General features: G+C 39.3%; 2 protein-coding genes and 1 non-coding gene across 8 annotated transcripts; 2 read left to right on the forward strand and 1 right to left on the reverse strand.

Moving 5' to 3' along the window:
* Positions 1-838: 838 nt before the first annotated feature.
* TBC1D19 (TBC1 domain family member 19) lies at positions 839-163,464 on the reverse strand. 6 transcript variants are annotated; one of them, XM_057547469.1, is made up of 21 exons: positions 163,263-163,393; positions 128,540-128,585; positions 112,878-112,953; positions 103,454-103,578; positions 95,395-95,469; positions 94,165-94,228; positions 92,949-93,001; positions 88,933-89,043; positions 74,532-74,604; positions 71,128-71,166; positions 68,820-68,932; positions 59,952-60,026; positions 56,589-56,651; positions 39,647-39,731; positions 36,462-36,506; positions 21,048-21,080; positions 17,457-17,566; positions 15,288-15,379; positions 8,118-8,233; positions 2,964-3,034; positions 839-1,950 (listed from the first exon to the last, which is right to left on the reverse strand). In XM_057547469.1, exons 4-21 carry the CDS (start codon positions 103,484-103,486, stop codon positions 1,876-1,878), a joined length of 1,326 nt encoding a protein of 441 aa, XP_057403452.1. In that variant the 5' UTR covers positions 103,487-103,578; positions 112,878-112,953; positions 128,540-128,585; positions 163,263-163,393; the 3' UTR covers positions 839-1,875. The 6 variants fall into 6 exon arrangements, with proteins under 6 accessions (XP_057403452.1, XP_057403453.1, XP_057403454.1 ...); XM_057547466.1 differs by lacking the exon at positions 103,454-103,578 and adding an exon at positions 129,985-130,057 and having other exon boundaries at positions 843-1,950; positions 163,263-163,464; XM_007168459.2 differs by lacking the exon at positions 103,454-103,578 and adding an exon at positions 129,985-130,057 and having other exon boundaries at positions 846-1,950; positions 92,949-92,995; positions 163,263-163,464.
* On the forward strand, positions 93,673-93,788 carry LOC114236135 (U5 spliceosomal RNA). The gene has a single exon (XR_003622152.1). It is a non-coding gene; the product is annotated as a U5 spliceosomal RNA (small nuclear RNA).
* Positions 163,465-234,853: 71,389 nt separating the features above from the next.
* Positions 234,854-245,678, forward strand: CCKAR (cholecystokinin A receptor). Its single transcript, XM_007168458.3, has 5 exons — positions 234,854-235,134; positions 235,815-236,066; positions 239,204-239,465; positions 241,266-241,393; positions 242,330-245,678. Exons 1-5 carry the CDS (start codon positions 235,026-235,028, stop codon positions 242,860-242,862), a joined length of 1,284 nt encoding a protein of 427 aa, XP_007168520.1. The 5' UTR covers positions 234,854-235,025; the 3' UTR covers positions 242,863-245,678.
* Positions 245,679-284,798: the final 39,120 nt, after the last annotated feature.

A 284,798-nucleotide genomic window follows, 5' to 3' on the forward strand; every position in this document is an offset into this window, starting at 1 on the left:
CAACTAGAGAAAGCCCACGCTCAGCCACGAAGAACCAATGCAGCCAAAAAATAAATAAATAAAACAAAATAAAATTAATTACTGACAACCTCTTATATTTGCTTGGTGCTTTGTAGTTAAAAAAAAAATCACTTTCAAATGTATTTTCTCATTTGGTCGTACTCAACCCTGTAAGGTAAACAGAGCAAATACAAAACTTTCCTGCTGCCTGTCCTCTCCCCCGCATACCCCGCCCAAATTACAGATAAGAGAGATTAGATTATCTGGGGACTTCAAGCTAGGACAAGAACTCCTCCAGTTTAATGTTTCTCCTACTAGATTACTACATTGCTACTTTTTAAAAAGCTTGTGAATATTCTCCTAAAGAAAAAAGCCAAAGGTGGGTATATCTGAACACATTTGACCTTAATCATTTAAAACTCTCTCTCTTCCTAACAATCATGCTATGGGTATATGCTTATCCCTGTGATGAATGTGCATTTGTATACACAGAATGGCAAAGCATATGATTATAATTGTATCGCCTTCAAAAGCAATAACATGGAGTTTATTAAGAATCAATCACTGAATAAATGATTATTTAGTCCTCAATAAGTCAACAAGTACCTGATGAATAAAAGCATTTATATAGATTTTCAAATAATAACTAGTAGTTATATAAAATTCTACCACACTTGCAGTCTTGTGCTAAACCTCATACATTTCCTAAAAATATACTCTCTAAATAAAAGACTCGGGAAATAGATTTTGATAAAACTTAATACAATTCTAAGCATTCAATAAGACTATCAATCTATTGATTCAGAATTTTATTGAAGTGATCAGCATCTTGAATTTGAGTATAAAATTGAAAGACAATGAGTTTTGGACTTTTTTTTCACATTCTATCATTCTGCATTATAGAAATGCTAGGTCTCTAAGAAGTAATATAAAATAAGACCCTCCACTTACAATAAGGACCAAAATAAGATTGATGCCTTGCATAATGTCTTCAGTTCTAGAATGAATGTATAATACCTACTTCTGGTCTCGATAAGCTGCTCTGCCCTAGAAGTAAATCTCATTAAACCAAGCTTCAGTAAAAGTGCATATGGTTTTGATTTTTCATTCCCTTCATTGAGTCCTTGGGTGTCCTCTTTGTATACTTCCAAAGTAATGGAATCTGGCAACAGATCTCAGCAGTGTCAAGTCTTCTAACTAAGAGATGGAAGGTTGAGAAATTTAAAGGGATCATTCTATTGTTTTCTTTTTTCAGAAAGTGATGAATAAAACACTGTCAGGTGGAGACAACTGTATTTGACCTTCCCCAATAGAGGGAGAGAGAAAATGCAGAGGGATCTAGAAGATCTCTGATGAGAGAAAAGTTGTTAAAAACACCAAAGTACATTTGAATTCCTACTTAAAAGCATTATCTTTTTCAAGTCTTCCCACATCCTACCCCACCCCTGGCTTTGAGTGAAAAGCAATTTATAAGACAAAATGATTCATTATCTAGAGATAAATTTACAAACTGACATAGGAGAACTGTCCCAGAGGCTACATTACCTATTCAAGTTTATTACAGTATCTTTAGTTCTTATTGCGTATATTGTTACATGGCTTTTACAAGCCAGGGTTATCTATGCTATGTATGCTCAATTTAGCAGAAGTTATATCTATTGCTTCTCTCTTGAAAATCAGCAGCATGCAATGCAATATGTGGTGTGCAGAGTTATTGTTTCAAAAAGTGAAAAACTACTTAGGTTTAAGTGAGGAGGAACATGATCTTTATTGGCTTATATGCAAAGTTTAATTTTGGTTTTATGCAGAGTTTGCATAGTTCATGATTACTTTCTAATGAAAAACTAGATGTGTTGTCAGTGACCTTGAAGAAGATCAAGTGACAGTAGCAAACAGAAAAATTTGAAGAAGAGGCATAACTTTTAAAGTAGAAAGGTCAGCAAGAACTGCCTGAAACAAAAAACAAAAGGAATGATTAATATCGGCATTCTGATCAGCAAAGTGAAGCCTATGAAATAAACACAGAAACACCTTTACAATGTAATTCTGATATCAACACACTCTAAATTCTTCAGATTGGTCCCAAATCTCTGTACTGAAGCTACAACCTTCTTTCTCTTTTCTGAACATCTTAATGTTAGAACATGTGCAAAATACTCAAATGTGCAGTAGAAAATAATCTGGACTTTAGCCTTGAGCCTTCTTCAAATATACAAGGTAGCATGAGTTTATAAGAGGTCTAACATTTCAACTTGCTTCTATAAATAAACGTACATTATGAATCCTAGTCCCGTTATACTAAGGAGTAACTGACTTTAGGAAATCACTTTAAGATGGAACTAATGTTTACTCAGTTGCAAGATGCATAAACATCCTCTTCCCTTTAAACAAAGAATGTAGGCAGCTATTTTAAGGATAAAATTCACATTTCTATGAGAGATAACAAATAGAGTAATATTGTAAGCCACTATTTAATTGAACCATGCTTCAGGTGTAAGATATACTACTGAAAAGAAACAAGCTTTAAAAAATTAACTCACAACTAAAAATAACTAAAAAGCCCACGTATCTTTACTATATCATCCAAACACATGCTCTTTAATTCTTTCAACTAGTTTGCCTTTGTTCTAGGAGCATAACACATGGATGTGAACAATTATAAGAAAATGCAACATAAGCCCCAATAGTTTCTATTAAAATTACCAGCTATCTTGTTTCCTGTAACGGTTATAGTGGTTTCCCATAATAATCTTGTTTATGACTCCTTCACAAGAACATTGTTTTCAAGTAATTAAGGAATTCTGAATACTTAATATTACTTAGCTCAAAACTTATGGGTTTTACCCAAGTTAAAAAATTAGGCTACGAGTAATGTGTGTCCTATGCATCTGACACTAAAGTGGCCGAGCCTGGCAATCTCTCAGGAACTATTTCCATCCCATCTGAGTGAAACTTATCCTTACTTCAGCTGCAGCCAGTGATGTCACCTCCATCAGGTTCACTGCTCGGAAAGCAAACACAGCAGCTGCCAGGACTGGAAAAGAATGCACACTATTTCAACTACTGGTCTACTCATCAGCCAGACAATTTTACTGCTATGCCCATGACCCACTATGAGGGCTCAGAATTAGTGCTTCACAACTGTATCCTGCATTCTGAGTTAAGGCCTTGTGATGAATGGAAATTGTCTCCTCTGGAGAACAGTGGCTTGACGGCACAGTTTTGGGAAAAAGGGAAATTTTAGTGGTTTTAAAAAAGCCATTTTATAAATTGTTTCATACCTATAACTTCAATTGTAACAATTTTTAAATGGCATGAAGAACTAATGACTATCTTATAAATAAAGATTTATTTTGATGCAGGTGTTTCTTAGTGATGCAATGGAGAGGCTTCTGAAAAGTTATATGCAGACTGAATTTTTAAATATATCAGATGATGTTTCATATGTATCAAGGAGGTATCCTGATAAAAATGTGGCAATAAAGTCTTTCCTTAAAAATATTTTTATACTATTTTGTTATATTTATATTTTTATACTCAGCATTGACTTTCTTAGAGTGTCATAAATGGATAAAGTCTGTGGGGCGGGCTACTGTGGGATTGATCCTGACATTTACATTCATGTTGGCCACAGAAAAAGAAGTTGAAACTTTGAAAAGAAAATAAACCAAACCATTATAGAACATCTTGAAGGTCAATAATATATACTGAGTAGAAAACATTTGGATTTTTGTTCCCATTAATCATCTGCATATGAAAAGAGAGTAATGCTGACATGCATTATGTCTTATTATATAATCTACCATAAAACTTTGTGAAAGTGAATGAGTCATCATGAACAATGGAAGGACCATGTAATAGGTTCAGGAAACTCTGATAAGGAAACGGGACTGCCTAGAGGTGACTCTTGACTTTTCCCCATTTTTTTTCATCACCAGTAGTGGTAGTACATTCCCTACCCAACAAGTCCTTAAAGTTTAGGAAATGAATGGTAAGGAATCTTTAAAATTATTTGGAAGACTGGTTCCTAAGTATATTGCATAGATAATGCAAATGCTTTTTTAATACACATTTTTACTATGGAAGTAATAATAATGATAATAGCAGTTAATTCTCATACCAAAAATGAATTAAGTACTATTGTTAGCCCCATTTTACTAATGTAGACACTGAGGCACTGTGAGTTTGGATGACATATTCAGAGTCACACAGGTAGAAAATAGCAGAGTGACTACTCAACTCTGGCCCTAGAGCTCAAGCATTTAACCACTATGTGATGACATTTTTGAGATTGAAGGTAAGCATTAATGACTCATCCCTGATATAGAAATCTGTGTGCTTTCCTAAGAATCGCCTTCTCTTCTGTCCCTCAGAATGGTTTTCCCCTGGGATAAACCATAATGGAAAAGAATATAAAAAAGACTGTATATACACGTATAACTGAGTCACTTTGCTGTACAGCAGAAATTAACCCAACATTGTAAATCAACTATACTTCAATTAAAAAAAAAAAAAGAATGGTTTTCCAGAGATGGCCTGAAGGATGATGCATGGTGGTCCTGGGCTCTGGACCACCTGATAGGGGTCATGCCTATAGGAGTAGAAGTCAGGAGCCAGGTCTCTTAATTTCCCCAGATAGAGGCAGAGTGACTGGGAAGCACAGGCATGTTTCGAGGGGACAACAGATTTTGGACAGTTTGTCAAAAAAAGCATTAGAACTAGTTAGGAAAATTCTGGGAGAAAAAAAGATGGTAGTGGTAAAACAAAATTTAAAAAGTCATCAGCTGGGATTATTTAATATGTAACAAGGGATATAAGAGACCTAGGGCAAAGAATTTACCCTTTAATTGAAATGGAGAAAACTTAAGTACCTAAAGTCCCCCCGCTTCCATTTTTACAATATCAAAGAAAACCATTTCTGTGGACCAACAACTTCTTTATAGTTTTCTAATATCTGGAATCATATTTGAAAATGGAGGCATTTTAGGAAATGTCTCCATTAAGGGTTGTGGTCACTATTTCCTTTTTTGAGTATAATTTAATGGAGTTGGCGAAAGCTTGACAGGATGGTCAAATTTTCCGCTGTAGCAGGAAAGAGTTTTACATGGTGGGAAATATATAGTTTTTCCAAAGGTAGATAAGAGGGGGAATAAAAGAGTAGTTACTAATTGACTTCAGCATCCAAAATGCTTATGTGCTCACAACCTTTATTTATCTTGGTGTCACATCACAGAAGTTCCTTTCCGTCTGCTTCATGATTGCTTTGCCCAGTCCTTCCTCAGAGCAGGTTTATTTGCCAAGGAGAAAAGGTCTATACTTTGGGATATTTTCTTTTTTTTTTAATTAAAAATTTTTTTTTTAATTTTTGGCTGTGTTGGGTCTTCATTGCTGAGCGTGGGCTTTCTCTAGTTGCGGCGAGCTGGGGCTACTCTTTGTTGCAGTGCGCAGGCTTCTCATTGTGTTGGCTTCTCTTGTTGCGGAGCATGGGCTCTAGGCACGCGGGCTTCAGTAGTTGTGGCTCGCGGGCTCTAGAATGCAGACTCAGTAGTTGTGGCCCACGGGCTTAGTTGCTCCGCGGCATGTGGGATCTTCCCGGACCAGGGCTTGAACCCGTGTCCACCGCATTGGCAGGTGGATTCTTAACCACTGCGCCACCAGGGAAGTCCTGGGATATTTTCAACTGAAGTCATGCTTCATATGAAATACAGAAACTCAAATATTTACTTTTGGTCTTTTAAACTGTTTTCATTAATTTTAAGCAACTCTATCATGAACATTAAGACACCTATGCTTTAAACTGTTCTTCAAAAGGCCCTAATTAGTTCACAATTGAAACCAGTAATATTTACTAAAATATTTCTAAAGACTATATAAGCTCACTTGAGCAAAAAAGGTGATCGCAAAATATTCAGACCAAAAAATGTATAAAATAATCAAAACTAACTTATATACCCATCTACATGCAATTACCTACCTATGGCTCTTTATCTGAATTCCATGGTAGGAATTCCCATTAGTCCATTTCTAGATGTTCTACACTTCTTCTCTGTTGATTTTTTAAAAACACTCAGAGAAAGTGAATGGATGCAATAGTGTGAACTGCATTTCTACCTATACATCAATAGCTTTTTAATTAATGTATTAAGCTTACAGCAGAGTACGTGGCTTAGAGCAAATGCAGCATTCAGCATTCATTTCTCTTTCACTTCAGTTTGCTGAGGGGTGATAAGTCACAGAATGGGAGACTTTAAATTGGAAGATGCTTTGAAGGTCTTCCAATTCAACATTTCTTTCATGATAGAAAACCTCTTAACCCTTTAGGTGACAGTTGAAAAGCCCATTCTACTTTTGGAAAGTCCTAATTATTAGAAAGTACTTTCTAATACTGAGCCCATTTCTTTAACATGCTCTAATGTTTTTTGAAATGATACAAAAAGCTACATACAATACTCTTCAAAATTTATGCCCTACCCAGAAGAGTTATTTGGTAGAAAATCTAAAATCCTGGTACCTGAGAAATGGTAGCAAAAAACAAGACTACTTAGCCTGGAAAATAGAATACTTTGAGGAAAGGAGGGGGTGAGAGAGTAGAAAAAACATGATGATGATCCTGGTTTAACAGTAGTACATTTTAACAAGTTATATTATCCAGGGACTTCCCTGGCGGTCTAGTGGTTAAGACTCCGCGCTTCCACTGCAGGGGGTGCAGGTTTGATCCGTGGTGGGGGAACTAAGATCACACACGCCATGCAACGTGGCAAAAAAAGGAAAAAAGTTATATTATCCAGAAATGAAATGGGCTATTTGGTAAGACAGGGATTATCCAACACTGAATGTTCAAACACAGGATAAGGACTGCCTGTCAGAAATATTTAAAAGAAGTTGTACCTGATGACCTCTAGGATTCCCGTCTGTCTCTAGATTGTATGTATCACTGCCATTCAGCCAAAAGAGGTGATGGCAGACCATTTTTTCCTAACTCATATTTGTATGGGCTTTAAAAACAACTGAGATAGAAGGATACTGGGAGTTGTTAAAAACCCAGTAAATGATATCTCTCATTATACCAGGGGCAACATTTATCTTCACGGCACTTTATTATTACCTCAATTTTCCTTTTCAAAATTCCACCTAATTACTCGAACTCTCAGCATTCAAAAATATGTTAATATGGTACCTAGAGAATCTTCTGCAAGAAAAGGGTCATCAGTTAAGCATTATTTCCAAATGGCCCAGAGAGGTGTCTTTACAATGCTACCACTGGGTAAAGATTAAATAATTTGTTCAATATCACAGAACTGGAGAAGGTTGGAACCAGCACTCTGCCAACTTCTCTGCTCTCCATCCATGTGAAAACCCTGTAATACTTATTTGAATTCCCTGATAATTTCAATGATAAAAATAATTGAGTCTATTTTACACACAGAGAAGCAAAATAATATAATAAGAAATCTGTGCCCTATGTGTTATCACACAGTTGCCCTCTGTGTATATCTGTTGTAAGAACTTAATTATTAAATAAGAGATGGATTTGTGGCTTTCTGAAAAAAAGATGAATTTCCTTTTGGCTTAAGAGAATATGTAAAAGGGGAAACTCAGTTACCAGGGCAGGAGTCAGAGACTGTTAGCAACAAGGAAAAGGTTTTGAGTTCAGTATAAACTGAAGTCCAGAAGAGCTGAGATTTCAACTATGCAGGGAGGCTCAGTCTCAGTTTGGATTTTAGGTAGTAGTTGAGAAAGGGCACAGAATAGAACACTAAGGTAGTCAGAGGAGTCAGGAAAAGAACAGAAGTATACCTACACTCTGCTGTGCAAACCTCACAGGTGCTGAGACCGTAAGCCCTGGCTGGACTAAAAGCCGGGGAGGGGAGCTGGACATTCCTAGAAGCGACGAAAAAAGACTAGGAATAGACGTGATGGGCAGTTATGCAGACGTATTTAGATTGCAGAATCTCAGTGCTTGTCTTCTAAGGCAGATAAATCTACTAAATGTTCATGAATTAGAAATAACAGACAACTGTAGACTCAAATTCCAATTACAGATGGTGAATGTTAGAAAGGAAAGGGGCTTTACTATAGAAAGAGCATGCGTTTTACAAACAAGCACTTACTCTTACCAGCAAGAATTTCCAGAGAGTTGTACCCTAGGATTCTATCCCACAAAAGTAAGAGTTGATCTGTAGCTAAGTATCCAGAGAAAGCTCGAACCATCCACTTAAATGATATGCGAAGTCTGTAAGCAAAGAAAAAAAAAAATTTACCAGTGGAATTTTTTCTCATCCAAAAGCAATATCAGAAGAACTCAAACAGTTCCATTATTAGGTAACTCCTTTGTGGGTCTGAAAAATCACATGGGCATTTAAAACTCAAGCACTCTACATATATACAATGGAATACTACTCAGCCATAAAAAAGAATGAAATAATGCCATTTGCAGCAACATGGATGGACCTAGAGATTATCATACTAAGTGAAGGAAGTCAGAAAGAGAAAGACAAATACCACATGAAATCACTTATATGTGGACTCTAAAATATGACACAAATGAACTTATCTATGAAACAGAAACAGGCTCACAGACATAGAAAACAGACTTGTGGTTGCCAAGGGGGAGGGGGGAGGGATAGATGGGGAGTTTGGGATTAGCAGATGCAAACTATTATGGTATTGAATGGATAAACAACAAGGTCCTACTGTTGTAGGTCCTACTGTTCCTACAGGGAACTATATTCAATATCCTGTGATAAACCATAATGGAAAGAATATGAAAAAGAATGTATATATATGTATAACTGAAACACTGCTGTGATTAACACAACATTGTAAATCAACTATACTTCAATAAAATAAATTAAGAAAAACCTCAAGTACTCTATTAAAAGCTGTAAAAAGTGCAATGGTGAGAAACCATGAGTCCTCAAATTAGTGGTCTCAACAGCATTAAGAGAAAGAATTATATTCCTGGGTCCTACTTTATGTTATAGTTCATTCTTTAGAAAACTCACTTCTACATTCTGTTTTTCAGGGTGTGTACTAATTAGCTATCAATGAGGTGATCTCATATTGGATCTTAACAGTTCCAGGCAAGCCAAGAACATTTGAATTTTTATTCAAGATACTTGAAAGAGCTTGATAGCTGCATATTTTTCCAATTCAATAAATTATATTCCTACATTTCACTCAAATGGCTACAAAGGATGAAAAAAGACAAAGAAAACTAGTTTTTAAGCTATAGGGGGACTTCCATGGTGGCACAGTGGGTAAGAATCTGCCTGCCAATGCAGGGGACACAGGTTCGATCCCTGGTCTGGGAAGATCCCACATGCCATGGAGCAGCTAAGCCCATGCGTCAAACCACTGAGCCTGCGCTTTAGAGCCCGCGAGCCACAACTATTGAGCCCATGCACCTAGAGCCCGTGCTCTGCAACAAGAGAAGCCACCACAAGGAGAAGCCCACGCACCACAACGAAGAGTAGCTCCTGCTCGCCACAACTAGAGAAAGCCCGTGCACAGCAACAAAGACCCAACACAGCTAAAAATTAAAACATTAAATTAAATCTTAAAAAAAAAGAGCTATAAGGGACCTTAGAAATAGATCTCTGATTTGAAACCCTTAGTTTTATAGAGGAGGTCATCAGAACTCTGAAAAATCAACCAGAAAATTCAATTAAATTCCATTTTGCAAAAAAAAAAAAAAAAAAAAGTCCTAAGAAGTATGAGATCCTACTGTTTCATAAATAGGTTATGTTACAATAACAATTTATCTCTAGAATCAGGAAACAAACTCTTTGGCTTTGGTGCCTGAAGAGATAAAATAGTCTCTCAATTTCTGTACTATCTATTGGCAATTAAACATCACTTGACTGCCCCTGAGAGGTTCTAGCCAAATTCTTTGTTAAAATTGTTATATAGATAAATACCTGTACTTTTTCTTAAAAGAGAAAATGGGATTGAGAGATTGCCTTTGTTGGTGTCATATTAATTTTCTTAAGATTGAAAAAGGACCCCCAAGTTTCAGAAATTCCTCAATACTAGATAACTATTGTTCTAATATAACAAAGTACATGTAGGCAGTACTATTGATAAATCAAGATTTTTGGTTGGTTTTAGAATATCTGTTTATAGATGCCAAAGAAACTTTTAGCCACCGATTATTATTATTATTATTATTATTTTTAACAAACTGAAGAGCTTTTTTTTTTTTTTTTAAATTATTTAATTATTTATTTTATTTATGGCTGTGTTGGGTCTTCGTTTCTGTGCGAGGGCTTTCTCTAGTTGTGGCAAGCGGGGGCCACTCTTCATCGCGGTGCGCGGGCCTCTCACTATCGCGGCCTCTCTTGTTGTGGAGTGCAGGCTCCAGACGCGCAGGCTCAGTAATTGTGGCTCACGGGCCTAATTGCTCCGCGGCATGTGGGATCCTCCCAGACCAGGGCTCGAACCCGCGTCCCCTGCATTGGCAGGCAGACTCTCAACCACTGCGCCACCAGGGAAGCCCCGATTATTTTAAATTTAAATAATTCACTAACTTTTAAGTCTAAATTATTAACTTCAACTAGTTTCATTTTACTGGATCTCTCAGTGTCTTATTAGAAGAACAGCACCACACAACATGCCTCCTGCTCCCTAGTATACAGATTCAATTTCTTAGAAATAAAGTTTATTGAGGTATAATTTATGTATAGTAGAATTTGCCCTTATTAATGCACAATTCTGAGTTTTGTTAAGAACCAAATGGAAATTTTAGAACTGATAAATACAAAAACAACAAAAACAATAACAACAACAACAACAAAACAACCCTCACTGGATGGATTCAATAGCAAAACGGAAATAACCATTGAGAGAGCCAGTGAATTTAAATATAAATCAATAGAAAGTGTCCAATCTGAACTACAGAGTAAAAAGGATTGAAAACAAAATGAACAGAGCTTCAGGAAGCTGTGAGATAAGACTAAAAGTTTTAATATTTGTGTCCCAGAAGAAAAGGATAATGAGTGTGGTGCAGAAAAAAATATTTGAAGAAATAATGGTTGAAAACTTCCTAAATTTGGCAAAAGAAATAAGCCTCAAATTCAAGATGTTAAGCAAACCCTAAACAGGATAAACCCAAGAAATCCATGTCCAGATACATCATAATCAAACTGCTAAGATCTAAAGACAAAGATCTTGACAGCAGCCACAGAAAACAATAATTGATATTATTTCTTCCTGACATGTTTTGTAGAATTTGCCCATGAAACCCTCCAGGCCTGGAGTTTATTTGAAAGTAGAAGGTGATAAATTAAAGATGTATATTGTAAATCCTAGGGCACTGTTATAGACTGAATGCTTGTGTCCCCACTCCCACCCCAAAATCATATATTGAAATTACCTGCAATGTGATGGTATTAGGAAAGAGGTGTGTGGCCTTTGGAAGTTAATTAGGATTAGATAAAGTTATGAAGGTAGGTCCTCATGTTTGGGATTAGTGCCTTCATAAGAGTCATGTGAGAGCTTCTTCTTCCTCTCTGCCCTCCATCATGTGAGGATACAATGAGAAGCAGTCTGCAACTTAGAAGAAGGTCCTCTCTGGAACTCAACCATTCTAGCAACCTGATCTTAGACTTCCAGTTTCCAAAACTGTGAGAAATGAATTTCTGTTCTTTAAAAGCCGTACAGTTTATGGTAATTTGTTATAGCAGACTGAACTAAGACAGACACTTATCAAAAAATATTTTTAGAAAGGTAAAAATAATAATCCAATACTGGAGATAAAATGGAGTAAAAAATTATTCAATTCAAAAGTAGGCAGGAGGGGAACTTCCCTGGTGGTCCAGTGGTAAAGAATCCACCTTACAATGCAGGGGACACAGGTTTGATCCCTGGTCAAGGAACTAAGATCCCGCATGCTGTGGGGCAACTAAGTCCACGTGCTACAACTACTGAGCTCATGCGCCTCAACTAGAGCCCGCGTGCCACAAACTACAGGGCCCACATGCTCTGGAACCTGCGTGCCACAACTACAGAGCCCACCTGCCCTGGAGCCTGCATGCCACAACTAGAGAAGAGAAAATCCGCATGCCACGACTAGAGAGAAGCCCGCATCCTGCAACAAAAGATCCTGTATGCCTTGACGAATATCCCGTGTGCCGCAACTAAGACCCAATGCAGCCAAAAATAAAGATAATAAATAAATAAATAATAAATTAAAAACAAACAAATAAAAGTAGGCAGGAGGGACTTCCTTGGTGGTCTAGTAGTTGAGAATCCACCTTTCAACACAGGGGACGTGGATTTGATCCCTGGTCAGGGAACTAAGATCTCACATGCCACGGGGCAACTAAATCCCTGCGCCACAACTAGAGAGAAGCCTGCATGCTGCAATGAAAGATCCCATGCGCCACAACTAAGACCCAATGCCGCCAAAAATAAATAAATAAATATTAAAAAAAAAAGTAGGCAGGAAAAGAGGAAAAAAAGAATAAAGAGCACATGGGACAAACAAAAAATGTCTATCAAGATAGTAAATAATATCAATTGATATTATTTTAATCCAATAATATCAATTACATTAAAGGTAAATGGAATAAACACACCAATTAAAAGACAAACTGCCACACTGAAAGAACCAAATATACTTTTGACAAGAAAGCCACCTGAAAAGTAAAGACATTGATAATCAATACATTAAAAGTAAAAAGACAGAAAAGAATACACTATACAAATTGTAATAAAAAGAAAGCTGGAATGGCTATATCAGACATAGTAGATTTATTGCTAGGAAAAGACATTAAATAATGATAAAAAGATCAATTCTCCTAAAAACAGAGTCAAATACATGAAGTAAAAATATATATAGCAATGCAGAAATAAAAAGACAAATTCACAATTATAATTGGAGACTCTAACACTTCTTTCTCAATAATCAATAGAAAAAGTAGACAGAAAATTAACAAGTGTATAGAAGTCTTGAACATTATCAACAAACTTGACTTGATTACCACTTACAGAACATTCTGTTCAACACTAGCAGCATACGAATTCTTTTCAAGTGACATGGAAGATTCATAAAGATAGATCATATTCTGGGTCATAAAACAAACTGCAACACATTTAAAAGAACTAAAATCTTATGAAGCACATTGTCTAACTGTAACAGAATTAGAATAGAAATCAATAACAGAAAGATATCTTTCCAAATATTTAGAAATTAAACAATGCAGTTTTATATAAACTATGGTCAAAGAGGAAGTCACAAGAGAAATTAAGAAACATTTTGAATTGAATGAAAGTGAAAACATAACACATCAAAATTTGGTGAGTGGAGGTAAAGCAGTGCTTTGAGGGCAATTTATAACATTATTGCTTATATTAGAAAAGAACAAATGTCTCAAGTTAATTATCTAAATTTCACCTTAAACAAGTAGAAAGACAAGACCAAAACAAAACTAAAGCAAGCATACAGAAGGAAATAACAAATAAAAGAGCATAACTCAGTGAAACTGAAAATAGAAAAACAAAATCAATGAAACCAAAAACTGATTCTTTCAAAGAAGAATAAAGTTAATAAACCTCTGGCCAGAATAATCAAGAAAGAGAAACAAGGTACAAATATTAATCTCAGGAATGAGAGAGGTAATGTCACTCTGAGTCTATAGATATTCAAAGGCTAATTAAGAATTATTACAGAATATTATGAATAATTTATGTCCATAAATCTGATAACTTAGATAAAATGCACTAAGTACTCAAGAAGAAGGAGATATCCTGAGGAGTCCTATATCTAGTAAAAAAATTAAATTCTAAATTAAAAACCTTCCAATAGCATTAGTTTTAATTCATGAAAGCCTTTTAATAATTGATTTCTAGCCCGATAATTAAATTTTTATATTTTCTCTTGCATCAGAATTTTAATGTTTATCATAATTCACTGAAATAAATTTGTTCCTTTTAATGATTAAAGTGTATAAATAGACTAGAAAAAAATCAGGATTTTAGTTTCTAGCAATAAACTAAATGTCTTCACTCTAGTAAGGAAAAGCACAGTTATATTCAAATATTCATTTCACAGTAGTAAAATAAAGGTCAGTTTACCACAAGAAAAAATGACTTGTATGTAATATAAAATATTTCTGCCATATTCTTGTTTTATAATATTAATTATTAATGAAATCCTGTTTTTTAATGTCTACAAAAGAAAGAGTGTCACCTAGGTGTTATCAACAGATGATATGAGGTGTTGTTTTATAAATGGCATTTCTAAGATCTAAAATGTCTGAAATTCGATGGTGATTTTAGAATGGAGATATATATGTATATATATATACATATATATATCAATATATACACATATACATATTCAATCTTTAAACAACTCCATAGGTAGGAATGAGGTAGGAATTCTCTTGATTTTAAAGATGAATAAATTAAATTATCTTGATTTAATGAAAGAAATTGAGGCTTAGGTAAATTAGATAACTTTATCAGGATTATATAGTTTAGTAGAGATAGAATTTGAATCTGGGTCTGTCTCTTAAACCCACCCAACACACTCATCCATCCATCCATCCATCCATCGGCTATGGATTCTATTTCCCATTAACTACTTTTGTGGTCTCAGAGAGCTGTGCTCCTTTCAAATATGCCCTTATATAGGAGAAAATGGTTACACAGAAAGGAAGACAGTAACAAAACACTGATAAATTATTTGGAAATTTCTGTTGCCTTAAGACACTGTTAATTAAAAAAGAGAAAAGAGAACCAATAATAATGAGGTCCACAGGTACCCTATATATTCACTGATAACTCATACTGATATAAATGAACAAAATTTCAAGCTTTTAGAAGAAAAAAATCACAGTGTACAACCATTGGTAAATAATCGATCTAGATTCCTTTAATGAAAGCCAGCAAACTTTAACCTTTCTGTCTTTCATAAGTTGTTTTCTGATAAGTTTGGCCTAAACTGACTTAATTTTAGTATTATCACATTTCTCAGGTAGTATTTGTTTCCACAAATTTTTGCCTCAGTTTGGCCAACACCTTTCATTATGAATAGAAATTAGATCTTTTGGTGATTCTTGTACCAAGCACAAAAATCCAAGCAAATAAGAATTTATTAGGATTTTGGTAAGTCTCCCAAGAATTTCTGGCACAATGTTGAGTTATAATTTACTACTTGATAATTGTTGTTTTATTGGGGAAACTGTTAGTTTAATGTCTCTGAAAAATTACTGTATCTTTGATGATGAAAGAGAGCCTTCTGATATCAATTTATTCTTCAATTAGGAGAGAAAAATACTCACGGTTGAGCCCCAATTTCTCGTAGATGATAAAAGAGTTGGGGGAGATAAGTTTGAAGAAGAGTTTCAAACAGCAGACAGAGTGACACAATACCCTGGATACAATAATAAATCACAAGAGAAATGCATAATTTAGTATTTAAAAATGAACGCTGCCATTAAATTATTCAAATGGAAATGAGAAAAAGATTATCAATATAAATATTTTTTCCTTTTTAACAACGATAGGCTCCCCACGTAACCTGGCATGTAGTAATGTTAGGAATTCAAGGAAAACGTCATTTTATAGAAAAACCTGCTACTCTGTAAGTCATATAGTATCACGTAGGCCCAGCAAAATTAGTTTTTTCTGGATGCATTCCAGTTTCCAGGTATTTCTCTGGTGCTATAGCCACACCCTTCACTTTCTCCTCCATATGTCCCTTCCCTTCCAGCTGTCTCATCCATCAGGGAAAATATTTCCTGCTTTTTTAACTCTTTCATTGAAATCCATCCCCAGGGAAAGACTAACTGTTTGAAATTTGCACCAGGAAGTTATCAAACAAGAATGTTTGATTACTTAGTATAAGGATAACTTTTTTAAAAACTGAAATCCACTTTTTTAAAAGGGCATTATCTGTAGAGTACAAAGTAGATGGTTTTTCAAGTGCATTTATTACTTGACAGCTCTGAATAAAGTCTTTCTTGCAGCTCAGCATTCCTCAGGGTTGATCTTTCTAAGGAAGTTCTAATCCTCTTTTTGAATTTCTAAAGAAATAAGGCTGTCATGGTTCCAAATAGTTAAGTCTGGCTGCAAGCCAGAAAAGATGACTGCCTGTAAGTCTTTATTTCACTGAATAAAGAACGGGCAGAGGAAGGGCTGTCCCAATCAATCAGCTGAAAAAGGACACCTTAGGGTCAGCGCGGATATAGAGAAGGCATATCCAGAGTTGCTCAGTGGCAAGCTTCAGTGGTCTGCACAGGGAAAACATCATGGGTATCTACTGGGCAGCCAGTTAAAAACATTTTTTTGAAACTCTGAAGCATAAAATGGTACAGAATATGCGAGTAAGAAATCTGATGCTAAGGATGAGTTCTAAGAAAAAAGAATTATTAATATATTCTTGGTTATTCTAGATTAAATATGCATGCAATATAGGCATTAAATCAAGTTGTCTTAGAGAGAAGAAACCCAGGATAATTGGTGGTACTTCATTTGCTCATCCGTGACATCCTGGATTTCTGTTATTTGCCCGCTCTCACTAGCAATGTATGAGAGCAGCACTGGAGACAGGAAGGCGGAATAGGGATACACAGGAATGGCGCGGGGAGGATAATGAGCTGCAGTTTAGTTGGGTGGCAGTGACAGTTTCCTCTTTTGGGAAACTTGGTAGCCCTGACACATTCCAATTTTTAATGTTTTTTCTGGAGAGTCAGTCAAGTTACCCACAAGCAGACCAAAGCAGGCTCAAAGACAGAAAAAGTATAACTGAAATAAAATAAACACTGCTTTTACTCAGGCTAAGGAGGGTCGGGGTGGGGGAAGGAAGATATGATAAAGGACTGGACAAAATAAAACAGATACAAATACTCAACTCCCAGTATGCTTCTCTTTGAATTTCATGTTAAGGCCAGGGAGCCATCTATTGAATAAACACAAAGTAGATATCTAGTTTGATAACTGATAATTAGCCAAATTGAAAAATAAGGGACAAATAGATGTTTATTTTTCATTAACAAAGAAAAGAGGATGATGATGACGATAATCATAACGACAACAATAAAAACAGCAGCCATCTATTTACTGAACATCTGCCACGAGCCAAGTGCTACCCAGGTGCTTTGTACACTGCTCTACAGCACCACAGAAACTCATTATTAACTCTGAAATGAGTTTCAGAGATGAGGAAGCCAGCATTCAAAGAAGTTAGCCACCTTTGTCAAAGAAAACAATACAGACATTGCTATGTTTTTTCTTTCAACATATAAAAGATAATTTAAATGCAATTGATAAAAGGCTTTTTCCTCTCCAATTATTTACTAAAACTATTTAAATATCAATTTCTTCTTCTCTTTCATTTATTCTATACAAAAGTGTTGCTTGACTTCACAAATTAACATTTGTTTTTCTTAAGGAAAGAAAAAACAGATTAGAGTCTGGTTTGATCCATTTTTTTTTTTTTATGAACTTACAGAAGGATGAGAAGAGATGGAATGAAGTCTGAAGAAAAAACGCACATACATCTCACGGAATATCTGATACAATTTGGAAGGTTCATGGTACAGAAAACAAAGTGGTGCAACTGAAAGAACAAAAAAATTAATTAATAATATTGCAGAACTACTAAAATTAAAAAAATAAGTTCACAAAACATGAAAGAATATTTTCTAGTAATAATATTCATTCATAGACAAGTTTAGAATCATATATATATTTTTTTTCATGTTGAAAAGGGAATATATGCACACGTAAAAAACTGAGTCATTAAAAATTAAAAAGAAGGGAGTAAATTATAAAATATTATAATCTCAACAGTAGAATAAGAATGACACAATGGAACTATATAGGGATATTGAAAATTCAAAGTAACTTTTAAAAAATACATGAAGTCAAGTCTCTCTTTTTTTCAATTGCAATAATAAGAAAGTGACAATCAGGTAATTCATTTTTACTTTGTCCCACAAAGGATCTTTTGAAATTTTTAATTTTTGAAGTCAGGTAAGTAAAATATAAGATGATGTACGACTAGCTTTTAGAATGATGGTCTTCAACTAACTGAATTTGAAAATTAAAATTTTGATTAACAGTTTAGGCTATTGGTCTATATTGGCATATCTCAATATGTATCTAGACAGTTTTCATAGGCTTAAAATAAAACAACTCTAAGAATTTATTTCTCTAATGAATTTGAATTAAGTTTTCTTTTGTACCCAGTTCATGGCAATTAAGCACAGGTGGGTCAACTCAACCAGACAGCCCATAGCTGACTGTCAGAAAGTCAGATTTTAAAATCAGATGCTGACCTGACAGTCTGATTATTCTGTACTTGCAAACGTGGTCATGCTTTTCATCTTTTCAAGACTCAAGAATTTTAGGCAGCATAAATACACTTATAATGCAGATATATAAAACTGCATTACCTAAATATTAATTTTAATAAAAGTGACTTACTTACTGGGTAATTTCATCTATGATATAGATCAGACAGGTAAGAAGGTCTTGGGCTCTATAATGTCAGTGATGCCCTGAGGGCAGTAGGCATTAAGTAAGCAGGGAAACCAATGAGCCAACTCAGCTCACTTCCTTCTGACAATGTGAAAGGAAAAAATGATAAAAAATTTTAAATTCTGACAAAACAAAAATTCGATTATCTGGGATAAATGGCGGTGCACAGTATTACTGATGAATAAATTATCAAAAACTAGCATTGCAACTGAGAAATTTCACTTTTTGAAGGGCAAAAGAGAGACAAATCAATTTTAGGGTGGTAAATATCTAAATACATCCAAAAAAAAATTCCTTTTATATATATGTATAGGAAAAGACTTTTATGTTATATATATATATGTTTAAAAACTAACAGCCATGTCCTTTCACTTCAAAACTAATTTTAAAAAATTATTTTACTATCAAAATAAATTACTACTTATTTAAATAGCCCCAACTGAGGTATTCTATATATTTAAAAAGAATAACTCACATTCTAATTGCAACAACCTAAGAAAAAGCAATGTGGCACAAATACATGGTATTATTACAAATTCAAAATGAAGGTTTGGAATTCATTTACTTTTTGTGATGATGCATATTCTCCCCTCCAACTTCTTAAGTTATTGATATTTAAAAACTTGTAATTTGAATCTAAAGATTTTAAAGATTCAGTAATCATTAATGATCATTTCCAGTGAAGGAATGAAAGAGAATTTTAAAATCAGCACTTCTCTATAAACATATATAATATAGAAAACGTTATAATCAGTTATTATTCAAGATGCCACAATTGTTGATGTTGAATTCCCTTATACAGCTATGAAATGGAAAAGTTTTAGTCCATTACATTTAATATGTAAAAAATCTTCTACATGACTTTATTTTCCATTTTAAGCATCTTTCCCTATTTGGTTCTTCCATAAAAATGAATTAGCTCATCATCTTTTTAACCAATTAAATACTGCACTATAGGAATTTATTTATGAAATCATAATATACTACACCTACAATAAAAAACTTCATTAATCTACATATGCGGAAAAGGAGAACGCCAGTTTAAATTAGAGAAAAGTTTTGAATAAATTTTTAAAAGAGGTAAGTATTATAATTTTAAAGAAATACAGTAACTAAAACTAAAATGGCCTAGTACTATGTAGAGTTCCTGGGGATAAGTTGCGATTATGCTAGTATACTGGTTCTAAATAAGTGGTCGCTGCTCTAAACTATTTGTGGATGCTTAACATATTTTTCTAAGATAGTATAAACTGTATATCAAACATTTTGCATCACCTATTTCCTTAGCGAACGTTTCCCGCTTGGGTGTATAAACTTTAACCTATTAAAACGACCAGAAATGTGAATAGGCAGGAGTCAAAGATGTATTTTGTACCCTGAGAGTTGTTAGAAGATTTAAACTTTCCTGACATTATTAACTGTTCTCCAAATCGCTCAAGTACACTTTTTAAAAACTAATTACTTGAAAAATGCTTGCAGTTGGAATTATTAAAATAAAAGAATAAAAGGGCTAATAACATTTTTTATTATTAAAGGTAAAAATTTATATTCTTAACCTTTTTAGGTTTTCTATTTTAAATTCCTCACATATTTATAAAAGAGAAAAGTGCTGGAACCTCACTATAACATTATGTGTTACATTACGAAATTTTGGTTGCTCAAGAGAATAAAGCCAAGGGCAGCATAATGCAAAATTCCTAGGCACTTTGAATCCTTTTCATTGTATGCTGGTTTTAAAAGTTTTATATTATGTCATTCATGATGACTGTCTGATGCTGAACACTTGAGGGGTTTTCTTACAAAGAAAAGTGTTAATTTATTGCTGATTCTTTTTACAAAAGTAAACATTAATGTATATTTCTGTTTAGTCTAAAGGTTGGGAAGTAGGAATAGTTGGGACAACAATCTTCAACAAGCTCATATGTAATGCATGAAAATTTAAAAATTAAGTGGCACTTAAGGCATAGAACATTCTTCCTCTTGCTAATCTTTGTTATGCTTCCTGCATTCCTCATTCAATGATACGTGAGGCCACAAAGGTGCTCAGGGCTCTCAAACCTGCACGTGCGTTTGTCACGTGTGCCTCAGGATGACTGGATGCTTCAGTGTCACTGTTGCTGTGCATACCAGCCAGTCTGGAGAAATCATGGACTCACACTCAGTGTCGTCCCTCCCTTTGCATTCTTTCTGACCTATTATTTTTTTTAAAGACTTATGAAAATTAGTTTAGGAATTTAAGCCATCTCATTTTACATCTATTAGAACTAAACATCAATGTGTAGCTCTAATTTCCATTGAATTAGAAAATGGTAAACCACAGAACCATTTTCCTGGTATGTCCAATTCTAATTTGACAAGCAATCACCATCTGAGCAATTATGATGCCCTTTTTTTGAAAAAATTTTTAATTGGACATATAAACAGATATCAAATCCAATGTTTAAAAATGTTCACAATAACATTGTTAAGTGTGTGGGTGATGTAATATAAAGTGTGATTTTCATGTTTAATTTTCTAAAGTGTAATAAAAACAGTGAATATTTTAAAGCCCAACTTACCATACATTGAAAATCCATGAAAAGGGATTACACCTAAAAAAATAAAAAAGTATTTATTTTCAATTAGTATACCCACTGAATTATTAGGTAAACTTTAGAGGATTAAATCCAAAAATAGTGAGGTTTCCTATTTTTGCTTCAACTTTGTTCATGCATGTCAGAAAGACTTAGTGATGGGTCACCAACAAAACGATAGGCTTTTTAATTCCTTTAGAAAAGCAATCTAGAGGTTTTCAATATATATCCAGTTAACTTTCTATTGATAAAGTTGAAAATTAAGACTGTGAATATGTGTTACAAAAAACAGAACAAGGCAGATCACAGAACTAAGTTTAAGAACTAACTACAATGGTCTCAGAAAGTCAATAGATAAGTCCTTCTTGAAGCAACTTCATCCTGTATATTGGAGTCCCATCTGTTAAAAAATAAGTGAGCATTTCAAGGCACCTCTTGTATAGATGCATTCCCTTATAAACTTACCACAAATTACATCACAGGATGTGGTTTAGAAAAAATATTGGCAGGAATATGGTACAAATTCAGTGTAATCTTTGGCAAGAATTATACACAAGTAAAGTGCACATCCATTTAAAAGAAAACACTCGAAGCCTAACTTGGTATGCTAAACATCTTGTCACACTCTAAGTGAAAAATTAGAACTTGTACAGCTTAGGTTCAAAATGGAAGTTCTGTAATATATACACCACCATATATCTAACACAGTACTAAATCAGGCTGCAAACACAAAAGAAAGATGAGAAGTTTACTTTTTGAAAAATAGCGCAGAAATGCTTCATTCATCAGACATGTTCAGAGGCAAAAACTTAGTGTTGGCAGAGCCTTCAGAGGTCACCTAGGGTAAGTTCTAACAAATGATAGTTCAGTCTCAGTCTAAAACATCCAGCAATAGGGGGCACATTCATTCGCAATACAACCAATTACAATTTTGAACAGGTTTAATTTGGGGGGGAGTTATTTCTCATACGGAGTGAGACTCTGGTTCCTTGTAATCCCCACTTATGTTTCCTAGTTCTGACCACAAGGGTCACATGGAACACACCTAACTTATCTTCTACGAAAACTTTCAGAAATACTGGAGGACATTGTTCTCTCCCCCACCCCTATCACCATCACCACCAGGTTGGGTTTTTTGTTTTGTTTTGTTTTGTTTTTTTGGCTCTGAGACTTTATTAGTTTCTTTAACAGTTCCTCAGATGAAGTGGTCCTGAATACCTTCTCTATTCTATTCTCCTCTGGACAAGCTGTAGTTTACCACAGTCCTTAAAGTGAGGTGATGAAAGCCTCTAAGCCTTTTTCCTCCCTACACACCCCACAGCTAAAGCACAGCACACTTGTGCAGCTGTTTCTGACCTAAGTAAAGGACTGTATTCTTATCTCTATTATATTTCCTCTTTGGTGAACCGTTCCAATATGAGATAATCCTGGATTCTCATCCTGTTATCTAATGTACTCCCTCTTCTTCCTGGGTCCACATTACTGGAAAGTTTGATAAATGCACTATCTATGTCCTCATCTAGAGCATTATAAAAATGTTGAACAAGACAGAGTGAGGACAGGACTTGTCACTAGAGACCTCCTTCCATACTGATAGTAATTCATTGATCAGCACCCTATTGTGGTAAGTTAAGAACACAGACCAGATGTCAGACAGACTTGGTTGGGTTCATCTAGCTCTGTTGTTTAAGAACTTTGTGTGCCCTTTAGGTAAGTTCCTTAATTCCCCTAACCTTCAGTTTCCTCATCTCGTAAATCAGAGACAATGCTAGAACTACATAAATGATTAAATGAGATAATGACTGTAGCTCTGCCATTAATAAATAAATAATTTAGACTCAATAAAAGTTAATTATTGATATTATTATTCACAAATTAGCTCATATTTCTTTGATGATCCTAGAAGTAATTTTATCAAAAAAAGTACAAGGAAAATCCAATATTATTCTGAACTAGTATGCCAGGTCAACCACCTTTAGAATTTTGTGCTGCATCACTCTTAAACTTCACAAGCTGTAATTCTCAGGATCTACCTTTTCCCATTTTTCCCTAGTCTTCTAGAACACACCACAGATGATTCATGTTGTCCAACTGTGTCTGAATTCTGTGTTGTTTATCATTTCCCGTTTATCTCTGTTTGATTAGCTACCCTGTTCTTTCAGAACCTTCCTGCTCTTCAAATGCTTCACACTCAATTGCAGAACTTACTTCCCCCCTCTCTAGAAGGCTGATGCCACTGACACAAATTCTCACTTGTCTGTTCTTTACCTCAAATGTTCTTCACACATTTCATCTGTTTTCTCACTTCCCTTTAGGGAGGTCTTCGGAGGAAGATGTTTCTTCCTTTCTCTTTTTCAGAGCTACCATCTTCAGCTGTGTTCTTAATCCTGTTTCCTTCACTTTCTCTCATAGAAGCTATGGTCAGATCTGTGGCTTGTCTATGTTTGGCCTGTGAGCTAAGAATGGATTTTACATTTTTGAAAGATTATTTTAAAAAACAACAAAGAGGAATATGTGGCAGAGACTGTTTGCGGCCAGCAAAATTTAAAATATTTACTATCTGGCCTTTTACAGAAAAGTTTGCCAACCTCTGCTTTGGAATCTTGCCCCATCAATTTTCCTCCTCACCCTTTTGTGTGTATCATTCAACAAATAGGAATTGAGCCTCTACTATGTGCCAGACACTGTTCTGAGGTCTGGAGCCTACTTTTTATTAGGGACAGGAAAGTCATGATAAAATAAGTGAATATATGTCAGACAGTGATAAGTGCCACAAAGAGAAATAATGGAGGGAAGGGGGAGAGAGAGGAAAAGGCTGGGGGAGGGAGGAGGTCTTACTGATAAAAGAGCCATTGAAGCTAAGTAGACGAGAGTCACCTGGTAAGAGGTGACCGGAGGCCCTGGGCTTCGCGTGGTGATTGCTGTGAACCGGGATAAGCTTCCTGAGGTCGATGGCCTGAAGGCGGAGAGTGGTGACATCAGCTCTCACCCCTACTAGTGGAGGAGCAGAGGCAAGGCGTGGGTAGGTCCTATCAAAGTACTCCTCTCTCCAGTCTCTCCTGTTTCACTGCAACCTTTCAGCCAAAGATATTACAAATACCCTTGCTAATAATAATGACACCAAAGAAGAGGAGGAGGGGGACTTTTCCATTTTCTTCCCTGGACCTTACTTTCCCATCAAACAAATCTCTAATCTCTTTCCTTGAAGCCAAGCTTAACTTTTAAAAAACTGTTCAAAGTAACTTCCTTCATTTCCACATTATATATATCCCCAGTTCCTTAAACTGGTTCCCACCCCCTCACCCCAACTCCTGATGGCTGAATCCAGGCATCTCCCCTCTGTGTGTGTCCTGGCCCCCTAGCAACCGAACGTTCCTTCTCAACCTTGAGTCCACCAGGCACTGACGACGCTGTGCAGATCAGGCTCCCTGCCTCAGAAACTTCTGCTGCTCAGTTGCTGTTTTTGTTTTGTCGTCTTTTGGACTAGCTCTCTCTTCTGCACACTCCTTAAATATAGCTACTTTCCAAGACTCTGTCATACTTGTTTTCCCTCTCCTTCCACCAGTATTCTCATTGTTAACCTGTAATTCAAACAGTAAAAACCCAGTTTCCTGCGCCTCCTTCTGGACTACCTAGTTCTGTAAACAACTCCTTAACTCCCTAGGCTTCAAGGAAGAAAGCTTTGAGTCATCTTTGCTTTCTAGTCCTCCCTCAGCCCTTATACCTAAATGTGATTGTGTTTCTTTCCTGTCCCTTTAAGATAAAGAATGCTTAACTCTTCAGGATTCAGCCACAGTCTAACATCAGCAGCTTCGTTTTTCTTCCCTACCCCGCAAGCACAACTCTAACCCTGCCAAACTGACTGCCAACCCTTCAGCCTCTGGGGCTTAAGGACAAGGGCTGTAGGCCATGCTCTCCTACACCTCTAGCTGTGCCCCAGCCCCACCCCTTCGAGATTTTATTTTATTTATTTATTTAAAAATAAATTTATTTATTTAATTTATTTATTTTTGGCTGCTTTGGTTCTTCGTTGCTGTGCGTGGCTTTCTCTAGTTGTGGCGATCGGGGCTACCCTTCAGTGCGGTGTGCAGGCTTCTCATTGCAGTGGCTTCTCTTGTTGCAGAGCACGGGCTCTAGGCATGTGGGCTTCAGTAGTTGTGGCACGTGGGCTCAGTAGTTGTGGTGCATGGGCTTAGTTGCTCCACAGCATGTGGGATCTTCCCGGGCCAGGGCTCGAACCCGTGTCCCCTGCATTGGCAGGCGGATTCTTAACCACTGCGCCACCAGGGAAGCCCCCTTCGAGATTTTAAACAATACTCCTCCTAGAAAGATCTCCCTGACAGCCCCTGACTCTCCACCCCCCAATCATTCATTAATCAGTACTCTTGTATCAGCTGATTTGCCCTGACTGGTTGAGGTACCCTTTCTCCTCTGTGAGCCTAGACAGCCCTGAGCAATTCTGGTTCCACTTTCCATCTGTGTACACTTAGGTCGCTTACTTAACCTGTTTCCTCATCCAGTACTGCTCTTAGACCAAGGCAGGAGGGCTTGGAGTAAGGGCCCTGCTCTGGCCCTCCTCTGACTATACCCCTCACCCAGAGTTCATGTCCCTCCTTTCAGACCACAACCCAGACACCCAAGACTGAAATTCCCAGCCCAAAGGCTCCTAGCCGGCTTCCAGGGTCTGCACAGCCTCTTAGGTGGAGCTACCTTCTTGATGGGTGCTCTCCTCAGGATGGAGAGGTGGGCAAAGGATGGTTATTTGAGGAAGATGTGAACAGAGCTTGGACCTGCAGGCTAGTGGGTCCACATGCATGAAGTCTGTCCAGGTGTGGGGTAGAGTCATAGATAAGAAGCGGGTGAGGGATACCACAAGCTAGGGACTTCTGAGGAGTCTAAGAATTCTGAATCTGAAACTGGCCTTCCAGACTGTTACAAAGGTATATTTTTCAAGACAAGAAAACAAAGTAGACTTTACTTATCAGTTTATTAGTCTGATTTATAACTTCTAAAAATCTAGACTTATAGTAGGTGGGCTTCCAATTGTACTCCTGCCCTGGACCCTGCAAAAATTAGGAACAGACTTTCCTTCAGCTGCAAAATGAGGACAATACCAATGAAGTTGTGAAAATTAAATAAGATGATGTATGTTACATGCCTAGCACAACACTTGATGCAAAGTCAGTACTTAACAAATGATGTTTTCATTCTCTTATCATACAATCATTTTAGTTTTTCTCTCTTCCAATGAAATAAATTACCTGAGTATAAAAACTATTCCTTATTTATCTCTATCCCCAGAGGCAAGCTTATTGCCCCGAATATAAAAGGTACTCATTAAATGTTTGTGGAATGAATATATGCAGTCCTAGAGAATCTACCTCTACCATTTTTCAACTGCTCACTTCCTTCCTACTGCCAGGGCTGAGTTCAGGCTCTGACGAACTCTTACCTATGGTCCTGCAAGAGCCTTCTAATTGGTATCCCTTTACCAAAACTCTCTGCCCTCCAACAAACTTTTGTAATGGTTCAGGTTATCTTCTAAAAAGGTTGATGAGACCATGAAAAAGACCTCTACATCTATCGAGGATTTTCCTCTGACCATTCATCCATCCACCAAGTATTTGCTGAGTTCCTACTCACACAATTAATCAATGTTTTAAAACCTACTCTGTAGCCTCTGGAGAGATTAAAATGAATATAACATTTTCTCTATATTTATGGAATTCACATTCTAGCCTTATAATATAGGCTAAGTGTCTACAGAGTGAAATTCAAAACCTTGACCTGATCTTAACCATTCATGATGGCAACCTGAGATCTATCTACCTCCCCTTTGTCATCCTGACTCTATACCGACTGTGGTACAGCACACTAGATTATTCATCATCACCAGAACTCATCATGCACTTTCATACTTTGGTAGCTTTGAACTTGGTAATTCTGTACCATGAATTGCTTTAATGTCTATCAAAACCTTGCTAAGGACAAGTAACACCTCAGAGAAACATACCAAATCTCTTAATCATAATTAAATGCTCATTCTTCTGCATTCTCATGGCACTTTGTTCACATTTCCATCACTATAATTTCACTGTATTTTGCGTTATCATTAGCTGTTTAACAGATTGCTCTAGAGGACGGGAAATATGTTTTATTCATTTTTGTATGCATTTTATGATGCCACATAGTTGATAATGAATATAGTTTTGCTGAATGAATGAATGGGTAGATGGGTAAGTTAATGATGAATAGAGAAGGAGCAAGAAATTTGTTGGTCTCTAGGCGGGAGATCAGGATTCCACTGTGGGCTTATCAGAAACCAGCTGGGTAACCGTAGGAAAGTCATCAAACCTCCTGAGCTTCAGTAATTGGTTGTCTTTAAAAGGGACTAAGATTGTCTCTGAAATATCATCTAACTCTAGAGTTCTATGTTCAACAGTTATGTCTAGGGCAAATACAGAAAAATTTGTGAGACTTGAAGAAAACTGGACATATGAGAATCTTCCAATGGTTAAGATTCTTTATCAACTTAAAAGTTTTTTGCTTTCTAAAAACAAAAAGTTCAAAACCAGATTAGATACACACACTGAAAGTCAATATTCCTAATGACACTATAGCCACCAGCTCTAGTTCAATGGAATACTTAGGAGGGCCCAAAGACCATCTTTCTTCTTTAATTTCTCTCTTTGTTTATATCTTTGGTTAAGTCTCTTTTTCTTCTTGTGAACACCCATCTTTTTCTATCTTCCCTAATTTCAGCTTCATTTTATTTCCATTATTGATTATAAACTTTTAACAAATAATTTTAAAATTCATCTTCGCCTAATCATGTTGACATGTGAAAGAAAAACTAAGAGAGAAAAATAAGTTCATAAATAGAAGGCATATTTTGATATCTTACAAAAATATAAGTATACATTATATCTTTCTAAATACTAAATATCAAAGCAGGTTGCTATTATACAAAACCCCTATATTCTTACTGCAAAAACACTTTTTCCTTCCTCTATTAAGTACTGCAGAAACCTTTAAACAAGCATGTTAAAGTAGTCAGAAATGAAGACCTTACTCTTATTACTTTCATCTTCTACAAATATTAATGAAAGATGTCCTAAGTATAGGAATACCTTAATCAGGACAGAGCGCTTTTCGTTAGGAAGGTTAGAGTGAATGAATTAGTGAACTGCCAAGAAGCAAAAGGGATGCATGTATTAAGATGACCCATGGTTAATCACACTTTTACCATATTTCCCCCAAGTCCTGAAATCTATAGCTGCTCTAAAAGCAGCTAGGTTATAAGCTATTTGAGGCAAGGGCCACAATTCATACTGTGTATCGTCTTCAGCACCCAGCATAGTATTTTCTACAAGTGAGATGTTCAATATATGTTGTTAATGATGGAAATTCAAGCATTTATAAGTATAATCACAGCTTATAAATAAGATACTAAAGTATTAGATTCATTTATGAATAAGCAATTAACATATAGGACAGGAGGCTCTCAATAACTCAGTGTTGAAATTATAAATGGCCCACAAAGTCATACAGACATGCATTCGAGTCTTGTGTGTCTCCAGGAAAGTTACCAACACTCTCTGAGTCTCTATTTTCATTTTTGAAAATGGAGATAAATAATACTAACTTCACTGGGTTGTACTAAAGCACCAACGAGTTAATGTATTTAAAGCATACCAGTATAGTATTTAGTACACAGCAGATGCTCACTAACTATAGCTATTTTATGCTCTCAGAAGGGAGAGTACCACATTTAAGTATCAGCTTAAACCTAAGGAAAAAAAAATTTTGTCAGTATTAAATAAAGGTTCACTTCTGCTTAATCAAGATTAACCAGGGCTTAAGATTCCAGAAGAGGGTACATAGTTTGCTCTGTTGAAGAAGGACAAAGTCAGATTCTGGCAAACAAAAGTAGGAGGCATAAGAAGCAGTGAACTCATTAACACTCTAGGGCACATACCACCTAAAACATTTCTTTGATCTCAGAGGCTGTCATGTTCTTGACCAGTTTTTCAAAATCCTTTCCTTTCCCTCTCACCACTTCAGTCTTTCAAGGGTCAAGTTTCATCCCTGGCCTTCATCCAAGAGTGTACTTTTAACAGGCATTGGGATGCTTGGGACACCATCGCTAATCTGGCCTCAGAGTTCTACAAGTCTGCTATGAGTAATTATTTTAAGATCTTAGTCTACCTCTATCTAACTGAAGAAAGTCTAAAATATTAACTGCCTACTCCATTCAATAGAAATAACTTTATAAAGTAATGATTTAATGGGCCTTTGACATAGTCCAGAATGGTAAACATCATCAACAAAAATAAATCTTGAACTAGATGAGATATAAATAGTAAATATGACTCAGAAAACACCTCAAATATTAACAAGCTTTGCACTTACTAAATATTTTCCCTTCATTTCCTCACTGTCTCTATTAATACTTAGCATTTATAGTTGTACCATAACTCTCATATGATTCACTTTAACATCATTCCAGTTGAAAGCAAATTTTTACACTCTTTCATTTGGGATTACTTAGTACAGTTTATTTAATTCAATGTTGAAATAATCATTTCCTCTGTTTATTCTCATTTCACATGTAGCCTACAGGTCAGTAAACATAGGGATTAGGACAATGGTCAAATTGTTTTCTAGCTATTTCTGCTATCTTTCTGAATTGGAACTGCAGAATATGACTTTGTTACTTTATTTTAGTAGTTAAAAGTTCCCAAAACATCAGAATATAACCATGTTTAAATATCAATCTAGAAATGATACTTTAAATAATTAGTTTTTCAATTTATGTCCAAAGTTACACATGAAATGAATTTTGGATTATGAGATGTTTTAAATTTATTTAATTAATTTAGATAACAAAGTACACTGCTATTTATCAACCTGACACTTGCAGGCAGATTTAAAATGATATATTTTTGTTATTTCTTCCAAGAGCCTTTCCTAATCTTTGTTGTGAGGCGTTGTCCTGCACACTGTAGGATGTTTAGCAGCAACCCTGGCCTTTAACCAGGAGATACTGGTAGTATATCCCTCCCCTCTGACAACCAGAAGTGTCTTCAGACATTGCCAAATGTCCCTGGAGGGTAAGGGGGTGGAATTGCCCTTACTGGAGAACCACTGCTCTGGAGTCCTAACACTCCTCTCCCTAATGTTCACTAGCAATTACTTATTTTGTCTTGCAGGAAACAAATGGTATTAGCAAATTATGATGTTTGTTTATTTTAAGTCTCAGTCAGATCTATGTATATTTTTCCTATAAGTCTCACCTCCTTGCTTCTATTCTTGTTCCTCTATATTCTTCTACATTCATTCCCTCATTCCTTAGCTCACTCATTCAATAATGTTTCCTGAGCAGTGACTTTATGCCATGCATGATTCTAGATGCTAGATAATGTTGGTCATCAAAACTATTAAGGTCCTTATTCTCTTGGAGCTTATGCTTTTATTCTACATAGCAGTCAGGATGATCTTTTAAAAATATTCATCAGGAACTGGAGGAGAGGTGTCACTGAGAAGAGTGAAGTAGAAAACTCTAAAACTCCATCCCTCCGCTATAGCAATGGTTAAACTGGCTAGAACTGTTAGAATCAACTTTTTTGAATTCTGGAATGTAATAAAAAACTTCCAACAACCAAGGAAATACTTAATAAAGAAAGATGCTACTGAATTTTGGAAAGAGAAGATTGTGATATTTTAATTTACCCACCTACTACCCCCCACTCTCTAGTTTGGTGGCTATAAAGACAACTGTCCACATTCCTGGTGCAGCTTTCTCATGCCAGAGGGGGAAGTATAGATTTTGAATCAAAAAATTGTGGTTGTGTGTTTTGACCTGTCTAGTAGCTACCTGAGGGATTGGGCTGAAGTGGCCAGCCAGGTGATATTTATCAGATTTATTTATTTTTTTTAAATAAAAGCAAATGTATTAGCCTTAGCCACCTGGGGTAGCAAGGGATAACAGATGGGGCAAGGACTAGGCAGACTGAAAAGCCTCGGAAGGAAGAGACTAGAGAAGCATAAATATGGAGGGATAAAGGCTTTGAAAATCTCCTCTGTAATGAGCGGAATCTAGAAAAGACCTGAGAAGAACTTCAGCCTTCATTTCTGCCTGATTTCTGGGCTGTGTGCAAGCAGGAAGTGAAAGCTAAGGCAGAGCCGTGAATGGCCTGGCTAAGCCTTGAAGGAGTACTCCCTACATAGGGTATATCAGTAAAGACTGATTTTGGCTTCAGACATTTAAGGAAATCTCTGTCAAATCACTAATTGATCACTAAGCTAATGGAACAGAGACTCCAGGGGGCACTCAATACAAAAAAAGATAATTTTTACAAAAACAGTTTAGAAAAGTCACTAAAAAACTACAACCCACAACAAGCAACAGCAAGTTCTGGGGAGGGGAGAAAATCTGATTTTTCAGAGTTACCACAATGTAATACTCAAGATATCCAGTTATCAACAACAAAAAAATTACTATGCATGAAAAGAAATAAGTATGGTCTATTCACAGCAAAACAAGAAATTAATAGAAACTGCCCCTAAGGGAGCCTAGACATTGGACTTACTAGACAAAACTGTAGATCAACTGTCCCCCTAACTGGTCTGGCCCCTGTCTACCTCTCTTACCTCACTTTGTACCAGTTTATGCTTTGCTCACTCTCATGAGTCACACTGGCCATCCTGTTGTTCTTTAGTTCATCAGGCATGTTCCTTTTAGGACTTTAAACATGCTGTGCATTCCCTCTGGAGTGCTCTTCTCCTCCTCCTTTGCACAGCTCACTCCGCACATTCTGGGCTCTGTTCACATTCTACCTCCTCAGAGGCATCTTTTCTGACTTCCTTCTCTACAACAGCTGTGCCCTTCCCCCACCTCCCCACCTACTATCAATTTCTGTTCCCTTTAATTGTTCACATCATCACTCTCTGAAATTATTTTCGGAGTTATTTATTTATGGTAGCTACTTATGTACTTGTTTATTGTATGTCTCCCTCACTAGAATGTAAGCTCCTTGGCAGCAGGTACTTCATCTGTGTCCTTTAATAAGTATTTATTAAATGAATAAATAAAGTTATACATGTTGAACAAAGAATAAAAACAAGAAAAGCTTAAAAATTTCCTGTGAGGAGTCTCCTTCAGCTCAGAAATTTTTGCTCACCAGTTGTTTAATAAATCTACCAGAGAAAGTCTTTCCACTGACAAGGCTTCAAATAAGGTGACAGGGTAATGTCCGATGCCACGATGGCCTGTTATTTCCATCCTAGGAAAGGAGATCACAGGTGGGGAAGTGAGTGAGCAAACCTCTGTCCCTGCTTAAGCAGCTGCTGGGTCAGGGGTGGACAGTGTGTCAGTGAGCTGCAGGCAAAGCTCTCTGGGTGAGCCCCTGTGACCACGAAAGCCAGGCCACTTTTGGTGGCAGTGGGAGAGGTGTCCTTGAGATTTCAAAGTAATCCCATCTTTGGCGGAGGTTGAAAAACAGGGCGGGTAATATAAAAATGTTGCGTGGTATTGCCTTGAGTAAAGAGCAAAGCGACAGTGGACTGACTGCTCTTTGTCTCTTCTTGTTCTGCAGTTTCAGACTCAATCCCCAGAGAGGAATCTCCTCTGATTCTGGTAAGGTTCGAAAACTACCTGAGACAAGAAATGATACTTAAGTATTAAGATTATGAACAGCTTATGAACAGCTTTTAATTTACCCACCTACTACCCCCCACTCTCTAGTTTGGTGCCTATAAAGACAACTGCCCACATTCCTGGTGCAGCTTTCTCATGCCAGAGGGGAAAGTATAGATTGTGAATCAAAAAAGGTGGGTAAATTAAAATACCACAATCTTCTCTTTCCAAAATTCAGTAGCATTTTTCTTTCATAAGTTTATAATAAATGGGTTTATCCCATTAAACATTAAACTATTTTTTTTTCTGGATGAAATTGTTTCTAGAACCTGTTATATACATCAACTTTTTCAATATATTAACCACTTAATTTTCTTCTAAAAGATACTACAATGAACTCAGTGACATTTTTCTGAGGTAGTAGGGCATGATGATTAAGCATAGTGCTTCTTGGGACTTCCCTGGTGGTCCAGTGGTAAAGAATCTGCCTTACAATGCAGGGGACTCAGGTCCGATCCCTGGTCGGGAACTAAGATCCCACATGCCTCGGGGCAACTAAGCCTGCATGCCACAACTACTGAGCTCGTGCGCCTCAACTAGAGCCTTCGGGCCGCAAACTACACAGCCCACGTGCTCTGGAGCCTGCGTGCCACAACTAGAGAGGAGAAAAACCCGCACGCCACGACTAGAGAGAAGCCTGAGCACTGCAACAAAGAGCCTGTGTGCCGCAATGAAAGATCCTGCATGCCTTAACGAAGATCCCGCGTGCTGCAGCTAAGACCCGACGCAGCCTTAAATAAATGCTAAACACATTTTTTTTTTTAAAAAGAAAGTTTAAAAAAAAAAATGTCTGACTTCTTTTCTGAAGTCAAAGAACTTGGGTTCAAAGCCTGGCTTTGACACTCACCAGCTGAGCAAGTTAACACTGTGTGCCTCAGCTTCTTTATCTATAAATAGGGATAATACTAGTAGCTGCCTCAGAAGGTTCTTGTAAGGATTAAATGAATTAATACATGGGATGTACTTAGCACACTGCTTAGTATATAGTTCTGCATGGAAAAATGTTAGCTGCTACTGCTATGACTACTATTACTATTATTGTTATAGCAATATTTTTTTTCTTGGTGCCTTAGCTCATTATAAAAGTCTTAAATTACTATAATATGTTACAACCCAATGATACTTATTTAAAGGGTGGAGGGTTATTGGCTTTTACATAAAATGGTCCCAGACTGATTTGCAGGAGTGCTTTTATATGCTGTTTTATAGCTTTTCTATTTTCCTTTGTGAGGTCTCTGATTTTCACTTCTACTGTTGTTAATCATTTTTCCTATGTATATCAGTTTCTTTCCACACTTCTTTTGTTACAGGGGTCATAAAAACCAGCAAACCAAGTTTGTTAGGCATGTGTGTTAAGTAAAAGCGAATATATTCTAAACTAAGTTGGAAAAGCTCTCCTATATATGAATAGAGAAAAGAAACTTGACTCCACAGACATCTCATTTGGCCTTTCAGAGGTATTTATTTTTCCTTATTTTCCGATTCTTATATAAATATAAAAAGTTATATGAAAATTAAGTTTCTGGGGAGACAGATGTAACAAAGTTTACACATAAATGTTAAGATTAAAAAGCCTCTAATTTAGTTCAAATAAATACTCATTAAGGTCCTACTATAGCTAGTTACTGGAGGAGCAAAAATGAATGATATGCTCCTAAACCTCAAGAGGTTTGCAATCTAGAGGGGGAGATAAAGCATAAACAATTAATGCCAAGATAATATAGTAAGAGATACCAAAGATATTCACACTGGGTACTATGGGAGCCTAGAGGAAGGGCCCTTAACCTCACCTGGGGTTCCAAGGAAAGTTTCCTGAAGAGGGTCACACCTGAGCTGAACCAGAGGGCAGCCAGGTGAAGAAATGTTGACTGCGCTATTACAAGCATAGGAACAGAAGTCATGAGGTAGGAAAGCAGCATAGTGCTTTTTTGAGAGTATGTAGCTGTGTTTGTGTAAAGAATTAATAATTTGATATTGTTGCAATTTAAAAAAAAAGTGAAATGTGAAATGGTGAGAAATGAAGCTAGGAGTTAGACTGAATAGGGGCCAGAGTCAAGAGAGGTTCTCTTATGCCATGCTGAGAGGCTTGGACATTGCTTATAAAGAAATGGGGAGCCATTAATAAAACTTTAAGGAGAAAAATGGCAATTTTCAGATTTTCCTTTTAGATGTATAACTGAGACAGCATTGTAAAAGACAGAGGAAAGCTAGAAAAGACTGGAGGAAGGGAGACAAGTTAGGTGTCAGTTGCAATTAATAAACTAGAGATAGTAAAGCCTGAATGAGGGCAAGGTAGTAGTTATGGTGAGGTAGAGAGGGTTCCAGATGTAGTTTGAAGATAAAATTGGATGATCCTGGTGATTTATTAGATGAAGGGGGTCCAAGATTGAAAGGAATCAAGGATGACTACCAGATTTTAGGCCTTGAATTACTGGTTAAATGAGAGTACAATTAATAGGAGAGAGAAAGAGGACAGTGTTTGGTTTTTCTTGTTGTTGTCGTTTTGTTTTTTAAATTTAAGTTTGCTTTTTTTTCTTTTTTAAATAGTGGGCATATGAAGATTAATTAGTTCAGGTTAAATTTGAGTTAAATAATGTAGAAGTCAGAATTGAAGATATCAGTTTTAGAGTAATTAACAAATAGAAGCAAGAGAGCAGATAAGAAGTCCTAGGAAAATGTGTGAAAAGAAGAGCAGCAGAAAAAAAAAAAAAAAAGAGCAGCAGAACAAGAGTGGGGTGGGACATTGGCATGCCAGTGCTTAAAGAGGATAGAGGAGGCTAGCCTGTGAGGGAACCTGGGACAGCACACTGAGAGGTGCAAGGAGAGGACAGTGCCATGAAAGCCAAGGATGAGTTTCAGATGGGCTGGTCAGTAAAGAAGATAAACACAACTTGTATCAGCTGCATTTTGTGAGCACTCACTACATATCCGGTGCTGCTTCATACAGTGTTATCTCCTTCAATCTGTTACCCATGTGCTACAGATGACAAATCTGAAGTTCAGCGAAGATGTATAACTTACCCAAGGTCATAGGGTGAGCTGGCAGAACTGGGATCTGAACCCAGGTCTGCAGGATTACAAAGCCCATGTTCTTAACTCTGCTGGAGTAAAAGAACTTCTTCAGGATGCAACTTTATAGTATCATAATAAGGACTGCTATATATTGCTTTTCCAAGAGGCATATCTTAGAACTATCTGATAATCTCAAAGAAATAATAGTCAAGGAGGTCACTATACATTTGATCACTTTAATCAAAACATCCTTTTTTCAGTGATGTATTTCTTGAAATATTTTTATTTCATAAATATTACACTTGTCAAATCATGAAAACAATAAAGTACAACACAAGGCAATCCACTCATTAGGGCACTGCTCCAATAAAGCCAAAAGGAAGGTCCTAGATGGACGAGCTAATGTCCTTCAGAGGAAAGCTAAGCACCCTGGACTTAGACACCTGAGTCTTCTTAGCTTTCTCACAAATGCTACTACTGGTCTCAAGGAAAATCAGAAAGGATATGCACAGTTCAGCAAAAACCTACCACAAACATGAAATTAATTAGAATAGTTATTCTATAGAAGGTTTATTTTAGATGATAAACTATTATCCATTTAAAGATAGAGAATAAGAAAGTCACAGTGCTATTATAAAAGTTGTAATTTTCCTATTTCCCACTAGAGGAAGCAATAGCATTGCTCTTACCATTTGGTGGATAAAAGACGGCATATTCTTCTAGTCCTAGTTTCCCTGTAAGAGAAAACCAGACAGAGTTCCAATATGATTAGATAAAATAGAAAAAACTTTAAAAATTAATTATGTGAATATACTAAAAATTAATGGAATTTTAAAAACTACTATAGTACAATCTCCTTTCATTTCATTTTATGATATGGAATTAATTTGAAAATATGCCAGCCAATCTTTTGGTATTAGCAAATCCTTTCATCAATTAAAGTCAATAATATAAACTTAAGCACTACAAGGTAAGTGATACAAAATAATTAAAAGAACAAACGTTTTCAAGCTCCTTAAGCACTTAAGAAGAGCAGCATCTATTTGTAAGCCTAGAATTGTTGTGTTAATTGTAAGTAATTCTAGTCTAGTCATTAAAGTAAGTCCTAAGCTTTGCAACACCTCATTAGTTTACATTTTTATGGAATGAGCTAAAAAGTTAAAATTAAATGTCTTTCACTGTATGGTGGTAATATTTTCTGAATTCCTAAACAATTGATATGGTCTGAGAATGAGGCTAAATATTTGAAATCAGGATTATCTCAGAAAATTAAAGTATATTCACCATAATTAAATGTTTAAGTGAGTTTTAAAAAGTTTTTCCTCAAAACTTTTAAAGGTCTGAGTTTTTTCCCACCTTCTACTGAGGTGGGAAAAAGTAGGTAGCTCTTATCTGGACAGTTTTTCTAACACTGTTGAGTCTACTGAAAAGTCACATGCGATTTTGCACTTGACTCTAAGGTAAGATTTTTAATTAAAAAATTTTTTTTGGTTGGGAATGGTGGGAGAGAGGAAATGAAGAACTGCATGAGCAGTTTAGGTTAGGGTGGACACAACAAGGATTGATCTTGTGAGTAAGAAGAGAATGAAATGATAGATGGGTAGGTAGGTAGACGGATGGATGATAGAGAATACCTGCTGGGTACTCAATACTGGGCTAGGTGCTGAGAGGCGAACAGAGCAGATATAAGATATGGTGTCTGAACCATGTGGCTTATAATCCAGACTACAACAGGAAACATTAAGATATGTTTGCTAAATTTTCTGGCACAGGCTTTAAGTGCTTTAGAGGTTTAGAGGAGAGGGAAACTGATGATGGGTTGGTGGACTTGGTGAGTGTGAGACAATGGAAAATGTGTATTGGTCTCTGCCCCTGGTTGCTGGCACAGAGCCCCTGAAACCCTTGTAATTTCCTAACTGATAAGAGCATTAGGAGCATCTCTCATTCTAATATTTGTCTTTGATGCTGTCCCTGACACAAGGCTTCTGAAACCCGTGCAAATTCCTAACTGATAAGAGCATTAGGAGCATCTTTTATTCTATTGGGGTGACTCTGAGTGGGCTTCTGAATGGGCGCTGGTCACCAGAAAGACCAAGCCTTGATTAGAAGCCCCACCCCCTCATACTCCAGAGGGACTGGAAATGGAGTTTAATAATTGATCATGCCTCTGTGAGGAAGACTCCATAAAACCCCAAAAGTAGGGGGTTTGAAGAGCTTCTAGGTGGGCAAACACATCAACACTGGGAAGAAGACGCACTCCAACTCCATGGGGACAGAAGCTTCTATGCTTGTGACCCTCCCAGACGTAGCCCTATGTATCTCTTCATCTGGTTGTTCATCTGTATTCTTTATCATATCCTTTAACAAACTGGTAAATGTAAGTACGTGTTTCCCTGAGTTCTGTGGGCCTCTCTAGTAAATCAGTCAAACCCAAGGAGAGGGTTGTTGGAACTTCCAATCTAAAGCCAGTTGGTCAGAACAGGTGATAACCTAAACTTGTGACTGGTGTCTGAAGTGTGTGTGTGTGTGTGTGTGTGTGTGTGTGTGTGTGTATGCATGTGAGAACTGAGTCCTTAACCTGTGGGATCTGACAGCATCTCTAGGTAGACAGTGTTAGAATTGAGTTAAACTGTAGCATACCCAGGTGGTGTCAAGACTAGCGTGTTATTGTGGTTATTGGTCCCCACATATGTGCGACCAAAAGTGTCAGAAGTGAAGTGCTTTGTGTGAGTAGTCAATTAAAAACACAGGAGCAAAACACAGTAGGAAAGAATTGGGTTTTTCCCTACATAGAAGGAAATAATCTGAGTTTTTCTGATACTGTGAGATATAGGCTAGTTCTTCAAGAACCTATGATTTTGGAGGTGAAGGAGTGGGAATCCTTCCATGTTTAGGGAATATATAGAGGCTTAGAATGAAAATGGGGTAATGTGGAATAAACAGAGAATCAAAGTTAGCTAGGTTAAGACAGGATCAACTGATGGAGGGCTGAATTAAAATTTGGCTGAATTTAGAGGTAAGTCCATTAGATAAGTTCTATAATCAGTTTTTCAGCAGATGATGTGAAAGAAACAAACAAGTAAACCAAATGTCTCTATCAATTCAGTATAGAAGCAATGTAACCAAGAGAGTCCCCAAGTGGGGGGAGCCTGATCCCAGCACTGGGAATGTGGGCCTGTCTTAGGGCAGGGGTTGTAGTAATCAGGCAGACAGTTGGACTTAGGAGATACAGGACAAACAGCATCTTTCTTTATGGGAACAGCAGAATGACCATACACAATAGGCTTATAAGCTTTCAGTGCTGGGTGTTCACTACTTAATAAAAAGGAGAAATCGGGGAAAGGCTTCCAGCTGAAATTAGTTCAATTGCCAGGTGATAGCAGGATACTGAAATAGCATTATCTTGTAGGCAGCTAGTGATAAAGAGAAGAAAGCACTAAAATAGAATTAAGAAAGCTAATAGCATATAAATTATATCAAACTTTAAGTGTGGTGTAACATTTTGAGAGAAGTAATAAAGAAAGCAAAAAAAAAAAAGAAAAGAAAAAGCAAATTCAACTGATAAACTCATAGTTAGAAGGGTAAATAAAAGTCAACAGATATGGCAAAAACAGCAACAGAGGAGAGAGCAAACAGGAAAAATAAAGAAGTAATTTTAAATGCTGTTTTTGGGAACCACTTTCCTGTGATCTGCGATAAGTGGCTTGAGCACTGATTTAAGTGGGAGTGAAAGATGGTTAAAATAACCTGAGAGACATCTTATTAAATAATTCACAACAAAAATTTTGACAACTAATATATGCTATAAAATAAGCAGTCTTGGCATGATTATGTAAGTGTTAAAGAATACCTCCTTTATATACTAAAATTTTACCTCTTATGTATGATTTCGGTGGTGAAGCACTGCTGTATGCAAAGTGACCCAACACAGATGTATCTCGGGAGAAACAAAGTAATACCTGGGTACAACATTGAAGAAAACAATTAAGCACTGGTTTTTTTCCTTTAATTTATTTTTTATTGAAATATGGTTGAATTACAATGTTGTGTTAACTTGTGTAGTTTATATTTTATTTTTTTTAAACATCTTTATTGAAGTATAACTGCTTTACAATGTTGTGTTAGTTTCTGCTGTATAACAAAGTGAATCAGCTATACATATACATATATCCCCATATCCCTTCCCTCTTGCATCTCCCTCCCACCCTCCCTATCCCACCCCTCCCTGTCCCACCCCTCTGGATGGTTACAAAGCACAGAGCTGATCTCCCAGTGCTATGCAGTTGCTTCCCACTAGCTATCTGTTTTACATTTGGTAGTGTATATATGTCCATGCCACTCTCTCACTTCGTTCCAGCTTACCCTTCCCCCTCCCCGTGTCCTCAAGTCCATTCTCTACATCTGTGTCTTTATTCCTGTCCTGCCCCTAGGTTCTTCAGAACCATTTTTTTTTTTGATTCCATATATATGTAAGCACTGTTTTATAACAGGTAATTCATTGCTACTTCTGCTTAAGAGGCACTGAGGTAGAATCTTTCAAGTTCAGTACTGTGCCTCTCAATGGGAAGAGTGCCCTCTATTGGTACACCTATGGTAAGTGTTACAGTAGATACCAAGTGCGATGGGCAAAGTTCATCCAAAGATTTCTCACTGTTAGTCACCTAAACCTTAAACAACAGCAGAAAATGCAAGTTACTGACGACCAGTTGATTCTTTTTTTTTTTTAACATCTTTATTGGAGTATAATTGCTTTACAATGGTGTGTTAATTTCTGCTTTATAACAAAGTGAATCAGTTATACATATACATATGTTCCCATATCTCTTCCCTCTTGCGTCTCCCTCCCTATCCCACCCCTCTAGGTGGTCACAAAGCACTGAGCTGATCTCCCTGTGCTATGCAGCTGCTTCCCACTAGCTATCTATTTTACATTTGGTAGTATATGTTAAGTCCATGCCACTCTCTCACTTCGTCCCAGTTTCCCCTTCCCCCTCCCCGTGTCCTCAAGTCCATTCTCTATGTCTGTGTCTTTATTCCTGTCCTGCCCCTAGGCTCTTCATTACCATTTTTTTTTTTTTTTTAGATTCCATATGTATGTGTTAGCATACTGTATTTGTTTTTCTCTTTCTGACTTACTTCACTCTGTATGACAGACTCTAGGTCCATCCACCTCACTACAAATAACTCAATTTCGTTTCTTTTTATGGTTGAGTAATATTCCATTGTATATATGTGCCACATCTTCTTTATCCATTCATCTGTCAATGGACACTTAGGTGGCTTCCATGTCCTGGCTATTGTAAATAGAGCTGCAATGAACATTGTGGTACATGACTCTTTTTGAATTATGGTTTTCTCAGGGTATATGTCCAGTAGTGGGATTGCTGGGTCATATGGTAGTTCTATTTTTAGTTTTTTAAGGAACCTGCCTACTGTTCTCCATAGTGGCTGTATCAATTTACATCCCATCAACAGTGCAAGAGGTTTCCCTTTTCTCCACACCCTCTCCAGCATTTATTGTTTGTAGATTTTTTGATGATGGCCATTCTGACTGGTGTGAGGTGATACCTCACTGTAGTTTTGATCTGCATTTCTCTAATGATTAGTGATGTTGACCAGTTGATTCTTTTAGTGTATTTTTAATCTGGAAAAAAGAACCAACTTGAAGAAATTTAATAAGATAAGAAATGTAGAGGGGGGAACCTAGGTAACTACGATGGCACAGGGCAGTTTGAAAAGTGCAGGAAACTGGAACCAGCCTCATTGCTGGGATGCAGCAGCTGGCAGTGGGCATGTCAGGGTGGGAGGGAAGGCAACTCATGGTATCTAGAAGGGATTAGCAGCAGTAGAACAAGTGGCAGCCCAACACAGGTTAGAAGCTGGTTGTCCTGACCAGCAGGTAGATATGGCAACTCTACCTGGAGAGGAAAATAGGTAGGGCAGAAAGTCAAAATCAAAGATGTCCAGTAGGAGGAACTGGATTGTTGATACCAGCCTGGAGGCAGGGAACCAATCCCCAGGAAGGTGATTAGTGACAGGAAATCTAGGTCCTGGTATTAGAAGTCCTGGGATTCAAAAGATGTTACTGAGAAAAGAATTCAGAAATAACAGGAAAAGGCAGAAGGCCAGTTAACAGAACTGGGGAACAAAATCAGGGCTGGACTAGCAGCAGGAGTGAATGGAGAGGGGAACCATGAGTTCAAGACACAAGAAAGGGGTCCAGCTTTAGAAACAGGATAGATATGGAGACTGGGCATCAGTCAGGCGCAGTGGTGAGATGCGTACCAACCATTGCTCTGATTTATTTTTATATTTTAAAAGACTATGCAAGCGATACATGTTTATGATAAAAATTAGAAAAAAAATTAGAAATAGAGATAATTAAAAAATGGAGAAAGAACACCCACAATCCCACCAGTGTTAATATTTTGATGTATATCCTTCCGGGCTGTTCTTATACATACATACATAAATTTTTCCAACAAAATAGCATTATGCATACTGTTCTTTACTCTACTTTCTCTCAGTATTATAAAATAAGGGATTTCCCTGGTGGCACAGTGGTTAAGAATCCACCTGCCAATGCAGGGGACACAGGTTCGATCCCTGGTCCGGGAAGATCCCACATGCTGTGGAGCAACTAACCCCATGTGCCACAACTACTGAGCCTGTGCTCTAGAGCCTATGAGCCACAACTACTGAGCCCACGTGACACAACTACTGAAGACCGCATGCCTTGTGCTCCACAACAAGAGAAGCCACTGCAATGAGAAGCCCGCACACCGCAACGAAGTGTAGCCCCCGCTCGCCACAACTAGAGAAAGCCCATGAGTAGCAACAAAGACCCAACACAGCCAAAATTTTAAAAATAAATAAAGTAAATAAATCTGTAAAAAAAAATTATAAAATAAGTATTTTATACCCACATTTTTTAATGCTGCAGAATAATCCACTATACAGATGAACAATAGTTTATTTAACCTGTCTTTTATTGTTGAACATTTAATTATTTCCACTTTTCCCCAGCTATAAACAATGTTGCAGTGAACTTCCTTACAGCTAAATATTTATGTATACCTTTATTTAAATTCTTAAAACTGGACTAGCTGTCTGGTCAAAGTGATGGGTATTTTAAGTGTAAAACTTTTGATACATGTTGCCAATTTGATACATGATCCAATTTTGTATCTGTAATGAAGTGATAGTTCAACCTCCAGAAAGGTTTTGTTTTAGTTTTTAACATAGACAGCAGTAGGATAGTGCACATTTTCTCTTATTCTCATCAAAGTGGTTTATTATCATCTTATAGGTAAAAAATGGCATAGTGCTTTAATTACTAATGAGACTGAACACCTTTCCATTTGCATTTCTTTTGTTATTTTCCAGTTTATCATCTTAGTACATTTTAAAATTAATATTTTTTAAATTATTGATTTGTTTAAATTTTTATATATTAAGGATGCTAAACTTTGGTCTAATTATATATTATACATGGCTTTGCTCAATAATTTGTTAATTATTTTTGACACAGAGATATTTTACATTTTTATATGCTCAAATCTACCAATACTTTCATGCTTAGAAAGTCCCTTCCCACATTTATAATGTTCTCTATATATTCACCTAAATTATGAAAGCCATTGTTGTTTTTCATCAAATATTTCTGGTTCTTCCCCTTTGGGAACATATGTCAGCTTATCTTTTCTGGCCACTTTGGTGTTAGGTATGGCCACGTGATTTGCTCTTTACTCAATGAAAGAGATACATGTCACTTGAAAGTTTCCGAACAGAAGCTTCAAGAACCAGAGTAGTTAACCAGGTTCCCTCTTTCCCCCTGCATGGAAACCACCGGTGTTCCAGATAGTGGGTATGACATCAGCCTGGGTCCTGGAGTGAGGATGACACAGAGCTACATCCCCATCCTATCTGGGACGGACATAACCATGAGCAGGAGATAAACCTTTGCTGTTTTAAGCCACTGAGATTTTGGATTTACAGGTTGCCACAGTATAATCTAGTGCATCCTGACTAAAACAGGAAATTTTGTCTAGCATTTTTGATAGATTCATTTTGTGGTAAAATCATTAACCCATCTGGAATTTATTTTGAAACTAGACTGCTGGAATTCAAATTCTAGCCCTACCATGTACTAGTTGTGTGACACTGGGAAAGTTCCTGGACTTCTTGGTGTCTCAGTTTCCTCTCTGCACACAATAATAATACCTACATCAAAGTCTATTGTGGGGATTAATTAATATACATAAAGTGCGTAAAGCAGTGCCTAGCACATGGTATTACTACAATGTTAGCTGCAATTACTACTACCACTACTACTATTAAATTTTATCCTATATTCTGTAGTTCCTCACCCCCACCAGTATATTTAATTTTGGGATTGTTTTTATTTCTATGGTTTAAGATTATCATGTTTCTTCACCTTGAAATTTTGTTTATCCTCATTTCTGGAAAATTCTCAGACACTATCTTTTTGAATGATGCCTCTCTCACATTCTCTCTTCACTTCTACCTGATTCCTGTAGATGTAAGATTGGCCGACACTTATTCAACCTGCTATATCTCTTAATTACTTTCATCCCTCTATGCTCCATTCTGGATAACTTCCTCAGACTTTTATTTTAATCAGTATACTAATTCTTTCTTTTTGTTTCTACTATGTACCAGGTACTGTTACAGCTGCTTGCTGCTTGGGATACAACAAAGGAAACAGACAAACAAATAAATAAAAAACCTCTCTTGTGGAGCTTAATTATGGTGGGGGGTAATAAATAGCAAACATTATAAATACTTACATCATATAATGTATTAGGTGGGAAGTGCTATTGGGAAAAAAGCAAAGGCGAAGTGGGGAAGGGTGATTGCCATTTTAAAGAGGATGGTCAGGGTGGGCTTCATTGAGAAGGTAACATCTGATCAAAGACTTGAAAGAACTTGAGGAAGTTAACATAGATATCTGGAGGAAGGGCACACCAGGCAGAAGAACCAATAACTGCAAAGGTGCTAAGGCAGGAGTATGCCTGATGTACTGGAGTAACAGCATGGATACAAGTGTGGCGGGAGCAGATAAGTAGAAAGAGATATATGAGAGAGGTAAAAAGAGGCCAAATTATGCAAGGCGTTGCGGGCCATTGTCAGGTTATTGGCTTTTATTGGAAGTGAAATGGAGATCCACTGCGGGGTTTTCAGCAGAGGCGTGAAATGACCTAATTTATTTGACAAGGATCACTCTAGCCACTGTGGAGAGAACTGGCCATGGGGGACAAGGGCAGAAGCAGGGAGGCCCTATAGGAGACCACTGACAGCGGCTGGGACTAAGATGGTAGCAGTATGTAGCGGTCACTGGGAAGCGCCACCCAGGTCCCTCTTCAGGAATAAAGGACTTATGTTGCCTGGCTCTTAATCTTCCCTTATATATTCCAAATGATTACTTCTCATATTGAAAGGAGTAAATGATTTCAATATTTTATTTCATAAACAGGCATTTAATTGAATTATAGTTCTAATGGTTTTCAGTTAATTCCTTTGAATTTCTACATTTGATAATAATTTTGTATCCTTTCTGGTATCTATCACTTTATTTTTCTTATCTTCTTCATTGGCTAGAAATTCCAGAATGACTCATGTTCTTTCCTTGCTTTAGTGGGAACATCTCTAATACTTCAACATTAAATAACATTAACTTACATTAAGATGGCAAATGTTGGTTTCACAAAAATATTATTCATAAGTCAAGAAAATACACTTCCATTCTAGTGTATAAAGAGTTAGTACAAAAAAAGGATGTTAGGTTTCATAAAAATGTGAATATACTTAACACTGCTGAATTGTACACTTAGAAATGGTTAAAATAGTAAATTTTATAAAGCGGTTTTTTTACCACAATTTTAAAAAATAAATGTTATTCAATATGTTTGGGGCATCTACTGACATAATCATATAGTTTTTTTATTGAGATGTAATTGACATATTAGTTTCGGGTATATAAAATAATGATTCAATATTTGTATATATTGTGAAATTATCATAATCATTTTTATTTTTAGACCTATATATATGATAAATATTTGCCAATAATTTAGTAAATCATTAGGTTCTAAAAAATTCTAAATCCATGAAATGTTATCAAACCAGTAAATAATATTAGTCTCTTCTCTTGTCAAACCTTCCGGTACCACTGTGGCCTCCAAGAATACCTACACCTTAATCCCTGCAACCTGTGGACATGCTAACTTACATGACAAAAGGAATTTTGCAGATGTGATTAAACTGAAGGTCTTTAGATAATCAGATTGTTTTAGATTATCTCATTAGGCCCAATGTAATCACAAGAATCCTCATAAATGAAAAAGAGAGGCAGCATAGTCAGAAAAAGAGAGGTTTGAAGATGCTGTCTGCTGGCTTTGAAGATGGAGAAAGGGATCATGAGCCAAGGAATGCAGATGTACCCAACAAGATGGAAAAGGCAAGGGAATGTACTCTTCTCCAGAGCCTCCAGAAGGAACGCAGACAGCCCTGACAAGAGCTTGATTTTAGCCCACTAATGCCCATTTCAAAAGACTTCCCGATCTTCAGACAGAACTGTAGGAGAATACACTTGTTTCGTTTTAAGCCACTAAATTTATGTTAATTTGTTATAGCAGCAATAATAAGCTAATATAATTAATATAACTAAAAAAGTTATACAATTAATATAATAATAACAAACTAATACAGCTACTAATAAGCTAATACAATTAAAGTAAAATAATGCAAAAGAAAAGTATACTTACAAATATCCTTCTACCATTGCCTAGAGGGAAAACAATTCCTAAAAAAATGTTTGTATCAACTTTCCCTTAGAAACTGGTGGGAACATAGTAATGTTAGGAGAAGCTCTGTGCTTAAATATATACCTCTCAAGTCCTTATTGCCTTAGAGCAGACAAGATATCTGAGACTGTTCTTGAGAGAACCTTGGTGACTATAGTGTGATAAGCCAGAGGTGGGATGTTAAACATTATGTACTGATGTGCAACCCTAGCATGCAAGCAACGAGCTACCAACTCCTGTTCTAACCTGAGTTGTTGTTTTAACTTCTGAGATTCCAATTTTGTATCTGTAATGAAGTGATAGTTCAACTGTAAATTTGCTAGAAATGTGACTATATGAAGATGACAGTCTCAATCAAATTAACTAGAAAATTTAACTTTGATTACTCACTGATTAAGTAAAAATTGAACTTTATGAGGATGAGGGTATATATAGTAATGATTTATTTTATTTTGAAAAGCTGTAAGTGGAAGCACAAGTTGGATGTGTAAGTCTGAACTACAGTTTATATAGCAGAATTACACCTAACGTTTCTACGTACAGCTGTAAAAGATTTACATGGGCCTATAGCTTTCTTTAGTCTTTTGAAAATATGTTTATAATGAATGTTTTTGAGAAATAAGTTATTTATGTAATAAAAAGCAATTAAGAAACAATGTGTATCAATTGGGCAATCACTTTAACTTACAACTATTACACAATTTTTAAATTTGTGGTGCTCTTGCATTTCTATCCAAACTAATCTGGAGAATTTTTGAACGATAAAATTTCAAGAATCACTTTTTGAAGCACTCTGCCCTGACTTAAATTTTCATAAATCAAAGAGCAATGTGGCTTACAGGGCTTTGAAACTGAATGGACCTAGCCTGGGTCCTGGTAGCTGTATGAGTTTGGGCTCTGAGCCTCTGCTTCTTCATCTGTAAAATAGAAATAAAGCTACCTTACAGGGTGTTGTAAGAATTAGCTGTAAAGTACGTAAAGTGTCTAGAGCAGACCTTGGCACCTAATAAGCACTCCGTAAATAAATGACACAGATAGTGCTGATAATCTCACTTACAATCATTAGAGAATACAGGGAGAAAAATAAAAAACAAAGACTTTTTCTGGTCTAGCTTCTTGCTTGGGCATGGGCTCTCATCTTCTTGTTACCTTCTTATGGAGAAAAATATACTTTAAAAATCTTTCTCTGCTCCATCCCCCTGACTTCCAACCTTACACATCCTTCCTGTTTTTCTAATCTTAACTCTTGTTATCACCATGCTTATAACTATCCAAAGCCTGAAAACTCAAGTCATTCTTGATTCTTCCTTCTCTCAACCTGCATATTTAGCCAATTACCAAAATCCTCCTGATTCTACCTCCGATAGTTTCTTCCTTCTTCCTCTTTCTCTCCCTCCCTCCCTCCTCCCCTCGCTCCCTCCCTCCCTTCTCCTTTCTCCTTCCTCCTCCCTCCCTCCCTCCCTCCTTGCTTCCCTCCCTCCCTCTCTTCCTTCCTTCCTACCTAGTTACCTACCTACAAGTATTTACTCCTACTATGTGGCAGGCACTGTTCTAAAGACTGAGAATACAGCCATGAATGAAACAACAACAACAACAACAAATCCCTGTCCTCATAGTGTTTATGTTTTTGTGAAGGAAGACAGAGGGAAAGAAGCAAAATATATTGTATGTTATATGGTGGTAAGTGCTACAGAGAAAAATAATGCAGACAAGAGGGATAACGCATACTCACATGTATATATATATTGGGAGAAGTTTGATGTGTATTTTAATTAGGAACCTAAAAGTGGTCAGGAAATAAGCCTGGGATAATAAGATTTTGGAACAGGTCAATGGGACCAGATAAATAAGCCTAAGGTTGAAGGGAGAGGTCCAGAAAGCCCAAAAAGACAAATATAAATTAAAGATAAATATAAATTTGGAAGTTGTCAGTGTACAGATGGTACTTAAACTTAGGAGAATATATGAGATCACCAATGGCAAAGATGGGGGGAAAAAAGAGGTCCAAGGACTTATCCTTGGCGTACTCCAGGGTATGACAGGGAGATGAAGAGAAATCAGCTAACGTGAATGAGAATGCCAGACAGTAAGATAGAAGGGAACCAGAAAGCATGATATCCTAGAAGCCAACTGAAGAAACAGAATCAAAGAGAAGGCATGATTGAGTGACCAAACAGATAAAGTAAGGTGAAAACTGACCATTGGATTCAGCAATATGAAATCACTCGTGATCTTCAGTAGGACAGCTGGGCAAAAAAAGACTGATTAAGGAAGGTTCAAGAGAGAATAGCAGGATAGGACTTAAAAACAATACCTGCAGATTTTTTTAAAAGAAGTTTTGCCAAATAAGGGAACAGGGGAATGGGGCAGTAGCTGGAAGGGATAAGGAAGATTTTTGTTTCACTTTATTTTGCTTTGTTTTTCAGATTGAGAGAAATAACCACGCATCTGTATACTAAGAGGAGTGATCCAATAGAAATGGTAAAATTGACAATGGAAAAACTAACAATTGCACTGCCTTTGAGTACCGAGGGAAGATGAGTTTCAGTGTCCAAATACAGGGATTGGTTTTGTTATAAATAAAAGCCCGGGCAGTTTATCCATAATGAGAGGAAGGGAAAGCTGAATATATGGGTGCAGAAGCAGGTAGGTGGAATACGTGTGGTGGAGGGCGGTTCTCAGAACTTCTATTTTTTTCAGAAACAGGACTCAAAGTCATTACCTGAGAGAGAAGAAGTGGAGATCTGAAGAGAGAGGAGGTATGAGAAGTCCTCTAGGAGAATGGATGAATGACTGGAGTAGGGAAATGAAGTAGAAATGCCGAGCAGAAGTAAGGACTCTCTTGAGGTTAAAGGTCATGAATTTAAATCAAACCAGTTATCATGGTTGCATGATTTTCTCCAGCCACTTTCAAATGCACACTGCAGCCACAGAATTGGTGGAGAGTTGTACTTAACCAGGATTAAGGTTTTGTCAGGTAATTACTACTAGAAATTGGGAGAAGGGTGAGGGAGTTGAACATGTATTCAGGAGGAAGTGACTATAATGATAGGTCATGGTATTGACATGTCTTTCACATTTGTTCTCTCTCTCTGTTCACACAGACCTTGCTCTATATCAAGTGCTCATTAAGGTTAGCCTGAACCGCCAGAGTTGTTCACTGCCATGAAAAGCTAATCTCTCCTCACTAATCACCATATGCACATGGCTCATGTTTATTTTTGTTTTTCTCGGTCTCCTAATTCCTTGCCTTTAAGAACCAGACATTTCCTCAGAGAAAGACAAATACCATGATTTCATTTATATGTTGAATCGTAAAAAAAAATAACCACAAACAGACAAACAAAATAAAACAGAAATAGATTCGTAGATACAGAGAACAAATTGATGGTAGCCAGAGGGGAGGTGGGTGGGGCGGTTGAGCAAAATAGATGAAGAGGATTAAGAAGTACAAACTTCCAGTTATAAAACAAAGAAGTCATGAGGATATAATGTACAGCACAGGGAATACAGTCAATAATAACTGGAATAACTCTGTATGGTGACAGATGGTTACTAGACTTATCACGGTGATAAATTTGTAATGTATATAAATGTCAAATCACTATGTTGTACACCTGAAAATAATATACTATTGTATATCAACCATACTTCGATAAAAAAAATTTTAAATTTTTAAATTAAAGGAAAAAGAACCAGACACTTCAGATAACATTTCTATTCTGAAGCCACCGTTAAGCTGAACTACTCCCAGAATTTATTTCTCCTTTAATTGTATTTGCATGCAACATTGCATAAACGTCTATCAGAACATTTATCAAATTATAACTATGTATTTGCCTTTACCTCATTTTTCACTGAAATGTGAGCTTAATAAACATCTTATGCAGCACCTTACACAGTGCCTGTATCAGAACAGACACTCAATAATTTGACATGAATAAAGGATATCTGATTGCACCTGGGCCTTTCTTGAACACCATTCAATGGCATTAAAATATGTATAACTATGGCATATTCTAATATGTCAGTATTCCTACTAAGCATATGCTAGATAAGCCAAGCGTATGGTAGAGAATTTGTCACCCAACAGAAAGATTAATTCCCATGTCTTCTCTTTACTATATAAAAATTCTCCCCTATAAATATTTTATATACTTTGGACAATAAGTTAACTTTTATAGGTTGTCATGATGCTATTAAGTACTAGAACCTGAAAATGATATTGTCAAACTACCCAATATACTTCCATGGAATAAGGGTTGTCTTCTGTTTGAACACATTTTAAAACTCTGACATAATTTAAAACTTTCAGCACACGAAGTATTTTTAAGAATTTCCTGCAAAATAAAAACTAAACTTTGGAATACAAAAAAGTTGACTTATTACTCAAAACATTATTTCTGTAATGCTCAGTGTTGTTGCTTATAAAATTTAGGTAACTAACATGAGTCACTCAGAAGAGTGCCTGTGTATCCTTGTAGCATAGGCCCAGATTTTCCTTCAGGAGGGATTACTGGAGGTTTTCTCATCTATATATGGACACAGCAATGCCACGTGCTGTCTAATTTTGTAGCCTAGTCACAAAACCCAATAAATTGGTTATGACACAGAGCATGCCAGAAACATTAAGTTCACTCCATTACAATCAACAATTTTCCCACAGAGCAGTTGTGTTGCTAGGCAGCTCTGCCAAAGGAAAGCCTATAATTAGTGACAAGAAAAGCCTTTCTTCTTTCTTATCTCATACATACATACACATACAAGTGTGCACGCACAACACACGTATAGGGATAAAATTTTTTTCCCATTGAAAACTCAGAACTCAATTTCTGATGATATTGTTTTCAATACATACAATTATAATTTTTATTACTTAAAATGAACTTCTCTCTGATAAGTCAGACTAATTGTAAAATTAATTATTAAAAGGTATGATCATGGAAAGTATCCACATGAGGAAAATTTAATTCTGCATAATTCCCAAAGACAGAACTTAGGTGTTATAATTATCCTTTTATTTATGTTATAAGGATAAAGATCCACATTAAAGCTTTACAAAGTACTAAGAGTAGCAGAGGCCAGGAGATGTACGACTGAAAAAATTATGTGAAATCTAAAAATAATACAATTTGGACTAAAATATGATAAAAATGGAAAATAAAGGTTAAAGCACACTCCTATAGTACTTACTATCTGTGATGTTAATTAATTTAATATCCAATGCTTTACATAAACACTTTAAAACAATTTCAAAACATTTTTGCCTCCTTAGCTAGAATGTAAGCCCATCAAAGGTGGTATCATTTACATATAAGAATCAATAAATATTTACTGATGATCAATCTGCTTTCTCTCAGAGAATGCATCCATTGTTTATAAATGGTTCTGTTTGTCAGACTCACTTATAAGTTATGTTTCCCAAGTTTATGGGGTACACAGAGATGAATATATCCTCAAGGGCCAATTCTGGCACTATTTGGAGAAATTGTTACTACTCTCATTTAAAATGATATCCTTACTGACCCTGTTCATCAAATGAGGCAGATTTGTTGCCTGGCAAATCCCTTTTACTACCACCAAAAAGCCTTTGTAGTTGTAACTTAAAATTGATAATCCTCTTCTTTCCAGTCACCAAAGGGGATGAAATTGTCAAATTTACACTTTTTCTACCCACACACTGAAGTGGAATAGTCAACACACTATAAATCATATGATTATTGGCCTTTGGTTGATATTATAATTTATGTATTCATGTTTAGTGTCATAATACTAAACATTTATGGGGGAAATTATAAAATAATCAAATAAGCTATAAAAAGTACTATAAATAAAAAGTATGAAAACTACTACATAGGACTTTAAAAGCATACTTTAGATGGCCATGACTTTGTGTGTGTGTTTGTGTTGGGAAGCAGGGAGTGGGTCAGGGAAGGTATTTGTGAGTAAGTGATATTTTAGCTGAGAGCTGAAGGAAAAATAGGAATTTATTAGAGGAAGAGGGGAGGGTAACAGTCTTTTACATCAAAGGAATTGCAGGTCTCATGGCCCTGAGGTAGAAAGAAGTAGCGTGAACTTGAGGAGTAAAAGATCAAAGTGGTTGGAATACACTGTGCCAGAGTGTCAGGGCAGAGGTGAACAATGAGGCTGAACAGGTGGACCAGTGCATGCAGGGTCATGTAGGCTTCATGAAGGATTTTGGTCTTTTTGGTTTTAATCTCACAAGTAACATGAATTGATTGGTGTTTTTACAAGACCACTCTGAGCAATGAGGCAAGAAAAAGAAAAGAAGGCATCCAAACAGGAAAGAAAGAAATAAAATTATCTTTATTTGTAAATGATATGATCTTATATGTAGAAAATCCTAAGGATTCCACCAAAAATCTGCTAGAACTAAACAATGAATTCAGTAAAGTTGCAGGATACAAAATCAACATACAGAAAACAGCTGTGTTTCTATACACTAACAGCAAAACATCTGAAAAAGAAAGAAATAATTCCATTCACTATAGCATCAAAAACAATAAAATACTAAGGAATAAATTTAACCAAGGAGGTGAAAGATCTGTACACTGAAAAGTACAAGACTTTGATGAAAGAAACTGAAGAAGACACAAACAAATGGAACAATATCCAATGTTCATGGATCCAAAGAATTAGCATTGTTAAAATGTCCATACTACCCAAAGCCATCTATAGATTCAATGCAATCCCTATTAAAATTCCAATGGCATTTTTTTCACAGAAATAGAAAAACAATCCTAAAATCTGTATAGAGCCACAAGAGAACCTGAGTAGCCAAAGCAATCTCAAGAAAGAATAACAAAGCATCATACTTCCTGATTTCAAGCTATACTACAAAGCTATAGTAATCAAAATAGTATAGCACTGGCATAAAAATAGACACAGAAACCAACGGAACAGAATCAAGAGACCAGAAATAAACCACACATAAATAGTCAACTATAGTCAACAAGGGAGCCATGAATACTCAATGGAGAAAGGATAGTATCTTCAATAATAAATAGGGTTGGGAAAACTGGATAACCACATGCAGAAGAATGAAATTAGACTCGTATCTTACCCCACTCACAAAAATGAATGTGAAATGGATTTAAGACTTAAATGTAAGACCTGTACCATAAAACTCCTAGAAGAAAACACAGAAAAAAAGCTCCTTGACACTGGTCTTCACAGAGATTTCCTGGATATGACAGTAAAACCACAAGCAACAAAAGCAAAATAAATAAGTGGGACTACATCAAACTAAAAAGCTTCTATAAAGCAAAAGAAACAAACAACAAAATGAAAAGGCAACCTACAGGATGGGAGAAAATATTTCCAAATCATATATCTGATAAGGGGTTAATATCCAAAATATATTAAGAATTCTTACAACACAATAGCAAAAAACAAAAAAACCCAATTAAAAAATGGGCAGAGGAACTGAATAGAAGTTTTTTAAAGAAGACATACAAATGGCCAACAGGTACATGAAAAGGTACTCAACATCAATAATCATCAGGGAAATGCAAATCAAAACCACAATATGTTATTACCTCAGGCCTGTTAAAATGGCTATCATCAAAAAGACAAGACAAAGAAAGACAAGTATTGGGGAGGGTACAGAGAAAAGGGAACCCTAGTGCACTGTTGGCGGGAATGCAAGTTGGTACAGCCACTACGGAAAACAAATATGGAGGTTACTCAAACCTGCTCTCCACAGAGGTCTGCCCTATGAGTTGGAGGCAGGGAACCCCTGACTTCTTGGCAGCATTCTTCTGGAATTTAGCATCTGCAACACAGAGCTGAGGAGTATGAGAAATACTGGTTACCTGACCCTCATATAGAGATACTGCAGCCCTTGACTAGAAGTTATAGGGAAAGGGAACCCCATCTTCCTGGCCACACTCAGCTGAATTGAAGCTTCCATCATGATGATCTGGGGGTTAGGGGAGGGAGAGAGTGCATCACGACTCAAGTGCTACAGACTGTTCTGAGATTTAGTAGCTTTTCTTGAATAAATGTTTTTTGTTTTTGTTTTTGTTTTGTTGCTGTCTTCATGTATGGCCTTAACACAGCTTCCAGATACTTTAAATATTTTTGTTTTTTAAATAATTTTCACTGATTTTGATTTTTCTGCTAGGGATGGTTCTGTGGACCTCCTTGTGATACAATACCAAAACTAATCATTTCCACTCAATATTTCTTAAGTATGGAAACAAACATTAATATATAAATGAAGCATTAACTTTACTGTACATTCAAAATTTTACTGAGTACTAAGAATTAGGTACCAGGCTACATATTAGCTAGATAAGTAAATAAACTTTTAGATTTTTGTATTTTCCAACTTTTAATTATGTTAAAGAATGGGATTTTAAATCTTTACTGTTTTTTAAAATTAAAAAAAATTAATGGCAGATTTGAAATCACCGAAACTTCCTTAAAATTGTTTCCAGGGTTATTTCAAATTTTAGCTTTATAAATAAATTTTATAAAATCATTGGCATTTAGTTCTTGGAATATATGATTAACTAAACCTTCTTGAGAGAATCTTATTTAACTCTTTTCTTAAACAGACACACAACTACCACCACTATTACCAATTAGAAACCTGCTAATCCAGACAGCTGGGACTGATTTACATTTAATGAAGCAGAAATTGTCATGTGGAATCTATTTTCTCCATGACACATGCTGACATTCACTCAAAATCAAATTATTAATCTATCTATCTATCTATGTGTGTGTGATCTTTAAAAAAAAGTGTATCATTTAAGCAAGTCTACATAAATTTCATATTTCCTATTTGTGATAAGATGTTTCTATTTTAGTAGATATGAAAAAGACCTAGGTAAATCCAAACACCTACAATATCAGCATATGAAATGATCAGAGAGTAATCACAATGCTTCAAACTGATTTCAAAACATTTAATTATTTATTCAAGGCCTTTAATAGAAAACTATCATGTAAAATGCTTTCTCTGAACATCCTGGGATGACTGAAATATGAACTGGACATTCAATTTAAGAATCCGTGCCTAATCAAAAACTCTACAAACAATAAATGCTGGAGAGGGTGTAGAGAAAAGGGGACCCTCCTACACTGTGGTGGGAATGTAAATTGGTACAGCCACTATGGAGAACAGTATGGAGGTTCCTTAAGAAACTAAAAATAGGGTTACCATATGATCCAGCAATCCCACTCTTGGGCATATATCTGGAGAAAACCGTAATTCGAAAAGATACACGTACCCCCAATGTTCATTGCAGCACTATTTACAATAGCCAGGACATGGAAGCAACCTAAATGTCCATTGATGGAGGAAAGGATAAAGAAGATGTGGTACATATATACAATGGAATATTACTCAGCCATAAAAATAAATGAAATAATGCCATTTGCAGCAACATGGATGGAACTAGAGATTGTCATACTGAGTGAAGTCAGTCAGACAAAGACAAATATCATATGATATTGCTTATATGTGGAATCTAAAAAAAAAAAATAAGGTACAAATGAACCTATTTACAAAACAGAAATAGAGTCACAGATGTAGAAAACAAACTTATGGTTATGGGGGGGAGGGATAAATTGGGAGATTGGGATTGACAGATATACACTACTATATATAAAACAGATAACTAATAATAACCTACTGTACAGCACAGAGGACTCTGCTCATACTCTGAAATGACCTATATGGGAATAGAATCTACAAAAGAGTTGAAATATATATATATATTAAAAAAATCTGTGCATATACCTCTCCTGGTTGGAGCAGATATGTAGCTCTTATTCTCCTACCTAGTCCCATGTAAGAACAAAAATTAACTTTATCCCAAACTTAGAACATTTAATTCGATAAAAAATAAACATAGTGGATTTCAGGAAGATTCAGTTAACAAAAGAGATATCTTCTAAAGTATCCTGAGTTAGAGAACTTAAAACAAGAACATTACATATTTTAATTTTTCAACTTACCTGATATAAATAATCTTCAAATACAAAATAATAATCATCATTGCTTGCTGTCAATTTCACATCCTATAATTAAAAGTAGAGAGCACTGAAGAGAACCTAAATGAATATGTCTATAGTACTAAGACATAAATGCAACATCTAGAAATAATACTGCAATGATTTTACTTTTATGTATGATTATAAACTTCTCAATTAGATTTTATCATTGGAATTATCACAGGTAAACTTATAAATTTACTTGGCTCATATAAGTGACACATTATTTGACTTCAAATTGTTCACACTTTTTTTGGTTCCATTAGTAATTCTTTATTATTTATTTCAATTTTATCTCCTTTAAATCTAATATTTAGGTGTCTTAAAATTAGAAAAGGAGATGCAATCACAACATCCAAAAGCAACCATAACAATCTGGCCTCAAATTACTGTTCCAATCTCATCTTCCACTATTCAAACCCACATTCTTGCCATTCCCTCAAAATACCAAAAATCTTTCATGTTTTTGTGATTATTCACTTGCAAGTCATTGCTTGTTAGCAAACAAACAAACAAACAAACTAGACAATGTTTATCTTCAATCTCACCAGCAAGAAAACATACATAGTAGAAATATTGGAACAGTTACAAAGAAATATTGCAGAAATCTATGATAATATTGTTCAACCTACAAAATTCAATCAGACTATTGATCAAAGCAGCAATTACAGGAGGATGAAATGAGCTGTGGATGACTCTGGAGGTAGTGAATGTGTGCTAAGCTTGGGAAAACTGAAAGACGCAGACTAAGAGAAAAGAAAGGAGCCAGTCTAAGTCACAACGTGGGCAGAGGTAGAGATCACGCAATCTCATTGAGGATGATATTGCCTCTAAGGGGTGAGACTTCATTCCTGGGGATCAAAAACTTTTACATAGTACAATGGTTTGTGGACCTCCAAAGCTTATCCTTACCCACCAAAATCTTATTCTTTGGTATTTAATTTTTTTATATTAGAGAAAATTTTCTCTTTAGGGATAATAATGAAGAAAAGGTTGAGAAACCCTGATATAAACTGACAGATCAACTGTTCATCATAGCAAGTGGTGGAAAACTGTAGATGGTGTGGATTCAAGGCAAGTTTGTGGGAAAAAAACACAGTCCAGAGAGAACCATTAGATATTTTAGCTTAGGGAGGGTTTGACGGTGTTCTGTATATAAGCATTGCCTTGTTTCATTAATTTCTTTAATCACTAAAATAATTCTACTTTACTTTCAGTTAAATTAAAAATGAGTCTTTGCCAAAGGGACTTGTAATGAAACTTCAAACAATTTTAAAATGCTCATTTCCTCAAGGGCTGACTTTAATAATGTTTGGAGTTGCTCCAATAAGATCAGCAGAGCTCAAGTAACGCAAGTCAGAAACAACCAGAGACAGATATCTTCCTTAAAACACTCATGTTGTGGACAGTCAGGATTGATTCTAGCAGAACTTATATTCAATTCTTCAGACACAAACTCTTTACCTCTTTCTCATGACAGATTTTTTTTTTTTTACTGATTCTAACTGAAATTCATGTTGGTAGCAAAGAGAACTCTCATGCTAGCACTCTTGGATTTTTTGAACAACTTCTCTTGTGAGTCTTCTCTCATTTGAACAGAAAGGAGATTGAAGGTCTTAAAGCCCAAAAGATCCCTTAGGCTGTTGCTAAAATAATCCACTGAGCACAATCATTTGACCTCAAAGTTAATAGTAGTACCTGTGATCCAAATCTATGTAAAAACTTCTGTGAGAGTCAAGACTTTTCATCAGAAGACTGCATCCTCTTAAATTTCCTCATCTTCCCTCTCTGTAGAGCGCAGTGGTTAAAGGTACAGTTGTGAAGTCAGATTACCTAGATTCAAATCTTGGCTTTGCTATTTAATATATGAATTTAAACAAATTTCTTTACTCTTTCTTTACCTCAGTTCCCTCATCTGTAAAATGGTAAAATGATAGTACTTCCTGTTTTGCTACAACACATGTATCAATATGTGGCTGGTGAGTAAGGGAATGATGGCAGTATAACATGAAAATTGTGTTGGTTCATATGCAATTTTTCTTTAAAAAAGGGAAGCCAGAACAGCAGAAGTAGAATTATAACCTTCAGCAGGAAAGGACAAAGTCTTCCACAGGCATGAGCCCTTATAACTGTATTTCAGGAGAGCGGAAAATGAATTATTGCACGGGGGGGCGGGGGTCCCCTCTCCAGAGAGGCACACCCCCAGCCTTGCACATCTCTTAGATTCTGTACTTCCTCTTGTGCCCACCTGAACAGCAGCCCCAGTGGCGCTGTGCACCACTTCCATCTGTGTTATTTTAGCATTTACACTTTATTATTTTTGTACATTTTTAATAACTCCTGCAGGGGCAGCCTGCCTGAGTTGTCCAATTCATCTCCCACTTATTGTTTCTGTTAGTTACTTTAGTTACAAAAGTGCTATTTTTCCTATAAGCTGTTATTTTTAATGCGTGATTTTGCAGAATACAAGTTCTTTTCCAGGAAAAAATGCATTTATCATTTACAGCCCAGATGCTGGTATCTGCCACCCAAGGTAGCTAACAGGATCAGACGACAATCTATATAAAGAGTTTGGAACCATGTATGGCACATAGTAAGCAATCATTAAATGCTAGTAGTCATTGTTATTATTAACTTTGGTTATGTTCTACCCAGACAAATCTTGAGGTTCTTCTCTCCCCTGTTTCTGAGATCTGGAATAATATGCCCTTCTCCTCTATCTTACAAGTTCTAAATCTAAAATCCAAGTCTTTTAAACAACCCAATTATTAATCCAGAATCAGTCATATCCTATACCACATTTTCAGCATCTGCATCTCATCTCAATATCAGATGCCTGGAAACAAAAACTCAATGAATCCTTATCATAAAACTTGAGACATGCTTAACTATATGTCTAGAAACTAAAAGAAATTAAAAATAAAATATGACTTCAATATAATAAAATAAATAAGCAGGCCCTAAAGACTGGGAGACAAATAAGATAAAAAATCCATAATCTCATTTTCCTTTTAGTTTCTTTTTTATGTAGTTTGTGTGGAAAACTTGAATTTATAAGGACAGGAAATGCTTATCATTCTCTTAATCAATAAATGGGAGGGTCAGGAAAGGATTATGAGGACAGTTTCAAAGGGAAGGAAGATAACACTGAATAGAAACTGCAAATTTTGAAGGTCAAACTTAACTTTGTAACTATAATGATCACTTAAAATTATTTTTCAAGGTTAATACGTATCATCATGCATAGTGCAGTCCCTACATGCTGAAGACTCAATAATTGCTTAATGATATTAATGAAATGGAAAAACTATGTATACATTTACTTACTTTATAAATTAAACTGTCCACCAAAAGGTCATGTTGTATCACATTAGTCTTAAGCTGCTCATAATACAAGATATCCTAGATTTAAAAGTTAAACAAACAAAAACATTAAAAGTCAATCACATTTTAAAGTCAGCCTCAAATAAATAATGATTTTAATAAATAACGATCATTAATAGTATTATAAACACTAAGAGGATAAGGACTTTTTTTTTTTTTAAATTTGTTTATTTTTGGCTGCATTGGGTCTTTGTTGCTGTGTGCCGTCTTTCTCTAGTTGCGGCCATCAGGGGCTACTCTTTGTTGTGGTGCATGGGCTTCTCACTGCGGTGGCTTCACGGGCTTCTCATTGCGGTGGCTTCTCTTGTTGCGTAGCATGGGCTCTAGGCGTGCGGGCTTCAGTAGTTGTGGCTCGTGGGCTCTAGAGCACAGACTCAGTAGTTGTGGTGCACAGGCTTAGTTGCTCCGCAGCATGTGGGATCTTCCCGGACCAGGGCTCGAGCTTGTATCCCCTGCATTGGCAGGCGGATTCCTAACCACTGCCCCACCAGGGAAGTTCCCAGGACTTTTTTTATTCACTACTACAGTCTCCATGCCTGGCCAATAGTAGATGGTCAATAAATATACCTAATCCCATCCCTTAGGATAAAATCTAGTACCTGGTGGGTATTTAATCAATGTTTGCTAAATTGATTAACTGTAATTTAACTTTAATAGCAAATGCAGGACTTCCCTGGTGGTGCAGCGGTTAAGAATCCGCCTGCCAATGCAGGGGACACGGGTTCGAGCCCTGGTTCGGGAAGATCCCACATGCCGCAGAGCAACTGAGCCCGCGTCCCACAACTACTGAAGCCCGAGTGCCTAGAGCCTGTGCTCCGCAACAAGAGAAGCCACTGCAGTGAGAAGCCCACGCACCAAAACGAAGAGCAGCCCCCGCTCACTGCAACTAGAGAAAGCCTGCATGCAGCCACGAAGACCCAACGCAGCCCAAAATAAATAAATACGTTAAAAAAAAAAGAAAAATATAGCAAATGCAGTATTTATTAAGTAATTACTAGGTGTCAGGAACTGTTTTACACATGAGTTAATCTATTTAATCCCACTACACATGAATGAATCTATTTAATCCCATACCAACAAAATAAAACTGTTCAACAATGATTATTATTCCCATTTACATTTGAGAAATTGAGGCCCAGAGAAAGAAGTAACTTGTTGTCCAAGGCCACAAAGGTAGTAAGATTTGATCCCGGGAAAGCCCCAAAACCTATATAAAGACCCAGAATGACTACACTATACTGCCTTTCTAATATCTAAATTATTATAAAATAAAAAAGTTTAAACATACTAAATCAGCCCTGGTAGTAAAAGTAATCATAGAGCATACGAAAAAAATCAGGGTTTTTTTTTTAGATGAAAAATCCTTTATTATTCATTTTTTAGTTCAAAATATAATGATTATAACTATACAGAATCCTATGCAGTTAACCTGTACGTGATTTAAGCACAGCTTGAGAAGGTATGTAAGCTTCCAAGAGATAATGAGAAACACTCTCATCTTATCTGGCTAATGGACAATAATAAGGGTTTAGGACTTTTAATGACATTGATCAATAGAATCAGCAGTGTACTTTTCTTTATATCTGAGTCCAGGTTTTTAAAAAAGTAAATAAAAATCAGTTATAGCACAGGGAACTCTGCTCAATATTCTGTAATAACCTAAATGGGAAAAGAATTTGAAAAAGAATAGATACATGTATAGGTATAACTGAATCACTTTGCTGTACACCTGAAACTAACACACTGTTAATCAATGATACTCCAATATAAAATAAAAATTTAAAAAAATTGTAATAGCAAAAAAATCAGTTTTAAAAAAATAAGAGAATATGGTATTATATTAGAAAATCTAACTCTAAACAGTGATAAGATTTGGCTAATGTTTAATTTAATAGAGAATAAGAAATAAGAAGGAAGAGAGGAAAGATAGGAAGAAAAGGGGAGGAAAGGAAAAAGAAGAAAAGACAGGGGAAGGGAGAGAGGGAGGAGGGACATAAGACGTAATCCAGTTAAGCATCAGGCTAATAGTTGGTCGGGGTGTTCATAATAAATAATAAAGGTTGAAAAAAAAAAGGTTAAGACTAAATGGGTAGTGGTTGTGTTAAAGAGAGCTGGAAATATCATCTCACTACTTCAGCTGATCCCTGTGTTCCTCTGAATCCCTCCATCCATCTCTTGGGCATTTTAGCCCTGGTCTCCACCCATATCCAAATACTGCTTGGCTCCATCAGTACACCCCAGTCTACGTGATTCTTTCTGAAGACATTCCCTCAAATAAGAGTTGTAGGACAGGTTCGTCTGGGACAAAGATGAATGTCTGTTGCATGCAGCTGCCTTGGCAGGGTGGTGTCCAACCCTATGTTTCCTGAAACACGATTTCTTTGTCTTGAAAGATGCTTAATACACAGTTCTCTGATTTGAGGCAAAGTGCTCTTTGCATAAAGATAATCTGGGGATTTACTGGCTATTTTTAGTCATTTTAATTTTAATTAAAAAGCCTTACTTTGTTCTCATTCATGTTGTTTTGATTTCTTACCTAAAGCAAAATTATTTTACTATTTTATTTACCTTCTATTGTATTTATTAAATCCATCTCTCTGGCTAGAACAAAAAAACATTTTTAAAGTCAGGAACAGCACCTAATTCAAATACCAATCCTTGACAACTGGCAAAGGGCATAGTATTATACTTTAATGTCTTCTAGGGAACACAGTGGAAAAGCTAAGATGCTTAGAGTTATGTCTCTTTTTAAAAATAAAATGAGTTTAAAATTACAAACTGATATATGACCATTAAAATAAGTGAAACAATAAAGCTGGATAAAGAAAAAGTTAATAATCTTTTCTTCTTCCCTCCCACCACACTGAAGAAACTAATGTTATTTGTATTGTATTTGTAACATTATTTGTAATTTTTATTCTTCCATACTTTTCTCCATGCTTATACAAATATATAATCATATTTAAGGGTTTTAGTTGTTTTTTAAACATAAAATAGAATCATTCTATACTTATTTTTCAATTTCTAGTGTATATCATGGTCATCTCTCTATGTCTTTTTAATAACTACATATACTTTAATATTTTTAAAGCTGTGCTACAGATGTATCACAATTTATTTAACCATTCCCCTATAGATAGCTACTCAGGTTGTTTCTAGTTGTTTGTCACTACAAATACTGCAATAAATATCCTCATGCACATATGCTTTTGTATCTATGGGATAAACTGGCAAAGGTAGGATTGTAGGCTGAAGGCCATATACACACACACACACACACACACACACACACACACACACACACACATATATCTTTAGTTGGACTACAAATTGCCTAGCTACTTTCCAAAAAAGTATCAATTCAAATTCCCACCAGCAACCCATGAGAGCACAAAGTTTACCTATATCCTCACCATTTTAACTTTTCTATGGATGAAAAATGGTTATCTTATTGTTGTATTAATTTGCACTTTCCCAAATACTAATAAAGTTGACATTCTTTCATATGCTTACTGGTCATTTGAATTTCCACTTCAATGACTTACATATTTTTCTATTAGATTACATTTATTTTATTAATTTGTCAGGCTCTTTATTGATAATGAGGATTAACCTTTTGTCATTTGTGTTACAAATACTTTTTCTTCAAATTAATATGTGGTGTTTGATTTTTGTTTATGGTATACATTGACAAATTTTTAAAAATTCTTTATGGCTTTGGATTTTCTTGCTTCCCTTAGGCAAGGCTCTCCTACATCACATGTTTATACAAATATTTTTCTAGTTTTTTCTAAAATTGATATTTTTAATTTAAATGTTTATAACCTACTTGGAATTTATTTTTATATATGGTAAGCCAAAGGTCTGAGTTTTCTTTCAGAAGGATGGCTTTCAGCATCATTTATTAAATAAACCATGCATTTCCAATTGAAATAAAACTCCAACACCTCCCTATCAGAAATAGATTCAGCAGGCAGAAAATCAGTAAGGTCGAAGTTGAACTCAACAACATCATCAATCAACTGGATATGATGGACACCTGTACACTACTTTATCCAATAACAGCAGAATACACATGCTTCTCAAGCTCACACGGAACATTCACCAAGATAGACCACATTCTGGGTCATAAAACATAGCCTTAACAAATTTAAAAGAATAGAAATCATACAATGTCTGCTCTCAGACCACAGTGGAATTAAACTAGAAATCAATAACAAAAAGATAACTGGAAAATCCCCAAATACAGGGAGATTAAACAACATACTTCTAAATAACACATGGGTCAAAGAAGAAATCTCAAGAGAAAGTTAAAAATATTTTGGACTAAATGAAAAGGTAACTTATCAAAATTTGTGGGATGCAGTAAAAGCAGTGCTTAGATGGAAATTTATAGATTTGAATGCATGCATTTATTAGAAAACAAGAAAGATCTAAAAATCAATAATCTAAGTTTCCACCTTAGGAAACTAGAAAAAGAAGAACAAATTAAATTGAAAGTAAGCAGAAGAAGAGAAATGATAAGAATTAGAGCAGAAATAAATGAAATTGAAAACAGGAAATCAATAGAGAAAAATAATTGAAACAAAAAGCTAGTTCTTTGAAAAGATCAATAAAACTAATGAGCCTTTGGCCAGGCTAACTAAAAAAAAAAAGAGAAAGGACACAAATTACCCAAATCAGAAATGAAAGAGGGTACATCACTACAGATCCTATGGACATTAAAAGGATAATAAAGGAATACTATGAACACTTCTCTGCCCACAAATTTGATAACCTAGATGAAATGGATCAATTACTTGAACAAGACAGAATTTGCTGAAACTCACACAAGAAGAAACAGACAATAGGAATAGGCCTACATCTATTAAAGTAATTGATTTAATAATTAATAGCTGTCTAAAACAGACAGTACCAGGCCTAGAGGGGCTCATTGGTGAATTCTATCAAACATTTAAGGAAGAAATTCTGCCAGTCTTCTACAGTCTCCTTCAGAGGACAGAAGCAGAGGGAATACTTCTTAATTCATTCTATGAGGCCAGCATTACCCTAATACCAAAGACATTATAAAATAAGAATTTATAAAATATAACAATTACCAATAATATAATAGGATATTTCAAGAGTATTTTGTATAAGCTTTGGCAAAATAGATATTTAACAATAATAAATTATGATTATAAAAAGCAATCTTTGAAAAGCAAAATAGCCCAAATTTTTAGCATTAGAGAATATTTAAATTTTAGTATATGTATCTATTTTATATTTTATGCAGACTTACACTATCTCTTTAACTAAAGAAAAAAGGAAATATACTCTCAGGAAGTCAAAGAACTCACAGAACAGTCCTAACAGTTTATACTTAATTGTTCATTAAGCATTTAGATGAGCTGGCCATTTCCAGACACTCACTGTACAAGATACTGACTTTACAGATGATGAAGAAGAAAAAAATCCCTGTCCTCAGGTACTCAATCTAGAAAGGGAGGCAGCCAAATAAAGTAAGAAGTATGGTATATGTTTCTCCATCTTTAGGTCTTTGCTCCTGCACTGGTTATGCTGGGAGAAAAATGAAGGAAGTATCTAAGAGTAGCAGTGATGGAGTTGGGAGAGGACAAGGTAAAGGAGATGTTAGGAAGCCTTCTCAAAAAAGGTGATGGAATAAACTGTACATGAAAGAAAAGTAGAATATCCAAGAAGATAAAAGTCTGACAAGGTTTTTTTTTTCAGGGAGAGAACAGCATGGTGGGAAGAGAGACAATTCAGCATCTCTTGGATGACCACAAACATATTGAGGTAAAGATTATACCTTTTCTTTTAGATATCATGAGTCTGATACACTTTCAGACCATGTATTAGAGTTCTACAGGAAACTGGAAATAAAAGTTTTAGGCTTAAGACAAAGTTTGGTTGAAAACAGAGTTGAAGCCATTATGGAAAAGGTGACTGTGGATGAGACAGTCCAGGGAAAATGTGCAGGGTGAAAAGAGGATCAAAATTGAATTCTGAGAAATACAAGCACTTGAGGTCTAGCAGGCGAACACAAATGCAGACTTAAAAAAAAAAAAAAAAAAAAAAAAAAAGAAAAAGAGGGAAAGAAGAACTAAGAAAACAGGATGAACTAAATTAAAGACCAAGAATATTTCAAGGGCAGAGTAGATAATAGTATCAAATGCAGTAGATGTAAAGACTAAAATGTATCCACTGTTCCTTGGTAACTTTAGCTAGGACAGTTATAGTCATGTAGCGGGGTGTATGCCAGACTATGGTAGACTGAGTGATTAATGGGGTTAAGGAAGTAGGAGCATCTAGCATAGACTTTTCTTGCACAAGGTTTAGATGTAAAAGTAGAGGCAAGAACAGGTGCTGATGCAAGTAAGTTTACATGTTTGGTGGAAGGAATTTGAATGGGTTCCTTCTGATGACTTCTGTTTTCTCTGGTTAGGAGAAGGTGAGATCTTTTGCTAAGACTCTGAAATAAGTGGCTGAGGAGAGTGAAGGACAGAAACAGGCACTGGGAAGTCTAGGTGAGCTGACCAGAAAGATCTAGGATGGTCAGGCATTATTGCAGACCTTTAGGTCAGGTTGTGGAGAACCTTATTGCGAAATCACTAAAGGAAATCTTAAATGTTAATACTCATCTTGGCTATCTTATCAGTAAGCAAGAACCTAGAGCAAAGTATAAGACAATTTTCTACTTTTAATTAGCAAACTGAAATTAAGCAAAAAAATTTAAATATGAATGTTTACTATATATGGATATTTTGATCCAGAGATCTAGAGAGCTGTAGAAAAGAAAATATATAAAAGCAATTCTTTTAAACTTATCACATATGTTCTTAAAAAGAGAAAAAAATCAAAGTTAAATAATGTTCTAGTAAAAGTACTAACTAAATTAACAGCTAGGAACTTAAAGCATTAAATCCCAAGTCTTTCTATTGAGGTAAGAGTTTAAAAATAGCTTTATGAGTGTGACATTTGAAATATTCCATTTATCTCTCTAACTCCTCAACTATGATGCATTTGTATGTGCAGCTTATTTTAAGTGATTGAAAAGTAATTGAACAAAAAGTTCTGATAAAGTACTCTTCATAAGAAGTAAGTATTCTCCCTCTCTCCGTCTCTCACTCTCTCCCCCTCCACCCTCTAATGTACCACCTACAACAATTATTTCGGAACTGCTATAGTTTGTCCAGGTCACACTTTTACAGTGAAAATAAGTGTAAGTGATAGAAAATGTTTTATTCAATAAAATCAAGATTGCCTTCTGATCATATTAATTTCTATTTACAGATTTGTCATTTTGAATATAGAAAATCAAGATAACTATTAACTCCAGAATTCAAGTGTAAAAACTGCCTTTGAACTTTATACAATCATTATCTGGGATTACTACTTTTATTCTACAACTATACTTCTGGAAAAATTCTAAATCTATTTTTGAAATGGTAGTAGTTCCTCTGCAGAGACAGGACTTGCTAACTTAGCTCCTGATCAGTGAAGTTGGTAGGTCATCTACACAGTTAGGTCAGGACAAGAATTACTACCTCTTCTACAAGAGTTGATACACTCACAAAAAATGTCCAGTGTACACTCAAAACTGTTTTGTAAACTGTTACTTTTAAAGTGTCACCTCAAAACATCAGCAGTATCATTTGGTTTAAAACTGCTCTAAAATAAATCACAAGGTTCATTCTTTCAAAAAAGAAGCAAGTGATTTTTGATAGTGCTGTTCAGAGTGCAAGATTTAAAACACTCACACACACACACACAAGCATGCATCCATAGTTTGCAAAGGTTACAGGTGTAGTTTTTATAATATATGTTAATAATGTTTGATTTTCTTAAAAACTGCATTATTATAAATTATAATTAATTTATAACATAATTACATGTAATATGTAATTATTATTGCTACCATCAATGGTGACCTGTTACATCAAGTACTGTGTTAATAAAAGACTCACATAGATTTCATTTAATTCTTTCAACCACACTGGGATATAAAAATTATTACCTATATCTAAGTATGAGTAAGTTGCAGTCTGAAGATATTTAACTCACTCAATGACATTTCAAATAAGTTGAGGGAGCTAGGAGTTGAAACTAGGTCATATGATTCTAAACAAAACCCATGTTTTTAACCGCTAGGTTAAGGAACTATTAGTTTGCTATTTATTAAAATCTTTAAATAGATGACTTATAGGATCAGTGAGCTTCAGCAAAAAAAAAAAAAAAAAAAAAAAAAAAATCTCCAAAATATTTCAAAAAGAATCAATGTCTTACAGTTTTTTCTTTACTGAATCTATTACCTGTCTGTTGGTGATTTCTCTTCATATTCATTTTATTTCCTAAAATAAAATGTTCTTATACTTAGAAAAATAACATTCCCACATAATCTGTCAATTTTTAAAACCATAAAAATCGTGCATATTTTGAAAGTAACTGTAGGGACAAAGTAGTCATTTACATATATCGAGCTGTCCATCTTTATTTCTCCCTATTATAACTCCCAGTTCTACCACACATCTTCACTGATTTAAATTGGTGGACTCCACTTCTTAACATTTTACTTATTGTTCTGTTGTATGTATAGGTTCACACTATCCAACTAATTATTAATAACAAAAACGTCTATGTTAAGCACACAGTGATTAAATTATATGTTAATCTTATCTTAGAACTCTAAACTACAGTGAATTTGAAAATTAAAAAGGGAGTAAATATTAGACTAAGAAAAAAATATTTCTACTTTGAATGCAGGTCTTTGAAAAACAAATATCAAATCTGGCCCGTCCTTTTTCTTCTTACCTCAGGTTGGCTGGAAATATTCAAAATGAGAGCCCATAATTCAGCTCTCAGTGCTGTGGGACTTCCTTGTCTGATATACTGTTGGGCAGCAGCACTATCTTGTTCTGATAGAACTGTCAAAAGTATATTAAAATCTCATTAGAAAATTCATAATGTAAGAAATAACATTGAAATCTTTAAAAATCTTATGGTAAGCTAACATTTCATCTTTATGTCTAACATAATTGCATCATATCTTGACAATCGTCTTTTACTCTCGGATTTTTGATGTGGCCTTATTTACAGCCCTGTAAGTTTCAAGCCGTAAGCTCCTCCACCTCCTACCCAACCAGGTGAAAGTTTTTAATGTAGGTACCTTGATTTCACTGTGCTTTAACTATAGCTCCATGGATGTGAAACTTGTGATGCATATATAGAATAATTTTTGGATTTCATGATCACATGAAGTCATAGCTACAGAAACCCTAAATTTCTTATGCATATTCTACTAAGTCATGAATGTTCTAGTATTTGGAAGTGGTATGCTATTTGAAGTATTATGACTGAGAATTCTAAAGAATGTAGAGGGCTTCCCTGGTGGCGCAGTGGTTGAGGGTCTGCCTGCCAATGCAGGGGACACGGGTTCGAGCCCTGGTCTGGGGGGATCCCACATGCCGCAGAGCAACTGGACCCGTGAGCCACAATTACGGAGCCTGCGCGTCTGGAGCCTGTGCTCCGCAACAGGAGAGGCCGCGACAGTGAGAGGCCCGCGCACCGCGATGAAGAGTGGCCCCCACTTGCCGCAACTAGAGAAAGCCCTCGCACGGAAGCGAAGACCCAACACAGCCATAGATAAATAAATAAATAAATAAATAAACCCCAAAGTTAAAAAAACTATTAAAGAATGTAGATATCCATTCTATTAGATGACTTTTTAGCTATCTGCCAAAATCAACAGAAAAGAGGAATTTTTTTTTTTTTTTAATTTTTATTTATTTATTTATTTATTTATTTATTTTTGGCTGTGTTGGGTCTTCGGTTCGTGCGAGGGCTTTCTCCAGTTGCGGCAAGCGGGGGCCACTCTTCATCGCGGTGCGGGGACCGCTCTTCATCGCGGTGCGCGGGCCTCTCCCCATCGCGGCCCCTCCCGCTGCGGGGCACAGGCTCCAGACGCGCAGGCTCAGCAATTGTGGCTCACGGGCCCAGCCGCTCCGCGGCATGTGGGATCTTCCCAGACCAGGGCTCGAACCCGCGTCCCCTGCATTAGCAGGCAGACTCTCAACCACTGCGCCACCAGGGAAGCCCGAGGAATTTTTAAAGAAGTAAAAACAAAAAAGATCTGATAACCTTTTAAAAAGGCCAAAAATTATTCATAAGCAGTCAAGTTCACAAAATTAATATATTATCCTTTTGTTTTCATCTTTATGTTAATGAAAATACTAGCTATTAAGTCTGGAAATTAAGCCCCCCTCCAAAACAATCAAACAAAACCAAAAAATAAAAAAATAAAAACAAAAGAAGAAATACTAGACAACTGCTGATATTTGTCAAACAGTTTTGTTTTCTTATATTTTCTTCTTAAAAGAAAAAGGAAAAAATCTTACACTAAATGAAAATGAAACAAAGGGACCACATGATAACTTGCAATTGTATTTAATGAAAATATCAAATCATACAAATGCAGCCTTCTAAATAAATAGGATTCTGAAAAATTGAATAGGGAGTTTAGAACATGATAATATAATTGCCATAGAAGATTTATTCTGACACAAAGACTTACCTGCACTTCATATTTCAAAGACAAAACAGGATTTATAAAAATAAGGAAAAGAATCTTAAAAAGATGGGGAAAATTTATTCTCCAGAACGCTAACAGCTGCTTCAGTTATTAAGCCCTACCATGGTGAACAGTCGCTGGGAAGTGTGACAGTTATTATTTTCTCCTGATGCAGGAGCATATTCCTATTAACACTAATGAGAAGGGTGTGGGCACATCAAAGAGAGAATCTGGCTCTTTGATTTTAAAATGAAATTCTACTGTTGAATGGATTAAGCTAATATCCTTGAGAAACGCGTGCCTGCATTTATCATTTCCTTTTTAGTGAACCATCTGTGTACTTCTTTATCTGACATTTATTGATAAAGCCAAATTGATGCATTTCCCCTCTTTATAAAGATTCCCATTGTTTTATCTACATTGTTAAATTTTATTCCTTTTTAGGTCTTTAGCTTCTCAGAGATTAAGTTTTAGTTGAGGGTATATGATACAGACATTTACTTGAGACTATCTCATTTTCATAAATTAAAATAAGTATAATCAAAAGCTTACCTTTTTGCCCAATACGTACATGCTCATTTTCAAAAAGTTCTAAAAATGATAAAATAAAATAAAATTATTAGACACAAATATAATCAGCCACATTTAGAACAATATTATGTAAATTTTTTCTGGTGTTGATGCTTTTAATTATTTTCAAAGCTGAATGGCTCTCCAGGAAACTATAAGAATATTTATCTTTATATGTAGAAAAATCTTTTTTCTAAGTTATTTCAAGTTTGTAGAAATGAAAAGGAAGTATATTTAATCAGAAGAAAAGATTGATAAACTAATTTTCCTTTGTTAAAATAATACAGAATATCTTCTCACAACACAAATGTTTCTGTCCATTCATCTTTAACTTTTTTTTCCTAAAAACAAAACAAAACAAAACTTATTGATAGCTTTATTTGCAAATCCCTACTTCTACTCTATTCTACCAAAAAGCAAATCTAATAAAAGCCTTAATACTATATAGATAATCCCACTATACGAATGCCATTTAAAAAGATTGTATGGGAGAAACAAAGATTTGTTTTTAAAGTACCAATCATAATGGAAAAAACCTCCTAAACTAGATCATATTAAAACCAAGAAATATCTGTTCATCAAAAGATACCACTGAGAGTGAAAAGGTAAGTCACAGAGTGGAAGACTATATTTGCAATACATATATCCAGCAAAGGACTTGTACTTAGAACATATAAAGCACTCCCGGTAAGTCAATTTAAAAAAGACAACTATCTGACACAAATAGGCAGAAGCTGTGAACAGGTTCTTTACAAAACAGATAATCCAACGGACCAATAAACATATGAAAAGATGCCCAACCACATCAGTCACCAGAGAAATGCAATTAAAACCATTATGAAATACACACCCATCACAATGGCTAAAATGAAAAAGACTGACAATTCTAAATGCAAAGGAAATGGAGCAAATGAGCTTCTCATACAAAGGTGGTAGGAGTGTAAATCGGTACAGCCATCTTGGAAAACTGTTTGGCAACATCTACTAACACTGAATATATGCACGCCCTATGACAGCAGCATGTCACTCTCAGGTGCACATCTTAATGTATACCTATGTGCACCAGGAGACTTACACAAGAATATTCACAGAAGCACTATTGATAATAGTCAGCCCCCTATGTCTGTGGATTCAACCAACCACGGATTGAAAACAAATTCCAGAAAGTTCCAAAAAGCAAAACTTGAATTTGCTGTGTGCCAAGCACTACACTGAATCTGTGTGAGTGAACTGATGTGTTGGCATACCCTGCTGTAGTCTCCCGCCATTTCATGGATCCTCAGTCTCCAGCACTTGTGTTTGAGTATTGTTCACCTTGTGTCTCGTTTATTTGTCACTTACGTTGTGTGCACCCTTTGTTTCTGTGGAAAAATGGCTCCTAAAGAGCAATTAAGTGGTCAAAACAATCCCTCAAAAGCTATGTAAAGCAATTATACTCCAATAAAGATTTTAAAAATAATAATAATAATAATTTTTTAAAAAGCTAAACAATCCCTCAAAGGCTAAGAGGGAGCGTTCAGTGCTATCTCTCAACAAGAAAATTAAAATCTTAGACCTTTTGAAAAGTGGCATATTTCTTGCCAAGGTGGGCCATGAGGTCAGTAAGAACAAACTGCGCATTTGCAAAATAAAGCAGAAAGAAGCTAAAATTTGTGGAAGTGTTGTGCTGCCCCTACAACAGCAAAACTGGTCTCTCGTTCATGACAAAATGCTTGCAAAGGCATCAAGTATGTGGCTGGAGGACATGTCACAGAAGCATATCCCTGTTCATGGCAAAATGATGTGTGAAAAAGCACTTAGCCTCTGTGCATACTACTGTGACGGGGTTGAGGAGAATGAAGGAGTTTAAGGCTCGTAAGGGATGGCTGGCTAACTATGTAAAGTGCTACAGCCTCAAGAACTTAGAGATCATTGGAGAATCAGCATTGGCTGATGCCAAGGCAGCTTCAGCATTCTCAGAAGAGCTCAAAAAACTTACAGAAGAGAATGGCTACCTTCCAGAGCAAATCTTCAGTTGTGATGAAATGGGCTTGTTTTGGAAGGAGATGCCCAATTGTACTTATATCCATAAGAGTGCAAAGCAGGCCCCAGGGTTCAGGGCCTGGAAAGATCACCTTAGGCTGGTGCTGTGTGGCAATGCAACAGGTCACCTGATCAAGCCAGACCTCATCTACTGAGCAAGCAATCCCCAGGCCCTTAAGAACAAAAACAAAAATTGCCTGCCCATGTTCTAGCAATACAAGAAGGCTTGGGCGATGGCCATTTTGTTCTTGGAGAGGTTCCATCAGTGCTTCATTCCTGAAGTAAAGGGATGAAGAGAAGGGGCTGCCATTCAAGGTCCTCCTCATAACTGACAACGTTCTCTGCTTCACTGGCGAGCATGTGGACGTGATGTTCCTGTCTCCCGCAGCAGCGCACTGAGGTGAATTAACACCTACTTCGCCTTCAGGAGGTTTCGTGCTGCCCCCGATGCTAACCCTGACTGAGCAGCATTATCGATTTATGAAAGAGCTTCACAACTGCAGGTGCAGTTTTGCTTCCTGCAGAGGCTGTAGATGCCTTAAGGCCTGAGAGCAACAATGCATGCTGGAGGCAGTTCTGCAGTGAGGTGATCAGTGATTTCAGGGGCTTCTCCACTACTGATGCAGAAGTCAGTAGTATTTTGAATGTTGCAAGGGAAGTTTGGTGGGGAAGGCTTCTCTGACATGATCGAAGACAATGTTGAGGAACACACAGAAGAGTGTAGAGAAACCCTTATCAATAAGGAACTTGAAGATCTGCTGAAATCCTCTAAAGATGATGGTGATGGTGATGATCATGATGCAGAAGATTTAGAGGAGGTAGAGCCATCAATCTGGACAGTTGAAAAATTTGCAGCAGTTTCTCAAGTATGATTAGAGAGAGAACACACATGTGTGTGGAAGTGGGGATGGGAGTAGCAGGAGGGGGAGGGACACTGTGAGGAGGCAAGAGATGAGATTTGAACAGTAAAAACAGTGGTTATCCTTGACACAGGGGATAAAGATTGAAAGATGGCAGGAAGGGGCTTCAGTTTATCTGGGTGGTAATTTAATTAGATGTGTCCAATTCATGCAAATTTATTGAGCCATTCTCTTAGAATTTTGCCAACAAAATGACTTACATATGTCTAATGAGTTTTCAAAATTATTTTAAAGACCCTCAGATAAAGAGACAAAATCTAGTTGAACTCTAATAATTGTAACATACAAGATTCTATTCAATAATTAATAGTAACCAAAGAGAGGCAAAAAGCATGTTAGTTGTCAGATATGAAAAAGTTACTAGATTAATTTGGAAATGGCAAGATAAACCTTAACCTCACTCTCATTTTCATTTAGTATATGCCATATGGGAGAAATACTAACCAGGAGGCACTTGTGTAGAGTCATCTACACCAAGTTGTCCTGCAGTTAAGCCAAGTTCCACAAAGAATTCTTTCTGAAAAATAACACACAGAATTACCATGCATCTCAGACTTTGCTACACATTATTTTAAAAAATCACCTTCACCTAAACATCAACTTAAATGAAAATCACAATGTAAAATAAATCTTTGCTTCATTCAAATATCTAAAGAAGAAAAGAATATTATTGAACTTTTAAATAGTAATGCTTTAGTCCAAATTTTCCCTTTTTAGGTAACAAACTAATCAGTAAAAGTAAGGAATAATTATTCCGAGGAAAGAATAATAAAATTTAAATCTCTCCTGAAACATACGTACACATACAGCATATGTAGCACTTAGCAATTTTATTTTCTAAATTCATTGTCTAAAATTACCAATATAATTCTGTATCTGTGCTTTCTATGGTACTGTACTTACCTCAGCTCTTAATCAAATAAACACTGCAAATATCCAAAACAACTTAAATTAATTTTTAAGTAAAATTAGACTATCAAGTACTCTGCTAAAATAAGAATAAATTAGATTTATTCTCCAGACTTCCTCTACTACTTCCTTAATGTCTAAGGAAAGTAATCATGTTTGTCTGTTGTTTTATAAATATATAAAAAACAACCCCATAGTATTCACATTATTTTTATTCCCTAAGTAATTAAATATTTCTATTAATATTTCCCTCAGTGTTTTGTTACTATTCTAATTGCTAAAACCAAACTTCCTTCTCCTTTAAAAAATGGAATTAGTTTTAATCCTTCATAATTATCTATGATTATTTAAGTTATTTGTGTCCCTCATAAGACAGTTATTCAGCCTAACATACACACATTTCATTTTGTATCAATTTTAAATAACTGCCATTATATTTCAATTTTTAACTAAACTAATTTTAATCTATACTTTTAAGAAGCACTGCAACTTATGTTACCAATTTTTAATGACTCAAGTGGTAAAAATTCACTGCTTTGGATATTTTTTACTCTATGTCAGTAGACCTGGGCCCTAATCTCAGATTTCCTTCTCTATTAACATGTATTACCCTTTTTCAACCTCTATCAACGCATATAATCACACCATATTGAAATTATCTTTTTACTGTCCATCTCCTCATTAGCCTGAAGCTCCTGGAAGACAGAGACTATCTCTTACACACATTTGCACCTCCCGTTCTTAGCACAGTGCTAAGTGACACATAACAGTGGGGAGTCAGTAAATAGTGAACCACACTACTGAGTTCTAGTTCCCACCTGCTGTCTCTACAACACTGAATTAGTGAACAGGAATTAGTCAGCAACTTCTCTTTAGAGTTAATAAATTTCAGTTTCAAGAAATTCCCTTTTGGCAAGAAAGGGATAGGGGGTTAAGAGATATAGATTACTACATATAAAATAAATAAGCTACAAGAATATATTGTACAACACAGGGGATATAGCCAGTATTTTATTTTATTTTATTAATTTATTTTTTAATAGATCTTTATTGGAGTATAACTGCTTCACAATACTGTGTTAGTTTCTGTTGCACAGCAAAGTGAATCAGCCATATGCATACACATGTCCCCATATCCTCTCCCTCTTGAGCCTCCCTCCCATCCTCCCTATCCCACCCCTCTAGGTCATCGCAAAGCACAGAGCCAATCTCCCTGTGCTATGCTACTGCTCCCCACCAGCCAACTATTTTACATTCGGTAGTGTATATATGGCGATGCTACTCTCACTTCGCCCTGCTTCCCCCTCCCACCCCATGTCCTCAAGTCCATTCTCTATGTCTACCTCTATATTCCTGCCCTGCAACTAGGTTCATCAGTACCATTTTTTTTTTTTTTTAGATTCCATATATATGCGTTAGCATACGGTGTTTTTGTTTTTCTCTTTCTGTCTTACTTAACTCTGTATGACAGACTCTAGGTCCATCTACCTCACTACAAATAATCAACTTTGTTTCTTTTTATGGCTGAGTAATATTCCATTGCATATATGCGCCACACCTTCTTTATCCATTCATCTGTCGAGGGACATTTAGGTTTGTTCCATGTCCTGGCTACTGTAAATAGTGCTGCAATGAACACTGTGGTACATGACTCTTTTTGAATTACGGTTTTCTCAGGGTATATGCCCAGTAGTGGGATTGCTGGGTCATATGGTAGTTCTATTCTTAGTTTTTTAAGGAACCTTCGTACTGTTTTCCATTGTGGTTGTATCAATTTACATTCCCACCAACAGTGCAGGAGGGCTCCCTTTTCACCACACCCTTTCCAGCATTTATTGTTTCTAGATTTTTTGATAATGGTCATTCTGACTGGCGTGAGATGATACCTCATTGCAGTTTTGATTTGCATTTCTCTAATAATTAGTGATGTTGAGCACCTTTTCATGTGCCTCTTGGCCATCTGTATGTCATCCTTGGTGAAATGTCTGTTTAGGTCTTCCTCCCATTTTTTTAACTGGAGTGTTTGTCTTTTTGAGATTGAGCTCCACGAGCTGTTTGTATATTGTGGAGATTAATCCTTTGTCTGTTGTTTCATTTGAAAATATTTTCTCCCATTCTGAGGGCTGTCTTTTTGTCTGGTTTAAGGTTTCCTTTGCTGTGCAAAAGCTTGTAAGTTTAATTAAATCCCATTTGTTTAGTTTTGTTTTTACTTCTTTTACTCTAGGAGGTGGGTCAAAAATGATCTTGCTGCGGTTTATGTCAAAGAGTGTTTTTCCTATACTTTCCTCTAAGAGTTTTACAGTGTCTCATCTTACATTTAAGTCTTTAATCCATTTGGAGTTTATTTTTGTGTATGGTGTTAGGTAGTGTTCTAATTTCAGTATTTTACATGTAGCTGTCCTGTTTTCCCAGGACCACTTATTGAAGAGGCTGTCTTTTCCCCATTGTATGTTCTTGCCTCCTTTGTTGTAAATTAGGTGCCCATATGGGCATGGGTTTATCTCTGGGCTTTCTATCCTGTACCATTGATCTATATTTCTGTTTTTGTGCCAGTATCATACTGTCTTGATTACTATAGCTTTGTGGTATAGTTTGAGGTCAGGGAGCCTGATTCCTCCAACTCCGTTTTTCTTTCTGAAGATTCCTTTGGCTATTCGGGGTCTTTTATGTTTCCACACAAACTGTAAAATTTTTTGTTCTAATTCTGTGAAGAATGCCATTGGTAGTTTGATAGGGATTGCACTGAATCTGTAGATTGTTTCGGGTAGTATAGTCATTTTCAGAGCATTGATTCTTCCAATCCAAGAACATGGTATATTTCTCCATCTGTTTATGTCATCTTTGATTCCCTTCATCAGTGTTTTACAGTTTTCTGAGTACAAGTCTTTTGCCTCCATAGGCAGGTTTATTCCTAGGTATTTTTTTCTTTTTGTCGCTATGGTAAACGACAGCGTTTCCTTAATTTCTCTTTCTGATTTTTCGTTGTTGGTGTATAGGAATGTCAGAGATTTCTGTGCATTAATTTTGTATCCAAATTCATTGATAAGCTCTAGAAGTTTTCTGGTGGTATCTTTAGGATTTTCTATGTATAGTATCATGTCATCTGCAAACAGTGACAGTTTTACTTCTTTTCCGATTTGGATTCCTTTTATTTTTTTTCCTTCTCTGATTGTTGTGGCTAAGACTTCCAAAACTATGTTGAATAAGAGTGGTGAGAGTGGACATCCTTGTCTTGTTCCTGATCTTAGTGGAAATGCTTTCAGTTTTTCACCATTGAGTATGCTACTTGCTGTGGGTTTGTCATATATGGCCTTCATTATGTTGAGGTAGGTTCCCTCTATGCCCATTTTCTGGAGAGTTTTTATCATAAATGGGTGTTGAATTTTGTCAAAAGCTCTTTCTGCATCTATTGAGATGATCATATGGTCTTTATTCCTTAATTTGTTAATGTGGTGTATCACATTGATTGATTTGCATATATTGAAGAATCCTTGCATCCCTGGGATAAATCCCACTGGATCATGGTGTATGATCCTTTTAATGTGCTGTTGGATTCTGTTTGCTAGTATTTTGTTGAGGATTTTTGCATCTATTTTCATCAGTGATACTGGTCTATAACTTTCATTTTTTTGTGATATCTTTTTCTGCTTTCGGTATCAGGATGATGGTGGCTTCATAGAATGAATTTGGGAATGTTTCTCCCTCTGCAATTTTTTGGAAGAATTTGAGAAGGATCAGTGTTAGCTCTTCTCTAAATGTTTGATAGAATTTGCCTGTGAAGCCATCTGGTCCTGGACTTTTGTTTGTTGGAAGATTTTTAATTACGGTTTCAATTTCATTACTTGTGATAGGTCTGTTTATATTTTCTAATTCTTCCTGGTTCAGTCTTGGAAAATTGTACCTTTCCAAGAATTTGTCCATTTCTTTGTGGTTGTGCATTTTTTTTGGCATATAGTTGTTTGTAGTACTCTCTTGAAATCCTTTGTGTTTCTGCGGTGTCAGTTGTGATTTCTCCTTTTTCCTTTCTAATTTTATTGATTTGCGTCCTCTCCCTTTTATTCTTATTGGTCTGGCTAAGGGTTTATAAATTTTGTTTATCTTCTCAAAAAACAGCTTTTAGTTTTACTGGTCTTTGCTATTGTTTTCTTCATTTCTACTTCATTTATTTCTTTGCTGATCTTTATGATTTCTTTCCTTCTACTGACTTTGGGTTTTCTTTGTTCTTCTTTCTCTAGTTGTTTTAAGTGTAGGGTTAGATCGTTTATTTGAGATTTTTCTTATTTCTTGAGGTGAGATTGAATTGCTATAAACTTCCCTCTTAGAACTGCTTTTGCTGTGTCCCAGAGGTTTTGGGTCATTGTGTTTTCATTGTCATTTATTTCTATGTATTTTTTAATTTCCTCTTTGATTTCTTCAGTGATCTCTTGGTTATTTACTAGTGAACTATTTAGCCTCCATGTATTTGTGTTTTTTACAGTTTTTTTCCAGTAATTGATTTCCAATCTCATAGCATTGTGGTCAGAAAAGATGCTGGATATGATTTCAATTTCCTTAAATTTTCCGAGGCTGGATTTGTAACCCAAGATGTGATCTATCCTGGAGAATGTTCCATGTGCACTTGAGAAGAAAGTGTATTCTGCCACTTTTGGGTGGAATGGTCTATAAATATCAATTAAATCTATGTGGTCTATTGTGTCACTTAAAGCTTATGTTTATTTATTTTGTTTGGTTGATCTGTCCATTGGTGTAAGTGGGATGTTAAAGTCCCCTACTATGATTGTGTTACTGTCGATTTCTCCTTTCATGGTTGTTAGCATATGCCTTATGTATTGAGGTGCTCCTATGTTGGGTGCATAAACATTTATAATTGTTATAACTTTTTCTTGGATTGATCCTTTGATCATTATGTAGTGTCCCTCCTTATCTCTTGTACCAGTCTTTATTTTAAAGTCTATTCTATCTGATACGAGTATTGCTACTCCAGTTTTCTTTTGATTTCCATTTGCATGGAATATCTTTTTCCATCCCTTCACTTTCAGTCTGTATGTGTCCCTAGGTCTGAAGTGGGTCTCTTGTAGGCAGCATATATATGGGTCTTGTTTTTGTATCCATTCAGTCAGTGTGTCTTTTGGTTGTAGCATTTAATCCATTTACATTCAAGGTTATTATCGATATGTATGTTCTTATTACCATTTTCTTAGTTGTTTTGGGTTTGTTTTTGTGGGTCTTTTTCTTCTCTTGTGTTTCCTGCCTAGAGAAGTTTCTTTAGCATTTGTTGTAAAGTTGGTTTGATGGTGCTGAATTCTCTTAGCTTTTGCTTGTCTGAAAAGCTTTTGACTTCTCCATCCAATCTGAATGAGATCTTTGCTGGGCAGAGTAATCTTGGTTGTAGGTTTTTCTCTTTCATCACTTTAAGTGTATCCTGCCACTCCCTTCTGTCTTGCAGAGTTTCTGCTGAAAACTCAGCTGATAACCTTATGGGGATTCCTTTGTATGTTATTTTTTGTTTTTCCCTTGCTGCTTTTAATATTTTTTCTTTGAATTTAATTTTTGTTAGTTTGATTAATATGTGTCTTGGCGTGTTTTTCCTAGGGTTTATCCTGAATGGGACTCTCTGTGCTTCCTGGACTTGGGTGACTATTTCCTTTCCCACGTTAGGGAAGTTTTCAAGTATAATCTCTTCAAATATTTTCTCAGACCCTTTCTTTTACTCTTCTTCTTTTGGGACCCCTATAATTTGAATGTTGGTGCGTTTAGTGTTGTCCCAGAGGTCTCTGAGATTGTCTTCAATTATTTTCATTCTTTTTTTCTTTATTCTGCTCCTCAGCAGTTATTTCCACCATTTTGTCTTCCAGCTTACTTATTCGTTCTTCTGCCTCAGTTATTCCATTATTGATTCCTTCTAGTGTATCTTTCATTTCAGTTATTGTGTTGTTCATCTCTGTTTGTTTGTTCTTTAGTTCTTCTAGATCTTTGTTAAACTTTTCTTGTATTTTCTCAATCCGTGCCTCCATTTCTATTTCCGAGATTGTGGATCATCTTTACTGCCATTACTCTGAATTCCGTTTCAGGTAGATTGCCTATTTCCTCTTCGTTTATTTGTTCGTGTAGGTTTTTACGTTGCTCCTTCATTGTGACATATTTTTTTGCCATTTCATTTTTTTCTTTTTTTAATGAGTGGGATTGTGTTCCTGTCTTACTGGTTGTTTGGCCTGAGGCTTCCAACACTGAGTTTGTAGGCTATTGGGTAGAGTTGGGTCTTGGTGCTGAGATGAGGACCTCTGTGAGATCTCACTCTGATGAATATTCCCTGGGGTCTGAGGTTCTCTGTTAGTCCAGTGGTTCGGACTCGGACCTCCCACTGCAGGAGCTTTGGCCCTACCCCTGGCTCATGAACCAAGATCCCAAAAGCGGCGTGGGGCAGCAAAAAAAAAAAAAAAAAAAGGAGAATAATAGCAAAGTAAAAAACAAATTAGACTAGGAAATTAAGATATGTTAGAAAGGATACAAAAATAAAAGTATAGATGAATCAACAACCAAAAGATACATCAATACTGCAATAGTGAAAAAGAGGAGGGAAAAGAAAAAAAAACGGGGGTAAAGGTCTTGGCTGTGGAGTGCAGGGCCTAAGCAAGGGCAAGGTTTGGGCAGTGGGTGGGGACTATACTTAGGACCCACAAGGCTGGAAAAGGCCCTGGGGGCTGTGGGGCGTGGGGCTTAGGCTCAAGGAACAGAAGGGGCCCAGGTGTGCCCTTCCCCTGGTCTCAGAGAGCAGGTGACCTCACCTGTGAGCCCAGCAGGCTTCCTGGCTTGAGTGGGCGGGGCAAACGCCCTCCTCTCCTCTCCTCTTCTGCTCTTCCTCTGGGAGGGCCCCTCCCTCCTGCCTCTCCTGATCTCCCCAGCCTCCCTCTTATGACCCGAAAGACCAATGTGGCCAAGGCGGGTGGGGAGGGGGCTTGGAGGGCAGGGATCAGGCCTGGGAGTTCAGCAGGCTCCCTGCGCCGATCCCCTGCCCTCCAAAGCTACCTCCAGGCTGCGTGGGTCCCTTTTGATATGGATAAGTCTAACCCTAACACTGTGAACTAGGTTTGAGGGCCATCTATTGAGGCATCATATGAGACTTACTGAGTCTCACTAAGTTTAGTATTCACACAGACAGATCAGGGTTACAGATAAACCATGCATCATCAAGTCAGACTCATTATCACCAGGTCACATGGTTGAGGAAACATGGAGACAACTATCCCTCATGCCTGCAGACATTAGGTATAGTCACAATTTTTTAAAAATTTGCCACAGGCTTTTGGTTCTCCAATAGCTAAGAATGAATCCACACCAGCTCCAGGTCCCCTCAGACAGACAGAAGGCATAATTAGCCCCACTTACGCACATGCTAAACCTTTTCATACATTATCCTTTCCCTGCTTCTTTATCTAGCAAACTCCTTCAAAGTATTTCACATGGCAGTACCTTTGAGAAGACCTCCCACCACCTCTAGGAAAAGAATCTGTCACTCCCTCTTCTGTACAGCCATATCACTTTGTATAAACAGCTACTAATAGGGCTTCTAACATCTTTTAAAAATAACTTCTTAAAAATTATTTTTTAATGAAAGTTGTAGTAGTAATGTTTAATAGTTATATACTGCTTACTATTTTCCAAGGACCATCTGTATGCTTTATATTTATATATAAGTTTCTTAGGGCTGCCAGTGGTACAAAAAGTACCACTAACTGGGTAGCTTTAAACAACAGAAACTCATTCTCACAGTTCTGGAGGCTAGAAGTCCAAAATCAAGATATTAACATGTTCTTCCTGAAGGCTCTAGGGGAGAATCTGTTCCATGTCTTTCTCTTAGCTTCTGGTATTGCTGGCAATCTCTGGTGTTCCTTGGCTTATAGATGCAACACTCCAGTCTCTGCCTGTCATATGACATTCTCCTTGTGTGTCTCTCTTCTGTGTCTCTTCTCCTTTTCTTATAATGACAGCAGTCATATTGGATTTTGGGCCTACCCTACTCCAGTAAGACATCATCTTAATTTCATTGCATCTGCAAAGGCCCTATTTGCAAATGAGGTCACATTCACAGGTACTGGATGTCAAGATTCAACATATCTTTTGGGGGGGACACAATTCAACCCATAACTTATATCTTAACTTACTGATCTGCACAACACTTCTATGAGATACTATTGTCCAGGGCTTCCCTGGTGGCGCAGTGGTTACGAATCCACCTGCCAATGCAGGGGACACGGGTTCGAGCCCTGGTCTGGGAAGATCTCACATGCCGCAGGGCAACTAAGGCCATGCGCCACAACTACTGAGCCTGTGCTCTAGAGCCCGCGAGACACAACTACTGAAGCCTGCGCGCCTAGAGCCCATGCTCCACAACAAGAGAAGCCACCTCAATGAGAAGCCCGCGCACCGCAACGAAGAGTAGCCCCTGCTCGCCGCAACTAGAGAAAGCCCGCACTCAGCAACAAGGATCCAATGCAGCCAAAAATAAAAATAAATAAATTTATATAAAAAAAAGATACTATTGTCCATATATTAAATAAGAAAACTAAAGCTCAAAGTTAAGAAAAACTTGCCCAGGGTCACACAGCCAGTGAGTGGCAGAGGAAGAATTTAAACCCAGGTTAGTTGGCTTCAGAATCTAATCACCTAACCACCACACTATACTATCTTTACAGGCAATAAATAGAAGTCAAATCAGCTAAAAGACTTAACAATGACAACAAAACAGCAGTTCCCTATTTATGCACTCCTCCTCAACACACACACACACAACACACACACACACATGCAATCATAATTAGCCCACTATTCAGGAACAACCACTTTCAGCTTTTTTCTGGTATTTACACCCATATTTCAAGTAACAAGTATATATTGTAATTTTTAATTTATCAGTTTCAAATATCTACTAAGTTTTTTATGATAAATGAGGATTTTTAGCCCATGTACATTCTCTTTTCCTCCCTCCATCATTACATTATCAGTATATATCAATTCTTGATTAAATCCATATTAAGAGTTTACATTATTATTACTATTTAAAAATTATTCACTGCTGAGGCAAGGAGTATGCTATTAATATGTTTCCTTTCCTAAAATATGTATTTTTTTCATACAGTTTATAATTAAACCATTTTTTCACTTATGCAATTTTCTGTAATCACTTACCTCCTTCCTCTACCATTTAACAACTCTGAAAAGACCCTCCACAATACAATTTTGCATGTGGTTAAACCTGTCAGATCATCTTTACTTTTGGTGTTCTTCTTGCAGGCACTCATCCTGGAACCCTCCAACCTTCTGCTCCAATCTGGAATCGCTCTGCTCTGGTCCTGTTGCACAAACTTTGTCCTGGAAACTCTCTTCACTGTCATTTTGGAAACTGTTCTTCTCTTAGGTTGGAATCCCATTGCCTGGATCCTCTGTTTTGCTCTTTTTGTTTTTGATCTTGTTTTGGAGCATTTCTACCAATAGCTCCCTTAATAAGAGTAAATATTTGAGATCACATACATCTGAAAATGTCTATTTCAAATTCTCATTTGATTGACTGTTGGTTACATACAGAATTCTAGGCTTGAAATCATTCAGATTTTTAAAGGCTTTACTTAAAAATCTTCTGGCTTCCAGTCTTCCTGCTGAGCAGTCAGATGCTTGAAACTTTATATATACTCTGTTTTTCTTCCATAAAAAGTTTTTAGTCTTCTCCTATTCAGGTGACTTGGGTCTTCTTTCATTCACAGCATTGGGTACTGGGTGGGCCTTCTCACAATGAAGATTCCTGTCTTTCAGTTCTTAAAATTTTTAATCATTCCTCTGTTTTCTCTTTCTAGAACTCCTGTTGGTCAGGTTTTAGCCCTTCTGGATTGATCCTCTAATTTAAAAAAAAAACTTTTCCCTTTTATTTTTCATCTCTTTGGCTTTTTTGCTTTTGCTCTGTCTTCTGATAGAGATTACCTGGGCTTTCTACTGATTTTTTTTTTTTTGGCATATCATATTTTTGAGTCCTATAAGCTCTTTTTTCATTTTCTAATGTTTTGTTTTGTTGTTTTAATGAAATTCTATTCTTGTTTAATGAGTAATATCTTCTCTCTGAGAATATTAATGTTTGCTTTACATCTTCGATTGGGGAGAAATGGTTAACAACAGGCTAACCTCTTTGTCCATGTGAAGATAACCTTGGGTTTACCTTCTCCCAGCACTGTTGACCTGAAAATGTACTGGATCACACAAAAAAACTGTGGAGAGGAAAGCCAGCTATATTACTAAGCAATATAATTTACTGAAAAAATATGACCCTTGACTGGTAAATTACATCTGAAATGGAGGACTGTAAGTGGACTATAAAAATCTAATGGAAAACACAGGCCTTAGCTACCTGGTGTGCCTCTTGAGAGGACTTGGAAGCTATGCTCATGTGCATTATAAGAAATAGTTCCGACTGCATATGAGACTTTCCTATGCTGTGCCTATGTAGCCTTGGCACTTCCAATTGCATGCATTCCTTGTGGGGCTGGGAAGTAGCATCTGGTTGGCTGCAAGGACTTCCAATGAAGATCTACATGATATACTGACATGCCATGTTTTCTGTCCTGTATCATTTTGCAAATCTAAATGAACCTCACACCAGGTTTTGGCCTATTGTATCTTGTGAGTGTAGATGTAAATTCAAGCCTGAAATAACTATTGGTGGTCATAATAAGCACTCATTCCCTAAACTGGCTATTTCTTCTTCTTTTTTTTTTTGTTTGTTTATTTGTTTTAGTTTTGACCTATGCCTTTAAAATTAGAAGATTTCAAGTACCTGGAGATTCTAGGCTGGTCAGTTATATTTAGGGTTGAGGCAATTAACGACTGACTGGAAGCTCTGTCTGCGAGAACTGGGCAGAGTGTGGTGGACTTCACTGTGAAGCAATTATAGCCAGCCAGCTATAATTTTCCACCCCCCTTGTAAGGGTTCTTTTTCTTTTCCACCCCCCTTGTAAGGGTTCTCCAAATCTCTGTTAGCCTTTTCTCTGGCATTCTAAAGTTGATGGAGGGTGAAGAAGAGACTGGTCAGGCATAGTGGTGGTGGTAGGGGACAAGGGTATTAGTTCACTATTCGGTCAACTTTCACTTAATTCCTCTGTTTTCAATACCGTGCCTCATTCCTGTTCAGCTCTATGTCTGAGGTCACTGAGTTTACAGCCTTTCTGATTCTGTTTCTGTAGTGATTAACACACCTCTGGTCTTCTGTGAGGGAGGAGGAGTCACTGGAATACGTAGGATGAGAAGAGTGTGGGGGTCTAACCCCTCCTGATACAGACTTTCACACAATCTCCACTTTCAGCCCTATGTCTCCTCAGTGACTCTATAACATGTGGTGTCTCCAATTCTTGATCCTTTCCAAAGTTCAAGGGAGAAAAATCATCTGGCTTTTTGTATCAGTCAGAGTCCCGTCAAGAAATAGAAACCATACCAGAAATGTGAACAGGGAAAAACAGAATTAGCAAATGCAGAAAGGAACTATGACTTCTAAGCAGGAGGGTGAACCAAGAAGGAACTAACAACTCAGGAAAGGGTCCCCCAACGCCCTCAAGACTGAGATTCAGACTTTTAAGGAGAGGGTATGCCTGCCACAGGAATGTGCAGACCAGAGGTGAAGAAAAACCTTGCCAGAGAGTACAGGCTGGAGCTGGTTGCCTGAGGGCTGCCAAGGTGAGTGCTACTGGGTCTTCTGTTTGCTGATCTGCTGGCTTCTGTACATGGAAAGTCCCTTTGTCCTGCTATTGTCTTGCAATGTCCCTCCAGAATCCTCTATTGACAAAGCCTAACATCAAGCTAGTTGGCAAAAAAGAAATGTTTATAAGGTCCAGCTCCAGTATAATAAAACAGAGCAAAAAAGGCAGATTTGCAAAACTACAATGAAGTATCACTTCACACTGGTCAGAATGGTCATCATCAAAAAGTCTATAAATAATAAATGCTGGAGAGGGTGTGGAGAAAAGGGAACCCTCCTACACTGTTTGTAGGAATGTAAATTGGTGCACCCGTTGGAAAACAGTATGGAGGTTCCTTAAAAAACTAAGAATAAAGTTACCATATGATCTAGCAATCCCACTCCTGGGCATATACCAGGAAAAGAAAAAAACTCTAATTCGAAAATATATTTGCATTCCAATGTTCATAGCAGCACTATTTATAACAGTCAAGACATGGAAGCAACCTAAGTGACCATCAACAGATGAATATATAAAGAAGATGTGGTGTACATATATATAATGGAATATTGCTTACCATAAAAAAGAATGAAATATTACCACTTGCAGCAATAGATATGGATCTAGAGATTATCATACTAAGTGAAGTAAACCAGACAAAGACAAATATTATATGATATCACTTATACGTGGGATCTAAAAAAATAATACAAATGAATTTATTTACAAAACAGAAACAGACTCACAGACATAGAAAACAAACTTATGGTTACCAAAGGGGGATAAATTAGGAGTATGGGATTAACAGATATACACTACTATATATAAAATAGATAAAAAACAAGGATTTACTGTATAGCACAGGGAACTATATTCAATATCTTGTAATAACTTATAATGGAAAAAAATCTGAAAAAGAATATGTGTGTGTGTGTATAACTGAATCACTTCGTTGTACCCCTGAAACTAATACAATATTGTAAATCAACTATACGTCAATTTTTTAAAAAGGTAGATTTGGAGCTGAAAGATAATAAATTGATTACTGTCACACTTGTCATCCATACCTCCCACCTTTTAGAGGCATTAAGTCTTGACCATCTTCATGTTTGCGTCATTCTTCATTCTCCCATCAGCTCTCTATCTTAATACTTTAAAGCTTAGAGTTACAAGTTGTTTCTTACTTTCATCAAAGACAGTATTTACATTTCTGTGCTCCTTATCGTTTTGGGGTAATTAACAAAAGAAGGAGTGATGGTAATTTCTTAACTCCTTTATCAGGAAATCTTCCCACCTTTCTATAATTACTCTATTTTAAAACTAATGTCCTTATCAAAATGTGACAGTCTCCAGAGCAAAGACAGCCTTTAACTCATCTTATGTTCTTTTATCTCCCTCAGTGTCTCACCATGTTATGAGCTTAATAAAGGTTGGGTGAATTAAATGAAATGTACATTCTTTTTTTTTTTTTTTTTTTTTAAATGAATGTGTGGGATTTGCATTTTGAAAGGACTGCTCTTATTTTTTTATTTTATTTATTTATTTATTTATTTATTTATTTATTTATTTATTTATTTTTGGCTGTGCTGGGTCTTCGGTTCGCGCGAGGGCTTTCTCCAGTTGCGGCAAGTGGGGGCCACTCTTCATCGCGGTGCGGGGACCGCTCTTCATCGCGGTGCGCGGGCCTCTCACCATCGCGGCCCCTCCCGCTGCGGGGCACAGGCTCCAGACGCGCAGGCTCAGCAGCTGTGGCTCATGGGCCCAGCTGCTCCGCGGCATGTGGGATCTTCCCAGACCAGGGCTCGAACCCGTGTCTCCCGCATTAGCAGGCAGACTCCCAACCACTGTGCCACCAGGGAAGCCCAGAAATGTACATTCTTTAAAAAATTTTTTTATAAAATTCACAATTTGTTTCAATCAGTTTTATAGCCAGACATCAGGCACCCAAATTCCAACAAGGCTGTCTTATGAATCTATGCTGTTTATTAAAATAAGAAATAAGCAAAAGCATTTATAGGTCAAGGAAAGCTCATCTTTAATCCTACTAGCAAAGCAACTCATTCTCTATACAACATACTTACAATAAAAAAGAAACTTTTCATTTTATTCATTTATTTAACGAGCAGATTGTCCTACTGCTTTAGATATATGCTGCACTATAATATATTTCTAATAGTTGCCCTCTAAAATATGTTAATTTATTTTTAAATGCCTATACTTACCAATTCAGGGATGTCTTTTACTTTTAGAGGAACTTGGATTAAACCCAAATGAGTCCTGAAACTATGAGAATCACCATTTTCATAATTTGGGTTGCGAAGATTAATTAATACCTTTAAAAACAAATCCAACATAATTGGTTAGTTTCTTTATTGACTATTAACACTTATAAAATTGGCAGTAATAATCTTAGTATATATCACAAGATTAAAAACTATCTGGGTTATGCGTATACTTTAATTACATTCTGAAAACTATAAAATTGTATTAAAATGTTAAAATACTATAAATATGTTTTTAATTTAATATTCCAACAGATGATCTACCATATAAAACTAAAAAATTAAAAATTTAGTTAGAAAGAAAAACGTTCTGATGGTAAAAAGAATTGTTTGATTATAATATTTTATCAGGGAAAATGACAGAAAAATTTAAATTGCTTGATTGTAATATTTGCCAGGGAAAATTTCAGAACCGACTCTAACTCTTTCAAAAACAGATACTGACAAGGTTTATAGAAAGACAGTGAATAACATCATAAGGTTTTGCCGCTAAGCCAAACCCAAAGGGAAAAAACATTTTTCAGAAGCCAAGCTAACAAGAAAGACGGATTTATATATTTTTCAAAATTAACTAGATTAAAAAAAACCTTAGATATTTGCACAGCCTTTACTCTAGGAATCTCACTTCTTTCAGTATGATTATGGAAATAATTAAAGCTGTTTGCAGAGATAGTGCAGAAAAAAACATCAAGGAAGTACTGTTCTCTTATAAAACAGAAAAACATGAGACAACTTAAACATTCCATTAGAGGAAATTACCTAAATAAATTATGTTTAATTCATACAAAATACAGTGTAATATGCCTCAATTAATATCACAATATGTTTATTAAATTAAAAAGTTACAGTATAGTAGTATTTATTGCTGTATGATGGCATTATGAGTAATTATTGTTTTAAATTTTCTTCTTACATATGTTTTCTTATTTTTCTAACAACACACATTTTGGGGAGAGAATAATAATAATTTCAAAAATATTTAAAAATTGAAACTGTTGAGGGAAAGAAACCACCAAGAATCCAAGGAAGGAGATTAGAATGACAGAAACACTATCATATCTGAAGAAGGCATTCATAAACTGATAACTAATGGCTGATAAAATGGAATATGCTATAAGGCCAAAAGATTTTCCTAAAATTGCAAACACTAAATTGAAACTAAAAATATCAAAGGTATTTGTTTAAAAAAAAAAGAAAAACGATTTAGCAAAGAATCAACAGTGTTAAATACAGACTAATATAGAATAACACAATTTTAGTCTAATTACACAAATAAGGGATCATACTTGCATGGGAAACTCAAAAACACAGAATTGAAAAGAAAAAGAAACTACGAATATGTGGGCAATAGAAAAGAGAAAATATTAGAAAAGCAGAAACTATAACTAAGGAAATGATTATAGAACATTTGCTTGAGTTAAAGAAGAATCTCAGCATGACTAATAAACGGATCAATTCAGCAACAGTCCTGAAGGCCACAGAACACTATGATTATTAAGGAGAAAACATAGTTAAAGACAACCATAAAAAAATTACATGAAATTTAAGTGCTAGAAAAGGAAAGAGTTTGGGAGAAATCTTTAATAAGCTAAGAGAAATAATGCTAGAACCATAAAGGCAGTTTCAAACCAAAGTAATTTTTCTTCAAAGTTAAAAAGATACTGCTTACAATTCTAAAGGCCTGAAATAATTTCTAACAATGTTCTATGCTGGCAAACTGGTATCAGAGACAACAGGTTCAGAAAAGAAATAAAAATAAAATGTGAAAGATTCAATCATTCGTTTACTCATTCACTCAACACATTTACTGAGCCATGATGTGCTAAGCACTGTTCTACCTATTGGAGAGAGAACAGTTAAGGATAGGATCAGCTTGCAGCTGCAGCTGGTTTATGGTAGCTCTATCTTATCTTCAGGGATACCTGGACATCTAGTAGTAACCCTTGGCCAAGATGGGGTAAAATGCACTAACTAGTCATTTATAATGTGCTATTTAATGTCCCCTGGAGGAACTCCATATCAGTTTATTTACATTGTTTATTGAAAAAAATGTACAGATTGCTGGTTTACATCTGAATTACCAGTGGGGTATAAAAGACCCCTCAGAAAACTTGTGCCTCGACTCCCAAGACCGAAGTATCTTGAATGTACCTTGGAGATTCATAACCCAAAGACAAAGTGCATCCTGTGCACCTGAGAAAGGGGCCTGGGAGATGTCTGGAAATTCCTATCTCTTTGTATTTGCATGTATTTTCTTTCTCTTGCTGAAAGAAAGCCTTATGTGGGTGTATCCTTGTGGGTGAAGTCTTGTTGAGCCTTTGCAGTTATCTGACTTGACTCTGTAATTGTTGCAGCAGTGAACAAAACTTCCATCTAATAGGATAAGGCAGGCAATAAGCCAAATAGGAAAATAGTATGTTATATGATGCTAAATGCTATGGAGAAAAACAAAGTAGGAAAGGGCTATAAGGAGTTCCAACCAGGGGAGCCAGGGAAGGCTTTGCTGAGAAGGCGACATTTTTGTGTGTGTGTACGTGTTTGAATTTTTTCCATGAATGTTCTTTTTTTTAATTGAAATAAAAAATAATTGAAATATAGTTGACATACAATATTATGTTAGTTTCAGGTGTACTACAAAGTGATTTGACATTTGCATACATTGTGAAATGATCACCACAATAAGTCTAGTAACCATCTGTACCCATATAAAGTTATTACAATATTATTGACCATATTCTTTATGTTGAGAATGTGACATTTAAGCAAAGACATAAGGAGTGAGGGGAATGTACACACAAGCATCTGGGGGAAAAGCACTGCAGGCAGAGAAAACAAGGAGCAAAAGGCCCTCACAAATGGGCGGAAGCCAAGGTAAAGCAAGGAGGCTAAAATAGCTGGAGTAGAACAAATCAGGAGAAAAAGTAATAGAAGATGAACTCAGAGAGGTGGTGGTGTAACAGACCAAGCAGGATGTTTTAGGCCACTGTCATGACTTTGGTTTTTAAGTAGAAGGAAATAGGAAGCCACTGGATACCAGAAGAGTGGCTTCTTCAGAATTGTACTTACAACTCTTCCTCTAGAAACTCTGCTAAGAACAAAAGGACAGATTCTAGGTGGGCAGCTTAGAAGCAGAAAGAGCAATTAAGAGGCTACTGAAATAGTCCAGACAAGAGATGGCTGCTTGCACCAGTGAAATAGGAATGATCGTAGTAAGAAGTGGATGGATTCTGGATATACTTCAAAGGTAAAGCTGAAAGGATTTGCTGATGGATTACATGTAAGGTACAAGAGAAAAAGTGGAATCAAAGACAGGTGAATTAAAATAATTAGTGAGTTGTAACTGCTTACTGAAGAGTTCCACTTGAATGCTCAATATGCCTCTCAAACTTAATTAAGCTCATTATCTTCACTAATGGACCTATTTCTCCTCCTGTATTCTCTATCTCAAGGGCAAGTTACCTCTGCCCAGTTACCCAATCTAGACACTTAAAGGTTATCTTTACGTTTGTTTCTTTTTTTCTCATACTCCTTAGATCTAATCGGTTCCCAAATCTTCCTTAAAATCTCTCAAGTCTGTTGAATTCTTTCCATTTTGAATGCTGTTCTCTTAGTTCAGACCTTTATCATGCCTTGCCTGAACTACTAGAACAGGGAGGAAGTAAAAAAGGAAACAATTCACTGAGCACCTATATGTGCCAGGAAGCAGGCTACATGATTTACAGTCACTATTTTTTAATCAAATCTTCCTGATTTACTTCCCTCTAATTTTTCCACACGCCAATGTATTTTCCAAGAGCAATTTCCAAATATAATATAATCATGTTATTCCACCGCTTCAATGGCTCTGGGGCTTTTTACATGGTGATTCCTCTGCCTGGAGATGTTCTTATACCATCATTTCTTTTGCATTTTTACCTCATTAATAGATATATATATACTTAGTCAATAGAACCTACCTCGAGAAAATCCTTAGGTGCATAAACAGGCCTGAAAAGGCTTAGATCTAGAATTAATAAGATAGATTAAAACAAAATTTCAATTATAACATAAAAACTCTTATTAATAATAAATTTTAATGATTCTTTCATATGTTGCTATTCAGCTAGATTAATTCAAACGTTTGCAGAGTATCCATTATTTGTCATACATTGTGTTAAGTACTGGGCCAATAAAAATAAAAAGATAGTCCCTTCCCTTGACAGCCTAGATGACATACTCTAGCAGAAATAAAGAGTCCCCCCCTTTGATAAATTTGTAATAGATTATTTGTAGTTGAATTGAAAAACAATGTCAGTATAATATGAAAGTTCTATATGAGAACAGAGAATTCTATATGAGAATTCTCAAAGTACTTAGAATACAAACAATGCATTCTTAGTGAATTCCTGTAGTTGTACTGAACCGTTCTCCCTTTTGAACTTCTGTAACACGCTGCTCCCTTTAATATGGCACAATTGCTTGCCCAGTACCCACCCCCCTCAACTTTTTTTTAAGAAGGAGTGGTGAGGAATTATGTACATGTCTACCTACACAATTTTATATATGTATCTGTTTATCATAGTAAATTTAGAGTTCTCACTCATTATATGTTTATAAAATTGATTGACTCAGTTTTAAACATTAAAATGAACCAAAATAAATTCTTAAAAACATTTTAGAAGTATTAAAACTGTTCCACATATACTCTGGTTTCTCTTCAGATCAAATAAATCTCTTGCCTTTTACTAAAGATTTTCGTGGAGAGAAACAAATCTGAGTGTTTAATAAATTTTTTGAGGCCTTGCTTTGGCAGGACTAGTAAAACAAAAACAAACTTTTCCACATTTAATCCATCTTTAACATCTCAATGTAATTAAAGTTTGAAAAAGATTTGTCTATGAAATCCACTGAATGATTTAATTTACTCTTTTATAAAAATGTTTTCAACTGCTGCTTTAAAAAAAGATAACTGATTTAAATATCCTCAAAATAATGGAGAACACTGACCAAAGTTAGGAATTTTAAACTGCAAAGTAGAAGTTTAAGCAAAAAAAATCAGATGATAGTAAATTAGTGGAGAGGGAAAGTTGCTATCTTTCCAAAAAAATTGTTAATATTGTTATTTTGGATTCGCAATTAGGGAGGCAATTTTTTTTTCCCACTACCACATTTTGAAAAGAGTTTTACATGTACCTGGCTCATCAGTTCCCATTTCATTCCATTTATTGAGAAGTTCTTTCTGTTCTCCAACTGGCCTCTAAAAAAGGTAATTTTAAAATTGGTTTTGTTTTGTGAAGTTAAGCAATGCAGCCGAAAAATAAGAATCAATACCTTATCTAAAAGCTTAAATAAGCTACCATAACACAAGAAAAAATAATTTCATTACATACGGTTAGCTTTTTTAGGGAATTACACTTAAATTACATTATTTAACTATTACATTATACGTAGTCTCAGTGGCTCAGTTACAATGTGGTGCTAATGAGTCCAAGAATAGAAGGCAAATGATCTGTGCTGGCTAGTAAAATTTCACAAAGAAAAACTGCTCCTCAGCCACATACTACGTCTCTTACCCCATCCAGCAATCTCAGAAATGCATTGCAAGGGGGGCTGGCCAAGGGAGTGTGACCTTGAGTCAGCAGCATCATCTTCCTATATGCAAGACAGTATATTATACAATACTACATATTTAGACAGTTTTTCTATAAATTTATCTTTTTTTTTACACCATCCTTCTGGTGCCTTCAGTGACTTGTGCTTGGATATTATCCAAAGTACATTCACTATATCCTGTCCAACAGCAGGAAACAAATAGCAGGTTGGGAGAATGAAGTGAAGAGAAACGTTCTCTCCTACTCATGAGCAGCTATAAAGAATCCAGAATATTTCTCAAGGGGCTTTTCTCTCCTTTTTCACCTCTCCCCTCTCGAAGCCCAGAGTGACAGATAAATGTTGAGTATTAGATCTAAATAGTTCTGCAGAGATGACAAATCATTCAAGTAAGGAGACTAAAGGTAATTAAAATCTTTAAAGTGTATTTATAAGACAAATCTCCAAATCACCTATACTGCAGAGTCTATATTTATTCTCAAGATATAGGTTTATTACAAAAAGCACTACAGCATACATAATAGAAACCTATATAAACTACATCCACATAATTGGCCTTTTACAGATTTTTGTTTCAAAACAAACTGATATACTAGTAATAAAAAAAGATAAATCTGCCTGACAGTTATTTCATGATACGTCCTAGTACTTGATTCACAAAAAAATACTTAAATGTTAAAAGTACTTTCCGTGCTCTGTGGTGACCTTGATGGGTGGGAGGGAGGTCCAAGAGGGAGGGGATATATGTATACATAATAGCTGATTCACTTCGTCGTAAAGCAACTATACTCCAATTAAAAAAAAAAAAAGTACCTTTCGTGCCAATGGGATACTCAGTTCAGTGCACATACTATTTAAACTCTTCAAAATTCTTCTTTCCCAACTTCCCTGAAACATAAGGAACAATCTATTATTATTTCTGGTTAACAGTACCAAAACTGATTTTAAAACATTAAAGATGTTATGAGCTATATAGAAATGGTGAAGTTGGTTGAGATTGGTTATCTTTATTCATTAGTTTACTCAACAAATATTGATTACTGCCTACTATGTGCCAGATACTATCCTTAGTGCTGTGAAGTAAGCTGTGAATAACAAAGTCTCCGTCCTCATGGAACTGACATTCTAGTGGAGGATGGGAATGAAGATAGACAAAAAAAATAAATCAACAATCAGATGGTGATAAACATTACAAGGGAAAACAGCAGATAATAAAAAGGTAAGTTAGATTTAAGCATTTTATAAATGTTTGATACTCAAGAATCCCATTAATGACCTAGTAAAATAAAATTTTACAGAAATTGTTACATTATAATTTTTCCAAACATGATATTTTACCCTAAATACTTCATCATGAATTTTCTAAGAATAAGAACCTTCTCCTACATAACCACATTACCACTGTCACACCTAAAAACACTAACAATAATATTTCATATTATCTAATATTTAGTCCATATTCAAAAATTTCCAATTATCCCCATAAATGTCTTTATATTTTTAAAAATCCTGGATCCATTAAAATTGAATGCATTACATTACATTTGGTTGTTATGTCTCTTTCCTTGTACCTTAATCTAGAGTGCTTTCATCCTTTTCTTTTTCATATTGACTTTTTTGAGGAGTCCAGACCACTCGTCTTTTATGTGTCACAATCTGGATTGGTCTTACTACTTTTTCACAGTATTTATTACATTTCTTGTAAACTTGAAATAATAAGTTAATTTTAATGGTCAGTCATAAATTGATTATCCATATATACCATATTTTAGTAAACTATTCTTTTTAATGCCAAGCTAAAACGCCATAATTTTTTGGTCTTTTTATTAAAATATGCCTACAGACCACTTCTGACTCACTAAAACCAAAATAAAATAAGGCCAAAGCTCCAAAATTTAGACCAAATGAGGAGAAAAGGAGAGAACTATATATTACATTATCCATAAAGGACAGTTACAACCAGACAATAAAAATAGAATAATAATAATAGCTCCATTATGTGATTGTTATAAAGATTAAAGTACTTTGAACTGTGACACAATAATGATAATAATCATTCAATAATTGATAGCTTTTACTACAGCTATCATTATTCAGAGCTTCTTCTTTAATACACATATTTAAATACATTACTCTCTATCTGGAATAAACCCTCCATGCCCTCCTCCCATCCCAACATACTCATTCCTACATTATCTGAATAAATTTTATTCAGCTTTCAGGTCTTTACCTCTATTAAGCCTTCTCTTACCTGGCCCCTCATCCCAGATAATATTCGGTACCTTTGCTTATGGGTTCTCACAGCACCTCTTCCTTCACCTATCATAGCACATATCACACTTTGTCTGGCACATAATAAATTCTCAATAATTGAACAGATTTTACCCTAAATTATGTTGCAAGCATTTAAAAATAATCTGATACAACTGCCTAAGCAACGAATGAACAGGAAAAAAATCATCTATAGGAGGAATACAGAGCTGTGTGAAATGCATAAGGCTTAATTTACTAAATATGTAGAAATAGGTTTTCAAGAATAAAAGAATACTCTTAATATATTGCAGGAAATACTGCCCATACCATGTGACCCCGCCCCCTTCCCACCCAGGGCTGGCAACCTGGCCCCGCCCCGGCTGTGGCCCCTGGCTGCAGAGAAGTTTGAAACGCAGGTGCCCTGCCAGGGCCTGAGTGGCCATCCCCCCACCGCCGGCAGACCCAGAGCGCACTGTACAGGGGACACGGGCTCAATCCCTGGTCCAGGAAGATCCCACATGCCACAGAGCAACTAAGCCCGTGCACCACAACTACTGAGCCTGCGCTCTACAGCCCGTGAGCCACAACTACTGAAGCTTGTGAGCCACAACTACTGAAGCCCACACTCCAGGAGCCCATGCTCCGCAACAAGAGAAGCCACTGCAGGGAGAAGCCCGCACAGCACAACGAAGAGTAGCCCCCGCTCACCACAATTAGAGAAAGCCCGCGCGCAGCAACGAAGACCCAACGCAGCCAAATAAATAAATAAAATTAATAAAAAATTTTTTTTAATTGCATGAAATACCCCCAAAACGAATTCCATTTACTGGCTTATTTTCAACTCTCTCTCTTTTCTCTTTTTTTTTTTTTTTTTTTAGATCCAAGACTTAAAATACATTTGGGTACATTATTCATGACCAAACTTTAATTATTAAAATATAACCCACTTTCACCCTCAACATCCTTATCCCCAATTTAACTAGATAAATCTTATTCAACATTCAGATCTCAGCTTAAAAATAATTTCCTCTAATAAGCCTTCTGTCACTTACTCCCCCAACTCCAGATTTTTGGGGGAGCAGGTATGAGAAAGTTTAATTTAAAAAACTGTAATTTTAATTCAGTCATTACTATAAAAATAAAATTTGCGTAAAGATTAAGAAGTCAATCCCTGAATTTGTATTACTTATCCTATTATATAAAGAACTAAATTTCTAGCTATTGAATTATGATTCCAAAAATTCTCATTTTCAACCACTAATAAGAGGGCTCTTGAGTTGATAAAAAGAAAATAACTCTAAGATATAAAAACAAAATTAAAGTTACAACAGACATCAATGTGTGGCTTATACGCTGTGCATATTTTCAAGACTGCAATACACAATTTTAATACAGCATAAAACCTACTAAAAACTCAAACATGAAGTCCATTTAAAATAGAATGATTAAAAAAGTAAATAAATAAATAAATAAATAAATTTAAAAAAAGAGAAAAAAAAAGAAAAAAAAATAGAATGATACTTTCTATAATTATACCTTGATAAGATATTCTGAAACATAATTATCTTATCCTTTAAAAAATTCTTCTAACAAACACATCTCTTCAGGTGTTTTCAATAAAGTACAATTTTAAGTGATTAATCATAGTTCTCCTAAATGGATATCCCACTTTACCAAGTATTTCAACTTACCAAATTTAAATTTAATGTTACATGTAATATATAGAGAAACTAGTTAAGAAAAAAGTTACAAAGAAAAGAAATTAGATATTAGAAGAAAGCATTCTGAATGAAAATAATTTAGGAAACAGAGCTATGTGATTTTCATGTGTTTACATATGTTATTTTATTAATCCTGTGAGATACGTATCATTACCCTCATTTTACAAATGAGGAAACGTTTTAAAAGAACACCTGAGAGTAGAATGGAAAAGAATATTAAGAACTGAAGCAATGCTGCACAAAGTTTTATTCAATTATCAGTTTTTCTGTGCTCCGCAACTAAAGCAGAAACTTGGAAATGGGGACTTCCCCAGTTTTCCAGTGGTAAAGAATCTGCCTTACAATGCAGGGGATGCGGGTTTGATCCCTGGTTGGGGAACTAAGATCCCACATGCCATGTGGCAACTAAGCCCGCGCACCACAACTACGGAGCTTGCCCGCCTCAACGAGAGAGCCTGCGTGCCACAAACTACAGAGCCCATGCACTCTGGAGCCCACGTGCCACAACTACAGAGTCCACGTGCTCTGGAGCCTGCGCACCACAACTAGAGAGAGAAAACCCGCACACCACAACCAGAGAGAAGCCCATGCACCTCAACAAAGAGCCCACGCACAACAACGAAAGATCCCGCGTGCCGCAGCTAAGATCTGATGCAGCCAAAAAAAAAAAAGGAAACTTGGAAATGATCCAGAAGAGAAGAACAACTTAAAACTGAGAGAAGGAAAGAGGAAAAGGATGTTCAATTCAGAAAAAATCAAATTTTTATGGCTAGAAAAGGGGGAAATGAGGGGTAACAGCTGAGTTTTCAAATAATGAAAAGACATAGATCCAACAAATGTTTATTGTGCACCTATTAAACACATGTCACTAAAAGATGAATGAAACAGCATCCCTGTAGTGAGGGTGGGGAGGATAAGACAGAAACAAATAATATAAGCTGCAAAAAGTTCAAAAGGGCTACACCAGTCTATATGTCACAAACCAAAGAAAACATAAAACAATAAGCAAGCAATAGGAAGCCAGGTATATCAAAACTTCTAGTTGACAACAGAACACATACCACTTCCTTGAAAATCCTAAAAATAATGAAAGAAAAGCGACCCCAGTGGTTGGCCACTTCCCTATTCCCTGTTCCGTATCTATGGCAAGGTTGGCAGGATTTTTCCAAGGTACGCCTTGCAAGAACTTCAGTCAGATGGTCAGAAGTCATTTCATAGAAGTCTTAGATGGTCAGAGAAATCATTTACTCAGACATCAGAAATAGTAATAAGATTTCCTGACAATGAGGAGAAATCCAAGATGAAGCAAGTGGCTGCTTTTAAGCTGGGTCATCCTTTAGGTTCCCTCAAGACCTCTAATCTTGAGTAAGTGGTATTCATTCATTCCTTTGTCTCACTGACCAACATGTACTGAATGCTTTCTATCTATAAAGCACAAAGCTCAGACCAGTGAGTAAATGTTATAAGGAGCATGTAACCATTTAACAAGAGAAAGAAACTTTCCAACAAGTAAGAAGACTTAATCAAAACGGGTTAAATCAGTGAAATTGTGAATTCCCTGTTTCCAGAAGTTCTCCACCAAAAGGAGATGAACTCTAGAGGTTGGACTGGATAAATGTGAAGGTCCATGTTAGCTCCAATTTTACAGATACTTAATTTTTCTCAGGGCCTATTTCTGGAGGTGAATAAATAAGCCCTAAGTCTCAAAACTAAATGCTCAAAAAAAATCATAGTTATTTCTATGCTATTATTTAAGTAAAAATTTCAGTGTGTACCTAGCACCAAAAAAAAGTAGAAGTAGCAAATAAGTTATTGAAAAATGACAGTGCATTAATACAAAATAAGAAGAAAGTAATAGTTTCTACTCCAAAGACTTATAAAATAAAGATCTTCTAAAATGTTGTTTAAAAGGAAAATGAATGGAATTTTACATTTAAAATGTTTAAATAGGAAGATATTACCTTTTACCTAAACCCATATCCTCTCTAAATGAAATTATTGTTGCATTCTAATCAGTTTCCCTAATAATTGGAATCTATGGTATTAACTCAAAGTATTTCAAGAGTTTTATAAATACAGTAGTTTCTAAGCCATGAGAGGCAAAAGATTCACAAAAGAACTGCAACTGTATTGAAATCTTTAAATGGGTATTAACTATCACCTTGCTACTTTTTCATAGTAATGAAAATAAATAAGAAGTCATTAAAAAATATATAATAGGGGCTTCCCTGGTGGCGCAGTGGTTGAGAATCTGCCTGCTAATGCAGGGGACACGGGTTCGAGCCCTGGTCTGGGAAGATCCCACATGCCACGGAGCAGCTGGGCCCGTGAGCCACAATTGCTGAGCCTGCGCGTCTGGAGCCTGTGCCCCGCGACGGGAGGGGCCGCGATAGAGAAAGGCCCGCGCACTGCGATGAAGAGCGGTCCCCATACCGCGATGAAGAGTGGCCCCTGCTTGCCGCAACTGGAGAAAGCCCTCGCACGAACCGAAGACCCAACACAGCCAAAAATAAATAAATAAATAAATAAAATCAAGTAAAAAAAACTTAAAAAAAAAAAAAAATATATATATATAATAAATATATAACATGCAAACAACTATGAAATTATAAAGTTTAAAATTACTTTCTTCACCCTGAAAAGAATAAAGTAAAACAAAATAATAATCATCCAGCTATCTAATGGAAAAAGGTTTTAGTAATTCTCTGATTATAAAAGTAACACATTTATTCAAGATAGTTGGAAAAACAATAATATGTAAAGAATAAAATAATAAATAAGCACTCATAGATTTCAATCAGCCATAATAACCACTGTTACCATTTTATTCTCTTCATTTTTTTCTACGCATGTATGTGTACAATTGAAATGTATATGTGTGTATGAATATACATACGCATATATATACATTTAATTAAAGTAGAATTATTTTGTTTTTATAGTTTGCTTTTCCATTTAAGATTATATCATATGCAATTTCCCATGTCATTATATTTCTTCAAAAATGTCATTTCTGATGCCTGTATAACATTGTCTTCTGGAGTTTCCATGTTATATTTAAGCAGGCCCTATTGCTGTTCATTTAGATGCTTTAAAATTTTTTACTATTATCATGAACATGAATTTCTGTGTTTCTCTGATTCTTTCCTTTAGGGTCTGAGAAATGAAATTACTAGGGATAAGGGTATGAATATTTTCTAAAAGGGAATACTTTGCAGTTTTTGATTATTCAATCATTCATTATTTTAAAAAAATATCTATTGAGCATCTACCATGGGCTAGGCACTATGCCAGATGTTGCAGATACAATTGTGAAAAGAGAGACACTGGCCCTGCTCTACAGAATCTAGTGATGATACAGACAACCCAAGTATTGTGGTGGGAAGTATAGGGTGCCTCCCATGTGGAAGACTGGAGAAACAGGATAAATATCTGAGTATCTGAGAACTAAGGGTCAGAAGTCCTTCCTAAAGAAACTATCATCTAACACAGGACCTGAAGAATACGCAGAAGTTAGCCAAAAATATGTGGGATTTGAGGGTAGGCAGTTTTGGGTAGAAGCAACAGCATGAGCACAGGTTCTCCTGCTGGGGAACAACGGAGGAGATCCAGTATGATTAGAGAGAGAGAACGTACATGTGTGTGGAATTGGGCATGGGAGTGGCAGTAGGGGGAGGGACAGTGTGAGGAGGCAAAAGATGAGACTTGAACAGTAAAAAGGGGCAAGATCATTTATAGCCTATTAAGCAAAAGTAAGGAATTGGAGCTCTATCCTAAAAGTCTTAGAAGTTTTAAGAAATGGAGTAACAATACAGAAGGCAGAAAGACCAATTAGGAAGGGGATGTGAACTGAAGTAATATAAAACTAGCAAAATTCTCATTTTTGCTAAGGTTACTGGATTGACAGTGAATAGGATAAATTCAACCACGCAGCACACCTTGAGTTTGTCTGAGCATTTCTGGACTGGATACAGAAATAGGCTGAATATCATCAGGTAGTGTAGATTCTGGAGTGGCTGTCCAGATTCAAATTCCAGGTCTTCCACTTAGTAGTTTGGTAAAGTTGGCCCTATCTAAGACCGTAAGAGTATCTCATTTCATAGAGTCAGCATAAATATTAAATGAGTGAATACTTGTAAAGCACTAGAATGGTACCTGGCACATAATTAGAGCTCTATGTGCTTACTACTATTATTTCACAAGAAAACTTATGCACTTTTTATCACACTGCATATAAGTTTCTTCAAATATTGCTTTCTGTGAAAGGTGTAGCAAAATAGTTCCCAAAGTATTTTACATGGAAATAGATTACATAAGTTTGAACAACACTAGATTAAATAAAAATTAAACAGTTTCTTTATTGCAGAACCTCTCTGAGCTGTTAACATGCCAAAAGAAATTGTAAGCAACAAAATTAAGGAGTATTAGATTTTAAAAAAGTATAAAATAAATATCCATGAGTCCCTACTGATAAAAATAAACGATTGAATAAATAAATAAATGGGGGAGAGGAGACAACTCTTCCATGCAGAAGAATTCCAAATAATTTCTGTAGATACCACCCCCCTCAGGGAGGTGGAATGTAACTTCTCCTCAAGTGTGGACCATGACTTCCTTCCAGAGGGTACAGTATACATACAAAGCGGGGGGGGGGGGGGGGGGGGGGGGGGGGAAGAGTAGCTTTACAGTGGAAAAACCTCACAAATAATACCTCAATCAGGCAATCAAGGTCAACGTCAACAGTGATATATCATATTGATAGTATATACCATGATATAATTTAATGAATATAAATGGCATTTTATATCTGTGATGTTCCTCCAAAAAACCCACAACCCTAGTCTAATAATGAGAAAAACACCAGACAAATTCCAAGAGAGGGATATTCTACAAAATACCTGACCAGTACTTCTCAAAACTGTCAAGGTCATCAAAAACAAGGAAAGTCTGAGAAACTGTCATAGCCAAGAGGAGCCTAAGGAGACATGACAACCAAATGTAATGTGGTATCCTGGATGGAATCCTAAAACAGAAAAAGGATATGAGGTTAAAACTAAGGAAATCTGAATAAAGTATGAACTTTAGTTATTAATACTGTATTAATATTAGTTCACTAAGTGTAACAAATGTACCATAGTAATGTAAGATGTTAATAGGGAAACTGGGTACGGGTTCCATGGGAACTCTCTGTACTGTCTTCTCAATTTTTCTGTAAATCTAAAACTCTTGTAAAAAATCAAGTCCACTAAAAATAATAAATTGTGATTCACCGAGAGGAAGGCAATGTGTGCTTCCATCCCCAAACTTATTTGTCCCTGGAACCCCCTTTTATGGAGCATCTCTCAGGGCTAGGATTCAGCATAAAACACTCTGGAAAATGCTGATGCAGTATAAGGAGCCTCTTCCCCTCATCAGCCCAGAAAGCTTCCTAGCCATCTTCCCTATAGCACACAGCACTTACTACCTTATGTTATAGGTACATATGTCCAAGTCTTATTTCAATTATTAAATCATGAAGTTACCTGAAGGCAGAATCTGTATCTAATTTATTTCTGAATCTTCACAGCACATAGCAGAGTGTCTTCCACTCGTAGGCATTCAGTAAATATCTTTTAAATAAGTATTGTAATAATTGCTAGAAAGGATGGTAAATGCCTTTACTTATTGATCCATTATAAACTTACTAAATTCCTGCTACATAAAGGTCAGTATACTAGAGGTAACAGCTACACAAAAGTCTTTTTAAAATTGTTACTGCTTTCTAGAGGCTTATAGGAAAAGATAGAAAGATGCGTACAGAAATTACTATAATAGAATGCAATTTGTGAATGAAGGCCATAAAATGGCAGTGTGCTACAAGAGTCCAAAAGAGGGAGAGATCCTTTTCAACAGGGGTAATAACAACGTCAGAGAAGAGACGCCATCTGAGTTGACACAAAATAGATGGGATTTACATAATGTAAAGCAGGCAGAGGGCTTTCCATGACAGGAAAACAAAGTAAGTGTTAAAGATGCAAGAGGAAAGGCAAAATGATTCACTTGGAAGGGCACAAACGGCAGTTATAAGACAGCAGAGACTGATAAAGTGGAAGGAGCAGCTGGGGACAGATAGTAAAAACTCTTAAATGGTGGGCTGTGGAGTAGAAACTTCATTTGTTAGGCAATTGGCAATCACTGAAGGTTTGTTAGAAGGCAGTGAGATACATTATAAGGGTTCATCTGCTTGAGGTTAAAGTTAATAGTATTGAGGGTACATAAGGAGAAAGACAGATTGAAAGTTGGTAGTTATAAAAGTTAGTAGTGAGGGACCTTCAAGATGGCGGGGGAGTAAGATGTGGAGATCACCTTCCTACCCACAAATATATCAAAAATACATCTACATGTGGAACAACTCCTACAGAACACCTACTGAACACTGGCAGAAGACCTCAGACTTCCCAAAAGGCCTGAATGAGTCAGAGCCCCCTAATCAGCCACTGTTTTAACCCTGTCCTGTCTGGGCAGGAACAGATGCCTGAGGGCGACCCACACACAGACAGGGGGCCAAAACCAAAGCTGAACCCCAGGAGTTCTGCGAACAAAGAAGAGAAAGGGAAATTTCTCCATGCAGCCTCAGGAGCAGTGGATTAAATCCCCACAATCAACTTGAGGTACCCTGAATCTGTGGAATGCCTGAATAGACAACATCCCAAAATTGAGGCGGTGGACTTTGGGAGCAACTGTAGACTTGGGGTTTACTGTCTGTGACTGACTTGTTTCTGATTTTTATGTTTATCTTAGTTTAGTTTTTAGTGCTTGCTATCATTGGTAGATTTGTTTATTGGTTTGGTTACTCTCTTTTTTTAAATTATTATTTATTTTAATAATTTTACTTATTTATTTATTTTTTAAAAATTTATTTTTCTTTCTTTTTTTCCTCCCTTTTCTTCTGAGCTGTGTGGCTGACAGGGTCTTGGTGCTCCAGGCCATGTCAGGCCTGAGCCTCTGAGATGGGAGAGCCGAGTTCAGGACATTGGACCAGAAGAGACCTCCCGGCCCCAGGTAATATCAATCAGCGAGAGCTCTCCCAGAGATCTCCATCTCAATGCTAAGACCCAGCTCCACCCAATGGCTAGCAAGTTCCAGTGCTGGACGCCCCGTGCCAAACAACTAACAAGACAGGAACACAAACCCACCCATTAGCAGAGAGGCTGCCTAAAATCATACTAAGTTCACAGACACTCCAAAACACACCACTGGATGCAGTCCTGCCCACCAGAAAGACAAGATAAAGCCCCACCCACCAGAACACAGGCACCAGTCCCCTCCACTAGGAAGCCTACACAACTCACTGAACCAACCTCACCCACTGTGAGCAGACACCAAAAACAATGGGAATTATGAACCAACAGGAACTCTGCAAGCCAGAAGGGAGTGGCAGGACATATTTAAAGTGATGAAAGGGAAAAATCTACAACCAAGATTACTCTACCCAGCAAGGATCTCATTCAGATTCAACAGAGAAATTAAAACCTTTACAGACAAGCAAAAGAGAATTCAGCACTACCAAACCAGCTTTACAACAAATCCTAAAGGAACTTCTCTGGGCAGGAAACACAAGAGAAGGAAATGACCTACAAAAACAAACCCAAGACAATTGAGAAAATGGTAATAGGAACATACATATCGATAATACCTTAAATGTAAATGGATTAAATGCTCCAACCAAAAGACATAGACTGGCTGAATGGATACAAAAACAACACCCGTATATATGCAGTCTACAAGAGACCCACTTCAGACCTAGGGACACATACAGACTGAAAGTGAGAGGATGGAAAAAGACATTCCATGCAAATGGAAATCAAAAGAAAGCTGGAGTAGCAATTCTCATATCAGACAAAATAGACTTTAAAATAAAGACTATGACAAGAGACAAAGAAGGACACTACATAATGATCAAGGGATCAATCCAAGAAGAAGATATAACAATTGTAAATATTTATGCGGCAAACACAGGAGCACCTCAATATATAAGGCAAATGCTAACAGCCATAAAAGGGGAAATCGACAGTAACACAATCATAGTAGGGGACTTTCACACCCCACTTTCACCAATGGACAGATCATCCACAATGAAAATAAATAAGGAAACACAAGCTTTACATGACACACTAAACAAGATGGACTTAACTGATATTTATAGGACATTCCATCCAAAAACAACAGAATACACATTCTTCTCAAGTGCTCATGTAACATTCCCGAGGATAGATCATATCTTGGGTCACAAATCAAACCTTGGTAAATTTAAGAAAATTGAAATCATATCAAGTATCGTTTCTGACCACAACTCTATGAGACTAGATATCACTTACAGGAAAAAAAAAAACTGTAAAAAATAGAAACACATGGAGGCAAAACAATATGCTACTAAATAACCAAGAGATCACTGAAGAAATCAAAGAGGAAATCAAAAAATACCTAGAAACAAATGACAATGAAAACACAACGACCCAAAACCAGTGGGATGCAGCAAAAGCAGTTCTAAGAGGGAAGTTTATAGCAATACAATCCTACCTCAAGAAACAAGAAACATCTCAAGTAAACAACCTAAACTTACACCTAAAGCAATTAGAGAAAGAAGAACAAAAAACCCCCAAAGTTAGCAGAAGGAAAGAAATCATAAAGACCAGATCAGAAATCAATGAAAAAGAAATGAAGGAAACAATAGCAAAGATCAATAAAACTAAAAGCTGGTTCTTTGAGAAGATAAACAAAATGATAAACCATTAGCCAGACTCAACAGGAAAAAAAGGGAGAAGACTCAAATCAATAGAATAAGAAAATGAAAAAGGAGAAGTAACAACTGACGCTGCAGAAATACAAAGGATCATGAGAGATTACAACAAGCAACCATATGCCAATAAAATGGACAACCACAAGGAAATGGACAAATTCTTGGAAAGGTACAATTTTCCAAGACTGAACCAGGAAGATTTAGAAAATATAAACAGACCAATCACAAGCACTGAAATTGAAACTGTGATTAAAAATCTTCCAAGAAACAAAAGCCCAGGACCAGATGGCTTCACAGGCGAATTCTATTATACATTTAGAGAAGAGCTAACACCTATCCTTCTCAAAGTCTTCCAAAATATAGCAGAGGGAAGAACACTCCCAAACTCATTCTAGGAGGCCACAATCACGATGATACCAAAACCAGATAAAGATATCACAAAAAAAGAAAACTACAGGCCAATATCACTGATGAACATAGATGCAAAAAACCTCAACAAAAAACTAGCAAACAGAATCCAACAGCACATTAAAAGGATCATACACCATGATCAAGTGGGGTTTATCCCAGGAATGCAAGGATTCTTCAATATACACAAATCAATCAGTGTGATACACCATATTAACAAACTGAAGGATAAAAAACATATGATAATCTCAATAGATGCAGAAAAACCTTTCGCCAAATTCAACACCCATTTATGATAAAAACTCTCCAGAAAGTAGGAATAGAGGGAACCTATCTCAAAATAATAAAGGCCATATATGACAAACCCACAGCCAACATCGTTCTCAATGGTGAAAAACTGAAACCATTTCCTCTAAGATCAGGAACAAGACAAGGTTGTCCACTCTCACTGCTTTTATTCAACATAGTTTTGGAAGTTTTAGCCACAGCAATCAGAGAAGAAAAAGAAATAAAAGGAATCCAAATCAGAAAAGAAGAATTAAAACTGTCACTTTGCAGATAACATGATACTATACATAGAGAATCCTAAAGATGCTACCAGAAAACTACCAGAGCTACTCAATGAATGTGGTAAAGTAGCAGTATACAGAATTAATGCACAGCAATCTCTTGCATTCCTATACACTAATGATGAAAAATCTGAAAGAAAATTAAGGAAACACTCCCATTTACCACTGCAACAAAAAGAATAAAATACCTAGGAATAAACCTACCTAAGGAGACAAAAGACCTGTATGCAGAAAACTATAAGACACTGATGAAAGAAATTAAAAATGATACAAACAGATGGAGAGATATACCATGTTCTTGGACTGGAAGAATCAACATTGTGAAAATGACTCTACTACCCAAAGCAATCTACAGATTCAATGCAATCCCTGTCAAACTACCAATGGCATTTTTCACAGAACTAGAACAAAAAATTTCACAATTTGTATGGAAACACAAAGACCCCGAATAGCCAAAGCAATCTTGAGAAAGAAAAACAGAGCTGAAGGAATCAGGCTCCCTGACATCAGACTATACTACAAAGCTATAGTAATCAAGAGAGTATGGTACTGGCACAAAAACACAAATATAGATCAATGGAACAGGGTAGAAAGCCCAGAGATAAACCCATGCACATATGCTCACCTATCTTTGATAAAAGAGGCGAGACTATACAATGGAGAAAAAACAGCCTCTTCAATAAGTGTTGCTGGGAAAACGGGACAGCTACATGTAAAAGAATGAAATTAGAACACTCGCTAACACTGTATACAAATATAAATGCAAAATGGAGGCCAGACACTATATAACTCTTAGAGGAAAACATAGGCATAACACTCTATGACATAAATCACAGCAAGATTCTTTTTGACCCACCTCCTAGAGAAATGGAAATAAAAACAAAATCAACAAATGGGACCTAATGAAACTTAAAAGCTCTTGCACAGCAAAGGTAACCATAAACAAGACGAAAAGGCAACCCTCAGAGTGGGAGAGAATATTTGCAAACAAAGCAACTGACAAAGGATTAATCTCCAAAATATACAAGCAGTTCATGCAGCTCAATATCAAAAAAACAAACAACCCAGTCCAAAAATGGGCAAGAGACCTAAATAGACATTTCTCCAAAGAAGATATATAGATTGCCAACAAACACATGAAAGGATGCTCAACATCACTAATCATTAGAGAAATGCAAATCAAAAGCACAATGAGGTATCACCTCATAACGGTCAGAATGGCCATCATCAAAAAATCTACAAACAATAAATGCTGGAGGGCTTCCCTGGTGGTGCAGTGGTTGAGAATCTGCCTGCTAATGCAGGGGACACGGGTTCGAGCCCTGGTCTGGGAAGATCCCACATGCCACGGAGCAACTAGGCCCGTGAGCCACAACTACTGAGCCTGCGCATCTGGAGCCTGTGCTCCGCAACAAGAGAGGCAGCGATAGTGAAGAGGCCCGCGCACCGCAATGAAGAGTGGCCCCTGCTTGCCGCAACTAGAGGAAGCCCTCGCACAGAAACAAAGACCCAACACAGCCAAAAATAAATATAAAAATAAAATAAAATAAAATAAAATAAATAAATAAATAAATGCTGGAGAGGGTGTGGAGAAAAGGGAACCCTTTTGCACTGTTGGTGGGAATGTAAATTGATACAGCCACTATGGAGAACAGTATGGAGGTTCCTTAAAAGACTAAAAACAGAACTACCATATGACCCAGCAATCCCACTACTGGGTATACACCATTAGAAAAGCATAATTCAAAAAGAGTCATGTACCATAATGTTCACTGCAGCTCTATTTGCAATAGCCAGGACATGGAAGCAGCCTTTGTGTCCATCAACAGATGAATGGATGGAGAGGATGTGGCACATGTATACAATGGAATATTACTCAGCCATAAAAAGAAATGAAATTGAGTTATTTGTAGTAAGGTGGATGGACCTAGAGTCTGTCATACAGAGTGAAGTCAGAAAGAGAAAGACAAATACCGTATTCTAACACATATATATGGAATCTAAAAAAAAAAACGTTCTGATGACCTAGGGGCAGGACAGGAATAAAGACACAGACGTAGAGAGTGGACTTGAGGACACAGGGAGAGGGAAGGGTAAGCTGGGACAAAGTGAAAGAGTAGCACTGACACATATACACTAGCAAATGTAAAATAGATAGCTAGTGGGAAGCAGCCACATAGCACAGGGAGATCAGCTCAGTGCTTTGTGACCACCCAGAGGGGTGGGATAGGGAGGGTGGGAGGGAGGGAGATGCAAGAAGGAAGAGATATGGGAACATATGTATACGTATAACTGATTCACTTTGTTATAAAGCAGAAACTAACACACCATTGTAAAGCAATTATACCCCAATAAAGATGTTTAAAAAAAAAAAATTACAACAACAAAAATCTTCAGTCTTGCAGATTTAGAAACCCACATAAAAAGACTGTAAAAATGTCACTTCCCTTACTTTGATAAATAATTTAAAAATTCTTGAATTTCAAACAAACAAACAAAAAAGAATCAATTACAGTTGACCCTTGAACATCTCGGAGGTTAGGGATGCTAACACTCCACACACTGGAAAATTCGAGTATAACTGAACAGTTGGCCCTCCATTCCTGTGGTTCTGCATCTGCAAATTCAACGAGCCCAGGTTAGTGTAGTACTGTAGTATTTAGCATTGAAAAAGATCCACATATTAGTGGATTCATGCAGCTCAAACCCACGTTGTTCTAGAGTCAACTGTATTTCAGCATACATTTCCTGAGAGTGTTCTGTGGGCTAGGTACTATGCTTAGATGCTGAGGATTAAAAGCACAGCCCCCGCTCTTAAAGGGACTAATTTAGTGCAGGAATCTGCAAACTTTCTATAAAAAGGCAGATAGTAAAAAATTTAAGCTTTCCAGGTCATAACATCTCTAAAGCAACTATTTAAGTCTGACATAGTAGTGCAAAAGCAGACATACCCAATATGTAAATAAAGGAGCATGACTATTTTTCCAATAAAACATATTTTATTAATTCCTATAAGTTTCATGGGTCACAAAATATTATTCTTCTTTTGATTTTTCAACCAGTTGAAAATGTTAAAAAAAATAATAAAATTCCTAGCTTGCTACCCATACAAAAACAGGTGGCAGGGCAGATCTGGCCCATGGGCTGTAGCATGCCAACTCTGGATCTAGCAGGTTAAGCCTGGAGAGAAAAGAGAGGAGTACCATACGTATACACAATACATATATTTACCATTCATATATAGTCTCAGCAACTAGCAGTAGGCTTTAAGAACAGACCTGTTATTTATCGCTGTTATCTCTTCAGTCTTAATAGGAAACCAACTTTTGTGTTTTGTTTTTTATACTTACGCTAAAACTGATACTTCCTCTAAAACTTTCAGAAATTTTCAAATTTTGCCAAAAAATACTTAGACCCAAGCATTTAGTTTTATTTTCTTGAGTTTATATCTTTACAACAAAAGACCGATTACTTCATACGTGTATCATGTGATGATTATGATTTATGACACATCGATAATAAATACTGTCTGATTGCTAGCCCTAAAGTATCACCTAGAGATAGAAACATATTACATATTTCCTCAAATACCTCCATGTTTTTTGTTTATATTGCTTCCTTTCACCCTCTGATTTTGAGGGTTTTTAAAATGAAAATAAAAGCAGAAAAAGAAAAACCTGCCTAACGTCTACCACTGTGGAGCATGGTAACTCAAAGCAAGCAGAACACTTCTCAGGAGCAGCAGAGCTACTATGCTAACTGTTGAAGCTGGGTGACGGGTTCACTGGAGTTCTTTAGGGTGTATCTGAAAATTTTCATAATAATTTCTGAGACTACGATGGAGAAAGAAGGTTGACTTATGAGGTCCATTAAATGCCTCAGCAGTGGCAGTTAGAGAGTCCCCAGCACTGTGAGGAAGGCTCATGAATAGTGCCACCTCACAGGCAGGTAGACCACACAGGGCCAAGGCAAAGGCCAGCTAAAAGAATTAGGGGCATGTGACAGAACTTATTAAGTTCCTACTTTAACAGCTTTTTACAGTTTTTCTGTTAAAGTTATTTTATTTTATGCTTTTAAAGTGACTTTTAGTTGTTTCCAGTGCATTTTAGATACAAGGTTCATTTGGGTTCTGTAACAGAATACAATTAGTATGTATAACCTGCTGTGAAAACAAATGTTTCAAATATAGTATCGGTAACACTGGTGTCAAAAGCTAAAATTTTAAGGGAAGAGTGAGTCAGTTCATTCCCATTTCATTCCTTTAATATCACAGAACATTAGGAACAAATTGTTTCATAATATTTACTTTTATGATATTTTAAATTTTAGGCTAGTATAGTACATGATTTTTTTTTCTTCTACTCAACATTTTCAAGATTACTATAGTTAAGTAAGTGCAATCCTTGGTTACTGAAAATAGAGTATGCAAATACTATTCACCTCACTTTAGTGGTCTTTACCCAGTCTTTCACATAATAAATACAGTCCTAATATTAATAAGGATCTTTCACTCTGCATTATATAACTTGGTATGGAAAAATAAAATTAAAATGAACAGTAGCCAACCTGTGCTTTCCTCATGTATACCAAAGGTTCTTTAAGATGTTCAGGAGGTGCAGCAGGATGACTGGGTAAAGGAAACCTGGGGACAAAAAGAGGGAGCTGAGTACATTACTCTTTTTTTTTTTTTTTAACAAAGAATGCATGTTTTTATTTATTCACTCAACAACCACAGACCTGAGAGCCCACTGCCATGTACTGGTTATATACAGGTAAACAGGCCCCTGCCCTCAAAAGGTTTACAAACCAGAAGGCAGGCAAGAAAAACTACAAAAGCACCACAGAAGCATATATAGGGGGAAAAGAAGTCAGAGCTATGTATTTGATACAATTTTCCCTTATGCTAAGATTGAAAAGTATATACATTACTCTTAATAATTAATCAGTTCGCCTGGTTAGAAATTACTTACCTCTGTAGTCCATGATATAAGTGAAATAGATATTTGTTAGCAGTTCTATGTGTTTACACAAGGTACAACAACCTAATAAAACTTTAATTCTTATCCTACTAGTATTGTAGTTTTAAATTAACAATTTAATGACTCGTTAAAAGTTAAAGTGAATTCATAAATTTAGGTAATTTTAAAATTATTTAGCTCTGTAAGTGCTCATATGAAAATTTTCACAACTGTTAATTTTAGTATGTAACTACTATAACACTTAGAGAAATTTTTTAAAGTCTGAAGTCTAAAAAAGTCCATTAACTTACTAATATATCAACTTTTCTCATTTCTCCCAATTTCCTTTTCCATAGGATTGAAATGATAGTAAAAATACTCTCTTTTATAATAGCCATGTTTTAGTATTAATATATTACATACTACATTAATTCACAAATTTAATAAAATTTTGAAAATTTAATGTCTTAAAAATTATGTTTTCTATGTAACATTACATTTTATATTCAAAATGTATTGTTTTTTATTAAGAAAACAGATTTATTTATTCAACAAATATTTGAGCCATTCTAAGTATTAAGTATATGGTAGGATTAAGACAGTTATCTCCTGTTCTTATGTACCTAATATTCTAGTGAAGAAAGAGTCAATATTTATAAAAACAAATAAATCAATAGAATAATATAAAATAGTAATAAGTGCCATGAGAAAATGAGAGCAGGATAGAGTCAAAAGTGATTTGAAAGGGCAGGGAAGGTGTCTAGAAAAGCTAATATTTGAACCAAGACATGAGTGAAAAGGAGCCAACCATTCAAAGATCTGGGGGAAGAACATTCCAAGTAAAAGGACAGCAAGCACAAGACTCTGAGGTGGGAAAATATGGAATGTTTAAAAATCAGAAAAAGCCAGGATGGTTGAAATGTAATGACTGAGGCACAGAGTGATATAAAATCATAGAGAAGGCAATAGGAGAACAGAACAATTTAACACTTACTTAGCGTTTTCAATCTCTTTCACAACATATAGCTCCCGTTGAAATTAATCATATAATTTGTACCTACAGCAAAGCAACCATGTTCTAACAATCAAGAACCATACACTGAATTCTCAAGAAATTCCTCATCCAAAAGGGGACATCCAAAGGGGGACACCAGACAGTTTCACTAACTGATTATTTCTGGCTAATTGTTTTTTTTCTACTAAAATCTGCATTCCATGTACCTAAACAAATCACCTTTCCCCACTCACAAGTGAAAAAAATTGATAATCTCTAGATACCTCAGTATTTCTTCTCATATGCAAGATAGTTTAAAAGCTATATATTTTACACCACTCACTACATCATTTGTAAAGAGACATGTGATTTATAATTAAATATAACTCTTAAAAATTCTTCCATTTTAATGGTAATTATTTCTAAACTTAATAAAACTTAGAAATTTAGGATTGAAACTTGAGAACACTTACTGATGATCTTAAGGGTTATTTAATGCTCAAAGAAACTTATCCATAAAAAAAAGGTAAGAAGTGACAACCCCAAATCATTCATATTAAACCAAAATAAAGTTAGATATTTATTCAATTGTAAATATTTAATGAGAACCTAAGAGTTCAAGGTAATAGAGATACAGCAGTGAACAAAACATGTTAAAATCTCTGTCCTTGGGACTTCCCTGGAGGTCCAGTGGTTAAGACTCCATGCTCCCAATGGAGGGGGCACAGGTTCGATCCCTCGTCGGGGAAGATCTCATATGCCACATCGCGCAGCCAAAAAATAAAATAAAATGAAATAGAATACAATAGAACAGAATAAAACAAAATAAAATAAAATCTGTCCTCCCATATTTTACATTTAGTAATACAAAGAGATGAGGGTCAGTAGATAGGAACAATGCAGAAACCTGCATATCACTCTTGACTCCTCCCTCTTCCTGTCTCCCTAAATCCCCATAAATGCCACTCATCTTCTCTACCCCACTGACACTGTTTTAGGCAACCAACATTTCTCGCCTGCATTCATCTGACAGCTTCATAAGCAGTCTCCCCTGCTTCCACACTATTTTCAATCTATTTGCCAATTTGCCTGGTGGTTAGTCAGGAGCAGTGTCTTCCTTATTCACCGGTGATTGTATTTCCAGTGTCTAGCATAAGGCCTGGCACATACTAGATATCCAGTACATTGTTGAATAAATAAAATGCAAATGTGGTTATGTCACTACTTTGCTTAAAATCCTAAAATGGCACCCAAATGCTTTTAGGATCCAGTCTACAAATCCTTGACTAAGAAGCACATCCTTGCCTACAGATCTAGCATAATCCTTTCCTATGCCCCTTTCCTCTCTACCATCCAACTTTTGTCGCCGTATGACTTTTGTTCCTCCAATATACTGCATTCTTTTCCACCTATAAACACCTCTGAACCTGTTGTTCCCTCGTGCCTAAAGCACTTTTCTTCTCTACCCCTTCCCCTGACTAAATCCAGCTCAGCTTTTTGAGCTCAGTCTGAGTATTATTTCCTGTGATAAGTCATCATGACATCCCCAATCTGAGTTAGGTGCCTGCCCTATGTACTCCTTGTACTTACCCTATTATAGCGCTTACTATATTGTACTATAATTGCCTCTTTAAATTCTCTGTGCCCCACTGGGATGTAAGCTCCATAAAAAGCAAAGACTATCTGCCTAGCTTGTTCACTATCCCAGCACCTAGCTCTGTACATAACACATAACAAGCACATAGTAATATTTAAAACTAAGAGGGCAGGGTGGAGTCAAGATGGTGGTGTGGGAAGACGCCGAGTTAGCATCTCCCCATAATTAGGTTCCCTGCCGGCCGCTGGTGGAGGACTCTAATGCCCAAGGAGACGGGAGGAACCCCCAAGTGAACTGGTAGGACGTGGGGGGACTGAGGGGGGAGGAAAAGTGGAGGCCAGACAGGATCAGCACCCCTGAGGCTGGGGAGATCAGGAAAGGCACGTGGGAGGGGCCCTCAGGGAGGAGTGGAGGAGGAGCTGAGGGCATTTGCCCCACCGACTTGGGCACGAGGAGACTGCTGAGCTCCCAAGCCAGTCCCCTGCCCTCAAAGGGCCCCCACTCCCCATGGCCACATTGGTCCTGGGGGCATAGGAAGGAGGCCAAGGGGAGAAAAGGAGAGGCAGGCGGGAGGGCCCCTCTGCAACCGGAGGAACAGGAGAGGAGAGGAGGGTGTTTGCCCCACCCACTTGGGCCTAGGAAGCCTGCTGGGCTCCCAGGTGAGTTCCACTGCCCTCTGAGACCAGGGGTGGGGGGCATAACTGGGCCCCTTCTGTTCTGTTGAGCCTACGCCCCCACCTCCTACAGCCCACAGGGCCTTTTCCAGCCCTGTGGGTCCTAAGCATAGGCCCTGCCCACTGCCCAAAACTTGCCCCTGCTTAGGTCCCGCCCTCCAGAGCCAAGGCCTTCCCCACCTGCCCCTTTTTTTTTCTTTTCCCTCCTCCTCTTTTTTATTATTGTGGTACTGTTGTACCTTCTGGTTGTTGATTCATCTATATTTTTATTTTTTTATTCTTTCTAATATATCTGTTAGTTTCCTAGTCTAATTTTTTTTAACTTGGTTATAGTTCTCTCTCTATTTTTTTTTTTGCCACTCCATGTGGCTTGCGAGATCTTGGTTCACGAGCCAGGTGTTGGGCCCAAGCTCCTGCGGTGGGAGCTCCGAGTCCGAACCACTGGACTAACAGAAAATCTCAGAACCCAGGGAATATTCATCAGAGTGAGTTCTCACAGAGGTCCTCATCTCAGCACCAAGACGCAACTCTACCCAACAGCCTAAAAACTCCAGTGTTGGAAGCCTCAGGCCAAACAACCAGTAAGACAGAAACACGATGCCACTCAAAAAAAAAAAAAAAAAAGAGATGGCAAAAAAATATGTGACAGATGAAGGAGCAAGGTAAAAACCTACAAGACCAAATAAATGAAGAGAAAATAGGCAACCTACCTGAAAAACAATTCAGAGAAAAAACAGTAGAGATGAATCACACACAAGGTTGTCCACTCTCAACACTATTATTCAACATAGTTTTGGAAGTTTTAGCCACAGAAATCAGAGAAGAAAAACAAATAAAAAGAAACCAAATCGGAAAAGAAGAAGTAAAGCTTTCACTGTTTGCAGATGACATGATACTATACATAGAGAATCCTAAAGATGCTACCAGAAAACTACTAGAGTTAATCAATGAATTTGGTAAAGTAGCAAGATAAAAATTAATGCACAGAAATCTCTTGCATTCCTATACACTAATGATAAAAAATCTAAAAGAGAAATTAAGGAAACACTCCCATTTACCATTGCAACAAAAAGAATAAAATACCTAGGAATAAATCTATCTAAGGAGACAAAAGATCTGTATGGAGAAAACTATAAGACACTGAAGAAAGGAATTAAAGATGATACAAACAGATGGAGAGATATACCATGTTCTTGGATTGGAAGAATCAACATTGTGAAAATGACTACACTACGAAAAGCAATCTACAGATTCAATGCAATCCCTATCAAACTACCAATGGCATTTTTCAAAGAACTAGAACAAAAACTTTCACAATTTGTATGGAAACACAAAAGACCCCGAATAGCCAAGGCAATCTTGAGAAAGAAAAACAGAGCTGGAGAAAACAGGCTCCCGGACATCAGACTATACTACAAAGCTATAGTAATCAAGACAGCATGGTACTGGCACAAAAACAGAAATATAGATCAATGGAACAGGGTAGAAAGCCCAGAGATAAACCCACGCACATATGGTCACCTTATTTTTGATAAAGGAGGCAAGAATATACAATGGAGAAGAGACAGCCTCTTCAATAAGTGGTGCTGGGAAAACTGGACAGCTACATGTAAAAGAATGAAATTAGAACACTCCCTAACACCATACACAAAAATAAACTCAAAATGGATTAAAGACCTAAATGTAAGGCCAGACACTATCAAACTCTTAGAGGAAAACATAGGCAGAACACTCTATGACATAAATCACAGCAAGATCCTTTTTGACCCACTTCCTAGAGAAATGGAACTAAAAACAAAAATAAACAAATAAGACCTAATGAAACTTAAAAGCTTTTGCACAGCAAAGGAAACCATAAACAAGATGAAAAGACTACCCTCAGAATGGGAGAAAATATTTGCAAATGAAGCAACTGACAAAGGATTAATCTCCAAATTTACAAGCAGCTCATGCAGCTCAATATCAAAAAAACAAACAACCCAATCCAAATATGGGCAAGAGACCTAAATAGACATTTCAACAAAGAAGATATACAGCTTGCCAACAAACACATGAAAGGATGCTCAACATCACTAATCATTAGAGAAATGCAAATCAAAACTACAGTGAGGTATCACCTCACACCAGTCAGAATGGCCATCATCAAAAAATCTAGAAACAATAAATGCTGGAAAGGGTGTGGAGAAAAGGGAACCCTCTTGCACTGTTGGTGGAAATGTAAATTGATACAGCTACTATGGAGATCAGTATGGAGTTTCCTTAAAAATCTAAAAATAGAACTACCATACGACCCAGCAATCCCACTACTGGGCATATACCCTGAGAAAACTATAGTTCGGAAAGAGTCATGCACCACCATGTTCATTGAAGCTCTATTTGCAATATCCAGGACATGGAAGCGGCCTGGGTGTCCACTGACAGATGAATGGATGGAGAGGATGTGGCATATGTATAAAATGGAACATTACTCAGCCATAAAAGAAACGAAATTGAGTTATTTGTAGTGAGGTGGGTGGACCTAGAGACCGTCATACAGAGTTGAGTGGGTCGGAAAGAGAAAAAAAAATACCATATGCTTACACATATGTATGTAATATAAAAACAAAACAAAACAAAACAAAATGGTTCTGAAGAACCTAGGGGCAGGACAGGAATAAAGATGCAGACATAGAGAATGGACTTGAGGACACACAGAGGGGGAAGGGTAAGCTGGGACGAAGTGAGAGAGTGGCATGGACTTATATATACTACCAAATGTAAAATAAATAGCTAGTGGGAAGCAGCTGCATAGCACAGGGACATCAGCTCAGTGCTTTGTGACCACCTAGAGGGGTGGGATAGGGAGGGTGAGAGGGAGATGCAAGAGGGAGGAGACATGGGGATACATGTATATGTATAGCTGATTCACTTTGCTATAAAGCAGAAACTAACATACCATTGTAAAGCAATTATACTCCAATAAAGATGTTAAAAAAATTTTTTTTAATAAAATTTTAAAAAAAGATGTATCACAATCTCAGAAATAGAATGGAGGCACAGATTGACAAAATACAAGAAATGTTTAACAAAGATCTAGAAGAACTAAAGAACAAACAGAGATGAACAACACAATAACTGAAATGAAAAATACACTAGAAGGAATCAATAACAGAATAACTGAGGCAGAAGAACGAATAAATGAGCTGGAAGACAAAATGGTGGAAATAACTGCTGAGGAGCAGAATAAAGAAAAAAGAATGAAAAGAATTGAAGATCATCTCAGAGACCTCTAGGACAACACTAACCGCACCAACATTTGAATGTAGGGGTCCCAGAAGAAGAAGAGCAAAAGAAAGGGACTGAGAAAATATTTGAAGAGATTATAGTCAAAAACTCCCCTAACGTGGGAAATGAAATAGTCACCCAAGTCCAGGAAGCACAGAGAGTCCCATTCAGGATAAACCCTAGGAAAAACACACCAAGACACATATTAACCAAACTAACAAAAATTAAATTCAAAGAAAAAATATTAAAAGCAGCAAGGGAAAAACAAAATATACAAAGGAATCCCCATAAGGTTATCAGCTGAGTTTTCAGCAGAAACTCTGCAAGACAGAAGGGAGTGGCAGGATATACTTAAAGTGATGAAAGAGAAAAACTTATAACCAAGATTACTCTACCCAGCAAAGATCTCATTCAGATTGGATGGAGAAGTCAAAAGCTTTTCAGACAAGCAAAAGCTAAGAGAATTCAGCACCATCAAACCAACTTTACAACAAATGCTAAAGAAACTTCTCTAGGTGGGAAACACAAGAGAAGAAAAAGATCCACAAAAACAAATCCAAAACAATTAAGAAAATGGTAATAGGAACATACATGTCGATAATAACCTTGAATGTAAACAGATTAAATGCTACAACCAAAAAGCACAGACTGACTGAATGGATACAAAAACAAGACCCATAATATATATGCTGCCTACAAGAGACCCACTTCAGACCTAGGGACACATACGGACTGAAAGTGAAGGGATGGAAAAAGATATTCCATGCAAATGGAAATCAAAAGAAAGCTGGAGTGGCAATACTCGTATCAGATAAAATAGACTTTAAAGTAAAGATTGTTACAAGAGATAAGGAGGGACACTACATAATGATCAATGGATCAATCCAAGAAGAAGATATAACAATTATAAATGTTTATGCACCCAATAAACATTGAGGAGCACCTCAATACATAAGGCAAATGCTAACAACCATGAAAGGAGAAATCGACAGTAACACAATAATAGTAGGGGACTTTAACACCCCTGTTACCCCAATGGACAGATTATCCAAACAGAAAATAAATAAGGAAACACAAGCTTTAAATGACACAATAGACCACATAGATTTAATCGATATTTATAGACCATTCCACCCAAAAGCGGCAGAATACACTTTCTTTTCAAGTGCACATGGAACATTCTCCAGGATAGATCACATCTTGGGTTACAAATCCAGCCTCGGAAAATTTAAGGAAATTGAAATCGTATCCAGCATCTTTTCTGACCACAATGCTATGAGATTGGAAATCAATTACAGGAAGAAATACTGTAAGAAAGACAAATACCTGGAGGTTAAATAGTGCACTACTAAATAACCAAGAGATCACTATGAAATCAAAGAAGAAATTTAAAAATACATAGAAACAAATGACAACGAAAACACGATGACCCAAAACCTATGGGACACAGCAAAAGCAGTTCTAAGAGGGAAGTTTATAGCAATTCAATCTCACCTCAAGAAATAAGAAAAATCTCAAGTAAACAATCTAACCCTACACTTAAAACAACTAGAGAAAGAAGAACAAAGAAAACCCAAAGTCAGTAGAAGGAAAGAAATCATAAAGATCAGAGCAGAAATAAATGAAATAGAAATGAAGAAAGCAATAGCAAAGATCAATAACACTAAAAGCTTGTTCTTTGAGAAGATAAAAATTGATAAACCCTTAGCCAGACCCATCAAGAATAAAAGGGAGAGGACGCAAATCAATAAAATTAGAAAGGGAAAAGGAGAAATCACAACTGACACTGCAGAAACACAAAGGATTTCAAGAGAGTACTACAAACAACTATATGCCAAAAAAATGCACAACCACGAGGAAATGGACAAATTCTTGAAAAGGTACAATTTTCCAAGACTGAACCAGGAAGAATTCGAAAATATATACAGACCTATCACAAGCAATGAAATTGAAACTGTAATTAAAAATCTTCCAACAAACAAAAGTCCAGGACCACATGGCTTCACAGGAGAATTCTATCAAACATTTAGAGAAGAGCTAACACTGATCCTTCTCAAATTCTTCCAAAACATTGCAGAGGAAGGAACACTTCCAAGCTCATTTTACGAGGCCACCATCACTCTGATATCAAAACCAGAGAAAGATATCACAAAACAAGAAAATTACAGGCCAATATCACTGATGAACATGGACGTAAAAATCCTCAACAAAATACTAGCAAACAGAATCCAACAACACATTAAAAGGATCATACACCATGATCAAGTGGGATTTATCCCAGGGATGCAAGGATTCTTCAGTATACGCAAATCAATCAATGTGATACACCACATTAACAAATTTAGGAATAAAAACCATATGATCATCTCAATAGATGAAGAAAAAGCTTTTGACAAAATTCAACACCCATTTGATAAAAACTCTCCAGAAAATGAGCATAGAGGGAACCTACCTCAACATAATAAAGGCCATATATGACAAACCCACAGCCAACATCATTCTCAATGGTGAAAAACTGAAACCATTTCCACTAAGATCAGGAACAAGACAAGGATGTCCACTCTCGCCACTCTTATTCAACATAGTTTTGCCACGGCAATAAGAGAAAAAAAAAGAAATAAAAGGAATACAAATTGGAAAAGAAGAAGTAAAACTGTCACTCTTTGCAGATGACATGACACAATACAGAGAAAATCCTAAGGATGCCACCAGAAAACTACTAGAACTAATCAATGAATTCAGTAAGGTTGCAGGATACAAAATTAATGCACAGAAATCTCTTGCATTAGTATACACCAACGATGAAAAATCAGAATGAGAAATTAAGGAAACAATCACATTTACCATTGCAGCACAAAGAATAAAATACCTAGGAATAAACCTACCTAAGGAGGCCAAAGACCTGTACTCAGAAAACTATAAAACACTGATGAAAGAAATCAAAGATGACATAAACAGATGGAGAAATATACTATGCCCTTGGATTGGAAGAATCAATATTCTGAAAATGACTATACTACCCAAAGCAATCTACAGATTCAATGCAATCCCTATCAAACTACCAATGGCATTCTTCACAGAATTAGAACAAAAAATTTTACAATTCATATGGAAACACAAAAGACCCCAAAGAGCCAAAGCAATCTTGAGAAAGAAAAACAGAGTTGGAGGAATCAGGCTCCATGACTTTAAACAATACCACAAAGCTACAGTAGTCAAGACAGTATGGTACTGGCACAAAAACAGAAATATAGGTCAATGGTACAGGATAGAATGCCCAGAGATAAACCCACGCACATATGGTCACCTAATTTACGAGAAAGAGGAAAGAACATACAATGGAGAAAAGACAGCCACTTCAATAAGTGGTGCTGGGAAAACTGGACAGCTACATGTAAAAGAATCATATTAGAACACTACCTAACACCATACACAAAAATAAACTCATAATGGATTAAAGACCTAAATGTAAGACCAGACACTATAAAACTCTTAGAGGAAAACATAGGAAAAACACACTTTGACATAAACCACAACAAGATCTTTTTGACCCACCTCCTAGAGTAACAGAAATAAACACAGAAATAAACAAATGGGACTTAATTGAACTTAAAAGCTGTTGCACGACAAAGGAAACCATAAGTAAGACAAAAAGACAACCCTCAGAATGGGAGAAAATAGTTGCAAATGAAACAACAGACCAAGGATTAATCTCCAAAATATACAAACAGCTCATGGAGCTCAATGTCAAAAATCAAACAATACAATTAAAAAATGGGCGGAAGACCTAACTAGACTCACCAAGGAAGACATACAGATGGCCAAGAGGTGCATGAAAAGATGCTCAACATCATTAATTATTAGAGAAATGTAAATCAAAAGCACAATGAGGTATCACTTCATAACGGTCAGAATGGCCATCATCAAAAAATCTAGGAACAATAAATGCTGGAAGGGTTGTGGTGAAAAGGGAACCCTCTTGCACTGTTGGTGGGAATGTAAATTGTTACAACCACTATGGAAAACAGTATGGAGGTTCCTTAAAAAACTAAAAACAGAACTACCATATGACCCAGCAATCTCACTACTGGGCATATACCCTGAGAAAACCATAGTTCAGAAAGAGTCATGTACCACAGTGTTCATTGCAGCTCTATTTGCAATAGCCAGGACATGGAAGCAGCCTTTGTGTCCATCGACAGATGAATGGATGGAGAGGATGTGGCACATGTATACAATGGAATATTACTCAGCCATAAAAAGAAATGAAATTGAGTTATTTGTAGTGAGGTGGATGGACCTAGAGTCTGTCATACAGAGTGAAGTAAGTCAGAAAGAGAAAAACAAATACCGTGTGCTAACACATATATATGGAATCTAAAAAAAAAAAAAATGGTACTGATGAAACTAGTTGCAGGGCAGGAATAAAGAGGTAGACATAGAGAATGGACTTGAGGACACGGGGTGGGAGGGGGAAGCTGTGGCGAAATGAGAGTAGCATCGACATATATACACTACCGAATGTAAAATAGTTAGCTAGTGGGAAGCAGCAGCGTAGCACAGGGAGATCAGCTCGGTGCTTTGCAACGACCTAGATGGGTGGGATAGGGAGGACGGGAGGGAGGCTCAAGAGGGAGGGGATATGGGGGCATGTGTATGCATATGGCTGATTCACTTTGGTGTACAACAGAAACTAACACAGTATTGTGAAGCAATTATACTCCAATAAAGATAAAAAACAAACAAACAAACAACTAAGAGGGCAAAGAAGAGTCATGATTAGGACACTTTGGAGGTGCCCAGGTCTACCACCTGAGGACTCTTCCAGAGAACACTGTGAATGTCTATAAAGACTTACCCAATCTTGTGGTCTAGTGTAAGGTACTCATTATTTAAAATCTTTCCATTTTGGGCGCACTGTAGTTCAGCATTTATACCTCTCCAAGGTATGGTAGACACGTGCATATATCTACTATAGCAGTAGACTACAGTACATGTTTTTCTATAATATATACATATATAGAAGGTTTTAAAAGGTTTATATATTTCTTTAATTTATATTCCTTAAGGGAAAACAATAGGTCTTCTAATTCTTTATAAACTACTCTACACAAAATACAGTAAAGAATAGGACACAGAAAGAAATCGGTACCTTTTCAATGTAATGACTTTCTTAAATCTTTACAGTAAGTTTAGGATTAACAGTTACACTAAGTTTCCTCAATTCAACAAATATTTATTTTGTGCCAGCATTGGTGGGTGGCTCAGTAACTACTTGCTGACTCAACGTCATTTATTTGATGCTATAGGAGATACTCAAAGAAATGTAAGACATAATTCTTGTTTCAGAACACTTTTAATCTAGGTAAGAAACAAGATGTAAATACAGTAAGTCCCCTACACACGAACGACTTCCATTCCGAGAGTGCGTTCGTAAGTCCAATTTGTTCGTAAGAACAACAAAGTTAGACTAGCTACCCAACTAATACAATCAGCTATATTGTTCCGAATTGTAATAGGTTTATAATACTTTTCATACAAATAATACATAAAAAACAAACATAAAAAATAAAGAAAACATTTTTAATCTTAACAGTACAGCACCTTGAAAAGTACAGTAGTACAGTACAACAGCTGGCATACAGGGTCTGGCATCGAGTGAACAGGAAGAAGAGTTACTGACTGGAGGAGGGAGAGGAGGTGGGAGATGGTAGAGCTGAAGGATCATCAGCAATAGGAGACGGAGGGCAAGCTGCAATTTCACTCACGCCTGACATTGATGGCACAGGTTCTGGTTCCTTGCTGGATTCAATTCTATCCGCCCTCTTGAAAAAAGGATCCAGTGATGTCTGGGTAGTAGCTCTTTTTTTCTCATCGAAGATGACACGGTAGCACTGGATTGCATTCTGAACGGCTGCTGTAACCTTCGTGTACCATTCTATGTTCAGGTCCCGTGCCTCAAAAACTAACAGTGCCTCCTCAAATAAAGAAAATCCTATTGCCATTTCCTATGTTGTCAATCTCTTCGGTTTTTCAGTTATTTCTTCTTCCTCTTGTCTCTCTTCGTCCTTTCCCTGGGCCTCCAATTCCATCAGGTCTTGATTAGAAAGCTCCTCTTGTTGCACAGCAAGGAGTTCAATGAAGTTGTCCTTTTGCAGATCTAGCTTGAAATAAAGATACTGTACTACTGTACTCTATACAGTACTGTACAGTAAAGTACACAAAAGCACAACCACTTGTAGAGGATGCACGCATGTGACAATGTATGCCAGACACGTGAACTAACTTACTTATTGGACACGCAAAGGCACGTTCGCATCTTTGAAAGTTCTCAACTTGAAGGTTCATATGTAGGGGATTTACTGTATATGTGAGATGTAGTAAAATGTATGGCTTTAGAATCAGACAGCTAGAGGTGAAACCCTAGCACTGCCATTTACTAGCTATACGATCTTCAGCAAGTTATTTAAGTGGTCTAAGACTCATTTTTCTCCTCTGTAAAATGATGATAATTATAAATTCTATTTCATAGGGTGGTTATAAAGACTACCTAATACAAGGCAACACCTATAAAGTGCTTACCACAGTGTTGGACATAAAATAAGCATTCAATCAATGTAAATTATCATCAACATAATATTAAGTAGTTATTAACACAATAATAGTTAAACAAAGTAGGCAGTTTTGAAGTGGGAAGAACTAACCTGGGCTAGAGTTACAAGTTTCATGTAATAACAGAATACAGAAATTTTTCTGCTATATTTGTTAAATAAAAATCTGACTAAAATATTTGGAATGTTTGCTAAAATAAGTAAAATGACATGAGCAAATTCCATGTGTGATCTGTAGAGCTCACTTGTCCACACTTCTATTAGTAATGAGTATAGATATTTTTTTTCAGTTCCAATTACTTAACAATAAATATTTCTACTTCACTTTTGCTTTCTTTACTTATCCATCATGGTTTTTGCCAATGAATAATGCAACAGAATATGCTAAGTCCACTTTATTCTTCTGACTTATGTTAGGAAACACTTCTTCCCCACTCCAGAAGTGCCCTTCCACATGAAAAGAGCTCCCTCACTGTAACGTTCTTGGCCTCTCTCCAGGGCTTTGCTCATTACACCACAGAAGAGGTTTAGTGCCTTCTCCAACTTTTAAATTTTGGAAGAATAAGCGGAACACACTCACCAATGCTATTTAACTAGAAGGTTAAGTCTATCTAAGCCTGGAGTTCAGTTAAACAGCTTATTTTGTTCTTGCACTAAGCTATGTCCTCCTACCCAGTCTTTACCACAAATAAAAGTATGATTTTGATCCCCCATTTGCCTTTATGTTTTATTTTATTTTCTCAATTTGTTCAGAACCCAAGTGAGGAAAAAGGTACTATTATTGGGCTCCTTCAAATATCTCAACAAGTTATTCAAAATATTCAAAATAAAATATTTATTTAACATCTATTATGTAGGATATCAAAGATATGACAATGAATGAAATACTGTCCCTGCCAGCAAGTAAAAAGGCACTCTGTCTCACAGAACAATTTTCAGGAATGCATTATGCCACAAAAATAGCAATCATCAGTAATATCTCCTCAGATGAGAATCTAATATTTGGAATTATACACAGCAGATGCTTTTATTCTGCCCATATCAGAGACAAAGACACTGAAGTTACAAGCTTTAACAGGCAGAGAGATAAATCACCATGTCCATATTAGTTTAATCAACCCGTAGTATTTCTACTACATTTGGGGAAATTTAAAACCTTACTTGTCATGATAAATGTTTTTTCCTTTGGTGACTAGAACCAAAGGCATGATCACAATCAACTTTAGTTAATAGATGGCATTTTATATGTGATGTTATTTAAGAGGTCAAAAACCAACTCAGAAAATAGCAATAACCAAAGAAGCAAATACTAATTTTAAAAACGTGTGTCTAAGCACAAATCCACAAGCATTCATCTGAGCTCTTTGTTTTAGAGACAATTCTGGTAAACTGGGTTATCTCATTTCCCAGTTAACAGCAGATTAGAAGGAGCAAATTGGAAATGGGAGTGTGAGAAACTAGAGAATGCTAGAGACACACTGATAGCAGGAAAAAAAAAGAAAAAAAGAGTTAAGAACTCTGTTAGATTATAAACTCCATGAAGGCAGAAATTGCGTTCATTGTTCTATGCTATCTTCCCAGTGCCTGGCATAGTGCTAGAAATAAATAACTGATGAATAATGGAACAGTAAATAAACTACAAAAGCTAACATTTGGGATCTATATTTTTTGTAATGACAAATAGTTCTGTACACTTCAGCAGACTCTGAGAACAAATCCAGATAAATAACAACATTAATGTTCTTAATAATGACACCAATTTTTTAAAAAAAGTTAATTGAGTTTAAAATGATCAGTTTACAAAGACAAAAGGATAATATCCAAAATGGCAACAATAAAAAGAATATTGGTAAGCTTAAATTATCCGAAATATTAACTTATGAGAAATATCATATTTCCTAATTACACTGGATAAATGAATTAGTATAAAAATTTTGGCAATAAAAAAACCCCACCTATTAATTCTCAGGCAAGACTGTAATTTTTAATAGTATTAACTTACTTGAAATGCCATATAAATACTAGTGAGAAATAATAACAATGAGTACACATAGCAATACTATATTCGTTACTTACAAAGCACATACAGCTAAACATAAGAGTATCTCAAAATAGGGAGGAAAAACTCACACACTCAGTTCACTATACACAGCATTCTGAAGTTTCTTCTCCCAACCTATTTAAAAAAAGGAATAAAATATACAAACATATTAGTTTTAAAAATAAACATACATTATAATTAAATTTATCTCACAAAAACTTTAACATCACATTCATTTGTGCAAGAACTTTATCAACTTCCGGTTGCTGTGTAAAGTGTTATACTAAGGAATTATTTCTTTTTTTGTGTGTGTGGCCCTTTTATTTTTTATTGAAGTAGAGTTGATGTACAATATTATGTAAGTTACAAGTGTACAATATAGTGATTCACAATTTTTAAAGGTTATACTCTACTTATAGTTATTCTACAATAGGTCTGGCCCAGGCTCTTATGGAGTCACTGCTTTGCCCTGGGTCCCCATGTATGTGACACCTCGTGTGCACCCCCTAAGAGTGGAGTCTCTGTTTCTCCCAGTCCTGTGGAGCTCCTGCACAAAATCCCTGCTGCCCTTCAAATCCAAACGCTCTGTGGACTCCTCCTCCTGATGCCATACCCCCGGGCTGGGGAGCCTGATGTGGGGGTAGAACTCTCAGTCCTGTGGGAGAAACTTTGTGATATAATTATTTTCCAGTTTCTGGTCACCCACCAGGCATTATTTCTTATATATTGACCAATATCCCTTGGCCAACACTAAGTAGCAAAGTCATCAACAGGATTTATTGTTATAGAACTATGGCACCATTTTCTTAAGATGAGGAGAATATTTCCTTCTTCCACTGTTCAGGCACTCAATGAATGCCAAAATCTTTGGCGATCGCACTACCAGAGCTGTGAGAAATGTGCCAAGAGAAGGGCAAGAAACAGCCAGGCACTGACAAAGATTACAAGTAATTCGTGACAATTAACTAGTCATTAAACTCCTAAACAAGAGAAGTAGATTATTATGAGGCACCATCAGTCAGATCGGTTCGCTTGGCTGCTAACTACTTGAACTTATATGGGCAAGTAAACCACCTAATATCTCAGTTCCCATGTGCAAGGGCTGCTCAACAGCTTGCTCTAAAAAAGTTGGGATTGTCTTCTGTTTTCTTTGAAAGGGTACAAAAGAGGAGAGAAAAGAAACAATGGAGAGAAAAGAAGCAGAGAAGGAAAAAAGCCACAAATGAAAGGTAAAAGACAAGTTACTTAACTAGGGAGATTCTTAATACATTCGGGATGTATTTTGACCAGGAAGGTAAACAGTAGTTAAAACTGATTAATGTAAAGCAGTCATTCCCACAGTGTTCCTGAATTTTTGCAGCATTTCTGCAGAAATATCTGAAAGTTCTAATTCTCCCCAAATAGAAACCTATCCAGCCACTGTTTCACAATTTTGGATGAGTAATTGGCTGTGGATACAGTATTCCCTCAAAATAAAGCATTTCCTTATTTTGCCTTAAAGAATCAGAGAAGGAAAAAAAAGCAACTTACAAACCTGATATTTTAAAGAATTCCTTAATATCTTCTTTTAGTGATTCAAGTTTAATCTCAGGTCTCTGAAGACTGGCCTAATTTTAGAAAGAAGAAGAAAAAGAAGAAAGGAAAAGACAGAGGTCAAAAGTAAGTCATTTGGGATGATATTTAATGCTAATGAAAGTTTTAAAGAGGAATGTCCAAATGTGCACACTATTTAAAAAATCCCCTTTGATGGGCTTCCCTGGTGGTGCAGTGGTTGAGAATCTGCCTGCCAATGCAGGGGACACAGGTTCGCGCCCTGGTCTGGGAAGATCCCACATGCCGCGGAGCAACTGGGCCCGTGAGCCACAACTACTGAGCCTGCGCGTCTGGAGCCTGTGCTCCGCAACAAGAGAGGCCACGATAGTGAGAGGCCCGCGCACCGCGATGAAGAGTGGCCCCCGCTTGCCGCAACTAGAGAAAGCCCTAGCAGAGAAATGAAGACCCAACATAGCAATCAATCAATAAATAAATCTTTAAAAAAAAAAAATCCCCTTTGAGGTCAGAGCATCTGAGTATCTGGAATAGCTCATAAGAGAGAAGACTTTTTCACCCACTCTTGCAATAGAGGACCTGTGATAATATACTAGAGTCTACTTAAAATATTGAATCTTGCAGCTTATGAATAGTTAACATCTTCATCTAAGCATTTTACTTTTATGAACATTTAACATCTATTTTTCTAATAGGAAAAATACTCAGATTTTATAAATTCATTCTCTTAATATTATACTTAGCATACATAGCACCTACATTCACCTAATAACCAAAAGCTCTGTTGCGTCCATATAACTGGAGCTTTGAACAGTGTCATCTTTGGATCGCTGCTCTGTAAACCTGCATTTTTTGTACATATTGATGGAAAATACATAAAACTACTCACTCACAAATGCTTATTAGTGTCTCTTTCATCTTCAATTGCATGATTTCTATTCTACTGGTTTTTCACACTGTAATTTTTACCAAAAATACTAATTTCTCCAACTTATAATGGCTTCAGTTACCTTCAAAGTGTTCATCTTTCGTCACCTAGCTCTCTCTATCAAATTCTAGAAGCATATTTTTTAAGAAGGCATTTCTATTAGGGTATCTCATAAGCATTTTAAATCTAAGAAATCAAAAACTGATCTTATTTTCCACTTAACTACCTTTCTCCTCTTCTATTTTTAATCCTCATCCATGAAATTACCATTCACCAAATCTTCCAACTCAGAAACTTTAGTTATTCTCAATTCTACTCTAATTCTTCTACGATTCAACCCCTTTCTGGGAAGATGGCATTGGTGGCAGTGAGGGTTTTTTTTGTAATCTTCCTGATCTCCACATAGAAACACACCAAGCAACTAGACAGCAAAACCAAAATTCCATGGAAAACATTTACAACCAAACCTGGTGATAAGATATTCCTCACAAACCTAAAATATAAGCAGTTGTGGACAAACCAACAGCCACATGACCTGTATGGTATTAGCATCTACACAGGAAAAAGCAGAGGGGTATCTGATAGATATGAAAAGAGGAGAACCCCAAAATAGCCAGCAAGTATTCACTGGAACATATGATGAGCTAATTTTAGAACAGGAGCTGACAATGGGAGGGGTTTTGTCTAATCCAATATAGCAGATGAGGTTTGAAGACACTGGCGCAGACTAGCACCTATGAATTCTTGAAACTGACCGGTCAGGGCTCCCTTTCTCCCTTTCTGAGGAGAAAAACTTGATAGAGTAATAAAAATTGAGGATGACGGAACCAACTTATTACCTTGAAAACTGATAAATAAATGAAAAGGCATTTATCTAGCCTGCCTTTCCTACAGGAACTGTACCACTTGGTAACCAAATAATAGATAAGAAGAAATGTCTCTTTATAAAAATATTCCAGCTAATAACTAAAACAGATATGATATAATTAGAATATCACCATTTTGCAATCCCTAATCAATTCTAGGCATTGAGCAGAAACAGCTATTAACTTTGCAAAAAGACAACCAGCAATTATGTGCTTCTCAATGAAAGAAGACTCCAGTGCCAATAGTCGTGGTCATTGAGATGGCACCTGAGCCTGATCAAAGCCTCTGGGTCCAATTGTCAACTTACAAGTCATACAAGCTGCACCGTGAGTGTGTAATCAGAAAAATCCAGGTTGTGAGAAATCCTAAAGGCCAAATGGCCCAGTTCTTCAGCTGATCAATTGTAAGGGGGAAAAAGAGAGGAAGGAGAGAAAACCTGTAGATTTTAAAAGACTTAAAAGGTATATCAAAGAATCTTTTTTTAAGTTGATAAGACTCAGAGCATCCAGGGATATACATTTGGTTAATGAAACTATCAAGAAATGCAGGAAAGTGATTACCATAAAAATCAGGTCCTCTGGGAGGGAGGGACTTGTGATTGGGGTGAGACAAATGGAGAGGTTTCTGGTGTGGCTGGCAACGTTTCACTTTTTTACCAGGGTGGTTGTTTAAGGTCGTTCATCTTATAATAATTCATTACATTATAGATTTGTTTTGTGTAGCTTCTGTTTGTGTTTTACTTTACAACAAACAGGGCAAAAAAAGAAAAAAGAAAAATACATCCCCGCAATGTATTCCTTCTCTCCATTCTAAAGTCCCACTTTATTAAGGCAACCTGATTTTTTTGTTTATAGGTCAAGGAGGAAGAAACATGGCCAGCTCCCCATCTGGTATGTGTACTTTCTTCTTTTTTTTTTTAATTGGAGTATAGTTGATTTACAATGTTGTGTTAGTTTCAGGTGTACAACAAAGTGAATCAGTTATACATATACATATCTCCATTCTTTTTTAGATTCTTTTCCCACATAGGCCATTACAGAGTCTTGAGTAGAGTTCCCTGTGCTATATAGTACATCCTTATTAGTTATCTGTTTTATATATAGTAGTGCTGCCACCTTATTTAAATTGCAACTACCCCCCACCTGGCATTTTCACAGCCCCTTACTCTACTTTTTCTTCTTTCTTAGCATTTATGCCTCTTAATATACTGTATGATTTATTTACTATGTTTATTGGTATACTATCTCCCTACACTAGAAGTGGTAAGCTCGACCAGGGCAGATATCTTTTTTTGTGGTTCTCCTTTGTATCCTAAGTGCCTAGAATAGTTATTTTCACATAGTAGATGCTCAATAAATGTTTATTGAATAAATGAACCAATTTCTCCCTTTTCCAGTCCATATTCCAGCATTTTCTTCCTAAAACGTAAGTCTTTCTCGGCTGTGGATCTCCACAGCATATGTAAGAAGTCTAAACTTTTCAACAGGACACACTGGGACCTTCACAATGTAGACCAACTTGTCTCTCCAAATTCATCAGCTGCTGCTCCACCAAGCCAACGACATCCTCTCTTTTCTCACACCTCCTCCCTGACACCCTACACTCTAGCCACAGTGAGCTATAATCACTGATACCCCAAATGTCAAATACTTTAAGGGTTCCAGGCTTGTAAGGGTTCCAGGCTTTTGTTCATATTGTTTCCTCAGATAGAAGAGCTCCCTCAACACCTTGGCAAATACCTACTAGCTTCCACTTCCAGACATCCCTCAAATATCACCTCCTTTCCCAACTACCCCACCTGCTACCTGCAAAGATAGTACATGCTATTCCTCTGTGAGAGCACTTACCCAATTACACTGTAATTTTCAGCTCACCTATTTCTCTTTTTAACTCTTAAATTCAAAGGCAAGACCATGTCTTCATTTCTGCATCCCAAGTGTTACTTGGTATTAACTGTTGCTTGACAAAATTGTATTGACCAAACCATGCTCTATCCTTTTCAACTAATTTCCCCTCAAATAAACAAGGAACTTTATAAAACTTATGTTTAACTGAAGAGACTGGTTTCCAGTCTGTAATTCCTAGGATTTTAAAAGGTGCAAAACCCGTCTTATTATTCAAGAGTATCAAGGCAAAAGGAAATAGGTTTTCTTTTTACTAAGTCTGTATTTGGAAATGACTCAGAAGTAGCAAAATTTAAAGAATTTCGAGAGAAAAAAATGATTATTCCTGCTAAGCATTTTCAATACTTCAAGTTGCTAGATCTCCTAGATATACTTTTTTTTAATATAAATTTATTTATTTATTTATTTATTTATTGGCTGTGTTGGGTCTTCGTTGCTGCGCACGGGCTTTCTCTAGTTGTGGCGAGCAGGGGCTACTCTGTTGCGGTGCGCGGGCTTCTCATTGCAGTGGCTTCTCTTGTTGCAGACCATGGGCTCTAGGCACACGGGCTTCAGTAGTTGCAGCACGCGGGCTCAGTAGTTGTGGCCCACGGGCTGTAGAGCGCAGGCTCAATAGTTGTGGCACACGGGCTTAGCTGCTCCGTGGCATGTGGGATCTTCCCAGACCAGGGCTCAAACCCGTGTCCCCTGCATTGGCAGGCGGATTCTTAACCACTGCGCCACCAGGGAAGTCCTCCTAGATATACTTTTTGATATCAAAGGCAAATCAAAATTCATTAATCATCTAAGCTAATTATAAGAATCTTGAGAAATTTGAGACTCAGAAGCAGGACAGTGACAGGAGGACAACGTGATAAGGCACAGCAATTCTCAAACATGTTTTAGCAGCATAACCCTATTTTTCAAATGAAATCTGAACCCTATTGGAACCCAATTACATAAAACACATTGAAAGTGATATTACTAGACAATGAAAACAATGAGTCTTTTCTCATTGACTAAGGTATGATTAACATTAAAAAGGTACAGCTTTATTCTGCTATGGTCTCAATACCTAATTTATTTTTGTATTTTGTTTTATTTGCTCAATTTAAAAAAAAGATCTTGATTCACAGAGATAGGTGTTTACATTGTTAACAGCCCTCCTGGCAACCTCAGCACACTCCCAAACAAACTGCTGCAGGAGATCAAGAGAAGTATGCAGTTGGAATTTTTTATTTTGAAGACAAATCACTGAAAGTATTGATCACAAATACAAAAATCAGAAAAGGGTTTCTGATACTTAGAACTGCTGAAACTATGCATCCCATAGTATTACTACCACATGACGTGTTCTCACATCAGATGTTGTCCCATATCTCAGCAGTGCACCAGGATGGGGGCTCGCGTTGAGCAGATGCACCTTCACTCGGCCTGGCCCATGCCTGTCACTGTATACCCCCTGCAGTACTACCTCACTTGTACAATGTACCATGAGTGGACATGTACAAGCCCAAATATTTGGAAAGACCAGTGCAGATTTACATCCTTCTTCACCAATGACACATTTCTAAGTGTCCAAACATATGAAGAAATGAAAGAAACAGGGTTTTGGTTTTTCTTCCTCTAGGATCTATGCAGAAACAAGTTAATGTGAAATCACAATAGTGGATTATGGAGTACTTGATATAACAACGCATTTGAAAGAGTGTTGTTTCTTAATATAATGATTAAATTAAGTATTTTTTAAATTTTTTTTTCTTCTTTCTTTTTTTTTTTTAAAGTATTTGTTTATTTATTTATTTATGGCTGTGTTGTGTCTTCATTTCTGCACGAGGGCTTTCTCTAGTTGTGGCAAGCGGGGCCACTCTTCATCGCGGTGCGCGGGCCTCTCACCATCGTGGCCTCTTTTGTTGCGGAGCACAGGCTCCAGAAGCGCAGGCTCAGCAGTTGTAGCACACGGGCTTAGTTGCTCCACGGCACGTGGGATCTTCCCGGACCAGGGCTCGAACCCGTGTCCCCTGCACTGGCAGGCGGACTCTCAACCACTGTGCCACCAGGGAAGCCCTAAATTAAGTATTTTTAAGTGAATAGAATGTTTTCAGAATCCTTGGATATAACAGAGCATAGTTCTAAAACCACTTGGGACTAAATGAGAGTGAGATTTGGCATCAGAGGACCTGCAAACATCTCTCGGCCTTATTTGTTACCTTGGTCCAGTCAGTTAACCTCTCTGTCTCAATTTTCTTTTTTATTTAATGAAGAATATAATACCTGAGCTAGGTTATCAGGAGACTCAATCAGAAAATTTGTCAAAGTTATTTTTAGGCTGGGAAGTCCAATATAAGTTAAAATTGTGTTATAAGATGTGCCCAGATGGCAGTGGACTAAATGTAGAAGGTTGGCAGGGAAGGATTGACTGGAGGTAGAGGTTTTTAAAATATCTATAACAAAAGTTAAGCCTTCTTTTAAACAAAATGCCTCTAGCTCACTAAAAGAGCTGGTAAAAAAATATGTTCAAAATATAATTAGCAAGAGAGTGTATATAGTACATTCCTAGCCATGGCCCTGCATACAATTTACCAATTCATTTATGTTGATATTTCTGACATCCTCCACCATTCTGCATTCTAAAAACACCTGGCCATCTCCACTCCAACCCCAACCCCACCAGCACACACACATTTGCACAGGCGCACACATACGTATCCAGTTTCTTTCTACTTCCACCAGAAGAGGCTTAGCCCAAAGCATTGCTCACTGGCAATCTTAAATTTCTAAACTTGGTGACTGAAGGAAACTGGAGAAGCAAAGTGGATGAAGTCGTGGTGGGGTCAAAAAAGCCAGGAGATAAACTGAGGCTAAATACTCATGAAGTGCAAACCAAGGCAGAGGAAGGTTTACAAAAAGGGTTCCAAAAACCCTCTGATTCTCTCTGAAGATTCCCCATCCTCTCCACTTCTCATGATGCCACTGTGCCATTCCTGGGCTTCATCTATCTATGCCCGAAGAATCACAGAATTTCAGGGTTAGAAGGGACTATAGAGTTCTTCTAGGTCGACTAACCATTTAATGACTGACTCTCCTCTCCAAGGGATTTTCTAGCTTAGAAACTCTCTCTTAGAAACTCTAAGCTAACTTTCCCCACCTTTGGTCAATTCCATCTTTGAACTATTCTGCTAGAAAATCCTTTATTATGAACTAAAATTGATTCCCCTTAACATCTGCCACCACCATGTGTGCCCCCCCCCCACGAACCCCAAGGTCACAGAAAATATGCTGAATCACTTTTCTGTGAGAGATCTTCAAATATTCGAATTTAACTACTGTGTCTTCCCTGAAAGCTTCTCAAGGTCACATACATTTCTAGGTTCTCCAAGATCTCTTCATATGAGAGATTCTCCTTACCACCCTGGCCATTCTTGTCTGAGCGAAGTCCAGTCCAGCTTGTCCTCTACTGTAGTAACTTCCTAACCTACCACTCTACTTCACTCATTCCACTAAACCATTGATTCTCAAACTTTTAAGTCTCAGGACCCTCACTCTTAAAAATTACGGAGGATCTGGGAGGACCTTCAAGATGGCAGAGGAGTAAGACATGGAGATCACCTTCCTCCCCACAAATACATCAAAAATACACCTACATGTGGAAGAACTCCTAGAGGACACCTACTGAACGCTGGCAGAAGACCTCAGACTTCCCAAAAGGCAAGAAACTCCCCACGTACCTGGCCGTGTGGCTGACACGGTGTTGGTGCTCAGGCCAGGTGTCAGGCCTCAGCCTCTGAGGTGGGAGAGCCGAGTTCAGGACACTAGACCACCAGAAACCTCCCAGCCCCACGTAATATCAATCGGCAAGAGCTCTCACAGAGATCTCTGTCTCAACACTAAGACCCAGCTCCACTCAATGACCACCAAGCTCCAGTGCTGGACACCCCATGCTAAACAACTAGCAAGACAGGAACACAACCCGCCCATAAGCAGAGAGGCTGCCTAAAATCATACTAAGTTCACAGATACCTCAAAACCCATCACCAGATGCACTCCTGTCCACCAGAAAGAAAAGATCCAGCCTTATCCACCAGAACACAAGCACCAGTCCCCTCCACCAGGAAGCCTACACAACCCACTGAAGCAACCTTACCCACTGGGGGAAAACACCAAAAACAACAGGAACTATGAACCTGCAGCCTGCAAAAAGGAGACCCCAAACACAGTAAGTTAAGGAAAATGAGAAGACAGAGAAATACACAGCAGATGAAGGAGCAAGGTAAAAACTTACCAGACCAAACAAATGAAGAGGAAATAGGCAGTCCACCTGAAAAAGAATTCAGAGTAATGATAGTGGAGATGATCCAAAATCTGGGAAATAGAATGGAGAAAATACAAGAAATGTTTAACAAGGACCCAGAAGAACTAAAGAGCAAACAAACAATGATGAACAACACAATAAATGAAATTAAAAATTCTCTAGAAGAAATCAATACCAGAATAACTGAGGCAGAAGAATGGATAAGTGACCTGGAAGATGAAATAGTGGAAATAACTACCACAGAGCACAATAAAGAAAAAAGAATGAAAAGAATTGAGGACAGTCTCAGAGACCTCTGGGACAACATTAAATGCACCAACATTCGAATTATAGGTGTCCAAGAAGAAGAGAAAAAGAAAGGGACTGAGAAAATATTTGAAGAGATTATAGTTGAAAACTTCCTTAATATGGGAAAGGAAATAGTAAGTCAAGGTCAGGAAGCGCAGAGAGTCCCATACATGATAAATCCAAGGAGAAACATGCCAAGACATATTAAACAAACTATCAAAATTAAATACAAAGAAAAAATACTAAAAGCAGCAAGGGAAAAGCAACAAATAGCATACAAGGGAATCCCCATAAGGTTAACAGTTTATCTTTTGGCAGAAACTCAGTAAGCCAGAAGGGAGTGGCAGGACATATTTAAAGTGATGAAAGGTAAAAAACTACAACCAAGATTACTCTACCCAGCAAGGATCTCATTCAGATTCGACAGAAAATTAAAACCTTTACAGACAAGCAAAAGCTAAGACAATTCAGCACCACGAAAACAGCTTTACAATAAATGCTAAAGGAACTTCTCTAGGCAGGAAACACAAGAGAAGGAAAACACCTACAATAACAAACCCAAAACAATTAAGAAAATGGGAATAGGAACATACATATCGATAATACCTTAAATGTAAATGGATTAAATGCTCCAACCAAAAGACATAGACTGGCTGAATGGATACAAAAACAACACCCGTATATATGCAGTCTACAAGAGACCCACTTCAGACCTAGGGACACATACAGACTGAAAGTGAGGGGATGGAAAAAGATATTCCACACAAAAGGAAATCAAAAGAAAGCTGGAGAAGCAATTCTCATATCAGACAAAATAGACTTTAAAATAAAGACTATGACAAGAGACAAAGAAGGACACTACATAATGATCAAGGGACCAATCCAAGAAGAAGACATAACAATTGTAAATATTTATGCAGCCAAAATAGGAGCACCTCAACATATAAGGCAAATGCTAACAGCCATAAAAGGGGAAATTGACAGTAACACAATCATAGTAGGGGACTTTCACACCCCACTTTAACCAATGGACAGATCATCCAAAATGAAAATAAATAAGGAAACACAAGCTTTACATGACACATTAAACAAGATGGACTTAATTGATATTTATAGGACATTCTATCCAAAAACAACAGAATACACATTCTTCTCAAGTGCTCATGGAACATTCCCCAGGGTAGATCATATCTTGGGTCACAAATCAAGCCTTGGTAAATTTAAGAAAATTGAAATCATATCAAGTATCCTTTCTGACCACAACGCTACGAGACTAGATACCAATTACAGGAAAAAAAACTGTAAAAAAATACAAACACATGGAGGCTAAACAATAAGCTACTAAATAATCAAGAGATCACTGAAGAAATCAAAGAGGAAATCAAAACATACCTAGAAACAAATGACAATGAAAACCCGGCGACCCAAAACCCATGGGATGCAGCAAAAACTGTTCTAAGAGGGAAGTTTATAGCAATACAATCCTATCTCAAGAAACAAGAAACATCTCAAACAACCTAAACTTACACCTAAAGCAATCAGAGAAAGAAGAACAAAAAAAAACCCCAAAGTTAGCAGAAGGAGAGAAATCATAAAGATCGATCAGAAATCAATGAAAAAGAAATGAACGAAACAATAGCAAAGATCAAAAAACTAAAAGCTGGTTCTTTGAGAAGATAAACAAAATTGATAAACCATTAGCCAGACTCATCAAGAAAAAAAGGGAGAAAATTCAAATCAACAAAATTAGAAATGAAAAATGAGAAGTAACAACTAACACTGCAGAAATACAAAGGATCATGAGAGATTACTACAAGCAACTATATGTCAATAAAATGGGCAACCTGGAAGAAATGGACAAATTCTTAGAAAAGCACAACTTTCTGAGACTGAACCAGCAAGAAATAGAAAATATAAACAGACCAATCAGAAGCACTGGAATTGAAACTGTGATTAAAAATCTTCCAACAGGGGCTTCCCAGGTGGCGCAGTGGTTGAGAATCTGCCTGCCAATGCAGGGGACATGGGTTCGAGCCCTGGTCTGGAAAGATCTCACATGCCATGGAGCAACTGGGCCCGTGAGCCACAACTACTGAGCCTGTGCGTCTGGAGCCTGTGCTCCGCAACAAGAGAGGCCGCGATAGTGAGAGGCCCGCGCACCGCGATTAAAAGTGGTCCCCGCTTGCCGCAACTAGAGACAGCCCTCGCACAGAAACGAAGACCCAACAGAGCCAAAAATAAATAAATAAATAAATAAATTTATTTTAAAAAAAAATCTTCCAACAAACAAAAGCCCAGGATCAGACGGATTCACTGGTGAATTCTATCAAACATTTAGAGAAGAGCTAATGCCTATCCTTCTCAAACTCTTCCAAAATATAGCAGAGGGAGGAACATTCCCAAACTCATTCTTTGAGACCATCATCATTCTGATACCAAAACCAGACAAAGATGTTACAAAAAAAGAAAACTACAGGCCAATATCACTGATGAACATAGATGTAAAAATCCTCAACAAAATACTAGCAAAAGAATCCAGCAGCACATTAAAAGGATCATACACCATGATCAAGTGGGGTTTATCCCAGGAATGCAAGGATTCTTCAATTTACTCAAATCAATCAATGTGATACACCATGTTAACAAACTGAAGGGTAAAAACCATATGATCATCTCAATAGGTGCAGAAAAATCTTTCGAAAAAAATTCAACACCCATTTATGATAAAAACTCTCCAGAAAGTAGGCCTAGAAGGAACTTACCTCAACATAATAAAGGCCATATATGACAAACCCACAGCCAACATTGTTCTCAATGGTGAAAAACTGAAACCATTTCCACTAAGATCAGGAACAAGACAAGGTTGCCCACTCTCACTGCATTTATTCAACATAGTTTTGAAAGTTTTAGCCACAGCAATTAGAGGAAAAAGAAAAGAAATAAAAGGAATCCAAATCGGAAAAGAAGAAGTAACACTGTCACTGTTTGCAGATGACACGATATTATACATAGAGAATCCTAAAGAGGCTACCAGAAAACTACTAGAGTTAATCAATGAATTTGGTAAAGTAGTAGGATACAAAATTAATGCACAGAAATCTCTTGCATTCCTGTACACTAATAATGAAAAATCTGAAAGAGAAATTAAGGAAACACTCCCATTTACCATTCCAACAAAAAGAATAAAATACCTAGGAATAAACCTATCTAAAGAGACAAAAGACCTGTATGAAGAAAACTATAACACACTGGTGAAAGAAATTAAAGATGATACAAACAGATGGAGAGATATACCATGTTCTTGGATTGGAAGAATTAACATTGTGAAAATGACTGTACTACCCAAAGCAATCCACAGATTCAATACAATCCCTGTCAAACTACCAGTGGCATTTTTCACAGAATTAGAGCAAAAATTACACAATTTGTATGGAAACAAAAAGACCCCTAATAGCCAAAGCAATCTTGAGAAAGAAAAACAGAACTGGAAGAATCAGGCTACCTGACTTCAAACTATACTACAAAGCTACAGTAATCAAGAGAGTATGGTACTTGCACAAAAACGGAAATATAGATCAATGGAACAAGATAGAAAGCCCAGAAATAAACCAACGCACATATGATCACCTTATCTTTGATAAAGGAGGCAAGAATATACAATGGAGAAAAGACAGCCTCTTCAATAAGTGGTGCTGGGAAAACTGGACAGCTACATATAAAAGAATGAAATTAGAACACTCCCTAACACCATACACAAAAATAAACTCAAAATGGATTAAAGACCTAAGTGTAAGGCCAGACACTATCGAACTCTTAGAGGAAAACATAGGCAGAACACTCTGTGATATAAATCACAGCAAGATCCTTTTTGACCCACTTCCTAGAGAAATGGAAATAAAAACAAAAATAAACAAATGGGACCTAATGAAACTTAAAAGCTTTGGCACAGCAAAAGAAACCATAAATAAGACAAAAAGACAACCCTCAGAATGGGAGAAAATATTTGCAAGTGAAGCAACTGACAAAGGATTAGTCTCCAAATTTACAAGCAGCTCATGCAGCTCAATATCAAAAAAACAAACAACCCAATCCAAATATGGGCAAGAGACCTAAATAGACATTTCACCAAAGAAGATATACAGCTTGCCAACAAACACATGAAAGGATGCTCAACATCACTAATCATTAGAGAAATGCAAATCAAAACTACAATGAGGTATCACCTCATAACGGTCAGAATGGCCATCATCAAAAAATCTACAAACAATAAATGCTGGAGAGGGTGTGGAGAAAAGGGAACCCTCTTGCACTGTTGGTGGGAATGTAAATTGATACAGCCATTATGGAGAACAGTATGGAGGTTCATTAAAAGTCTAAAAATAGAACTACCATATGACCCAGCAATCCCACTACTGGGCATATACCCTGAGAAAACCATAATTCAAAAAAGTCATGTACCACAATGTTCATTGCAGCACTATTTACAATATCCAGGACATGGAAGCAACCTAAGTGTCCATCAACAGATGAATGGATAAAGAAGATGTGGCACATATATACAATGGAATATTACTCAGCCATAAAAAGAAACAAAATTGAGTTATTTGTAGTGAGGTGGATGGACCTAGAGTCTGTCATACAGAGTGAAGTAAGTCAGAAAGAGAAAAACAAATACCATATGCTAACACATATATATATGAAATCTAAAAAAAAAAAAAAATGGTTCTGAAGAACCTAGGGGCAGGACAGGAATAAAGATGCACATGTAGAGAAGGGACTTGAGGACATGGGAAGGGGGAAGGGTAAGCTGAGACGAAGTGAGAGAGTGGCATTGACATATATACACTACCAAATGTAAAATAGATAGCTTGTGGGACGCAGCCACATAGCACAGGGAGATCAGCTCGGTGCTTTGTGACCACCTAGAGGGGTGGGATAGGGAGGGGGAGGGGGAGATGCAAGAGGGAGGGGATATGGGGATACATATATACATATAATTGATTCACTTTGTTATACAGCAGCAACTAACACAACAATGTAAAGCAATTATACTCCAATAAAGTTGCTAAAAAAAAAATTACTGAGGATCCAAGATGACTCTTGTTTATGTGGATTAGATCTACTGATATTTACAGTATTAGAAATTAATACAGAAAAATTAAACCTATTTTTTTATTAGTATGGAAGTTCCTCAAAAAATTAAAAATTGAATTTCCATATGGCCCAACAATTCCAAACCTACATATATACTCAAAAGAACTGAAAGCAGGGACTTGAACAGATATTTGTACACTCATGCTCAAAGCAGCATTATTCATAATAGTTAAAATGTGGACACAACCCAAGTGTCCACAGATAATTGAATGGATAAAGAAAATGTTGTATATATAATGGAATACTATTCAGCCTTAAAAAAGAAAGACAATTCTGACACATCTACAACATGGATAAACCTTGAGGACATTATGCTAAGCAAAATAAGCCAGTCAGAAAAAGACAAATACTGTATGATTCCATTTATATGAGCTATCTAGAATAGTCAAATTCATAGAGACAGAAAGTAAAATGGTAATAGCCAGGGACTGTGAGGAGGAAGAAATGGGAAGTTAGTGTTTAACGGGTACAGAGTTTCAGTTTGGGATGTTGAAAAAGTTCTGGAGATGGATGGTGATAATGGTTGCACAATAATGTGAATGTACTTAATGCCACTGAACCGTACAGTTAAAAATGGTTAAAATCTAAATTTTATGTTTATTTTACCACAATACAAATATTTGTTGGGACTTCCCTGGTGGTCCAGTAGTTAAGACTCTGCACTACTAATGTAGGGCGTCTGGGTTCAATCCCTGGTCAGGGAACTAGGATCCCACATACCACAACTAAGCCCATGTGCTGCAACTAGAGAAGCCCACGTGCCACAACAAAGAGCCTGCACAGCCACACACAAAAAAAATTTGTCAATTCATCTTAAAATAACAATGTAAATCCATTGTATATTAACCTAAATATTTTTATTTAAAAGAACTGTATTTTCAGAAACAAAAATTAGTGAGAAAGAGGCACTGTTTTACATTTTTGCAAATGTCTTTGATGTTTGGATAGTAAAAGACAACTGGAGTCTTCAGTCTGCTGTGATACTTCATCTACAGCACTATGCTCTCTTGATTGATGTATATGAAAGTCAGTGTCACACAGATATGCAACTGGAAAAGGGAAGGATATTTTAATATCCTTTTCAGATACTGTGGATGCTCTCCTTTGATAGTACACTAAATTTGACAGGTAGTAGTTTCCTAAAGATTAGTTGCAATGTGGAATCTGAACATCAATAAACTTTTCATACTTTATTAGAAAAACATGTAGCAATCTGCCTTGCACTTTGAATCAATCTTCTACCTACACATGCTTTTGTAACATTATGTACTGATCATTTCAAATATACTAAGTGATGCAGTGGACACATTTCATTAAACAATATCAAAAAGTAGCATTTGCCGGGCTTCCCTGGTGGCGCAGTGGTTGAGACTTTGCCTGCCAATGCAGGGGACACGGGTTCGAGCCCTGGTCTGGGAAGATCCCACATGCCACAGAGCAACTAGGCCCCTGAGCCACAACTACTGAGCCTGCGCGTCTGGAGCCTGTGCTCCACAACTAGAGGCCGCAACAGTGAAAGGCCCGCGCACTGCGATGAAGAGTGGCCCCCGCTCGCCGCAACTAGAGAAAGCCCTCGCACAGAAACGAAGACCCAACACAGTCAAAAATAAATTAATTAATTTAAAAAAAAGTGAGTTATTAAAAAAAAAGTAGCATTTGTTAATATCACCATCAATATCATCAGAAAAGGCTTTAAGTATTAAGTAGCCATCAAAGTCACAGTGATAATGCAAGTTTTTCAGAATCTGATTTTTATTTAAAGCTTGGATTTTATCACTGGCAACACATAACAGTTTTCCTTGAAGTGATAGGCTCACTTTGCTCATTTTTAAAGAAAATATCTTCCAAATACCCAAGTCTGAATAACAGTTTGTCAGTAGTTTACTCTTACAAGTAAAGATGTTTCATTTAAAAAAAAAAAAAAAAGCAGTTCAGCTTGTACCTCAGTTAATTAGTTAATCACTAGAGTGGTTTTCCTCTAGATAATCATCTTATTTCAATATACAGCAGTAGTGCCTTATGCATAATTTCCATTTCCTCAAACAGGATATTTAAAAAATGTGCATTCAAGAAATGAGATTTAATAAAATAATTGTTTACTGTTTGATCAAGTACACACAAATTAAACTTTTTTTTTTTTAACTGTGAATGTATATCAGTGAAGAATACAATGACTACTAGTACAGTTTGGTACTAGTTCCCTGATTTAAACCCATCACCATTGCTTTTGTACCATCAGTGCAAATGTCAGCACAGTGAATTTTTTTTAAAAAGGCCTTTGTATTTTACAATATCGTTTTGACCTGAAAGGGTCTTAGGGACCACCAGGGGTCCACAGACCATACTTTGAGAACCACTGCACTGGACTATAGGTTTCTAGAGGACTTGTCTTTCATCTCTATACCCAAACAATACTTATCACATAGTAAGTACTTCATAAACATGTTTTCAATGAATGCATTACACTAAAGATTCCTTAGGCCTACACCTGCAAAACCCCATGGAACGGGAATTCCCTGGTGGTCCAGGGGTTAGGACTTGGCACTTTCACTGCTGTGGCCCAGGTTCAACTCCTTGTTGGGGAACTAAGATCCCACAAGCTGCGCGGCACAGCAAAAAACAACAACAAAACCAAATAGGAGGGAAAAAAGGTTACAAATAAAAGTGCATAAAACAAAACCATGGGGAACACGATGAATAAGACATTGTCCTTGTATTTGGAATTTTTAGTCCAAAAAGGAAGATAGCTATAAGAAAATATGTTACAACAGAGGTATCATCGATAGAGAAAGAAACAATTAACTCTAACTGAAGAAACTGGAAAAGGGGAGCAAAGGCGTAGAGGTTGAGAGGACAGACTGAGCAGAGGCATGGGAATGTTCTTGTGCACCATCAGTTTGTAGAATAGTCAAAGTTCCAATAGAACGTAGGAAGAAATAAAGTGGAGGATCAAGGGGGAACACTCTGCATTCCTATCTATCCTGCTCACCTGTGCCTGACTAGTGTCCCAAAAAGCCATCTTTATGTCTTCACCCTCCTCAAAATACCTCAATGACCACTTCACTGCCTATAAAATAAAGACAAACCCATTCTGTCATTTACAAACCTCTAAAAATCTTGTCCCACCCAATTTATATAATCTCATCTCTCTAGAAGTGCCCTACAACAGAAACCTTCTGCTTAGACTTCTCACTGTTCCTACATTGGGAATTCACTCCCATCTTCCCACCTTGAGTGCCATCCAAGCCTTCTCCAATCCCAGGGGTCTCCTTTTAGTATAGCTATACCCTAGTATATGCCTATTCATTTGCATTCTTATTTCAATAATTAACTGAACACGTCCTACATGCCAGTTCCTCAGTATAAAAAGAAAACCAACACATAGTCCTCCCTCACTCTTGTGGAACTCAAAACGTATTTAGTGAGGTAAACGAAAAGCTAAGGGAGAAGAAAAAAAAAAAAAAGGAAATAGTGCCCTTTCCCACATCAAACGCAAACATTCTTATCATTAACATAACTGTTTTGTACTTCGTCGAATTTTTCTCAAGAGCCCATCACCACCACAGAAGAGGCTCAATTAAAACATGTTGAATTGGGTACCCCCTTTTCTTCCTAATACTTTTGGTTCTTTCTAAAACTGTAAACCAGATTTGTTTCTGTAAGTCCAGTAGTTCCAGTGGACGTGCATTGTAGCCAAGAATGAGTTTTAGTTTCAAATTGGAAATTTTGGCTCTGTGCAAGCTGACCATGCCTTAATACTGAATCTGTATTGTATAATTCGAACTCTGCTCTGGTTTCTCTCACCTAAGGATGGATCCTTCACTGGTTTTCTTTTGCTGATGTCCCCAAGCTGACCCCCTTCTTTGCCAGCACTGACTGTCTTATGCCCCTTACTCTACATCTTTACTTCTTAGCCTCCTTTCATAATATATTGTCCTTTTCCCTCTCATTTCGACTTGGCCTTACCTAATTCAAGAACCCTACATGACCTTCTCTAAGCAACTCAGTACTGAAATAAAACATGAAGAGATGTACTTACTTACACAAAGCAGATCCACATTTTAATAGTTATCTAATCCCTCAAGTACCTAAATTCTATGGAGACAAGAGGTTCCTTATTTTGAAATCCTGTATACCATAATTCATTTCTTCACTGTCTTACTTTCCAAGATGAAAGGACATGACAGTAGCCAAGGTAGATATTGGTAAGGATGATACCACTCCCTGGCTCACATCAAACACAATCAGAGTCACTGAATTGTTAATTTATATAACAGATGCAGTAGTTCAGTATGGAACTTCCCCTAGTATATACCAATCCCACCCTAGAGAGAAAAAAAAGACAGAAGATAGTAAGCTCTAATCATGGCACAGGACTTTATATATGTTCTATCCATCCATGACTTACAGAAAATGTATTTAATTAAAATCTATTTAATTAAATCTATTTAATTTTCATTTCCCTAAAATAAATAATAAATAAATGTCAGTTTCTACTCTCATTTCTACGATCTCTTAATTCTCTATACATGGTACATATTTCTAATAACAATGAATAATAAACAAATGATATTTGAGATACGATTTCATACGTTTTTTAGTAAGGGACACCAGCATTAAGATGCTATGGGGTCCTAGACTCATGACAACATCCTATCAGTTATATTATTCCTTCTCTCTCCAAAGCTTATCTTCTTTCAGATTCCTTCCTTTCACAATTCTATTATTTATAATAACAATCTGAGCAACAAGACTTATTAAGCACTTAATGGAATGGAAATAACATTTGAGGTTTTACACAACATCCATTTTAAACACAAATAATGCATGATACAAAATAACAATGTTGATCTGGTGCTAGAGATCAAATTTGGAATTAGGCTATCACTCTAATGTCTAGAGGATGAGTGAACAAATTCAATTTTAAGATGTAGGTTGACTTCATAATTTAGGAAAACTCAGAAATCAAAAACCATAAGCTTTTTCTAGAAACACAAAATTCCATGTTATTATACCAAGATCTCAAATAATTAAACTTCAATATATAAAAGGATACATTAAAATAAAGTCAATGTTTAATACTAAAAAAGAAGCACTAGTGACAAGGGAAAAATCTGAAAATCATTTATCTTTGTCTTTGAAGTATTCTGTGTGATTTTTATTTTTCTAATTAAGTTGGGCCAACACTGCTGTAGCACTTTCTGGATATACTCAGACAAAATGAAGGTAGTACAGAAAATGCTCGTGGCAGGAAAATGCCCTCCTGATTACATTTTTAAAGGCATGTAACAAATTAACAGCCAGTTGTTTAAATGTATATTATCAAAGCTGATTATAAAGTTGCCTTTTAAGAGTTAACAGATTTCTATTAAATGTCTGAGCTATTGGATATAAACTAAGGCAAAATTGTTATCACATATTTTTTCAAGCCCAAGACTATATTACATTACTTTTAAAGGATTTATAATTATATTCTTTTAAAGTGTGAATCTATAATGTTATAGATCTCTTATTTTATCTTAAGAATCAGCCAAATACGTGTTTTTGAGTTTCCCATGTAACCATCTCCTTACCCTCCTTTATCTTTCCTCCTTGCTCTGCTTTTTATTACCTCAAGGTAATTAACTGCCTGATGTTACATAGATACATAATCCTTTACTGGAAATTCCAAAACCTGAGAAGCTTTGAAAACCAAAGTTTTTTCATAACTGAATTAGTGGCAAAAATCTGTCCTGACTTGAACTCATTTGGTAGCAAAATCTGATCTGACCTGAATAGACATGAGACTATTTATAGTCCTTATTTATCACACTTAGTGTAAAAATTCATACATTTTGCTACATTAATATTAATGTGTATAATTACAAGGTGCTGTAAGACAATGGTAAGGATATTAAATAACATACAAATATGCATGAATTACCTTTCTAAAATTTGAAAAATGTGAATTCCAAAACATATCTGCCCCCGGGTTTTGGATAAGGGATTGTGGACCTGTATTTATTTGTAATACTATCATCTTGCCATGAGGGCAGAACTTTATCTTATTCATTGTTTTATCCCCTGGGCCTAGAATTGTGCCTGACACATAGTAAATACTCAATAAATATTTGTTGAATAATCAAAATAAAGAATCACATTGAATTAATAGAAGTGGAGTTCAAAACAGAAAGGAACAAGAATATGTCTTCAGGGCAGTAATCTCCAAATGAAGTTATAATTTATATAGGTCATGAATCTCTTATTTGCAATTGTGAAATACAAAAATCTTCGAAAAAAGTTTTGTCATTACTGCTTATTTTCTGAAACTTCAGGCTTTCTTACAAAATTGAGAAACAGCTATTGACTTATTAGATCCCAAATTAGAATAAAAAGAAATATTTAAAGGAAAAACATTTTTAAAGAAAAGCAGAGTGCCACAGCAGACTCTGAATTCCTTAAGGTAAAGATGCTTTTCGTACTCTTTTATCACTTAGTAAAGTATCTGGCACATAGTAGGTACTCAATATATACTGTTAGAATGAACATTAAAAAAGAAGAATTGGGATTTTTTCCATTTAATAAAGACATGTTGAGCACCCTTCTCAGGCCAGTCATTATGCTAGATGTAAAAAACAGCAGGACAAGAGACACACAGTCTTTTTTTGCCTTCATGAAACAGACTTTAGCGGGGAAGGCAGATGTTTAAATACTACAAAAAATAAAGTTCCAGGTACTATGGATCACAAAAAAAGAAGTACCTAAACTAAACTGGAAGGTTATGGAAAATCTATAAAGCTTAGACAGTTATGGCTGAAGAGTAGAGCGTGAAGAACAGTGCCACCAAGCTTTGCAGGCCTAATCAAGGACTCTGTACATTTTCCAAGGGCAATGAAAAGCATTGAGGGGTTTTAAAAAAAGGAGTGATATTTCATTTGGACTTTTAACTCAGACTTCTATTTATTGAGTACTTACTATGTGCCTGGCATATTATCTTGTTTAATCCTCACAAAATAGGCTTTATGTTTCCAAGTTGTATGTAGGAGCTGGTGGCCAATCAGCATCCCTATGTAGAACAACTAGTAGAGCCAAACAAACAAACAAAAATCCAACTATCTGAAGACAGAAAAGAGTTGTTGAGAGAACAAGAACTAGAGAAACAAAAGAGAAAAAATCTTGAGAGACAAACTGGCTTCTGTAGCAACATTTTCCCTGGAATCATTACTCTGAGCATGAACAGAAGGCTGAGAATCAGGACAAACCCAGTACAAAGCCTGGTGGAGGGCTACCAAGGTTGGACAGAGAAATAAGCAGAGGTGTGGCATAGACTTGGAGATCTTAAGCACATGGCCAGTTTTCTCAAGAAATTTTTTGAATACTAGAATTCTGTGGGGTAGAAGGTTACAAACATAAGCATGAAACCTGGGGAAAAGTTTTTTAGCAGTCTGACAAGAAAAAGGTTAGAGTCTGGGACCCAAAGGGGAAAGGACCCTTAGAGTATACCAAATTCTTAGCTGAAAACTTGTGAGAGCCAGGAAAGAACCAGAGGAAAATTGAGCCTGAAAGTAAAACTCAGCCTCAACCCAGCACACTCCCTAACTGGATTAAGGGAATCAGTCACAAGACTATCTGCCCAGTGGAGGCGAGAGTGAACCCTCAAGAAAGGAGGCATTACAGTTTTTTGGACACAATGTCTGGCAACAAATAAAAGTTACTAGGCATGCCAGCAGACAAAATCGGATGAATAAAAGATAAGAGAAAATAACACCATAGACAGAGATCCACTTATGATCCAGATTTTGGTGTTAACTGACAAAGACTTTAAAACAATTGAGTTATATTTTTTAAAAGAGAAAAACTGGACAAAGTAGATGAAAAGCAGGTAATTTTACCTGAGAACTGGAATCAATAAAAGAGAACCATTTGGAAATTTTAGAATTGAAAAATACACTAAATGTAAGTAAGAATTCATTAGATGGATTTACCAAGAGATATAAAATAGCATAAAACAGGATTGGTGAATTGAAAGAATGTCAAAAGAAAATGTCCAAACTGAAGCACAGAGGAAAAAAAATAATGTAAAGTAAAGAAAAAGAGTACTAGAGATAAGTAAGACTCAGTGAAAAATCTAATTGATGTACAAATTGGAGTCTCAGAAAGAAAGGAGAGAAAAATGTGGCAGAACAAATATTCAAACAGATAATGACCAAGAATTTTTCAAAACTGGAGAAAGATATCAACCCCAGATTTAAGAAGCCCCACAAACTCAAACCAGAATAAATTAAATGATAATAATAATGCAAACAACAATAATAACACAGCAAGGCACATGTTAACAAGACTGCTGAAAATCAAAGATAGAAAATGTTAAAACAGTCAGGGTGAGGGTGAGGGACATACATTCAGTGGATAACAAAAAGCCTGATGGCTGACTTCACAACAGAAAACAAAGAGGCCAGAAGGCAATGAAATGTCTCAACAGGCTGACAAAAAAATTACTGACAACTTTGAAATTTATGCACAGAAAAAAAAAATCCTTCAAAAATAAAGATGAAATAAAGATATCATCAGACAAGTAAAACTGAGGAGCTTGTCACCCGGAAACTTGCACGAAACAAATACTAAAAAGAGTTGTTATAACAGAAGAAAAATAATCCCAGTGTAAATATAGAAAAGTAGGAGGGAATAATGAGAAACAAAAAGGATAAAAATTGGTTAAAAATGAGTAAATATTACTTTTTTTCTTTCTTAAGATAGTCTTAACTTTCCCATTCAGGCAGTTCAGCTACAAATCAGAAACAATCAGAATCAAGGTCAGAGGATTTCAACTCCTTTCTGAAAAATCACATAATGAATGCACTGATTCTGGCAATACCATTAAAAATACTAAAATGCAAAACAAAAAAAAAACCAAAAAAACCCCAGCAAATATTGACTAAATACTTATGCTACAGAAGAATAATAGCAATGTCTTGTGGAATTTAAAATAAAATGCACAACAAAAATAACACAAAGGAAAAGAGGTGTAAATAAGTAAAGTGTTCTAAGTTCTAGCATTACATTACAGGGAAATAGTAAAAAAAAAAATTAGTTTATTCAAGACTACAATTAATCAAGAATAAATGCTGTAGCCTCTAGGGTAGCTACATAAATAACGGTAAAATAATGTGTAACTATCACATTAATGGAGACAAAAATAGAACAACAAAAATATTTGAATAAAATCTGAATAATCCAAAAGAATACAAGAAAAGAGAGAAAGCAGAATGTGAAGCAAATGTATCAAATTAAAAAACCAAATATTAAGACCAGAAATATAAAACCAAATATATCAGTAAATTCATTAAATGTAAATATACTAAATAATAAAATAAAAAGGTTTGTCAGCCTGAATTTAAAAAACAACTATACAAGGATGCTGATGCAGAAAGGGTGAAAATAAAAGTATGGAAAAAGTCATACCATGCAACCACTAACCAAAAAAAGCTGTTGTGGCTATACTAACATCGGACAAAACAGACTTTAAGGCGAGAACCTTATTAGAGATAAAGAAGGACATTTCATAAAGATTAAGGGGTTAATCCACCAGGAAGCTATCACAATATAAATCTACATACAACCAATGAAATAGCCTTAAAATTAAAAAAATTAAAAAATTTAGAGAATTAAAAGAAATAGACAAATATACAAGCATGATGGGAGATTTAAACATATTTCTTTGAATAGCTGGTAACAAACAGAAAAAAATTCGATAAGATTATAGAAAAGCTGAACAGCATAACTGACACCTGGACTTCAGTGACATATATAGCCTACCTGACCCAACAGTGACAGATACACGTTATTTACAAGTGCACGTGGAAAAGGCAGCAAAATTGACTACATACCAGATTGTAAAGCAAGACTCAACAAATTTTAAAATATTTAATCAGTCAGAGAATGTTCTCTGACAACACTGACATTAAGCTGGATATCAATAACATTGACATGATACTATACATAGAAAATCCTAAAGATGCCACCAGAAAACAAGAGCTCATCAATGAATAGAATAAAGTTGAAGGATACAAAATTAATATACAGAAATCTATTGCATTTCTGTACACTAACAACAAACAATCAGAAAGAGAAATTAAGGAAACAATCCCATTTACCATCACATCAAAACCAATAAAATATCTCGGAATAAACCTACCTAAGAAAGTAAAAGACCTATACTCAGAAAACCGCTAGACACTGATGAAAGAAACTGAAGACAACACAAACAGATGGAAAGATACACCGTGTTCTTGAATTGGAAGAATCAATATTGTCAAAATAACCATACTACCCAAGGCAATCTACAGATTCAGTGCAATCCCTATCAAAATACCAATGGCATTTTTCACAGAACTAGAACAAATAATTTTAAAATTTGTATGGAAATACAAAAGACCCCAAAACGCCAAGAAAATCTTGAGAAAAAGAACAGAGCTGAGGAATCATGCTCCCTGACTTCACAGTACAAAGCTACAGTAATCAAAACAGTATGGTACTGGCACAAAAACAGACACATATATCAATGCAACATGATAGAGAGCCCAGAAATAAACCCACACACTTAAGGTCAATTAATCTGCAACAAAGGAGGCAAGAATATACAACAGAGAAAAAACAGTCTCTTCAATAAGTGGTACTGGGAAACCTGGACAGCTACACGTAAAAAAACAAATTTGAACATTCTCTAACACCATATACAAAAATAAACTCAAAACAAATTAAAGACCTAAATGTAAGACCAGATACTATAAAACTCCTAGAGAAAAATATAAGCAGAACACTGTTTGACATAAATCACAGCAATAATTTTTTGGATCCATCTCCTAGAGCATAGGAAATAAAAGCAAATAAACAAATGTGGTCTAATTAAAAGCTTTGGCACAGCAAAGAAAACCATTGACAAAGCAAAAAGACAACCTACTGAATGGGAGAAAATATTTGCAAATGATATGTCTCATAAGGGATTAATATGCAACATATATAAACAGCTCATACAAATCAATATAAAAAAACACTACCTGATTAAAAAATGGGCAGAAGAACTGAATAGACATTTTTTGAAAGAGGAAATGCAGATAGCCAAAAGGCACATGAAAAGATGCTCAACATTGTTAACCATCAGGGAAATGCACATTGAAACCTCATACCTGTCAGAATAGTTATCATGAAGAAGAACACAAGTAAAAAATGTTGGCGAGGTTGTGGAGAAAAGGGAACCCTCCTACACTGTTAGTGGGAATGTAAATTGGTACAGCCAGTATGGAAAACAGTATGGCAGTTTCTCAAAAAACTAAAAATAGAACTACCATATGATCCAGCAATTCAACTCCTGGGTACATATCCAAAAAAACCAAAAACACTAATTCAAAAAGATACATGCACCTCAATGTTCATAGCAGCATTATTTACAATTGCCAAGATATGGAAGCCACCTAAGTGTTCATCATTAGATGAATGGACAAAGAAGATGGGAGATTTTATATATATGTGTGTGTGTGTGTGTGTGTGTGTGTGTGTGTGTGTGTGTGTATACATATACATATATACATACACACACACACACACACACATATATATATATATATATATATGCATGCAATGGAATACTACTCAGCCATAAAAAAGAACAAAATTTTGCCATTTGCAGCAACATGGATGGACTTGGAGGTCATTATGCTAAGTGAAATAGGTCATACAGAAAGACAAACCCTATATGATATCACTTATATGTGGAATCTAAAAATTTTTTAAACTAGTGAATAAACATAAAACAAGCATACTCACAGATATAGAGAACAAACTAGTCGTTACCAGTGGGGAGAGGGAAGAGGGGGTAATATAGGAGTAGGGGATTAAGAGGTACAAACTATTAGGTATAAAATAAGCTACAAGGATATATTGTACCACATGGTGAATATAGTCAATATTTTATAATAACTATAAGTGGAGTACAACTTTTAAAAATTGTGAATCACTATATTCTACACTATAGGTGTATATGTTATACACCTATAACATATAATATTGTACAGCAACTATACTTCGAAAAAAGTACAAAAAAAAAAAAAGAAAATATTAATTGCTTGGAAATTAAGCAATATACTTCAGGATAGCCCTTGGGCCAAATTTTTTAAATGACAAAAAAATATTAGGAAATGTTTTATACAAAAGGATAGTAAAAACATAACTCATTAAAACTGTGGAATGCAGTTAAAGTAGTGCTTAGGGGGAAAATCGTAGCCTTAATGCATATTTTAGAAAAGAAAAAAGTCTTGAAATCCATGATCTAAGTTTCTATCTCAAGAAACTAAAAAAAGAACAGCAAATCAATCCCAAAGAAAATAGGAGAAAATTAATAATAAAGATGTGATCCAAAATTAAGAGAAAATTTCAAACCCAAAACTGGTCCTTTGATGAGATCAATTAAATAGATAAACACCTAGCAAAACTGTTCAAAGACACACATGCACACAAATTTTCATAATCCAAAACTGTGACAGACTTTTCAGACATCAAAAAGAAATAAAAATCTATTATAGACAACTTTAAGCCAATTATTTATATCATTTAAATGAACAAATTCTTTGAAAAACACAATCTATCAAAGCTGACAATAGAAGGAATAGAAAATCTGAATACTCCTATATCTATTAAAAATTGAATCTGTTCTTTAAAATCTTTCCAACACAATGCTGAAGCAGAACAAAACTGGAGGACTGAGAACTTCAACTTATTATAAAGCTACCAAAATCAAGACAATGTGGTAATGTTAAAAAAATAGACAAGTAGATCAATGGAATAGAATAGAGACTCAGAAATACCAACACAAATATAGTCAACTGATCTTTGACAAAAGAGCAAAGGCAATTCAATGGAGCAAAGACAGTCTTTTCAACAAATTGTACTGGAGCAACTGGACATCCACATGCAAAAAAAAAAAAGGATCATAAATGTAAAACCCAGATCCATAAGACTTCTAAAAGATAACATAGGATAAAATCTAAGTGACCTTGGGTTTGGTGATTAATTCTTAGACATAACACCAAAAGTATGATCCATAAAAGAAAAAAATTGATAAGCTGGACTTCATTAAAATTAAAAACTTCTCTGAGAAAGATACTGCTAAGAGAATGAAAAGACTGGCCACAAATTGGGAGAAGATATTTGCAAAGCACATATCTGATAAAGGACTTGTACCCAAAACATAAAACAAACTCTTAAAACTCAACAATAAGAACACCCAATTAAAAATGGGCAAAAGACCTGAAGGGACACCTCACCAAAGAAGACATACAGATGGCAAATAAACATATGAAAAGATATTCAATATCATATGTCACTAGGGAATTGCAAATTAAAACAACAGTGAGATATCACAACACACCTATTAGAATGGCCAAAATCTAAAACACTGATAACACCAAATGCCGGTGAGAATGTAGAGCAACAGGAACTCTCAATCAGTGCTGGCGGGAATGCAAAAATGGTATAGCCACAATGGAAGACAAGTTGTCAGTTTCTACCAAATTTTTACCATACAAGCCAGAAATCATGCTTCTTGGTATTTACCCAAATTAGCTGAAAACTTATGTCAACACAAAAATCTACCCAGGAATGTTTATACCAGTTTTATTCATAACTGCCAATCTTGGAAGCAACCAAGATGTCCTTCAACAGATAGTGAATGTATAAACAAACTGATACATCCCCACAATATAATATTGTTCAGAAAAAAAAAAAAGCTAGCAAGAAACAAAAAGACATACAGTAACATAATGGACATTGCCAAGTGAAAGAAGTCAATCTGAAGAAGCTACATACAGTTATGATTACAACTATAGGACATTCTCAAAGGCAAAACTATAGAGACAGTAAAAAACCAAGTGGTTGCCAGGGGCTTGGAAGGAGGGAGGGATGTGTAGGTGGAGCACAGGGGATTTTTTTAGGACTGTAAAACTATTCTGTAAGATAATGGAATAGTAGGTACATGGTATTATACATTTGTCAAAACCCATAGACCTGTGTAACACAAACAGTGAACCTTGATGAAAACTGTGGACTTTAATAATAATGTATCAATATCGATTGGTCCACCAATAGTAACAAATGTACCACACTAATGCAAGATGCTAATAATAAGGGAAACAGTATATAAGGAAAGGGGATGTATGGGAACTCTGTACCTTCTGCTCAATTTTTCTGTAAGCCTAAAACCATTCTAAAAAATAAAGTCCACTAATTAAAAACAAAACACAACAAAATAAAAAACCTTCTCAAAAGAAAATCTGAGACACAGGCTTCAATGTAGAATTCTTCCAAACATTTAAGAAAGAAATAACACAGTCTCATAACATTTTTATATCAAATAGAAAAGAAAAAAGGGGGGAACACTTCCCTACCATTTTATCAGGCCAGTATAACCTTGGTATAAAACTTGTCAAAGACATTACAAGAAAGGAAAATTACAGACCAATCTTTCTCACTGACATAGATTCAATCCTTCAGCACTTACTATTGGACTTCTGCTAATGCATAGGATGTGGACAGCCAGAATAAGAAACATCACTCCCACCCTAACAATGAGAAAAAGTGGTATAATCTACAAAATCATAACTTTTGAACTCACCATAAAACTGAAGTTTTAAGACGATCAAGTGAACTAAATTCCAAAGAGTAACAAGCCCCTCTAAAGACAGATGGGACTCCAAACTATTTCATATTTGGCAAAGCACAGGAGGAAAAGGAGGCTATCGTACAAGCAAGAAAGAAGAATTCAGCTAAAATTGTTAACTGTTATTGATTAGATGTGGGCTAGCATGTCAGTTGAGAAACACTGGGAGCTCAAAACCCAAGGGGAATTCACACTCACTTGCATGCTCTTTTCCATAGGTCTCCATCAGGACTGAGGGCAGAGCAGGAACTGCAGAGAGCCCCCTTCTGTGGCACAGGTGTGCAAGAAAGGATAGGCTACCACTACAAAACAAGCATGCAACCATGCCACCTTGCCCAAACTCTCCTCTCATTTGAGGAAGAGGCCTTAAACCTCTGAGGGAGGCAATAATTTGTTGCTTCTGGGGGTGAGATAGATACAAAAACTGTCTTCCTCATGGAAACATAAGAAAACTCTCACGGGCCCCAAATCCTGTACCAGTACATAGCAGAGGTAAGCCAAAACTAGGAAGAGGCAGGAATCTCTCTTTCACCCATTATTTGCCACAAGGCAAAGTTTGGGGGCCAAAAGCAGAAGAGAAAGGAACATTATCAAAGACCCACTCCCAAGGCACCTGGACTGAGACAGGACCAGGAGGACAGAAAACGCCTGTATCTACCATGAGCTTAGGACTGAGTAACAAACAACAGACTACTGCTGAGGAAGGGATCAGAGCATAGAGAGAGACCTCCCTCTGTGGCACAGGCAAAGGAGACAAATGAAAACTGAGGATACAGACACTGAGAAAAGCCCTCCAGTACCCCAGGACTATTTCTAAGCACAAAGTTACAGCAGCCCACTGAATTTGAAGCTTGTGGTACGCTGAAGCTAATGACAGTAATAACAAAACTCAAGCCTAGCTTGGCTCCTGACTGTACTGACTGAAGCCTCCATACTCAGTAAAGATATAGAACACTTGAACAAAATTGTCAATATACTTGACCTAATTGACATGTATAGTATAGTAACAGCAGAATGCTCATGCTTTCCAAGGGCATGTGGAACATTCAACAAGATAACCTGAATGGCCTCGCACATGTTTTAAAAATTAAATTTTTTATTAAAAAATGTTCCCGCAAAGAAAACTCCAGGCCCCAATAACGTTACTGGGAATTCTACCAAACATTTAAGGAGGAAATAATATCAATTCTATACAAATTCTTCCAGAAAACAGGAGAGAAGGGAACACTTCTCAACTCAATTTAAGAGATCAGCATTACCTGATATCAAATCTAGACAAAGATGTTAAAGTAAACTATAAACCAATATCCTTTATAAAAATACTCACAGGGGCTTCCCTGGTGGCGCAGTGGTTGAGAATCTGCCTGCTAATGCAGGGGACACGGGTTCGAGCCCTGGCCTGGGAAGATCCCACATGCCGCAGAGCGGCTGGGCCCGTGAGCCACAACTGCTGAGCCTGCGCGTCTGGAGCCTGTGCTCCGCAACGAGAGAGGCCCGCGCATCGCGATGAAGAGTGGCCCCCGCTTGCCACAACTGGAGAAAGCCCTCGCACAGAAATGAAGACCCAACACAGCCAAAATCAATCAATCAATCAATCAATCAAACATACGCATCTGATTCAAGATCCTCATTAAAAAAAAAAAAAAAAAAAAAAAATACTCACAAAATCTTCAACAAAGTATTAGCAAATTGAATCAAGAAATATATAAGAAGGATAATGCATCATAGCCAAGTAGAATTTATCTTAGGAATGCCAAATTGGTTCAACATTCAAAACCAATTAGTATTACTCACCATATCAACATATATAAAAAATCACATGAGCATCTCTCCAGATACAAGAAAAGTATTTAACAAAATTCAACGTCAATTAGTAATAAAACACTCAGAAAACCAGGAATAGAAGAGAGCTTCTTCAACCTAACAAAAAGCATCTATACAACATTGCACTGGAGTCACTAGCCACTGTAACATGGCAAGAAAAAGAACTAAAAGGCACACTGATTGGAAAGGAAGAAGTAAAACATCTTTATTCGCAAATGACACATATACTTGGAAAATACTAAGCAATCTACAAAAAAGGTACTATAACTAACAAGTAAGTTTAGTAAGTCCCCAGGATACATGGTAAATATACAAATATCAATTTTATTTCTGTATACTAACAACAAGTAATTGGAAACTGAAACAAGAAAAAAAGTCAGCATGTTAATAGTATCAAAAAAACATGAAATACTTGGGGAAAATCTTAATAAAATATGTGCAATATCTGTGTACTTAACTATAAAACACTGATGAGAGAAAATGAAGATACAAATAAATGGAGACACAAAGCATGTTCATTGGCCAGAAAATTCAATACTGTTAAGATGTCAAGTCTCCCCAAATTGATCTCTACATTCAACATAACCCCAATACAAATCCCAGTAAGTTTTTTGTAGTAATTTACAAGATGATTCTAAAATTCATATGGCAAAGCAAAGTACCTAGAGTAGTCAAAACAATTTTGAAAGAGAAACAAAGTTGGACGACTAATTACCTGATTTCAAGACTTACTATAAAGTTATAAAAATCAAAATAGTGTGGTATTAGCATAATAATAGACAAATAGATCAATGGAACAGAATAGAGAGTTAGAAATATTCGCACACACACGTGTGCACACGTGTATGTGTGTGTGTGTGTGTGTGTGTGTATACTAAATCAATTTTCAGCAAAGGTGCCAAGAAAATTAGTGGAGAAAGGATAGATTTGTCAACCAATAAGTACTAGAAATAGGTATGCTATTGGACATACACATGCAAAAAAAAAACAACAAAAAGCTTTACATTGCATCATATACAAAAATTGACTTAAAATGGATTCTAGATCTAAATGTCCAAGCTAAAACTAATAAAACTTCTAGAACAAAACATAGGAGAAACTTTTTTTTCTTTCTTTTTTAAACATATGGAATTTATTGTTTTCTGGTTTTCCCTCCTGACATGATACCACTTTTTTTTTTTTAACATCTTTATTGGAGTATAATTGCTTTACAATGGTGTGTTAGTTTCTGCTTTATAACAAAGTGAATCAGTTATACATATACATATGTTACCATATCTCCTCCCTCTTGTGTCTCCCTCCCACCCTCCCTATCCCATCCCTCTAGGTGGTCACAAAGCACCGAGCTGATCTCCCTGTGCTATGCGGCTGCTTCCCACTAGCTATCTATTTTACATTTGGTAGTGTATATATGTCCATGCCACTCTCTCACTTTGTCCCAGCTTACCCTTCCCCCTCCCCATATCCTCAAGTCCATTCTCTAGTAGGTCTGTGTCTTTATTCCCATCTTGCCCCTAGGTTCTTCGTGACCTTTTTTTTTTTTCTTAAATTCCATATATATGTGTGAGCATACGGTATTTGTTTTTCTCTTTCTGACTTACTTCACTCTGTATGACAGACTCTAGGTCCATCCACCTCACTACAAATAACTCAATTTTGTTTCTTTTACGGCTGAGTAATATTCCATTGTATATATGTGCCACATCTTCTTTATCCATTCATCTATTGATGGACACTTCGGTTGCTTCCATGTCCTGGCTATTGTAAATAGAGCTGCAATGAATATTTTCGTACATGACTCTTTTTGAATTATGATTTTCTCAGGGTATATGTGCAGTAGTGGGACTGCTGGGTCATATGGTAGTTCTATTTTTAGTTTTTTAAGGAACCTCCATACTGCGGAGAAATTTATTGAGGCCTTGTGGGAGGCAAAGATTCTTAGGTAGGGCACAAAAAGCACAAATCATGAAAGAAATTGATAAAAATGTATGTCTTCAAAATTCTAAATTTCTGCTCTTTGAAAGACCCAGTTAAGAAAATGAAAAGATAAACCACAGACTGGGAGAAAATATTTGCAAGCTGCATATCTGATAAGGGACTTATGCCATATATAAAGAATCCTTACAATTCAACAATGTGAGAACAAACACAATTTTTTTTTAACAGGCAAAAGATTTGAACAGACTACTTCACCAAAGGAGATATAAACATTTGATAAGATGCTCAATATCTTTAGTCATTTGGCAAATGTAGTTAAAGCCACAATGGGATATCATTATGCTCCTACTAGAGGAGTGTAATTATAAATAAAAATTAATTAATTAAAAACTGACATCAAGCACTAGCAAGGATGCAGAACAATCCTCATAACTGCTGGTGGAAATGCAAAATAATACAGCCACTTTGGAAAAGTTTGGCAGATTCTTATAGACATACACTTACCATACAACTCAGCAATTCTACTCCTAGGTATTTATCCAAGAGAAAAGAAAACTAAAAAACAAAACAAAACAAAAAACCTATACCAGAAAGCATGTATCGGCTTTACTCATAATCTCTATAAACAGAAACAACCCATAACTCTATAACCAAAAATGCCCAGCAACCAATGAATGGATAAACAAATCGTAGTACATCCAAACAATGAAATATTACTCAACAATAAAAAGGAACAGAGCTACTGAAATACCAACAACACGAATGAATTTCAAAAGCATTATGCAAAATGACAGAAAGCAGGCACAAAATTTTAAATACTGTATGATTCCATTTATCACATTCACCAAAAAAAGGCAAAGATCTCCTGATCAATCTCTGCATCCAAAGAACTTAGCGTATTAGAAAACACTCGATAAGCGCCCAGTGGACGGTTAGACGGGCAATCATTGCAGGGAGGGTAGAGCGCAAAAAGGTGATAAATAGACGCGAAAGCCAAAATGTACCTGGGGGCTCAAACCCACCTACAGGGTGGAAAAAGTGAAGGAAGGTATAGTCCAACCTACCTCCACTGACTCCAGCAGCTTAAAAAATTAGACCCTGTAAAGGACTACAATATGAATGAATAGCCTCAGCGGTTCTCTGGCCTGAAGAAAGGCGTGATGTGACCCACCTTTCTTTAAAAAAAAAAAAAAATCTATTACCTCCACGCCCGAGGCTGAGCAAGTGGAGCTTACACCTGGAAGGGAGGTTTTTCCCTCCCCAGGAGCGGAGCTGGAGAGACCCGAGGCGGGCTTCGGCTTCGGTCAGCGGGGTGCAGAAAGAGCCGAAGCACCGCCCCGGCCCCGCTGGTCTCCATCCCTTCCCACTCAGCCTCACTTACCCAGGCCTGCCGTTCCAACTGAGTGTACAAATTGGAGCCCTTGAGCTTTTGGACTATCTGGGCAATAATGAGAGCGAGATCCGACTCCTCCTGCAACATTTCCCCGGTCCTAGCCCGCCAAGCAGCAGGGGCAAGCCGCTAGCGGGGAGAGAGCCAGCTACGTACGAGGTCTCACTCAGGGCCAGTGACACTTCTCGGGGAACTTATTACGCAGGGACTCCTCCAGCGGGCGTTACCAGGCAACTGCCGGGCCGTGTGTCCGTTCCTCTCTGGTCCCCCCCACGCCTGAAGGCTCCAGCACCTGCGTTCCGCTGGCAGAAAACGACCTGCGGGGTGGGGGGAGGGGAGTAGCTTTTCATTCCATTGTTCCTGCTTGGTCTGTTGTTGAAAGGCAAGCAGAGGAGCTCTTTCCTCTAGAGCCACAACGCCTCTGATGCACCAGGGGAAATCAGAAAGTTGTGTATTTTGTGTTTTATTATAAAGGAAAATAATAGGAAAATATTATAAAGGAAAATAATAACCTTCCAATCTCTACAGAAACAGGGCAGTGCACACAACATGGCAAATGACTTCCAAAAATTATGAGGCTCTGATGCTAGCTGTGTGAACTTGGGCGAGGTGCTTAAATTTCAGAACTCAGTTTCCGCCTCAGTAAAATAATACCCAGTTGACAAGATGCTCTGATGATTAGCTGAGGTAACGATTGTGAGGGGTTCTACCACTGTACTTAGCACTCCATTTTTTCCCCCCTTCTCTTTCTATTTTCTGGGATCTTATGCCTGGAATAAATAGACAGCATCTCCTTATCTAACAGCTACAACTTAACCAAGAAGCATTTATTGATAGGTTTTCTGTGAAGCATTGGCAATTCCAGGATAGCTAAGACATTGTCCCAGCCTTAAGGAATGTGCCATCTAGATTTCTCTTCTTCCATGCACTCATTCGTTCAATCAAAAATCAATTCAAAATTCATTCAGCCTTCAACTTATTGAGCATTTACATACAAGAAGCAGTGTGGACACAAAGGTAAATAAAACATGGTTCTTGACATCAAAGCAACATAGCAAAATTTTTTAAGAGAACTAGAAGTAGCTGATTTAATTAGTTGAATGGCATTCCAAAAGCCAGCTAATATAAGGCCTATGGAATAATATATGTATTAGAATAACCTCGCCAAAATAATCAAGAATTAATTTCAAATGTGTGTGTGCATATATTTTAAGCAGAGATGTAGATTCCAAGAAAACAGACCAAGATTGCTGCAAAAACTAGTCTAACTGCATTACATTTTAATGTGCTTAGGCATCAAGAGAGACCTTTTGATTCAATAGGCCTCTGGTGGGACCTGCTAATCTGCATTTCTGGCAAGCTCCCAGGAGATGGTGACCCTGGTGGCCCAAGGACTATATTCTGAATAGCAAAGGACTAAACCGGGTAAACAATAACAATTCAAAGGGACCGGACCTCTGGCATCTATGCACAATACCCTGGCCTTCACAACACAACTGTTCAGAATATTGTGATGGTAAATACAAATTCCAAATAACCCGTTTGGTCAGGTTTGTTTATTAAAACATCTTTGGAATGAGGCAGGCAAGGGGGAAAAAAAGTACTTAAGGCAATTAATGACAGACTTTACAAAACACTCTCCCACAACTCAGAATTTCTCAAACTCGTAGATGAGTACATCTCTTCAACTCTCTACAGTCCCCCCACCCCAACATCCCACCCATTCAGGAATCTCTAGCACAAACATCACTATGAACAAAAAAAGAAAACTGTGGAGAAAGTTCTTTTGAGATTGAAAAGGGTGAAGTGATTAATAACTAAAGAGATAAGGATGTTAGGTTAAGAAGAGTCATAAAGCATGGAAGGGGAAGAAATGAAACCGTGGAGCCAAAGAAGAGGCATGGTGCCTAGAGTCAGAAGACGGTCTAGCTTCCCTCCTACTCTGTACCCTTGGAACTGCATGAGTCCCTTCCGTCATCAGAGTTTCAGCTTTCTCATCTGTAACAAGAGGATAAAATACCCACCTGAGGGGATAGTGTACCTAGTATTAAAAATCAGTAAATATTAAAATTGAGATAATTTGGCAAAAACAATGCTCAGTTCAATTGACAAGGGAATAGAAAGTACCTAAAGAAATGTAGCAAAACATGTGAAAGTACCCAGCACAATTCTTTGCACAGATAGAGGCTTTAAAAACTTTTCTTTTAAGGAGAAAACAATTTTCAGTCTTAAAGCAGCAATTAAGAAGTTCAGATTTGATTCTGAAGGCATGCCCAAGCAAAAACAAAATTTAATTCTAACATTAAAAAAGTGTTTCTCACATACATAGAAGCAGGTGTATTGGAGTATAATTCAATTCTAGAATGCCCTCGGTTCTCTTTTTTTTTCAATTCGATTTAGCCAAACTTTTCAGAACACCTGCTCTGTGCTAGGAATGGCAAGGAATACAAGTAAGAAATGGTCCCTTCTCTCAAGGACTTCTCAGTCCCAAAGGGATGGTGAGGCCAGCACATAAAGAGCTGGAAGGTAGACAGGCCCCTCCCACCTGTGTATCTGGACATTTTATTACTTTAAAGTCATTGAAGGTGCAGATTCCCATATTTATCCCTCAAGGGAGAACTTTGCCTTGGAAATTCTTACTCTACCTAGTGTGGTTGAGGATTGGGAAAACACTCTATTTCTGACATGTTAGAGTGAACCATGACCCAGACTAACAAATGATAGCAAAAGGGGTCCAAATAATCCGAATGGTTAAAACTGTATAAACGGAGACAACAGCAAACTAGATGCAGAGAGAAGTCTCCTTGAAATTGCCTCAAATTCAGAGCAGAGGTACTCTGGGCCAACATGTAAAAGGCCCTGTACCCAATCTTGACTTTCTCAGACGTGCACTGCTTTGATTTATTTTACATACAATGTAGTGTCAGATTTCACTGTGGGTGAGGGGATGCATTTAAAATCACTGACCAGTAACCTCACAGAGGCAAGGGTGTGGACCACATCAAAAACACCCTGCTAGCCTAACGCAAAAATAAGGCATGCTTCAGGATATGACAGAATATGTCCTTACTTTATTCACATGAGTGTGTCTTGCATAAACTCTACAATCTACAATGAAAATGATTTTCAGCTGTTGTTTTAGGAGACTGCTTTTAGCATGTTGTGTCTGCAGAATGGATTGAATTGTATGTCGGCAGGAGCTGACTTAAATAACAATTACTATGTGTGTTGTGTGTATCACGAATGTCACAGATCTCGCTGTCTTTGGGAACAAATGAGCTCATAGAGATATCAACTACCTGTCATGGATATGTAGCCCCACGTGCTAGCACAAGACCTCAGGCTCCTCTTCAAAGCCTCTTCCTGTCACTCCTGAGAGTTGTTAGGAAACGACACAGGTGTGCTTAAGAAAAATTCTGCTCGTTACCTCCACTGCTTGCTTGGGTGATGTCTGATGCCCCCAAGCCACAGTCCAGGGTGCTGCTTCTTGGTGATCTCAAAGCTGCAAAACACCAGAGGTACTTAAATCCCAAGGGTCACCAAAGCCCCCATGAAAAAAGCCCCTTTGTTTCTGTTTGCCACCTCTCTTTACAAGGTGGCCATACCTCATTTCTGAGTCCAGGCTGAGAATCAGACCGCGCTATCCTCCACTCCCCATTTTTTTTTCTTCCTCTGGTCCCAGGCAACTGTGTGTGAAACGGGAAGATTGGGCTACTGGCTCTGTGAGCAATCTCAGGAACTGTGTTGACTCCTTGTAAATTATAAAACTCTCAGGAGAAAATCCAAGTAACAGTGGTTTAAATTATAGGATACTTATTATTAACAACAAATCTGAAAGAGTGTCCCAAGTTTGATTCAGTGCCTCAACAATATCATCAAGAATCTGAGCTCTTCTTTTCTTTTCCATTTTGCCATCTTTAGCATGCTCGCTTTCACCATCTAGCTTATTGCTTCAGTCTCAGGATGGCTACTGCAGTTCCAAGTAACATGTTCTCCTACTGATGCCTACAAAGGCAGGGAGGGAGGAAATCAGAGTTCTCAATGACTGTGTATGTCTCTCTTTTTTGAGGAAAAACTATTCTTTTCCAAGAAGCCCCCAAGAAGAATACTCCATGCTACTTATTGCCTGAAGCTCTGTCACAAAACCACCTCTAGCTACAAGAGAGTCTGGCAAGAAGTAATTCAGTATTTATTCTCAATCCTGGGAGAAAGATGAAGGAGAAGGATTGCTTGTTGATGCTGCTATATTGTCCAAAATGACTTCAGTGCAAAATTTTACTATGATATGAACACTTAAAAATGAACTTCCCTGATTGATATTGGGGCCAGTCAGACTACAAATAAATTAAAATCGTTAAAGTTAGGCAATATTCAGATCATTTACCATTCACACAGAGTTGATTGTGTGCAGTTTAAGAACCAGAATCTAAATTATAGTACTTCTCAATGTAGCAATTTCTCAGTATCATGATGCTATTTTAAAAGCTAAAAACAAGTAAGACCCACTTGTAAAATAAGGTCTATGAGTAAAAGATTATGTGGCAAGAGCAAAATATCTGTAAATGTTATTGTAAAAAAAAAAGAAGACAAAAATTGGTGACATGTGAAGAAAGCAGCTTCTGCATAAATGACTTTTTTTTTGACATCTTTATTGGAGTATAATTGCTTTACAATGGTGTGTTAGTTTCTGCTTTATAACAAAGTGAATCAGTTATACATATACATATGTCCCCATATGTCTTCCCTCTTGCGTCTCCCTCCCTCCCACCCTCCCTATCCCACCCCTCTAGGTGGTCACAAAGCACCAAGTTGATCTCCCTGTGCTATGCGGCTGCTTCCCACTAGCTATCTATTTTACGTTTGGTAGTGTATATATGTCCATGCCACTCTCTCACTTTGTCCCAGCTTACCCTTCCCCCTCCCCATATCCTCAAGTCCATTCTCTAGTAGCTCTGCAACTTTATTCCTGTCTTGCCCCTAGGTTCTTCATGACCTTTTTTTTTTTTTAGATTCCATATATATGTGTTAGCATACAGTATTTGTTTTTCTCTTTCTGACTTACTTCACTCTGTATGACAGACTCTAGGTCCATCCACCTCACTATAAATAGCTCAATTTTGTTTCTTTTCATGGCTGAGTAATATTCCATTGCATATATGTGCCACATCTTCTTTATCCATTCATCTGTCGACAGATACTTAGGTTGCTTCCATGTCCTGGCTATTGTAAATAGAGCTGCAATGAACATTGTGGTACATGACTCTTTTTGAATTATGGTTTTCTCACGGTATATGCCCAGTAGTGGGATTGCTGGGTCATATGGTAGTTCTATTTTTAGTTTTTTAAGGAACCTCCATACTGTTCTCCATAGTGGCTGTATCAATTTACATTCCCACCAACAGTGCAAGAGGGTTCCCTTTTCTCCATACCCTTTCCAGCATTTATTCTTTCTAGATTTTTTGATGATGGCCATTCTGACCGGTGTGAGATGATATCTCATTGTAGTTTTTTTTTTTTTTTTTTTTTTTTAATATTTTTGCCTTGTTTTGTGTCCTCAATTGGTTTTTCACTTCAGTTACTTTTTTTTTTTAATTAATTAATTTATTTATTTATTTATTTTTGGCTGTGTTGGGTCTTCGCCTCTGCGCGAGGGCTTTCTCTGGTTGTGGCAAGCGGGGGCCACTCTTCATCGCGCTGCGCAGGCCTCTCACCATCGCGGCCTCTCCCGCTGCAGAGCACAGGCTCCAGACGCGCAGGCTCAGCAACTGTGGCTCACGGGCCCAGCCGCTCCGCGGCACGTGGGATCTTCCCAGGCCAGGGCCCGAACCTGCGTCTCCTGCATTAGCAGGCAGGTTCTCAACCACTGCGCCACTAGGGAAGCCCTCATTGTAGTTTTGATTTGCATTTCTCTAATGATTAGTGATGTTGAGCATCCTTTCATGTGTTTGTTGGCCATCTGTATATCTTCTTTGGCGAAATGTCTATTTAGGTCTTCTGCCCATTTTTAGGTTGGGTTGTTTGCTTTTTTGATATTGAGCTGCATGAGCTGCTTGTAAATTTTGGAGATTAATCCTTTGTCATTTGCTTCATTTGCAAATATTTTCTCCCATTCTGAGGGTTGTCTTTTCATCTTGTTTATGGTTTCCTTTTCTGTGCAAAAGCTTTTAAGTTTCATTAGGTCCCATTTGTTTATTTTTGTTTTTAGTTTCATTTCTCTAGGAGGTGGGTCAAAAAAGATCTTGCTGTGATTTATGTCATAGAGTGTTCTGCCTATGTTTTCCTCTAAGAGTTTGATAGTGTCTGGCCTTACATTTAGGTCTTTAATCCATTTTGAGTTTATTTTTGTGTATGGTGTTAGGGAGTGTTCTAATTTCCTTCTTTTATATGTAGCTGTCCAATTTTCCCAGCACCATTTATTGAAGAGGCTGTCTTTTCTCCACTGTATATGCTTGCCTCCTTTATCAAAGATAAGGTGACCATATGTGCATGGGTTTATCTCTGGGCTTTCTATCCTGTTCCATTGATCTATATTTCTGTGCATAAATGACTTTCGATGAAGGGCTCTCTGTATCTAGAAACCACTCTATTGAAATTCTAGGTTATTCTTTCTGGTGGTACAAGCAGAAGTGAACATTAGAAATAATCTATTCTTCAATACAAGCTGCACTGCTTGGGGAGAAAGAGATTTACTGCTGCCAATTGATGTCCTAGTTTCTCCAGGCTCTTCCTCTAAGTTTCAGGTAACCGAGTAGAGCAGGATCTACCCAGCTCGTTTTCTCTTCATTTCTATGATTACAGCTCTGCTTCTTTTCCATTTTATGTGGCCTTCCCTGCAGCACCTCCTTGCCATCTTTTTGTTGTTGTTGTTTTTGCAGTTTTCTTGAAGGCATAGTGACATATACAAGACAAGCATATATATCAGAATAAGACAGCTACAATATTAAGTCCTAGAGATCCAATTGAAGATCGTAGTAGGGCCTGTCTCTATCCACTGTGGAAGGGAACAAGTTGTCCCTATGGATGCAGATGAGGAATTAGGATCAAGTTATAGACCTAGGAAGAATATAAAAAAACATATGTCAGAGACCCACCTGGGAGCAGAGCCAGTGAGGGGCAGAGCACGGCTCTCTAGTGAACCAGTAGGCCCACTGCAGAGGCTGTTAACAAGAAGGGGTCCTGGGGAAGGGGCTGACAGGTCTGTTACCAGGACTTAAGCCTGAGATAAGCTCTATGCAGTGGAAGGAGCAAGGCCATGAACCCTGGAACAAAGTGGGTGTCACAGCAAGGAGAAGCCTTCAAATGGGAAACCGAGTTACATGTTTGATAAAGAGGGGAAAAGACAAAGACTGAACTAAAAGAGTGGTTCTCAAATAGCTCAAAATACCTTTGAGTTTTCATGCTTTATCTCAAAAATTCACAAGACTGTGTAGGTATTCCAAAATATGACTCTGTTTATTTTAATATAAAAATATTTTAAATAGTACAACATCTAGAAAATTAATGCAACCTTTGTATCCTTGATACACAGCTGTATGCCCCCAGAGCACACAGTGTCCTAGAAGTCTCTGTGGCATTGAACTTTAGCCTGCAACTGTACCCTACTTACTAACATACCCTGTTTTGTCTTCCTATCCTGTCTCACTTCCCTACTTCCCCACACTATTTACACTCAAATTCTTATTTCAGAGTCTGCTTTGGGGAGAACCAAAATAAGTCCGGCACCAAATATGGTTCCTGGAAGGTAGCAGACATTTCTTAAGGGCTGGTCAAAGAAAAAAATGACCATTTCCAATTTTCTCCAGGTGGGGCTGCTTGGCTGGAGGAGTCTTGCAGCTTTAAACCCAAACTTTCAGGCCAGAAGAGTCTTCCAAACTGTATATCCTTGCATTAGAGAAGAACAATAACAACAGAGATCTTATCAGTCAGGATTTTCTAGAGGAAGAGAACCCATAGACATAGAGATAGAGATCTATACTCACAGATACAGATACAGATAGATTGATTTTAAGAAATTGACTCATATGACTGTGGGGCTTGGAAAGCCTGAAATCTGTAGAGCAGGTCAGCAGCCTGGAAATTCAAGTAAGAGTTGATGTGGTAATCGTGAGTCCAAAATCCACAGGGCAACAGTCTGGAAACTCAAGCAAAATTTCTAGGTTATAGTCTTGAGGCAGAATTACTTCTTCTCCAGGAAACCTCAGTTTTTGCTCTTAAGGTCTACAATGGATTGAATGAGGCCCACCCACATTATGGAGGGCAACCTGCTTTACTTAAAGTCAACAGATTGTAGATGCTAACCACATCTACCAAAGACCTTCACAGCAACTTCTAGATTAGTGTTTGACCAAATTAGTGTTAGGACATGCCTTGCCAGGGTGACACATAAAATTAACCAACACAAGAGGTATTCATGTTCTTAACATAGGTCTTTAACAGCCCTTGTTGTACATACCTCCCTCCATGAAGTCCCATTCTACTTTGACCCCTCATTGTCTCCCTAACATCCTGACTCTCTCTATAGTATTTCCATTCTGATTTTCTGTTTTGTGGGACTCTTTGGTGCTTTACCCTGCTGCATTGTTCTTTTATTCTTGGTGTGTCCCTGCTGAATTGGACTGCACTTTTGGGGACTGACCTCTTGAGCTGGGTCCACAGCCCTTTCCAAGACTGGGCATCTGGGCCCAATGGTCCATTTTGCTGGGTCCCAAGTAATGTATGAGAGTCCCAAAGCAAAACAAAGTTTAATTCATAGAACTAAACGTGAAATGTAAGTCAAACAGCACTTTTTTTTAAGAGAAAGGGAAGGTGGCAAAATCAAACTGGAGTCCCTAAGGAGAAGGGAACAGTGGCTCTGATTTACCATTAGTACTTTAGTCAGACCGTGTGTGTGTGTGTGTGTGTGTGTGTGTGTGTGTGTGTGATGTTACTTAATGTCAAAACATACAGGAAACACTTTAAAAGAGCATCACTGACACGTTATATCAGAAAAATAAATGTTTCCATCTCAACTGACTCATTTGCTGGAACAACTTCTCTTGACAGTACAAATAAAGAAAAGGAACAGGAAATGTGGATGGTTGAAAAGCACATTTTAAGGTTTTCAGGATATGAGTAAAGGTGGAAATTTTAAAATAAATTTTAAGGATTTCTTTTTATATTCCTGCAGCACAGATTGTCAGAATTAGAACAAAGCTGGGAGGTCAAAAATTTCATTTCCTTTTGACAAGAGTGAAAATTTGCTCTTTCCAAGAGTAAAGTTAAAGAACTGCTTCAAGTCACATAAGAAGATGGAGGCAGAGCTCCAAATTTATACCCGAGTTTTCTGACAATCTATCCCATGCATTCCCATGATTCCAGAATTTTTATTTTGGTGAGTGGGGTTGTTGTTGTCATTATCTTTTTTCTTTCCTTTTCTTCCATTCCTTCCACCCTCCCTCCCTCCTTCCTTCCCTCCCTCTTTCCTTCCCTCCCTTCTTTCCTTCCTTCCCTCCCTTCTTTCCTTCCTTCCTTCTTTTGCTTCAGAGCTGCAGAGATTCAACATGGAGGGAAATAAACTAATATTATCTCACTTAACCCTTGTAACACCTCATAAGGTCTGGGTTATTTTCCCTAAGTTTTTAAAAATATATATATAAATTTACTTATTTATTTATGGCTGCGTTGGGTCTTCGTTGCTGCACGCAGGCTTTCTCTAGTTGCGGCGAGCAGGGGCTACTCTTCGCTGTGGTGCACGGGCTTCTCACTGCCGTGGCTTCTCTTGTTGTGGAGCACAGGCTCTAGGCGCGCGGGCTCAGTAGTTGTGGCGCACGGGCTTTGTTGCTCTGCGGCATGTGGGATCTTCCCAGACCAGGGCTCGAACCCGTGTCCCCAGCATTGGCAGGCAGATTCTTAACCACTGTGCCACCAGGGAAGTCCCTCCCTAAGTTTTATAGAAACTAAAACTTGAATCTTAGGTAACTTGTCAAAAGTCACAATAAAGTTCATAATAACAGAGCTGGGATTTGAACCCAGCTTGCTGGGCTTCACATTTCCTCTCTGGGAAAAATGAAGGTAATTTTTGCCTCAAAAATATTCAGATCCCACTTTTGTCTTACAATCCCCACTAGTGATAGGAATGAAAATTTCAAAGTTTTCAGAAATCCTCCCTTTTAATAATGATAAAATTTAAATGTGAGAACTTCTCTTGACCAAGAGGTTACAAAGTATGTGAGGGGAGAATATTTCCTTTTATTCATTGTGCACATCTCTATAAGAAGTTCCTCTAGACATCGTCTAATATCTTTTTTGACATTATTAATTTCTAGGCATTAGAGAAATAATCAGATTTTATTAAATCTTAGAGATGCAATCTTGAGAATGTAAGGAACATGATTAGTAAGGAAAAAGGAGTGTGAGACTCTGTAGCTAAATAATACTATATTGATATATTCTTCTTGAAAATGTATAAATGCTTTCTCTAATAAATGGTTGGACCTAAGGGTCAGTTTTGTTATTCTTCACTTCAAAGATAATAAAATTCAGGGAATTATTAGTTTTGTATCTGACGGCAATTATTCCTTCAAGCTATTCCTTGATTTAAATGGGTTTTATTAGACTTTGAAATATGTTGGCATTTATCCGAGAGACTATTGTTTTGCTGGAAAGATTTTTGTTAGCTCAACATTTTTCTTTAGTAACTGAAGGACCTGGTCAGAGAGACAGAGATATTGTTAAGTTTTTAAAAAATTATTTGGAGGAATATGATGTAAATTTAAATGAGATTCATCTTTAGGCTCTGCAAAGAGAAGACTATAGTGGTCATGAGCTTGGGCTAATGGTCTAAGCTCCTTGATGCTTGGGGTTAGATGCTAGGATCTACCACTTGCTGTGTGATTTGGGAGACTTTTCTAAGCTCTTTATGCCTCAGTTTTCACATCTGTAAAATGAGGATAATACTACTTCCAACTGTTAATGTTATTACGAGACTTCAGTGAGTCACTGAGTATTAAGTGCTTAGAAGCATGCCCTGGTCCCTGGGAGGCCTGAGAGAATGTTTCAACCAGAGCTTCTCAAACTTTGGTGAGTATTAAAATCTCCTAAGGAACTTGATAAAAATATAAAAATGAGGGCCCTATTCTACCTCAATGAGCCTGGGACTTCGTGTTCTTTATTAGCCTTCCAGGTGTTGATGATACACATCAAAGATTAAGAACCGTTAGTTTAGACTACAATAATAAACATGTGTTCACCTTTTACACGTGCCAGGCATTGTGCTCAAGGCCAAAGACACCGAGGAGAATGCATCTGTCTGGATTCAGTTGCAAAGAACAGAAACCCCTCTAGCTTTCTTAAGCAGGGGGAGATTTTATCCAGACCATTAAATACTTGGGAAATAGGAAAGCCTTGAGAAGCAAGTTCTAACCAGGGCTCCAGAAATGATTCTCAGAACAACATTGTCAAGGGGACCCACCAAGGCAGCTGCAGCCTCTGCCGCAGTCAGGGGAGGGGGAATCAGATGGCCCTCAGGAACAGCTGAGTTTGAGGATACACTGCCTTAGCGGCCATCTAGCAATCAAGAGGCTATCTCAACCACTGCCAACAGCTATCTCTCAATGCCCTCGAAGCTAAGTTCCGGATACTAGAATGCTATGGCAGAACAACTCAGCATCTTCCTGACTGTGCTTGTCCCAGCGACATCCTCAGCCGCCAGAAGACGGCCCCTGCCTCGCTTCCACCTTCCAAATCTCCCGTAAGGGCCTCTGATTGAGGAAACTCATTTACATTCAAGACTGAAAGAGAACACTTCGAGCTCTCTTCCTCTACAGTACAGGAGGACACACTGGAAGGAGGTTGCAAGGGATGCTGAGTGCCAATCTACCGCTTCCACCATAGATGGAGGTATTAGTCGGCCGAGGCTGCCAGAATAAAATACCACAGACTGGATGGCTTAACCAACAAAAATCTATTTCTCGCAGTTCTGGAGGCAGAAAGTTCAAGATCAAGGGACTGGCAGTTTTGGTTTTCTCCTGAGCCTTCTGTCCTTGGCTCCATGTGGCTGCTTCTCACTGTGTCCTCACATGGCCTTTCGTCTGTGCACGTGACCATCCTTGGCATCTCTTCTTCTTATAAGGAAGTCAGTCCTATTGGATTAGGGCCTCATTTTTATGACCTCATTTAACCTTAATGACCTCTTTGGAGGTTCTATCTTCAAATACAGTCACACGGGGAGTTAGGGCTTCAATATATGAATTTGGGGGCAGGGAGACATAATTCAGTCCATAACAATGAGTAACACATGCTTCTGTCCTGGAGGGATTTGCTCTAGGAGAAACGGTTATAAACACAGCTGCAGGTGCTAAGTGCCATAACAGAAGCAGGGAGAGATTATGGAGAAAATATAGTACAGGAGGTGGGGAAGCCTTTCATGATCAGTTACATGTGTCTGAATAAGAGCTTATAAGTGGAACCTTTCTTGTGAATTTTTTTCCATTCCAGATGTACAGTTCTTGGGAAACTCAAGTACCCAATAGTGAGGAAAGGGGATAGCACAAAATGTTGCCTGCAAGATGTCGTTGATGTTCTGGACAAATCTCCACTCCTTCAACTTTGGGAGCAACCTGGTGACTGATGGGATGCAGGCAGGGAGGTCCAACAGCTCTGCTCGTCACAGCCTGTTTACTGATTTAAAAAAAATCATAAGAACTGGCAGTTTTGAATACTCGCTAAGAAGCAGGTACAGTGCTAAGACCTATACAGGTTTATCTCACTTAAGGTTCATCTCAGAATTATCTACACTTTCCAGGATTTGAATCTGGGTTGCTTCCAATGACTGGGATCTTATTTACAGTGCCAGGAAGATCCAGATCCTACGCGCTTCTGGCCCATTCAGGATTCTAATTCCCGAGGATCCCTGCAGGGAATATGCCAAGCCTGCAGTTCAAACCTTCCACCCAATATCTTGTCTTTTTTTTTTTTGGCCAAATTTACTTCTACTTTTTAACCTTTTTACTATCTTTTGAATTTTTACCTGTAAAATCACTTAAATAAATTATTACCTAATCATTGAATAATAATTAATAATCATTGAATTTTATTTATTTTTCAATCATCTGGCTCTGCTTGTTTTATTCAGTCTTGTTTTTAGTTATTCCTAACTTTTTTCCAATTTCTCAGTTTGTCTTAGAGGGTTTTTTCCCTTCCAAAGGAAAGAAAGAGATCTAATTAAGGCCATGTGCCTTAGGCAGATATTTATTAAACAGATATTTATTGAGTGTCTTTCATGTACCAGGTTAGGTCCTGGACACTAGATACCCAGCAATGAACTGGACCATCCAGGACCCTGATCTTACAATGCTACTCTAGAAAATGGACTGTAAATGCATAACCAATTTTTTTTTAAAGGCAATTTTAGATAAACATGGTTGCTTTGAAGAAAATAAAACACTGTGATGGGTAGAGGTGTCTGATATGTAGATTGGGTGATTAGGGAAGGCATCTCTAATCAGTGATCTCTAAGCAGTGATATTTGACAAGGCCGACCCAGGTTACTTAGTCATCAACGTCAAATTGTATTCGTCATCCAAATAATTAATATGATACAAAATTAAAGGTATTAGCTTGGATGAACAAATGGAAAAACAAAAGAAACAAAGCCCAAGCTGCTAGTGGTTAGAAGTTTGGTAGCTATGAGCAGTAAAGCCTCTGAAGACCGATGAATAGATGTGGTTCAGAACAGACCTTTCTCATTTAGTACAATTTCCTGTTTTTGTGTGTTTTTTCTCCCCTGTTTTCTGGGCACCAGGGATTCCTTGGCTGAACTCTTAGACAGATGAGTGTGAACCCTTGACCTGCAAGTTACGTGTGGATGTTCCTTCCTGTTAGTAATCAGTAGAACTCAGGGCTTAGGTTCCAGAGACCCTGCCTTTATATTGAAATTTTTCAAATGATTGTCTTAATAAACATTTAGGTTTAAAATACACCTCATTATGTGGACAATACGCTGGCTCTGATTATAAGTTGCAGCTGGATTGCTTCAATCCTTTCTCTGACATAATATTTTTCTTTCAACTAATTTTTGATTCTATGAGTCGTGCTGTTTCATATTCAACTAAGCTATGTTCATTCATTAAGCTAGTAATCATCAAAATCTGTGCCTTAAATTTCCAATTATATGCCAGGTAGAAACAAATTGTTCCTTGATGGTAATTCAGGTTTGAATTCAAATGTGTGCATGACTGTAAATCTGGGTGATAAAAAATTCAGGCGGTCATATGATACTTGCAGAACAGCTATATGTTTGTCATTATGTAGCCAAAATACCCAGACAATTGACCGTTTGGTTTGTTTTTTTTTCCAATTTTCCTCCAGATAATTCAGGGTAGATGTAGCCAAAGAAAACTTTAAATCATAAATGCTCAATTTTCATGGCAAATTACAAACTCCTACAACCAACACGAGTCATCAGGCTTTTCTTGGAAAACACAGCTCCTCCAAGGACCAGGATCTTGGTAGTTCAGTCAGTTATTTTAGTAATTCTTTGACATTAGTCTTGAATGTAACCTTTGCTCTTTAAGATGAACTTCTGAATTTTAAACACAAATGGAAATATTGAATGAGGAAAACATAAAACAAGCAGCCAATTTAGATGTTATTGGTTTTATCACCCAGTTAAGTGTTCTCCTTCCTTGTTAGGCCAAGCAAAACAAAAAGGAGCTAAATGGAAAAAAATCAAATTCTTAGAGACGAACACATCATCTGAGAACATTTCCAGTGATCTCATAAAGCCTGGCAAAAGAATACCTTAGTCTTCTCTCCTCTTCCAGAACTGGATTTACTCCAAAGGGATCATGCCGGTCAACATTCCCCAGTTTTGAAGTAAATAGGATAAGTGTCTCTCTGGAGCCACCAGAGGCCTCTGGGATTGTTGAAAATGGTGCCACGTGGTACGACGGACAGAGACCCGGACGCAGATACAGGGCATCCAAACTTTCAATTCTGGTTCTTTTACAAATTAGGCATGCAGCTCTGTGGGTCTCAGTGTCTCATCTGTTTAGCCACATGTGTCTAAACAAGATGATCTTTAAAGATCTTCCATCAAAAATCTATAACGGTGTAAAGCCAGCAAGGAATCCAGCAGGTCTACAATACTGTATTTTAAGGAAGGACATTTTTGGTAATGTGATGAAAGAAATCAGTATTCAAGAGGATCTGTTGACTTCTCTAGTATCCTGCTATATGTTAAATTTCATAAATATGTAGAGAGAGTAAAAGATTAATATAAGTAATAATGATTAATCTAGGGACAAAAGGTAATGATTGGGCTTGATCAAAGCAACACCTCGATAAGCACTAGAACCGTGACACCTACAGCTCAGATGCACTTCAGTTGGATTTATGGAACTACAACCACAACCAGACATACAAAACCTGGCCTCTGGGGTTTTCTTCAAATTTGAGGTTTAGTCTTTACATTATTGGCTTCTTTGATTATCAAAGCATTTGGATCTTGTGGCTCTAATCAGATTTAGACTTTCTTGCTCTCAATGTTCTTATTTATAAAATAAGGGGTTTGTTCAAAATAGCTGTAAGATTCTCCCAATCTCTAAAATTCTTTTTTTTTTGAAAGCATGTTGGGATATTTCCTCTTTTTTTTTTGAATTTTATTTTATTTATTTTTTATACAGCAGTTTCTTATTAGTTACCCATTTTATACATATTAGTGTATATATGTCAATCCCAATCTCCAAATCCATCACACCGCCACCACCCCCCCCCCCCCGCCACTTTCCCCCTTTGGTGTCCATACGTCTGTTCTCTACATCTGTGTCTCAATTTCTGCCCTGCAAACCGGTTCATCTGTACCACTTTTCTAGGTTCCACATATGTGCGTTAATATACGATATTTGTTTTTCTCTTTCTGACTTACTTCACTCTGTATGACAGTCTCTAGATCCACCCACGTCTCTACAAATGACCCAATTTCATTCCTTTTTATGGCTGAGTAATATTCCATTGTATATACGTACCACATCTTCTTTATCCATTTGTCTGTCGATGGGCATGTAGGTTGCTTCCATGACCTGGCTATTGTAAACAGTGCTGCAATGAACATTGGGGTGCATGTCTCTTTTTGAATTATGATTTTCTCTGGGTATATGCCCAGGAGTGGGATTGTTGGGTCATATGGTAGTTCTATTTTTAGTTTTTTAAGGAACTTCCATACTGTTCTTCATAGTGGCTGTATCAATTTACATTCCCATCAACAGTGCAGGAGGGTTCCCTTTTCTCCACACCCTCTCCAGCATTTGCTGTTTGTAGTCCCAATCTCTAAAATTCTGAGTCTATATTTTTGGATGGTTTGAAAATCTGGATTCTAATCAATTAAATTCAACTAATCTAAGAAATGTACACCATCAGTTTTACAGAACTAGACAGAGAAATACTTTGCCAGAGAGCAAAATGGCTTCCTAAATAGTTTCATTTTAGAGATATCAAAAAAGACACTTCAAATCCTATGCCCTCCCTTCCCCAGAAAATCTCTCCTGCTGCCTGACCTATAGAATTACAGAATCATCTGTTTAACTTAAGACCTTATCTTCGGGTAAAATACAAATGCCACTGGAAAGGTCACATATTAAACATTATTAGTCATTTTTACCTTTGTTTGAATGAATTTTTTTTTTCCAATATTACCCTGTCTTGTTGCGTAAAGGATTTGAAGCTGCTTTCTGGGGATGAGTCGTGCAATTGCATTTCTGAGATCAGATTTGGAGAAAGCCCAGGGGGACCAGGGGAAAACATGAGGAGGAGGGTGCCACCAACAAGAAAAGCTCTATGTAAATTGCAAAGTGCTGTAAAGATATTAGAAATAGTCATTAATAAAAGGAGGAGGCTGGATGGCTAAAGATAAACTTTCCTCATTTCCCGATAATTCAGGGTCTATTATGTCAAATTGTTCTTCATTCTCCTTATGGGGCTTAATGTCCCTTGTCTAATTCTTTGGACACTTTGTTAGGAAAAGAAATCTATCCATAATTTGCTCTCTACCTTGCTCATGTTGCTTTCCTATTTCCTGAATGGCATAAAATTCTGTTAGCCACTGGGACCACTGTGTTGTCTGGGACCACTATTTGCACAGTCTCATAATTGTCCCTATTTCCTGGAAATGCAAAGATCCATTCTCTGTCTTTGCATAAATAGGTGTCTATTAAGCCCAGGAAGGAGAAAATGACTAATTTTAAATGACTTTCTCGACTTGGCCGGAGCTGAAATTAGCAAAATAGATAGTTCTGCCATAAACAGCAAAGAAAAGTCATAGCCCATTTTCAAAGGTACAAATTGTAGCCAAACACAAAAAATTCAAGAAACTTCTAAATTGTACTGTACAGATTATTTTGTTTAGGTCACAAAGATAACATGACCTTGAAAAAGAAGGAAAAAGAAGCTTTTAAATCTTGGGAATTATACTGGAAATATCTCACTTTACTGGAAGATGCCAACCCAAGAATGAGATCTATTATATGACCCAGCAATTCTACTTCTGGGTATACCCTAAAGTATTGAAAGCAAGGTCTTGAGGAGATACTTGTACATCCACATTCATAGAATTGTTAACAATAGTTAAACAATTGAAGCAACCCAAGTACCCACTGACAGATAAAAGAATAAACAAAATGTGGTAAATACATAAAATGGAATATTATTCAGTCTTAAAAAGGAAGGAAATTCTGACATATGCAACAATATGGATGAACCTTAAAGATATTATACTGGGCTTCCCTGGTGGCGCAGTGGTTGAGAATCTGCCTGCCAATGCAGGGGACACGGGTTCGAGCCCTGGTCTGGGAGGATCCCACATGCCGCGGAGCAACTGGGCCCGTGGGCCACAACTACTGAGCCTGAGCGTCTGGAGCCTCTGCTCCACAACAAGAGAGGCCGCGATGGTGACAGGCCCGCGCACCGCGATGAAGAGTGGCCCCCACTCTCCGCAACTGGAGAAAGCCCTCGCACAGAAACGAAGACCCAACACAGCCAAAAATAAAAATAATAAATAAATAATAAATAAAAAAATTTAAAAAAAAAAGATATTATACTAAGTAAAATAAGTTTGGCACAAAAAAGGCAAATGCTATATGATTCCACTTACATGAGGTATTTTAGAGCAGTCAGAATCATAGAGACAGAGTAGAATGGTGGATGCCAGGAACTGGTGAGAGAGGGGAAGGCAGTTTTTGTTTAATGGGTATAGAGTTTCGGTTTTGCAAGATGAAAAAAGAGTTCTGGAGATGGATGGTGGTGATAGTTGCACAAAAATATGAATGTTTATTAATAGCACTGAATTGTACATTTAGAAATGGTTAAGATGGTAAATTTTGTTATGTACACTTTACCACAATAAAAAATTGCTTATTAATTCATTTAAAAATAACAATAACAAACTGTTATATATTAACCTACATATTTTTATTTAAAAGAAATGTATTTTCAGAAACAAAAATCAGTGAGAAAAGAGTCATTTAGATTTCTGCACAGTTCTTTGATGTCTGACTTAACAGAAGACATCTGGATTCTCCAATCTGCTATGGTGTTCAATCTTTGGTGCTACATTGTTTTCGGTTGATGAAAAAAATCCAATGTCACACAGATATGTAACTGGAAAAGGGAGGATTGTTTTAGTATCCTTACCAGATATAGTGGATATTCTCCTTTGATGGTACACCAAGTCACATAAAAAAATCAAGCAGGCAAAACATGAAAGACCCCTACTAATCTTCAGCAATAGTTAAAATCATGTGATATCAATTTAGTACTTTATGACATTTTGTTAAATTGAATGATAAATATTTAGAATGCTCATTTGAAATGTTTAGATTGAAAACAAACGAGCTACACACCATAGGTGGAAACACTTGTTCTTCCCGTGGTGGTGAAATGGCTGAAATGATATGTTGAAAGCAGTAGGATTACAAACAATACATACTCATCTGTCAGAAAATATTGTTGAAATATATAACCAAAAACTGCTGCAAAATTGAATAAATTAGTATTAGTTCAAGTTAAGCAGTATGGGAAGTTTGCTACTCTGTCGAAGGAAAACACAGTCACGCCAGCACGCTTCACTTGACAATGTTTTGGGGGTTTTCTGTTTCAGTAAAGAACAGAGGAAGGACTGACTACTTTTGTGTGTGTGTGAGAACCTCTAAGGAAAGGCATCCAGCAGAAGAATTCAAGAGTGAATTCAATGGGAAATGCCTTGGGGGAGGGATAAATTAGGAGTTTGGGATTAACAAATACACACTACTATATATAAAATAGATAAACAACATGGACCTACTGTATGGCACGGAGAACTATATTCAATGTCTTGTAATATCCTATAATGGAAAATAATCTGAAAAAGAATATATATTATGTGTACTAAATCACTTTGCTGTACACCTGAAACTAACACGACATTGTAAATCGTCTACACTTCAATAAAAAGTTGTTTGCTTTGAAAAAAAAAAAAGGAATGCCTTCCATTCAAAAACAAAGAGAGAGAGAAAGAGATGTTTTAGTTAAAGCTGTGTAAGTGCAAACTACTGATGGGGCCAGAGCATTGATAGGAATATGTAAACACATTCTATGGAAAGATTACAAATACAGCACTCCCTGTGGTAGTGTTTGTATAATATGTTTTAGAGAGATGAGAAATGACCACAAAAATCTTGGGAGCCTGTGGTGAACTGAATGATTGGTCTCAATTCTTCATTCTGCCGCTGGAAAATTAACTTCAATACACTTGACTTAGACTCATAATGGACGGAGTATTCTTTCCACTCTTGATTTTGGGTTTAGTGTGTGACTCGCTTTGGCCAATATGGTGTTAGAGGCTGTCACATGAGCAGAGGCTTAAGATGCAAGCCCTGCTCACTTCTACAGCCATGAGAAGACTATGCCCTAAATTGCTGTTTCCTGGCAGCCTGAGTTCCGAATAAGACACATGAAGCGGCCCAGAGCCAAGCTCATTCACACACTACCAGGACCAGGGTCTCCCCAGACACGTGAGCAAGAAACACTGCTTATGCCTTAGACCACTGAGGTCCTGTGGTTGTTTGTAACTCAGCATCAGTGCAGCAACAGTAGACTAATTTGGTACCCCACATACAAAGCAGTTATCTCAAAGCAAAATCACTGTCAAACTTAAAGATGATACTTATTTTTCTTTTACAAAAAAAAATAAATATTACAAATCTACTGACCTTTTCTGTGATGACAAGTAAATGTCACTAGAATGCTACCTAGCAAATATTTTTGAAACAAGTAAATCTGTTTAATCTGTCCCTTTAAAGCAAGGGAGATTTTTAATGATGAGAAAAAAAAAGTCATTGTTTTTTAAAATGTATTGCTGCTATGGAGGGATCAGTTTGGAAACTGGTATTGGGAGTTTCCCACAATTATTTCATGTTGCTGCTCCAAACGATTTATGTTTGTTACCTGTAAAAGCAGCCATATTTGCACACTTGAAAAACTTGGAAACTGAATTTTCTACTGCTTAAAAATTCTCTATTGAGGTTAAGATCAGTGTATTTTACCATGTGTGTTATCACTCAGTAAAACAGAAGTTTTTCCCTAAACAAATAATTTCAGTGGATTTTAAACCCATTTGTTAAAAATAGAGACAGAATGCCTTACAATTAGTTTATAAGAACAAATAATTGACATCAGGGAAGATGAAAATTTCCTAGCTGAATTTCAAGAACAATCCTTGCATAACTGATGGGTGGCAATAAAAAATGAGTATCACGAATTGACAAGCAAAGCAAATGATACACTACTTCCAGTCAGATCTATGTATCTTTGTGAGGTATCTTTTTTGGCTCTCACAGACATAAAGTATCAAAATAAGCTGAAATTAGAACCAGACCTTGGAATTACATAATACAAAAAGTTAAATCAAGATTTTCAAAAATAGTGAAGCATATTTGATTACTTTGCTGTGATTAAAAATATTTTTACTATTAACAATATGTAGTCATGGATATAAATAATATTTTGAAAACAAAAGATTTATGTAATATCATAAATAATTAAAACTATTTTAAAATATTTTATTTTATATCATCATTTAAAAATACCCATTTGCCAATTTTATTAATATATAATATAATATAAAATAATAATGTCACATAAGCAACTCATAAGTAAATAAACATAGTTGAATTCAAAGTAAACCCTCAAACATATTATATTGATAGGAATGGCACAATCAGAAGTTTCAAGATCACGCACCTAACAAAAACCTATTTTTCTCACACCTATGCCCTCTCTCTCCAACATCTTTAGTTCCCCTTGGTGCCTCTTCCTTTCTTTCCAAGCATGCATACCCCCATCCTGTCTTGAAATCAAACACATAAGAGCATCCCTATTTGATGCTTTAACCTCCTCTGGCTAACATTCTATTTTTCTCCTTTTTATTGCCAAATTCCTGGACCAAGTGGGCATTAAATGGTGCCTCTGTTGCTTGAATAATTGCACCTTCATTGCTTTTTTTTTTGTCCACACCACCATCCCCAGCAAGTGCGTGCACACACAGACCCTGTTGGTAAGACCCTACAAATATGACTCCATTCCTCTGAAACTGATGGTTTGGATGTTCCCACAGATCTTAAGGCCAAATCTAAAAATCCTTCCTTGGTCCTTGATCTCCTTGTCCCCAATCAAATTTATTGCTCTTTTGGACTAGTTTTAAAAACTATATTCAGATAAAATCTTTTGCCCTCGTTCTGCAGTATTATGAGAAATCCAGTGTCTTGCCAGATCTAGTTGAAGATTACTGATGAAAGATGCTTGTCACCACCCTCAAGATGGTTGTACCAGGCTGTTCTGGTGGGTACCTCTTGCCATCTTGCCACTCTTACCCAGGTGTGGACACAGCCCCTTCTCTCATTCCCCATGGCCCTGCTAACACAAGTTTACTGTGAGGAATTATCACAGAAGACCAAAGAATTAACTATATATCAGTCATAAGTTACAAATCACAAATCTTAAAGTTCACCGACTGGCCCTTTCATGGGGGGCAAGGGTGGAGAGGGGACTGGGGGGACATCCAATATAGGCTGTCTACTTCTTTAGTGCAAGGCCAGTCACGGTGATGCTGAGGGTCCCCTCCTCAATCAGATAAAAGGCCCCCTCTTATCTTCTCTCTCTCCCAAGTTCTAGCTCCCCACCTCTAGCCCCAGGCAGAGGAAGGTAAACTTCCAAATGCTCATACAAACATAAAACAGTTTAGTTAAGTTTAGCCCGATCCTGATTACACACTAGAGTCACCTGGGACTTTTTAAAAATGCCAGTGATTGGACTGTGCCTGCAGAGATTCTGATTCACATGATTCTGAATCAGGGTCAGGATATGGTTATGTTTTAAAAGCTCCCCATGTGGTTTAATGTGCAGCCAGAGTAAAGAAGTCCCAGCTTCCCTGCCCACTATTTCAGCTTCTCAATTCCAGTATGAGTTTGAGTTCTTTTTTGCATAGAGATTTGATCTCTCCTTTCTTTCACTAGAAGTGAATCCCAACTGATGACCTTTAACAAAACAAATAACCAGCAGAAGCTTTGAAATTATTCATTTTTCTTAAAGGCTGCAAAGACCCCAGATCAAATTCATAGGCTGGGCTCAAGGCCAAGTGCTCAGGCTTTTTTTTTTTTTTTTTTTTTTTTTTAATAGCTACTTTATTTATTTATTTATTTTTATTTTTTGGCTGTGTTGGGTCTTCGGTTCGTGCGAGGGCTTTCTCCGGCCACGGCAAGTGGGGGCCACTCTTCATCGCGGTGCGGGGACCGCTCTTCATCGCGGTGCGCGGGTCTCTCACTATCGCGGCCCCTCCCGCTGCGGGGCACAGGCTCCAGACGCGCAGGCTCAGCAGCCGTGGCTCACGGGCCCAGCCGCTCCGCGGCACGTGGGATCCTCCCAGACCAGGGCCCGAACCCGCGTCCCCCGCATTAGCAGGCAGACTCTCAACCACTGCGCCACCAGGGAAGCCCTCAGGCTTTTTCTAAGTGGGAGAGCTTTCCTTCATCCATGGGGGAACAGTTCTGATTTGGGTCAAGAGGGACCGTGGTGGTGAGCTGAGTCTCATCTCTCTCTTCCAGAACAAACCTGGAGGCTGTGACTTAAAATTGTCTTTATCCTTTTCTGATTCACTGCAGTAAACATTGCCACCTCTCCATTTTCAATGAAAGTCTATCCTATCTTGGCTTGGTAAGCCAAATCTCCCTTCTCCAGCTCATCTCTGTCTGGCTCACCATCCTTCTCTTCTTCCTCTTACTCAGATTAATTTAGGCCCTCTCCAAGCTCAGTCCTTGGCTCTCAGCTTTGCTATCTCTTCACACTTCCTCAAATAGGTTATTCATGTTGGCATCTTCAGCAATTATATCCATCCTTTATTCTAAGTACTGTGTGCTCAGTGCTGGGGATACAATGGAGCTTAAACCAATGTGGCCCTGCCTCCTATCATGGGGCTTACACTCTAGAGGACACCAACTTACTCAGAAGAGCCAAAGAGGAAATGTATCAATGCAAGTTACCTTAAGGAAAGGGACACAACTCTACAAGAGTACATAACAAAGGAATAGGCCTCATTTTAGAGATTGAGGAAACTGACATTTGAGCTGATGTCTGAAGGATGAGTTGGTGAAATCAGCATGTGCTTTGGGCCCCCCAGCTCCTTGACATTGGGTCTCAAACTTTTGCTGTTCCCAACCTTCAGTGTCAACCTTTGGAAACTCAGTAAGTATCTATTGATGTAAGATTTATTCCAAATAAGAAGACATTTCTGAGGTGATTATCTATTGTTTTTGTTCATGTAGGACACCTCCTCCAAGTAGAGGAATGAGCCTTCCTTCTCCAGTTGAGTGACGCCCCTCCCTTACCCCCTTCCCCAGTCCCTCAGCCATTCCTCTGTGGAAGGCCACAGTCTCTCATTCCCCTGGCCACAGAGAATGGTTCCAAGGTAAGAAAGTGACCAGGCTGGGCCAAACATGGCCTTTCTCTGGGATTTTTCCATTTGCAGTTGAAGGTACAGGGGGTAAAAAATGTGGAACTGGAGCTGCTGGTGGCCCTCTTCCCTTCCACATGGAGAAAGCTCATCTTCAATAGGTGAGAGTAAAGAGAGACTGGAAATATGATGGGCAGATGATGTAGAGTCCTGGGGCTTCGGGGTCCAATCCCAGATGTCCCTGGAGCTGCCATGATTCCTACAAGGCTCACTTTAATTTCGTGAACCACCTATTGTAGGATCCATGATTAACTTCAGCCAAATTGAGTTAAAATTTGGCCCCTAACAACTGACAGAGTCCTGACTAATACGTGTTGGCTCAATCACAATTCACAGATTTTTTGGGGGGGGAGAGTGTCTAATTTTTCTTTAATTAATATGAAAATTGGTGCCAATTATTTATTATAAGTGAAATTATCAAACCGTATAGCACAGGAACTATGAGATAAAAAAGAAGTGGGTGCTGTTATTATGATGCTCACAATTAACAGAAGAAACACTCAACAAATAGCTACAACAAAGTATGGCAAGAGCAATGACAAAATTATATACAGGATACACTACATTATAATTCCAATCATCTCATCTTGTCATTTAAAATTCATGGGGAACTAGTATTTAAATGGCATTTGCCTCTGTCCTCTGACTACTCCAGATGTGCAGGTGGACAATTTACTTTAAAAAGCAGTGCAATTTTTACAATCTTTCAATTACCCTTTCCTATTCTATTGTCTGACCATTCATAAGTTCAAACAAAGTAGCCAGTCAGCATGCCTTTTTCTCAGTTGCAAGGTAAGAAATCATTTTAGAGCAAGAATGTTTAGGAAACATCCTTTCAACTCTTCCCTTCCTTTACCACGAATAGATTGCTTTTTATGCTTTCTTCACACATTTCCATTCCTTTGAGCCATTTTTTTTTTTTTTTGGCTCCTTCTCAGGTTGTGTCAAATTCTGTCTAAAATAGAATAAATTTGGACCCAAAGCTCTAACTCAAAATAAGAACAGCTTCCTCGGTTTGCTTGTGATTCCCTTGGGCATATATTCAGTTCCAGGCTGGGTGCGCCCTTTATAGCCTTGTGACCTGGGAGAACTTACTAACCTCTGTGAACCTCAGTTTTCTTGTCAGTTAAATGGGAGTGATATCATTACCTATTTTATAGGATTCCACTGTGCCCATCTCTTAAAAAGTACCCAACGAATGCCGGCTGCTCTCTTGCTAGACGGTTGGGTCCAGTGTGAGTTGCACTAAGATGCCAAGCCTCCATCTGTCCTTTGTACAATCAAGTCTTCCACAACCTGACTCACTGCCATTTGTTTTCCCCCCAAAATATCTCACTTGTTCCCTTTGGAGTTTATTTTTATTTTTGATGGATCATTTTCTCTTTGGTAAAGGTGACTTTGAATTACATTTATTTTCCCCAATGTGTTAACAACAAGACTCAGTGGAGTAATCAATAAGCAATATAAACAAGCTTTGAAATGTTTTCATTCACATAATAAGAACTAAATCCTTTTGACCTCTAACTCACGAGGTACAAATCAGCGTGATTCTCCAGGGTGATTTTCAGCCAGCTCTCAGTCTACCAGTACTTCATCTTCTTGATGTAATGAGAAAATCATTATCATCATCAGATTTTTATTAACTTCCTAAAGGAGTGCTAAGGAGGAGAGAGAGAGAGAGAGAGAGAAACACCAGAAAGATCTGATCTTGCTTACAGAAAGAGAGACATCCAGAATGCATAAACTTCAATAGGCCATGTAGGTAGCTAGAAATAAGACAAAGAATAATATATTTAACTGCTTTTAGGGTGAGAGCCAAGTTTGAGCATATTTGCTCCAAGAAATTACTCCAAGTCAGATCCTGTTCTAGGCACAGGAGATATATGACTGAATAATAGAAATTCCCCACCTTCATGGATTTAAATCTAGTGAGAGGTGATGGGCAACAAAAGAAATAAATAAACATATGAATATATATATGATATTGGGTGGTTATTGGTCATTATGAAGAAAATAAAAGCAGGTGATAGGGTAGAGAATAATGGGGATAGAAGGTGGGGGGATTGTATTATTTTAGAAATAATAGTCAAGAAGACTGTTTTGAAGTGATATTTGAGCAGAGGTATTATTGGAGTGCTGTAGGGATGCTTCTTAGGCAGAGAGACAGCAAGTGCAAAGGCTCTGAGGCAGGAGTAGCTTGCCATATTTGAGAAATAGTAAGAAGGCCAGTGTGGCTGGAGCCTGGGGGCAGGGGATAGGAGAAGGAAGGAGGAGGAGATGAAGTCAGAGAGTTGGTAGAGTGGGAGTGTGGGTGCCTGGATCATGTAAGGGTCTACTAAGACATAAAATGGCTTTGGATCTTGTTCTGTGTTAGCCTGGAAGTCGCTAGAAGGTAATGGCAGAAAGACCATTTGGGAGGCTTTTGCAGTGATACAGTTGAGAGACCGTGGTGGCTTAGACTAAGTGGGTAGTGTCGGAAGTCCAGGGAAATGCTCAGACTGTGGGTTATTTTGGAGGTAGGACTGACAAGATTTACTGATGGATTAGATATGGAGGATAGGCCTCATGGATGACTCAAGGAATTTCAGGAGAATCAGCCAACATTTACGGAGATGAACAAGGAACAAGTTTGAGATTGCAGTGGGGTGGAAGGGGATGGGTTGGTGAATACAGTTTGGTTTCACATATCAAGCGGGACCAGGATCAGGGGGAAACAAAGGTGGCACTTGCCTTGGGCAGAAAATTTAAGGGGCACCAAAAAACTCAACAATCAGTATAAATAATATTTTAATACAGTATTTTAAAATGAAAATTAATGCAAAACTTGATGTTGAACAAAATAACGAAATGTTAAACGAAGGTAGGCTGTTGTTATTTGTTTGCTTTAAGACTCTGCACTATTATTCAACAGGAGTGATCATTTCCATCAGCCTGTGGTTCCTCAGGGAACACCTTACCCTACTCTGCAAGGGTTGACAATGGCATTTGAACAGATGATGCAACACAAAGCTTTACAAATAATCTTTGTGTTTTTTTGCCACGCCTTGCAGCATGCGGGATCTTAGCTCCCTGACCAGGGATTGAACCTGTGCCGCCTGCAGTGGAAGCATGGAGTCGACCACCAGAGAAGTCCCACAGATACTCATTTTTTTAAATGTAGAACTTTTAACATTTTTTTCACTTGGTTCAAAACACTAGCGTATATTTTGATAAACATATATAGGGGCTCACCTGTTTCCTTTTGCCTTAGGCGTCAATATGCTTGTCGGTGCACCACATCCAGGTGGAAATGTCGAGTCTCAGCATAGACTAGGGTACAGAGAAAAATTGGAGCAAGACATATAACTGTAGGAGTGTGGGCACAGAAAGGTGGTATTTCAAACCATGGGACTGGTTGAGGTCAGATGGAGGAAAAGCATGAAGATAGAGGAGACAGGAGCTTTAAAGAGTATCTCCTGGGGAGATAAAGGAGGAAATGAGGGGAGACCAGCAAATGTGACTGAAAAGGAACAGCCAGAAAAGGACTCGAGAGAGGGATGTTGCACACATCAAGGAACAAGGGCATTTTAAGAAGGGAGGAGTATATAGAGATAATTTTTTTTTTTTGTCTGACTGGTATTTTCACTTAAGTTTCTTTGCCATAAACACTTTTACCACAAGCATTTTTGCCACTTAGCTAATTGGCCTAAGGTAATTTTTCCATGAAAGATAAATAATGGGTTGACAGTTTGGTTTCAACTGGCTGAAATATGCTAGCATTTCCTCCAGTTAGTAACATTACTGATGGCTTTATTGAACTGACAGATGACGATGATTTGCGCCAGTGGTGGGTTTCTTATTTTGAAACACACTACACTGAAGGAGAAAGAGGCCAAGGGCCTCAAAGGCATGGAGTTGAACCCCTTTTCCCATACAACTTTGGAACATCTATCAATGGACATGTGACAATATGCCAAGAACAAGCAACAGTGTAGGCTTTCACAATGCAACACAAAGCTCAGTTACACACATGCATCCTCTCATGTGGAAACTGATACCTCTCTTTTTTTTAATGAGAAAACACATATTTTATTTTTAGTAAGGAGAGTGGAATATGACAGGTGCTTCTTCAAACTTTCATACTCATCTGACACATGGGGATCTTGTTAAAATGCTGATTCTGGCTCAGTAGTGGAAACCAATACCTCTCTTAATGAAGGAAGAAATTTTAGCAAAAAAGAAAAAGTGTGATGCCAAACAAGGGCACAAATCAATAAGCAGGAAAAAATGTATAAAATACTATGAACAAAAGACTTGGAAGACAAGGGCTTAGGTATGAACCACAAAATACAATCAGTTATTTGCACAGTATTGCCATGAATCTGCACACATTTTAAATGTATTCAGATATTTTATATTTTGCAAGGAAGCCTTTTTAATTTTGTTATTCGTTTTTCTTGCTTCATTATGTCCTTTTTAATGTCCCTCTTTTAAGTTCCATTATTTTATCTTTTATGACAAAATATGGCAATGAAGGTGCAATTATTCAAGCAACAGAGGGACCATTTGATGCCCACTTAGTCCAGAAATTTAGCAATAAAAAGGAGAAAAATAGAATCTCAGCCAGAGGAGGTTACAGGGTTAAATGAGGATGCTCTTATGTGTTTGATTTCAAGAGAGGATGGAGGTGTGTATGCTTGACTAGAAAGGAAGAGGCACCAAAGAGAACTAAATATGTTGGAGAGGAAGAGCATAGGTGTGAGCCCACAGATGTAAGAAAAATAGCATTTTTTAGGTGACAAAAATGCTTGTGGCAAACATGATTTCAGCATAGAACATATTTTTTCATCTATAAGGTTAGTAAAGATTTTTTAAAGTTTTAATCAACTTGTAGTGAGGTGAATGGTGGCTCCCAAAGAGACAGGTCTCCATCCTAATCCCTGGAACCTGTGAATGTTAACTTATTTGGGAAAAGGGTCTTTGCAGATATAGTTAGGTTGAAAATCTTGAGATGAAGAGATCAGCTTAAATTATCCAGAAGGGCCCTAAATCCAATGACTAGTGTCCTTATAAGAGTGAGGTAGGGGCTTCCCTGGTGGCGCAGTGGTTGAGAATCCGCCTGCCAATGCAGGGGACACGGGTTCGAGCCCTGGTCTGGGAAGATCCCACATGCTGCGGAGCAACTAGGCCCGTGAGCCACAACTACTGAGCCTGCGCGTCTGGAGCCTGTGCTCCGCAACAAGAGAGGCCGCGATAGTGAGAGGCCCGTGCACCGCGATGAAGAGTGGCCCCCACTTGCCACAACTAGAGAAAGCCCTCACACAGAAACGAAGACCGAACACAGCCATAAATAAATAAATAAATAAGTTAAAAAAAAAAAAGTGGAACAGCTCACTCAAATATTTAAAAAAAAAAAAAAAAGAGTGAGGTAGAGGGACTTTACAAGCCAGAAGAGGACCAATATTTGGTAGTACTCAAAGCCCCACTTCTTTCAGTCTGTGGCTTCTCCATTTTCTAGGGCGTTATCCTGCTCTGCTATTGGTGGAAAAGAGAAAAAGCACAGAAGATCCTGTGGATGTATTTTAGTTGGGAAGGTGTCTATGGTACCACTCCTGCTCACACTCCATTGGCTGTAACTCAGTCACATGATCCCACCAAACTGCAAGTGCAGCTGGGAAATGTGGTCTGGGTACCCGGGAGTTGGAATGCATAGCACTGTCTCTACTGAATGGAGATTCCCAGTGGTGATTCTTTCTTTCATGGGATGCTTTCATGGATTTCCAGAGATGCCCCATGTGATCACAGCTTCCTTAATGTAGAGAATTCCCCCTTTCACTGGCTACTTATAATTCCTCCTAAGCCTGTGGGCATCTGGCTGTCCACTCCCTCTGTTGGAGTCACATTACGCCACTGGAAGGTTCTCTCAGGTGGAGTCCAAGATGACTCCAAGCTGGAACCTTCCAATTTGTCCCCCAGCTGGTCCCCCAGGAAGCATCTGTGCTCCCCATCAGTGAACTGTAGTTCACTCCCAGTGTGGACCTTTCTATTCAGTTGCCTCAAGCGGCATCACCCAGCACTTCCCTGTAAATTTTTCAGAATTGGGTCAAATACAAATCCCTGTGTGCCTTCAACTCCAGGGGACACATGCCACGCTCTCTTGCAACCTGCAGAATGTGGCTTACGGTGGAAAGACAGCGCTCTCCTCCCCGCCCTCATCAAAGGAAGACAGAATGCACAGCACATGCAACTCTCTCCCCAACGCTGACTCTCCAGACCATTCAATTTGGGGTCACAAAATAATTTTTTCTAAATACCTTTTGCAAGTCCTGCATATTTGATCCAGCACCTCACTTTGAAATGTAGGGGCTCTTGACACATTGCTTTGCTTATAGTGTTTTTGTAAAAGGTTTTTATTGTTGTTTGTTTGTTTAATGTAGTCAAATTTGTGATGCTTTTGACTCTGGGTCCAAAAAAAATTCTCATCCTACTCCTGGTCTTAGAAATTTTGATTCTCCTTCCATTTCTCCCATTACTAACTGAGCTGCTGTGGGCACATTACATTACAGGTTTAAACCTTGGTGTCTTTACCAGTAAAATGGGGTAATAATAATATGCAATTTACAGAGTCATTGTGGAGGTTAAATGGAATATTATCTGTGAAAGTGCCTAAGACTGTGCTCAGACAAACTAAATGTTCAACAAGAAAGATCTCCCACCATCATTCTATTCTAGAACAGAGATGTCTAAACTGCTTCTAAAGTGTTAATAAATAAATAAATATGGTTTTAGACTTATGTTTGAAATTAACAAAAAGCTTTCAAAAGGGACCCTAACAAGAGAATGAATTTGCTAGAAAATCTAACCTGGTCTTTCCCTTTCATGTTCCTCTGGATTAAATGCTCTTATTTCGTAGGCAGCCTGCTGCTGATTTAAGGTAAACTAAGAGCTTGGAATGAAAGTGACATTTAGATTTTACTTCATTTCAGTCACCTCAAACCCAGTACTGTATACACATTGCCAAATTGTAAAAGCTACCTACTGCTCCCAGGGAAGCTCTTTTCTAAATATAAAGTGCCCTGGGGAGACTGACAATATGCTCTGAAACAAAACGAAGAAAATATATCCAGCTTGCAATGGCCAACCCGGTTCCTGGTTGGTGTTTGAATATCATTTAGTCCTGATAGAAGCGGGGAGCCCTGTTAAGTCTGTGTGCCAAGGACAGTGAAATGGGTGGTCCTGATGTGTTAAAGCCAGTCCCTGCATATGTAGTTAATGCAATGAAATTGCAAGCCAGGCCTGAAGGGTTACTGTGACTTGCTAGGTGGCTTCTATAACAGTTTGCTGTAAAAAGCATCTCCTTTCTCTGAAAAACTCTATGTGTTTGACAAGGGGGTAGCTCAGACAATTTCAGGAATCAGAGATGAAAATTTCAACTGTTTCAGATTCCAGGGATTTTGATTAAGCTCCTACTGTGTGTTGGGGTACATGCCAGGGCCCAGTAAGTTCTGGGCTAATTGAGAAATAATATAAAGGAGTTCTTTTTTAGCTAAATGTTTATTTGCTCCTCTGCTATGTATTTGTCTCTTTAAACTAAGGAGGAACTCAATGATCACGTTTCCAGCTGAGGTTGAACCAGGCAATGCTCTGCCTCGTTTCAGCTCTCATACTGTAACCTATCGCCTTTTGCAGTCTATTTAGTGCCAAGATTTTTGCATTTTTCTGCTTTTTTTGGTGATGTCTGTTTAGAATAATCCCCATGTGTAACGGTGAAGTGATGTCTCGTGTCCCTAAGTGCAAGAAAGCTGTGCTACGCCCTGTAGAGAAAATACATGTGTGAGATAAGAGTCATTCAGGCATGGACTTCCGGGGTGGCGCAGTGGTTAGGAATCCGTCTGCCAATGCAGGGGACACGGGTTCGAGCCCTGGTCCAGGAAGATCCCACATGCAGCGGAGCAACTAAGCCCATGCGCCACGACTACTGAGCCTGCGCTCTAGAACCCGCGAGCTGCAACTACTGAAGCCTGCGTGCCTAGAGCCTGTGCTCCGCAGCAAGAGAAGCCACCACAATGAGAAGCCCGTGCACCAAAACGAGGAGTGGCCCCCGCTCACCACAACTAGAGAAGGCCCGCACGCAGCAATGAAGACCCAACACAGCCATAAATAAATAAATAAATAAATAAAAAAGAGTCATTCAGGCATGAGTTATGGTGCAGGGGTCTATTTTGTTCCATTGTTCTCTTTGTTTATTCTTTTGCCAATACTATACTGTCTTGATTACTACAGCTTTATAATAAGTCTTGAAGTCAGGTAGTGTCAGTCCCCCAGCTTTGTTCTTCTCCTTCAATATTGTGTTGGCTATTCTGGGTCTTTTGCCTCTCTATATAAACTTTAGAATTCGTTTGTTGATATCCACAAAATAACCTGTTGGAATGTTCATTGGGATTGCACTGACTCCATAGATCAAGTTGGGAAGAACTCACATCTTGACAATATTTGGTCTTCCTATCCATAAACATGGATATCTCTCCATTCATTTCATTCTTTTTTGATTTTACTTAAATTTTTGTAGTTGTCTTCATATAGATTTTGTACATATTTTGTTAGATTTACACCTAAGTTGAATTTTTTGTATGCTAATGTAAATGATACTGTGTTTTTAATTTCAAATTCCACTTGTTCATTGTTGGTATGTGGAAAAGTAATTGACTTTTGTATAACAACTTTGTATCTTGCAACCTTGCTATATTCACTTATTCGTTCCAGGAGTTTTTTCTCACACTTTCCATATCATGTCATCTGGAAACAAAGATAGTTTTATTTCTTCCTTCCCAATCTGTATATCTTTTATTCTCTTTTCTTGCTTTATTGTATTAGCTGGAACTTCCGGTATGATGTTGAAAATGAGTTGTGTGAGGGGACATCTTTTACCTGATCTTAGAAAGTTTCAAATTTCTCACCTTTAGTATTTTGATAAATAGTCTTCCTGAACTGTTTTTACATTTTCTCTCATGGGGGAATCCTGGAGACAAATCCCCAAATCACATCTGAGATCTTTGACATGACCTTGTAATGCTGTTTCCTTCACATGGAAAGAGATGAGGTATGCCAACCAAAGTCACTGCCTCTTTTCCTTTAATGAAGGAAAATTAGTGTCATGCAGAAATTTGTTTAGAGCTTTTGCTTAATAAGCTTGTTTGTTTGTTCTTCTGCTGTCTCCTTAAATTATAGAGGAGCTTATTTCTTTTCTTCCCACAAAGAAATAGGAAGTTTTAAATGGACTTCTTCATTGGTCCTCAGTTGCTGTCCTGTGACAGAATTCACTGTCCACTTGCTGGGGACAAGCTGACCACTTCAGCAGGCAGTGCAGCTCACAACAAGGAGAGGGCATCCTGTCTCCTCTCATCTCCAATACAAACCAAGAATACCAGCAATAAACATCAGAATGACTGGAAAAATTTAGTTTCCCAACTTCCAGAAGGTGCTGATACAGTGTGGGTAGCGTAATAACAATAGCTAATACTTGCGTAGCATTTACTGTGTGCTAGGTACTGCCATAAGAGCTTTAGGCATTAACTCATTGAAAATGTTCAACAACCTGAAGAGGTTAAAAATATCATCCCCATTTTACAGATGAGGAAACAGAGGCACGAGAAAGTTTACGGAACTTGCCGAATATCACAAAGTCAGTAAGTGATAGGCATGAGCTGTGAACCAAGGTAGTCTGGCTCCAGAATCTATGCATGTGGCCATTAGGCTAATAGCCTCTCAAACAACATTTAAATACTACTAGGGAATTGCATTTATAGAGAATAAAAGGCTTGAGAAACCAAGGGATAAAAGGCATATGAAACCCCTGTTTAAGTCTTGAAGATTGCTTATCTGAACAGTAAAAGATGAGAGGAGGCACAGAAAACAAGGTGAGGTGGAAAGAATTCAAGCAGTGGTATTAGAGAGAATGGTATTAGAGGTGAATCATCCCGCTGCTGTCACTTTTACGCTGCACTACTCTGGAAACATCACATCTCAAAGCATCGATTTGCTCATCTGCCGATGAGTTGAATGATACCTATCTCACAGGGCAGCTGACGAGATAAGATGCTGCCTATTGCCTGTGCCCTGCACTCTGCCTTCTTGTCCTGTGGCTCTGGAGTTACCGTGGGCAGCCACTGTGTCTGACTGTTGCACTTGCGCAGAAGCATTTGTAAGTAATGTAGACTTTAATGAAGATTGTGTAGGGGCAATGAAGAAGAGCTTTGCATATTACCCACTATAGCGAATGACCTAGTGTTTCTTTCTCCAACTCCCTTCTCTGCTAACCTGCCACCAGAAGGGATGGGGGGAGAGCTTCTCTCTCGATCTCTCTCTATCCATCTATCTTTCTTTTCCTTTCTCATTCTCTTTCTCTCTTTTTTTTTTCTTCTTTTTTTGCCTCTACTCCTCTCCCTCCAGGATCTTTCACCCTAAGCAATTCTATCAAACTTTTCTTACCATATGACTTTGGCTCTAAGCCAGGTCTGAATTTTACACTAACACATGTAAACTTGACACACTGCTCAGCAAACAAAGGGTCCTCCAGTCATTTTATCGGGACTCGCTATTTTGATTACCTATTGCTGCATAAACCACCCCAAAACTCACTGGCTTAACGTAACCACAAGTATTTATTATCTCTGTCACGGTTCTGTGGGTTGGCTGGGCTCAGCCATGTGCCTCCCCTGCTCCACGTGGGGTCAGCTGGCCTTACCGGCGTCAGGAGGATGAAATGTCCAAGATGGTTTACTCACATGGATGGCAGTTGGTGCTGTGTCTCTGCTGGGAGCTGAACTGGAGACACCCAGCTCCCCTTCATGTGGCCTCTCCACTTGCTTGGGCTTCTCATAGTATGGCAATTGGATTCCAAGAGGGAACATTCCCAACACTTGAAAGCAGAAGCTGCAGCTCTCTTAAAGCTCAGCCTTGGATGTTCTAAGGTAAAAACTTCTACTACCTTCTATTGGTCAAAGCTAGAGCCAACTCAGATTAGAATTTGCACCATCTTTAATCCACCACACCTGTCATCTTGAAAAAAGTGTTGTCAACAGCAAAATTATTTTCCTGTTACCTATTCAAAGTGCTTGGCATATAGATGCCAGAATAAAGTTTTCTGACTTTTTCTGTGTTTTGCAATGAAATGGGTATTGGTAGGCTTACAGGGGTAGAAATGCACAGGATGGAAACTACTGGCTGGGAATAGACCCTGGTTTTCATATCTGCTTACAAGTACCCTTTTTTGCTTAATCGTAGATCACAAACTCCAAAACAATTAAGATCACATTGATCAGATAGCCCTTCTTTATCTCCTCCGCATCTGTGGGATATTGTTTATCCCCTCACCTACCGCGGAGTGAGTGGGTCAGAGTGTGGGATATGTCCCCCTACATCTGCACTGCTCTAGACTCAGACCACCAGCCTCACATACATCAGCACATCTCTGTGTCAAGACCTTGATTTGCTCTTCTTTCCTCATTTTCCTTGCAGATTAAGTTTATTATCATCTGAATGATACATTTGAAATCTGACAAGGAATCAAAAAACATATATTTTATATTGTCAGTAAAAAGCACCTGTCGGAGCCCAGCTAGCCACAAAAGCCGAGTCCCAGCATTCTCCAGTAGCTGTAAAGAAAAGGAATAAAGAGGATTCCTTTTAACCGCCCCACATCAGTCTTCACTTTAACAATAATACATTCAGCAATAACCTTATAAACAGAGCTGAGGGAACTGCAGGAAAAATCGACATTGTAACCAAGTCATTTCTCTTTCTAATTAAAAGAATCTCATAAGTCTAGACATGGATTAACTTAAATTCCTCTAAAAGGCAGAAAGTAATTTGGACAATAAAAATAAACAAACTTTCCTAATATGTAAGAGCAATTCTTAAGAGACTGGGAAAAACAAAAGCTTCTTCTTTAGAAATATAAAGAATCCTCTGGAGTAGAACAGAGCTGCTTTTTAGGCAATCTGAGAGGACTGAAATAGTTTCATTTGGACTCAAATTGTGTGATCTCTGATGACTTTCCAAATATATTTTATTCAGTTGACTTTGGCCTTACATGTGTGTATTTTAAAGGAGGCAAACGCCACATGGGGTGATCAGTCAAATAGTTCATGGTTTGCTTGATGTAAGAAGGATTAGATTTTTACGTAGCTGAATCTATTGATCTGTTCCTTTGTGATTTCTTCTATTGCTTTTATGCTCAGGAAGTCCTTCCTTGTCTCAAGATCAGTTCAATATTTGCCTGTATCTTCTTCCAGTCTTTTTAGGGCTCCCTTCTTTACAGTTAACTCTGTAATTCCTAGAATTTATTCTGAAGTATAATAGTGAATATTTATCATGTTTTTGGCTAGCCAGCAATTTGGACACACTCCTTCCAGTGTGTGTGTGTGTTTAGGGGTTGTTCTCACCTTACCTGTTTGTACTTCCCTCATGGTAGAAGCCAGAAGCCTGATGTTCAGCTGGCTTTGCAAATAGGGCACAAGCAATGCTTTACCAATCTAAGTTTCAACTTAGAAACCAGTGATGATCGGAGTAGAGGCCTCTAAAGATCCACTCTGAGCAGGGTGGCGGCACAGGCCTCCAGATCTCAGAGGCAGCGATGGCAGAGGTTCTGGGGTCACCAACTTTTGCGCAGCTACAGTGGTGAAGTCTGGAGGTCCATACTTAGGAGGGGAGCAATAGGATTTCCATTCGAGCTGGGCTGTGTTGTAATTTGGGTTATTCCCTGGCCACATAGTCCTCAGGCCTGATTCCTGATCTTCTTAAGAGAGTCTCAGGGCCACTTAATATCCTTCAATAATTTAATCATTTCCTTTTCTACTTAAACTAACTAGAGAGGATTCTATTGTCTGCGTCCAAGTACACCGTCTAATTCAAGAATGCTGTGCAGTAAGAATAGAACTTAACTTTTTTCAAATAATCAGTTGCTCCTATATGAATTGTTGAATGATAAGAATAATCCCTTTTCCCTCAACTAACGTGAAATGTCATCTGCTATAGACTGAATGTTTATGTCCCCCCAAAATTTATATGTTGAAATCCCAATCCCCAAAGTGATGATATTTGGAGATGGGCTCTTTGGGAAGTACTTAGGTCATGAGGGTGGAGCCCTAATGAATAGGATTAGTGCCCTTAAAAAGAGATCCAGGAGAACTCCCTGGCCCCTTCATCCATGTGAGGACATGGAGAAAACAACTGTCTATGAACCAGGAAGTGGAGTCTCACCAGACACTGAATGTGCTGGCCCGTTGATCCTGGACTTCCCAGCCTCCAAAACTGTGAGAAATAAATTTCTGTCGCTCATAAGACACTTTGTCCATGGTATTCTGTTACAGCAGCCCACACAGACCAAGACACCATCTTATTTTCTTAGACACACTGGGGTCAGTTTCTGTGTTCTCGTCTGTGTTTGATTGATCAACAGTCAATGAAATTGTCTGGAAGAGGAAGGAACTCAGACGACCACAAACCTCCTTCTGGACTGTGACAGTGAACCTCTGCTTTCTGATTCCACCTGCAGATAATTGTATTCTTGCCTTGACTGCTATTCATATCATTTAAAGTAATGTGATTTTTGCATTGAGTCACCGTTCTAATTTTTTTCCTCCAACTAAGCCAACTATGGAGACATCTGAGCCTGTCCATACCTGGGCCAGCAAACACATCCTGATGGCAGTTAGAGAATCCTGTTATTTAGCTGTTTGGAACTAGCAAATAAAAACCGGGGTGGTGAACAGAATTTTTCCCTTTCATTGAACAGGTTGTGCAGACCGCTGTCTCTCTTCACCTTGGAGGAAGGTTGGAAATTAGGCAACAAGTATACTGAACCAGAAAGTCCGTGATGAAGTTGATAGTGGTCAGGGTTGATGATATCAGGGGCTTTTTGCTCCCTGCTGCCTCATCTTCCACATTAATCAGGTGCTTCCTAAAGCCTCAAGAGGTAGAGGCAAGAGTTTTAATTCAGGTATCATACGGACCAGCTTCAAACTCTATTCAACCACTAACCGGCTGTTTAACGTTGAGCAGCAGGCAATGTATACAGAAAAACAGCCACAGCAGGGCCTGAAGGGGTGTGTTAATTTCCTAGGGCTGCCATAACAAATTACCACAAACTGGGTGGCTTGAAACAGCAAACATTTGTTCTCTCACAGTTCTGGAGGTCAGAAATCTGAAATCTAGGTGTTGGCAGGGTTGGTTCCTTCCGGAGGTTCAAAGGGAGAATCTGTTCCAGGCTTGTCTCCTAGCTTCCCGTGGCGGCCTGTAATCCTTGGCTTTCCTCAGCTTGCAGACTCATCACTCCAGTCTCCGCCTCCATCTTCACATCACCTTCTTTGATGTGTGTCTCTGCATCCTCTGCATTTCTTATAAGGATGTCTGTCACTGGATGTAAGACCCACCCTAAATCCAAGATGATCTCACTCTGAGAGCCTTAACTTACTTGAATCTGTCAAGACTCCATTTCCAAATAAGATCACATTCTGGGGTTCCAGGTGGACATGACTGGGGGGATGGCACTATTCAATCCATTACAAGGAGCAAGGAGACATCAAAGACTAGAGTCTGGCTGAGGTCAGTGCCTGATTCCTGAGTTCTCATCTGGTTGCCTGGCAGCCAAAACAAGCTATGAGTCAGAGCCAGATGGCTAAGTGAGGGGAGCAAGAAACCCAGCTCATCACAGAGGAATAGGGTAAGAGGGAGAAATGAGGATGTCAGCAAGATTAAGTGGAAGGGCAGGGATACTTGGAGAAGTATGAACATAAGCAAAGGACCAAGGGAGGTTGGGCTAGTGCTACTGATGCAGATACCTACACTGCCCTCCTGCTTCCTGAGTAAACTGGGTTGGGCCCCAGCCTCTCTGGCTCCACAGGAGCCCAGTCTCTCATTCTCTTAACAGTCCCTGGGTTGATTCTTACCAGACGATCAGCTCACACTGACCAGCAGCTGGATTCTAAAATATGTTTTGCAGGACAAGTATATGTTTTGCCTGAGGAAGCTCTGGCCCACCAGGCCAGCTTCTGGTCCATAAGCCGTCTCTGTGTTTGCTCAATTCCCAGGTCCCTTCTGTGTCACCTCCTTGGTTTTCATTAGGGTTCCCCACTTGGACGAACCCCCTATTTATCTGCCAGGTTAGACCTTCTAGTCTGTATGTTCCACCACTCTCTGGGGTCCTACTTCAAAGTGGACATCTTGCTTTTGTTATTAACATGCATTTGCCCTCTTCCGGTTTTTCTCTGAAGGGCCAGTTCCTCCCCCATTTTCTGTCCTTGTGCCAAATAAACTTAACTCTATTCCAGCTCTAGGGTGGGCATGTGACTTGGGATTAGCCAATAAGATATCATCTTTCCCTGACCATACTGATGATTTAATGGATGGGCATGTCACCCGTAGAAACCAACAAGACATAATTAGGCTTCTACTGGAACTTTCTGGAGAGGGGCACACACTGTTTTCTGCTGATTATGAACCTGGGAGAATGTGGGCCTGGGGCTGCTGGTAGCCATCTTGCCACAAAGTAGAGCCTGAGAATAGAGTAAACATACAGGAGAGTTTGCTTAGAGATGGCAAGACTGGATTCTAGTGACATCATTTGAATCTTTGGACCAAGACATATATTTTTTTCTTTTTTAAACTGTTGAATGAATGGTGATTCTGCCATTAGGTGCAAGCATCTAACTTCATTGTATCTTTTTTTTTTTTTTAATTTTATTTATTTATTTATTTATTTTTATGGCTGTGTTGGGTCTTCGTTTCTGTGCGAGGGCTTTCTCCAGTTGCGGCAAGCGGGGGCCACTCTTCATTGCGGTGCGCGGGCCTCTCACTATCGCGGCCTCTCTTGTGGCAGAGCACAGGCTCCAGACGCGCAGGCTCAGTAATTGTGGCTCACGGGCCTAGTTGCTCCGCGGCATGTGGGATCTTCCCAGACCAGGGCTCGAACCCGTGTCCCCTGCATTGGCAGGCAGATTCTCAACCACTGCGCCACCAGGGAAGCCCCCCAAGACACATTTAAAGCCAAAATATTCTTGTATGTTTTCATGTCATTGGGCAATAAATTCCCCTTTTTGCTTAAGGTAAAAGAGTTTGTTTTTATTTCTTGAAACTCAGAATTTTGATTACTACTGCTCCACACTTGATGGATCCCCTCTATCCCAGAATTAAAACCCTGCCAATGCCTGGCTTCTGGGGTCACCAATGCTGAGAGTTTCTTATGGTCATGGCTTTCCTCTGTACCCCAGTCTCACCTGGGACTGTCTTGATGGAGTGGGCATTCATTACTTTTGGCTACCAAGAATCTGTTCACCACACCATTTCTATTCAAAGGGATCCTTCCCCCTGATCCCTGGCTACTTTAGCATGGATTCCTGGCCCAGATTTTGAAACTCAATTATCCCATCCACATGATGACACAAAGATGCAGAAATAGTATTCAAAGCAAAAATGGCAGTTTTCAATCCAGTGGCCACAGTGGCAATGGTAGCCTTGCCAGAAAGTTCCTGAGATGTGGTCATGGCTATGTTTCTGCTAACCTGGGTTCCTGCAACTTTTTTTCAACTTGCTCTCTAAATCTTCCATCATCTCTGTTGGAAATAGAATATCCTTCAAATGATTCTCTTTTCTGCCCTAGTTAACCAAACTTAGTTTCTGTTGCTTGCGGTCACAAGCCTTGATGATACATTTGGATGTGCACACCAGTAGAGATGAAGCCTATGGTTTCCTTGGCCTGCTGGACACTAAATTTTGTATGGAAAGTGGAGGAGCTCAGGAATAAGCGTGCAAGAGAAGTGGTAAACAGTGCTTTCCTCCTGAATCAAGTGCTACTGGAAGCTGAAACCAGAAATAGGTACTGCTCACTGGAAGCCCACATCTAGGGTGGCTTAGTGAGTCAATGAGAGAGATCTCCTTACCCAGAAAGAGCTTAATAGAGCCACCTAACTTCTGTATGCTTCCTTTTCCTCATCTGTAGAGATGATAATGTGAACCTTGCAAGGTTCTGAGAGACATAAATCCCCCACTAGATTGTATATTCTATGGGACAGGCATCATACATATCTTATTCACCACTGTGTCCTTAACACTAACAGTGCCTAGAACTTGGTAGGCACTCTGTAGATATTTCTTGAATAAATTAATAAAATAATGTTTGTAGATAATTTAATTAGTCTGCTATAGAAAATATGACAAAATTATTAGGATCACTCATCACAAGAAAAAAATTTTTTTTCTATTTCTTTAATTTTGTACTTATGTGAAATGATAGATGTTCATTAAATTTATTGTGATATCACTTCATGATGTATGTAAATCAAATCATTATGCTGTATACCTTAAATTTATCCAGGGCTGTATGTCAATTATATCTCAATAAAACTGGAAGAAAAAAATTATTGGGATCACATAGTTGAGCACCAGGATTATCACTGAAGTGTGATTGAACCCCAGGGTCAGGATAGCTTCCAAGCAAAATTCCTAGTTTCAAGAAAGGGCTTCAGAAAAGTCAGACATTTTCATTGGATTTTCTAGACAACAATGATATAAGTGTGTATATTAGTTAGGACAAGTAACTCCAGCTGCTATAACACATCTCAGTGACTTAACAAAACAAAACAGAGAAAACATTTACTTCTAGCTCATACAAAGCCTGATACAGCCAGATGATGTTATTGGGCAGAATGCCTTTTATGGTGACTCAAGCAGGGATGGATCCAAGCTCCTTCTGTCACGTGGCTCCCTCATCTTGGAGGACTTTACTTCTAGCCACACAGCTGGGGAACAAAATAGCATGGAGAATGGCACAGTGTATTAATTAGGGTTCTCCAGAGAAACAGAACCAATAGAATGTGTGTGTAGAGAGAGGAAAACAAGATTTATTTTAAGGAATTAGCTCATGTAATTATAGAGTTTGACAATTCCAAAATCTGTAGGGTAGGTGGGCTGGAGACCAGGGAAGAGTTGGTGCTGCAGGCCATCTGCTGGCAGAACTTCTTCTTGCTTGGGGGAGGCCAGTCTTTTGTTTTTTTAAGGCCTTCCACTGATTGGATGAAGCCCACCCACATTATGGAGGGCAATCTGCTTTGCTCAAAGTCCATCAATTTAAAGGTTAATCTCATCCAAAAGTACCCTTACAGAAACATCCAGAATAATGTTTGATCACATATCTGGGACCTGTGTCCTGATCAAGTTGACCCATAAGATTAACCATTACACACAGTCTACTCTTTTCAGACCTGGAAGTAGTGTGTATCACTTCTGATGACATTTCACTGGCCATAACTCATCCTAAGGCCCAGCTCTACCCATAAGGGAAGGCAGGGAATATAATTGTCCCATGTGTCTAAGAAGAGGAAACTGGATTGGTGAACATCTAGCTGGTCTCTGCTGCAGTGGGTTTTCAATATAAAGGATCCCTGATCTAGGAAAGAATAATCCTAGAAGCACTGGAACCAAGTGACGGGGATGCTCAACAAACTGTCAAAGAGAGTAGAGGGCGGCAGGGTGTAGGATGTCCTGGGAACTCAGAGCAGAGGGCACACCAAGACCACCATGACCAAACCTATTACTAGGAATATCATTTTTAAAAGTCAGCGGGGGGCTTCCCTGGTGGCGCAGTGGTTGAGAATCTGCCTGCTAATGCAGGGGACATGGGTTCGAGCCCTGGTCTGGGAAGATCCCACATGCCGTGGAGCAACTGGGCCCGTGAGCCACAACTACTGAGCCTGCGCGTCTGGAGCCTGTGCTCCGCAACAAGAGAGGCCGTGACAGTGAGAGGCCCGCGCACCGCAATGAAGAGTGGCCCCTGCTTGCCACAACTAGAGAGAGCCCTCGCACAGAAACGAAGACCCAACACAGCCAAAAATAAATAAATAAATATTAAAAAAAAAATGGTCAGTGGAATTAAAATAATTTTAAGCTTTGGCCAACAGCCTATGTTGAATATTCTTTTGGGTAACATAGCTATGAAAACCACCAGAAGAGAAAATGTATTACTATGTTTTAGGCCTCTTTTGTTGTCCCCAATTCTTAGTGCATGGGAAGTCCCTTAGGAGAACTAACTTTAACACTGGCATCCTTCCTCAGCATGGAAGCCAGGGGGTCAGAGAGGGTAAAAAACAGTGGTTTTTGGGAAAGCCGATTTCAGGCTAATGGGACTAGCAATAAGACTATGATATAAATGAATATGAAAAATGGTACAGATGAACCGGTTTGCAAGGCAGAAATAGAGACACAGATGTAGAGAACAAACATATGGACACCAAGGGGGGAAAGCGGGTTGGGGGTGGTGGTGGTGGGATGAATTGGGAGATTGGGATTGACATATATATATACTAATATGTATAAAATAGATAACTAATAAGAACCTGCTATATAAAAAAATTAAATTAAATTAAATTCAAAAAAGAAAGGAAGGAAGTGAGTCACAAATTACCACTATTGCAAAGTGCCTGTTGTTTAAAAGGAGAATAATACAGTGGAAAGGGCACATGTCTTACAATGAGACATAGTTTAGAATCAGGGTTCCACCACATCACACATCAGGCAAGTTTCTTAAAATTTGTAAATCTTACTTATTACTATTTTTTAAGTGGAGATTAAAAAACATATCTGTAAAAAGAGCACACAGCACTTGGTGGGTCTCAGACTTGAAGTTCCCTAGGAATGTACTACTTTTAATGGGCGAGACATTCAACTAAATGCTCGGCATATCTTATCTCATTTAAGCATCACAGCAACATCGTGGGACTGATACTATTATTGGTCACATTTTCCAGATAAGGAAAGCAAAGGCAAGAAAGATTTAGTACCCGGCCCCGAAGTCACACAGCTAATAAGTGGTGTAGCCGGGATTTGAAGCCAGGCAGTCTGATTCCAGAGCCTGTGCTTCTAACTCTGTAGTACATGTAATGGATAACTTCGAGCATAGATATACTGCAACACTTGTTCAGAATACACACATATATTGCTAGAACAGAACAGGGAGTCCAGAATTAGAATAAAGACAGGTTTAGGAAATATGATAAAGGTGGTATTTCAAATCAGAAGAAACTATGTGAATTATTCAATAGAGTGTGTTGGAATAATTGACAACCAATTTGTTAAATTTAAGTGAAGTTCCTACTTCACACCAAATAAAATAAAAATAAACTAAGAAAGGTTAACAAATATATTGGAGAAAAATCAATTATTAATTGCAGTAGATTTTCCTAATAATGAAATGAAACTGAGAAGACTACTATATTAGGAAAAACAGATAAATTTGAGTACATAAAAATGCGGGGAAATCGTCTATCTGGAAAATTAGAGTAAAATGAGTCACCATGGATCACAATATAAATAATCCAATAAGCTGAAAGCTTTCAGGGGATGTGAGACAAAAGGACAAACAAATAAATAATATAAAGAGTTCCTACAGAATCAATAAGAAAAAGTCAAACAACTCAATAGAAATATGGTCAAATGATATATTAAGGAAATTCACTGAAGAAATATTAATGGTAAGTACATATTAAAAAGGAGCAAACTCCTCCTAATAGTAAAAGAAGAGGATTTAAAATAGCCACAAGATTCCTTTTTCCACCTGTTGTCTGGCAAAATGTAAAAAATTTATTACTTCTGGTATTGACAAGCATGTTGAGAAACAGGCACTTTTATATACTTTGATGGCAATATAAACTGCTAAAGCCTTTTTGGAGCATTACTTGACAACACCTAAAAAAGGAGATATATATATATATGTGTATATATATATATATATATATATATATATATATATATATATATATATATCATCTATGACCCAGAAATTCCACTTTCAGAAATTGAGCCTTCAGAAATACTTGTGTCAGTGTGTATAAAGATACATGTATGAGGATATTTATTGCTTTATTGTTCATAATCATAGAAAATAGACACAATTTAAGTGCTCATCAATTGGAGAATGGTTAAATAAATTATAGTATAAATAGACTGTGAATGATCATGCGGCCTTTGGGAAGAATAAGGTAGAACTATGTATGTTGATCTGGAAAGTATCCATCATATATTCTTAAGTAAAAACCAAAATTATCACAGAACAGTATAAAATATCCAATTGCTACCCTAAGGGAGTGAAATTTGAGAATGGAGAAAAGGAGTATTTTCTATACATATATGTGCTTTTTTCCCCAAAGAATACGTTTGAAATGCATTTTAAAAAATTAGGAAAGATTCAAATATAATTTGTTACGTTTTTTGATTCCCTGTTCTGTGATTATTTCTTGAGAGTTGAACTGGGAAGGGTGGGCTAATGGAGAGTGGGAGTATGGTTTTAATATTACGTTCTTTATTTTAAATTTTTGCAGGAAGCATGTATTAATTTTGTAATAAAAATCAGAGAAAAACAAAACAAAATGTAAAAGAGATAGACAAAAAATAGCATTACTAAAGTTGGCAGCCTTTAACTGTTTTCTCTTTAATCTCTGTCTCTGCAAATGAAAGAATGACAGAGAATATTTAGAAGCTGAACACACTCCAATTAGCCAAGCTTGATGGCATTTATTCTAAGGAATTCAGGGAATGGGAAGATATTACTGCAAAGCTATTAACTATTATTTTGTAGTTCTTCAGAAGGATAAAGGAAACTCTCAGAAAATGAGGAAGATCACCCTTCCACTCAAAATGAAAAAAGAGTGACCTTGGGTTTACAGGCTGGACATTTTTAACTCTGTTTTTAATCACTAAGACCTCTAAAGATCTTAGAGAAGATCCTTAAGTAGAAATGCAGCTGCCGGGATAAAGATGAAGTTCTGAGGGTGTGCACGAAGGGGGTGACACTGTAATGAAGTGGCCCCTTATGCTCTCCACTCACACTCAGATGGGTGGGTCACTGGTCCTTTGAAGGTGACTCTGAGCAGGGGCAAACACACTAGGTGTGGAGTCAGGTGAGCTGGGTCACATCAGCTTTCTGCTTTGAGCATGTGGGGTGTGATCAGGACTCGGCCACAGAAACCTAACTCACCTGGCTTAAGTCAGAAGGGGTGGGTGTTGGCTCTCTCAACCGGAACTTCTAGCAGGATCCAGCTTAGAAAGACGCTGACTGTCTTCAGTTCTGTGTCTTTCTGCATCAACTCCATTTTCAGTCGTCTCTTTTCTCCTGTGGGTCCTCAAAGATTCATGTTCAGTAAAAAAGAAGGCCCTTCTCCAGATCACTCCCAGGATGACATTTTGTCGCCTCTATGGAGGTCACTGACCAATTTTCAATGATGCTCAGGTGGTATAATACTCTAATAGCCATTTGTGGAACCATTAGCTGACTCAGCTTCACAAGGACCTCACGCCCTAAGACTGGGGAAGTCAACTGCAATAAAAATTGGAACGGCGTTAGAAAAAGCGGAAACAGATGCTAGGCAAACAACAAATGTCCACTACAATCACATTGGACAAATCACCAAAAATACCTGAGTCTCAGTTTTCTCATCTCTATAATGGGTGTAAAATGCCAATCTCACAAATCTATCGAGAGGATTAAAGTAAGTAAACGAAAGCATTTGTAATTCAGAGAGCACTGTGCAAATAGAAGATATTAATATCACTATTAACCTTGAATAACAGGAAGAAAAAACTAAACGAAAGAGGAAAAAAGTAGACAGAAATGAATCCAGAAAAAGGTATGTCATGCACAGGAGACATGAATATGGCAGTGGGAAAAAAAAATTAACCTGGGCCACACATGAAGGACTAATACAGCAATCTGCTGAAGAATTATTCCTGGCATTGGCACAGAAAATATCTGTGTGGAACTGGGAGCAAGGGCAGTCTCAGCATCCTGAGGATGAAGGGGACACTCTGTCTTGGCAGCGGGGATGGGGAGCTTCAGTAGCAAACAGTGGCGGGAACCCAGAACGAGCTCTGCGGACAGATATTAGGGTGCTTCTGTAGACAAGAAAAATGCTGAACTGTCTTCTCAAAACGTAAATAAAGGCCTACTCGGCCTGCTTCTGTTCCCTGGCTCCCTGAATGGCCTTGTCGGCACTACACACATTTGGAAAGATAAAGGCATTAAAGTTTGTTTTATGAAAAGCAAACATTTGTCCAACAGTTAACTCATTAAGGGCTGCGTGGGTAGGGTCATTAGATAACACTTACTTCTCCGGAGGGAATAGGCCTTTTCACTCCAGTGGTAGAATGGTGTCTGCATAGAGTGGCAGCTTTGAAGGCCAACATCTGGTTTAAATGTCACCTCTGCCAAATCCCTGCTAAGTGCTTCAAGACCTCTGTGCTCCATCGTCCTTATTTTTAGAATGGGGGTAACACAGATACTTGCTTTATGAGCATGATGTGAGGATTCAACACATTCACACATAAAAACTCCTCAAGTTCAAGCAACAAATATTAGCCAAGATTATTATCATAACTAGTCAATATCATACCCCTCAAGGGGATTGCCTGTCTATGCAGGTATGAAATCAAAGAGATCCTAAATGTCCTTTTGGTTGCATTATCTCCTAAAGTGAATGTTTCCTGAGAAGGAAGATAAGAAAAATGACCACTTATGAAGACCCACAAGGGCAAGACCGTCCTGTCTATCGCTCCATTCCTAGCACATAGAATAGTGACAGGTACATCTTAGATGCTCAGTATGCTATGTGTCAAGCAATTCCACGTGCTTCACTTTATGTATCTTTTAAAACCAAAAGGTAGATGCTAATCGTGCTTTTACACATAACCCAAATAAAACAAGCCCACCTTAAAAGAAGCACGAATCTGATCTGCTGGCACTGAAAGCAATGTGAACGTTACTGAAGGTTGTATTAGGGTGGGAGCAGGATGGGGAAGTAAAGAAGGGATTACATTGCTCTCCGTAATTAAAACCTGTTCCTCAAGGATCAGCATATCTCCTCCCCTCTTCTCCCTCTCCACAGGGCCCTGCTTTCTCAGCCACCTGGTGTTCCCCAGCCCTCTCTCCTCTCCATTTGCAAATCTTTTCCCCACTGTGGTAGTCCAATATTTTTCTTCTTTTTTTTCCAAAAAAAAATCTTTTCATTTATACAGTATATTAAATTACTTTCAAGTGAAACAATAACATAATCCCCAATGTTCATGTTCACTGTGGATTAAACGAGAGTCCTGCCGCAGTCTCCCCCGAGGACCTTGGCCCTTCATTCCTGTTTGCCTTGGTCATACTTGCTTCTCTACATGGTTTCTGATAGCAAAGAAAATAGTTCCCTCAGATTCCACAGATCTCCATCCTGAAGCTTGTCCTTGTTTTTTCTCCCCATGAGTCAATGCTCACCACCACTGTGAGTCTACTGTTTCCTCTAAAATCACTAGGTTCCCCCATTCTGCTCCTACATCTTCCTTTTTACACCCATCATCACAAAAGGGTGGCTCCTCCCGTGTATCAAGACCTTTCACTTGGAAGCTTTTCATTCTGGATGATTCGTTCTTCACTGTCTCCTCAGAGCCATTTGGAATAGATTCAAAACTTTATCCATTAGACAAAGTGAGAGAGAAGCATGGACATATATATACTACCAAATGTAAAATAGATAGCTAGCGGGAAGCAGCCGCATAGCACAGGGAGATCAGCTCGGTGCTTTGTGTCCACCGAGAGGGGTGGGATAGGGAGGGTGGGAGGGAGACGCAAGAGGGAAGGGATATGGGGATGTACATATATGTATAGCTGATTCACTTTGTTATACTGCAGAAACTAACACAACACTGTAAAGCAATTATACTCCAATAAAGATGTTTAAAAAAACCAAAAAACTTTATCCATTAAAAAATGAGTTCATTCATGATTCCTACAATACATATTATTAAAAGCCAAGGCTTTTATTTATCTATTTTTATTAATTAATTTTTAAAATATTTATTTATTTATTTTTGGCTGTGTTGGGTCTTTGTTGCCGCGTGTGGGCTTTCTCTAGTTGCAGCGAGTGGGGGCTACTCTTTGTTGCGGTGCGCAGGCTTCTCATTGCGGTGGCTTCTCTTGTTGCTTAGTGGGGGCTCTAGGCACATGGGCTTCAGTAATTGTGTCACGAGGGCTCAGTAGTTGTGGCTCGCGGGCTCTAGAGTGCAGGCTCAGTAGTTGTGGCGCACGGGCTTAGTTGCTCCGCAGCATGTGGGATCTTCCTGGACCAGGGCTCGAACCCATGTCCCCTGCACTGGAGAGCCGATTCTTAACCAGTGCACCACTAGTGAAGTCCCAAAAGACAAGGCTTTTAAAAACAAATGTGCTAGGCTTTCCTTATAACAGAGAAATTGCCTTCTGTCTACAGCCGCTACCTCTATTAATTTTGACTCTAAGACAAAAGTCCTCAATATCCTTGCTCTTTGGCTTTATTTACCAATCTTTTCTGTGAAATGAAAATGAAAACCAAGTATTTACACAGACAAATGGATCTTTTCACATTTCTCATGCTTTACCTGTGTATCCAAATTACTCACTTGCTCTGTGATTTGGATTTCTCCCAGATCAGAATTCTTTGCTTGTCAATAAGATTGAGCTATGACAAAAGACATATTGCCAAATTCAGACGTTTCTCATTGCTGTGACTTTTTTTTATGTTAAATCAATGAAATTTATAACTAAGAGAAGCTCCACCTTCATTCCCCAGTATGAATTCTCTGATATGAGTAAGGAGTGACACAGACTAAAGGTGTCCCCACATTCTTTGTATTTATAGGGTTTGTTCAATGCATGAATTGCCAGTATCTATTAAAGTCTTCTTTGCATTCATTACTCACATGAGAATTCTGAAATGTTGCTCAATGTTTGAGATCTGTCTAAAGGACTTCCTACAATCATTACATTTGTAAGGCTTTTCTCCAACATGAATTCTCTCACTTTAGGCAAGGCTGGAGGCATGGCTGAAGGTCTTGTTTTCTCACAGTCATTGCTCCGGCCTTAGAGTAATGAAACTCATAGGTTTCAACTTCATTATTAATTCTTTGGTGCCTAGTAAGGTCTGAGAACTTGCTAAAAGCTTTTCTATGCCCATTACATTCATAGGCTTTATCCACAATATGAATTCTCCAATAGAGAGTAAACATTGAGCATTGGCTAAAAGCCTTCTTGCATTTATTATATCTACAGCATTTTTCTCCAGCATATAGTCCTTGATGTTGAGTAAGATGACAGCCATGGCTAAAAATCTCCCTACATTCATTTTATTCACAGATTTTTATTCCATTATGAAATCTGTGGCGTTGATAAGATTTTGAACATTGATGAAGGCCTTCCCATAATCCTTATTCTCAATGCACTCCCCACAGTATGAACTTACTCTTTTTAAGCAAAAGAATTTAATCTGTTTCAAATTCACTACATTTCAAGATTCTTCTTCTTAAACAGATATGTGCTTTACTGTGAATATGTTTCTTTTGAAATTTTGATTATGTGGAGGATATTTAGGTATTCTCCTTGTGGGAAAAGGCTACTGGGCAAAAAGAACCAACTTCAGATGAAAGCATCCCACAAACTTGTTACACTTGTACTTTTCTTTTGTAGACGAAATTTTGTTAGCGTTACCTCTGCCCTCAAATTGATCATCCCCTTCCCATTTTTGCCTGAACAAAACTATTTTTAGTACATGGCTTGTAAGAAATATCCATCATTAACTTCTCGCATAATTCTTGATAAAAATCCAACTTCGGAGTTCATCTATTTGCCACACAACCCGCCTGCTTCCCTCTCTGTCAATGGCTGGCTCCACAGACTGTGTTTCTGATGCGACACAGAATCCAAACTGAAAACTCACAGCCACCATGAGAGGCAGAATAATGATGTCCACGTCCCAACCCCTGGAACCTATGAATATGCTGCTCTGCACAGCCAACAGGACTTTGCAGATATGACTAAGTTAAGGACCTTGAGATGGGGAGATTTTCTAGAATTATCTGGGTGGCCCCAGTGTAATTACACGGGTCCATAAAAGTTGAAGAGGGAGGCAGAAGAGGAGACGGAAGAAGATGTGAGTACAGAAAAAAGGTCAGAGTGATAGGATGTAAGAAGCGCCCATCTGCTGCTGCTGGCTTTGAAGATGGAGGAAGCAGACTGTGAGCCTTTGGACCTGGGAAAGACCAGGAAACGCATTCTCCCCTAGATCCTCCAGAAGGAAACACAGCCCTGCCAACACTGGCCGTCAGCCCAGTGAGACTCTTCTTGGACTTCAAACCTACAGACCTATAAGATAATGAACGTGTGTCGTTTCAAGCCACTAAGTTTTTGGTAATTGTCAAGAGCAGCAATGGTAACACAGCAGCCGTGACCATCAACCCTGCAGCCACGAGGGTATATGGGGTAGGACCATCTTTACACCACGGTCTATGGCAGACATTGGAGCATGCCTCTCTGATCTCCCTTCAAGAGAGAACCTGTTGTAGCTGACAGCCTCGTGCTGCAGCACCTTTGGACACACCATAGCGTCAGTAGGGCTTTGGACCCACCACTGCCCTCCCTGGGCTGCTCCCAGCCAATGTGGGTGGTGGGGGTACCTGAACTTGGCCATTCTTGCCCAACAGGGGGCTCCTCTACTGGGCAGTCTTTGGTCTGGGGCTCCCATCAGCCTGGCCAAGACTCCCTCAGAGCTGTACTGCAGACTGAAGCTCTTATACAATCCTCCTTCCTTCCCACTCTTTCTTCACAGGTGTCAAACTTCCCTCCGGCTCGTCCTGCTTCCTCTCTCTTTTATTTTACAGGCATTTTCCCTAATAAATCTCTGTACTTCTAATTCCATCTTGACATCTGCTTCTCGGAAGAAGCAAAATGACACGTCTAAGCCCCAGCTCCTAAGCTCCCATGTCCTTGTAGTTGGCCATGAAAAAGGCTCCCACTTGCTCCCTTCTGGCTCACCACTGCCCCTTCAAATCTTTCTTAATGCAATCTGGCCTCTCTGGTTTCTTTAATTCTCCTCTCCACCTCTCACCCTGGTGGAACCAATCCAGAGCCCAATAGCAGGCAAAGAATCCTTGCTCATTTCAGGTGTGTTGTATTGTGGAGTGTGTGTGTATGGGGGCGGGGGGGGGGGAGTGCAAATAGTCATAATCTAACATCTTTCCTTCTTTCTCTGTCACATGAGATAAGGGACCCAAGGCTCAGAAAGGTTGAGTACTTTGGCCAAGGTCACACACTGAGCACATGATAAAATCACTTTCAATTCCAGCTCCAGCTGACAGCAAAGCCCGTGCTATTTCAACAAAACTGTGTAACACTCTTGTGTGCCAGTATATTTGCAGGGACTCCCATGGGCTTTTACTCCAGGATTCAGTTGCATCTGGAAGAGTAGAGGAGAGAATCATATCAAGACCTTATTAACATGAGGAATAGAAAATCCTCCTGGGAAAACTCTTGTCCCAGGGTAGAGTCAAGTACGCAGGTGTGATCCAAGCTCAGCAGGGTTAGCGTGGAGGGAGGATTTGAACACAACATGAGATCCCATAGTCACTTCCATTGTCTGCCCTCTGACCCAGCACCCAGGGACTCACCCCTGAGTCCTGGGAAGATGCAATTATAACAAACAAGCTGTTTTTCAATATATTAATAAAGATGAAAACACCTAGTGTTAACATATTCAGTTTTAATAAAGCAAAGAAGAAAGACATCCAAGGCACAGACACAGTGTGGAAAATGTTAATCATAAATAAAGCCCCTCAATGGCTCTGGAAAGCTCAAAACATGAGAGACTCAATGCAGCCAGAAGTCAGAGCAGGCTGAGATGGGCCGAAAAGTCAGTTCCTGCAAGAGAGGCAAATTGCCAATATGACAGAAGCAGGAGGCGGCCAAGGGGATAGCAAGGTAAATATTTGAGGGAGCAGCTGCTCACCTCTCCCTGCAGTGCTAACACCAAAGTTAGGCTCTAGAATATTCAGTGTCTTACACAGCATGCTCTCTATGGTCTGTAAGCAGCAAAGATCATTCCGTATGTGTGTTTTCCTCCTGCTTTTTTTTTCTCATTGTAAAGGGAGGTGGTGTTTCCTAGGTTTTGAGAACCTTGTTTTTGCTTTCAACTCCCAGCTTCGCAAGGTGCCTGACATGTGGACTGTGTTTAATAAATGAATTGAGGGACTTCCCTGGTGGTCCAGTGGTTAAGAATCTGTCTTGCAATGCAGGGGACGCCAGTTCGATCCCTGGTCGGGGAACTAAGATCCCACATGCCTTGCGGCAACTAAGCCCCAGCGCTGCAACTACTGAACCCGTGTGCCACAACTAGAGAGCTGATGCGCTCTGGAGCCCCCGCGCCATAACTACAGAGCCCACGAGCTCTGGAGCCCATGCACCACCACTAGAGAGCCTGCGTGCTGCAACTAATGAGTCCACACGCTCTGGAGCCCGAGCACTGCAATGAAGAGCCCATGCGCCGCAATGAAAGCTCCCGCATGCCGCAACTAAGACCTGACGCAGCCAATAAATAAATAAATAAATATTTTAAAAATAAATGAGCTGAGAGCTAGTTTATTTAAAAGTACACACGTGCACTCTAGACAATTTGGAAATTAAAGGACAGAAGAGACCATTCCCACCCCCAAGCTCCTGCACTATAGAAGAGTATACAGGACTTCCCTGGTGGTGCATTGGTTAAGAATCCGCCTGCCAATGCAGGGGACACAGGTTCGAGCCCTGGTCTGGGAAGATCCCACATGCCGTGGGGCAACTAAGCCCGTGCTCCACAACTACTGAGCCTGCACCCTAGAGCGTGCAAGCCACAACTACTGAGCCCACGTGCCACAACTACTGAAGCCTGCGCACCTAGAGACTGTGCTCCGCAACAAGAGAAGCCACCACATTAGAAGCCCGCGCACCACAACGAAGAATAGCCCCCGCTCGCCGCAACTAGGGAAAGCCCACGTGGAGCAACGAAGACCCAACACAGCCAAAAATAAATAAATTTTTTTAAAAAAGGAAAGTATACAGTTTCCCAGTTCTAAAACCTGTGCATATGCTTTTGTTATTTTATGGCTGGGGTCATCTCCCAGATTCTACATTGGTTGTTCAGAAGGGTCAGCTCCTTGAACCATTCACCAGGGTCAGAGGGAGCAACGGCAAAGATTTGAGGAAAGACAATGCCCTCAAAGATCTTTTGTGGGATCCAATAAATCACTGCTGTATTTGCACTGGTACCTGTATTCTTTCTCCATCCCCAATGTCAACTTCGATCTAGGCCTTCTCCTCTTACCACCATCTTTAATTCAGTGGACTCCAAAGTGGATGCATGAGACACTTCATTGATACCTAGGAAGTTCTATTTCTTCATTTCATCTCATCCTTTAAAATTTTTGACATAACTGAGAAATAAATAAATAGTCCTATAGTGGGGGTACATGCTCAAAAAATGTTGGCTGATGGGGGATAGATGAAAAAAGTTCGGAAACTTGTTTTAGTCTCTCATATTTTGAGCTTTCCAGATCCTTTAAGGTTATTCATTGTTTCACTCATTCACTCATCAAATACTCATTCAGTGTCTACTACGTGCTATCCTCTGTCCAGGTGTGTGAATACAACATTAAAATTGGAAATTCCCTTGCCCTCCTAGAACTTACTGGGATTTATAAGCAGTAAAAAAAAAAAGTATTTAAAATATATAGTAACAGATACAATTAAAAAATCAAGCAGTTCAAGGGGCTAGAGATGTTAGAAAGTGCTATTTCAGATGAGGTTGTCAGAGAGCATATCTCTGTGAAGGTGCCATTCAAGTACAAGTTTTAAATAAAGTAAGGGCATGAGCCAAGCAAGGACCAGATAGGCTGCTGTAAGAAAGAGACCCACAAAACAGCTGCCTAAACAAGAAAGATATTCATTTCTCTCTCACCCAACAGACTAACTGTAAGTAATCCAGAGCTGATAGAATAGGAACCTGGAATCTTTCTCTGGCTTATTTGCCATCCCTTAGAGCAGGGGTCAGTAAATCATGACCCACTCATGGGCAAAAGCCAGTGCATTGTCTGTTTGCATCAGTAAAGATTTGTTGGAACACAGCGATGTCCATTTATATATTGTCTTGGCTTCCCTCACATTCCAGGTAGAGTTGAGTAGTTGCAACAGAGAACACTTGGCTCACAAAGCCAAAAATATTTACTATCTGCCCCTTCACTGAAAAAGTTTGCGGATCTCTGCTTTAGCTTATTGTTTGGAGAACACATTTTAAGTGTCACCTTTCCCCCTCATTAAGCAGTTAGCTTCACTGATGAAGGAAGGGCCCAGCAGCGAAAGGCGTGGGCCATTTCCCTGGTCCTCATTGTCAAGGTCATTCAGAATGGGTGGGGATTAAGAGCATATAGTAGGGGTTTCCCTGGTGGTGTAGTGGTTAAGAATCCTCCTGCCAATGCAGGGGACACGGGTTCGAGCCCTGGTCTGGGAAGATCCCACATGCCACGGAGCAACTAAGCCTGTGTGCCAAAACTACTGAGCCCACGTGCCACAACCACTGAAGCCCGTGCACCTAGAGACTGTGCTCCACAACAAGAGAAGCCACCACAATGAGAAGCCCTTGCACCACAACGAAGAGTAGCCCCTGCTCGCTGCAACTAGAGAAAGCCCGCGTGCAGCAATGAAGACCCAACACAGCCAAAAATAAAAATAAATTAAATAAATAAATTCATTTAAAAAAAAAAAAAGAGCATATAGTAGATTCTATAGCTTCCATCCGCTTTCTCCTCACCCTCCCACTATGGGATCTTTGTGTTGTGACCCCATCAGACTCACCACCCTCGGAAACACCTTCACCCCACACACTGGTCCTCCCTCCTCACTGCTGTCTAGCCTATGAGCCCCAGAGACAAGGTAGTGAGGCCCAGCTGGACACAAAGGAGCTTCTGGTGTGCCCGTTACCCCATCAGTGTAGGAGGGGCCGCAGCATGCAGGATGCTGAGCAACGAAGCCTATGAACAATCTGCTTCCTGAAATGAGAAAAGCCCAGCAGGCCAGTCAGGGAGGCAGCCAGCAGGGCAGGAGGGTCAGCGGGATCGGTGGGGCAGATCTATCTGAAGCACCACCTCCAGCGAGCAAGCACCAGCAGGCCCTGGGCCCACGTAGCCCTCCGGCTTCACAGAGACCAGCGCCAGTGTGGGCTCCACTGCCAGATGGCACCACCGCCATGATGGCCAAAGGCCCATTAGAAGAATGTGGGTCTGCATGGTGTCAAGATTTCACAAAGAGAGAAAGACAAAAAGAGCCTCTTCTTTCCATCCCCTGTGTTTGTGAAGTTTGTCAAGAATGAAGCAACTCACATAACATCATGATTTGTGGCTGTGAGGTCTGACATCATCATATCTCATTGCCGGGCAGTGTTTAAAATCACAGATAAAATAAAGAGCATGAGGCTTGGAATATGACACGTAGATTATTCTAAGAGGCCGTGGTGCCTCTTGCAAAGTTTTGGGGGGCAGGACCTTCTTCCATCTTGTAGCCTGTGTGATATCAGGATTCCGCTGCCTCCCTACCACCATCTTGGTGTCAGATTCGGAGGGATACGTGATTAGACCTGTAGAAAGAAGCCATGATGTGAGACGCCATTGTCCTTGGGACTTGATAATCCCTTAATCTAAAAGTGTCTAGCTTGGGTCTCTGTGCTAATCACACAATATGAAAGGTTGAGTGCAAGGAACCAGTTGCCCTGTGTTCATCGTGGTGAAACGAGAGGGGAGAACTTGTAGAAGATTATAGGGAAAAGAAGGGGTGGGGCGTGGGTCACCCTGACCCATTGCTAAGAGTCAGAGTGTAAGTCAGCAAAGCTGCCTCAAACAAACAGGGCTGACAGACAAACAGCGCTGGGAACCCTCTACCTTCCCCTAAGTCCCTCCAGGTACCCCGCCCACCAACGTTTTTCTATTTCCTGTACCAAGTCCATACTCGGGAAAACCATGAATGTGGTTCGTTCTAAGAAAAATAAGACCGATAAGAGGTCGTCTTGTCCCAATCCTGACCATCTGCTTTTTAACAAGGATGAAAGACAGAATCTGGTGCTCTCCCACGAGGGAGAGGCTTTGAGGGGGTTCATCTCCCGATCGATGTCCCTTGTGGCAGCTGCCTCCTTGGTCCTGGAGTTCAGGGAGGCACCCAGCATTCTGAAGGGTGCAGGGAGGGGAAATTAGTTGAGGGGAGGCTGGGAAAGGGATCCTACCCCAAGAGAGGAAAAAAAAGGAGCGTTATTTTTTTTTTAAGTTTTTATGGTACAAAGGTGAGAATGCTTGATACAGTCACTCTGGAAAACAGTTTGGCAATTTCTTAAAAAGTTAAACACACTTACCATAAGACTCAGCAAATACCATTCCTGGGAATTTGCCCTAGAGAAATGAAAACTTAGGTTCACATAAAAACCTGGACTTCGGTGTTCATAGCAGCTTTACTCATAATTGCCCCAAACTGGAAGCAACCTAAATGGTCTTCTAAAGGCAAACGGATAAAGGCTCTGTGGTTCAGCCACGCAAAGGAGTATTTCTCAGCATAAGAAAAAGAACAAATTATGGATACACACAACTGGAATGGGCCTCCAATGCATTATACTGAATGAAAGAAAAGAGTATCAAAAGGTTCATACTGTATGATTCCATTTATACAACATTCTGGAAAGGCAAAATGCTAGTGATAGAGAATAGACCAGTGGTTGCCAGGGGTTGGGGAGGGTGTGACTATAAAGGGTGATACAAGGGAGTTTTTTTTTTTTTTTTTTTTTATTAAATTTTTTTTTTTATAGCTACTTTTTTTTTTTTTTTTTTTTTTTTTTTACTTATTTTTGGCTGTGCTGGGTCTTCGGTTCGCGCGAGGGCCCTCTCCAGCCGCGGCAAGTGGGGGCCACTCCTCATCGCGGTGCGGGGACCGCTCTTCATCGCGGTGCGCGGGCCTCCCACTACCGCGGCCCCTCCCGCTGCGGGGCACAGGCTCCAGACGCGCAGGCTCAGCAGCCGTGGCCCACGGGCCCAGCCGCTCCGCGGCACGTGGGATCCTCCCAGACCAGGGCCCGAACCCGCGTCCCCCGCATTAGCAGGCAGACTCCCAACCACTGCGCCACCAGGGAAGCCCTACAAGGGAGTTTTTAGTGGCAATCGAACAGTTCCGTCACTTGATTGTGGCAGTGAGTACGTGAATCTATACATGTCCTAAAATTCATAGAACTCTATATACACACTCCCCCCAAAGTCTACTGTACTGTATGATCATTTAAGACATTAAAAACTTTTGTTAATACATCTAAAATAGAAATGCTCTGCATGGCTTATGGAGACATGGGTACCACTTTTTAGCAGGTATGACATACATTCATCCATCCATCAATTCATCCATCTGTTCATCCATCCATCTATGCATTCATGCTAGGCAGGGATTAAGGATGCACAGACAGGTAGAGTTTCTGCTCACGAGGAACTCATTTAGTGAAGGAAACCAAGACATGTATACCTGATTTGAAGGTGGTTTGATAGAGGTAGGTACATGGTGGGATGGAGGTGCCTAGGAGGGGACTCCAAGTTAGACTGGGAAAGTCAGAGATGACTTTGCCTCAGAGCCTCTGTTTCCTTATGTGGAAGTTTAGAGGGGCAGAGTTCTTCCTGTCTGACCTATTCTAGAAGCTTACGGGGGAATCAAGTTCATGAGACGGTCTGTGACCTGTAGAGCAAAGTTATACAAAAAGTCTTATGATTATTCAGATTCAGAAGGAGCTGTTTGATCTTGAGGAACAAATGGGTGGTCTTAAGAGCAATGATGTTGTAGGTAATATCATAGCAGGAAGAAGACAGGATGTCTGTGCATCTTTCCAAGCTGTTATGAAAAGTGTTTTTATAAATTTGCTTGAAACATTTTTTTCAATTTTTACTTCTGTTTAGGCTTTCCCTTGCTGTGCTAACAATTTGATTTCTTCAACATTGGCTGGAAGTGAAAATAAAACAGAGCTATAATAGAAGTTATAAACTAAAGTCAGATGTGATGTTTTTTCTACCATTCATCCTAAAAGATCTTTCAAACTTTCATTTTTGTTTTCCTGTAGGTCGGAAACCACTGGGTAAAAGTTGAAGGTAAGCATTATTTTAGCTCAAACATGGGGGAATCTTTTAAAGATTAGCAATGAATAATAATAATAACATTAATTACCTTTGAGCACTTATTCTGTGCCAGGTACTGAGTCAAGCATTTTATAGTCATTATCTCATTTAATCCTAACAACAACCCTAAAGGTAAATGCTACTTCTATTTCACAGCTGAGGACTCTCAGGCTCATAGCAGTAAGTATTTATTCAAGTCATCCAGAAGTCAGTGTTAGTGCTGGGATTTTAATCCAGGTGTGTAAATTACAAGCACAAGAAATAGATGGAGAGAAAATATTTGTAACATTAGTTAATAAATGTTTAGTATCAGAATATGAGAGAGAGCTCATAAATCAATGTCAAGACGAAAATGCGTAGAAAAATGAGCAAGAGAAATGAGCAGGTAATTCACAAAAGAAAAAATACAAACGATCAGTAGAATACAAAAAGATGTTCAACATCACTAGTAATCAAAAATGCAAGATAAAACAAAATACCATTTTTCCCCTATCAGATTAGGGAAAGCTGGACTGATTGGTAAAAGTAATGGTTGAATGTGGATAAATAATGGATTGTGTACATTGTTGGAGAGGGTACAAATTGGCAGCACCATTTTCCAGGGAAATTTGGTGGTTTTGTTTATATTTTTAAAATGCACATATTCTATAACCCAGCAATCCCAGACTTTTGGTGTTCTTCAAGACAAACAACTGCTCACATGCTTGAGAAGTATGTATAAAAGTGTTCACCGTAGCTTTGTCTGCAAGAGGAAAATATCTAGAAACAATCTAAAGTCACTTAATAAGAAAATGGTAATAGTGTAATGTGTCCACACTGTGGAGTACTATGCAGTCGCTTAAAGGATACGACCGATCTATATAGGCTGAAAAACTCTAAGATGATTCTTAAGTGAAAAAGAGCAAGTTAGGAAAAAATATGCAATACAATATCATTTTTGTAAACTCCCCAGTAACATGCAACCATACGAAGTAATTTCCATGGGTACATAGATAGGTATTTAATGTATAGAAAATGGATATAAAGTGAACTGATAAGAATGGTTGCTTCTAAGAAGGGTCCTGGAATTAACTGGTCAAAGGGAATTTAGATATTACCTCTAATGTTTGGATTTTCACTAAAGAATATGTACTTCAGTATTAGTTGTTTTTTTTTTTTTTTTTTGGCTGCGTTGGGTCTTCTTTGCTGTGCGCGGGCTTTCTCTAGTTGCGGCGAGCGAGGGCTACTCTTCACTGCGGTGCGTGGGCTTCTCATTGCGGTGGCTTCTCTTGTTGCAGAGCACGGGCTCTAGGTGTGCGGGCTTCAGTAGTTGTGGCACATGGCCTCAGTAGTTGTGGCTCGCGGGCTTAGTTGCTCCACGGCATGTGGGATCTTCCCAGACCAGGGCTCGAACCCGTGTCCCCTCCATTGGCAGGCAGATTCTTAACCACTGTGCCACAAGGGAAGTCCCCAGTATTAGTTCTTAATTAACAATTATTACTTTTAAAAAAGAGAAAGAAACCAGGTGTGTCTTATTCCAAAACCTAAGGATATTGTCACACTGGTTATTAACCTATGGTTTATGAATAGATTTTGGCATGTTCATGCACTTGCTGAAACTGTGCGCGACAGTGTATGTTTTGAGGAGTGCACATTTTTCCTTAGGTGGAAACTCATAATGTCGGATTCCTAAGGAGGATTTATGACCCAAAGAAAGTCATGAATGACCCTAGTGGAACATGTTCCTTTTCTGTTATGGTCTTAGGGAAAGTTACTCAGCCTCTCCAGAAAATGGGGGTCATAGCAGTTCCTCCCTCAGGGGTTATATGAGGATTATAAGAGTCAATGTTTATGAAGCTCATGAAACAGAAGTCAATCAATGTTAGGTATTATTATTACTTTCATTGTTGCTGCTATGTTATTAATGGCTTCGAAAAAGCCCTTCATTCAAGAGACTTGAGTTCTCTAAACAGTTATATCAAAAGTAAAATAAGAAAGATGATCCCATCCAGTCTGGAAAATCTCACAGTTTCAGACTCCAAAATTTTCTTCTGTCTGTAAGAATGATAAAATGACATCAATCCTCCCATCTGTTCATGCATTTACCCAGCAAACATTTAGTGACTGCTTACAATGCACTAGATATTGCAGGAACAGCTGGAGATAAAATTGCAGCAAAAGTGGCCGACAGGGCCCTGCCCTCAAGGAGCCCGGACCCCCTCCCCCCTCCACCTCGTGGAGCCGGAAGGAAGGTGAATTATAAGCTCTGAGCCTGGGCGCTTAGGTGCTGTAAGCGCTCTGTGACCTGTTAGTACCTTTCTAAGATAACCGAATTTCAAATCCAAGCTTTTATTATTGACAGGCATAGAAATCATGTTTTTTAATCCTTAAATCTGACATTTCTCCTTTAATGTATTGGGCCACGAAGGGGGCTGAGAGCAAGAGTTCTGTTCTGACCCTACTTTTGGCAGTAATGAAGCCAGATCAGCATTATGGTGCTTAAACATTTCAAGCCACTTGTGCTTCCAACTGCTTTCATTTTTAGTCCAGTTAATGGATTCAGTAGCTGTTCCAGTCCGCAGATAGCAAGTGGACACGTGGGTGGATCAGATGCCAGCAGGCACAACTCTCTAAGAGGCTCCTGTAAGAGCAGTGTTGACGGCTCCGCACACCCCTGAGCCACGTGAACCTGGAGTTTTTAGTGACCTAATGGTGTGCAGCAGCCTTGTTCTGGCGTAACTGGAACATCTTACTGAATGATGATAATAATAATGGAATAGGACACTTGGCTGGCAGAGTTGGGACACAGACCCTCCACCACCCAGGAGGCACATCCAGCTCTTCACAGCCACTGATATCTCTGGGGGCTGTGGTCCTTTTTTTAAAAAAACAAAAAAACAAAAAAAAAACAACCTTGGGACTGACTTCATTGTTTTTAATATTTATTTATTTATTTTGGCTGTGCTGGGGCTTAGTTGCGGCACGCGAGATTTTCGTTGCAGCGTGAGCGCTTCTTAGTTACAGTATGCAGACTCTTAGTTGTGGCAATGCATGCGCCATCTAGTTCCCTGGCCAGGGATTGAACCTGGGCCCCCTGCATTGGGAACGTGGAGTCTTACCCACTGGACCACCAGGCAAGTCCCTGGGGGCTGTGGTCTTTTAACTCGGGGTGGGGAGAAAGGCTTTTGGGTGGTAGAGCAGGGCAGGAGAGCGAGAGATGGGGAGATGGAGGGTCAGGGTGGTCTTTGGATGGGATTCGGGGACTGGGGCTGATGGAACCCTTTTCACAGGAGGCTTTCTGAGGTTCTGGCCCAAATAGCCATTTGGGTGCTCGGTCCCCACCTCTGCCCAAGGACTGGCCACTATGGGAATATATGGAGACAGTGTCTTTTCCATAGCCTGTGGCTGCAAGGGTAGTACATGTCCATGGTGAGATCCAGGGTGGGAGATAAAATGATAGACATCAGGAGGGAATGGTAGCTAAGAGAATGGTGTGTAGGTGCCCTTGAGCCCTGCTTTGAGGACTCCCACACATAACTGGAGGACGCTCCGTGGTGGGGCAGCAGGTCTATTTCCTGGAACTCTGAGTCCCTCACTGGTAAAATGGGATAATTAAAGCCACCTCGCAAGATTGGGTGAGGAATAGAAATGGCAGAATAAAGCACCCAAAAGAGGGTTCATGCTCAGTAAGTGGTGCTTGTATCACTCACACATTTCTCTAGCGTTCAGACAGAACTTCCACACACGTACCCCATCCCACGGGATCTTCATAGGGCCCTGTGAGCTTCCTATTATAATCAGTACTTTATGAATGAGGATCTGGATCTTCAGAGTCATGAAGGTCAAGGGTGGAGCCCAACTGAGGCCAGATCATGGAGATGGCACAGTAAAGACACATGGAAGGGTCCTGGCATGTTCATCCCTTGATGTCCTGCTCTGAGTGGTCCTTGGAGACCTTAAGAAAGAGTGGGAAAGTTCTAAGCTAATTCCATCTTCCTGCTGACTCTCAAGTTACCAGATCCTCTGCCCCCACGTGTCTCGCCCAGTGTCTGTCATCACTGTGAAATTCCATTCTGAGAGTCATGTCCTTGGGTCTTAAAGACTCACAGCCCATCCACAACAGTGCTGAGGACCAGACGGGGTGGGAGTCAGTCAGTTGTTGGTCTCTTTTCCCATAAGACTCTGAGAATTGTTAGGTGGTATTTATACTGTAGTCGTGTAATGAAACAAGTGTAGATGTTGGCCCCAATCCTACTTGGGGCTGAACACTGATGTTGCATTTCCAATCTCTTTGTAGCTTATCTTCCTCATCTGCAAAAGGAAATTATAGTAATAGATAATTATTACTTCCTAGAGTCTTTACGAGGAATGGTGCTGGACACTTCGACTGGGGAGTTACTATAGTGATGTGCAAAACAGACACAGCCCTGGTCTTCACAGAGCTTCAGGCTAATGGGGAGACAGATGATGATCACACAATCACACAAATGGAACATTCAAAACGACAGTAAGTGCTATGTAAGTACATAGTAAGTGAAAGAAGAGTCTTGCGCGCTGTATGAACATCCAACAGGGAAACTCGTCCTAGTCTGGGTCCAGGGGAGAATTCCCTGTGAAGGTGGCATCAGTGGGTAGGGGTAAGTGAGGGTGAGATAACAGGCAGGCAGAAAAGCCCGGGCAGGAGAACAATGTGGGCAAACACTGTGGGGAAGAGAGTGGACCAGGAGCGTGGCACAGGAAGGAGAAGAAAGTGTGTTGGCACACACAGAGCCGGGGAGCGGGTGGGGAATAGTGTAAGATGAAGCCATGGAGGGAGGCAGAGACCATCTATTCTGGATTGGGCTGGAGCATTTTAGGTAGGCAATGACATTCTGGTCTATGTTTTGAAACCACGGCTCAGGTTGTTGCGTGGAGAAGGGATAGGAGAAGTCATAGGGAAAGTAGGAATATCAGTTACGGGTCACATGGACTGGGGTAGAGCAGTGGAGATGGAGAGATGTGAAATAATGGGACACAAATTTATTTTCAACCTGAGAAAGAATAAGGCAATTTGATTAAGTCCCAATGGGTGGGATCAGTGGGAAAGGCTGTGGAAGTGAAATGAAAAGGCAGAGTCATGAGGGCTGTAAACTGGAGAAGGCTGCTTGGAGATGGGATGAAGTTGGGCCCTGAAGAATGGTAAACCCTGATTAGGTGGAAAGGAGTCAGACATGCTGGCAAGCCCAGTCGGTGAGGTGACCGCTACCATGATGCATCCTGAGTGCAACTGAGGAATCGTGTGAGACTAGATCAGAAATTAAATATGCAGACTCTAGTTCACACTGTTTCAGTTAGGATTAGGTTGCAAGTGGCAGAAAACCCAAAATAACACTGGCTTAATAAAATAAATTTTTCTTTCTCACATAAATGAAGTGGGGAGGTAAGCTGTCCAGGTCTGGCTAGCATATAAATTTTAAGACCATCAGGAATCTAGGTTTCTATTAGTATCCAAGTTTCTGCTACATTCAATTCTTGGCACCCACCTCGGGGTACAAGATGGCTGCTCCAGCTCCAGTGCTCACATCTTCATTCTAGTTAGAGGAAGGATGAAAAGGAAAGAAAACGGTATGCTCCTTCTCTGTAAAGATACTTCTCAGGAGCTGTATATTCATTTCTGCCTATTTCTCATTGGCCAGACCTTGGCATACAGCCACATCTAGCTGCAAAGGAGAATGGAAATATATAGCATTAATTCTAGGCAGCCACGCACCCAATTAAAAATTGGGGCTTCAATTACTATATAAGAAGGGGGGGGGGAAGGGAAGCAGTCTGTGCTACACACAGCAGTTTATGACAGTAAATTGTAAATTAAATATCACTGTCATCTCTTTAGGTAGGATTCCTGTCAAGTGATGAGAAAAACTTTTTAGGATGACAAATAATACCCCGTCTGGAATGTTCTTTTCCCAGATAGTCATGAGACTCATTCCCTCAATTCATTTTGATCTCTGCTCAAATGTCACCTCCTCAGGAAGGCCTTCTCTGATCACCCATCACTCTCCATCCCCTAATCTGGCTTTGTTTCCCTGCATAGCACTTATCACTATCTGATATCATGTGCTCTGTTTATTTCTATGTTTATTGTGCGTCCCTCACAAGGATGGGAGCTCAGTAAAGGGAGGGACTTTGTTTTATTCACTGCTGTGAACAGTACCTACATCAGTTCCTGCCATGTACTAGGTGTTCAAAAAATATTTGGCGATTGAACAAAGAAATGGACAAAGCACGTAAACAATTCATAAAAAATGCTCTGGCTTATCCTGGGTTTACATAAGTGACAGAAGAAATACAACTAGCAAACAAACCCATGGAAAATATGGAGTATCTTTGGTAATAAAAGACATGCAAATTATAGTACTCAGCCATAAAAAAGAATGAAATTTTGCCATTTACAACAACATGGATGGACCTGGAGGGCATTATACTAAGTGAAATAAGTCAGACAAAGACAAACACTGCAGGTTTTCACTTACATGTGGAATCTGAAAAAATAAAACAAACGAATGAATATAACAAAACAGAAACAGACTCACAGGTACAGAGAACAAACTAGTGGTTACCAGAGGGGAAAAGGATAGGGGGAGGAACAAGATAGGGGTAGGGGATTAAGAGGTACAAACTACTAGGTAGAAAATAAATATGATACAAAGATGTAATGTACAACACAGGGCATATAACCAATATTTTAAAATAAGTATAAAGGGATTATAATCTATAAAAATATTGCCTCCCTATGTAGTACACCTGAAATTAATGTAGTATTGTAAATCAACTATACTTCAATTAAAAGAAAAATGCAAATTAAAGCAACCACGAGGTGCTTTTTTTCAATGATTAAATTAGCAAAATGAAAATGTGAACTCATAATATCAAATGCTGATAAAAGGATAATAAACCAGTACTAATAAACAGCAGCCTTATAAACGAGTCTGATCCTTTAGAAAGCTATTTGCCCAGGCCTCAGGCCACCGGTGCCAGGCGTCATTCATTGGCAGCTCTACGAAGTGGCAGTGACAGTGCCTTCAACGTGAGCACTGCCCTTGGAGTGGTGCTGGTGGCAGCCCCGAGGTTGCCAGTGTACATCAAATGCCTCAAAATATATATATGCACAAGTGTTCACTACAGTGTCACTTATAAAAGCAGAAGGCTACAAATAATAACTAAGTACCCAACTGTATGGAAATACTTTAGTCATTTGGAGTACATGTTCTTAATGAAATAATAGTCATCCCTAAAAATAATACCCCAGAGAAGTACCGAAACAGGATGATGAAAAAATACTAAGTGAAAATAATGAATATACAAAATAGTATGTGTGTAAAGCACTTTTCAAATTCTCTGGGTGATGGAGTTGTAATTTTTTTTTTTACTTTCTTGTCTAAATTTTTTAAAAAAATAAATACATTTTCCAGAACCCTACAAAAGCCATATTTCACATTTTGAGAGAAAATTCTATCTTAAAAATACATTTTCAAAAAGTGGTAAGTAAGATGAATACTGTATATAAAGTAGGAGTTCAAATTTGCTTTTTAAAAACTGTGTTTAGAGGTAAAGCCTGGAAGGATAGCTACCAAGTCTTTAACAAACGTCTATCTTTGGTAGTGTATATATGTCCGTGCCACTCTCTCAGATAGCTAGTGGGAAGCAGCCGCATAGCACAGGGAGATCAGCTCGGTGCTTTGTGACCACCTAGAGGGGTGGGATAGGGAGGGTGGGAGGGAGGGAGACGCAAGAGGGAAGACATATGGGGACATATGTATATGTATAACTGATTCACTTTGTTATAAAGCAGAAACTAACACGCCATTGTAAAGCAATTATACTCCAATAAAGATATTTAAAAACAAACAAACAAACAAACGTCTATCTTGAGGCAGTGGTATTAAGGATGATTTTAAGGTTCCTATCAACATGAAACATGGTATATTATTATTATTATTACTATTACTATTGCTATCATTATTGTTATTTACTGAGCCCTTATGACATGCCAAACACTCTGCTGCGTGCTTTACACACACTGTGACATGTAATATCCCAGCAGCCCTCTGAGGTAGGTGTTACCTCTGTTAACCCATTTTACAGGTGAGGAAATGGAGACCGAGGCAAAGCTACCTGCCCAAACTCAGCCATGACTCGCTAAGTGACAGCCTCATCAGACACAGACATGGCGTCTGCCCTCCTCTGTAGCAAGGAGGGGTTTTTCACTTGTCAGAAAGGATCCAATATGATTTCTCAAGAGGGGCAGCCAGTGGGAGAAGGACTTCAGAGGGGGTTGCACACAAGCCTCTGAGGGCAGCAGGGCTCAGCGCATCTACCCTCCTGAGGAACCCATACATGGCCAGTGCAGGGGGAGGGGGGAGGGGAGTCCCAGTCAGGCTCTTCCAGAAATCTGAGATGGTTACAGGAGGAAAAGAGAAAAACCTTAGCAGGCAGCAGTCTGGGCGAGTTTGGAAAGAGAATGAGGAATAAAGAATTTAGAGAGTGACATTTTGAGCAGCAGAGAGGGGGAAAATTGCAGCGGGAAGGCAAGAGCATTTGAAGAAATGTCAGGCTGCCCTAAGAATTGGGAATCCTGCAACATGCCATTACCTGTTAACTACCTCTGGCTTCTGGACTGTGTTTCTCTGAGGATAAATCATGTGGGGCTCTGAAATGTATTTGTATAATATTTTTACTTATCTATTTTTCTTTATTTAAAAAAATTTCCATAACATGAATCATGAGCATATGATTCATGTTATAATGAGGAAAAAAATCCAAATAAATCTTTTATGTGTTTTAGAACAATTGTTTCTTAAGATGGAGAATGGTTTGGGGAACAGCTACCAATTTCTTTATCCAGGGCCCCATCAGGATTGCTCATGTTCTGTCTTCCAAGGGGAGCGTTTGCCAGAAAAGAGTCCTCAGTACCCACAGGGCTTTGGGGACTGCAGGAGACACCCAAACTCTGTGGCTCGGAGAGAGGGGAGGCACTTAAACCATTTCAACTCAGTTTAGTAAATTTTTATTAATTCTCCTGGGCCTGTGCTCAATCAGAACGTAGGGCTCCGAGGCAAGAAGGCTACTTTTATTTTGCCCCATCTATTTATCGCCTGCCTCTCATAGTACACGGAGAATTTCCCAAGGGCAGGATTCCATCCACTTGGTTCATGGCTTATCCCCAGCACCTGGCACCTTGCCTGGCACTTAGAAGGCATTCGATAAATGTGTGCTGAGGAATGAAGTAAGGGCTAACACCCTGAAAAATGCATCAGCTCTCCCCTTGAAAGCCCTAATGTCTCTTGCTGGAATTCTCTCTTTTTTAATTTAACTCTGTGGTAACACTGGCTCAGAAAGTCAGACTGAAAAATCCAGAGTTGGCCAGGAAAAGAGCCGATGTAATAGAGATATAGAAGGGTAGAATAAGCAATGCAGTATTGTATCTCCTGATTTTTTACTCCTTATTTTTTCCCATTCCCCAAGCACATACTGTATGCCAGGCACTGTGCTGGTGTACTGGAGACACAAACCCTTAACCTGGCCATGATAATGGGGATAAATAGAGCATTCCCAGGATTACTCTTATCCACTGATAGTAACAATTAGAGTCCAGCCCTATGTTCTAGGCATTTTTCGAGGTGCTCTCCATGTGTTGCTTTGTTTAGAGGTAGTGCTATATTATGCCTGTTTTACAGACGAACAAGCTGAGACTCAGAAAAGTCAAGTAATTTGTTCGTGTTCACAACTGGGGTGAAGTTCAGGCTTAGGTTCCCACCATCTGACACCTGTTCTCACACACTTACCAGCTTCCAGGGAGCTTCCTGAGAGGTAATCCTGTGATCACTGGCCTCCAAATCACCAGGAATGCTGGATAAAAGTGCAGATTCCCAGGCTTGGGGCTGAAGGATCAGAATCCCTGGGAAGGGAGCCTGGGAATCCCCATTTTTTAACCACTAAGCCCAGTGATCAGATTTGCACCGAAGTTTGTAAAGCACAGCACTCAAATGTGCCACACTTACTCCTTGTGAGTTTACAGAACTTCTAGGACCCACTCTCCTGCCCTCCACCCTTTCTTCCTGCCAACGGATGAACAGAAAAGAATAGAAAGGCAGGAAGGGAGGAAGAAAGGATAAAAGGAAAAAAGGAAGGAAGGAAGGAAAGAAGGGAGGAAGGAAGGAAAGAAGGGAGGGAAGGAGGGAGGGAAGGAGGAAGGAAGGAAGGAAGGAAAGGAGGAAGGAAGGGAGGAAGGAAGGAAGGGAGGGAGGGAGGAAGGAAGGAAGGAAGGAAAGGAGGAAGGAAGGGAGGGAGGAAGGAAGGGAGGAGAAACGCTGCAAATTGGGCTCCATTTCCGTTCAGGGCAGGTGGACAGCAGTCCTCTGCTCCTCTGCTCTTGGACCCTCAGCAGCAGGTTCCCTGCCGGGGCTGGAGCTGCAGCCGATGGGCCTGAGGAACCTCCTTAGGAAGCACCTCTATGGACGGTGCTATCAGCCCACTTAAAGCAGCTGAAGCAGTCAGCTGCTGGGAACAGCAGTGCAGTGAAATTTAGCTCTACTCAGTGCTCAAAATCTGAATGTTTAATCCCTTTCCAAATCAGGACAGTATTGCACTGGGTCCCCTCCTAGTGGGCAGGGTCCGTATCAGTCTGCAGACTGAGGAGGTTCAAACAGGAACCGAGGCAGGAATGACAGGCAGAGACACGGGTTCTGGCTCCAAACGGGCTACAGGACACTAGAACGATGAAGAAAGCTCTGTGCTGCAGGAAGAGGAGTAAGGATGGGGCCGCCGGTCAGTGAGGGGGTATCCACAGCTGGTTCTCGCCAGCAAATCACATGGCCACTCTAGGTCAATTTCCTTGTGTGTAAAAGGAAATTTAAAATAATAGTTATTATTATCTGTGATTTATTAACACGTTTTCTGTGTCAGGCACTGTCCTGAGGCAATCAATCTCCATAACAAATATCTACAAGGTCATTTTGGTCCCCATTTGACAGAAGAAGGAAATGAGCCTTAGGTTAAGAAACCTGCCCAGTATTTCCCAGCAGGTAACCAGTGAAGCCAAGATTTGATCCTGGGTCTGTCTGATGCCAAAGCTTGTCTTCTTAATAATTACTGTTAGCTTCTCCAACATTCCTCGAATTTCTAGTTCTTATGACTAAGTGCCTTAACGTGAGCTGTTCATGGTTTCAAAGAAAAGAGGTACCACTCTCTTCCCAGCTCCACATCCTGAGCCTGGATGGTGAAAATGTCCATTAGTTCATCTGTGTCCGGCAGGGATTCAGCAAATATATAACACGTAGCTCTGTCAACTGAGATTGCTGTCAAAACACAAGGGGTCCCAGAGGCGTCTAGACCAGGTCTCAGCTGGGCCAAGCAACATGTGAGAAACACAGGGCCCTCTGCTGTCACCTGCTGTCCCAAAGGTCTCAACTGAGGAGAGCATGTGTACGATAGGGCTGGAGGAGTTTTCCAGCACCACAAAGCCTCACAGAAAACCCAGAGCTCCCGGCCAGGTCCCCCTCTCTATCCTAATCTCCCACTTCATTCCTACTTCTAACTGAACTCAAACAGGTCAAGTTCATTCCCACCTCAGGGCCTTCGCTCTTGCTGTGACCGCTGCCAAGAAGACCACTCCTCCTGCCTAGAAGCAGCTTTCTCCAGATCAGCACAAGCTGTCCTCCGCCTTGTCATCTAGCTTTCTGATCATAGCCGCCTCCTGCGGGAGGCCCTTCCTGACCTCCCTGCCTAAATTAGCACCCCCCATCCATCCCTCTCCATTACGCCTTCCTGCTTGACTTCCTCTGTGGTGCTTTACACATCTGAAATAATCTTATTCATTATCTGCTTATGTGTTTAGAAAAGTACCTGGCAAACGGCTGACTCTCAATGAACATGTGCTGAATGAATGGACGAGTGAATAAATGAACGAATGGAAAATCTTACTAAAGTGTTTCTGTAATAAGAATCCAGGCACCTATAGTCAAACTACCCCCCTTCTTTCAGTTTCCAAGGGCAGAGAAATAACCCTGTGGTTGGTAAGAACTTAACAACCAGCAGTTATATCCACACACATTGCTGGGCATGGGTCCAAAGCTAAAAAGGCACTAACTGCTTTTATATAAGGAGGTAGAAACAGTCCCTCCGTGTCCTTTGTCCTGATGCTCTGCATTATGGTATCTGTTACTGTGTTAATTGTTCCTGTCTCACACGGCCAGTCTGGGCTTTATTCTGCCTAGGTCTGCGATGGTGACAGGTTTGGCCAGTTGGGGCTTTATTCTGCCTAGGTCTGGGATGGTGACAGATTCCTATACAGAGAAGAGAGGTAATGTGTCCATGTATGTGTGTGCCCACACCTGTGTGCATGTGTGTGGAAAAGCAGCGACACTCCAGGAAGGGTTAACTTACAATCAGGCTGTCCGTGCTCAGGGCCCCATGGCTGGCCCAGGAATGGGGTGGGCCTGGAAGGTGGAGCGGGCTTGGCTTGCATCAGCTGCTCTTTCCAAGACAGGAGTGCAAATGCTTGCCCAGCTGGCCTGAGTGTGTGGAACTCCAGTCGCCTTTAAGAATGGCTTCAGAAGCCCACACCTGGCAATCACTCCCCCAACCGCCCTGCCCCTCCACGGCAGGTTGCATTTGGGAAACTCTCCAGTCGGTCATTAGAGGAATGAGCCGAGAGTGAGCCGTTCATCAGCTCGCCAGCGCTTGGTGGAAAGCAGCAAGCAAGGATGGATGTGGACAGCCTTCTCTTGAATGGAAGCAACATGACGGCTCCCTGCGAACTGGGGATCGAAAACGAGACGCTTTTCTGCTTGGATCAGCCCCATGCTTCCAAAGGTAGGTGTCAGAGGCTGATACTTTAATTCAGAAAGCTATTAAGTTGGGGGAAGAAATCAGCAAAGGCGAGGCTGACTGCGAAAATATAACTAAGTCCTCGTGAGACAAGGCTGGATAAAGTCATCTGTTCAGAAGTTTGGATAAGAGATCAAAAAGCAGAATTGAGTCCAATGCTCTTATTGTTCCCCAGGGGAGAGTTGGGATTAATGTACAGGACTTGGGGGCACAAAAGCAGTGGGAGGAGGAGCTGAAGTGGAGACAGAAGGGAGTACAAGTGTAAAAGCTTGAACTTACAAGCATCACAGAAAAGGTGCTGTCACAATCTAGCTGTCGCCTTTTCTTGGGGGAAATCAGTGTGAAGAAGTGATTATAGCGAAATAATGCTTAGCAGCTAGGAAAGAAAGCAATCACTATTCACTAGAGGAGCTTTGTTCTTAAGAAAAAGTGGTTCCCCGAGTGAGTGATCCTTTAACAGACCAACCTTTTAGAAGCAACTGAATCACTCTGTGCTCTCCTCACTTTGTTTCTGCAAAATATTGTAAGTACAGGGAGAGCTGGGTTCAATGATGTCCGCCCCTGAAAAAAAAAAAATCGGCAGGAAATAAGTGTTTGCTGCGCGTGCTAGGTTTTAACATTCTGCTCTCATAACCTCCATCCCTCGTCCGCGTTCCTCCTCGCAGAGTGGCAGCCAGCCGTGCAGATTCTCTTGTACTCCTTGATATTCCTGCTCAGTGTGCTGGGAAACACGCTGGTCATTACGGTGCTGATTCGGAACAAGAGGATGAGAACGGTCACCAACATCTTCCTGCTCTCCCTGGCTGTCAGTGACCTCATGCTCTGCCTCTTCTGCATGCCATTCAACCTCATCCCCAACCTGCTCAAGGATTTCATCTTTGGGAGCGCTGTCTGCAAGACCACCACCTATTTCATGGGTGAGTTGCTGCTGGTGCCTATTTCTGGAGCTCGCCCCAGACCCCACTCAGCCCCAGACCTTCCCCAACTCCTAAGAGCCAAAACAAAACATCTGGCTGTGTGGGGCTAGGTGTAAGGACAGAGGAGCTGGCTTTATGGGGGGGGGGGGGTCAGTCCTCATAATTCCCCAGAAGTCAGTCCCCAGTTTTAGGGGTCAGTTTCTCAAAGTGGAATAAGTTGGTAAGAAGCCACAGAAGAGGTTGGTTTTGCTTGCTTCTGTTAGAAAGTAAGACAGATGCAAGCTGTTCTGTTCCTTCCTGGAGGTCGTTGATTGTATTCTGAGCTCTACCCAACCCAAGGCATGGCTTTTGGGGTGGCCAGGGTGCTGGAAGAGGGCTCTTTCTGCCGTTGCTCTGGCTTTCCTAGGGAACAGGGGTTATTTGAAAACCAGTTTCATCAGAGTTCTAGATTCCCTTCTCAGGATTCACTTCCCAGACTGTTTTCCCAGGGTCTGGGACCATCTCAGGCACAGAAAGAGAGAGAGAGAGAAAGAGAGAGACCTCTGTCACTAGACGAGGAATTGAATTTGCTCCTAGAGCCTGTGGGTCGCTAAGCTGACACTGGTTGGCTGAGATATGCAGCTCTCTGCCTTTGCCAATCAAAATGATGGTGATGATAAGAAAAATCACAAGAGCTAATATTTTTGAATGCATTTTTTTGAGCACCAGATATTCTCCTAATTGCTTTAAGTTTTTACTTCCATGATCATATTTTATCTCCCAACCACCCTATAAAGAATATACAGTTATCCTTCCCTGTTTCACTGAGGAGGGAACAGAGGCACAGAGAGGTTAATAATGTGCCCAAGGACACACAGGTGGTAAGCTACAGAGCTGACTTGAACCCAGATCGGTAGCCACCACAGTGGTGAGTATATGGCTTCGCTTTGCCAACTGCTTTGGCTCTTCTAAGGCTGAAACAAAACATGTCTCTTTGTCCCCTCTGTCTGCCAAAATGCTTTGTCCCTTGCCCATTCTGAGAATTAGTTGGGAGAGGAGGAGGAGAGGCGGGGAATGAGGAAGGAGTTGTTGTTTGTTCTGACCTAAGCTGGGCAAAATATGCAGAGCTGAGTTGGGCTAGGGCAGCCTTCAATGACCAGAAAGCTTTAAAAGCCTTTATTTCTCCCAATTGAGGAAGCAGGATCCAGCAGTGACAAAATGATGATGAATAACTGATCTGCGTGACACAGACAAATAACCAAGAAAGTGTCAATCTGGGTCCAGTCCTCTGAAAAGAAAAACGGACTCACAAATGAAAAGGATCATTGTTAAACAATGACGCAATAATAATAACCAACATCTCATAGTGCTTTAGGCTTTCAAGACCTGTCTGTATATATCTTATGATAATATTTAATAATCTTAACCAGGGTTTGTGGAAGGAGATTTAAAAAGAGTGCTTGTGTAGTTGCACAACATTGTGAATGTGCTAAATGCCACAGAACTGTTCACTTTAAAATGATTAAGTTTATGTTATGTAAATTTCACCTCAACCAAAAATGTTTTAAAATAGCTGGGGTCTGAGCTAGGAGCCTTAAAACTCTTCCTGAAAATTTCTAGGACAGACTGTTCTAGAAAATGAAAAGCAAGATAATTCTGAAAGTGTTTGCAATACCATAATGGTTTGGTTGGATTTCTGATTCCAGTGATTTCAATTCTTCCCTTAATTTTATGTTCTCCTCAATACTGTTTCTAATAGTTAACACTCATTAAACTCCTAACACATAGCCAAAAAAATGAGTGCTTGCCTGTTGGTGGGTTTATAATTACAGTGGACCCACTGTATAGACTTGACTCTGAGGAGTTTGGGGCTCTAATTCAAATGTCATCAACTCCTTAGAGTAAATCCCTATAAAACACAGCAAATCCTGTCTCAGAACATAAGTTCTATAAGAACATAAGTTCTTATAGAATGGTTTCAGGGTTGTAGATTCCTTTAAGTCTCTCAGGAATACTATGGATATTCTCCCTAGAAAAAGAATATTTTTATACATAGTTTCACAAAAGGCCCCAGGCTAAGAACTCCTCCATCATGGTAAGAGATAAAAGAGGAATCAGTTGAATATATGGATGAAGAATAAAAGGGAATTTTAAGGGGATAAGAGATTATAATAAGTATGTACACACACAAAACACAAAAAATAAGGAAAATTAAGCTTTTTTGACAATGCGTAAGTATATCCTTTTGAATGAGGTGTTTTGATGTCTTTCTCCCTGATGATGCATGTTCCTTTTACAAAATACAGAAAGCAAAAAGAATGAGAAAGAAGGCACTAGTCCTTCCACCCAGAGAAAAACGTTAGTTATAACATGGAGAGTTTCCCCTTCTTCCTTTTTCACTAGGTATTTTTTCAACACTCCATTTTGAAATTTAGAATGTTTCACTCTTAAAAACACTTTGGGGACTTCCCTGGTGGTTCAGTGGTTAAGACTTCACCTTCCAATGCAGGGGGTGTGGGTTTGATCCCTGGTCAGGGAGCTAAGATCCCACATGCCTTGTGGCCAATAAACCAAAACATGAAACAGAAGCAACAGTGTAACAAATTCAATAAAGACTTTAAAAATGGTCCACATCAAAAACATCTTTAAAAAAAAGGTCTGTACTAGAAATTTTCAGGAAGAGTTTTAATGCTCCCAGCTCAGACCCCACTGAATTTTCAGGGTCACAGTCCTTGAGAATGTTGGGTTAAAAGGTCAACTTAACTATGCGGATCATGCTCAAAACTAAAGCTATTCTACAGGTCACTCAGAAACCTCTTCTGTGGGATAGGAACATATTTCATCCACTTGGTTATTAATTAATGAGCGCCTTCAGCCTAGGAAGGAATTGGTTGTAATCAAAGTTCAATAAACTTATCTAAAAATTGGCAATAAGATGTATTTGCAAACACATTTCTTTACCTGCCTCAAATCGTTTTGGGAACAAAGCTGGGAATAAATCATTTTTTTTAAGATATACATACACAATATTCTTACCCTCTGAGCGTTTTCCTCTGCTATCTATCAAACCTGCGCAGATCAGGTATGCTTAAGCTCATTGTGCAAATAAACTTTGGATTTCAGAGCCTGCATAACCAGCTTCTTTGTTCCTTTTCCAGGCACCTCTGTGAGTGTCTCCACCTTTAATCTGGTAGCCATATCGCTGGAGAGATATGGTGCAATTTGCAAACCCTTACAGTCCCGCGTCTGGCAGACAAAATCCCACGCTTTGAAGGTGATTGCCGCTACCTGGTGCCTCTCCTTTACCATCATGACTCCGTACCCGATTTATAGCAACTTGGTGCCTTTTACCAAAAATAACAATCAGACCGCGAACATGTGCCGCTTTCTACTGCCAAATGATGTCATGCAGCAGTCCTGGTAAGGCTGCATGGGTTTATTTGTTTAATACAGCTTGATATAATTTTGCAGTTTTAATAAAAACTGGAATGTATTGTCCAGTGTCTGGGGGATCAGTCTCCTGGAGACTTATCGAGAAGGTTCGCTCTAACCTCTTTCTAGAGTGACAGCAAACAGAGTGCTGTGTTTTAAATGCCATATATATATATACATATATAAATTCAACTAATCCTTTCAAAACCCTATAGGGTGGGTACTATTATTGTCCCCATTTTACAGAGGAAACTGAGACATGGAGAGGTTAAGCAAGTTGCTCAAGGTCCCAAACCTAGAAGAGATAAGAGAGCATCTGGTCTTAACCACTATGCAGTGTGCTTCTGGAAAAGCTCTGATTTTCCAAGAACTGGAGGTAAAGCCGAAGATGAGTCCCAAATCCCATGTGGTTTTTCTTAGGGCTGCAGCTGTGGTACTTGCACGGAACACTGTACTGGAAATAAAAAGGCAAGGTTCTAGTACCTGTTTCTTTGCTTACTAGTGGGTGATATTGGACAAGTTCATATAACCTCCCTGACGTTCAAGTTCTTTATCTACACAAAGATTTAAGAATAAAGATATTTTTTTATCTACCTCCTTAGATGGATGTGAGATTCAAATGAGAGCATGTTTATGAAAATGTCATTAAATATCTTTAAAAAGGCTGCACAAATGCAGGACATTATGTTTAACAGTTCCCAGCATGTTTTAGAAACAGGGAGCTAGACATTCAAAAATGGCTCAAAACTGAGATAATCTCTGCTTTCTTTGCCTTCCTTTTTTTCATTTCAACCAAGTAACACGTACACACAAAAAGAGTTATGTTGCAAATGAGGGACTTTTCCAAGACTCGAAAAGAACTCTTATCAAAACATGTCCAATTGAAATGAGAAATGGCTTAGCCACCGTGAGCCTCTGACAATTTTATGGCCTAATCGTGTAACCTTACACATGCCAGACTGCAAAAGTGATTTAGGGGCCAGACTCATAAAGAAGGAGGCTGCAATTCTTCAGGAATCAAACATGTTTAGAGAAAGCATAGCTCTGGCCCGCCAGGCACTAGAATGAGCTTGCCACTGTGCCAGTGGGTCAGAACAGCCAGAATGCTTATTTTGCAAAACCAAGGAGGTTTTCCATCATTGCTACCTATGCATTAGATGATTCTGTTGCTATAAAGTCAACAAATGGTATATTGTGATGCTTAAGATCATGAGTCCTAGAATCATATTGCTCGGGTTCAGATCTCACCTTTGCCACGAGCTGTGTAACTTTGGACAAATTATTTATTGTCTCTAAGTCTGTTTCCTCATTTGTAAAATGGGTATTATGTTAATAGTACCTACCTCAAAAGTTATTATGGGAATTAGACATAGTAATATATATATACTATACTGAAATTGAATAAGTCATCAATGAATGTAAGTTCTTCTTATTATTATTATTTCAGAAACCGTTTTATTGAGGTATTCACCTACTCTCATTGGCTTGTTTTTCTTTTTCTTTTTTAAGCTCTCATTTGTTTTAAATGTAGACTTGCTTCGGGCACAGACTTACAGCAAACTTTTCCAATTTAACTAGTCCTTCATAAGAGACTTTATCTGAAAGAAAAGCAGTAAGCAACTTCTAATGACTGACCCTCCAGATGGGGAATTTCCAAAGATATTAAATACTAGTAATTAATGTGTTTCCTCAGACTCATTAAAATGGAGATGAACCCTGCTTATTCCATCCCATCTGAGTTTGAAATGCTAGAGATGCTGGTTATTGGATTGCTTTTTATTTTATTAGGCACACCTTCCTGTTACTCATCCTCTTTCTTATTCCTGGAATTGTGATGATGGTGGCGTATGGATTAATCTCTCTGGAACTTTACCAGGGAATAAAGTTCGATGCTAGTCAGAAGAAGTCTGCTAGAGGTAACTATCTCTTAGCTGTGTGTTTACGCCAAAGGATTACAAAAGCTTATTTTCTGTAACTTAAGTAGATGTACCCAGAGTGTGTATAGAGTATATTAGAGGTTTTCAAAAGTCTTCTTAGGAGACTCTGTGTCATAAGGCACAGTCATGAGACCCAGTGCCTCTATTCCTCATCTGTAAAATGAGGAAATTATTCCTCTCAAAAGGGTGCTGAGTGGAATAAGATGACATAATACACACATCGCCCAATTACAAGCTGAGGGCCCATGGGTCCCAGGCTCTCTGTGCTGTTGCATTCAGATGGACCCCCTTCCGCAAAGAAAGCAAACTGTAATTCCAGGCGCCACCCTCTCTCCTCCCCTTCACTCCTGTTGCAGCTGCCACAGAGCCTCCCATCCCCCTCCCCTTTCATTATAGTCCACTCGTCAGAGAAGCCTACCCGACACCTTTGTTGGTATCACTCGCCCCCCCTTCTCACTCCACCCCTTTACTCGGCTCTTTACCACTTACACAACTTCAAGGTCTTCTCAGGTCTTCTTTGGTTTTTGCTCATTACGCAGCGTCCTCACAGTAAAAGCAGTCTGGAGGCTTCCCAAGCAAGCAGGAGACTTTCCCCTGAGGAACTGGGAGACGAGTGTGCCTATTCATTCTTTAACAGTTTTTTTAATCCTTATAATCTACATATGTAAAATATGATTTTACTATTATAAATTATGTACATCAGATACCATCCATTATTTTAGTAGTTTTAAGTAGCTTTTCATTTGAAGGAAAGGACTAGTGTAAACAATACCCACCCATGTCAGGGCAGGCCCAAGGTCGCCCAGAGTACAGTTCAAGTGTGGTATAGCCCCTTGATGCAGGGGGCAGGGGTTCCATGCCTTCTGTCTGGCATGACCCATCCCGAAAAATAAGTGCTGTCCCTTGCCCACCCAGAAAGGAAACCGCGCCCCGACAGCGGCGGCAGATACGAGGACAGCGATGGGTGCTACCTGCAGCGGCCCAAGCCCCCAGGGAGGCTGGAGCTGCAGCAGCTGTCCACCAGCAGCAGCGGCAGGCTCAGCCGCGTCCGGAGCAGCAGCCCCGCCGCCAGCCTGATGGCCAAGAAGCGGGTGATCCGCATGCTCATGGTCATCGTGGTTCTCTTCTTCCTCTGCTGGATGCCCATCTTCAGCGCCAACGCCTGGCGGGCCTTTGACACCGCCTCTGCCGAGCGCCGCCTCTCCGGGACCCCCATCTCCTTCATTCTCCTGCTCTCCTACACCTCCTCCTGCGTCAACCCCATCATCTACTGCTTCATGAACCAGCGGTTCCGCCTCGGCTTCATGGCCACGTTCCCCTGCTGCCCCAACTCTGGGCCCCCAGGAGCGAGAGGGGAGGCGGGGGAGGAGGTGGAGAGCAGGACCACCCGGGCCTCTCTGTCCAGGTGCTCGTACAGCCACGCGAGCGCCTCCGCCCCGCCCCCGTGAGCTGTGCCCTGGCCGCCAGCGCCAAAGCATGGAGCGGGGACCGAGGGGGGCAGCAGAGAAGGAGGAAAAGAAGAAAGCAGGAGGAAGAAGAGGCAGGAAGTGAAGGAGAAGGAAGGCGCCATCCCCAGTGGGAACTATTCCTTGTCTGCTTGGCATCCTTCATCCGGGTGCCAGGGGAACACTACTAGGGCGGGGCCGGGACTGGGTTTCCGGGCAGCTCCAGGCAGGCAGTTTCCATACCAGTCACCATTAGAAAAACCTCAGCAGGCCAGTCACAGGAGTCCAACAGGACTCCTCCTGCACATGCAATTGCCAAGCACGTGTTCAAACTGGGACGTGGACCCTACTGAGCTTTAGAAGTGGGGCTTTAAGTGGGCTCTCACTCCCCATAGGGACACCCTTCTGTGCACTGCTGCTTCTGCTGATGCAAAATTTGGGGGGCTACTTTGCCCCTAGGGAGTCCATCACTCTTTCACGTATATTCTATAGCCACCCACCTCATCATGACCACAAATGGGAACACAAAGCAAATCCTCTTCCGGCCATTTTCTGTAGTAAAAGAACAGCCTGACTTGTTCTCCTTGAGGTGGGTCAGGGGCATTCAGAGACATAAGTTTATGTCGTCATCAGAACAGCATATGGAAAGTTGTCTAAACGATGGAATTTGGAACTTACATTTCTGAAAAGAAAAGAGTATGTGGCAAGTAGCTGGATGGAATGCTGTCTTAGCATAGGGAATGTTAAATGCCAGAGGGGGCAGAGAAATATTTTTCTACTTTAATAATATATATTGCTTAACTCCACCTTTATATAGTGATACGAAACCCCGTGGCTTCTTTGCCTCATCTTAATTTCTCATACTCATCCTCTTTTCTGGAAAGACCTCCAGGTACAAAGGAGAGCTGTAACCTATGTGCACCTGGCCAAGCTGGAAACAGGTGGAGCCAGGCCCAGAATAAAAACTGGCATACTTGGACTCAATTAACGAGTAGTTTTTGAAAGTCAAAGGCTGTATATGCCTTTAAATACAATCTATGTGTTTGTTAATGTTCATAGTAATTTTATGTGTATGTGGAATATGAACAGAGAAGTATGTTCTTTACATATAGATATACTCTTCGGTGTGTTTAAAAAAAGAATAGTGGATGGAGGTTGGAATTCAGAAAGTGTTATCATTCTACATTCCTCTACAACGGTTGGAGTTTCATGAACTTCTTTTCCTTGCAAAATTGGTGTTGAAAGCTCTCTCTTCCAATGTAGAATCTCAACTTAAAATAAGACATGAGCTGTACATTTAGATACAAGGAAGTGCATTTCTAGAACAGAATGTGTCAATCCAGTCTACCAGCCCTCCTCCCTCCCTCCCCACCACTTTCTTTCATAGTTTTCATGCCTCCAAGCATCTGAGAGGTGAGCTTTTCTTTTTCCTGTTTTCTTGGGTACATGACCACCCATGGATCCATGCCTGACAGACACTCTTTGTGGTGCACAAGGGCTAATGATTTCAATTATCAAAAAAAAATCAATATGGAAAAGGGAGGGGCAGAGAGTGGCAGGAAGTGATCATGAATAGGGGAAGGGACGTTGTATAATTTAACAAGATGTGAGTGTTGACATTTGTTGTTTTTTTGCGGGTTGGGGGGATAAAGTGTTAACAGAGAAGAAATTATTGAGGATGTGAACATATGTTATAGGTTACTTTTCAAGCCAGATGTTAGTTTTTCTATTCCTCAGACTACAATCTTATTTAAATAATTCTAACCAGTCATCTCTGTCAAAAATTTCAAGGTAAAAATTCATCTGACTAAAATGTGCACTGCTAAAATAGTAATGATAAAAGGTGTAAGAAATGAAGATGTCTCCAATATTTGAGTAAATCCTACAAAACCTACCATTTTCCTGCCAGAAGAATAAGCCTTCCCCTCTGACAGTGTTAGCATATAAATGAAGCTAAATTAGCCTCTTTGCTCCCCACACCTTATTGGAAACCTTTGGAAATTCCAAAGGTATGTTAACCTAAAAATAAGGTTGCCAGATCTAGCAAATAAAATACAGGATGTCCGGTTAAATTTTAATTTCAAATAAACAATTAATAATTTTTTTCAGTATGAGTATGTCCCATGCACCAAAATATATCTTATAGTTTATCTGGCAACCCTACTTTAAAATAACTTTAAAAGCATGTAAGAATATAAACAAGTTTTCCCCAATATAATATAGAGCAATAAAATGCCTCTGTTCACTAAATTTATTAGAAAGTCTTTCACATAATGGAAGCTTTTTCTAAAAAGAAGAAAAATGCTATTAACTTTCAGAATCTGTGCCTGACCTTTGGAAATGGTACTATCAATAGGCTGATTTTACTTTAAAGAAAAAAATGTTTTTAACATAAAGCTATTCTAGTACTTTGTTGAGTCAATTGCCTTTATTTCATGGTAAACTGAATTCTTAAATTTGAAATAAAATGACCAATAGAGTTAAGAAAATAGATTCACCAAGTTTCTGGTATTTTCTAGTGTCTTCTGGTAGCTTCCATTCATCACCAGAGTGGTAAGTTTGAACCTGAACACTGAAATGTATCTTTGATTTTTACTTAGCCCATGTGTCCCAATGGCTTCTCATGCCCTAGTTACTTCGGTAAACTCTCATGATAACTTGCAGTGGTGAATAAGAAATGCATGTGTCTAGATGTTAGTTATACATGTTCGTGTGTGTATCTTCTCCATTCATGTAAAATGTAATCATGAGGTGAGCGACAGTAGCTGTTGAATCTCCACTGTATTTCCTTCCAGTGCTTTGCCCGGTACTCTGTACACCATGAGTGCTCAATAAATGTTGTGACTGACTCCTGCTCTGCCTCCGATGCTTTGGAGAACTCTTTTTCTGTTTTTCTGTCCACAACAGTCAGTCTCAACAAGGGGGACATATTCTTGGGGAGTATAAGAATTTCTAGAGGGCTTTTTCCAACTCTGCATGTATCCCTACCCAAGACTTGGCTGTGTGAGCATTTGTTGCCATCTCTCCCTCCCTTTTGCTCTTCCCCGTGTGTGTGTGTGTGTGTGTGTGTGTGTATAATTGGAGATGTTACCAATGGGATGCTGTCACGCCTGTGAACAGTGCCAGGACACAGATTTTTTTTAAAGGGCTGGGAAAAAGGACAAATACTGTAAGATTCTATTCACATGAGGTATCTAAAGTAGTCAAAAATCATAGAAACAGAACATAAAAAAGTGATTACCAAGGGCTGAGGATTTAGTGTTTAGCCAGTGTAGAGTTTCAGTGTTGCAAAATGAAAGAGTTCTAGGGTCTCTTGCCCAGCTATGTAAGTATACTTAAAACTACTGAACTGGGCGCTTAAAAATGGTTAAGATGGTAAATTTAAAGTTAATGTGTTTTTTAGCAAAATTAAAAAGGGGGAAGGGGGTTGGGAAGCACTGGTCTGTAGTATCCCTTGGTTTTGCTCCTTCCCACCCTCATTCTCTTTAAGGAGAACAGTAAAAATAACCATCACTGTGTTCCTAATCCATGTTTAAGGGCTACACTCACTCGTTAGGGCTGATAAGTATTATCAAAGCCCCCCTTGACGCCCTTAGCTGTTACCTCCCATCTATTTGCTCTCCTGCAGGGCTCCTCTGGGTACCTCTGGGCATCTTCCTGGGCCATGCCCCCCGCCCCAATCCTACCTCTGAGCCCTGTGGCTGGCTCTCCGCTCCAGCCAAGGTGCTTCCTTGATTCGGATCTCTATGGCCACCCCGGCTTCCTGGTCTCCCTCAAGTGGAACATAGATTCCACATTTCCTAAACCTGTTGCCACAGCTGAGGACCAGCCCCATAATTCCACCCCACACCCTGGCTCTGAGCAGCCCAGCCTGGGAAGAATTTCAGGTCCTCCTTCTTGCTCAAGAAGAGAGATCAGACAAGTATGAATTGTCCAGCAGCCACCCTTGTACATAACACATAACAGGTGCTCAGTAAGTGTCTAGGGGTGAATGAATGAGAGAATGGATGAACACATTTGAATGGAGTCCTTCCTCAATGCCGGGCCTTTCCGGGCTGCTTTGGGGACGGCACCATCCTAACCAGAGGCATCTTGCCCAGAGTGTGCAGTAGGTAGTGCTTGACAAGAGGTACAGCTGCCTGGGCAGCTTCATTCTGTTTCCAATCCTCCACGCTGAACATGAAGTACAGCAAAAACTGCTTTCGAGTTCGCTGACCATAAACACGTCCTCCGTGAGTAAAGAGGATATACTTTGGACCCCAAGTCCGGAAATCTGTGTCCCAAACTCAGTCCTGTCCCTAACTGGCTGTGTGTCTCCAGGCAGGTCACACACCCTCTCTGGGTATCAATTCCTTCCTGCAAAATGATGGGTTGTCGCTCCATTTTTGGTACTGTGGGATTCAGTGGGTCGGAATTTGCTATGTGCTTTTATTATTCCATACCCTCCCTTAATTTTGTTGGCTTCCCGTTGTCTTTGCAATCAGAAAAGCTCCCTGACACCAAGCACATAATCACCTCTGAGGAAGGCTTGATCTCCAGGGCACCTCTGAGAGAAGGCGGCCAGGGTGAGAAAGAAAAAGTCTCAAAGAGGAATGTGCAAGCTCTCAGCCCCTTCTAGGTCACAGCTGCCCAGAGCAACTTGTGTGAGGCTGGTCCCTGGAACATGAGCCACATTCCCACTGAAACGTAGGCAGAAAAATCCACTCCCAAACCAAATTTTTCCTAGATGAAAGAAGTACCAACATTCGTTAAAGCCTGCTTTATGCATTGTGAAGTCACTGGTGACAGCGGGTAACAATATACACTCATGGAAGGATGAATGAATGTCTGGTACATATGGGGTTAAAGGAGGCCGTCAAAAAAGATGCTACCGCCAGTTGACCCTTGAGCTGGAGGCTCCCTTTCCCCTCCCCTGTCCTTGGAATATGCTTTCCACTTGCCTTCCCTGTTCCCAGAAGCTGCTCCAAGGATACAGCCTTGAGATAGAAATGTGGTGCTGAGACTCCTGGACTGTGCAGAGAAGGCCTCTGAGTAAACTTCTAAGAGTCTGGTGGGCACGCGTGGAGATCTACTCATCTTGCTGCCACCCAAGAAAGTCCCCTTGCTTATTACACCTGCCACGACCAATCTGGAGGGCTGCCTCTGTCTTCAGTCTCTCCCTGCCCTCTACCAAGGAAGCCGGTTTCAGATTTTACCCTGGAAGGCCCCGAGAAGGTTGCTTGCGAAGCAGCATCTGGTTTCTTACTTAAATCTCAAAACAACGTGTGAGGCATCATTTTCCACAATTCACAGGTGAGTAGGTTGAGCCTCAGGGGAGTGACCATGTGTACAAGGTCCGACAGCTAGTAAACAGCAGAGACAGATCGGGCCCATTCTAATGCCACCAAGCTGCTGAGGGGATTAGGTGACATTCAGTAACCTAAGTAATCAATAGCTGGTGATTTCATTTCCTATAATGCTTCACGGTTCCTAGTCCTGGTGCTACACAAGCCTAAGGATGAGAAATCCCGTCTCTGTCCCACCACCCCCCCAAACTCACTCACCAATGGCCTTGCTCTGAGCTCCCTGAATGTGGAGGATTTGAAAGCTGGCATTTTGCACATGTGTCTTGGATGCTTCTATCTCTATGTTTATTCTTAAAGGGAAGATAATACACTTTGCCATATCACGGGGAAGCCGAGAGATGCTATCAGTCAATGAGCTTTCACCTCTTGGGCAAATTATCAACATTATTAAGGTAGGTCTATTTTCTCAGAAAAATCAGAGAAGAGACCAATATAGGCCAATTTATCTGTCAGCCTGCCATGTGAAGCTTCCTGGTCTGTCCCTTCACCTGCTACCTTTCTACCAAATCCCCTTTCCCCAGTTAAATCTACAGATTATTATTATCTACAGACCGTCACTAAGATGTCCCCACCCCAAATTCATCATCTGAAATGGAATGATCTGTCATATCTCAAACCACCTCTCCTGATTCTGTCTGCTTGCTAATGGCACCTCCACTTGCTCAGATTCTCAGGCTCAAAATCTGACTCATCTTTTAAAAGGTGGTATCAGGAAGTCATGGAGAACTTGAACTTTGGAGTCAGAAAGACCTGGATTCTCATCCCAGACCCAGCATTTACCAGCTGGGGGATAGCAGGCAATCTCTCTGCTGCCAAGTCTTAGAGACCTCATCTGTAGTACTTATCTCAGAGGATTTTTGGGAGAATTAAATGATATTAAATAATATTAAAGGATATTGATGATATTAAACTTAAAATGACATTAAAGGATATCAAAGCAGACTTTCACAGACTCAGATTGTGGCTGTGGACAGGGCTGGCAAGTTGTCCCACATTTGAAAAGAGGGACTAGATGCCATCCCAGCTATAGACAGAATGTCTGTGTCCCCTCAAAGTTCATAGGTTGAAATCTACCCCCCAATGTGATAGTATTAAGAGGTAGGGTCTTTGAGAGGTGATTAGGTTATGAAGGTGGAGCCCTCATGAATGTGACTAGTGCTCTTATAAAAGAGACCTCAAACAAATGTATGGATACTAAGGGGGAAGGCGGTGGCGGGGGGAGGAATTGGGAGATGGGGATCGACACATATACATTATTGATACTATGTATAAAATAGACTGATGGGAACATACTGTATAGCACAGGGAACTCTACCTAATGCACTGTGGTGACCTAAATGAGAGGGAAGTCCAAAAGGGAGGGGATATCTGTATGTATACGGCTGATTCATTCTGTGGTGCAGTGGAGGCTAACACAACAGTGTGAAGCAACCATACTCCAGTAAAAATTAAATCAATCAATCAATAAATAAATAATAAAAGAGACCTCAGAGAGATCCTTCACCCCTCCCACCACGTGAAGTCACAGCAAAAAGATGGCCATCTATGAACCGGGAAACAGGCTCTCACCAGACACCAAATCTGCCGGTGCTTTGATCTTGGACTTCCCAGCCTCCAGAACTGTGTGAAATAAATGTTTGTTGTTTGAACCACCCAGTCTGTGGTATGTTGTTATAGCAGCCAAACAGACTAAGACACCAGTGAAAAGTAAGGACAAGTCTGCTTGGGGTTTCTGGGTTTATTGGTCAATTTTTGTTGCCTTGTGCTTCATTAATGAACAACCCCAAATCTAGCACAGAGGATCATACATGAAGGCATTCAAAACATGTTTGATGAATGAATCCCTCACCTATAAAATAAAGTATTGGGTCTAGATTAGTGGATTTAAAATTTTAACAGAGAGGAACCTCTTTCCTCCCCACCTCCCCAAGCAATTTTGTATGGAAGCCCAAATGGGAAAGAGATGAAAGATTGAGGGCTTTGAGACACTTCCTTGAAATCTTAGTGGAACCCCTTGGGGTTTGAAAACCACTAATTTGACTCAATTTCAAGACTAAGAACCTGTGATCCTGGGACCTGCAATATCAGCCTGTCTTCCGTCAGGACTAGCCAGTGACTGCAGTTAAGCTTGGCCTCACAAGTTTAGGGTCTTGATTTCCAGACTTGCTGTGCCCTTGGCTTTGTCGAGTGAACAGACCACTCAACACACCACAGCATTTAGCTGAGAGGAGATCCCGGTCCAACATGCCTCCTGTTGTGAGCTAAATTGTGTCCCCCTAAAATTCATATGTTGAGGTCCTAACCCCCAGTACCACAAAATGTGACTGTATTTGGAGACAGGACTTTTAAGAGGTAATTAAAATGAGGCTGTGAGGGTGGGCCATAATCCAATCTGACTGGTGTCCTTATAAGAAGAAATTGGACACACAGAGAGACATGTGGGCTGCATGTGCCCAGAGAGACAACCATGTGAAGAGGCAGCAAGAGCCCAGCTGCAAGCCAAGGAGGGGCCTCAGAGGAAACCAACTCTGCTCATCTTGGACTTCCTTCCAGCCTCCAGAACTGTGAGAAAATAAATGTCTGTTGTTTAAGCCTCCCAGTCTGTGGTATTTTGTTATGCAGCCCTAGCTGACTAATACACCTCCCCCAACCAAAGGTGCAGGGCTCAGAAGGCCACTCTCATTCCTAAGGCCCAAAACCAGTCCAAACTGGTCAGAGAGAAGACAGAGCCTCAGAAATGCCCCTTATGTGGCACCACCAGAACCTCTGAGAGTTTGAGCTAAGTCCTCACACTTGCCCCTAGGTCTCTTCTCCCTCAACTGCTCTGTCTTTCCCTCTTGGGCCCTAATTTCAGTTACATCCCTCAAGCACAGAAGCAGCAGCTGCAAGAAGGAAACAGCTGGCTGGGGTGTGGGGCAAATAAATGAGCTGGGCAAGTGAGAACAGGAGTAGTGGCTGAGCAGGTTCAACCCAGCTGAAAAACTCCCCAGGTGGAGCCAATGGATCCCAGGACCTAACTCAGCAGGTGTTTCCCTGGGCGCCTTCCAGGTGGAGGGTTGCCAGATAAAATACAAGACACCATTTAATTTTGATTTCAGACAAGCAATGAATAATGTTTTAGTATAAGCATGTCCTGGGCAATGTTGTATTTATCAGCTATATCTGGCAACTGCATCCAGGGGGTCTCAGGTGCTTGGGCAGAGAAGGAATGTCAGGAAACCGAGAGGGAAGAAATTAAATATGATCACGTGCAGCACAGATGGAGGACACGGCAGAGACGGGCACGTCATAGGTTCTGAACCAATTTGGGAAGAAGGAAAGGAGTGCTTCTGGGTGATGTGGCTCTGGCCGGGGCAGGTGGGCCTGGAGACTGTCACCATCCCAGCCTGCAGCCCCTCATTTGGAGTCAAGTCAAAGCATCCCAGTTGTATTCGTTTTCTGTTGCTGCTGTAACAATCTATCACAAACCTCGTGGCTTAAAATAACACAACCTTATTATCTTATAGCCCTGGAGGTCAGAAATCTGAAACGGGTCTCACTAGGCTAAAACCAAGGTGTCAGGAGGACAACGTTCCTTCTGGAAATTTTAGGGGAGAACCCATTTCTTACCTTTTCCAGCACATGGCCTTCTCATCTTGAAGGCAGCAGCATAGCACCTTCAATTCTCTCTCTCTCTCTCTCTCCCTCTGTCCTCCCCCGCCCCCTCTCCATTTCCTTTCTCTCCTTGCCACCTCTATGCTTCCATCATCCCTCTCCTTCTTTGACTTTGATCTGCCTGTCTTCAACATATAAGGACCATTGTGATTACGTTGGTCCACCTGGATCATGATAACATACATACCCACAGGCTCTAGAGATTAGGACATGGATATCTTTGCAGGGCCATTATTCTATCTGCCAGTGTTTCTCCCCTGTGGCTTCTGCCACCTTGTCAAGGCTGCTATTAGGAAAAAACAGACTTTGGCCAGGATTCTTGGCTCCTAGATATATACAAGGATGGTGCTCAAAACTCAAGGTGTTGAGTACTAGGGGTTGAGACTCAGGCATGGACATGAAAGGCAGAGGGAAGGAGACAGAATGTAGATCTGAAACTAAAATGAGTAGACACACTCAGGTCTGACCTCCTGAATATACTGCCCAGTCTACCCTGTGGGGACATTTCTGACACCCTAAGGCTGCCTTAAATATTGCTTTCAACCAGGTCTCCCTTGGTTTGGGTGGAGAGAGCACAGTATGCTTTCTCTCAAGGTCGCAGCCCTGGGGTAGCCTGAGCCCTGCACCATCTTAGCAACAGCTCCACGTGTAGACCCTTGGTGACCCAGGCTCTGACCCTTCAGAATCTTAGTGCCTGTGCTCCTTTGCTAAGGCTGCTGTAACAAAAGACCTCAAACATGGAGGCTTAAACAACAGAAATGTATTTTCTTACAGTTCTAGAGGCTAGAAGTCCAAAAGCAAGGTATCAGCAAGGACGGTTCTTTCTGAGCCCCGTGAAGAAAAGTGTGGTCCATGCCTCTCTCCTAGCTTCTGGTGGTTGGCTGGGAATGTCTGTCATTCTTTCGCTTGTAGATACATCACCCCATCTCTGCCTTCATCTTCACCTGGTGTTCTGTGGTCATGGCTCTGTGTCCAAATTTCCCTTTTAATAAAGACACCAGCCTTATTGGATTAGGGCTCCACCCTAATTACCTCATTAACTAATAACATCTGTAGTGACCCTGTTTCCAAATAAGGTCACATTCTGAGGTACTGGGGAGAGGGTTAGGGCTTCAGCATATGAATTTGGGAGGGGACACAATTCAACCTGGAACAGTGACTTAGAGACTTCAAGTCTCCTAATTCCACAGCTCTCAGTGAAATGGGCATAAGTAACTCTACCCATGAAGTATTCACCCATCTCCCTCAGTGTGTTTCCATTAAATGCTTAATCTCTCTGCTTCCTCAGCTCGTGGCAGAATGCAGTTTCAGATGTGCATGTCTCTTCCTTATCCTCACGGTTCCTTGAGGTGGGTATCATTAACCTCATTTTATAAACAAGACTAAGAGTTTGAGAAAGCTGCCAGAACCACATCACTCACGAGGGCAGAGCAGGAAGTCACACTTTGGGACCCTCACTTCCACTGGCTCTTTCAAAAGAGGGACAAGTGAGTGAGGACTAGGGCTTACCAAGGGTTATCCCCAATAGAAAACTGAGTCCCCAGTAGAGAACTGAGCAGATGCCTGGGTCTGGAATCTTCTGGCAAATTCCTTGAGGTTCAAAAAGTGCTACCAGCCAGGGAATAATTCACTGTAGGTTGAGCTGTGGGAAGCCTGAGGGTAGGGGGAGGTCAGCTTCCAACAACAGAGGTATCTATGCCTGCGGTCTTGGGTCACACCCAGACGGACACAACAGCTTGGCATTCCCCATTCTAAGCTCCCAGAGGCCACTCCACCCTGCCCTTTGAAAAGGTAGATCCTTATAACTGGATAAACAGTTCCCCTTCCCCAGCCCAGAGCAACATTACAGGAATCCCCTGGTAAAAGTAGAGAGAGGAGAAATAGTGGTCTCAGACATTCGTTTCAGGAGGACATGGGAAGAGTTTAATAAAAACTCAGGTCCGGTTCAAGATGGCAGAGTAGAAGGACGTGCTCTCACTCCCTCTTGCGAGAGCACGGGAATCACAACTAACTGCTGAACAATCATCAACAGGAAGGCACTGGAACTCACCAGAAAAGATACCCCACATACAAAGACAAAGGAGAAGCCACAATGAGACGGTAGGAGGAGCACAATCACAGTAAAATCAAATCCCGTAACAGCTGGGTGGGTGACTCACAGACTGGAGAACACTTATACCACAGAAGTCCACCCACTGGAGTGAAGTTTCTGAGCCCCACGTCAGGCTTCCCAACCTGAGGGTCTGTCAACAGGAGGAGGAATTCCTAGAGAATCAGACTTTGAAGGCTAGTGGGATCTGATTGCAGGGCTTAGACAGGACTGGAGGAAACAGAGACTCCACTCTTGGAGGGCATACACAAAGTAGTGTGCACATAGGGACCCAGGGGAAGGAGCAGTGACCCCATAGGAGACTGAACCAGACATACCTGCTAGTGTGGGAGGGTCTCCTGCAGAGGCAGGGGGGGTGGCTGTGGCTCACCATAAGGACAAGGACACTGGCAGCAGAAGTTCTGGGAAGTACTCCTTGGCGTGAGCACTCCCAGAGTCTCCCATTAGCCCCACCAAAGAGCCAGGTAGGCTACAAGTGTTGGGTCGCCTCAGGCCAAACAATCAACAGGGAGGGAACCCAGCCCCACCCATCAGCAGACAAGCAGATTAAAGGGTTTTTTAAATTTATTTTATTTTTGGCTGCATTGGGCCATTGTTGCTGCACGCGGGCTTTCTCTAGTTGCAGCGAGTGGGGGCTACTCTTCATTGCAGTGTTCAGGCTTCTCATTGCAGTGACTTCTCTTGTTGTGGAGCACGGGCTCTAGGCACACGGGCTTCAGTAGTTGTGGCACATGGGCTCAGTAGTTGTGGCTCATGGGCTCTAGAGCACAGGCTCCGTAGTTGTGGCACACGGGCTTAGTTGCTCCACGGCATGTGGGATCTTCCCAGACCAGGGCTTGAACCCTGAATTGGCAGGCAGATTCTTAACCACTGTACCACCAGGGAATTCCAGGCAGATTAAAGTTTTACTGAGCTCTGCCCACCAGAGCAACACCCAGCTCTACCCACCACCAGTCCCTCCCATCAGGAAGTTTGCACAGGCCTCTTAGATAGCCTCATCCACCAGAGGGCAGACAGTAGAAGCAAGAAGAACTACAATTCTGCAGCCTGTGGAAGGAAAACCACATTCACAGAAAGATAGACACAATGAAAAGGCAGAGGACTTTCTGGCAGATGAAGGAACAAGATAAAACCCCAGAAAAACAACTAAGTGAAGTGGAGATAGGCAACCTTCCAGAAAAAGAATTCAGAATAACGATAGTGAAGATGATCCAGGACCTCGGAAAAAGAATGGAGGCAAGGATTTAGAAGATACAAGAAATGTTTAACAAAGACCTAGAAGAATTAAAGAACAAACGATCAGAGATGAACAATACAATAACTGAAAAGAAAAATGCACTCAAGTGTATTCTGTATCAATAGCAGAATAACTGAGGCAGGAGAATGGATAAGTGACCTGGAAGACAGAATGGTGGAATTCACTGCCGCAGAACAGAATAAAGAAAAAAGAATGAAAATAAATGAAAACAGCCTAAGAGACTTCTGGGACAACATTAAATGCAACAACATTCACATTATGGGGGTCCCAGAAGGAGAAGAGAGAGAGAAAGGACCCGAGAAAATATTTGAAGAGATTATAGTTGAAAAATTCCCTAACATGGGAAAGGAAATAGCCACCCAAGTCCAGGAAGCGCAGAGAGTCCTGGGCAGGATAAACCCAAGGAGACACACGCCGAGACACATAGTAATCAAATAGACAAAAATTAAAGACAGGGCTTCCGTGGTGGCGCAGTGGTTGAGAGTCTGCCTGCCAATGCAGGGGACATGAGTTCGAGCCCTGGTCCAGGAGGATCCCACATGCCGCGGAGCGACTAGGCCCGTGAGCCACAATTACTGAGCCTGCGCGTCTGGAGCCTGTGCTCTGCAACAAGAGAGGCCGTGATAGTGAGGGGCCCGTGCACCACGATGAAGAGTGGCCCCCGCTTGCCACAACTAGAGAAAGCCCTAACACAGAAACGAAGACCCAACACAGCCAAAAATAATAAATAAATAAATTTTTTTTAAAAAAATTGCCAAAAAAAAAAAATTAAAGACAAAGAAAAATTATTGAAAGCAACAAGGGGAAAACAACAAATAACATACAAGGGAACTCCCATAAGGTTAACAGCTGATTTCTCAGCAGAAACTCTACAAGCCAAAAGGGACTGGCATGATATATTCAAAGTGATGAAAGGGAAGAACCTACAACCAAGATTACTCTACCTGGCAAGCATCTCATTCAGATTCAATGGAGAAATCAAAAGCTTTACAGACAAGCAAAAGCTAAGGGAATTCAGCACCACCAAACCAGTTCTACAACAAATGCTAAAGGAACTTCTCTAAGTGAGAAACAGAAGAGAAGAAAAGGACCTACAAAAACAGACCCATAACAATTAAGAAAATGGTAATAGGAGCATACAATATCGATAATTACCTTAAACGTGAATGGATTAAATGCTCCAACCAAAAGACACAGGCTTGCTGAATGGATACAAAAACAAGACCCATATATATGCTGTCTACAAGAGACCCACTTCAGACCTAGAGACACATACAGACTGAAAGTGAAGGGATGGAAAAAGATATTCCATGCAAATGGAGATCAAAAGAAAGCTGGAGTAGCAATACTCATATCATATAAAATAGACTTTAAAATAAAAAATGTTATAAGAGACAAGGAAGGACACTACATAATGATCAAGGGATCAATCCAAGAAGAAGATATAGCAAGTATAAATATATATGCACCCAACATAGGAGCACCTCAATACATAAGCCAACTGCTGACAGCTATAAAAGAGGAAATCAACAGTAACACACTAATAGTGGGGGACTTTAACACCTCATTTACACCAATGGACAGATCATCCAGACAGAAAATTCATAAGGAACACAAGCTTTAAATGACACAATAGACCAGATAAATTTAATTGATATTTATAGAACATTCCATCCCAAAACAGCAGATTACACTTTCTTCTCAAGTGCACACGGAACATTCTCCAGGATAGATCATGTCTTGGGTCACAAATCAAGCCTCAGTAAATTTAAGAAAATTGAAATCATATCAAGCATCTTTTCTGACCACAAAGCTATGAGATTAGAAATCAATTACAGGGGAAAAAACGTAAAAAACACAAACACATGGAGCCTAAATAATACATTACTAAATAACCAAGAGATCACTGAAGAGAAATCCAAGAGGAAATCAAAAAATACCTAGAGACAAATGACAATGAAAACATGACGATCCAAAACCTATGGGATGCAGCTAAAGCAGTTTAAGAGAGAAGTTTATAGCTATACAAGCCTACCTCAAGAAACAAGAAAAATCTCAAATAAATAATCTAACCTTACACCTAAAGGAACTAGAGAAAGAAGAACAAACAAAACCCAAAGTTAGTAGAAGGAAAGAAATCATAAAGATCAGAGCAGAAATAAATGAAATAGAAACAAAGAAAACAATAGCAAAGATCAAAAAAACTAAAAGCTGGTTCTTTGAAAAGGTTGTATTGTATTTACAATAGCCAGGATCCTCCAACCTAAATGCCCATTGACAGACGAATGGGTAAAGAAGATTTGGTACATATATACAATGGAATATTACTCAGCCATAAAAAGGAACGAAATTGGGTCATTTGTAGGGACGTGGATGGATCTAGAGACTGTCATACAGAGTGAAGTAAGTCAGAAAGAGAAAAACAAATATCGTATATTAATGCTATATGTGGAACCTAGAAAAATGGTACAGATGAACGGGTGTGCAGGGCAGAAATAGAGACACAGATGTAGAGAACAAACGTATGCACACCAAGGGGGAAAGTGTTGGGGGGCGGGTGATGAATTGGGCGATTGGGATTGACATGTATACACTGATGTGTATAAAATGGATGACTAATAAGAACCTGCTGTATAAAAAAATAAATAAAATAAAATTCAAAAAAAAAAACCCCAAAACCTCAGATCCTGGGTCGCATCCTTAGAATCTGGTGTGGAGCTCAGGAATATGCGTTATTAACAAGCTCCCCGGGTGGTATTTACACAGGTGGTTCTGAGATGCACTTTCAGAATCTTTGTTCTGCAACTTTCTATTCTTTAGAAGGTTTGAGTCCCTGTTCCCCAAGATAAGGATTTATGGGGCAACAGATCTCACCACAGCCCCCCTGCCATGAGCCACTTGGGGGGCAACTGAGTCACAGGCTGGGACTGACCAAGAAGTCAAGTGGTCCGAGCCAGGAAGCAGGGGTGGTCTTCTTTTCCGTGATGGAATACAGAAGGATTGTGGCACTGCCAGTGAGAGTGGTGACACGGACGTGCACAATGTCACCTCGCTCTCCCAGCTCCACTCTCCGATTCTCCCTTTCAGGTTGCACCCAGGAGGCCCCCTTTTAGACCAAAAGAACTGCAAAGTAATGGCGGGGGTGGTTGGTGAGACGCCCCACGAGCTGAGGCCCCATCCGAGCTAATGCAGAGACATTCTTGTGGGAAGTAGGAGAAAGGGGGCATGGTGCAGCAACCACAAGCAAGACTCCAGAGTCAGACCACCTGCGTTCATTCTGGATTCTTCCCTGTGTTAGCTGTGGATTCTTCCTAGGGCAGGTGAACAACCTCTCTGTGCCTCAGTGCTATTGTCTGTGAAATGGGGGGAGGAGCCCAGTGTCTGCCTCTAAGGAAATTACAGAGAAGGAAGTAGGTCATCCTTTTAAAAAGCACTTACCATATCAAAGGCGCTCAAAAGCGTTAGCTAAAATTATTAACCCATGAGTCTTGGTTGGAATTATTACTTTGGCTTCTGGCAAGTCCATAAAGAGGAAAGGGGCACATACTAGATGCTCAATAAATATCAGTTACGTGTGCATTTGTAAGCCTTGCCTGCTTGCATGCTGCTCCTGTATCCACCCCCAGATCTGAAGCACAGGGAGGGCAGTGTCCTTTGATCTTCTCCAGGATCCTCACACAGGGTTTGCCCAAGATAGGTACCAACAAACAGAAGCCCAGCTGGAGATGGATCCCATGACAGCTATATCATCTTCCCTAGTCCTTCCCCTCACACTTTAAAAACGGACTCGCCAGGGCTTCATTGCCCATGAAACTGGAAAGTCTTGTTGCTAATTCTTCATTCTGAGGCTACTTCACTATCCTGATGTCTTTACTGATGAACACCCGTGACCTCCCCCTCCTTTCTCATCCAACCCCCAAGTGGTACCAGAGTGGATCCAGACAGCGGGCTGCCACTGTATATGGGTTCAGATTATAAAAATGCCAAGTATTGGAGAAAATATATTTCAAATTAGCTCAATTTAAATATGGGGCCACTTCATTTAAATATCTAATTTGAATCTTCAGTGTTTCACTGAAAGAGGAGGAGGTGGGGAGGGGAGCAAAGGGTGGGGGGAGTGAGCCCCTGGCCCCTGGCCCCTGCTGAGCATTGGGCTGGGCAGGTTTCCGGGCCATCCATCTCTCCCACTGGGTGTGAACTGGGTCTTGCTGATTCCCTAGGGTCTGGGACGGCAGGAGGCACACTGCTCCTGCCCGCTGTGGTCAGGAACCAGCACCTCCAGAGGAAGAAAAACGCTGCTGCTCGCCGCCCTGGCTGGTCCCCTTCCTCCCCTTTACCTAAGTGGGTAACGAGCTGCCAGCTGCTATGAGATCAAAGCCAAAGGGGAGAGGCTTTGTGCATGCGCACTGCAGGGCAACAAGAAACATTGGTTTAGGTCGGCCGTTGTCAGTCTTGATCTGTCAGTTTCTTACTTTTAGCACAGCACTAACAACATACACTCATTAACTATGAAAATAATGTTATAAGTGAATTTCCTGTGGGAAAGCTAATCTCTTTTTTGGGTGAGTCTGAAACTGTAGCTCCTGGCCCCCTTACCTCTTGTTTTTACAAAGGGGCATTTTGAGAAATTCAGGTATACTGGACAATGGCTGGTTTTTATTGGGGAGGGTGGTAGTGTTGGCCCCCTAGGATCTGAAACAAGAATAAAAAGGCCCAGAGAGGGAAATGGAATCTGATCAATTTGGGCCCAAAAAGTAGAGTCAGTGGAGCATGCGGTCCTGGAGTCTGGAGTGAGGGGTGGCAAGGGGAGGAGCGCTGAGGAGAGGGGAGTCCTTTGCAGAATAAAATTAGGGTGCATGAGATTGTAACATGACTTAAAGACCCTGAGACCCATTTGCAATTCACTGTCCTAATCCTGTGAGGACCCAATAAACGTGAGAAGGCTTAGTGCAATGGGAGGCTCACTGCGAGGTTGGTAAAAGTGGCCTTTGATACCCAGGCCTGTGAAAGATTACTGTTCAGCCAATATTCTTTCTCTTGACACTGCCACCTCCTCTGCAGGAGGCATATCCCTGCCCCACGGATATTGGGATTGGCCATGTGACTTGTTTTGGCCAAAAGAATTTGCGGACAGGGTAGTGACAGTGAGCAAGTTTTGAGCCTATGACTGAAGAAGCGTTGAGGGTTTCCATTTATTCCTCAGTTTGCAGCTGGTCCAAGAAGGATGAGAGACACATGGAGCAGGTCTGGACTCTACCCACAGCTTGGAACCAAGCCCAGCCTAGCACAGATAAGCTGAACCCAAGTTGACCAATGGACACTTGAGCAAGAAATAAACCCTTATTATATATCACTGAGGTTTTGGATGATTTGTTATGCAGCATTACTGTAGCAATACTTGACTGATGCATTGCCCTTTCCCTGTTGCCTACCACCTCACTCTATGTGTCTCCTATCCTTTCTCCTATGTCTTCTCCCAATCAGAATATTTCTTTTAAAAAAAATTTTTTTGGAGTATAGTTGATTTACAATGTTGTGTCAGTTTCAGGTGTACAGCAAAGTAAATTGGTTATACATATACATACATCTATCAAAATATTCCAGCCTAAAAGGCCTGAGGTCAACTTCTTATCACTTAAACTAAATTTTAATTACAGACTTTCCCCTCCCAAATATATATATGCTTTCCAAGTCATTGTCTCTTTGCAAAAAGAAAGACTTTGCTATTAGGATTTCAGGAATCAGCAAGCAGGTGAAAAAGGCATTTACAGACTGGGCACACTTTTTTATGTCTCCTGATTTCACATTCCTAGTAGCCAGGGTGAGGCACACCCCAACAAATAGCTGATTTTTCAAGAAGGCTCAAAATACTGAAAGAAGGGCTCAACAGAAGCCACATATCTGCTCCATTCTATCATTTGCTCACAAGAAGTGACAACATGGGTTGGCGATTCTAGCTGCCCACCCCTCCATTAAAGTTTGGCCAGCTCCCCAGTGCACATGGCAGCATGTGTTCAGGAAGGTGATTAACGTTAGCAGGAGGCTCTGGAGACTCTCTCAGGGAACTTTTATTTATTAAACATAAAAATCCATGTTTAAATATAATGTCAAAGTAAGACACAGACCAGCATTAGCTAAGACAGACTGCTGACTCTAATCTTCAGCAAAGAGATGTTCTTCATGTTCTGGCTGTGGGCTTAAAACCTCTAAAGATTTTCCAGGAAGCCTCAAACAACTCACCAGAGAAGTCAGTGGAGGCCAACAAAGCCCATCTATTTCTTTCCATCACCTGTTCTTAATGGCAGAGGCTATGGCTTTCACGTTGTGGTATAGTACGTAGTTGACTCTAAGTTACTTTCCGTGGAAGGCAGCTGTTCCTGACTGCTTGGCCTGGGCTAGAGAACACAGCTCTGTTCTCCACGGAACCCAGACTTCATGTTCACTCGTCCACTCCTTTAATAAAGAGTTATAGGGCTTCCCTGGTGGCGCAGTGGTTAAGAATCCACCTGCCAATGCAGGGGACACGGGTTTGAGCCCTGGTCCGGGAAGATCCCACATGCCACGGAGCAACTAAGCCCGTGCGCCACAACTACTGAAGCCCGAGTGCCTAGAGTCCGTGCTCTGCAACAAGAGAAGCCACTGCAATGAGAAGCCCGCGCACCGCAACGAAGAGTAGCCCCCGCTCTCTGCAACTAGAGAAAGCCCGCGCACAGCAACAAAAACCCAACGCAGCCAAAAATAAATAAATAAAGTAAATAAATTTAAAATATATATATACCTTTAAAAAAAAAAAGAATTATGGAGAACCTGCTGCGTGCCAGGCCTGGCCGCAGGGCCTGGAGGCACATGGAGTGTAGACAATGCCCAGGTCCCCTTTTTAGACTCTGGAGGTGGAGACACAGACCACGCACGAGTAAACACAGAGCGCTTTGGTCACAAGGACTAGGAAGAAAGAACAGGGTGATGGGATATGTGCGAATAAAAGGGGGTACATCACGATTAGGTAGGGTGCTCAGGGACTACCAAAAGTGGAAGTTTCCATGCTGCTTACCCTTTGACAGACGCTATTTTAAGTACTTTGTGTATATTAACTCATTTAATGTTCACAGCCACTGTATGGGGTAGGTACTATTACTGCCCTTTAACAGATGAAGAAACTGATGCAGAGAGAAGTGAGGTAACCTGCTCTGTATCACACAGCCAGTACGTGGAGGAGCCGGATGCAGGCCCAGGTGCCGTGCCGCAGTCCGCACTCTCACCTGCTATGCGACATACTGCCTCACGGAGCAGGTGACGGTGGAGCCGAAGTCTGGGAGATAGGAAGGGACCAGCCATGTCAAGATCTGGGGAAAGTGTCCTCCTCAGTTGGACAAGGAGACCAGCGCAGTCCTCTAGAACCAGAGTGGCAGCTCTGGACGCAGTGAAAAGCTTTGGGATCTGTTTCCACTCTGTGGTGTTATTTCTCATTCAAAAGCCACCTTTCCTGCTAAAGCTCCATGAGGGCTTGTGCATCATCTGTTTTTCTAACCTTATGGCCTAATACCTCATACAGTACTTAATTCATAGATATATTTAATAATTCTTTTTTGGATCAATGAACATGTTGACTAATTAATTAATGAGCACTGGACCAATCTGGCGTTGGTTTGAATTCTAAATCCTTCACCTGTTAACTGTTCAACCTTGGGCAAGTTACTTAACTTCTCTGATTCCCATTTTCCTTTTCTGTACAATGAGGATAATGAGACAATCACCAGGTTGGGTATTGAGAGGGTTAAATGAAATAGCTTTTGTAAAGAGTCAAGAGCAAAGTCGCCATCGGATAGGTCCTACAGAAATGCTGGTGTCCAAATTTCTTTCCCCACTACATACAAAATCAGAGTTGTTCTAGTGACGTGAACCCACTGTAGAATCTAGAGTTGAAAGGGTCTCTAAGCCCTTGTTACCTGAAGTGTGGTCCAAGGACTAGCCCATCAGAATTCCATGGGAACTTGCTAGAAATAAATAAGCTCAGGCCCTACCCCAGACCTACTGAATTAGACTTTCTAGAAGAGAGGACTGCTTATTTGTGTATTTAATAAGCACCCCTCTCCATCCCAGGTGATTCTTATCATCAAAGAGAAAGTCGAGATAGATGAAGCCTGCTCAAGTCCAAGGGTCTATAGCCTTCATACTGCTCCAAACACATGGACCCCAGCCCACTACTCTGGTGCTTGCTGCCTGGGCTTCCAAACATTGCTGCTAGTCCGTTTCCTGGCTGCCATGACTCAGATACCTGCCAACCCTAGCTGGGCCCCCAGTACATTGACAGCCACCCCACTGGATGTCCACACTGGACCAATCAGCTGGGCTCGGGAGGGTCCAGTAGCATCGTGCAAAACAAGAGCCAGAGCCTGGCTCGCTGACCAGTGTCACAGCCCCCTGTGAGAGGTGCCTTCTTTCCTTTGCAATCCTCCTGGCTCACCTGCTGTACCTTAGGAAACAGAATGGAACGGGATTCTGTGTAACTGTGGGAAGCGGCCTTATCTGTGAATCATCAACCATATCAACAAACCCTAAAGACAGAGGTAAAAGAGAGGACCAATTCTCACTCGCTTGTCAAACATTTTCCAGGCCTGTCTATGCTATTTGCTCATTAATCAACTCTGATCTTAGGGTGTCACAAAAATTGGTTTCTTCATTTTTAGGATATGATCAGACCTTCCAGAAACTAAATTTTCTTCTTAGTTGCTGCAGAACTCACTTTAGTGAGGTGTGGAACCTGTTGTTCAGTCTTGGTGACTGTACTCATTTGGGGTTTTCAGGGAGTTGAAATAAGAATGCCTTCCACACCACCTTGTAACTCCTTGTTTTGCACATCAGCACACCTGCTTTAAACGTTGTTTAGAGACCATCTCTGTTGGGACGGTAACCCAAATGATGGTGCTAAAACATAACTTCAGAATGGCGGTGATCCTGTCTGCCATGATGGCTCCGCCTGGCACAAAGTAGGGTTTCGATGTATATTTCTTAATAAATGCCAAAGAGCATAGAGATGTAAATGGCCTTTACAAAGTTGCTCATCAAGATGAGGACTGGAGGGCACATTGGGCTCACATTTTTATCCAGAGCTGTTAGCTTTCAAATCTTTACTGTGCTCAGGCTGACTTTCATATCCTGTTCCAGCAAACTCGAGAAAATCTTTCCCAGGCCAAGTTCAAACTTGCTGCCATCTACTGGCCAACCCTTGACATTATATTTACCTGCGTACATTTAAATTTTAACTAAGCCCATGTGTAACTTAAAACATTTGCAGAAAGTTATGGGAACATGATCTATTATAAGGATCTGGCAGTAATATCCCATTTCAGAAGAATAAACATAAACTGTTTTGGATTAAGTGTTTTAAAATCTTAGATTATAAATTAGAGCACAATGAAATTTCCAATCAATAAATTATGTTATACCCTCAATGGATGGATATATTGTTTTTCTGGGTTTTATGGCTCCTCCTTCATAGTCTGTGAGTTTGGGGAAAAGCATATTGAGTCTGAAAGTCAGAGAATGTCTCCTGAAGTTACTCAGGCCCAGAATGTACACATTCAGAAAAGTCCGGCAGGTACAGCTGCCCACTCAGTAGAAGATACTACTAGGAAGTCCATCTTCCTGGCTCTCCTCCAATAAAGTGTGTGTGTGTGTGTGTGTGTGTGTGTGTGTGTGTGTGTGTGTGTTTGATATGCTTTTAAAATATCTGAACTGCAAGCACTGGAGAACAATAGATCTCACACTGTTCCCTGCTGCATATGAAAGGTAAGTCGGGTCCATAAGTAAAACTCTCCCAGAAAGAAAACACACAGACACACACACACACACACACACCTCTAATTTCAAAGATTTTTCTGAGACTCAATGTGGCTCAAGACTGGCCATTGAGAAGCTGATGGTTCTGGAATGGGATCCAAATTCTGGCTGGTGATTTTCTTTTTTTTTTTTTTTAATAAATTTATTTATTTATGTCTGTGTTGGGTCTTTGTTGCTGAGCGCGGGCTTTCTCTAGTTGCGCTGAGTGGGGACTACTCTTCGTTGTGGTGCGCTGGCTTCTCATTGTGGTGGCATCTCTTGTTGCGGAGCACGGGCTCTAGGCTCGCAGGCTTCAGTAGTTGTGGCACGCGGGCTTCAGTAGTTGTGGCTCACGGGCTTCAGTAGTTGTGGCATGCAGGCTTCAGTAGTTGTGGCACGCAGGCTCTAGAGCACAGGTTCAGTAGTTGTGGCACACGGGCTTAGTTGCTCTGCAGCATGTGGGATCTTCCTGGACCAAGGCTTGAACCCGTGTCCCCTGCATTGGCACTGCGACACCAGGGAAGCCCCTGGCTGGTGATTCTTTAGACTGCTCCGAGCCACCAGTGCCCCACAGGACCACAGAGAGACGCCTCTGGACAGGGGCAGGCAGGGAGACTACACTGTAGTCCAGGAAACATTTCCCTTCCTTGAAAACAGATTTAGTGTCTCTGAGAATTGTTTGTCCTTGAGAACAGAAGAGTGGTGTGTGTGTGTGTGTGAGCTAAGAGTTGCCTCTTGCACAGCTTCTCACTGGCAGGGCTCACCAACGTCCCCCTTGCCCAGTGACCTGCCAGGCAACCGTCAGAGAGTGTGGTTCTCATCCAATAAATATTTATGGAGCTGGGAAGATGGACTCAAACTCATCCAATAAATATTTACGGAGCCTTTACAGACACTGTTCTAGGCTCTGGGGACACAGCATTGAACAAGGCAAACAGTGCTTCCCTTCTCTTGGCTCTTGCCTTCTAGCAGGAGAGAAAGGCAATACACAAGTGCAGAAACTCAGGAGCAGTAAACGCTACACAGAAAATAAAACAGGGAATGAGATGAAGAGTGAATGAGCTGGGGAGCTGGAGGAGAGAGACTTATTAGGATGGCCATCTTTTTCTCAAAAAGCAGACACCTGAATGAAGTGAGGGAGACAGCCATGGGGAGCTCTGGGAAGAGTGATCTAAGCAGAAGGAACAGTAGGTTCAAAAGCCCAGAGGTGGGAATCTCTTGGTATGTTCAAGGAACCAAAAAAAAAAAAAAAAAATGCACGTTACATACATAACCTCAAATAATCTTTCCAAAGACCCTAAGAAATAAGTGCTATTATTATCCCCATTTTACAGATGATGAAACTGAGGCTCAGAGAGGTTAGGTACCTTGTCCAAGGTCATCCAGCCGGCAAATGGCGGAGCTAGGCAAGAAACACAGGTATCTGGCTGTAGAACCCAAGCTCTTAAAGAATTTGAATTGATACGAGAAGAAACAAGTGCCGGGTATTACCTGGAAGAGCTGAGGGGTGTGGGTGGTGAGTAGGGGTGGAAGATAGAACCCAGGACCAAACCAGTCTTCGGGAATGAAGGGTGCTTTCCTTTCCTCCTGGGGAGACTTGTAGAAGAGAATCTTTTAGAAGAGGGTGTATCAGCTGACAGGAAAGGAAAAGGAACACCTAGGGTGTGCCTATGGGGTCCCCAGTGAAGTGTGTTTGTGAGTGTGTGTGTGTGTTCTCTTGTACGACTACGGGGACAGTTACACTAAGCGTGTCATTTTAAATTTCTCTCCACTTAGACCCACACGTCCTAACGACCCGGTCCCTCTGTGAAGTCCGAGGGTTTGTGCAGCTGCACGGGACATTGTCATGGGAGAGTGGAGCACCCACACCCCTGCCTCCCCTGGGCAGGTGAGACGGTCAAGGCAGGTGGTTGTGAGGGTCCAGAGGGAGAACAGAGAGAGCCCTGTGGTCTGCAGCTAAGCTGGCTGCGAATGTAAGACAAAGGCTTTCTTTCCCAAATGCCCTGAGAGATCGTAGCCCTTGGGGGGAGGGTGGTGCCTGGGTCTTACTGTCTCATCCTAGAACCCAAGATTCCTGAGAAGAGCAGTGTTGGCTATGTCACACACCAACCCCGAGCCCCCCAGCACCCAGCACAGGTCCTGGCAGGTAGAAGGCACTCAATAAATAGGTGTAAAATGGACGTGTGATATGTCTATTGGGACCTTCTGCTGCAAGGGGCAGAAATTTTCTGGTTTCCAAAAGAAAGAAAATTTCTTAACCTGGCAATGAAAAAAATGGGAACTAGATTGGGCTTTTCACCCAATGGACACGGAGCTCCTATGGTGGACCCAGAACTATGAGTTTGCCAGGTCTGAGCTCAGCCTTTCACCAAATTTGTTTCATTCTCAGGTAAGATGGTTGCAGCAGCTTCAGTCCCCACCCAACCTCCCAAGAGAAAGACAGGGTCCTGGGAATCACTCTGATTGGACCAGCTTACATCATATTGCCAGCCCTGAGCCAATCGTCATGGGCAGCGAAATGCAGTGTCTTGATTGGCCTCAATCTGGGTCATGTGCTTCACCCCAGATTCCTGAATGACAGCCCCACACTGACCTCAAGGATGAGCAGAGAGGGAGAGGAAGATCTCCTATGAGCACCTTATATTGGGTGGAAATACAAATGATCTGTACCATCAGAGACAGAGAGATGGAAATAATAGCAATTATAATGACAAACATTTATAGAGGGCTAACTTCTACTGGGTTCCATTCTAAGCACTTTACAAGTGTTAATGCAATTCTGGTAACAATGTGATGGGTAGGTGGTATCAATAGTCTTTACTTCCCACAGGAAGCAGCTTAGAGAGGTTAATTAACTTGCCCAAGTTCACACAGCTATAAAATGGCAGAACCAGGAATCAGACCCAGGCATCCAGCTACAAAGTCCGTGCACTCAACCACAGCCTATGTAAAAAACTGCTGAGAAAGCCCAGAAAGGGGACAAATTAGTGGGCAGCATTTCAGCTGATACCCAGTGCCAAGCAGAGCCCTGACTCATAATAGACGCTGACTATTTGTCAAATGAATAAATGGTGCCCTGGTCTCACCCATGTGCATTTGACATCCTCAGACTGCAAGTGACTTGATTTCTGGGAAAATACTTTATACTGCTTCTATATCCTCCTAAGCTGGAGGTCCATAGTGGGTGCTAACAATTTTTATTTTTAGGAGAAAATGAAGAAGCAGTCTTGATTGGAAGAAATATCCTCTCCACCCCACCTTAGGGAGGATTCTTATTCTTTCATCCACCTTACATTTTTACCCTGGGCAGCACTTCCAGAAATGACTTTTCTGGGTGGTCTTGATACCAATTCTCATCTCTGCTCTTCTGGGAAAGCTTCCTTCAGAGACCATATCTAAGCTATTTGCCAGTGGACAGGGGCTGCGGGGTTCCAAGTGCTGCAGACTCGTAGATCTAAGCAGGCATCTTCCCGACAGAGCCCAGGTAACGGCCCTGGATCCTGGGCATGGTGGGGACAGAGAAAGCCCGTGGTCTGGAGCCAGCCCCTCCCCTGGCCAGGGTGTCTGCGGGGTCCAGCTTGGAATTCACAGCTCTGCAGGTTGGTGCTTCTTCTCTAAATAGGCCCTGTGCTAGGGTCTGAAGTGGACCACCAAGGGATGGGAGTAATACATACAGCATTCACCCACTCACTCACTCCCTTATCCATCCTATTACCGATACTTATTTGAACACTAACCAAGTTCTAATCACTCTTTCAGTTGCTGGGGCATTAAAAAGAGGAAGACCAAGATTCCTTCCTGATACCCTCCTCCCAAAAGACACCTGCTCATTCTCCTATGAAGCTGAGACTCTCAGGGGATCAAGCATTAACTAAATAATCACACACATCACTGAAAGGACCAGGAGCTAAGAGAGCATATGACGAGGCAGCTGGCAGAGGTAGGGCTGGCGGTGGAGGAGGGAGTGACAGCAAACAGCTCCCAGAAGAAGTGATATTTGAGCTGAGCTCAGCAGAGCAAGGGGGAGTTCAAGGTGAAGTGGGTTGAGGCAAAAGGCAGTCAGGCAGAAGGAAGAGTCAGGGCCAAGGTGGTGAAGAAGGACTGACAGAGGCAGTGCGGGTGTTGCAGAGATCAGGGGAGGAAGGAGAGATGGGGCCGGAGAGACAGGAGGGGCCTGACTCTGCAGGGCTTTGTAGGATTTGTTGGGAATTTTGTCTTTCACTAGAGGACACTGGAAATCTAGTCCTGGGTATGGGTTTATGAGAAAGAGCTGTGATTCAGTTTCTATGTTAGAAAGTCCCACTGGCTATTGTGGGGAAAACCAGAATGGATAAGGGCAGAACCATTAAGAGGCTATTGGAGGAGTCCACAGAGGAGATGATGGACGTTTGGACGAGACTGATGGCTGTGGAAAGAGGTAGCATGGACAGAGTCAAGAAATGTTTAGGACACAAGTCAACAAGACAGCTCTGGGACCAAAGTGGATTCAGAAATGTGTTTTCTACTCACCCCTCTCATCCAGGACAATCGTAAGACTCCATGGGCCCTAGACACTTGTCCTTGGAGGCCATGCCCCACATTCATATAAAATACCCACAGCTCACATCAAACATGGTTTTGTAGGGTTTTTTAAAATTGAAAATATTTTAATCATTTTGCCTTTCAAATTTTCTAGCTACATGTATAATTAATACATTGAATTTGCAAATGGTCACAGTTTCTTGGCAATCATCAGGCATACCCCAGAATCCTAGCCAAGGGAGAAAATCAAAACTACAAACTGTTTCCAAATATAATCAAAAATGTTTGAATGTTACTCTGGATGATAAATTAGGTCAACATCTTCACACAGTCCACAAATTTAGAACTTTGAACGTGACCTCCGCCTAGGGCAGATGCTGTCATTGTTTTTATTCTGGGTGTGTCAATAGTGTTGATTGATTCAATATGCCACAATTTTGAGAACCCTCTTTTGGCATTTCTTCACCTGAAAAAAATTAGATTTACTGGGGTACCATTTACATCCAGTAAAATTCAGTCTTTTTATGTGCATAATTCTATGGGTTTGACGAATATCTATAGTTGTATAAGTGTGACCACAGTCAAAATATGGAATATTTTCCTCAGCCCCAAAATTTCCCTGGATCCCCTTTTGTATTCAATCCTCTCCCTTCCCCCCATTCCCTGGCCACCACTGGTATGACGTCAGTCCCCAGGGTCTTGCCTTTTTGAGGTCTTCTGATGGAATCACAGAGCATGGAGCCTTTTGTGCCTGGCTTCTTTCACTCAGCACGTGCACGTGAGATCAATCTAATTTTGCACATATCAATGGTTTGTTGCTTTTTGCTGCTAAGTAGCAGTTCACTGTATGATGTAGTACCATGAACTTGTTTATTTTTTGTAAATTTATTTACAGAAATTTATTCTCTCGCAATTCTGGAGGCCAGGCTTGCGACCCCTCCAGAGGCGCTCTGGGAGGTTCATGTCCTTATCTTCTCCAGCTTCTGGAGGCGCCAGGGGTCCCATGGCTGGTAGCTGCATCACTGCAGTCTCTGCCTCCATCCTCACATGGCCTTCTCTTTCCCTCTTGTCCTTGGATTTAGGGCCCACTTGATAATCCAGGGTGATCTCATCTCAAGATCCTTAATTACATCTGCAAAGACCCTTTTTCCAAAGAAGGTCACCTTCACCGGTTCAAGGATCAGCACACAAATATGACCTCTGGGGGCTGCCATGCACCCTATTACATATGGATAGATCACAGTTTGTCTCTTCTCTCACTAGCCGATGAGCATCTGGGTTGTTTCCAGTTTGGGGACAGTATAAATACCCCTGCTCTGAACATCTGCAGGTCTTTGCACTGACCCACGCTCTCCTTTCTCCTGCGTGTGGAATGAGGGTGTCATTCCCCTACTTGGTGACACAGGAGGCACTTCAAAACAAAGCAGTGGCCTGTCCCGCTCTGTCCACCTCTAAGCGGCTGTGCCCTGGGGCCTGCGTGTCCCCTGCCCCCTGGTCCCAGGCCCCTGCACTTGGAGAGTCAAGAGCATTTATATAAATGCGCTCTTGGAGAGGAAGAGCCCCAGCAGGGTCAGGGACTGCATCTCATTTCCCCGGGCAGCTTCCTCGAGCGCCAGGCTCCAGCTTCAGACGTGGCAGTTTCTCTTCCCGTCAGTGTCCCTGGCACGTGAGTCCCGGGCAGGCTCGGAAGCCAGACACCCGGTGCCGCGGCTGTGAGTCTCTCTGCCACCCCACACCCACTGGGACCAGGGCGCACCGACCCAGACGGGCTGATGGGACCCCCCTGGGATGCAATTTTATCATCAACCTGTAACTGCGTTATCTCCAAAACTAAATGAACAGTCGATCTTGCTAATCCCCTCGGGTTCCCTGGCCGAGCCTGCCTTGTGTTTGGCTACACATGTCCTCCTGTGGGTTCAAAGGAGTCTCCTGTTTAACATCTACATTTGCTTTTGAACCCTTTTCATTTATTTATTTTTTCATTGTTTGCCTCTGCTTGTCCTTGCCCAGTGTGGGAACACCTGGATGCTAGGCCCTTCTATTCTAAGGCGCTCTGCCCCTGTGAGATCCTGCACACCTGTGTGACCCTCACCCACCTGCTTATCTCGCGCTGACTAGGACACCTTCAAACTCCCCGAGATGAAAGCGCCAATGGAGTTGTTTAGAAAAAGTGCTTGCTGGTGACCTCACCTGCTCCCCAGGGAAGGCTGCCTCCTAGCCTGCAGGGGGAGAAGGCTCTTGCTGGGGGGCTGCGGAGCCCGGGTTCAGTCTCCACCTCCTGGTTGAATTCTGTGTCCTTGACCTTCGGCTGTACTGCAACACTAACTGTCACTGCTGCACAGAGTATAGTTCCCTCCAGGATTCATTCCCTCCATTAAAAACAAAAAAACAAAAAAACCCTTTCTAGCCTTCTATGGGTTGAAATGCCTGGGTTTTTTGGGTTTTTTTTACCAGAATTCAAAATCCTAACAGAGAGTCCGCTTCTACGGCAGAGATGGAGAAATCTGCCTAATTTCCTCCCAGTTCAACTTTTCTATTCTCTGCTACTCCGGGGGCCTCCTGAATTTTGTGCAGCCCTATTCACAGTGACAAACATGGTTCCTGGGAGGCTGAGAACAGGGAGCATTCACCCTTCTTACTAGAGAACTCAGATGACTGCTCAGACACAGGTGAAACCGCCCTCAGGTTTCCCACAGATGAGATCTCAGTGAGGTGAAAATGCAGGTGGCTTCAAACATATGACAGGTCTGCGTCTTCTCTTCCAAGCCACTGGCTCCCGCCTAAATGTGTAGCTGGGTTTCCATGGGACCCAAATCAAACTCAGCATTACATGAATGCCTACTTTATGCCAACCACTTTACATATTTAATTGCATTTTTATGTTTATCAATAACCTCAGTGAAGCAGATATCCTTCCCTCCATTTTACAGATGAGGAAACTGAGCTTTAGAGAAATAAAGTGAGGTGTCCAAGACATCAAAGCTAGCTAGTAGTGAAAGAGGAAACCTGAACTTAAGCTCACGTCTCTGTGTCTCTAATGCTCATGGTCTTTCCCTGTCCATGCTGCCTTCTCCAACTCTGACGTAATTCACAATGTGCCTTTGAACAAGTTATTCAGCCTCTCTGAGCCTCAGTGTCCTTGTCTATGAAATGGGAATAGTAAGTCCTGCTCCCCAGTGTTCTTGAGAGCTTTAAAAATGGGATCAAGCAGGTAAACTATTTAGCATATTCCTGGCACATAAATGTTCAGCAAGTAGCACCAACTTCTATTTTCTAGTAACAGCATTCAAGCTTTTGGTGGTAGAGTCAGATCATAGAATCTTCCAGCTAGAAGCACCTTTAAGACCATCTTTTACAGTCTCCTCACTTTACAGATGAGGAGATAGAGGCCAGAGAGTTTAGGTGAACTTCCTGTGGTCAGACAATGTGTTAGTGAAAAACTCAGTCCATGTTCATGCTCTTTCAAGTACAGGTTCAAGTTCTTCAAAACTGACTTTTGGAAGAAAGGAATGTTTATATCTTGCCCTTTGAACTTCTTAACTGCATTCCAGGCTGTCCGGTGTGGGGATGGGGGATGGGGAGTAGTTTCTGTTTTTGTTTTGTACCAAATCACAGTTGAGGAAAAGTTGTAAAGGAAAAGCAGATATGGGTCAACACTCCTTGCCCTGTGGTTCTCAATGTGAGATCCCTGGGTCAGCATCATCTAGAAACTTGTTAGAAATGCAATTTCTTGGGCTCCAACCCAGATGTCTTGAGTTAGAAACTCTCTTAGGGACTTCCCTGGTGATCCAGTGGCTAAGACTCCATGCTCCCAATGCAGGGGGCCCAGGTTCAATCCCTGATCAGGGAACTAGAGCCCACATGCCGCAACAAAGAGTTTGCATGCTGCAACTAGAAAGATCCCGCGTGCCACAACTAAAGATCCCGCATGCCACAAAGAAGATCCCGTGTGCTGCAACTAAGACCTGGTGAAGCCAAATAAATAAATATTAAAAAAAAAAAAAGAAACTCTCTTAAAATGGATTTTATAATAAATACTTCATTTGAAAATGTATCCATAAAATACACCAAGAACAGAATGTTATGAAAAAAGGAACAAGAAAGAGTTTTTGAAAACTTAAAAAAAAAAATGAGAGCCAAAATGAAAAAGTACAAAGAAGGGCTGAAAGGAAAACTAGAGGAAATCTCTCTGAAAAATGAAATAAAAAGACAAAGAAATGGAAAACAGGATAAAGATAAGAAAATTAAAGAAGCAATCAGGGTGGTGGTTTGGGAGGGTCATCTGACTGGTAGGAATTCCAGAAAGAGAGAACAGAGATAATGGAGGAGAACAAACTTTCAAAGACATAACACAAGAAAACTCCAGCAAAGTTCATAAATATTATTTATTTATTTATTTTTGGCTGGGTTGGGTCTTTGTTGCTGCACACGAGCTTTCTCTAGTTGTGGTGAGTGGGGGCTACTCTTCGTTGTGGTGCGCGGGCTTCTCATTGCGGTGGCTTCTCTTGTTGCGAAGCACAGGCTCTAGGTGCATGGGCTTCAGTAGTTGTGGCTCGCGGGCTCTAGAGCGCAGGCTCAGTAGTTGTGGTGCACGGGCTTAGTTGCTCCGCGGCATCATAAATATCTATTTTGAAAGCAACCACTGAATGTCTAACATGTGTCTGAAAAAGAAAGTGTACAGCAACACATGTATGTCAGTGTACAATTTTACAAACCAAGGATTGAAAAAAATCCTAAAATCTTCCAGAGAGGGGGAAAACAAACAAATAAATAGAACCACACAAATCAACTGTAAGGAAAGACAGTTTAGAAAGGAAAAGGCCCATAGGACAAACAGCAGTTAGAGGTCTCTGGAAGGATGACTTTCTAAGGAAAAGTAATGGTTTTAATGATTATCTGACATGTTTGCATATTTGGAAAATAACAATGATGTTTATTTAAACAAATATAAGCTCCACAAAGGCAGGGATTTAATTAGTTTGCTCACTGCTGATCTTCAGTGCCAAGAACAGTGCCTGGCACATAGTGAAAATTTAGACTTAATGAATCTTATGGAACATTTGGAAATAAAGAGACAGTAGGTGTATAGAAAACTGAGTAGGGGTAGTGGGGGAGAAAAATGTCGCTTGTATTAACTTCAGAAGAAACAAAAAGTTATACTAAAGAGGAAACATAATTATAGTGTCCTATCTATTACTGTATACTCTCAAGAGTGAATAATTAAACAACCATAGTAATGTAAGCACTGACCAATGATTTAAATAAAAACTGTATTATATTTGGAGGAAGGAAAGTAAGAGAGGAATGGGAATCAGGGTGGAGGCAAGCAAAATCCTCAGCTGCCACGGCAGGGAAGTTGACAGATAATGTTTAAATTAACAAGTCAAGAAACAGAGAATGAGGACCGAGAGGCAGCAAGGCAGAAGGTGAGGGGCACCAGGCGGACTTTGGATTTTACTCTGAGCAAGATGGGAAGCCAGTGGAGGTCTTTAAGCATCAGAGGGACACATTTTCAAAGACCCACTCTGGCCGCTGTGGAGAGTAGACTGCAAGAGGGCCAGGTAGGAAGGTGGAGGTGCGGTCAGAAAGCGGCTGTAATACGCCCCGTGAGAGCCGATGGCGGCGTGGCTCTCGGTGGTGGAAGTGGTCAGAGTTTGAACATATTTTGAAGGAGCCACTGGCTGGCTTTCCTGATGGCCTGGAGGTGGGGCACGAGAGCGAGAAACAGTCAGCCTTGCCTTCGAGCTTCTTTCCCTGAGCAATTGGAACCGCGGAGGAGGCTCCGTGTAGGGAAAGGGGAAGAACGGCTGGGTGAGGAGGAGCAGCTGGAGGCGGGGGAAGGGAGGAAACAGGAGCTGGTTTCAGATCGAAGCCTGAGATGCCTATGAGCCTTCAGGTGCCAAGCAAGCAGCTATATCTACAATTCTGGAGTTCAGGTGAGAAGTCAGGAAATATGCACTGGGGAGTCACCCCCATAAGGATCTGAGACGGGAGAGACCACGGCGGGGAGTATACGGTAGGGGAGGCGGAGGGGATCAGTCTTCGCTCTGGGACCATCCTAGGTTTGCAGGCTGGGGAGCTGAGAAGGAACCAGCAAGGCAGGCTGAGAACGAACAGCCAGAAAGTTTGGTGTCCTGGAGGCCGAGAGAAAGAGTCTCAGAGCTGAGGGGGGTAATCAGCCGTGTGCCGTGTCAAGTGAGTAAAAGGGATGGACAACGCTCCAAAGCCACGCTGTAATAAACCACTCACATTTAGCTAATAAAATGCGGGCTTGCACACATGTTTCTCTAACAGCTCAGAAAGCAAAGTATTTCATATGCTTTAACATGCTGCTTTCCACCTTTTAGAATACCTCCACATTTGTGACAAAGGTTAAAAAGGAAAAAATACAAAAGCGAAACTTCAGGTTGCCCTGGGCTCCAGCACCAACACACAAAGCCAAGTCTTTCTCTACTTGTCCTCGGTGAACCAAACTCCAGTAAACGTGCCCAAAGCTTTGCTCTTTACACACACTTGGCTAGTGTTGAAATCACATGACAGACAGAAAACGTTAAACATCACATTCCAAAAAAAGACTCCTTGGTTTGGTTGAAATATTATCAGAGCAGGAGTGTGGTTGTGTGTGTGTGTGTGTGTGTGTGTGTGTGTGTGTGTGTTTGTGTGTGCGCGCGCGCACCTTTGGGCCCGTAACATTTCTGAGGATCTCTCACTCTATTTTGCTTCTCTGCTCACCTGGCATCTATATCCCATCCCTGGAAAGAACCTGTGTATTGTTTGCTCCATTTGGATCTAAAATCACAGGGAGGGGAAGAAAACATGGCCTTCTTAGAGCCAGGCCACAGAAAGTTTCTCTGCGGAGAAGCTTAAGTGAAGGGTCTGCCTCTCTCAGCTCTGAGGGTTGTCTGTCTGAAATCTCATTAGCACCCGGATGCCACTCATTTGGGTTTTAGGTTTTTGTTTTTGTTTTTTTTTAAATATTTATTTATTTATTTATTTATGGCTGTGTTGGGTCTTCGTTTCTGTACGAGGACTTTCTCTAGTTGCGGCAAGTGGGGGCCACTCTTCATCGCGGTGCATGGGCCTCTCACTATCGCGGCCTCTCTTGTTGCAGAGCACAGGCTCCAGATGCGCAGGCTCAGTAATTGTGGCTCACGGGCCCAGTTGCTCCGCGGCATGTGGGATCTTCCCAGACCAGGGCTCGAACCCGTGTACCCTGCATTGGCAGGCGGATTCTTAACCACTGCGCCACCAGGGAAGCCCTGGGTTTTAGGTTTTTATGATAATTTAGTCTCTCCGAATTTGTAGAATTGCACTCAGGAGTAAGGGAACCCAATTAAAACTGAGGGGTTTTTTTTCCCCCCCAAACCAAAGAGTTTTAAAACTCAGGCGCCCTTCAGCATCCCTCTAACTTTCATCTTGGATGCTCTAAGGCTCTGGAGTTTATGACACATGGTTACGTAACGCAGGCCTCTGTGCCTCGTGACTATGATTGCACATGAGCACTTCGATCTTTAGACAGGCCGCATTATCAGCCCTGTAAGGAGAATGTGATGAGCCCATTCGCGATGTGGTAACAGAAGGTCTTCTCAAGGGTAGAGAGAAATCTTGGCTCTGTGCTTCAAAAACAATAAGGCTAATTCTAAAACCATGATTAGTGAGTTAATGCTGACTTGGAAAACAATGATGTTAGCTAGAAACGATCACTTTTACGAATCAAAGAGGCATGTTACTCTTTTAGTCAATCATTCCCATTTCTGTCTGGGCGTAAGTGAGGGCCTCGCTACCCCAGGTGGGGTCTCTAGACCTGCATTACCAATGCAGCATCATTAGAAATGCAGGATCTCAAGACCCATGTCCACTGACCTACAGAGTCAGACTCAAATTTCAACACTCTCCCCTGGGGTAGTCTAGCACAAAAAAGTTTGAGAAACACTATTCAAACAGGGACTATTGGGGTGGGGGTGGGTCTTGGACCTCTTTTCTACCTATTCTCCTCCCCCGAGATCTCATCAGGCTGATGGCTTTAAACTCCGTCTACATGTGTTTGACTCCCAAACGTGTATCTCCAGCGCCCTGAGCTCCCGATCTGGAGATCTACCTGCTTACTTGCCTTTCTAACTTGAAGTCTAATAGGTGTCTCAGGATGAGCCTACGTGACTCTGACTCTTGCCTTCCTCCCTCTGCAACCTCCCTCCAGCTGCATCCCCGGGTAGGGAGAGGCCACCCTTTAATCGAACCAGCAGAGATGGCAGAAAACTGTGGTGTGGGCACCAGGGCCCCTGCAGGGCTCCTGCCTCCCCTCAGCCTTGCTCCTCTATCCCGGCCTCCACCAGGGTTGGCTCTTCTCTGAGGAGGGGCTCTCTCTGGAAGCTTCCCAGAGCCCATGTAAGTCGAGTCCTCCTGGCACATAAGCATCCCATTCACAGCCTGCTTCCAGATGGGCTTTCCCGGGCAGAAACTGTCCTGTAGTCATCTCTCGACCGCCCACAGCTCACAGCCCCTCACCCTGCCCTATGTACATGTGCCCAGGGTTTACTGCAAGGTGACTGAAAGGGACCCCAAGAAAGACAACAAGGACAAGCCTAAGTCCCTCAGCGGGCTGCGCACGACCGTGATGTGTGTACAGCACCTCCGCTGAAATGGTCGGCGAAGTACTCGTTAGAGACAACGGGTTTTTATATTGAATGTTACCTACTCAGTACTTCTAGGACACAGTAATTCTCACCCACAGATGCCCCTGGATGCTGCGGAGGGCTCTTGATGGTCAGATTCCATTATCTCTGGGCTTGAGATGGTGACATTTTCAGTAGGAGCCCTTTAATACGTAAACATGCATAGACATATACCTGTATTTATTTTTGCCTGTCTCTCCCCACTAGAAGGAGAGCCCCATGAAACAGGATTTTATTACATATCTTCAGTTCCTGGCTGGAGAAGAACTAAATTAACTCATTCAGCAAAGTTATTAATACTGAGTAAAGGGCAGAGGCCAGGAATCTTACCAAATGGTAGGTCCCTCCCACAAGGAAAGACATGTGGTGCAGAGAACCATTCCCCCTAACAGACATGGCAGGAGATTCTACCTATCGGACGCTGGTAACCTCTTAAATTTATACACAATCATGAAACAATCAATTCCTACTGCTCGCATGGTTCCATTACTCTAGGGAACCTGCCTGGACTACACTCCTTGCCTTCCGTCAGCCCATCCACTCCTCCCTGTTGAAATCCTGACTGCCTCACTCTTTGAGACACTGTTCAAATGCTCCCATCTCGATGCTCCCCTAGATGTTGGTACTGCCTCCAAACCCTTACCTTCCCTAACTCACTCAGGTCCAGAGGGCCTGGGCTTGAATCACAGCTTTGCCACTTGAGGCTGCAGAACCCTAAAAACGACCCTTGCCTTTTTCTTAATTTCTTCATCGATGAAATTACGGTAATAAAGGCAAGACTTTCCTATTAGGACACCAGTTGCAAGTAACATGAACCTATTCAAGTTAATTGAAGCACCGAAGGGAAATGATAAAAATAATGGGTTATCTCTTGGAACTCAAGGGCAGGAATACAGCTGAGCCTCAGAAAGGGGCGGGAACCGGGAATGCTCCCACCTTTCTTTGGATGTCTGCTTCATTCTTCTCCCTGCAAACCAGTTCTTTGCTTCTCGGTTGACATGTCAATGTTGACATGTCAAAACAAGGTCCCTGAGATCTCCTGTTTGCTTCTTGCCCAATCACCTGCAGAAAGCATGAGGAAGTCTCTCCAGTGGTTCTATCGGCTGCCATGGGGGTGAGAAAAGCAGGTCAGAGTTCCCGAGAGCCCATCCTGCGGAAGGGGCGTTTCTCGGGAAGGCTGGAAGGTGGAGGAGGTGGGAGGGGTTTTGATGATATGGCTGATCACCTGAGCATCCTTTTCAAAACTGCCTATTAAATTGACTCAGAAGTTTGAGGAATAAGAAATATTTCATGTAAAGCCCTGAGCACAGAGAATACACTTAATACATTTGACTACAGAATTTGTTGTCTGTAGCCCTCTAGAGGAGCTCCCTGGCACCTATTCCCCAAACCCAGCAACCTCAAATTCCTTTTTTGGGGAATTCTCTCTTCCCCTGTTGGTTCTAAATCTAGGCCTGTGATCACACAAACCAAAGAGCCCCTAGAGGTTCCTTTTAACTGACCCTTCCTCTAAGTGCACAGGAACAGGCAAGTGACCTAGGTTCACATGGCCGGTGGCTCTCATCTGCGAAATTGAATCTGAAGCAGCTGACTTAAGGATAAAAGAAAAGGGGGAACGCTCACAGCAGTGGCGCCCTGAGCAGACCACTCCTACGATCCAGGGTTCCTTAACTCACAGGAGCTGCCTTCCTTGTATTTCTAAACGTGATCCAGGCTGCCCTTCAATCCTTGAGCTTCTGCTATTCTTACAAAATCCCCTTTCCCCAAGTTAACCAGGTTTGGTTTCTGACTTAACTCTTGTAACTCTAATAATGGCTATCATATTGAAGGTGTATATTTTCAAATCTTTGAAGTATTAAATGCAAAACCACCATATCACTGTTTTCTTGAATGAGCAGCAAAAAGCCTGAGGGCTAAGCTCACGAAGGTCCTGGAAGACCCAGGCCAAGCGTCCTCCTGAGCTGGATGGAGAGCAACCACAGCAGATACCTGGGCTCTGAGGTAAATACAGGACAATGGCTGAGGGCTCTTCATGTGTGCTTCCTTCCAAGTGCTGTGTCATTTACCTCCCAACTATGAATGAGATGAATGAGCAGTGGCAAGCTCATCTGCCACCCCGAGGACATTTATGATTTGAACACCAATCACTCAGGTTCCACACCCTGGTCTCTGAGTTCTGGTCTTATTCATATGAGGTCCAGAAACTCACTGAAGTTTGAATTAACTGTTAGATTTATTCAGAGATGAAGATCCATTATCTTCACCTGGAAGATGGAAAGGTTTTGAAGTTGTTTTTATCATTATTTTTATCATTTCCCTTCAGTGCTTCAGTGAACTTGAATAGGTTCATAGATTTCGAATTCTCTCTAGGGTTGTATAATTTAGCACATATTTATGTGTAAGGCTTGGCCAGGGGGACTAAGAACATTAACCAAGAGGTCATGATATTAAAATAATAATAAAACCAAACGAACACCCGGCAACTGGATAGCAGTTTCAAGTGAATAAAGCATTTTCAATCCATAATCATGTTTGGGTTTTCAACTTCTCTAGGTCTCGGTTTTTCTCAACTGTGAAGTGTGAGGACTGAAATAGAATGGCTGTTCCCTATAAAGTTTCTTAAGAAGACAGAACTTGTCCCAGAACCAGCTCCTAGAAACCCTAGTCCCTGCGCCTTTGTGACTGAGACGTCTCGTGTGGCACTTGAGTGTGACTGAGTCACCTGGGCCCGCATCTGAATCCCAGCTCTGCTAAATTAACGTTATGACTTTGGGCAAGTCCTGAGCCTGTGTCTTCACCTCTAAAACAAGCATATTAGCTCATAGGGCTGGGGTGAGGATTAAATAATGGCCATAAAACAATTCACAAGTGGCCAAAGTGACTTCTCCCTCAATCTTGCCTCTCCCCTTGTCCCTCAGCCCAAGTCTGTTCACTGTCTTGGCTAACCGTTGAGAATCCCCAACCAGAACTTAAAAATGCAGGAAACCTAAATACCATCCTATAGATTGGTATCCAGTATACTGAAACTGTAACCCAGAAAGTTTTTAGGAAGGGCCCTGCTATGGACTGAACTGTTCTCCCCCAAATTTCATGCTGAAGCCCTAACTCCCAATGTGGCTGTATCTGGAGATGGGCCTTTAGGAGGTAATTTAAGTTAAATGAGGTCATAAAGATGGGGTCCTAAGGGCTGTGGGCTTAAGAAGAGACAGAGATGTCTCTCTCTGTGCCATGTGAGCACAGAGCAAGAAGGTAGCCATCTGCAAACCAGTAAGTGTCCTCACCAGAACCTGACCATGTTGGCACCTGGATCTCAGACTTCCAGCCCTCAGAACCATAAGAAAAATCAATTCCTGTTGTTTAAAGCCACCCAGTATTTTATTACGGCAGCCCGAGCAGACTAAGACAAGCCCTTAGTGAAAATTTTTAAGAAATGGCCACACCCTGAATGAGCTCAGAGCCTAGAACATTACTGGCCATTTAAAAATTCCTGGTTGTGTCTTAACTAATTCCAACCTCTGGCACTACCCAGAAGTAATAGGGATAGATATTTATGCTTCTAAGCAGAGAGATGCATATTCCATTATCCTTCACCTGAGGGTCTTCTCAAAGATCACACCATTTGCACCTTTGGAATCTTACCAGCTACACTAAAATTCTCAGCTGACAACTGTTAGAGCTACTCCCTGGGACAATCGGTGATTAAAGTCATGATGACTATCTTCGAATCAATCATTTTCCAAAACTTTTCATTATATCATCAAAGTACGTGCATTAAGAACTTAGTTGTGAAGGTTTAAGGAGCAGGAGAAAACCACAATCACTGACTTTGTGTTGTGTTGTGAGCAAGGACAAAGAGCAGCCTTGTGGGGAGAAAACTTCGTTTCAGGATAAAAGAACAGCTGCCAAAGACGGCTCAAGAGGCTGCTGGGAATGACCTCGTCACACTCTTTACTCCTTTATATGAAGATGGGGCGGCGTTCTGGATTGAGAGTTTGGGATTTCAGCACCAGTGGAAATGATCGACCAGGCAGAGGTGCCAGAAATGATGGACCCGCACGTTGACCGTACTCAATGAGCAGGGTAGTAGAACACAAGGAGGTGAAAAGCCGGGACTACAATCAATCATGCCAGAACCTGATACACACCTAAACCTCATACTTACCTTTTAAAAAACTTGTCATAGAATTCCACACTTTAAAGTGCTACTTCCGAGATTTCTCTAGGTCCTGTTGGGGTAAGTTCCTGGACTTGGCCCTATTCAGAATTGGCTGGGGGCAGCAGGGCATGGAGATCAAGCCGTGGTGGCTGGTGCCTGAAAACTTTACCTTCCCTTTGGAATTTTACATAGAAGAGGACCAGGAGGAGCTCCTCTTTGGCCCCCTGGACCTGGACCTGGCCCGCGTCGAGGCACACAACCAGACCCTCATCCAGCTGGAGACGCGCCTCACGGCCGCGAGCCTGACACGCGTCCTCATGTGGGGCTGGCTTAGTTGAGGCACTGGCTGTTCCACATGATCTGGAGCCTTGGGACTGGGACCCCCAAAGCCGGGCTGGAGGACGCGAGATGCTGCGGCTGGTGCGGAGCCAGCCCCTGACCACGAACCACCTGGCCGACCCCCCAACCCCATCCATCGTGCTGGACCCGTCCGGCCTGTTTCCATCCTGCAGGAAAGGGAGCACCCTCCCTCTTCGGCCTTCGCAGGCTTGCCCTTCCCGCATGCTTGGTTCTAGGTGCCTTCAGATTTCACCGTGTCAATAAAAGGATTTGGCTCTCCCCTGGGCAGTCGAGACTTGAGGGGAGTTTTGGCTCGGGCATATGGGTAAAAAGACCTGAAGGGCACTGACACAAGGCTGCATTTGCGGCCCAGTCTTGTCCCTCAAAGGCCTAAGTCCCCCGGGTGTAAGAAAGTGGTCCACCAGCAAACATCCAGTAAAACAAGTGGCCCAATGTGAAAAAACAATAAGAATAAAAATTTAAAAAATAAAGTGCTACTCCCGCAAAGCAAAACATTCTATAAATTCCGTTATAAAACAACCTAGCTGTGTTCATCATGAATGTTTCTTGTTAGAGTTAAAACCTTGTTCCTTTTCTGTATTAGATAATACTTACCTGCCTTTTCTTTAAACCAAGATGAGTCATGATTTCTTACATACGTGTGCATGACACCTTACACTATTTATTGAACACCTGCGTGCCAGGCACACAAAAAATCTTATCCTTAACACAAAGAACTGTGTATAACTGTCCAGTCTTGCAGGTCCTACGGGAGCTGCGGCACCAGTTCTATCCCCCAGCCGTAAGCTTTAGGGTCTAACCTGTAGGTCAAGGTGAAGCACCTCATTTGTACTTTACATACATCAACTTAATTTGTTGTCCTCATTGCTCTGTCTAGCACTAAACTAGGGTTTTTCAGGGGTTTTTGTACTGTATCTTTATAGATTTTTGTTTGTTTGAGGAGAGGACTTGCTTCTGTGATCCCTCACCACTAGCACCTGATGTAGCTTGCCCTCTGCATGTTTTTAACTGGCAACCATCTACGGGTTCAAGGACAAAAAATATACATATATATACACTTAATGGACCTTTCATTAGGTTGCTTAGAAAGTGATAATATACTATTTATAACAAGGGGTAGAAATATATTATTCCCATCTAAATTCTAAACCAAGAAGCTATTACCCAATCTATACATAGACTGGGAGTTTGGAACTGATATGCACACACAGCTATATTTAAAATAGATAACCAACAAAGACCTACTGTAAAATAAATAGTTTTTTAAAAAAAGAAGCTATTACCAATCCTAGCCATTAAAGCCTCACAACTCAAATTCCAACTATATTGTTTCTAAATTATTTAACAATCACTATTTTTAGATGTATTTAGCAAAAATTCTGATAACTTTGCTTATATTTTTTTCTTTTGGGGGAGGTCAGATAAATGAACTTGTTATGATTGAAAAAATACGTAACAACTTCCCCCCTTTACTTTCTATTTCCCTATTAAACAAAGTACGCTTTCTCTCCAACGAGGAGCTCCCACCAAAAAGGAAAAAAGGAAAAAACATTCTATATTCTTTCATACACCAAACCAAATGATAACCTTACACTGGAAAAGCAAGCTACTGTTAAATAATGCTCTCCAATCTTGTTGAGATTAGCTCGAAAAGTTCCTGAATTGGGAGACAACCCTTGAGTGGTGAAGTCCATTTCCCCATGAAGAAGGAAGAACCACCCCCGCCCGCAAAAAAAACTTTCTCTTTTTAAAGCACTGTGTAGTTTAAAACATTAAAAAAAAAAATCAGCACAGCCATCACTTTGATGTGATGTAGATTAGATAGCAAGGTAAGACTGTAAATATACCAACTGTAGTATGGAATTTAATTTTATCTCTATGAAGTATTCTGAAATCAAAGACGATAATACATGCATCAGGCACATCCAACAGAAGACTTTTACAATGGTTTACATTTCCTTTTTATTTATTTCTTGAAACTGCCCATATTGCAGGTTTCTCACGGATGAAATATGGAACTGAGCAGATTCTTTTTTCTACAAAA

Source organism: Balaenoptera acutorostrata, chromosome 5 (genome assembly GCF_949987535.1).
Source record: "Balaenoptera acutorostrata chromosome 5, mBalAcu1.1, whole genome shotgun sequence".
In the NCBI taxonomy this organism is placed as follows: domain Eukaryota; kingdom Metazoa; phylum Chordata; class Mammalia; order Artiodactyla; family Balaenopteridae; genus Balaenoptera; species Balaenoptera acutorostrata.

Excerpts from the sequence above, each read along its gene's own strand:
- TBC1D19 (XM_057547466.1), bottom strand. The coding sequence starts at position 163,361 with ATGTTGCAGGAGGAGTCGGATCTCGCTCTCATTATTGCCCAGATAGTC. Across the intron at positions 112,954-128,539 it reads GTGTATAGTGAACTGAGTGT|GTTTCCTTTACCCAGTCATC; the intron begins GTGAGTTTTTCC and ends TTTTGTCCCCAG. Across the intron at positions 17,567-21,047 it reads TCATGGATTTTCAATGTATG|TTGCACCACTTTGTTTTCTG; the intron begins GTAAGTTGGGCT and ends TTGTTCTTTCAG.
- CCKAR (XM_007168458.3), top strand. The coding sequence starts at position 235,026 with ATGGATGTGGACAGCCTTCTCTTGAATGGAAGCAACATGACGGCTCCC. Across the intron at positions 236,067-239,203 it reads GACCACCACCTATTTCATGG|GCACCTCTGTGAGTGTCTCC; the intron begins GTGAGTTGCTGC and ends TTCCTTTTCCAG. Across the intron at positions 239,466-241,265 it reads GATGTCATGCAGCAGTCCTG|GCACACCTTCCTGTTACTCA; the intron begins GTAAGGCTGCAT and ends TTATTTTATTAG.